This window comes from Tachyglossus aculeatus, assembly GCF_015852505.1.
Source record: "Tachyglossus aculeatus isolate mTacAcu1 chromosome 12 unlocalized genomic scaffold, mTacAcu1.pri SUPER_6_unloc_1, whole genome shotgun sequence".
NCBI classification, from domain to species: Eukaryota; Metazoa; Chordata; class Mammalia; order Monotremata; family Tachyglossidae; genus Tachyglossus; species Tachyglossus aculeatus.
This window is the reverse complement of record NW_024044828.1, coordinates 14,888,755-15,177,112: the sequence shown is the minus strand read 5'-3', so window position 1 is coordinate 15,177,112 and position 288,358 is coordinate 14,888,755. Positions and strand designations below refer to the sequence as shown.

At 44.6% G+C, this 288,358-nt stretch overlaps 2 protein-coding genes across 6 annotated transcripts in view; one reads left to right on the top strand and one right to left on the bottom strand.

Moving 5' to 3' along the window:
* PRKCQ (protein kinase C theta) overlaps window positions 1-71,908 on the bottom strand; it is a 94,215-nt gene extending 22,307 nt beyond the window's left edge. For 2 of the 5 annotated variants that reach the window (XM_038741391.1, XM_038741393.1), the window contains exons 1-12: window positions 71,790-71,908; window positions 29,276-29,401; window positions 23,045-23,244; window positions 21,895-21,955; window positions 16,535-16,697; window positions 14,817-14,848; window positions 14,006-14,091; window positions 12,219-12,348; window positions 7,987-8,096; window positions 7,156-7,279; window positions 5,050-5,204; window positions 1,693-1,866 (exon numbers count right to left, since the gene is read on the bottom strand). In XM_038741391.1, coding sequence (XP_038597319.1) covers window positions 1,693-1,866; window positions 5,050-5,204; window positions 7,156-7,279; window positions 7,987-8,096; window positions 12,219-12,348; window positions 14,006-14,091; window positions 14,817-14,848; window positions 16,535-16,697; window positions 21,895-21,955; window positions 23,045-23,244; window positions 29,276-29,393 — 1,353 coding nt within the window. In that variant the 5' untranslated portion in view covers window positions 29,394-29,401; window positions 71,790-71,908. Of the gene's footprint in view, window positions 1-1,692; window positions 1,867-5,049; window positions 5,205-7,155; window positions 7,280-7,986; window positions 8,097-12,218; window positions 12,349-14,005; window positions 14,092-14,816; window positions 14,849-16,534; window positions 16,698-21,894; window positions 21,956-23,044; window positions 23,245-29,275; window positions 29,402-40,982; window positions 41,036-71,789 lie in introns of those variants that run through there. The other 3 variants (XM_038741392.1, XM_038741394.1, XM_038741395.1) reach the window with 3 other exon arrangements.
* A 24,924-nt stretch (window positions 71,909-96,832) lies between these two features.
* On the top strand, window positions 96,833-286,183 carry LOC119920819. The gene is made up of 8 exons (XM_038741042.1): window positions 96,833-96,846; window positions 97,368-97,538; window positions 98,880-98,974; window positions 99,252-99,335; window positions 103,260-103,564; window positions 106,485-106,559; window positions 205,495-205,607; window positions 285,980-286,183. Exons 1-7 carry the CDS (start codon window positions 96,833-96,835, stop codon window positions 205,582-205,584), a joined length of 834 nt encoding a protein of 277 aa, XP_038596970.1. The 3' UTR covers window positions 205,585-205,607; window positions 285,980-286,183.
* The last annotated feature ends 2,175 nt before the right edge of the window (window positions 286,184-288,358 follow it).

The following is a 288,358-nucleotide window of genomic DNA, read 5'->3' as shown; positions in this document are numbered from 1 at the left end:
CCTCCATTGCTCCAGACCTGTCCATTCATTCAATCACATTTATTGAGCGCTTACTGTGTGCATAGTATTGTACTAATTGCCTTCCCTCCCTGTTTTCTGTGAACACTGGCACCTATTCTGGGCCCCAGAAATCAGCAGCGAGAGCCAGAGAAGGGAGGCCAGCATTTAAAAATAAAAGTACCGGACACAGATGTGTCCAGTGTTGTACCAGTGTCCGTCAGGGAACAACCCAGCCAAAAACCAGACTGTCCGGTATATAACCAGACGAATGAGCATCTTAAATCCTGCTGTCTTCAACAGCTCTCCCACTCATTTGCTTACTTGAAAAAATATTCTTGAGCTTTCATTTAAAGGCAGACATTTTGATTTTCCCACCACCCTCTACTTGAGACCACCCATCACTCAACTTGCTATCACCAACCACTGAGAAACTGAGGTGGGAGAGACCTTCTGTTCCTTCTGTTTTCCATATTTCTCAGTGGGCACCGAGCTACTACAGGTGACCCTGCAATGTTGAAGAGAGATGGATGGAAGGGTGAACAGACAGGCAGGTTTTCAGGTAGGGAGGCAGGTAGGCAAGATGAAATGGGTCCTAATTAGGTTGGTTAGAGCCAAAGCTACAATGTGGTTATGAGTGCCAACTCTTTAGAATCCCATGCCTTTCTGAAGGAAGAAAGCAGAGCTCAGAAATTACTCAGGGAAATTGGGAAGTTTCCATGCATAAGATTTGCATGTTTCCATGGTCAATTTATGTTTGCCACAGTTCTTGTGTCTTTGCTTTCTAGAAGATTGCTTAAGCAGATTTATCGAGAACAATTTATATTTCTCATGAAGATTCACACTACGGTTTGGCCACATTATCTCTGTTTACATTAGAAACTCACTGTCATGCCTACCTGAGAAAGCACAGGCCAAAGTCCTGCACAAGAGTAGCAAAGGGCAGCAGTGATGGAGTTGGAACAATGAATAGTAACTCATCTGGCCCCCTGAGGTTCTCAAGGAGATCGCCTCCTGACTCACGGAGGAGAGTAAAGGCTTGGTCCATCTCTGAGAGTTCCTCTGTTCAATAGCCCCAAGCGAGAAGGGAAAGAGCATAGGCCTGGGAAAACAAGGGCCTGGGTTCTAATTCCAGATCTGCTACTTTCATTCATTCATTCAGTTGTATTTATTGAGTGCTTACTGTGTGCAGAGCACTGTACTAAGTGCTTGAGAAGTACAAGTTGGCAACATATAGAGATGGTCCCTGCCCAACAACGGGCTCACAGTCTAGAAGGGGGAGACAGACAACAAAACAAAACATGTGGACAGGTGTCAAATCATCAGAATAAATAGAAATAAAGCTAGATGCACATCATTAACAAAATAAATAGAATAGTAAATATGTACAAGTAAAATAGAGTAATAAATCTGTACAAATATATATACAGGTGCTGTGGGGAGGGGAAAGAGGTAGGGTGGGGAGGATGGGGCCTGCTGTGTGACCTGGGGCAAGTCATTTAACTTACCTGTACCTCCATTTCCTCATCTGTAATATGGGGTTTGAATCCTCCTCCCTCTGACTTAAATACTGTGAGCCCCATGTGAGACAGGGATTGTATCAGACCTGATTATCTTGTAGCTAACCCAATGCTTAGTCCGGTGGTTGGAATATAGTAAGCGCTTAACAGAGCGTGGGCTGGAGGGATGCAGTACCTTGGTTTGGAATGTGCAGTACAGGTGGGTCAAGAAGGGATGCTCCCAAGCCAGGGAGAGGACTCGCTTCTCCACCATCGTACACTCAACATCATCATCCATCAGAACCACATCTTTCTTCAGGGCTTTCACGGCAAAGAACTGGTTGCTTTTCTTCAGCTCTGCCAGGAACACCTGGAAGGGAGGAAGGAAAGAAGAGGCCTTTTCAGAGACGGAAACAAGATGAATAAGCAAGAAGGAATTCCCTTCTGCTTCCCCCTTCCACTTAGTTTTGCTCATTTGCTTAAGTTCTTCTCTGGCATTTACATGCCACATGTTGACCCTTTTTAAAATGGATTCCATTGTTTTGATTACAGAATCAAAAGCAATGGGAGGGAGGGCAGGATGTTGATCCTACCCCCTCCCAACCACTCTCCCAAGAGTAGGAAGGGAAAAGAGCACAGGCGGGGCATCTGAAAACTTGGGTTCTGGACCCAAGTCTGCTACTGGTCTGCGTGTGACCTGGGGAAGTCACTTAACCTCTCTGGCCCTCAGTTTCTTCAATAAAATGGGGAGGAGATTCCCACATCCTCATAAAACTGTGAGCTCTGAGTGGAACTGCTGTACTGAGTGCTTGGGAGAGTACAATACAACAAAATTGGGAGACACATTCCCTCCCCTCAACAAGCTTACAGTCTAGAAGGGGAGATAGACATTAATAGAAACAATTTATGGATATATGCATAAGGGCTATGGGATTGATGGTGGGGTGACTATCAAGGGCCCAAAGTGTACAGATCCTAGTGCATAGATGATGCAGAAGGGAGAGGCAGCCAGGGTAGAGAGGGCTTGATTGAGGAAGGCCTCACAATATTTACACAACAGGGGTTGTGGCTTTAACCTAGCATCTTTTTTGTTGTTTTTAATGGCATTTGTTAAGCACTTACTACTTTCCAGGCACCACACTAAGCACCGGGGTGGATACAAAATAATCAGGTTGGACATAGTCCAGGTCCCATACTGGGGCTCACAGCTTTAACCCCCAATTTACAGGTGAAATAACTGAGGCCAAGAGAAGTTAAATTACATCCCCAACTGACAAGTGGCAGAACTAGGAATAGAACCCAGGTTCTCTGACTTCAAGGCCCACGCTCTAGCCACCAAGCCACGCTGCTTCACCTTCTTATTCACCGTCTTCAAACTGGGGAGAATCAAGTGGGTAGAAAGGAAAAGAAAGAACATCTTATCACCCATTAAAAGACCTCTTGCGGTAATCATTTCCTTCAGTAAAACATTGCAAAACCGGCTATAAGCCAAGAAGCTGAAAAGGCAGTTTCCAACTGCATAATGCGCATTGAGTTTCTGGGAGCCTGTTATAACTGCACATTCATCGATGCTAAATAACAACGAGGAGTGGCTCTAGGATTGTCTGCTACACCCAAATCAACGCTGAATGAGTTTGCTGTGGTTAATACTATTGCCGAGAAGGCCTAAAAGTATCAATGACGATCAGCTACAGTATGCTCCGCAAAGCAGAATTTCCTGAAGGCTGTGGATTGCTTTATATTACCAAACTCAGAGCGTTCTGCAGCCCTGACTGACCCCTGCTGACTTCTTCTTACCTGATTTACTTTGCAATCCCTCTTGGTAAATGCTCCTGTTAAAGCCAGGCAACAGCAAGCAGGTGACCTGTTCCCACCCTAACAAATGAATTGGGTTTTCTCCACTCTGTTTACCTATTGTCCACTAAGATTTTCCCAGGGGTCAAACCCAGGCCCGTGAAAGCACAAGGGAGGCCATGAGTGTCTTAGTACAGTGCTCTGCACACAGTAAGCGCTCAATAAATATGATTGATTGATTGATTGATTTGGTGGATTTGCAAAGTTATGCTATCTATTAACTAGTTACTATGTGTCAAGCCCTGGGCTAAGAACTGGTTTATTTACAGGACAATCAGATCAGTTCCTGCCCCACCCAGGACCACAACCTAGGAGGGAGGGAGAAGTACAGTTTTACCCACAATTTAAATATGTGAAAATTGAGGTATAGAGAGGTTAGGTGACTTGTTCAAGGTCACACAGCTGGACAGAGGCAGAGCTAGGACTTGTAGAACCCAGGGTGCCCTGACTCCCGGTTCCATCACTCAGATTCTGGATAGCTATGTATGGCAGAGTTGGGCAGACACTTGGGTACTTGAGAGGCGTTCTGGGAAAGGCACAGATGAGCAGCCTCTGGGCCAGAGCAAATGGTAGAGATTGAAAGTGTGTATTTTTATTCGGCTTATTTGTAAAAATCATTCTCAGGAGTTGGCGACCCTGACTGGGAATCCCAGGATGCCCCTCCCAAAGTGATCTATGCTGTTGCTGCAGTTCCTCCTTCTTCCTTCTCTCCCACCCCCCATGAAAATAGAGAGGGTACTTCCCTTAGGAAATACCTCAATCAATCAATCATCTCTTTAGAGTACTTACTATGTACAGAGCACTGTACTAGGCAGTTGGGAGAGTACAATACAGAATAATAATAATAATGGCATTTATTAAGTGCTTACTATGTGCAAAGCTGAAGAATCTGCAGATACGTTCTAAGTGCTGAAGTGCTGAAGAATCTGCAGATACGTTCCCTGCCCATAATGAACTTACAGCCTAGAGGAAATATACCTGAGAAGTAGGCCTAGTGGAAAGAGCACAGGCCTAGGAGTCAGAGGACCTGGGTTCTAATTTCAGTTCCACCATTTGCCTGCTGTGTCACCTTGGGCAAGTAATGATAATAATAATAATTGTGGTACTTGTAAAGCGCTTGCTATGTGATAAGCGCTGGGGTAGATACAAGCAAATCGGGTTGGACACAGTCCCTGTCCTATGTGAGGCTCACAAGTCTCAATCCCCATTTTACAGATGAGGGAACTGAGTCACAGACTAGTCACTTCCCTTTCTTTGTGCATCAGTTCCCTCAACTGCAAAATGGGGATTTAATACCTGCACTCCCTCCTACTTAAGATTGTAACCCAGTGTGGGATCTGATTATCTTCTATCTACCCCAACGCTTCCTACAATGCTTGGCGCATCGTAAGCCCTTAACCAGTCCCACAATTATTTTTAAATATGGCTTCAGCTGCAGACTTGCAGGATTAGGTGTGAGCCACTGGGTATGGGTGTGGCCCTAAACCTGAAAGCTTTATGCATCGACAAGACCCTTGGTTCTGCCTCTACCCATCAACCAATCAATAGTATTTATTGTGAGTTTTACTCTGTGCAGAGCACTGTTTTGAGTGCCTGGGAGAGGAGAATAGAGTTAGTAGACATACTCCCTGCCCTCAAGGAGTATGCTCCCATATTACCTGGATTTACAGAGACAAACTCATTTGTTCTGGAGTCTTACCTTGCCAAAACTTCCTTTCCCCAGCATTTTATGCAAAACAAAATCATCAATGGTGAATTTCATCTGGAGGGATGCTATGTCCGATTCAGGTTCGGGTGCTATCTCTGGACTCATCACCTCTTCTGCTGGCAACTCCCATGAGATGCCCTGGGGCTCTGAAATGTGTAAGCCAGTCATTGCCACAGACATTTGGAAATAGAGCAGTTTTTCAGTCATCAATCCATCAATGGTATTTATTGAGTGCTTACTGTGTGCAGAGCATTGTACTAAGTACTTGGGAGAGTACAACAGAATTAGCAGACACATTCCCTTGCCCATAACGAAACAAACTTACAGTCTAGAGGGGAGACAAAGTAGTCATCCAGTTTTCCACTTGCCTTCCTACTGGGAAGCCTCAGCTATGGGAGAAGAATGATGGGAAGAAGGGAGGGAGGGAATGAAGCTAAGTCTAAAAGAAATCAGGCTTCAGCCAAGAATTTTAACAAAAATTGAATATACGATCTCTGCTACCGATTGAGTGATACAACTGAGGCTACCTGCCACGGCTAGGAATGACATTTTGGAGAAAATCCTGACCATTTCTCCTGAGATTCTTTAGTATGGAAGGTGCTGCTTCTATTTCCCTTGAGAACCCCTTTTCTTTCTTTCATTCAATTCATTCAATCATATTTATTGAGCACTTACTATGTGCAGAGCACTGTACTAAGAGCTTGGAAAGTACAATTTGGCAACAGATAGAGACAGTCCCTACCCAACAGTGGGCTCACAGTCTAGAGTGGGGAGACAGAAGATGGCTTCTGCATTTGGAAAGTTCTCCCTTTTGTCCTACCTAAATCTCTCCTGCTGCAAGTTAAGTCCATTTCCTCCTGTTGGCTCATTGGTGGAAATGAGAAACAGCTGTTAGCCTTCCTCCACTGTGTACTGGAGCCTGGTTTTGGATCACCCTCCCTCCTGCCCAGAGGAAGGTCCTAGGCAGGGAGGCAGCCCCTAGGGATGGCTATAGGTCCCCTGAGACCATCCCAGGCCCAAACTGGACCCTCGTTGGGGTCCCCATTTATCCACAAGTCACCCTGAGGTTGGGAAAGATTTCCCTGATCCAGGCCCCAGATGGAAAATCCCTGGTGCCAGCAAAGTGGCATCCTAGGGTCAGTTATCTGGAAATCACTGAGGCTCCAGAGACCTCCATAAAATGACCCCGAGTTCCAAGCAGAGGCACCAACTTTCCTTCCATTTGGAGTTCCCAAGGGAAGGGGAGCTGGGGACTTGGAGGGAACAAGCTTTGAAGAGCTAAAAGACCAGGAAACCACCATTTTGGGTCATTTGAGATGTGACTGGACACTCTCGGATATCTAATCAGAGAAGCAGCATGACCTAATGGAAAAAGCCACAGTCCTGGGAGTCAGAGGACCTGGGTTCTAGACCCAGTTCTGCCACTTGCCTGCTAAGTAAGCTTGGTCAAGTCACTGCACTTCTTTGTGCCTCAGTTTCCTCATCTGTAAAATAGGATTCAATGTGGGTCCTCCTACCTCCTTAGCTTGTGAGCCCCAGATGGGGCAGGGACTGTGCCTGACTTCGTGATCTTGTATCTACTCCAGTGCTTAGTACAGCACTTGGCACATAATAATAATAATAGTATTTGTTAACCATTTACTAAGATTATTACTATTTTGCTTCAGTAATAATAATAATAATGGCATTTATTAAGCGCTTACTATGTGCAAAGCACTGTTCTAAGCACTGGGGAGGTTACAAGGAGATCAGGTTGTCCCACGGGGGGCTCACAGTCTTAATCCCCATTTTACAGATGAGGGAACTGAGGCACAGAGAAGTGAAGTGACTTGCCCAAAGTCACACAGCTGACAATTGGCAGAGCAGGGATTCGAACCCATGACCCCTGACTCCAAAGCCCATGCTCTTTCCACTGAGCCAAGTTGCTTCTCTAAGCAGTACTTCAGTACTGGAATGAGTGAGGCTGGCAGTCCAATTCAAAAAGCTGCGGGAGCCACCAACCCCGTCGCCCAGTGGAGTTGGCCCCCGAGGACGGTGCTCAGTGCCCTGGGCAAGGCCCTTGGTGACTACAGCCAGGACACCTGTCAGAATAGCTACCTTTTTTCCCCACAGTGGGGATCGGTAAAGGCGGCAGCGTCATCCCTGGCTTTGTAGGATTGGTGAGTCCGATCTCGACCGGGCCTTCTCTGAAGATATGTTCAGTGTCCCGTAAGGAGCGAGCCTAGGTCACAAACAAAGAGTTGATCTCCCCGGCCATGCCCAACCCAGCTTGGTCTCCCCAGCTAGGCTTGATGAGCGTCCAAGTGTTGAGGGAGAAACTGTGGGGGAAGACTGGGACTTGGCTTCTTCCATTTTCCCAGCTACCTCCTCTGACTTTCCAAACCCCCGTCCACCCACCTGCTGCAGGGACCTTGCCAGGTCCAGTGGCTGGCTGCTCGCACTTAGGTTGGATCGGGGGGGTGGGTACACTCTGCTTGGCTGGTGCCCCTTTTGGGCGCACCCTTAATTCAATTTGGTATCTGGGGTTTGGAGACAGCACGTTTTACCGCATTCGAGCCCCAGGTGAGAATCGAGGCATTGCATTCAGTCTGGCTGCAACCTGCCCAGACCAGATCATCCCTAAAACTGAAATCCTCCAAGGCTGCAGAAAGCAGAGTCGATCAGGATCTCAGGGTCGTAGAGGTCCTGGCAGAATCCCCTAGAACCTTTTCCTCAGGAAGATCATTCCATTTTAATAGTATCCTTTTGGGCGGGATTCTGGCAGTTCACCATATCTTGGGAAACCTGTAGGGACCCTCACAGTGACCTGCCGAGGACATTGCATCGGGCTAAGAGGGTATCATGGGTGGTCCCTGCAAAACCCACACCAGATATTGGCCCTCTGGGAGAAGGAAACCCCTGTGGTCATTTGACAAAGGCTTGGCTTACCTGCTGTGTGCTTTCAATCATCGCTAGCGCCTCGGCCATGAGCTTCTGGTTGACCCCGCAGAGGTTTGCCACTTTCTTCTGGCACTTGTGATGCACGTTCATGCCGCAGGCTGGGAAGCGGAAAGCAACAGAGAATTACGTGAGGGTTACAAGTGGCCACACCCTCACACCCTCCCTTCTGCCTGAAACTCCCTTTCTATTCACATCTGGCAGACCACTTCTTTTCCCATCTTCAAGACACTCCTGCAATCACATTTCTTTCAGGAAGTCTTCTCTGATTAATCTATCGTCTCCCCCACCTCCTGCGACTTCAGCACATCCACTTCACCTTCAGGGAGGTGGGGAGGTATTCTTATTCTTATTATCATTATTATTATTATTATATGTTATTTAAGGTTTACTTAGGTGCCAAGCATTGTCCTAAACACTTGGATCCTAGAGAGAATAATCAGGTAGGACACAGTCCCCATCACACAAGGGACTCACAATCTAAAAGTACCTCGAAAGCTACATCTTTAAAAATGGCTTTGTTCTGCCCTGGACTTAGAGCCATTGCTCTCAATGGATATGAGTGTTTATTAATCTTCCAATAGGCCTTGTAAATGGGTACATTTCTACCACCCCACATAATTATCCCCAGCTAAAGAAGCAGCTGAAGTTCGGGCTTTTTCATCCGCATGTTTTTACAGGGTGGCTTCCTGGGTGAGTGAACAGGTGGGTTTGAACTGGTCCCGTTGAATTTTACTGCACCCTGAGCATGGTGCCATAGTGGAGTACAAGAGAGTCAAGAAAATGGTTGCTGGCAGGCTTACCAGAAGAATATGAATTTTTTCAGCTTCTGCTGTCCTGAGTTACGGCTGATCAAAAGTACCAGTGAAGGAGTCTCTTGTTTAAGGCATGACTAGTCGTGCACACTGCTAAAAGCCAAGGGAAGTACTTTTCAGAAGGCTAAGGAAGATTAAATGTTTGAGCTTCAGGAGGAAAGCCATTAGCACAGGAAAGCACCTGCAGTATGAACTCTGTTCAGTTTGTCTTGGACACTCTCTGAGGAGGATGTTAATTCTGCTAAGGGTCTCGATGACAATAGTGCTCCTGTCAGACAATAGGTCTATTTAACTCTTGGTACTGATCCCTGGATCCTACACCTGGGGCGGGCTTTCCAAGAGCCCAACCTCATCCCCAAATCCAATGACCTCCTGTTTGCCAAATCCAATGGCTCCTACTCTATCCTCATCCTCCTTGACCTCTCAGCTGCCTTCGACACTGTGGACCACCCCCTTCTCCTCAACACTCTATCCAACCTTGGCTTCACAGACTCTGTCCTCTCCTGGTTCTCCTCTTATCTCTCCGGCCATTCATTCTCAGTCTCTTTTGTGGGCTCCTCCTCCCCCTCCCATCCCCTTACTGTAGGGGTTCCTCAAGGGTCAGTTCTTGGTCCCCTTCTGTTCTCTATCTACAGTCATTCCCGTGGTGAACTCATTCACTCCCATGGCTTCAACTATCATCTCTACGCTGATGGCACCCAAATCTACATCTCTGCCCCTGCTCTCTCTCCCTCCCTTCAGGCTCGGGTTTCCTCCTGCCTTCAAGACATCTCCATCTGGATGTCTGCCCACCATCTAAAACTCAATATGTCCAAGACTGAACTCCTCAACTTCCCTCCCAAACCCTGCCCTCTCCCTGACTTTCCCATCACTGGTGACGGCACTACCATCCTTCCCGTCTCACAAGCCCGCAACCTTGGTGTCATCCTCGACTCTGCTTTCTCGTTCACCCCTCACATCCAATCCGTCACAAAAAACTCCCGGTCTCACCTCCGCAACATCGCCAAAATCCGCCCTTTCCTCTCCATCCAAACCGCTACCCTGCTTGTTCAATCTCTCATCCTATCCCGACTGGATTACTACATTAGCCTCCTCTCTGATCTCCCATCCTCCTGTCTCTCCCCGCTTCAATCTATACTTCACGCTGCTGCCCAGATCATCTTTGTGCAGAAATGCTCTGGGCATGTTACTCCCCTCCTCAAAAATCTCCAGTGGCTACCAGTCAACCTACGCATCAGGCAAAAACTCCTCACTCTCGGCTTCAAGGCTCTCCGTCACCTCGCCCCCTCCTACCTCACCTCTCTTCTTTCCTTCTACAGCCCTGCCTGCACCCTCCGCTCCTCTGCCACTAACTTCCTCACTGTGCCTCATTCTCGCCTGTCCCACCGCCGACCCCTGGCCCACGTCCTCCCCCTGGCCTGGAATGCCCTCCCTCCGCACATCCGCCAAGCTAGCTCTCCCTCCCTTCAAAGCCCTACTGAGAGCTCACCTCCTCCAGGAGTCCTTCCCAGACTGAGCCCCCTCCTTCCTCTCCCCCTCCCCCCCCCCGGCCCTACCTCCTTCCCCTCCCCACAGCACCTGTATATATGTTTGTACGGATTTATTACTCTAATTATTTTAATTGTAAATGTTGTAAATATTTACAATATTGTAAATATTGTACATGTTTACTATTCTATTTATTTTATTTTGTTAATATGTTTTGTTGTCTGTCTCCCCCTTCTAGACTGTGAGCCCGCTGTTGGGTAGGCCCATCTCTATATGTTGCCAACTTGTACTTCCCAAGCACTTAGTACAGTGCTCTGCACACAGTAAGCGCTCAATAAATATGATTGAATGAATGAAAGAGTGGAAAGGGCTCATAACACCCCCAAGATTCTTTGACCCTAGGGCAGATCAGGGATCTGGACAAAGAAAATGGAAGTGTTCCTGTACTGGATTGAGCCTGGGTCCTAAGTCTCTATGATTTATCTTGTACAACAGCATGGCGTGAGAATAGTAATGAGAAGCACCATATGGATAGAGCGTGGGCCAGGGAGTGAGAAGGACCTGGGTTCTAATTCCTTCTCTGCCACCTGTCTGCTGCGTGACCATGGGTGAGTTACTGAACTTCTCTGTGCTTGTTACCACAGCTGTAAAATGGGCATTAATTCTGTGAGCCTTATGTGGGACATGGACTGTGTCCAACCTAATTAGCTTGCATCTACCACAGTGCTTAGTACAGTTCTTGTCACATAGTAACCAACAAAAACCCCTTAATTACCACTGAAAACACTCATACAGTCTGCTGTTTTTGTCTCAATTCCATAATGCAACTTGATTTAGGTACAAGGTAGGCAGGTGGACTCATTCCACTCTCTCCTACTGACTGATATGTAGCAATGTAAGGGACCACTCGATGTCCCTCATTCTCATCTCTTTTCCCACCAGCCTCTTGCTCACACTCTCTCTTCTGCCTGGAATTCCCTCTCTATTCACATCTGGCAAACCACTTCCCTCACTTCTCTTCCCATTTTCAAGCCCCCCCCCCCCCGCCCCCGCCATCATATTTCCCTCAGGAAGTCTTCCCTGATTAATCTATCATCTCCCCCACCCTGTTTCTCCACCTCCTGCCTCTTCAGCATATCCACTTCACCTAAGCACTTGGGTACTCACAACCCACTCTCCCCATCCTGTTGTCCATCCGTATATATCTTTATACTCCATTGCTTGCTTCTCCCTAATTGTGATTTATTTTGTGATCCATCTCCTCCGCTAGACTGAAAACTCCTTGAGTCAGGGATCATGTCTTCAAATTACTGTACCCTCCCAAGCAATTGGTCCAGCGTTCCTCTGCACAGAGTAAAAGCTCAAACAAATTGATTACCATATCTATAAACAGAAAATACTAGGCGGTCCCGGTAGGGTCACTGAGGACCTCCCCAAAGGCCCCCTTCAACCTGGTGACCAGCAAGCATGGAAGATCACAAACAGAAAAGAGTCACTTGATATAGACCCGTGCAGGAGGGAGGGGGTGGAGGTGAGGGTGTGGGGAGATGGAGGAGAGGCAGGGGGAGGCTAGGTTGGAAAGGGAGGACCAAGACACTACTCTGCCTCAGCTCAGTCATTTCTTCACTGAATCCTTGCTAGTACGACTGTAAGCTTGTTATAGGCAGGGAACATGCCTTCTGTTGTACTGTTCTCTTCCAAGCGCTTCGTACAGTGGTCTGCCCATAGTAAGCTCTCAAATACCATTGATTGATTAATAAAATAAAGGCTTTTTTAATGCAGGGGGATTTCTAGGTTTGGCTGGGAAGGGCACACATTTACTATGAACAAAATCAGTCTTCATTGCGATAAGCAATTCTACATTTACTTAAAGCACCTAAATTAAACCCGGTGGGCTTGGCTAGCTTTGGTCAGACTCACCATCACACTTTAACCCTTGTTTGGCCAGCCCCCACAGCAGAGTCCCACAGTGCTCGCAGAATGTTGGACTCTTGTAGTTGTAGACTTTGAATCGATGTGGCATGTCAATTTTAAACCTCTCCTTGTGGAACTAGAAGGAAAAAAAGGAGGAGCTGAACACGTGGGGGCTGTAGCACTTCACACTTTTTCTGCTATTTGTAGCCCTGAAACCTTACTTTTGTGGTTTTATTCTTAGCTACCTCACAGTATCTGCAATTGGGCACATCCTGTCCACTCCTTTTTATGTGTGACATTGCAATCATTTGTAAGTGTCCATTCCCCTAACCGCTTCTTAGACAGGTTGTAGGTGTTATTCCTATTTCTCAAGTGAGAAAACTGAGGGCCCAAGACTTTAAGTGACTCATCCAGCCACAGAGTCTACCTAGCCCCAGGGAAGTGAGAATCCAGCAATTATCCAGTTGATTGGCTCCATGCAGCATCCCAACTGGATATCTCAGGACCTCCCCTCAGTCAAAAAACATAAACTCTGGAGTGTTTTGGGTGAAAAGCACAATGATTCACTTCCCTTTCACCCAAGGGACAGGGACAGTGTCTAATTAATAATAATAATCATAACAACCATAATAATAATTCTGGTATTCGTACACTCTCTCCCAGCACTGGAGAGGGCAGGGAATGTGTCTATCACCTCTGCTGTACTGTACTCTACCAAGCACTTAGTACAGTGCTTTTCACACAGTTAAATGCTCAGTAAATCCCATGGATTGACTGATTGCTCCACACACAGTCAGAGCTTAATTAATACTATTACTACTGCTTCTAGACTGTGAGCCTGTTGTTGGGTAGGGACCGTCTCTATATGTTGACAACTTGTACTTCCCAAACGCTTAGTAGAGTGCTGTGCACACAGTAAGCGCTCAATAAATATGATTGAATGGATGGATGGATGAATGAATGAATAATACTGCTGCTGTTACTCCTGCCCTCATCCCCCCCCCCCCCGCCCCGTAGCCCCTTCCTCAGGCTGGGCAGATCCCGTTAACATCCCCACAAAGTAGGTGAATGGCACTAGGGGACTAAAGCAATTGAAACAGGGAAGTAACTTTAATGAGGCCAGGGAAGATTTCTGGCAGAGGCTGCGGTCTGACCTCAAGAGCCTGCCTTACTGTCAGGTTTTACCTGCCAACAGAAAGTTTACAAACACAGAGACGTGCTGTTTTTAAACTAAAGTCCTTGAGGACATTCCTGTCCTGCCAGCTAGATGACCAAACAAGTACTCCTTTCCCACCTTTAACTTTTCCAATGGGCCAAGGCAGAATGCTCATTCCCAAAAGCAATTCAAAACAACACAAGCGAGTCTGAAGAGAGGGTTGGAAAGATTCCTCCTTGTCCTACAGGCCAGGCTTTTCCTCCAGGGAAGAAAACCCAATCCTGTCCTCAGAGAGGAGCTAAAGGGTGTATTATCCTGAAGAGATAGCTCCTATCCCAACGTAAACATTTGCTCTCAGAGGGCAACTACTCTACTAGGCCGAATAGCATTCAGGCTTGCAGCAGGTTCATGGATATTTGGACTAGTCTGCTACTGAGTTTACGGAAGACGCTGAGTTGGCACTCAAAACTGCAGCTCTGGGGGCCTTGCTGTGTGCCCTGTGACATGGAGGGGCCATGAAAGCCCCAGTGAATTCCATCTCCTCATGCCTTGTAATCTAAAAGACCTAGTGAATCACCTGAACGTCTGCCCAGGTAAGCTAAATATCTCAGCCCAAAGGGGAAAGCTAAGAACTTACCATAGTTTCTCGGCTGTTGACGGCAGATCCTGTACACTTCGCTATAACTTTATCAATGCACTTCTTGTGAATGGCAGCATTGCATTCTATGAAGAATACATACAAGAGAGCACAAAATGGTTGAGGAACAACTAAATGATAATAACAAGCCCTAGCCTTTCCTTGTTTACTGGATAAAATGAAAGGTACATAAAACCCAGGTTTTCCTTGAGAGGGGGGAGGAAGTCAATTACCCTTTGTCCCCCCTGAAGGTGGATGTGGGGTTTCTGTGACATCAGTGACTCCAGACAGGCTCCAAGACTACTGGAGTCTGAAAAACTATGGGGTACCTCTATTTAACCCCCAGCTGCTGCCGGGAGGTGGAAGATTGGGGATCACACTCCAGGTGTCCTTTGGGAGGAACACAGTATCAAATCCCACAGGAACGGGACTTGGTATCAAACTTTGGATGTCCTTGGGGAAGATTCCTCTTAGCCCATTTCCTAGTTTCCAGAAGCTGAGGTGGGGCAAGCCGGAAAAGTTCCTCAGTGTCATCTTGCAAAGCCAGTTGCCTGGACAAGTCCTCTACCAGACTGGCTCCCATTTTGGGGTGGCCAATAGAGAGGCTGGGAAGTGGTTCGGAGCCATCCCAGCACTTGGGAACAGTTTACTGAGTACTACTCTGGGGAGCTGGCAGGGAAGGGAGATTAGCATTCCCTAGAAATGCAACCAAGTCAGAGCAAGGAGGCTGACAAAGCTCCAGCGAGGGCAGGATGAGGTGAAGCCAAGATTTCCGGGTTCAATGGTAAAATATTGAAACATCTTTACTTACGTCGACACTGATAGCCTTGCTTGTTAAGACCCCTGGAATAAAAAACAAGGTTGGTTACCTTTGGGATACCAGAGCAAAATACTTCTTCAGAGTTAAAGTCATCAAATCACACTGCCTTCTAGCATCCCAACGTGTTTTTTTTTAAATGGTATTTGTTAAATGCTTACTATATTCCAGGCACTGTACTAAGTGCTGGGATAGATACAAGCTAATCAGTTTGAACATAGTCCATGTCCCACATGGGGCTCAAAGTCTTAATCCCCATTTTACAGATGAGGTAACTGAAGCACAGAAAAGTTAAGCGACTTGCCCAAGGTCACACAGGAGTCATGTGGCTGAGCTGGGATTAGAACCCAGGTCCTTTTCACTCCCAGGTCCATGCTCTATCCAATAGGTCATGTTGCTTCCCCGGCCTTGCTTTTATTTAGCCATGAACTGCTGTGCAGATAATTCTCATGTATATTTTCTCTATGCACTCTGCTAAAATTGTGTGCGCTCAACAAATGAGAAACCGCTGGGTTGAACTTTGAGAGAGAACAAAAGGTCAGACAGAAATGGGCAGTAATGGGGCATATCTCCAGGATGTTTGAGAATGGGGACAACCCCTAATACATAACTTATTGCTATATAAAAGAGCCTTAGAATTGACATTCAGTTTTCAGATACGATGCTGTGTGCTCTCTCTCTTTCTCCAGATACATACACATAAGGCCAAATTTCCAGTATTTCCTAATAAGAGGACAACTCCTAGTTTTTAACTTCTTGTACTTCCTTCTCAGCTACATTCCACACTCAGACCATCATGGGTAGTATAGCAAATGATTTATATTCACCTTGGGTACCTGAGAGTATTAAACCCTGAAGAAGTAACTTGGCTTAACTCTGACACTTCCTTTAAGGGGATGGTGTATCAGAGAGAAAATGTTCACTAACTGGATTACAAAACTGGCTGATGAAATCTCTAAAGAGTCTACTCAGCATTTTATACTGCCCCTGTTAATAATAATAATAATAAAAATGGTTGTATTTGTTAAGTGCTTACTATGTGCCAAGCACTGTTCTAAGTGCTGGGGTAGATATAAGGTAATCAGTCATAATCCCCATGTTACAGATGAGGTAACTGAGGCACAGAGAAGTTAAGTGACTTGCCCAAAGTCATACAGCTGACAAGTGGCGGAGCTGGGATTAGAACCCACGATCTCTGACTCCCAAGTCCGGACTCTTTCCACTCAGCCACACTGCTTCTCTGTTAAAACCTGATGCTTTCCATTACAACTGAGCCTTTGGTTAATTCTCCCTGTCCATCAGGGAGAAGAAGCCCCTAGCTCACCATTTTCAGAGGAGAAAACAAGACTCAGGGAATGATGGGAAGTTTAGTCTTTGCTCTGCCACATCTCTGCTCTTTGTCTGTGACCATTTAAGCTGAAGTCGGTGTCTGTTTTAGGGCTGTTTTGACCCATCCTTCCAGGCATCGGTTCCAATGAGAGTGTTTCCTGGTGGCAGTAGGTTGGGGGAAAAGTCGGACTGATAACAAGTACATATTGTTTCCGAACAGATAGCCAGGCTGGTAGGTAAATCAGCCCGTTCAACGCAGTTAGTTGGCCACGGCAAATGGAGTGACAGGCCCCCAAACTGGAGCATTACTTGCCAGAATGGCAAAGGCAACCAAGTGAAATGCATAAACCTAAGTCAACAGATGAAATAGTAAACCTCCATACCAGACAAACTCGTGGCAAACAGAACAGAAAGTGGGTTGGGGGAAAAAAGTCGCCGTGAACTCATGACACTTGACGTGGTGGACTTTAGCCTGTTTGATAGCTCCCCGCCGGTGGTGCAGGGCAAAGAAGCCTTCAGTCTCAAATTCACTCAGCTCCTTGGTATCTGTGGGGCAGAAAGAAGTGAAAAGGAAGATTCTATGATGAGTTGGCTGAGACAAGTTTGAGCCGGGGAGGGCAGCAGAGTGGTGTAGTGCAGTTGCAGACATTTGCGGTCTTCAGAATAATGAACTTTCAAATACCTGTCATTCATTCCATTTCCCTGAGTGCAGGCGAAAGTTAAAGCAGTTATACAGATAACGTTTTATTTCACTTTAACTGTGGTCAGTTGACTTCTTTGCAAGTTTATCTTTCCCAAGAACTAAGCCACAAAACCTGTCATCTCTTCTCCATTTTCTAGGACATTACAGCCATTAAGGTGCATGATACAAGGGTTTAGTGGAACTATCTGGGATATAGGAGTCAGGAAACCTATATTCTAGGTCTAACTCACCCATGGCCTTCTGAGTGACACTAGGCAAGTCAATTGGCCTCTCGGTGCCTCTGTTTCTTCATCAGAAATAATAGGACTAATAACACCTTCATTTCCTCACCCCACAGGCATAGTGCGAGAGAGTTAATGTGTTTTGGGAAGATAAAAGTGCTCTGTACAGTTATTGTTATTATTATTATTATTTTATTATTATTTTTAATCTCTTGGTCATAGGAAATACCCATCAACTTCAACAAGTTGACAGTCGTCCTTTCTCAGTCTAATGAGAGTACAGATGTAAGGGGGAATCGTGGGGTAACTAATCAAAGCCTTTTGGGTTCATTCATTCGTTGTGATGAGAGGGCTCAGACTTGAGATATGGGAGAGGAAAGGAGGAAGAAAAATGCCTTATGAGAGAAGGGAGAGGAAAAGGAGGATAACCATCTAACTTTGAAACTATAGATGGCACCGGGACAGTCCCCTGCTACTATTTGTTGCTAAAAATAAATTCATTAGATTAGTCACACAAATTAATACCAGCCCACAGTGCCTCAAACCCAAGAGAAATTAGACAGGGCTTAAAAAGAAATCAGGAAGCATTTTAATGAAAAAGGAAAAGAATCTGACCCATGGGCTAATTTGTTTCTCTCCCCATTGCATAAATTGCATTGCGGAGAGTGCTTCTAATCTCCACATCATCTTTCGGCCCAGAGGGCGACCTTCCATGCTGAGGACCGGACGCCCATCATGTTGGCAAAGGCGAGAAAACAGCAGTAGCTTTGCAACTGAAACCAAGCTCTAAAGCAGCAATTGGCAACTTCCTGTGGCTGGGTCCCAGGAAGCTGGGCTGGGAGGAAGGGGGTAGGGGGCACTGCCTTCTCTGGAGCGACAACAGGTGGAGGTTGTTTCTCCTCTGGGGGTTCTGAAATGTCACTGTATTTGCCACTTGCCCCCTCCTGGGCTGCTGCCCTGGGCCCCAGGCCCTCTGCTACCAAAGAAGGCACAGGAGCCAGGCAGGACAGGGCCTGGAATTAGAATGGGATCTGGAAGCAGTGGCCCAGGTAGCCCTGGACTAAACCAATAAAAACAATAGCAATAGTAATAACGGTATTTATTGAGCACTTAGTACTGCCAAACACTGTGCTTGGCACAGAGTAGATCCAAGACAAACTGGACCACACAATTCTTGTCTCACATGGGGTTTGCTGTCTATGAAACAGAGAAAGCAGGTATCTTCTCTTGCTTTAGAAATGAGGAGACCAAAGCCTGGAGAGGTTAAATATCTTGCCCAGGGCTTGTCTGTGCTATTGATGCCTGCCTACTTGTTTTGTTGTCTGTCTCCCCTCTTCTAGACTGTGAGCCCATTGTTGGGTAGGGATTGTCTCTGTTGCCGAATTGTACTTTCCAGGATCTCAGTACAGTACTCTGCACACGGTAAGCGCTCAGTAAATTGACTGACTGACTGACTGAATGAATGAAAGGGACACCCAGCAGGTCAGGGGCAGTCCTGGAACTCCAGTCAGGTCTCTCGAATCCCTGTCCTATACTTTCTACCTTTAAATGCAATTTTCAATTCAACTGGGAGCAGTGAGAGAGAGAGAGAGGGAGAGAAAGAAGGAAAGAGATAGCCATCTCTGGCACTTAAAACAACAGGGAGCTTCCCAGAGGCTAGGGTGACCCATCTCAAGAGGACACAAACTGTTCCAACAGTGTTTAAAAAACAACCGGGGGCAAGTTATGGTGAGGTATGGGCCCCAGACGAGTATGACTGTTGTAAATACTGCTCCGGTAAATAATTAGCCAAATTCATTCATTCAATCATATTTACTGAGTGCTTACTGTGTGCAGAACACTGTACTAAGCGCTTGAAAAGTACAATTTGGCAGTAGATACAATGCCTACCAAACAACAGGCTTGTAATCTAGAAGGGGGGGGGGAGACAGACAACAAAACAAGTACATAGGCAAATTGATTACCTTTAACTGAATACCCTGAATGCACTTTGCAAATCTAAATTGCTTGATGACTTGGAGTGGCTCACTACTGAACAGAGCGCTGAATGCCAGGAGAGGAGCATTCTAATAAAAGGCACCAGAGTTCTGGGCTCTTGGAGGCTGGTCAGTGCCATAGGCTGATCACCCCCACCCTGCCCGCCTATTCATTCATTGCGCCCCATGCCCCACGGGGAAAATAACTGGGTGGGACAAGGGAGTACTGCACACTAACCCTGAGCACAGACAGCAATTTCCTTCCCGCAGGTTCTCAATCCTGAAATCTCTGGTCCACTGTTCTCAATGGGAGAGACCATCTCTACCAACTAGGCCCTGTCTCAATGTGGAGGGGGAAGAAATGAAAATATGCAAATTCAGTGGTGGAGAGGGAAATTATTGCCTGTCAGAGTGCTGACCATATTTCTAGTCATTCATTTGCACCCAGTTAAATGTTTTGCATATTGGTGGGGGTGTACTATATTTCTAACTCCCTCCTCCCTCCCCGCCACCCTGCCAGTCTCCATTCCACTTCTGAGGACATTTACCAAAAGTCAGAATTTCTCTAAATATCAAAGCTTTCCCAGTTTGTCGCGACGGCTGTCGCTCCCAAAGCCCATGCCGTATACTTTCCCGGTTTACTGAGCTCATTGCTCGGATGGTGAACCTGCCAGTAAGATTCCCTCTGGCTCATTGGAAAATGGGGTCCTTTATTGAATGCACACTCTGTACGTACACTGGCAAAGCAGATGCTGGAGTCAGCGGAGAGAGATAGGTTTAAATGAATAATTGAAAGATTCATTTTCAAAAAAGTTCTCCTAGGCCAGTGAAATGGTTGTTTGTGATGCATCAATTCATGTTTTTGCCATCTCTTATTTTCTCCCCTGTTCAAATGGCAAACGGGTTTGCAGTAATAGGATGAATATTCATGAATATTCAAGACAGAGACCTTTAAAACCTTTCCTGAAATAACTTGAATTCAGATGAGGAATTGTAAGATTTACATAAAACGGGTGTGGGGGTTTTTTCTATGAGAGTCTTTTTTTAAAACGTGCATATTTTCCTAATCTCCGTGGGTCCTAGAATTCAGTGTTCTTTTTCAGTATATTAACACAGTTCATTATATTTAGCAAATCAGTATAGATTATAAATATACTGCACATGTGACAAACCTATAAAATTTTCTATCAAATACATGAAAGAAACAGGGCAAAACCTTTCCGATTCTTAAGGATTGTGATTTATTTCTAGACTGTGAGCCCATTGTTGGGTAGGGACCATCTCTATATGTTGTCGACTTGTACTTCCCAAGTGGTTAGTACAGTGCTCTGCACACAGTAAGCACTCAATAAATACAATTGAATGAATGAATGAATTTAGGCCAGAATTTTGTACATCTGAAAGACTTCCAAGCTCAATTTTCCTTTTGCTTGGTTACAAAGGCTGGAATAAGTAACATCTGACCATCCTCAGTAAACTTTGAAGTGTCTAAAACAAAGCCCAAGTTTGTTATATACCTGTTCTCTCCCTTCCCCTTCGACTGTGAGCGTCCTGTGGGGCAGGAACTGTGTCTGACCTGACTATCTTGTATCTGCAGTGCTTGGCATAGATAATAAGCACTTAACGGCTCTCATTATTATATATCCTTCAATTAGAGAAACAGCATGGCATAGTAGATAGAGCACAGACCCAGGAGTCAGAAGGCCCTGGGTTCTAATCCTGGCTCTGCCACTTGTCTGCGAGTCACTTAACTTTTCTGTGCCTGAGTTATCTCATCCACACAATGGGGATAAAGACTGTGAGTTCTAGGTGGGACAGGGGCTGTGTCCAACCTAATTAACTCATATCTATCCCAGAGCTTAGTACAAGGCCTGACACAAAGTAAGCGCTTAACAAATACCATAATAATAATGATGATGGTATTTGTTAAGTGCTTACTCTGTGCCAAGCAATATTCTAAGCACTGGGGTAGATACAGGGTAATAAGGTTGTCCCACGTGGGGCTTACACTTTTAATCCCCATTTTATAGATGAGGTAACTGAGGCACAGAGAAATTAAGTGACTTGCCCAAGGTCTCACAGCAGAGAAGTGGCGGAGGCGGCATTAGAACCCACGTCCTCTGACTCCCAAGCCTGCGGTCTTTCCACTAAGCCACGCTTACTGAAGAAAAATGAATCACATTCCATTAGAACTCCATGGTTCCAAGTGACATGGAGATTTGATGATTATCTGGTTTATTTGATCATTGGAACTAGCCTTGATCATCTAATAACCCAGAGTGAATATCTTGGTTTCATTGTTCAGTCTGGCCATTTTCATTGTTCAGATTAATCAGCTAACTTGGAAACCTTCTCTTCACTTTCTTGTCCACACCTGGACAGCTCAGGGCCATGGGTTCTTTTCTTCATATTGTAAACTCTGAGGATGGAGGGGGACCCCATAAATATCAGTATGCCTAGCCCTTCCCTTTTCTATTTCAGTCCCTCATCCACCAGAAAACAAAGCTCTGGAAGCACTGTGGCCTAGTGGAAAGAACAGGAGCCTGGGGACCTGAGTTCTAATTCTGGCTCTGATGCTTTTCTGCTATGTGACTGCTGTGTGACCGTGAGCATGTCACTTAACTTCCCCGTGCCTCGGTTACCTCATCTGTAAAATGGGGATTAAGACTGTGAACCCCATGTGGGACAAGGGCTGTGTCGAACCTATTAGCTTGTATCTACCCCAGCATTTGATACATAGTAAGCCCTTAGCAAATATCATTGAAAAACCCCCAAGCTGGTTGCTTATCTATAGAGAAGTAACCTTCCCATAAGCCCCCAAAACAGAAAGAAATATCACTTGCCGCTCATTTCCAGAAAGTATCTTGCATTCATTAGCAGGCGGCCTTGGGGTTTCAGCTCTAACTGGTTGAGAGAAGGAAAGAAAAAGATCAGTCATCATCTGGGTGACACCACTGGCTAAGTGTGATGGCGTTCACTGAAATTCAACGGCTCTCTACTTAGGTGGTTTTAAGGGACAAGGTTTCAGTGCACATTCCAACCGATCCCCCCTTCCCCGACTTTCCTTGATTCTGCATTATTCTCCACAGCATCTGGAGCAGACCCTAATATGATGCATTCTGCTGCTACCGCACATGAATCACTTCAGTAATTCATCGTGCCCGGTTTAGAGATCAGAACATATGGAAGGAAGGGCCGGGGGTGGGGGTGGGGGATACAGAAACCATATTGGATTTTAAGAACAGGCATTCAAAATGGACAACATACTCTGACTCCCTACACCTCTGTCCTCAGCTCCTGATGGTGACCGGAGTCTGTTTCTCTGAGGGGGGCAGTAACAGCGTATGGCTCTGGTGACTAGACAATTGACTAGGTCTGATGGGCTTTTAAGGTCAAATGATAATGATCTGTTTTCTGAACTTGACCTTTGCAAAGGTTAATAGTGGCCCCTGGAGAGCAGGGCATTGAATAAGCTTCACCAACATCCCCCAGCAGTCTCGGATGTGTGCTGGGGACTGATTCATCAATGCCATCGACACTCTGATTGGGCTGATCGGCTTTTGGACTGATCACGGGGCAGATGAAAGGTGACATCCTCATAAATGAGTTTAGGGCAGTTAGTATAAAATTAAAACCTTTTCAACCCTCTATGGTTCCAGTCTCCCCCAGACCTTTCATGGCAACTGAAATATTAGATAGTAAGCACTAGACTGTAAACTCCTTAAGGGAAGGGATTGTGACTGCCTCTCCTAAGCGCTTAGAACAGTGCTGTGCACATACGAGTGCTCAATAAATATCACTAATCACTAATATCACTAATTGATTGATCGATCGAAATACTGATCGAATTGACCAGCGCCTCGATTTCTGCATCTTTACTTCACCATACTCAGATACTCTTTCCCAGCAATGACACTGGCCCTTTTTGAACGGGAGGTGTCCCTATAGGTCTGGAGCTCCAGTGAAGGTGAACCTGACAGAGCAAACATTTACCCATACTTCTGTCTTCCCATTGCTCTTCCTGCACCTCTCTGCAAGAGGAAAGAGTTCCACGGTGGTTTCCGAGATCATGTCTATGTTTTTGCCCTTCACAATGATCTGCATGACCCTCCCCTTGTTGATGTGGGCATCGAAAGTGCTGTCCCACGGTGGGTACATGGTTGGCTTCTTCTGGACATACATTTGTCCATTCTCTGTGAATGAAGAGACAATTCCAAGTCACTTCCCTAGGCTGGGGCTCGGGACCCGAGACTGATGAATTTGGGGTATGGGTGTAGGTATCTGGAATGACCTGGCTAGTCCAGACCAGGAGAATCTTGTGGAGCTTTCTTGTCCTCACACAAATTTTCCATACCTCCAGGTGACGGACTGTTTGAAACTGGTCAAGCAGTGAACAAACGGGTCGGTGAGCTAAGCTGCCAGTCGACATTGCAGGACTGGGACTTCTAATCCCCACTCTGCCAAAATGTCGCCGTGCACCTTGGACTCATGTGATACTAAACCTGCTCCGGCCTCCATATCCTTGAAATGAAAATATGCATCATAGCAGAAAAGGCCTGTCTCCTTTTGAGCCTCGAAGTGGGCACAACACTTTTTCAATCAATTATTCCACCTGTCCATTCAGTGCTCACTCCCAAAGCAGACCCTTTAAATTGCTGTAACCGCAACTATAATGATAATAATAATAATATTGATAATAACAGTGTTATTTGTTAAGCACCTACTCTGTGACAAACACTGGGTAACACACTAGGGAAGATTCAACATAATCAGATAGAGACTGTCCCTACATGGGGCTCAGAGTTTAAAGAGAACAGGCACTTAATCCCCATTTTACAAATGTGGAAACTGAGGGATGGAAAAGTTAAGTGACTTGTGCAAGGTCACACAGCCTGGCAAGTGGCAGAATTGGGATTAGTCTCCTGACTCCTAGTTCTGTTCTTTTTCCAACATGGCTGCTGCTTCTCTCTATTCCATTTCACAGCTAAAGAACATTGATCCTTTATACAGTTACCATATTTTTTGCCATTTCTAGCATAGGAACTCAGGATGATAGGGTTTTTTTCCCCCTCTTGAATGGCAAAGGGGCAAAATTACAACCGTAGATAATGTTCTAATAATGATAATTAGCATATTAAGTGCCAACATTTTCCATCCTGTATTTTCTGTGAGGTAATTTCCTGTATTTGGAAAAACAAAAACTATACAATCTGACCTTGAGTGTCCGAATAGCCTGGCACCTTGGAGAAGGCTGAGGTTATGGAAGCAGAACCTCTTTTGCTATGCATAAACATGAACACCAGCCCAGAGTTACAAAGGAATTCAGACTGGCCTAAAAGACATGAGGCTGTGAATGTTAATTGTGAATAAAAACTGAAACCACAAGCAGTGGACTTGGTACCACCCTGCTTCTGATGCCTCTCATCAAAGGCACTCTGAAACTCTGACAAGGATAAGAGTGGGAAAGAATGAGTGCACATTTTGTTGGTAGGGTAACATTCTTGCAAATGGTTGAATTACTGATCTGCAAGCTCTCTTCAATAAGAACTCTTTACCTCTGAAGCCTTTTCCCTCCCTTCAAACTACTTTGCATTTTTTTCTATAAACGAAGAAAGCATTTTTCTCTCAGCAAAAGGGAACAGAATCTTGGCATACCGGTTACCCTCTGGCCTTGGTCTTTTTGAGTTTCAGGCTTCCAGCGAGCATATCCTGCACTCTCTTAATTCTCTTCTTGCTTGCAGTAAGACCTGAGCACTTTAAAAATTGCAGCCACCTTCCATGATATGGGAAACCATGCAATTCTAGAGTGTGAGCTCCATGTGGGACAGGGACTGTGTCCAACCTGATTAATTAATCTACCTCAGTGCTTAGAACAGTACTTGACACATAGCAAGCATTTAACAAATAAAATAATACTGCTAATAATCACAACTCAAAGGGCTCGTGACCAAGTTCCTCCCTAACAAGCAAAATCCAAGTAGAAATTATGGAAAAACATGCAGTTTCTGGATTAATCCACGCTGGATGGTAGGTGGCCCTCTGCAGTGCACAAATGCTAGCCTTCCCAGCCCAGTGCCAGGATGACAACAACAATGGATTCCGATTTATCAGAAGCAGATTCCAATTCTCGGCTTCAGAGGAGATTGTGGCCTAGGGGAAAGAACCTGGGCCTGAGAGTGAGAGGACCTGGGTTCTATTCTGGCTCTGTCCTTTACCTGCTCTTTGACCTGGGGCCAGTCATTCACCTTCTTTGGGCCCAAGTTTTCCCAACTGTAAAATGAAGATTCAATCTTGTTCTCCTTTCTAGTTTGACGGTGAGTCCCTGTGGGCCAGGAACTGTGCCCAACCTAATTATCTTGTATCTACCCTAATGCTTTGTAGAGTGCTTAGCGCATAGTAAATGTGTAACAGACACCACAATTATTAGTATTAGTATTAATTATTAGCTGCAGCTTGAGCATGGCACTGAGCATGAGAAGCATGGGAAACAGAAGTATTCTAATCCCGGCTCCGCCACTTGTCTGCTGTGTGAACTTAGGCACGTCACTTAACTTCTCTGTGCTTCAGTTACCTCATCTGTAAAATGGGGATTAAGACTGTAAGCCCCAGGTGGGACAGGTACTGTGTCTGAACCGATTTGCTTGTATCACCTCAGCACTTAGTACAGTGCCGGGCATGCAGTAAGGGTTAAGAAAACCCACAATTATTATTCTTCACTTTACACTATTTGGCTTTCCTGACTTGGTTATAAAAAAAGGTGTTGTTTTTGCTTGGACTACTGGCCTCCATGCCCTGTGTCTGGTTGGAGATGTCTCCTAGGAGCTGGAGCAAGTCCAGGGGTGAGGAGATGGGGAAAGAAGAAAGATAAGCAGCAGGGAGACAGGGATCATGTCTTTTACCTCTGTTGTCCTCACCCAAGCACTTAGACCAGTGTTCTGCACACAGTAGATACTCAATAAATACTACTGTTTGGTTGACTGAGAGAGGAAGAGGGAGGCAAGAATCGTCAGGACTGTAGAGGGAGAGAAGACTGGCACTGCCAACCTTTGGAGGAGAGAACCAAGCTGGAAAGGGAGTGGGGCAGGGGAAAGACCAAAGGCTGGAGTGGGAACAGCAATGGTAATAATAATAATAATTATGGTATTTGTTAAGCACTTACTATGTGCCAAGCACCGTACTAAGTGCTGGGGTAGATACAAGATAATCAGATTGTCCCATGTGGGGCTCACAGTCTTAATTCCCATTTTTACAGTTGAGGTAACAGGCACAGAGAATTTAAGTGGTTTGCCCGAGGTCACACAGCAAAGTGGCGGAGCCGGGATTAGAACTCACAACCTCTGACTCCCAAGCCCATGCTCTTGCCTCTAGGCTATGCTGCTTCTCTAATCAAAATGGCCCTGAAGTAAGGCCATCACTGCCTTTCTTACCCATCCCTGCTTATTCCAGCTGCTGCTGCTGAGAGTAATAATGCTACTAATGATGATAATGTTTGTTAGGCACTTGCTATGTGCCAAGCACTTCACTAAGCACTGGGGGTAGAGACAAGATAATCAGGTTGGACAAAGTCCTTGCCCCTCATTGGGCTCACGGTCTAAGTTGGAAGGAGAACAGGTACTGCTTCCCGATAGAGAAGCAGCGTGGCTCAGTGGAAAGAGCACGGGCTTTGGAGTCAGTGGTCATGCGTTCAAATCCCGGCTCCGCCAATTGTCAGCTGTGTGACTTTGGGCATGTCATTTAACTTCTCTGTGCCTCAGTTACCTCAGCCGTAAAATGGGGATTAAGACTGTGAGCCCCCCGTGGGACAACCTGATCACCTTGTAACCTCCCCAGCACTTAGAACAGTGCTTTGCACATAGTAAGCGCTTAATAAATGCCATAATAATAATAATCATCATAATTTTTTAGAGGAGGAAACTGATGCCCAGAGAAGTGAAGTGACTTTCCCGAGGTCACAAAGCAGGCTCCTATGCACGCTCTCGTTCCTGTTTGTCTTTGCTCCCATTTCTTGAGCATCCCAGTGCAGGCACAGGTGAGTGAGCATCTGAATAAGGAAGCAGGTCTCTGCACAAAGTAGACACTGTTGATACTGTTGATGTGGCTTTATCAGAGCTATCAAGACAGCATCAGGAAGGGTGGGGTAGTGAGTTTTACTGCATTTATCCAGAATGTCCACATAACCAAAATGATCTCAGACTAAGTCTAACGTGTGACTAACATGTTAAGGGCAGTGTTTTTTCATACCGCAAGTTCTCCTAAAATGCAGGGGTTGTGCTCTCACGAGAACACACGAGATAAAAAAAATATCACTCTGTAAAGGTCGCCCATTCCAACTTCACCTACACAAGCTGTTTCTTCCGACACCACGGTGTCTTGCACCCAGTTGGGCTCTTGTGGTCGGATGAATGTTCCCCAAATTCTCTAATGATGTTCCAGCCACAACATGTAGAGAGGAAAGTCCTCCACCCCGTGTTCTGGCAGATCTGGGGGCCCCCTACTAATGCTCAACACCATCCTGCACTGCGTCCAGCTAGGGGACAGACCAAGCTGCTGCCCCACCAGCCAGCCTTTCAGAAATGCAAAGTCTTCTCTTTATCTGATGGGGGTCTCCTGATTCCCAAGGCTGCCTAGACCAAGTTCAAAAGCACCAGCCAAACAACCCCCAGGAGGCAAATGCCAGCAAGACCATGTCTGACCAGGAAACTGGATTCCTGAGGGTGTTTATCTCAGAAGCAGCTTTGAAAGGGCAGGTGTTTTACACTTCAAAGATTTCTGTGATACTCGAAAGACTTTGGTTTGGGAGCCCACTGCCTTCTCTCTTCTAACCAGAGCCAGGGAGATGTGTGTGTATGTGGTATGGGGGGGCGGCTCAGAGGGCTCAAAGGGATGTCAGGCAGGGACACTTCTAGCTGTCCTGTGCTTGGCTGCAGGGACATTAGCCCAAGGGAAAGATGGATATATGGACAAGCAAACTCATAGTGGAAATGCCAAACCCAACTAGCAGACAGGGATTCTGCTTCCCTGTGGTCCTGGACACCTGGGCTACAGTCAGTCATATTTATTGAGCACTTACTGTGTACAGAGCATTGTACTAATCACCTGGGAGAGTACAGTATAACAGAATTGGTAGACATATTCCCTACCCACCACGAGTTTATTATAGTCGAGAGGATAAAGAGTAACAGCGTGGCTTAATGAAAAGAGCACGGGCTTGGGAGTCAGAGGTCATGGGTTCTAATCCCACCTCTGCCACTTATCAGCTGTGTGACTTCGGGCAAGTCACTTAACTTCTCTGTGCCTCAGTTACCTCATCTGTAAAATTGGGATTAAGACAGTGAGCCCCACTTGGGACAACTTCATTACCTTGTATCTACCCCAGTGCTTAGAACAGTGGTTGACATATACTAAGCGCTTAATACCATCATTATTATTATTATTATTATAAAAGAGACATTTCATTCTGGGTGAAAATTATCAGATACAACTTCCCAGGCCTTTACAGTGAAGTCTTTAACAGTCCACTGCCCAATACCGGCAGAGACACACACAAAGTCCTGCCTGCTTCAGTGAGAAAGCCAAGAAGGGAGGCGGCGGGAACTGTCCAGGCAGCCTGAGGTCTTAAAGCCGGGAAGTTTGTTAGCAGGCAGAGAGAAAGTAGGTGGGATGAAAGGGGAAGAAAGCTGTTTGCAGAAAGAGGAAAGAGCACAGACCCGAGAGTCAGAGGACCTGGGTTTTAATTCCGGCTCTGCCACTTGTCTGCTGTGTGACCTTGGGCAAGTCATTTAACTTCTCTGTGCCTCAGTTACCTCATCTGTAAAACGGGGATTGAGACTGTGAGCTCCATGTGGGAAGTGGACTGTGTCCAACCTGATTAGCATGTATCTACCCCAGAGCTTAGTACAAGGCCTGCTACATAGTAAGGTTAACAGATGCCATTTAAAAAAAAAAAAAGAAAGTGGCTAGCTGCTCCCCTCCTCTCGAAATAATTTATGTTGGAAAAGCAGCAGGAAAGGAAAAGGCTCTACTAGAAAAGGTTCTACCAGAACCATCCTCAGGACCAACCACTGCCCTTTTCTCTCAGCAGCAGGTTTTCTTCTGCCCTGAATCATCCAGATAATTGCCTGTGCAGACCCAGGCAAGGTGAGCCCCTCGGTCCCATCCGCTCACAGGGCCGCCGGCTCCGCGGCCTGCAGCCGGAAGCTCCCACACCCCCACTCTCTGGCTTACCTGACTCGATGGATTCTTTAACCAGCACAGCACAATACGGGTTAACCACCTCCCCCTGGCATGGCTGGAAGGGGCCGCTGTCAAAGTTGGACAGGCCGATCCGGAGGAAAGGCGACATGGCAGCTCCTTGAAAAGAGGCAAAAGACAAATGCTATTTCATGTCTTGAAAAATCATTTTTCTCCTCCTCCTTCTCCCCCTTTCACCGGTGCCTTATCACTGACAGCCAGGGGTCAGACAGCACTAGCTATCCAGCAGGGCAGAGAGGTTTCCGCTTCCCTTTCCGCCAGTATGGTTTGACAGCACCCAACACGGGCAAGGAGCTATCATCCCACGGACTTGCCCAGGGTAACGAGTCACCAAGAGTTCTTTGGAAGTGCTTCCAGCCCTGTCCAGAATGGGTGGCATCTGCCCTTTCGTGGAGCTTGAAATATAGAATTCAGTGGTATTTACGTAGTGCCTACCGAGTTCCAGGCACTGAACTAAATGTTTGGGGGAGTACAAGAGAAGCAAGACATCTACAGTAAGGAGAGATTGGGGTTCATGTTACATTATGGGACGGTAAGCGACATGCACTAATAAGCATATAAGTTTAGGAAGCATCCAGATATCTCAACCTTAAAGCACGTTTTGGCTACCCAGTTTTTTCAGTCAGTCAATCGTATTTATTGAGCGCTTGCCGTATGCAGAGCACTGTACTAAGCACTTGGGAGAGTTCAGTGTAACAGAGTTGATATGAATGAATTTATTACTCTATTTTATTTGTACATATTTATTCTATTTATTTTATTTTGTTAATATGTTTTGTTTTGTTGTCTGTCTCCCCCTTCTAGACTGTGAGCCCGCTGTTGCGTAGGGACTGTCTCTATATATTGCCAACTTGGACTTCCCAAGCGCTTAGTACAGTGCTCTACACAGAGTAAGCGCTCAATAAATACGGTTCAATGAATCTTTGCCCACAACGAGCTGACAGTCTAGTTTTTCACAGAACACTGTTGGGGAATTGAGGAATGTTCTTCCAACAGAGGGTGTCTGTCTAGATAGAACGTGATGTGGCATCGGTGAGTTTTCCTTAGCAAGGAAAAGAAGTTGACAAGAAGGTGACCCTCATGTAACTTGAAACCTGTGAGTTAAGCATGACAAGTCCATTCTAGCCTTCCAGTTTGTATTCTAAATAAACCTGTCTCTAGGCATTCAAGGGCTAATACATATTTATACATTTGAAATGCAACTGCATGGCCTAGTGGAAGGAGCATGGTATAGGGAGTCACAAAAAGTGGGTTCTAAGCCGCTGGCCTGTATATCATCTTGGGGAAGTCATGTAACCTCTCTTGGCCTCAGTTTCCTCGTGGGTGAAATAGGGATGATATAGTCTCTGCCCCTGTGGGACAGGTACCATGTCTGATCTCCTCTTGTTTCTTCTATACATCATAAGCACTTAACGAGTACTGTAAATATTATTATTAAAATGGGAGTGTTGTCATCTGATTTCCTGTGCAAGAGGGGCTCTGATTGGCTCAGAGATTATTCCAGTAACTGGCTGAGAGGGGTCTGGGCATGCAGAAATGGCATGCTCACTCTGGGCTTCAGGTTATTATTAGTAGTAGTAGTAAGTGCTTAACAAATACCACTATTATTATTATTATACAGTGAGTGCGTAACGAATACTGTACTAAGCATGGGGGCAGATGCAAGATAATCAGGTCAGGCACAATCTGTGTCACACTTGGGGCTCATAGCCTAAGTAGGAGGGAGAACTAGTATTGAATTCCCCATTTACAGTTAAGGAAACTGAGGTACCGAGAAGTTAAATGATCTGCCTAAAGTCACACAGCAGGCAAATGGCAGAGCTGGGATTAGAACCCAGTTCCTCTGAGGCTGAACACTAAGTTCGCTCCCCGGCTGAGCAACGACCACCACTGCCCTGATTCCCACAGGGACAGGGTGGGCTAGTCCCTTCCCTGTCTCTCCCATCCCAGCAAACAGGGAGCCCCCACAGCCACCCAGAGACCCATCCACCCAAAATCGCAGCCATTCAGACACACACACACAAGCACTCTCTCTCTTTCTCTCTCTCTCTTCCTTTCTTCCCCCCCCCAGAGGTGGATGTAGTTAATGCTGGACGTCACTGCTGCCAAGTCGAGCAGAGGCAAGAGCAGGGCAGGTCAGGGCAGGGCAGCCCAGTCAGATGGGTGCAGCTGCCCTGGTCGCCTTGCTGCTGGCTAGCCAGAATTCCTGGCATGGAGCCCATAGGGCAGGCGGTATGGGGCAGAAGGCTGGAGGGGGCAGAAGAGGCAGCAGTAGCTGCCCTGCTCCAGAGGTTGTTTGGTTTCAAGTTGCTTCCATTCTAGCTGCCTGGGGACAATTTAGTGAACTGAAGCAGTAACTGCCGAATAGACTCCTGGAATCCTGCTGGAATTCCTGGCCCAAGCCCAGCTTGGACCCACAACTCTGCATTTGGGAAGCCACAGCTGTTCCAAGAGCTGGCCTGGTAAGGTCCTGGGCTCAGGCAGCTGCGGCTTCCCTCCAAATCTCTCCCCCCTTCACCACTCAGCATCCCCCTTTTCAGAGAGGGAGATTTGTGGATTCTCACCTCCATCCCCCAGTGGCCCTCTGATTGGTCGAGACGCACACCCATCTTTCCAATCAATCAATCAATTGTGTTTATTGAGCGCTTACTGTGGGCAGAGCACTGTACTAAGCGCTTGGGAAGTACAAGTCAGCAACACATAGAGACGGTCCCTACCCAACAGCGGGCTCACAGTCTAGAAGGGGGAGACAGGGAACAAAACCAACCATACTAACAAAATAAAATAAATAGAATAGATAGGTACAAGGAAGATAAATAAATAGAGTAATAAATATGTACAAACCTATATACATATATACAGGTGCCGTGGGGAAGGGAAGGAGGTAAGATGAGAGGGATGGAGAGGGGGACGAGGGGGATGGAGAGGGGGACGAGGGGGAGAGGAAGGAAGGGGCTCAGTCTGGGAAGGCCTCCTGGAGGAGGACTAGATGGCTCCACCTTCACGCCTCCTAAAGATGATTTCTTCCTTTGTCATTGGCAGGCATTGACTGCAAACGTTTGTCTGCGGGGTGTGATGAAACCAATCCAATAATCTGTTTTTAACGCCCAACTCCTCCTCTAGACTCCTTGTGGGCAGGGGCCCCGTCTACCGACTCTGTTGGGGTGTACCCTCCCGAGCATTTTGTACGGGGCTCTCCACAAAGCGAGCGAGCGCTCAGTACATAGATAGATAACCATCGCTAGATAAGCAGTATGGCATGGGGTTAGGGTGCGGGCCTGGGAGTCACAAGGTTTGCTGCCGTTTGTCTGCTGCATGGGGACAGGGCATGGGCCTGGGAGTCACAAGGTTTGCTGCCATTTGTCTGCTGCATGGGGTAGGGACTGTCTCTATATGTTGCCAACTTGTACTTCCCAAGCGCTTAGTACAGTGCTCTGCACACAGTAAGCGCTCAATAAATACGATTGATGATGATGATGATAGGGCACGGGCCTGGGAGTCACAAGCTTTGCTGCCATTTGTCTGCTGCATGGGGACAGGGCACGGGCCTGGGAGTCACAAGGTTTGCTGCCGTTTGCTGCGTGGGGTAGGGACTGTCTCTATATGTTGCCAACTTGTACTTCCCAAGCGCTTAGTACAATGCTCTGCACACAGTAAGCGCTCAATAAATACGATTGATGATGATGATGATAGGGCATGGGCCTGGGAGTCACAAGCTTTGCTGCCATTTGTCTGCTGCATGGGGACAGGGCACGGGCCTGGGAGTCACAAGATTTGCTGCCATTTGTCTGCTGCATGGGGTAGGGACCGTCTCTATATGTTGCCAACTTGTACTTCCCAAGCGCTTAGTACAATGCTCTGCACACAGTAAGCGCTCAATAAATACGATTGATGATGATGATGATAGGGCACGGGCCTGGGAGTCACAAGGTTAGCTGCCATTTGTCTGCTGCATGGGGACAGGGCACGGGCCTGGGAGTCACAAGGTTTGCTGCCATTTGTCTGCTGCATGGGGTAGGGACTGTCTCCATATGTTGCCAACTTGTACTTCCCAAGCGCTTCGTACAGTGCTCTGCACACAGTAAGCGCTCAATAAATACGATTGATGATGATGATGATGATAGGGCACGGGCCTGGGAGTCACAAGGTTTGCTGCCATTTGTCTGCTGCGTGACCCCGGGCGAGTCACTCAACTCCTCTGTGCCTCAGTCATCTATTCTACACAGAGCACTGTGCTAAGTGCTTGGGAAGGACAAGACGGCAACATACAGACACAATCCAACAACGGGCTCATTATTATTATTATTATCATTCATTCATTCATGCAATCGTATTTATTTTGCGCTTATTCTGTGCAGAGCACTGTACTAAGCGCTTGGGAAGGACAAGCCGGCAATATACAGAGACGGTCCAACTAACGGGCTCATTATCATTATTATTGTTATTATTTATTTATTCATTCCATCATATTTATTGACATTCATTCATTCATTCAATCATGTTGTGCGCTTATTCTGCACAGAGCACTGCACTAAGCGCTTGGGAAGGACAAGCCGGCAACATATAGAGACGGTCCTGATGATCTTGTATCTACCCATACAGCTTGGCATCTAGGAAGCCTGTAATAAATAGTACAATTAATAATAATTGATTTGAGGGCAATAAGCTCTGCTTTTATGATGGAAATCTTTTCTATCCTATTTTATGTAAGCTCCTCGTGGGCAGGGAATGCATCACTTCTGTTTTGTAGCAGTATGGCTTAGTGGAAAGAACACGGGTTTGGGAGTCAGAGATTGTGGGTTCTAATCTCGGCTCCGCCACTTGTCAGCTGCGTGACTTTGGGCAAGTCACTTAATTGCTGTGTGCCTCAGTTACCTCATCTGTAAAATGGGAATTAAGACCGTGAGCCCCAAGTGGGACAACCTGATAACCCTGTATCTATCTCAGTGCTTAGAACAGTGCTCGGCACATAGTAAGTGCTTAATAAATGCCATTATTATTATTATTATTATACCATTTCATAGATGAGAAACCGAGGCCCAGAGGGGTTAAATGATTTGCCCAAGGTCACACAACAGGCCTGGGCAGAGCCGGGATTAGGACCAAGGTCTCCTGAACCCCACATGCTCTTACGTGGTGGGGCTTGCCATTAAGAAAAGTTTTGTAAGGAAAATGTATCAGGAGTTCTTCAGCAAGAATCAATACATACGCAAAATGAAGTCCAACACTAGAGTGACCATTTCATCTCAGGATCTCAAGATAGGTTGACCTTTAGCAGCTCTGCCTGGCTCGGGGGAAAAAGCTCAGCTCATTATGGGCATTTGGAAGTCCTGGCCTTAGAATAGAAGGGAACATCTCAGGTTACAGAGGGTTTCTGAGTAGTGGATCTTGCGAAATTCCACCTCCTCATTCAGGGAGGCTGTTCTAGCTCTTGGGAAGGGAGCAAGAGAGAATTCCTTCCAACCTTTTCCAGTTTGCACACGACTATCACAGCTCAGCCCTCACTCTCTGCCACACAAAACTATCTTGAGCCTGTGCTTATATGGAATCTAAAGCTATTGTTTCCCATATGTGTTTGCTTTATATTCGTACCTTTGTCTGGGTGTCTGTTTAAGGCTTTTAGAAGTGTGTCTGAGTCACTGTTTCTGTTACTTGTCTCCTCATATATCTTTTAGTACATTTCTTTTTGTCATTTGTCATTTCACAAGTCTTTATGTCACTAGACAAAAAACTCCTGTATATAACTGTATTGCACTCTCCCAAGTGGGCTTAGTACAGTTCTCTACACACAGCTGGCACTTATTATTACTACTACTAGTTCTACTACTACTCTGCACACAATAGGAGCTCAATAGTATTATTGATTGCCATCTTCAAATTAACAGTGATCTGCTGGAGGGAGGACTGGGCCCTCTGCTTCCTGGTAAATCCCAGAATTTTCAGTGTAAAATTGAATGGAAGATCGTTCCCTCCCCCTGTGCCATCCCAAGTGGGTAGCTCTTTGGGCTCTACTGGGTGCCTGTTTACCAACACACTCTCTCTACATATCAGGTGCCCCACTGGGCAGGGACCACATTTCAAGGAGGCGCAATCTCCACACATGACCCTAAAGTACAAGGACTTTGAAGTGCAAGGACGAGGCAGAACTGGTCCTAATTTTTCTTGCCCCAGACTCTTAAGTTTTTTTTTTTAGACATGATCTCTTTCCCCTTGCAGTTTGATTATAGCTCAATAGTTAATATCCTCATCCATCATAGAATCGCTCTGATGAAGGTATATTGGGAGCTCCAGGTTATGGGAAATTTGGAACCTTGAGGCACCTAGTCACATAGTAAGTCAGTTACAAGGAGGTATTCAGGCCTGTTGACTCTTCACCTATTTCTCTTCCCACAATCCCCTGTTGCCTCCATTATTTGGCCTGCATTCAGGGCAACAGTTGTGCAGAACATGTTCAAAGCCCTCCTAAAAATCCTGTTCCAACAAGCCTTTCCCGATTAACTCCCAACACCCCAAGCCATATCCATCTAACTTCTACCTGTATACATCTGTATAATCTTCTGTGTGGCCTTGAGCAAGTCACTTGACTTCTCAGTGCCTCAGTTCTCTCATCTGTAAAATGGGGATTGAGACTGTGAGCCCCATGGGGGACAGGGACTCTGTCCGATCCGATTTGCTTGGATCCACCCAAGTGCTTAGTATAGTGCCTGGCATACATCGTAAGTGCTTAACAAATATCACAATTATTATTATTGTACTTTCAATTATTTAATTCTCAAGACTCTTAAATCATTTTATCTTGGAGTTGGAGTGTCAGCTCCTTGTGGGCAGGAAACATGTCTCGTCTTTCTGATGCTCTTGCCTAAATGCTAGTAAAGTACATTGCACTCAGCGAGCCCTTGAAAAGAACAATTATTACTACTGCCACTACTACTACTGTGAATGGAAAGCTGAGTCTACTCCATTTGACAAAAACATGAGAAAAATGAGTAATCTCAGTGAGTGCAGCACACCTTAAAAGGTAGAGGTGACCTTTTAAAGACATTACTAGTAGCCAAAAGAACATCTTGGAACTCATGTCAGTGTCCTGCAGGACGGCTAAACAAGCAACTCACCACACCTGATCACATTTACAGTAAGTGGAGGAGAAGATAAGACAGAATTCTGTCACTGCTTTTCCTGGAAATCTGCCACTGAACCAGCATCATCTTTTTTTTTTCTCTTCAAGTGTAGGGCCTATGCAAATGAGATCCTCTGACCTGGTTTGTGTGTATGATGGTAGTCTTTAGCGGTGAGTGTTCTTGGTCATGTTTTCTTCCTGCAAGGTCTAGTCACACCTCAGCCCCTGACTCACCAGTATTAGCCTGGGCAAGTGAACCCACCCCGATCAGGTTTTCGTTGCTCCTTCTGTGTACTGAGACAACACCACTGACTTGGATTTATATGCCAGTTTCAATTTTTTTTTTAAGAGCTAGGTGATCTCATTTTTTCCATAGGGACCATCCGAAGTAAAGATTACTTTAGCCACAGGGATGTCCCATCCCAGTGAGTCAACCACAGATCTCGACCTTGGACTCTGATCTCCCAATCCAGTGATTTATCCCATACCAGAAGTTTTCAGTGGGAGGGGGAAGGGAGAAGGAACCTGGGAGGGCATAGGCAGTGGAGGCATATTATTGGAACTCTGGTGAACCAAGCAAAAAGCTGAAGATGGGACAGGAGCAAGTGAGAAAAGCGTGTCCTGTCAGGACCAGTACCTGGTATCAGGTTTTTTTTTTTCAGTTCCTGCCATGGATGCTGCTTCTGGGTCTAATCAGACTGAAGGCTTAGTGAGCATTTGGGTGTGGGTGTGAAGGTGTGTGGGAGGATGAGTAAGTGTGGGTGTGTCTGGGTGAAGATGTATGTGAGGGATGGTGGATGTGAGGGAAGCCCTGAATGTGAAGGCAGTTGGTTTAAAATAGAGGAAACATGGAGGGGTGGGGATGCGGGGAGCTTTCTCAGGTGAAACAAGATCACAGAGGTCCCGGTTTCTGAAGAAGGTTGAAATCGCCTCCGATTCCCTTCCTAGAGATATCCTGGGCAAACAGGAAGGAATGGCTTTAAAGAGTCTGGAGTCCTTTAGGAAAGGGCATGGCCAGTATTGCCACAGACCCTCTCAACAGCTGGGACACATCAAATCTTTCCCTTCCAGACAGTCATCCAAATTGAAGCCAACATAGCTCTTCCAGAGCACTTTCCTCTTACAGACCGACCGTAGCGATGATTCAACAGGAAATTCCCAAGTTCCTTTCTTTCGGTTGGGCGATGGACCTTTGGAATTTGGGGCAAACGTCACAGAGGCAAGAGGGTAATGAATTAAAAACACCATCCCAATCTGAAAAATCTGCCCAGCTCCCTAAGGTCAGGTCACTTAGCTTCTCTGTGCCTCAGTTACCTCATCTGTAAAATGGGGATTTAGACTGTGAGCCCCCCATGGGACAACCTGATCACCTTGTAACCTCCCCAGCGCTTAGAACAGTGCTTTGCACATAGTAAGCGCTTAATAAATGCCATTATTATTATTATTAAAATTCTGAAGAGTTCAGTTTTCTTCAATCAGAATTTTCATCATAAAAATACAGTAATTTACACTTAGTTATGTCTCAGTGTGCTTTCACTGCAGGCTGTGGTAAGGGCGCCCTCAGGGGATTAGGGAACTTTCTCCCCTAAGAGCTTAGAGGGACTTTGTCTGGGAGCTATGGAAGAAGGGGACTCTGAAAAAATCACCCACTGCCAGCATGCAGGGGAAAGGGACTGGATGTTTCTCCCTTCAATTAGAAAATCCTGAGTTTTGTTAGCCAGGCTCATACAAAGGAACAAACCTGAAATCTAGCGAGGACAAAATGGCTCCTTCTAGACCCTTCTCAGGAATGGCCTTATATCCCAAAGCCGGTGCTCAAAAAAATTATCACATTTTTTCCTACCTCCGAAGGCATCAAAGGAAAAAAAATCACGGAAGTAACCTCAGATCCTGTCCTTGCTGTGAAATGACCCAATGATCAGTGTGAATAAAGGAGAAGCTCACAGGAAATGGCTTTCGGAAAGTAAGGTCTGATTCACAGGGCCACATGACTAAATATTTCAAATGAAGTTCAACAAAATTAATCAGACTCGGGAATAAGACAGGATAAAATTTTGCAATGGCCCCGCACATTTTACTGCAAAAGATCTATCAACAATCAAACCAAATTCTTTGAGACTGGGTGAGTTTGCAATGTAATTATACTGTATAGTCGATTCTCCTCTAACAATATTAATAATAGCTGTGGTATTTGTTAAGGGCTTACTTTATGCCACAGACAGTACTAAGCGCTGAGACAGATACAAAGAAATCAGGTCAGCCATGTCCCTGTCCCACGTGGATATCATAATCTAAGTAGGAGGGAGAGGAGGTATCGAATCCCCATTTTACAAATGAGAAAACTGAGTGGCAGAAAAGTTGAGTGACTTGTCTAATGTCAAAGAACAGGTAAGTATTGAAGCTGGCATTAGAACTCAGGTCCGCTGACTCCCAAGCCCGTGCTCTTTCTACTAGGTCACACTGCTTCCTGTGGAGGTTCAATTCCTGGAGAACCTTATGTTAAAGAAAATCTACTCCAGTGCTTAGAATAGTGCTTTGCACATAGTAAGTGCTTAACAAATACCATCATCATTATTATTATTATTCAGAGATACACACAGACACACACGGCATACACACACACGACCATTACTTCCAACTCCGTATGGTGTTCTATCCAGACAGACGCACGCTGTTGAAAGAAATTCTCCAATAGCATTCTCTCCAAAACATAAGATGCAAACAAGCAATTAAAAGCACTGGGGAAATAAAAATATGTGTTTTATAGGTCTCAATCACAATATTAAGCCCTGCTCCTCTATATCTAAACTGTTAGTTATCAGCCCCCTCCTTCCTCTCCTCCTCCTCCCCCTCCCCATCCCCCCGCCTTACCTCCTTCCCCTCTCCACAGCACCTGTATATATGTTTGTACATATTTATTACTCTATTTATTTTACTTGTACATATTTACTATTCTATTTATATTATTTTGTTAATATGTTTTGTTTTGTTGTCTGTCTCCTCCTTCTAGACTGTGAGCCCTCTGTTGGGTAGGGACTGTTTCTATATGTTGCCAACTTGTACTTCCCAAGCGCTTAGTACAGTGCTCTGCACACAGTAAGCGCTCAATAAATGCGATTGAATGAATTAATGAATCAAATTGCTAATCACTTTAGCCTTTGAAATCCATTTTTACCCCCAATCCTGAACAGTTTTCTTTAAATGATGGTTAAAACCTGAAAATTTTTCATTTAAGAAATCACTAGGTTGCTCTTAAAACTGTAACTGCCCAAGGGACCTATGTGGATTTAGAAGCCATCCTAGATGTGTTACATTTAAAGTTGTGTTAACTTTTCAGCTACTTCTTGCAATTTAGTATTTATTTATTTGTACTTATCCTCAGCATTTGTGTATACTATATATGTATAGTCAATATTTCCATAACTGTATCCTCCATTACAGCATGATCTCCTGGTAGGCAGATGTGTTTGATACTTCTTTTGGGTCTTCCCAATGTTTAGTTAAGAGCATTATACTCAGTAGGTGCTCAGTAAATACCATGACTTCTACTGTTAGGGCATTTGTTACTTGAATTGTGAATATTTCCAATGCTGTCAATAAAGTTGGCATTTATTTGGGATGTGATAGCTAGAAGGTGTGACTTTTTAAAAATGCACCATAAATTCTTAAATACTTCTGGGGTTTTCCCTTCTCTCCATTTTGCAGAGATCTGCACCCACTGTTAGTTTTTGCTCAGCTCTTCCATTAGACAGCAAGCTCCTTGTGGGCATGAAATATGTCTCATGCTTCTGTTGTACTTTCCCAAGGACTAAGTACAATGCTTTGCATCCAGTGGGCCCTCAAACACCATTCCCTTCCTATTCTGTGTCAACATTGTTTTGGCTCCAAAATAGAGCCCTCACTCAAAACTAAAACTGGGATGTTCTTACTTTTGGATTGATACTCAATTTCAATACCCTAAATTAAGAGTGTTTGGCTCTTAACACAGTTACATGAGCCAATGATCTCCCTGATGAAAAGTATTTATTTAGTCATTTGTGTATTTGCAAACGCCAGAAAGTAGTATTTCCAAAGAACCATTTGCCATGCAGATGTAGTTAAATGAATCATGAAAATAAATGCTAAAGTGTTTTGAAATTACAGCCAAAAACCCGTTAAACGTTTCTCCCCAAATATATATATATATATAATACACACATACTCATATATAAACCTGCAAAACATACCCTAATAGAGTACACTTAGTTCCCCTGTAACATGAGGGTGGCATTGTTGCAAAACCTTGGTTAAGGAAAACTCGTACTGTAGTACTCACCCATTTGGACACTGCACACATACATGCATGTGTGGGAGCAGTTTGCTATGATACTATGACACATCCAACCCAAACAGGCTCGTGTGGTCGGAATGATATTCCTTCATTCTATAACAGCATTCTAGCTAGAATGTGTAGGGAAAACACATACTAAGGCAGAACCAAGTGTACAGTAAAAACTCTGGTACCCTTGCTTTCAATTTCAGAGAATCCTGATTTTCAGACTTCTCCAGGACAATTACACTTACCCAAATGGATCCAGACTTTCTGTATTTGATTCCTAGATTGTTCATAAACAGAGAGCCTGGAAAAAAGAGGCACTTCTGTAAAGAGCATGGAAACTCTAGATGATGTGAATGAAAAAGTGACACAGGGTAAATGAGAATGTAAGGCAGGTTGGTCCCTTTTTGGTCCCTCATCATAACAGATTTCAGTTTTTTTCCCCAAACAATAATAATAATGCCATTATTATGTGTTTGTACGTGTGTGTGTGTGTGTGTGTGTGTGAGAGAGAGAGAGAGAGAGAGAGAGAGAGAGAGAGAGAGAGAATATTGTTGAGCATGGTGCAGAATCAACCAGCTTCTGACTGTGGCTGTCTAGATTCCTACATTTCCTCTCTGGAGCACCACAAAAGTGAGAGGAGGTAAGCATTTTTTTCCAATTTTCCCTGTGGACATCTGAGATCTTTCTCGGGTGCCTCTAGTCTCCCAATGTTAGTGACTTTCTGCCATTTCACAATTTGAAATTCACATATAAGACTCTCTTGCGTAAGGAGACTAATTTCTATTTAAGTGGCAGGAAAGGAGAAGGAAGTGTGTGGAGAGCACTTTCCCTTTAAGTGGCCGCTGGGTTAAGAGCCTCCCTATCTTGACCAAAATGCTTCCCTGAAGTAGTAGGAACTCTGGGAATCCTGGGAGAGGGAGGACCGATTGTCTAGTAGTAGACAGACCTGGTCAGGGACTCAGAAATTTGAATCCTTTTCCTGGCTCGGCCACTATGGATCTAGGTGACTTTAACCTCTCTGGGTTCCCCTCTGCAGGTCAGTCAACTATATTTATTGGGCATCTAGGAATCACATTACATTCTCCCAAGCACTTAGTACAGTGCCCTGTGTACAGCTGCACTCAACAAGTACTCCTGGCTGATTGACTTGTGTACTGGGCACTTGGAGAACAGTACCACGGTGTGAAAAGTGATCCCTGCCTTCAAAGAGTTTACAATCTGCAAAGTGATCACAGTCCACTTCTTACCATCCTCCAGTATATGAGAAGGATCACAGGACATCTGGACATAACTGAAGTCTCTTTGGAGAGATCTGCTCTACCTTAAATAATTACTGTTTGTTCTATTTAATCAGGCAGAGGTGCACTGTCTAGCCAGCTGCTGGCTCATGGCCCCAGCTGAGCTCTCTGTTGCTCATCATTTTCGGGGGAGGAGATGATTAAAAGGTTTTATTCATCAGAGCTTGAGCCCAAGAAACTCTCCTGTGGGGCTTTCACCTCAGCTGCCCCCAATTCAGAAGTCACCCAGAACTTTTAACTTTTCCAAACACTAGGTTTGCGATGCTGTGAAAATGCTGACCTTTCCACCTTCCATTCCTTTTCACCAGCTCTTCCAGGTTTCCACCTCCCAGGCCTGTACAATTCAGATTTGAAATTTTCTTCCTTTCAGATGGGGCGGGATTTAGAGACTGCCCTGGGTGGTTCAAACCAGCATGGGAATCTGTCTAACTTGATTAACTTGTTTCTACTCCAGCACTTAGTACAGTGCCTGGCACAATTGTTGTTATTATCTGGGTATCCGAGCACTTGGAAACACCATCTATATGTAAAGAACTGATGTGGCTAGGGAAGAGATCAAACAATCAGTGAAACTGTGTAAGGAACTCTGAGTTAAACACTTGGAAAAGAACAATAGAGTTAGTCTACATAATCCCTGCCCTCAAGAAGCTTACAGCCTAGTTGGGGAAACAGACAGTAAGATAAATTAAAGGTGGGAGGGAGGAAAAGAATCCTAGGTAACAAAGAGAAAGATCTCCAGGAAACAAGAGAAACCAGTCTTAATTCTTGATGGAATAAGTTCACTACAGGCAAGGAATGTGTCCACCAAATCCATTATATTGTTCTTTCCCAAGCACTTAGTACAGCGCTCTGCACATAGCAAAGGCTTAATAAAAACGATGGATTGATGGATGGAGAAATGCAGGGTGATGATGGAGTCTCCCATCAGCAACGATGGATGGGTCTGGGAATTCAGGATTGAGAATTCGCCTGGAGGAATTGATTGTGGGGCGTAGTGGCAAGCACAGGGACACTGGCATCCTCTCATCCCTGCTGTGGTCCCCAAGACCACCAAGCAAGGAGGAAGGCAGGGGCACAGCACATTGCAAACTTGCATGTGAGGCAACTACAGGCAGAACTGGAATTAGAACCCAGGTCTCCTGTTCCCTGAGCAGTGCTGTTCCCACTGGATCAACATCAGGGCTAAGACATGCAATAATACGAGTCCCAGCTTGCACAAGAACTAAAATACTTAGGCTGCTTCTCTGGATGCACTAGGACTGGACTCCAATGCTCCCGATGGCTTGAATGGGCTGCAAGCTGGGTGCCAAATTCGAACTAAAGTCCCCTCTCCGTTCCTTTGACCTCCAGAGCTAACATCCATGTCAAGAACTGCTAAATTTTCTCTATTCATTTGTCTGGAGGGGAAAACTTCTTACTCAAGGCTTGCTTCCACTTTACCCACCTTCAAAATCCTCCTAAAATCACATCTCCTCCAAGAGGCCTTCTCTGATTAAGCCCTAATTTCTCCTATCCATCCTCCCCTTACCATTTACTATGCATAAGGATGTATCCCCCTTGAGAACTTGGATACTCGCCCCAACCCCACAGCACTTACACTCTACTTATATTTTATCATTTTCCTTATATGTAATTTATCTTAAAGACTGCCTCTCCCCTGTAGACTGTAAGCTCCTTGTGGGCAGGGATCATGTCTTCCAACTCTCATATACTGTACTTTCCCAAGTGCTTAGTACATGCTCTGCATATAGTAAGCTCTCAATTAACACTACTGATTGATTGACTGGAAATGGAGGCGCACCCCAGGTCTGGACAGACACTGGTTTCCTTAGGTTTTTAAGGGAACCCCAAGAAGTTATGTAATCAGTCTGGACCCCCAAGTAAAGTCTTCTGAACCATCCCAGATTGGGAATGAGTGTTTCGTTGCTGCTGCTGTTGCTGATGATGATGATGATAAAGAAAAGTGTCCATCTGAGTCTTAACTATATCCAGGAGAGGATATTTCACCACAGCCTTCCACCCACAGTAGATTTATTTCAGTGCCTAATAACACTGGCCATCACAAAATTCTTCCTTGTAAATATACAACATTTCTCCTCCTGAAGTTTCAGCCCAATTACCCCATTTGTCCTCTGTCCTCAGTTGAGATAGAAAACACAGAAATTGGTCAGCATCTCCCTAAATACATGAATCTCCTTTGCCACATGATTATCTTCTTTTATTGTACCCTCCCAGGTGCCTGGTACTTGGTAGTAGTAGCCACCTCAATCAATACTGATGATGTTGGTTGCCAACTTTCATTTTGAATTCAGGGATGAAAAATAGGGCACTTTAGAGGGAGCAGGAGAAATGAAGAAGTATTTGGGCTAGTGCCAAGAACACAGGCTTAAGATTCAGGGGACTTGGGCTCTAATTGCAGCTCTGCCACCAGCCTGCTGTTTGAATATGGGAAAGTCACTTGACTTCTCTGTGCCTTACTTCCCTCATCTGTAAAATGGGGACTAAATACTTGTTCTCCCTCCTATTTAGATGCTAAGCTCCATGTGAGACAGGGACTGTGAGACTGAACTAAGTGCTTGACATATAGTAAGCACTTAAGTACCACAGTTATTATGGGGCTTGGGAGTAGCAGACAGTCAAGTTCTGAAGTCCAATGGCTCAGTAAGACTAGGTTCAGAAGTCCATGAGAAGCAGCGTGGCATAGTGGAAAGAGCCCGGGCTTGGAAATCAGAGGATGTGGGTTCTAATCCCGGCTCTGCCACTTGTCAGCTGTGTGACCTGGGGCAAGCCACTTAACTTCTCTGTGCCTCAGTTACCTCATCTGCAAAGTAGGGATTAAGACTTGGGCGGGCATCCAAAATAATAGTAATCATTAATAAATAATTATGGTATTTGTGAAGTTCTTACTATGTGCCAAGCACTGTTCTAAGTGCGGGGGAGGGAGGGATATTCTATTTACTATTCTATTTATTTTGTTAATGATGTGCGTGTAGCTTTACTTCTCTTTATTCTGATGACTTGACACCTGTCCACATGTTTTGTTTTGTTTTCTGTCTCCCCTTTTCTAGACTGTGAGCCCACTGTTGGGTAGGGACCGTCTCTATATGTTGCCAACTTGTACTTCCCAAGCGCTTAGTACAGTGCTCTGCACACAGTAAGCACTCAATAAATACAAATGAATGAATGAAAGACTTTGAGCCCCACGTGGGACAACTTGATTACCTTGTATCTACCCCAGCACTTAGAACAGTGATTGGCTCATAGTAAGCGCTTAACAAATATCATAATTATTATTCAGGCCCACTCTGAAGCACTCAGGTCATGATGGAGACCTGCAGAGTGTGAGGCTGTGAGTTCTGACACGGATTTGTAAGGGCAAAACACCTGTGCCCCCTGCCTTCCTCCTTTTTTATAATTTGTTTAACCTTCCCTCCTTGTCTCATTTTTTTAATCCCTTCCAAACATTTTTGAGGCTCTTCCCTGAGTCGTCTCCAGTTTCTCCACATTCCTTCTAAAGTGTGGTGTCCAAGACTGAGCGCATGATTTTAATTTGGGCCCGAGTAAGACAAAAGTGTAAACAATAGAAAGAAGCTAGTTCCGAATTCTTGCAAGTCAGAGGATACTAAGAGGAGGGGGCCCAGGAACCCCTGCAGGAAAGAGTCAAAGGCCAGAAGCAATATACAAGTTAGCACCAGAATATTTTTGAATTAACTGTCCAGACCCTTTTTAAAATAGGAGAGCAGCACTAGATACATACTTAGGGTCTGAAATAGCAAGAAAGCCTTGTGGGATGGGCAGTATATCAGAATAGAAAGTGATACATCTGTATTACTTCCTGTTCAATCCTTGTTATTCCCTCTGCATTCGCTCTTGGTAAATAATTTTTTCTCCATCCGCTCTCTCAGTTGTCCCTCATGTCTAATTCCTACCTGTGTATTCTTTCTCAGTGCTTAGTACAGTGCTCTGCACACAGTCAGCACTTAAGAAATAACATTTCTGCTAAGCTCCTACCAAGCCGTCATTGTATCTTGCTCCCATTGTGTTCTCCCAAACACTCAGCACATCACTTTGTTCTTAGATGGTGCTCAATAAATATCAATGATGATAATGAAACTAACACACTGCATCTTGCTTCTCACCAAGAGTCAGCATGAGGGAGGAAGCTAGCTTGTTGCTTGACCACTAGAGAGGGAGTCAGGAACCCAGTTCTGCCCACGATCTGGCTGCGATGCCTGAAATGGTGTGGAGGCAGCCTGGACTAGAAGAAAGAGCACAGGTGTGATGGTCAGGTGACAGCTTTTGGTCTCCTTTCTGTCATCGGCTTCCCGCGCAACCTCAGGCAAGTCACTTAACCTCTCGGGGCCACCGTCTCTCCCTCTGAAAGTGGAAATACTATTGCCTGCCTTTCTCTGGCTCGCAGGGCTGTTATGAGGATAAAATGAGATAACTATTGTGAAAACGTTTTAGAAAAATCAAAATGCCCTCCAAATACACGGTATTACAGGTCACTTAGACTCGCTGTGCCTGAGTTTCCCCATCCCAAAACTAAGACACAAATACTTGCTCCAGCCTACTTCAGAAATGGTCCGGTAAGGATTAGATATATTTTTAAAAATGTAAGGCTTTGGGGGAAAATCAGTATAAATTCAAGGTCTAATTATCATTATGTTGTTTCGGAAAAAAAAAACACAACAAAAACGATTAATGCATCCATTTGGCTTTTAACTCCTCTGCAGTTCAGAAGGCACCGGAGTCATAGGAAAATCATCTTCTCAATTTATTGACCTTTAACTCATTTCGAAACTAGCACCTAAATCAGCACTACCCCGAAAAAATTCACTGCTGTAAGGTCACATAGACAATAAGCAGTGGGGACTCTTCTCAGCTGTGGGGTTCCTGGGTGTACAAAAAAAAGAAATGAAAAGAAGCCCCCTAAACTATCTGACAATGAGGTGTGCAGCTCATCTGTGCTCCCCTTTGAAGTCTCCTTCGTTAGCCCAGCGGTTCCTGTATTTCGGTTCAGTCAGTAATTGGTTAGCACACTTCCTGCTGTGTTTACTTTTAAAAAAGGGAGAAAAAAAATCAAAACAGGTGGAGTCTTGGCTTCTGAAAATACCCAACACTGCGTCAGCATGGCTTGTGCTTCCCGTCGCTTCCTGCACAAGACTTGTCTGGTTTCAATCTCTCACTCAAAGATGACAAAAAAAATGAAAAAAGGGACAAAAAAGTGAAAGAGGGAAAAATGTTTGCCTTGAACATCTTGTCTTTCTCTGTTCCTCAGAGAGTTCTCTCCCCGCCTCCTCCCCCACTGGGAAGTAAGGCAATTTGGCTCTTAAGTTTCTAGTAGGTCAGTAATAACCACTCTTTGTGGTTATGTAAGAGAAAACCAACACCTCAATGTAATGTCAAAATGTTGCCACTAGTGATCAAATAAGCCAGCTCTTTCATGAGTACTCACGGACAATGGATTCCACCTTAAGCCACAGTGAGCACAGTATCTGTTTGGTGTAATCCACCCCTGGAGCAATCACCCCTTCGGAGCCTTTGCACTGGAGTTAGAAAATGGGGGCTAACAAGGGAACAGTTTCCCAACATGACTACCACAGGAGAAGCAGCATGGCCTACTGGATAGAGCAGGGACCTGGGGGTCAGAAGGACCTGGGTCCTAATCCCAGCTCTGCCATTTGTCTGCTGGGTAGCCATTGAGCAAGTCACTTTACTTCTCTGTGCCTCAGTTTCCTCCTCTGGAAAAAGGGGATTAAGACTGTGAGCCCCATGTGGGACAGGAACTGTATCCAACCTGATGAGCTTGTATCAACTCTAGTGCCTGGCACATAATAACTTCTTAAAAAAAGTGAATTTGACATGAGGATGTGCTCAGCTCACTAAAGACTCTCAGAATAAACCCAACTTTTCCCTCTGTCAAGGGGCATAGGCATTTCTTCTGGTAGTGGTGTAGAGGCCACTATGTGTAATGAGCAGACCAGCCTATGTGATAAGCTTCTGCTTTAAAAACAGAGCTACCTGAGGCATCTGCTGCCAAACTGCAGCTCAGTAAAGCTCACAGCAATTACGGCTATAGCTACCCGGAGCAGGTGACCACTTATCATTGGCATAATTCTGTTTTCATTGAGGGGCATCTCCTGGGAGGAAAGTGGGCTGGAAAATGGAGTCAGAAACCTGGTACATATTTTTTGTTCTTCTCTGCAAGGCTGGTTGAATATTAGTCATTCGGAAAATGCTCTTTGAAGGAGGGATCAGAAAGCCTTCAGAGGCAAAGTAGCCACAGCAGTGGTGCCATACAGCTCGGAAACTCCTTTCTTCCAAGACTCAGTTGATGTTTTCACTCTTGACTGGCACAGGGCCACCCCTGGGGATAAACACTCTTCTTGGCAGATGGGCTGGCATCACCCCAAGTTGGGTACCTAGTAGGTTACGTAGACTTTAGCACAGTGGAGTTAGTGGGCATGATCCCTGCCCTTAAGGAGCTTAAAATCTACTGGGAGAGACAGACACTCAAGTAAAGTCCAATAAGTACAGTGAGGGGACTCCCCAGATATACCATACTCCAGGCTGGACTTGGGACAAAGTCAAAACCATTCCTTTTCAGGCACCAAAAATGCTTCCTGGGTACCCGTGGGCAAGTCACTTCCATTCTCTGTGACTTAGTTTCCTCAACTGTAAAATGGGAATCTCCTATTCCCCCTCGTATTTAGACGGTGAGTCCGATTTGGGATAGGGACTATGCCCAAACTGACTGACTGATATCTACGCAGCACTTAGAAGAGGGCTTGACACATAGTAAGCGGTTAACAATATTATAATAATAATGTTACAGGGGACTTGACAGCCAGTTACATCCAGGTCAAGCTCCTCTAGTAGCGCTTGACCAGGCCAGAACAGTCACCCCCGACCCACCCCTAAAAGGCATTTAGTTCATTCACAGAAGTAACAGAGAATATGTCTCATTCCCAAAGGGATAATTACCTAACCTTCCAATTCTCAACTCTCATACTCTCCCCTTGGCCCAGCTCCCCCCATTACTGTGCTATTGCTGTGTTTGTAGTTTAGAGAAAGAGTCTTAAGTCTGCACTTTCTATTTTGATTTTTTTTTACTTTTTCCTCTCATAAGGACCTCAAAAGAATATGGTAGATTTAAAATGTAAGCTACAAAAACAATGGGCACTTTATAGTTTGATTTTCTCTCAGGTTTCTGGGGAGATGTTCCATCACTTTCACATTCCTTACTGAAGACTTGAGATGAATGGCATCGGCTTATTATCACTTCTATTTCCCCTTCAGTTCTGCTATTAACTGGATCTTAGAATAGCCCAGAACACACACAGACACACACGAACACACATGTGCACATACCTCTCCTCTCTCTCTCCCTCTCATTTTTATTGAGTGCTTTCTGTGTGCAGAGCACTGTAAAAGCACTTGGGAGAGTACAATATAACAATATAACTGACACATTACCTGCCCTCAATGTGCTTATAGTCTAGAGGGGGAGACATACATTAACATAAATAAAATTACACATATATGTACATAAGTGCTGTTGGACTGGGAGGGGGGATGAATAAAGGGATAAGTCAGGGTGACACAGAAGGGAGGAGTGGGAGAAGAAGAAAGGCGGGCTTAGTTAGGGAAGGCCTCTTGGAGGAGATGTGGCTTCAATAATACTTTGAAGGGGTGGAGAGTAATTGTCTGTTGGATATAAAGAGGGAGAATGTTCCAGGCCAGAGGCAGGACGTGGGCAAGAGGTTGGCGGCGAGCTAGACAAGATCGAGGTACAGTGAGAAGGTTAACATTAGAGGAGTGAAGTGTGCAATCTGGGTTCTGAGATAGGAGAGTGCAAGGTGATTGAGTGCTTTAAATCTAATGGGAAGGAGTTTCTGTCTGATGTGGAAGTGGGTGGGCAACCACTGGAGGTTCTTGAGGAGTGGGGAAACATGGCCTGAACGTTTTTGTAGAAGAGTGATCTGGGCAGTAGAATGAAGTCTGGACTGGACTGGAGAGACAGGAAATGGGGTGGTCAGCAAGGAGGCTGATACAGTAATCAAGATGGGATAGGATAGGTGCTTGGATTAACATGGTAGCAGTTTGGGATGGAGAGGAAAAGGAAAAGGTGGATTTTAGCAATGTTATGAAGGTTGAACTGACAGGATTTAGTGACGGATTGAATATGTGGGTTGAATGAGAAAGGAGTCAATCTCTCTCTCTCTCTCTCTCTTTCTCTCTCTCTCTGAAAATCAGGTTTCCATCTGGGTGAAAGGGAAAAATCTGTAGTCTCTGATATGGAATCACTAATAAGTATCCCAAATATTTTTAACCATTTCCTCACCGAGAAGCACTTAAGTGATCAAATGAATTAAACCAGTGTTCCTGTCTCATCTACCATCATAAAGGGCTACTTGCAGGGCTAATTTATCACAGACCTCAGACAGCTATGAAGTTCAGGAAAATATTGTAGAAATTGTGTTACTCTCCTTAAGGCAAGGAATAGATGCCCACTCCACAGTAAGGACTAGAGAGTGACAAGACCCAAAATGGAGACTTTCTGGTCTACCTTTCTGACATAGGTCCCCTTCTGGTCCTTATCCTCCCTAAAATCCCTGCTGTTCTTCTTCCCCTACACTCAAAGTGGAAAGTTGGCAATTCTAAGGGGAGGAGAGGAGAGGGGTGCTACTGTAGATTGAGGTGGATGTTGGGGATAGAGGGAAAACTTCTCCATTCAAATCTCCAGGATACATTTTGCTTGAACTTGATAACAACGTCAAGAATGAAATAATGGGCCCCAGACTACCTGGTGCAGTTAATTTCATCACTGATATTTTCCCATTGGGAAAGCTGAATGAGAAAGAAACTAAAGAACTTGCCAAAGACCACAGAATGAGTAACCCACCCATTGAACAGAGACTTCAAACCTTTAGTATCCCGATCCCTTGCACTAAAACCTTGACAGCGCCTTCTTTCCCCCCAGAGTTCATTAGGAGGCTTTGTTTCCCACCGTAATGCAAATGAATGTCCTCATTAATATTTCTCATTAGAGGGATTTACTGAAGACACTGCTTCACTGTCGTTATTTGTGATACTGCATGTATTAGTCATACAGTTTTTACTGGGGAGCAACAAAATTAACTGGAGAGGTAATAAAATGAATTCCACAATACCTTCCTTGTTTGGAGAATGACCACTTTGGGTCACAACTCAACTTTCCCCTTTTACTTACCTAATGTATACAGCTTGATTGTCTACACTGCTCAAAAGATTCAGCTAATTGCTTTGTTTGGACTGCATGTATGCCTCAATCTTCACTGGATGACTGGCTGGAAACCGCGGCCAGCATTTGAAACTGTTTCCATCTGGGATTCAAGGGTGGTCTTGGGATTGTGGATCCCAACTCCAAAGCCAGGACTTCTCCATGAAGCTGTTCTTACCATAGTTACATTGGCCCTTCACCAACAATTCTGCACAGTGACACTGGCAGCCCTCAATCCTCTATGTTAGCTGTGGGAAAGTTTGCCAAACCTCATTTTGGACATTGTTTTGACCTCTTCAAACAAAACAGCTTTAAATAACTAAGAAGGTTTTATCTATCTGTTTGTGTACCTACATCTATATATACACATACAGATATAGATATAAATATAGATATGTGTGTATGGCTACCTACCTATCGATATCTCTCTCTGTATGCACAGATATAGATAGGTAGATGAATAGCTATACACCCTCATAATAGTCCTTCAATTTCAAAGAAGACACCACTAGCAGTGAAGAGAGAGAGAGAGAGAGAGAGAGAGAGAGAGAGAGAGAGAGAGAGTGAGTGTGTGTGTGTGTGTGTGTGTGTGTGTGTGTGTGTGTGTGTGTGTGAGAAAAGACCAATGTGGGACCCGCAGTTCTGGCCACATTGTACATACAAAAAGGTGGTCCATTTTTGTATCGTCATACTCAGTGTTTGTGGCATCTGGCGGTTTTCTCTTTCACCTCTGTATCTTCTTCCTTTGAACTAATGAAACCCAGCAGTTTTGAATTCCACCTTTTCTCCTTACCCCTCTGTGCACTCCGATAGAGGCAGGACAGATGGACCTCAGGTGGCTGGTAAGGTGGGATTTGGGAGGATGAAGAGTCTGGGCTGAAGGTGGGTGCACAATTAAGGCAGTGTGGGAGGCTCCTGTTGAGGGTGAAGTTTGTTGTGGGTAGGGAATGTGACACTTATATTGTTGTGTTGTAGTCTCCCAAGTGCTTAGTACAGCACTCTGCACACAGTAAGTGTTCAACACAAATGCTGCAGCTGAAGAGTTTGCAGTCTAACAGCAAAGGCCAGAAAAGACTAAAGGGATAGGGGAGGATTGGAAGGCACTGAAAAGACCCAATCTCCCTGCCCAGGGCACTATTAATAATGATAACAATAATAATAATAATAATGATGATGGCATTTAAGCACTTACTATGTGCAAAGCACTGTTCTAAGTGCTGTGGGGGACACAAGGTGATCATGTTGTCCCACGTGGGGCTCACAGTGTTAATCCCCATTTTACAGATGAGGTAACTGAGGCTCAGAGAGGTTAAATAACTTGCCCAAGGTCACACAGCAGACATGTGGGGGAGCCGGGATTAGAACCCATGACCTCTGACTCCCAAGCCCTTGCTCTTTCCACTGAGCCACACTGCTTCTCTAATTATTATTCACTTCTACACTATTCTTCTTCTTCACTGTTATTTATTTATTAATCATATTTATTGAGCACTTACAGTGCACAAAGCACTGTACTAAGCACTTGAGAGTGTAAAATATAAGATTTAACACATTCCCTGCCCAAAACGAACTCACAGTCTAGAGGGGAAGACAGACTTTAACATAAATAAATATATAAATAAATAAATTACAGATATATACATATATATAGACGTGTGCTATGGGGAAAGGAGAGAGGATGAATGAAGGAATAAATATGAGGGCATAGAAGGGAGTGAGAGAAGAGGAGAGGAAGACACAGTCAGGGAAGGCTTCCTGGAGGAGATATGCCTTCAATAAGGCACTACTTCATCTAGGCCTGGCCTTCGGTGGAGATGCTAATAAAGTATGATGTAAAGCAGGTAGCAGGGGAGGGAAGGAGAAGGCTGTAAGGGGCCTGGAAACTCTTAAAACTGGGGAGTTGAGCCCTGACTATACTTATCAGAAACCCCCCCCCCCAATTTTATCCCCTCTTCTGGCTATACATATTGTCAGAGTTTTGTGTGAGTAATTGTGTCCCAAGTAGATAAATTATCTCCCTACCTATTCAGGCAGTGATACATGAAATTCTGGAAAAGCAACACAATCACAACGCAGATGCAGGCAATCACACAGCAGCAGCACAATTCCCTGCTTTTGGACCTGGCATATTTGTAACAACACAACAGAAACTGTCCAAATGGTCACTTGCTTTGATAGAATTCTTCCATTTCTGCTCCCATCACCCGAACCCCACTTTCTTCTTTCAAATCCAGTTGTTGTTCTGCCAAAAGAAATATGTTTCATTTTGGAAAAGTGGCGAGGAGAGGGCACTGTGTTGTCGGGAGGAGAGGGAAGGGGCAGAGCCAGGGGTCTCAATTCCTCCGAGGTCCTCTGTTTGATTGACTGAGTTGCTACTGATGTAAGGAGCAAGTGGCAGCAATTACTGCTTTCCTCCTAAGGAAAAAAAAAGTATCTGGGGCAGATCTTAGCTCTCATAGGAACGCTTTAGGAATTCATCAGGCGATCCCGATTCCAAGGGTTTTCAAAGAAGCATTTCCCCAGGTCAAAGGGGTGCGTTGGCTTGATTATGCTCCTGTTGCTAGGGTCTCGCTTGCCTAAATTCCTTCCATTTATGTGGCTCCTCATAAAGCTTAGACATTCTTTTGGAGCTGCACATGGTTCACCAGTGCCTGATTTCCCAGCATTTCTGCCGTCAGCCCTCCAGGGAGTGACTGAGGGTCTGCCATGGATTGACTGGTTAACAGCCCCAGAACCTTGAAAAAAAATATGCTCCAAATGAAGCAGTTGGAGAATTATCGACCTGCGTAAAATATTCTGGTCAAGGACCATCTGACTACCATTTAAAATTCTGTTTATTGGGCAACCTTGCTATAATTGAAGCTATCATTTTATCTATGAGGGTATAAGATGGGTCCACCCAGAAATTTAATGGACAGGTTTTTATTTTTAGCTGCTGGCAACTTGCATATTTGGGCAGATGAGTAATAAATAGTGGTATTATTCTAGGTGACGTAATTGAGGTAATTCCCTCTCTTTTACTCTCCATGTGCCTGTAGGGGAGAGGATTGGTCTCATGAGTGCCAGGGAAGTGTATTGTAGCACAGTAATATATGGACATTTGGATGAGCTTTGTCACCCCATATACAGTCAAAGGAAAAGCAGAGTGGCCTTGTGGAAGGAGCACGGGCCTGAAGTCAGAGGATATGGGTTCTAATCCTGGCTCCGCAACATGTCTGCTGGGTGACCTTGGGCAAGTCACTTAAGTTCTCTGTGTCTGTTACCTCATCTGTAAAATGTGGATTAAGCCTGTGAGCTCCATGGGGCACAGGGACTGTGTCTGATCTGTTGTATCTACCCCAGTGCTTAGAACAGTGCCTGGTACATAATAAGCACCTAACAAATATCAAAGTTATTATTATTATTATTATATAGTCTTGGGTTGAACTTCCTGGGTCCCTAGATCTTGTGTAGCATGGTTTTGGCTGGATCCCCTCATTCTTGGGGTGCAACAGTGTACAGAGAAAAATGGTCGGCAGGCATTAGTGTACAGTGTGTGGTTTGCTGACAATCATTTTTGTTGGTGCCCTTGAGATAGAAGAGAACTCCTATACTAAGTCCACATCCTTTGGGCATACCACTGTAGACTGAGGCACTCATCACTCCTAGTGACTGTGGGCATTGAAAAGTGGATAAATGGTGACAATGCCAGCATTTTATACAACGGTATATTTAGGGACCAATTGTATTTTGAGCTCATTGGAGATTTTCGTGGTAGTGGAATTTATTTTTCCTTGGGAATGGAAATCATTGTCCACAACAATAACTATTATTAAGATTACCATTTGTACATTTTCTTTTCTTTACCTTATCTGTGAGGGTTTGTCCCTATCAAACTGGGGAGAAATATAGTTTGAATTTTTTTAATGGTGCCATCCTCAGTTTTCAAAATTATTAAAAATTCCTGCTAGTTATTTTTTGGATTAAGATTTTTAAGACCACATGAATTCACCAAATTAAATGGTCTAATAAAGTTTATTGTTAAATAGGAAAATTTCCATTACATTCATTAAAATATATGAAAACCTCACAAATAAGATTGTGATTTTCTCCTTCAACGGCTAATTAAGTAATCTGGAATTAAACTCAACCTTTTTTAAAGTTATTTATTTTTGTAGACTGCCTATTATGCAAAGTCATCAATGTCTTTGAAGTCACTGTCCATCTGGGTTTTATTTACAGAAAGTGTGTTGTAAATATAAAAATATGGTACATATTAAGAGTCTCCTGTTCAGCAACAGCCAAGCTTTTCCATTCCTTCTGTCATTTTCCCTTGCCCTGAATCCTGTTTCATAACTACCCAACAGTATGAAAACATCATCATTCATCATGGCCATTAAGCTTAATTTTATTCTAATGATGATCACAGCTCACTCTCCTAGAGAGCAAGTGACTGACTTTTGAAAAAAATTATTGGAGATCATTATTTAGACAGTGGACTCCTAATCCCGCTTGGGCCAGCAAAATCACCCTTATTTTAGGGATGAAGAAACCAGTTTATACTTGAGTGCAAGCAAATCACACAGTGGGGATTAAACTCATAAATACCTAGCATTCAGCCCAGGCCTTAGATTCTTGGGCCTTGTGACCTCTCCACTGGCGTGAAACTGCTTTGAAAACTAGAAGAGAATGAAGTTGTGGCTAGAGCCTTGAGAGAGTGTTCCAGAACTTTAAAATCCCTTTCAAAAAGCTCAAATTGAATCTCTCCCCCCACCCCACCAAAGATCAGGCCTTGAGGCTTCCACACCAGGAAGGGAGAGAGGTAGAAAACAGATCCACAAGGGCAATAAAAAGGTACTTAGACTGTGTAACAGCTGTACACAGAAAACCACAGCTGATACCTAGCAGCTCAACTAAAGATAACACTGATAAAGTGCAAGGAGATAAAGAAACTAGGCTAGTTATCTGAGCACATAAAACAGATGTGAGGGATGGATGGAGGATTATGGGAACTCCTGGAGAGGAGGGAGGTTGAGGGGGTGCTGGATGAATAGGTTTATTTGGGGAGCAAAGTCCTATTAAGGAAATGTCCGCTACTCTTCCCTAGTGTTGCAGTCCTCACGGTAAACCAACTTTGCTGAAATCTAGTCACCCAAATGACTCTCTTTCAAAAGGGGGAAGCTGGGATTGGGGGCAGAAGTGCTCTAAACATATTACCGGGAGCCTAGGTCATGGGTTCAAATCCCAGCTCCGCCACTTGTCAGCTGTGTGACTTCGGGCAAGTCACTTAACTTCTCTGGGTCTCAGTTCCCTCATCTGTAAAGTGGGGATTAAGACTGTGAGCCCCTCTGTGGGACAACCTCATCACCTTGTAATCTCTCCAGGGTTTAGAACAGTGCTTTGCACATAGTAAGCACTTAAGAAATGCTGTCATTATTATTATTATTCGATGTATACCTTCAATGGTCAGAGCCAAAGTTGGGTAGGAGGGGCACTTACAGCATGGCCTAATGGCAGGAGTACGGGCTTGGGAGTCAGAGGACGTGGGTTCTAATTCTGGCTCCTCCACTTGTCTGCTGTGTGACCTTGGACAAGTCACTTCACTTCTCTGCCTCAGTTACTTCATCTCTAAAATGGGGAATAAGACTGTGAGCCCCACGTGGGACAACATGATTACCTTATATCTACCCCAGTGCTTACAACAGTGCTTCGCACATAGTAAGTGCTTAGCAAATACAGTAATTATTAGTATTAAGTGAAGGCAGATAGCACTTTCATGGTGTCAGGGCACAGATTCTTGCAGCTGCCTGAAAATGTCTCAGGGACACTTCACTGAATTGAACCTGCTGAGTCAAGGTAAGCGGCTCTGGGATTTGTAGTGCCACAGAACTACCTTGGACTCCAGGGCCTAATGTCCCATGAGCATATAAGCCAAACCTCCTCCTGGTTGCTACCACTTTTCTGCCCAAACTTCATGATGTGAAACTGGGGAGCCAAAATATCTGGACAGCCAGTAGGGTGGGGAGTGACAGGGGAAGGGATGGGATAACCCATGCAAAACTGCAGTAATAGCAACAGCCAAAGTTAAATGAAACTACAGCCAGATTTATCCACCACTGCCACTGTACACAGGATGCCACTGGAGGGGTCAGACTGGAGATCAAACCCAAGCTGCCATGTCGGCATACCTAACATTCAGTCCCAGAGCTTAGATTCCTGGGTCCTGTGATCTCTCCACTGCCAGGGGAGTAGTAGTAATAATAATAATAATAATAATGGTATTTGTTAAGCACTTACTATGTGAAGAGCACTGTTCTAAGCGCTGGGGAGGTTACAAGGCGATCAGGTTGTCCCACAGGGGGCTCACAGTTTTAATACCCATTTTACAGATGAGGGAACTGAGGCACAGAGAAGTTAAGTGACTTGCCCAAAGTCACACAGTTGACAGTTGGCAAAGCTGGGATTTGAACCCATGACATCTGACTCCAAAGCCCATGCTCTTTCCACTGAGCCCCGTTTATTAACTAACATTTATTAATTTAGCATTTATTAGTTATTAACATAACTAACATTTATTAAGTGCTTACTCTGCGCAGAGCCCTGTACTGAGCACTGGGAAAGAATACACTGGTGAGAAATGAAACTGACCACTACTCTCCCCACCTTGAAAGCCTTATTAAAATCACATCTTCTCCTCCAAGAGACCTTCCCTGACTACCCTAATTTCCCCTACTCCCTCTTCCTTCTGCATCATTCATTCATTCAATCGTATTTATTGAGCGCTTACTGTGTGCAGAGCACTGTACTAAGCGCTTGACATACATTTCAAACTGTACACTTTTAAACACTTGATATTCACTCCACCCTCAGCCCCACAGCACTTATGTACATCTCCATAATGTATTTTATTGTCTGTTTCCCCTTCTGGATTCTATGCTCTTGGTGGTCAGGGAACACGCCTATTTTTTATAGTCTCCCAAGTACTTAATAGAGTGCTCTGCAAACACTAAGCACTCAATAAATACCATTATTTGAAAATTGATTATCACAGACTTCTTTACCTCTATCACACCCAAGCAATTTGTTTGTCTAAGGTAAATAGTAAATGCTTTGTTTCTAAGATGTAATTGTGCTTGCTTTCTAGCTGTTTTTTTTGCTAAAACAATCCTGACACAAATTGGGCTGGAAGCATGCAGACTTCTAGATTTATTTGAAAATTGTGCCAGACCCAGGGCAGCTGATATTTCATGGCCCCTCCTCATGTCTCAACTGGTTCTCCCCTACCCTCTCCCACCCACCAACTCCTCCTCACAAGCATTATCTCCCAGCACTGGTCAGGGAGAAGGGGAAGGTAGTGGTCCATAGCAGCCCAATAGGTCATCTGAACCAGATCCCTGCCTCCAGGCAGATGAATACCTATATTCTCCAGGAGAAGATGGTTGTCTCGTTTTATTTTTATGGGATCTTTAAGTGATCTAGATTCATTCATCTGAATCTATCTCATATTCATTCATTCTTATTTCACACATGATCCCCACCTACCAAGTTAGTGCTTCAATCCATGTTTAATAGATCTGGGTCACTGGGAAAGCTATGTATCCGGACACCCACCAGGATCACCTTATCCCAAAACACAACTTTCCCTGGAACTCAGCTTCAAACTACTTTTCCCTGGTTTTGTGCTGAGGAACTAACCAGTGACTCGCTCTTTTACTTTGGGAGCAAGAGAAAGAGTCAAGAGCTAAGGCTAGACTATGAAAGAGGAATCATTTGCTTTCTTCTCTGCAATCTCCTTATATAAAAAGGCCATTTCCAGCCAGAAAAAATATGGGATATTTTGTCAATGGAAAAGATGATTAGGAACATAGAAGATACCTACAATTTCTGCCTTATGCCGGACATTTCCACCTCTCTGTAATGTCCAAGGCTTGATTTAAATTGGCATCTTCTTGAGGCTGCTCCCCAGGAAATCCTGATTTCTATAGCACTGTTTTTGTGGGGGTTGGGGTGGCTTTTTTTTTCTGTGGGGAGGACTTCTCCAGGCATCAAGCTGATTGTGGCCTACTATTCTGGGGCGGAAGGGGGGAAATCAAATAGTAGCTCTTTTTTTCTGCAATGAAAAATGTTCTTACTGCTTCATGAGCCCTTTCCTCCTCCAGATCTTAAGTGTACCGCAAACAGAAGGTGAGGTTAGATGATAGTGTCACACCGGGGTTTTTTTTTTTGTTGTTGGTTTAAATAGTGTAAGGGGGGTCCGAAGCAAATGTGGCTGACCAAAGTTTCAGCATTAAGAGACTGGACACCAGGAAATCTAGGGATCTATCTGTTCTCTGCCACTGGCTTAGAGTTCAATCAATTGAACCATCAATATAATTTATTGAGTGCTTGCTCTTTGAAGAGCACTGGCCTAAGTGCTAGGGAGAGAGTATAATGGAGTAAATAGACACAACCCCTGCCCTCAAGGAGTTTGCCGTTTAGTAGGGGAGACAAACACTAAAGTAAATTACAAATAAGGAGATGTGACAAAGTTTAAAGATCTGTACAGAAGTGGCAGTGGGAGAGGGGGTGAATACCCAAGTGCTTAGGTAAGGAGGATGTGCTTTAGTGGCATGGAGGGGGGAAATAGGGTGGGGAAATGAGAGGTTAATTAGGGAAGGCCTCCTGGAGATGTGAAGATAAGGGGGAGTAGTGGTCTCCTGGATGTGAAAGGGAAGAAAGTTCTAGGTAGGAGGCAGGGTGAGAGCAAGAGGTCAGTGGAATAAGATGGGAAAGGCTTTTGTCCATAAACCACAAACACATTTTCATTATTTTTGCCAACATTATCACTCATTTTGTATTGCCTGGATATATTTATGAACATATTTATACTCTCTTTGGCACTCATGTTATAAGTGTATTCAGTTATTTATTTTGACTATTTTAGTTGTAAATGTATTTTTGCTTTGTTTCCCCTATTAGAGTGTAAACTCTGTGTGGGCAGGAAAAGTGTCATTTTGTTATTTGGTACTTCCCAAGCACTGAGTATAGGGCACCATACCAAGTGGACACCCAATAAATGCTGCTAATATTACTACTGCTATTACTATTTGACTGAATTTGAGGAAAAGGAAAATGTGACAAGTTTTTTTGAGAATGCCCTTGGAAATAATGACTCTCTACAAAGACAAGGCACATTACCCTGGAAACTGGGAAGCAGTATGGCCCAGTGGATAAAGCACGGGCCTGGGAGCCAGAAGACTTGGGTTCTAAGCCACTTGCCTGCTATATGACCCTGGGCAAGTCACTTAACTTCTCTGGGCTTCAGTTTCTTCAACTGAAAAATGGGGATTAACTACCTGTTTCCCCCTGCTACTTATACTGTGAGCCCCTTATGTGGGGCAGGGGCCAGGTCCAACCAGTTAACTTGTACCTATCGCGGAGCCTAGAACAGTGTGTGACACATAGTAAGTGCTTAACAAATATCATTAAACAAAAAAAACTGGAGTAAAAACCCAGCTCACTCCCAGTGGGCTGCGGCAAATAACAGATGTAATTGTGCTAGGCTATGCTGTTGGAGTGCACAGGAAAAACTGAAAGTGTGCCCCATGTCCCAGGGTAATCCCCGGATTTTGGGGGTCTCCCTTTTTACTCCTCTCATTCTTGATGTACTCTGGTCACTCTAGATTCAGTTCCCAGCTACGGTCCTGGAGAAGTTCAGCTGGGCATTGCTCCCTCACCAGCCCTTCAGCCTAGCTGCGACTGCAACATTGGCTGATTCGCTTCCTTCCCCTCCCTCCCTTACTCCTGCAGTGCAGTGATAAACTGGGAGTTCTGATTTCTGGTTTGGAAGACCCCAGTGTGTTCCTATGACAGATCTATGAACTGTACTGGAGTGTAGAAAACCCCCAAACTTGGGCCGACACCTCCTTCCACATCCATTTGTGGCCAACGATCCAGTCCCCACTGTGTTCATGTTCAAAAACGATCCCGTCTCAACGTTGGTTTGCTACTTGCAGGACCCAGCTCTATCCCTGTGTCACCCTATATTCTTGTGAGCCACCGATCAGGGGCAGTAATTGGCCACCTAGCACACCTTTCCTTACCTGTATGTTCCCTTACCCAGTTATAGACCCCACAGACATCCATTAAACAGAAGTGACCTCTTAGGTGGGGTGGGAGGTGTGTACCTGATGGCAGGAATTCCATCATTTCTAGAGAACCTTCAGGAGGCGGGGTTGCTGAGTGGAAAGAGCATGGGACCGAGAGCCGGGAGACTTGGGTTCATGTCCGTGCCCCACTCCAGGTCTACTGTATGACCTTGGACAAGTCTCTTAAATGATCTGGGCCTCAGTTTTCTCATCTTCAAAATGGGGATAAAATGGATTGTGAGCCCTGTGTGGGACAGGGATTGGGCCAGATCTTTGAACTTGTATTTATCCCAGCCCTTAGTATATAATAACCAGCTGACAGATTACATTGTTATTTTATTATTAGTAGAATCATTATTAGTAGTCTTATTATTGTTATAATGTGCATCACACCCCCACCCACCCCCAATCTCAAAGTATCCTTGCCACATCCTCGGCAAACTTGTTTTCAACAGGCATTCTAGATTTCTATCACTTGGCTGTTCTCACTGAGTCCTGAATGATTTGATTGAAACTAAAACTCTGATCCAGGTACAAAGAAAACCCAGATCACCTGACCCACTACTTACTCGTCTCCTTCAGGCAGTGGTAAACCTCAACTGCAGCCCCTCATCTGCCTGGGTTCCCGCCTCCCCCCTACCCCCCCAACACACTTTGTGTTCCTCAACACCTACCCCTGCTTGGCACCTGCCGGGGCCCCAAATTCACATCAAGGACAAAGGGCCGCAGTAAGTACCGTGCCAGTCCTCCAGATAGGCTCACTGTGCCAGGCCGGGGCCAGACAGAACTGCAAATAGAAACGGGCTTCAACAGAGCAGCTGCAGCTGAGGTGAGAGTGTCTGCGTGGAAAACGGCATTGCCCCACGACAATGTCTTTCTACTCACAGGGTAGCAATAGAGACTGTGAGGTACCACACACCCAGGAGGGGTGGGGATGGGGGTACAAGCAGCCATTCTGGCTGCAGGCCAGTATCAGCTGCAGCTCAAGCACCAGTTTCCATGTTTGGAGGCAGGGAGCCGCCAACCCAGACCCCCACTCCCCTACCCTTGCCCCTCTCCTCTGTCCATGCTCACCTCTACTAGGACAGTGTGGGCACCATGGAGGTTCCTGGGTGGCAGTATGGTTTTCTAGGGCTCCAGCCACCTTGTAACAGATCCAGAAGTGAAAACGTGATTGCTCTATGAACCCAGAAGCTCAGGTATAAATTGGAAAATGGCAGGATCCGACAAAGTGCAAGGGTTAGAAGAGCTGAAGGGGTCGGGGCAGCACAGACACTCTGGCCAGAGAAAAGGTAGAGTGGCTGGAAAGAAGAAAGACTCCCAGTAGTGGTAGTAGAAATTGTCAGCTGTGTGACTTTGGGCAAGTCACTTAACTTCTCTGTGCCTCAGTGACCTCATCTGTAAAATGGGGATTAAGACTGTGAGCCCCCCGTGGGACAACCTGATCACCTTGTAACCTCCCAAGTGCTTAGAACAGTGCTTTCCACATAGTAAGCACTTAATAAATGCCATTATTATTATTGTTATGGAGCACCTACTGAACGTGATGCACTATGCTAAGCACCTGGAAAGTACACAGAAGCCCAAGACACTGACTGCCCATAAGGAGCTTTCCCTCCAATAGGGAAGACAGGCATAGAAATATTCACAAGCAGTGGAGTCAGAGTAAATAAAATTGAGCCAAATACACATTACTTCACAAGTGCTGACGATGGGGAAGGGCATAAATAAACACTTCAGAGCAAGAGGTGTTTCAAGGATTTAATAAGGTTTGGTGTACTGATGGTCTGCGAATACTTGTTGAAGGAGGTGAGAATTTAGGAGGGCTTTGAAGATGGTTGATTTGGGGAGTACCAGATGAGAGGGAGTGAGAAGGATGAGAATGGATAGGCTTGAGCTTGCTCTATTCCTCTAAGAAACTCCAAAGCCTCATTTGCTTTCACAAAACCTCGGAGAAGCGGTCCTGCTGACAGCTTGGTTCAGCGGCTAGGAAGCAGCTCGGTCATTCCTGAGTCTGAAAAATCTAATCCTAACTTGCTGTGAGAACCCAAGCAAACTACAAAAAAGATCCAGGGACTAAATGCAGATACTTGTCCCCGGGCCAAAATACTATGGTGATGATGTTCTATTTGGTGGGTGGAATGGCTCCAGGGGATTAGGAAGCCTTTTGTGTAGGGTCATGTGCATGCACAGCAAGAACTCTTCAACCCTCAGTTCTTGAGTGGCAGCATGATGAAATGTCTCATCACATTGAGTTCATATTATTCTGGCACCAGCTTCAGCCTCCGGGCAACTTCTCAGCTAGCCTGAACCCCATGGAGGCTTGGGAGCACCTCAGGGTTGCTTGGGAGACTCAGTGGGGGTCCAGACCCATTTCAGGCCAAGGGCATCCTTGGGCTTGCCACTGCTTTTGGTCCAAAGTTCCAGTGGACCTAGCCAATCCCAATGTGATCCAAAGCAATCAATCAGTGGTATTTATTGAGTGTTTACTGGGTGCAGAGCACTATAATAATAATAATAATAATAGTAATGGCATTTATTAAGTGCTTACTATGTGCAAAGCACTGTTCTAAGCACTATACTTGGGAGAGTACAGTATAACGTAGCAAGCCAGGCCCAGAGGTCTCCTTTGGAGCCTGCTGGATTCACAGTAGAGGATACCTTCCTTCCCACCTAGAGAGGGTTCCCAAACTAGAAGCCATCCTGGGCTGGCCTGGGCATGCCCCCCCCCCCCCCCCCCCCCCAAGTCTGACCCAGCCTGCTGTTGGTTTCACAGAACCGGGCACGGCTAAGGCACACGGTGTTCAGGGACCCTGGAGTCCCGGAAAGCTCCATGGAGTGTTTGCTAGCCCTGGAAAGTGTTTGAGTTCTTTTCTGAGGAAGGACCGGGGTAAATATTTAAACAAACGGTAAAGCTGGAAAAGGGTTTTTTATGAATTGCCAAAAGCACCAAACACCGTGAGAGCACCCTTGGGTCCTGTCCCCTGGAAGCCTCTAGACTGAACTGTGGAAAAAGGCCAACTTTGAAAACACTCCTGTTGCCTTGCCGGTGACTCTATCTTTGGGTGCACTGGCTTGAACTTTGGTGTCCAAGGTGCCCGATGACCTGCTTCTCACATGGTAATTTACACTGGATTCAGCGTGGACAAGTTAGAGCAGCACCGGGATGCCCCCACAGGGCTGGTACTAATTAGCAAGTCAATGCAAACACTTACAAGGCGCTAGATAAGTGGGAAGGGACTTCCTTCCAGAGAAACTCCGGGGTAAGAGGTGCTCCGCTGCCAGATCTTCTAAGTTGTCCACCTTTGTCAAATGACATTATTCACAAGAATTCCCTTCGGGTTTAAACTACAGCCAGAAACTTGGTGCATTTCAGTTCTTTCACCCTACCCCACCCAATTTGAAAAAAAAAAAACACCCCTAAACCCAGCTGAATACAGTGTTTGGCTAAAGGATCTCTGTACAATATCCAGAGTTTCATGTATTACCCTGATAAGATGAATGAAAAGAGGCCAGGGCAGTTTTTAATGATTTCTGTATTCAGTACTGATTGGTTTGAGTTTTTCTTTCCATGTTTAATTAAAATAACTTTGAAACCAAAACAGTAATATTCCAAGAATCATCACTTGGGAAAAGAGCTGCTGATGTAATTCTCATGTTCTGGGAGGAATGCTACGAAAACTTGAAAAGAGTCGAAGGACACACCAGGGCAATAAAGGGAAACTATGGTAGGAGTTATATGTGCTGTGTGCCTCTGATCTTTAAAAAAAGAAAAAAATGGAAAAAATGTTATTCGATATTTTCCTCTCTGGACTTCTGAATCACACCTACTTGCCTTTGCTGCTAGATCCATCTTTCGTTCCTGTGAACTCAGCAGAGATGGTTTAAGCTATAGAAAAGTAATTATGTACTTCCCAAGCACTTAGTACAATGCTCTGCACACAGTAAGCGCTCAATAAATCTGATTGAATGAATGAATGCTCCAAACTTATTATAATAAAAAGATTTATTAATGAGAAGGACAATTGTCTTAGAAGCCGAAGGAACTCAGGTTGTTCTTCTTGAGTCCCAGGATGAAACTATGATTCTGGAAATCGGTAAGCGTGCTCCAAAGTAGAATTTGATTTGACCAAGGCTAAGAGAGGATCGATCTGGAACCCCATGATGGTGCAGGTTTGTGGCTTTTTACCACCCAACCACACTAAAGAAAAGATCCAGGAAATTTCCTGGAAAGACAATAACTGAATCCCTGGGCACAATGGAGTGGAAAGTACCTAATGTCAAATTAAGTATAACTATTTGAGGGGAGGGTGGGGAGAGGAGAGGAAGGATGGGCAAAGGCGGCAGTTTTGGGGGACAGATTTTCAATTATGCCTGAGACAGTCAAAGACTGCCTGACCAGAAAACCCGGATATTGATTCATTCATTCAATCGTATTTATTGAGCGCTTACTGTGTGCAGACCACTGTACTAAGAGCTTGGGAAATACAAGTCAGCAACATATAGAGATGGTCCCTACCCAACAACGGGCTCACAGTCTAGAAGGGGGAGACAGACAACAAAACAAAACATGTAGACAGGTGTCAAAATCGTCAGAACAAATAGAATTATAGCTATGTGCACATCATTAACACAATAAATGGAACAGTAAATATGTAAAAGTAAAATAAATAGAGTAATAAATCTGTACAAATATATACAAGTGCTGTGGGGATAGAAATAGTCATGGGGAACTCTTACCATCAAAAAGTTATTTATTATTCTCACCAATCAACTATTACTAAAAGGCTGGTTCAAAGTTTTCCAGTTGAATTTCAACTCTGCTGGATAAAGGATTCCAGAATCTTATCATAGACTTGCATCGTAAACTCACTCTTTGTCTACCATGAGCCAAATCTAATTCATGGCTAAAGAAGAATTTTTTCTTTCTTTCCCATATTGCTAGAGAGGAGCAGACAATAGTGTACAGCAACGAAGTAAGAAAGTTTATCGGGGAGGAGGACTGGACAGATGGCATATTTGGGGAATATCAGAGCACAGATTATGTCATTACTTCTATTTATTTATATTATTAATGTGTATATACCTATAATTCTCATTTATTGATATTGGCACTATCGATGCCTATTTACTTGCTTTGATGCCTGTCTCCCCCTTCTAGACTGTGAGCCCCCTGTGGGCAGGGATTGTCTCTGTTCCTCAATTGTACTTTCCAAGCGCTTAGTACAGTGCTCTGCACACAGTAAGAGCTCAGTAAATACGACTGAATGAATGAATGGGGAAATAAGGAAGATATTAACCTAACTTTAGAGTTGCTCTGCAGAGCCCAGATTGGGGAGAAGCAATATTATTATTAAACCTGGGGCATGGTATCTATGCAAAGCTACCAAGTCCTCAAGTCAAGAGATTTATCTTGTTTGGCGCTTTGAACCACCATTTGAGAGTGAGACGGAAGTGGAAACCGTACAGCCGACAATTTTGGAGGATTTAGATAATCAAAAAGAATAATCGTAAATACGTCTTGAAGTAAATCAGAGTCAGGAGTAGCCTCAGGTCAGAGACAAATGTTTTGAGGCAAAAAAACAACCACCGGTAAACATAACTGTTAACCTGGAGGAGTTTGACTGCAATTTTTTTTTTTTTGTAAGAGGCAGGACAGGGGAGGGCGTGTGTCTGCATGTCTGTAACTCTAAGTCAATGAAAGAAAGAAACTAACAAGATGGTTGGCACCGACCACCTGCTGGAAAACAATAGCACAAATAGCTGAAAGCCTACAAACAAGAGATCCTAAAAACAGCTGTGCATAACTTCGGATGTAATTTGCAAAGAAATCAGTCAACGTTCCCCTCCATCCTGTTAGACTCAGCATATTTCAATGGCAGGCGAACACATCTGCTGCCAGCCAGGCGTATCACCAGTTACCTTGCGATTATGACAAAAGTGAATCATGATAATCAAAGGGCCAGAGTTGATTCAGGAGGTTGTGCAAGGCGACAGGGCTCGCCTCCCAAACATCCCTGGCCCCAAAGCTTGCTTCACGAGATCAAGTCCCGGGAAGCCAGTTAGTTGAGCTCTTAATTATAGCATTTGTTAGGTGATTACTATGTACCAAAGGCTGGGGAAGATACAAGCAAATCGGGTTGGACACAGTCCCTGTCCCATGTGGGGCTCACAGTCTTAATCCCCATTTTACAGATGAGGGAATTGAAGCCCAGAGAAGTGAAATGACTTGCCCAAGGTCACACAGCAGAGAAGTGGTGGAGCTGAGATTACAACCCGTAACCTTTCAACTTCCAGGACCAAACTCTATCCACTACGCCAGGTTGCTTCTCAGTATCTCTTAGGCCCTCGGCATCGCTCATTTGAACAAAGGCACTTTGGGGAAGAGCCTGGCCAGATTAAGGTAACGAGGCCAAGGAGGAAAACATAAAGCCGTCCCATCTGACACCCTGTACAACATGCAATTCTGGGAAGGTCTTCGACTTTTCCCCTTCCTGCAGTTTAGTTTAGCTTCCGTCTCCCCAGGTAGATGAAAACTCCTTGAAGGCGGGCACACTAGTGCTCTGTCACAAGCGCTCAATACAGGGCTTTGCATACGTTAAGCGCTCAATGACTACCGCTGTTTGATTGATTGATGTCTCCTTTTGAGATTTGTGGCAAAGGTGCCTAGATATAGCCTCCTCATGTGACACGGTTTTATTTTTTGCCACTGACCACGTGGTGAAATCCTATTCCCCCTGGCCCCTGCCCACCGTCTCACCTTTTCCCTCCCCTCTCTAGCATGGGGCAGACCTCAAGAATCTTTGTGCAACTTTTAGCTGGCTCGGTCACTCAAATCATATCTATAATTCCATTTATTTATATTGATGCCTGTTTACTTGTTTTGATGTTCATCTCTCCTCCTCCCCCTTCTCCCCCCGACCTTTCTGGACTGTAAACCCGGTGTGGGCAGGGATTATCTCTATTGCTGAATTGTACTTTCCAAGCGCTTAGTACAGTGCTCTGCACACAGTAAGAGCTCAATAAATCTGATCTAATGAATGAATTAAATCACTGGAAGGCTAAGGGCCCCGTGGCCCTCCTTGGCCAAGAGAACAGCACGGCCCTGGAAGTCAGAAGGACTAGGTTCTTACCCTGGCTCTGCCACTTGTCTGCTTTGTGACCTGGGACAAGTACCTTAACCTCTCTGTGCCTCAGTTCCCTCATCTGTAAAATGGGGGTTATTCATTCATTGTTGTATTTACTGAGCACTTACTGTGTGCAGAGCACTGTACTAAGCGCTTGGGGAGTACAAATCAGCAACATATAGAGATGGTCCCTACCCAACAACGGGCTCAAAGTCTAGAAGGCCATGGTACAGGGATTGTGTTTAACCTGAATAACCTGTATCTACCTCAGAGCTTAGTACAGAGCCTGGAACATTGTAATCGCTTAACAAATACCCGACTCCACCACTTGTTTGCAGTGTGACCTTGAGCAAGTCACTTCACTTCTCTGGGCCTCAGTGAACTCATCGTTAATTTGGGACTGTGAGCCCCATGTGGGACAACCTGATTACCTTGTAAGAAGCAGCTTGGCTCACTGGAAAGAGCACAGGCTTGGGAGTCAGAGGTCAGGGGGTCTAATCCCGGCTCTGCCAACTATCAGCTGTGTGACCTTGGGCAAGTCACTTAGCTTCTCTGGGCCTCAGTTACTTCATCTGTAAAATGGGGATTAAGACTGTAAGCCCCACAGGGGACAACCTGATCACCTTGTATCCTCCCTGGCGCTTGTAACAGTGCTTTGCACATAGTAAGTGCTTAACAAATGCCATCATTATTAGTATTATTATTATTGCTACACCAGTGCTTAGAACAGTGCCTGGCACACAGTAAGCGCCTAATACTGTAATAATAATAAAAATGAGGATTGAAACTGTGAGCCCCATGTGGGACAGGGACTGTGTCCAACCCGATTTGCTTGTCCCCACCCCAGCGCTTAGTACAGTGCCTGGCACACAGCAAGCGCTTAACAAATACCATTATTATTATTATACAATAAAACACGACAGGGAGCGCCTCCCTCTTCCCCCAGGACAGTGAGCACTGTTCACCTTTCTCTATCGTGACCGACCTAACTCACCCAAGGCTGTTTACATCCCTCTCTCTGCTCCTTAGCGTCTTGAAACGGCCGCCCCCGGGCTACGTTGTAAACTCCTTCGGGGCAGGATGACTCTGTCGTCCACTCCCAAGCGCGTAGAGCAGCGCTCTGCACAGAGTAGGCGCTCAACACCTCCTAGCGATGGGTGGGATGGGGGCGTCCCTCCCCCGTCCTGACTGCGGAAATCCAAAGGAGGGCCCGAGTGGGGAAGGGCCCTGCCCTAGGCTTAGTTGGCATTCAACCCTGCCCGAGCCTCGGGACCCCAGGGCCGCCTTTTCCTCGCCAATGCCCCTCGTGTGGCCCTCCGAACCCACAGACCAACCGACCGATGGGGGAGATGATAATAATAATAATAATAATAATGGTATCTGTCAAGCGCTAACTAGGTGCCAAGCACTGTTCTAAACACCGGGGTGGATACAGTAACAATAATAATGATGATGATGGTATTAGTTAAGCGCTTACTATGTGCCGAGCACTGTTCTAAGCGCCGGGGTGGGTACAATAATAATAATAATGGTATTTGTTAAGCGCTTACTAGGTGCCAAGCACTGTTCTTGGCGCCGGGGTGGATACAGTAGATACCCACAGACCAACCGACCGATGGGGGAGATGATAATATAATAATAATAATGGTATCTGTCAAGCGCTAACTAGGTGCCAAGCACTGTTCTAAACACCGGGGTGGATACAGTAACAATAATAATGATGATGATGGTATTAGTTAAGTGCTTACTATGTGCCGAGTACTGTTCTAAGCGCCGGGGTGGGTACAATAATAATAATAATAGTATTTGCTTTGCTCTTACTAGGTGCCAAGCACTGTCCTAAGCGCCGGGGTGGATACAGTAGATACCCACAGACCAACCGACCGATGGGGGAGATGATAATAATAATAATAATAATGGTATCTGTCAAGCGCTAACTAGGTGCCAAGCACTGTTCTAAACACCGGGGTGGATACAGTAACAATAATAATGATGATGATGGTATTAGTTAAGCGCTTACTATGTGCCGAGTACTGTTCTAAGCGCCGGGGTGGGTACAATAATAATAATAATAGTATTTGCTTTGCTCTTACTAGGTGCCAAGCACTGTCCTAAGCGCCGGGGTGGATACAATAATAATAATAATGGTATTTGTTTTGCTCTTACTAGGTGCCATGCACTGTTTTGAGCGCCGGGGTGATACAAGGTCATCAGGTTGGCCCCCTTGGGGCTCACAGTCTTCATCCCCATTTTACAGATGAGGTCGCTGAGGCCCAGAGAAGTGAAGTGACTTGCCCAAGGTCACACAGCAAACAAGTGGTGCACTCGGGTATTTGTTAAGCGCTTGCAATGTGCCAGGCACCGTATTGAGCCCTGGGGTGGGTACAAGTTATTCAGGTTGGACACAATCCCCGTCCCACGGCCTTAATCCCCATTTTACGGACGAGGGAACTGAGGCCCAGAGACGTGAAGTGGCTCGCCCAGCGTCACCCAGCAGACAAGGGGCGAGGCGGGATTAGAACCCGCGTCCTGTGAGTCGCAAACCCGGGCTCTTTCCGCTAAAGCTGCGCCGCTTCTCTGAGGGCAGAGCAGGGGGCAGAGAGGCGGAGGTCCCGGGCCCAGGATGGGCAGCCCTCGGCGCGCCCTTGCCCGCCCTAACCTCGCCCCATCAATCAATCAATCGTATTTATTGAGCGCTTACTGTGTGCAGAGCACTGTACTAGGCGCTTGGGAAGGACAAGTTGGCAACACATAGAGGCGGTCCCTACCCAACAGTGGGCTCACAGTCTAGAAGACTGTGTAGAAGACGTTGTTAAGTTGGGGCTCCCTCCCTGCAGCAGCTCCGGCTCCTTCCCCCGGGCCCCATCCCGGGCAGGGGGCACGGCAGAGAGGGGCACGAGAGGGCAGGGCGCCTCTGTGAGCCCATCATCATCATCATCAATCGTATTTATTGAGCGCTTACTGTGTGCAGAGCACTGTACTAAGCGCTTGGGAAGTACAAGGTGGCAACATATAGAGACAGTCCCTACCCAACTCTGGGCTCACAGTCTAAAAGCCCACTGTTGGGTAGGGACTGGCTCTATATGTTGCCAACTTGTACTTCCCAAGCGCTTAGTACAGTGCTCTGCACACAGTAAGAGCTCAAAAAATACGATTGATTGATTGATTGATTGAAAGTTGGCACGGAGGCGGTTGTACCTCCCCCCTTCTCGCCCCCCGCCCGCCTCTCCCGTCCCGCCGCCGAGGGAGCCCCTACCTGTTGGGTGGGCGCTAAGCGCTGGCTGGTGCTGCTCCGGGGGGCACCGGGGGCACGGCGGGCACCGGGCCCAGCGAGGAGAGGGCTGCTCCCCCGGCGGCCGCGCCGGGCGCTGAGCTGGACGCCCTCCTCCTTGGGCTGCGCGCCGCGCCTCTGCCGAGGGGGAGGGCACAGGCCCGGGAAATGCAGGGGGCGGGGGCACCGGGCCGGCGGGGAGAGGTGGGCACGACGGGCAGGACGGGGGGCGAGGGGGACGGAAAACGGGGGAGGCAGAGGGACCAGGAAACTGGCAGCCTCCCACCTCGGTTCTTCTCTCTCCGCTCCCTCCAGCCCCTCTGCCCGCGAGGGTGTGTGTCTGTGTGTTTGGGAAGGGGGAGGGGGCTCACCTCATCCTTACCAGATTACTGGGAGGGAAGGGCCTCGAGATGTAGGACAAGCCGCCAAACCTTTAGAAGAGTCCCATCCAGGTGTCCAGGTTGATGACAACCAGGTTAAGCGCTTAGTACAGTGCCCTGCAATCAATCAATCAATCAATCGTATTTATTGAGCGCTTGCTGTGTGCAGAGCACTGTACTAAGCGCTTGGGAAGTACAAGTTGGCAACATATAGAGACAGTCCCTACCCAACAGTGGGATGGAATGAATGATGATGGTATTGGTTAAGCACTTACTACGTGCCAAGCGCAGTTCTAAGCTCTGGGGTAGATACAAGTTTGCCAGGTTGTCCCACGTGGGGCTCACAGTCTTCACCCCCATTTTACAGGTGAGGTCACTGAGGCACAGAGGAGTTGAAGCGACTTGCCCAAAGTCACATATCTGACAAGAGCCGGAGCCGGAATTAGAACCCATACCTCTGACTCCCAAGACCGTGCTCTTTCCACTAAGCCACGCTGCACCTCTATGCCAAGGTTAGACTAGGGAGATGACAAAACGCCACTAACAGACTTCAAGGTTTTCTTCTCTACCCCCACTTTAAAATAATCGTGGTATTTGTTAGGCGCTCAGTATGTGCCCAGCACTGGACTAAATGCAGGGGTAGATAAAAGATCATCAGGTCAGAACAACTCCCTGTCCCACAAAGGGCAAGTCTAAGGGCAAGGAAGAAAGGGTATTTAATTTCCATCTTACAGATGAGGAAACTGAGGACAGAGTACTTAAATGACTTGCCCAGTCCTCTGATCCTAGCCCCATGCTCTTTCCCCTAGACCACACTGCACTTGCATTTGCACTGCACTTGCAGCTGGAAGGATCTCCTGATGGTAAGGGGTACTAAGAACTAGATAGGGACCCTGGGAGACGATTTGAAACTTGGCCAGACACCATGTCTGTGGGATGGTTTTACTGCATTCGTGCTGGCACGAAGATCCTATTTGAAAGTCTATAATTGTAGTATTTCTGTGGTTTGCTGTACTACTTGCTAAGTAACCTGAGTGGGTATTCTGTGATTTATGAAGCACTGAACTTTTTAGCCAGGGAATATTTTGCTGTTACTACGTATATCCATTTTTGACTACCAAAAATCCTCCAGGCTTGGTCCAAACGAAACAGAAACCTTATCGAAAAGGGAATATGCCAGGGCTTTTGTGGAGCAGGGAGTCCTGGATTCTCTCTGTAGGGTCCGGTTTCATTCCGGACAGCCCGGTTTTCAGCTGGCCTGTCCCCTCTGTCTGGGTTGGGCCTTTCTGTCTGGATGCCTTTCTGTCTGGTCCTTTTATTTTGTAAGTGCCCAGCTTCCCTCTCCCTCGGCTCCTGCTGCCAAGTACCATAGCTTGGAAGTGTTGTCCCAGTTTAAGGGGACCTGAGAGGGGAATGTAATGGTTCTGGAGCAAAGGAGAGAGTTAAGGGACTCCCGCTCCAGAGACACACTTTGGATTTTGGGGATTTCCGTAAAGAATCATTGTGTGTGTCTTTATGATACCAAGTGTGTACTTATGACATCACCTAACCTTTGAAAAACACATGATGTAACATACATCCTCTACTTCCAGGTGGGCAGAGGAATTCCCAGTGTTCTCCAGGTCCCGTGTGGCCCTCATATCTCTCTGGCTGAGATAAAATGCCCTTCCCAGCCCCTTCTTCTCACTCCCACCAAATAAGACATTTTATCTGAGGTCCTGAAGCCTCTTGTTGGCTTTAAACCCTCCAAATGCACTCCAGCACAGGGTGGCCTTGAAGAAAGACCACCAGCCTGGGAGTTAGAGGACCTGGCTTTTAATCCCAGCTGCAGTGTTTTTCTTCTGTGGGACCTTGGGCAAGTCTCTCAACTTCCCTGGGCCTCAGTTTCCTCATCTATAACATGGGGAGGCAATACCTGCTCTCCCTTCCTTGGACTATGAGCCTCATGTGGGGCAGTGACTGTGTCTGATCTGCTTACATTGTATGTACCCTAGCGCTTAGTACAGTATTTGACACTTGATAAATGCCTAACAAATACCACAATTATTATTGTATTATTATTATTCATTCATTCATTCAATCGTATTTATTGAGTGCTTACTGTGTGCACAGCACTGTACTAAGCACTTGGGAAGTACAAATTGGTAACAGATAGAGATGGTCCCTACCCAACAACAGGCTCGCAGTGTAGAAGGGGGAGACAGACAAAAAAACCGAAACAAGTAGACAGGTGTCAGTACCAACAGAACAAATAGAATTATAGCTATATACACATCGACCAATCAATCAATCAGTAATAATTATTGAGCACTTACTGTGCTCAGAGCATTGTACTAAATACTTTGGCAAATACAATAGTGCAGAATTTGGTTGGGAAGGCGAGTGTCAGATAGAGGATTTGTGAGTACGGAAGTTCTCTGGGCAGGGAACAAGTTTTATGCTTCTGTTCTACTTTTCCAAGCTTTTTGTAGTGTATTGCATTGCAGTAGATATATGCCATTGATCCTCTTCATCCTCCTTCCTCACCTCCTTCTTGTCTTCCTCTTTCTGCTCCTCCTCCTTCTCCTCCTGCTCCAACTGAGACCCTGCCAGCACAGTGTCAGAAGGGAGTGAATAAGGGGTCCTACAGTGAATGGGGGTAGATCATGGAAAATCCCTTCCTCATTTTACATCCTGCCCCTCCCTCATGACTCTGCGAAGCGACTTGTTCCCAGAAGCAAGGGGGAGGGGTTAAAAGGTGGAAGGGCCTTCAGCCAACTCTGGATCTTAGCTGAATTTATTTCTATCAATTAGTAGGTATTGACAGAGCACCCTCAGGGTGCTTAGGTGCTTTGAACCTGCCCATAGAGTGCATTTTAAAGAATGGTGGTGGTCCCTGCTTCCAAGGCGCTAACAGTTATAATAATAATAATTATGGTATTTGTTAAGTGCTTATTATGTGCTAAGCACCGTTCTAAGCACTGGGATAGATACAAGGTAATTAGGTTGTCCCACATGGGGCTCACAGTCTTAATCCCCATTTTACAGATGAGGTAACTGAGGCATAGAGAAGTTAAGTGACTTGCCCAGGGTCACACAGCAGACAAGTGACAGAGCCAGGATTAGAACCCACATCCTCTGAGTCCCAAGCCCATGCCGTTTCCACTAAGCCATGCTGCTTCTCGGCCTCAGAGACCCAGAGCTGACTGCGGCTGGCTGTACAACTCTCTGGCTGGCCGGGTCCTGATCAAAACCCTTGAGTTCCAACTGGGAATGATCCAAGGCTTAGAAGTAACTCAGCAAGTCTGGGCCAGTCCCTGGTTATTTCTGGTCTTCAGGACCTTTGGAAGACTCGGTCCATTAATAAATATATACAATGGTATTTAGTAAGCACTTAGTAGAGGCCAAGTTCTGTGCTAAGCAGCAAAGTAGAAACGAGATGAGATTGGACCTCATAGTAATCATAATTGTGGTATTTGTTAAGTGCTTACTAGGTACCAAGCCCTGTATTAAGCACTGGGGTAGATTCAAGGCAATCAGGTGTGACCCAGTCCCTGTCCCACACTGGACTCATAGTCTGAATGGGAGGAAGATCAGGTATTTAATTTACAGATGAGGAAACTGAAGCCCAGAGAAGTTAAGTGGCTTGCCCAAAGTCACCCAGCAGGCTTCATCCCTGTCCCGAACTGGGGTCACAGTCTAAGAGGTAAAGAGAGCAGATATCTCATGGCCTAGTGGGCTGGGAAGTCAGAGGACCTGAGTTCTAATTCCAGCTCTGCAACTTGCCTGGTATTTAACTTCAGGCAAGTCATTTAATTTATCTGTGCCTCAGTTTCCTCATCTTTAATGGGGCTTCAATCCCTGTTCTTTCTACTTAGACTGGGAGCCCCATGTGGGACAGGGACTGAGTCTGCCCTCTTTATCGTTTATCTACCCCACGCTTCGTAGGATGTTTGGCATTTAGTAAGTGCTTAACAAATACTACAGTTATTATTATCCCCATTTTACAGCTGAGACTACCGAAGCACAGAAAGGTTACACAGCAGATCAAAGGCAGAGCTGGAACTAGAATCTGGCTCTTCTGAACTCCTAGGCCCACACTCTTTTCCTCTAGGTCCCGTTGTATCCCAGATCACAGGTCCAGTTTAGACTGGGGGCCCCTGGGATATCCCTGATCCTGTCAAACTGTGGTCTGTATCTTCAGGGTTGATCCCAGCAAGACTCATCTCTGGGGGTGTTCTTGATTCAGGGGGTGACTCAGAGCTAATGTGAACTCTCAGGGGCCGTGCAAACAGGGCCATTATCACTGTTGGATTGGTCTGAACCACATCAAGACTGTCAACCTGAAGAAACTGTTTTTCATCCAGGTTTATCGAGCGCCTGCTGTGTGCAGGGCAGTGGACTAGGGGCTTGGTGAACTCAGAAAGGTGTAAAAGATGCAGTCCCTGCCCTCAAGGAGTTTACAATCTAATGGGGGAGACAGTAGTAATAAAATGACAAATGTACCCTAGGTAAAACTGAGAAACTGGATATTTAAATGACTGATACAAATGAGTAAATAAGTAAGTTCAAATAAGCACTTTAATCTGTGAGTGTTGAGTTGGCTGATGGGGTAGTGTACCTGTAACCAGGGAATGCCTCCTGGAGGGGGTGACTTTTTTAGGAGGGCAGGATTCATTCTGTGTTGCTTCCCATCATTGGGCCTCAGTCCCCAGCTTCTGACCCCTGCCTTGCTCTCCTGCTCATTCTCTGGGTAAATCTCTTCCTGTCTCTACCTATCAATCAGTCAATCGTATTTATTGAGCATTTATTGTGTACAGAGCACTGTACTAAGTGTTTGGGAGAGTACAGTGTAGCAGTGTAACAGAGTTGGTAGACACATTCCCTGCCCACAATGAGCTTACAGTCTAGAGGACTGTCGGGCCCTGTCCAGGCCCAAGAAGTCAGCCTGTCCCTGTCACCTCTTACCCTGCCACTCTACTACGCTCACTTGTCCTGGCTTTTCCACTGGACAACAGAGCCAGAGGAAGCTAGTGGGGGGAAACGGACCACTGAGGGAAATCCCAGGGGGCTGTCGGCTCACACGGTTTCTGCTGAGCTACTCAAGCTGGAGGCCCTCAGCTTCCCTCCATCTCCCTGTTCCTCATTTTCCTTCCTCATGCCTCCTACTAGGCAAAATCAAGGGTTTGGTGGATCTGGGGCAAAGGAAGCCAAGTGGACTCTCACAGGTCCCAAATTCCATCACCTCACCCTTCCCAGAGCATTCCTGTTCTCCCATCCCCAGCACAAACTACTCTCCCTGACACTCCTGGAGGTTTTTATAACTTGGCAGCAGCACCAGTAGCAAATATCCCTCTGCGGAACTGCTGTGGGGAGTCCCTGAGGGAAGTGGGTCCACTATGTAGGCTGACAGGCCTGCTGTAGGTTCAGGAGAAAGAGCCTGGCTCTGGGACTAAACCCAGGTTTTAGTCCCTGTTTTGCAGGTAGTGGCATGCCTGCTGGAACTCTGCCGAGTGAGGGGTGAGGGTTTCTGATTGAAGACTCCCCTAGGACATCCTGTCAGGTAGACAGGCCCAGCAGGAATCCTGAAAAATAACTGACTTCTCTGGGTGACAAAGACCCGAGCCTCTACTGAGGGAACTGCCAGCTGGGTTAGGGTGCTACAACTCAGCATCAGCACTCCGCTGTTCATTCATTCAGTAGTATTTATTGAGCGCTCACTGTGTGCAGAGCTGTTCTCCCTTCAGTCATAAATGGTCCCTGTACATTAAAAAACAAACAAACAAACCTTTGTGGGTACTGGGCAGAGTGCTGCACCACTGCCCACCAAATGGCTTGTTGCACTCTGAAGCCCAGCAGGAATAACGATGGACAGGAATGGGAGAGCATAAGTGGCGCTCGGCACACCACTGGCATTATGATCAATTCCTCTTTGCAGGTTCTCAGCCCTGAGTCACCAGGACTGAGGCTTGTCCATCTTGCTGGATGGGCAACACCATTATCATGTAGGCTGGCTGTGCGTCTCAGGATGCCAACCACTGCAGCCAAGGGCAAAGAACATCGGTTTATGCTCTGTGGAGCTGTCAAAATGAAGGGGACGGGAAGGAAGGAAAGCAGGGCTTCGGCTCCAGAGACTGCTGCTCCAGGCAGGAGTCTGTTCTCTCTTTTCTTGCCCTCCACAGTTTCTTTCCTAATAATAATAATAATTATGGTACTTGTCAAGTGCTTACTATGTGCTAGGCACTGTACTAAGCGCTGGGATGGATACAAGCAAATCGGTTTGGACACAGTCCCTGTCCCACGTGTGGCTCACAGTCTCAATCCTCAAAGCTGTGTGGATCAGTGGAAAGAGCCTGGGCTTTGGAGTCAGAGGTCATGGGTTCAAGTACCGGCTCCTCCAATTGTCAGCTGTGTGACTTTGGGCAAGGCACTTAACTTCTCTGTGCCCCAGTTACCTCATCTGTAAAATGGGGGTTAAGACTGTGAGCCCCCCGTGGGACAACCTCATCACCTTGTAACCTCCCCAGTGCTTAGAACAGTGCTTTGTACATAGTAAGCACTTAACAAATACCATTATTATTATTATTATTATTATTATTATTATTATTATTATTATTATTTTACAGATGAGGTAACTGCGGCCCAGAGAAGTGAAGTGATGCCATGCTTTCCTCTTTGGGGGTTCAGCAGAATGGCTTAGTGGATAGACCTTGGGCCAGGGAGTCAGAAGGAACTGGGTTCTAATCCTGGCTCTGACACATGTCTGCTGTGTGACCTTGGGCAAGTCGCTATCTTCCCTGTGTCTCAGTTACCTCATCTGTAAAATGGGGTCAAGAGTGGGAACCCTTTGTGAGACAGGGACTGTGTCCAACCTGATTAACTTGTATTGACCCCAGGGCTTAGAACAATGCTTGGCACATAATAAGCATTTGACAAGTACCATAATAATAATAATTATTATTATTCAGAACAGGCTTGAAGGGCTTTCCATCCTGGTACAGGACCAGTGCCCTGGGGCACCAGCATACGCTACCCATCTGCTGCCAGGAGTCCAGAATCCCCTGAAAGGCAGCTGCAGGATTCATGAGAGTCTAGAAAAAAGAGTTTGTGCTAGCGTGTGAGTCCCCTTATCCCACTATTCTAACGCTAAAGAAAAGAAGCAGTGTGGTCTAGTGGAATGAGCACAGGCCTGGGAGTCAGAAGACCTGGGTTCTAATCCTGACTCTGCTAATTGCCTGCCGTGTAACCTTGGACAAGTCACTTAATTTCTCTGGGTCTCAGTTCCCTCAACTGTAAAATGTGATTAAATACCTGTTCTCCCTCCTACTTAGTCTTTGAGCCCCACGCGGGACAGGGATTGTGTCCGACCTAATTTACACCTACCCCGATGCTTAGAACAGCGTTTGACACATAGTAAGCACCTAATAAATACCATAAAAAAAAGAATCAGGGGTATTGTGGAGAAGGGGAGCTGAGCACTGTGGTAGAGTGGGGCGGGCTCTGGGATACTGAAGGAGAGAGGGGCAGGAGCTGGGACACTGTCGGGGAGAGGGGCAGGGGCGTGGACACTGAAGGGGGTGAGGGGCAGAGGCCTGGTCCCTGGGCTTTCATGACTGGCTAATCTGTCTCCTGGGAAGGAGTAGCTATAAAATAGTTGGCTTTGTAAATGTGTAAGACATCTCGAAAAGTTTTGAGGGTTTAACAGACTTTCCGAAATCTGCAAGACTGTGAAATTGAAATTGCTTTGGGTACAATAGACTCTTGGGGAGCTCCACTTCCTGGAAGCCCCACCTTGAGTCTCCGTTGCCAAAAAATGATATGTTCAGCCTACCACTGTTGAATGTCAGGCACCCCCAAACCCAGTTCCACCCCTAGCTGTCTGACCCCTAGCTGGCTCACAGTAGGTGTGACCCACTGTGGCTACTCAGAAGTTCTCCGCAACTTTATTTCCTGGAAGAGGAAATGGTGTTTCCTGAAGGGACCCAATTTGGGTAGTGACGTTCTGCTTGAAACATAAACTTGCTCTTAACTCTCCTCCGTGTTCTGTTTTTCTCCCTTGGTTTTGGTCCCACATTCTTGTGCAGTGGTGCTGTGCACTCCTCACCAGCTGCTGAGCCTCCTCTCAGTTGTCAGCACGGGGAAGCCTGTCTCCAAATCGGGAGGAAGCCTGGAGCCCTCGGTGCTGGGAACCTCACGAGCCTATTTTCCCTGGCAGTTGGGCACTCTCTAAGCATTCTTCTCTGACCCCTTCTGCCAGCGAATGATGAAAGCATTGGACACGGTTGCATTTTTTGCAAGCAGACCTGGCCCCCCCTTCCTACGAGGTTTTCCTAGAGACATCTCTCCAGTGCCAGCAGGACGGGATGTTTCCTGAGAAAGAAAAGCATTTGGATAAGAAGCCTCCCACTTCTTCCCCACCTCCTTCTCTTCCCTCCCCTAGGCTATCTCTGGTGGAGAGTAGGTGATAAACTGTAGAGCCTCTCCTTGCTGCCAGGATTGCCATTGCCTTGGACGCTGTAGGGGAGAAGGTGAACAGAATAATGATATCTTGAATTTATAGAGTGCCTTTAATTTCCAAAGCACTTCACACTACTTATCTCATGTCAATCGTCCCAACATTCCTGTGGGATAGGGAGAAGCAGGTATTATTATCCACATTTTACAGATGAGAAAATTGAAGCCCAGAACGGTTAAGTGATTTGCCCAGAGTTACACCGCAGAGACCAGTGACAGAACCCAGGTCCTCCAACACTCAGACCTGGCTCTTACCACTACAGCACACCACCTCTTGATCTGAGCAGGAGGCTTGGGTGCAGCATTTGGATCAGGCCACGGGAAAGCGAATGAGTCATCAATGTGGGAGCCACAGAGGAGCCCTGCCGGCTCTGTGGGACCACCTTTCAGCTAGCCTTGGAGGCTCTAAGCCACTAAGTTGCAGGATTTCCAGAAAACGGCCTGACTGTGTCACATTTAGGTACAATGGTTTCAACAAGGAACTGAAAGAACAAGTTCCATTCAGAGCTGGAGAGTGGACAAGTGGAGTCTGGAGTTAGCAATTCCAATATGGAGAGGAGATATCTGAATTATTCTGAGGGCTGATGAACAGGGCCGAGCCATTTTGACCCCTTGGCACCCCTACACATTCACCCCCACCCAAAGCACCCCAGTCCCACTCCCAGCAGGGCATGCTTCCCGGATGTGCTTCATCCGTAAAATGGGGAGAAGATATTTGCTTTCCTTGATCGTGAGTCCCCTTTGGGCCAGAGCTGTGCTGGATCTGATTAGCGAGCGTCTACCTCAGCGCAGTGCCTGGTACCTAGTAAGAACTGAATAAATATGATAATTTATGGCACCCACAATACCTTCTCAATCTACTTCTCATGGCTCCAGACACTTTTCCCCAGGACTGTTAACTCAGCAGTTTATTCAGGTATCAATGAGGGCTCTGCTGAATGCAGTGCTCTGTGTGTTGTAAGGTCTTTAGCCAGCAAAAATGAAAACCACTGGCTCCCAACTCCTCATTGTCTTTCACACAAAGAACAGATTGCTTTTAAGAGGCACATATACACACACTCCTATCCCTAGCCCAAGAAGCCCACAGTCTGCCATAATCAATCATACACACATTCCACATACCCACATTTGGGATTGGGCTACCCAGAGTGCTGAGGGGTATGATGAGCTTTTTGCACTTTTCAGGCATCTGTTCCTCACCTTGCCCCCTAGCAATGGCACCGATGTCCAGAAGATTCTGATTCTCTTGCGTCCCTCCCCTTCCTTTCCTACCTTCCCCACCTGCCGATCAAAAATTGTACCATACCATGTGCTTCCTGGGAATTTTCCACATCAGCTGGGTGAAAGTATGTTCACATTTCAGTGTTAATTTTGGGTAAGAAATAGGAATTGACTTGTTTTTAAGGCACCAAGGTGAATTTTAAATGCAAATGCTAGACTAAGGATTTTGAGGAGAGAAAACAATGCAGCAGGATTGGGCACTGGAGTTAATCTGCACAAGAATCCTAGAGCGTCCAGTTTTGCGATGCAAAAGCTTCCACCACCAGAGCTCGCTCACATCGTTTCTTCACTTAGAGCGTATATCCTGAAACAGATGGTGTTTTGGTCAAATCCCATTTCCGATGACCTTTAAAAAGAGAAGTTGAAGTCCAAGAAATTTTGGAGGGAGTTTGAAGAAATGAGGAGAGTGGGAGATGATCTACAAGATAGGACTCAGGGGGCCCAGAGGGCTGTAGGACGAGACCTACATTACCTCACCCTGTCCAGGTTTGCTTCCAAATATCCTCAGGACAGAGCCCAGAGTTTGGGTGAGATGGGTGTAATCTGCCCATCGTATTCGTCAGGCACCAATCAGGTCTTTATGAGCCAAAACGGTCATCTCAAGGTGACAAAGGCTAAGTAGAGAGTGAGACAACACCAATCCCCAGAGGATTCGTTCTCTCTCGCCTTCAGCCATCACCAGAAACTTGACTCTTCCACCTGACATCTGGGGTAATTAACCCCAGCAATGAAGTTTCCTTATTGTAAACGTGATATTCATGGGTCTGTGTCTGCACAGCCCAGAGGAGTGTTTTGGTTAAGGGGTGGGTGGAGGTGAGATGGTTTCTGTCCTGAATTATTTAGTAGGTTTGATTCTACTGAGAATTGTCAGCTCTCCTCGTCTCGTTTCTCACTGGGAGTTGACTAACTGAGAGACATTATGATTGTATTGCACCTCTTTCTGGAAATCCGTCAGCTGTCACATTTATAATGAAAAACTAATATTTTCCTTTCCCAGGACTCTGCCAATTGACAGGCAGCGGAAAATCAACCTGGCTCTGCTCTTCAGATCTGAGAACAGAATGTGACCCTTCACTGGCGATTTCCATAGCAAGAACAGCAAAATCGCCACTTATACAACTCCTTTATTCAAGACCGGACGTGCTCTTCAGAAGTGATCTTATTCATCTTTGGGTGAGGCTGGCAGGAGGCAAATAGAATTGTCCCCGATTCCCTTGTGAGGAAATAGATCCAGCGGGAGTTAAAGAGGCCTCTATGTTATGCAGCAAATTGGTGGTCCAGCTGGGAATTAAACCAGATTTCTTGATTCCTAGGCCCATAGTCGAGCCATTAGATTGAAGTAGAGTTTGACATCTAACCTCAACTTGGCTCAGGGCTGAGGGTGAGTAGCTTAACATTTCGTGACCCTGGCATTCTCATCGACACTTGGTAAGCTGTGATATGCTTTGAGACCTTTGGATGAGGCATGCTGAAGAGCTCTAAGCCGTTAACCAGAATGGTTCGAACGGGACCGGATTGAGGTGCTGGTGGGCTGGAGGCAATAGAAACTTGGAATCCCCCCAGATTCCAATTTGACCTCCTTGCTCCCTCCCTGGAGAGCGTGCACTGGGCTAACGGCACAAGTACACCCTTTCCAACTCTAACAGGGCTCATTTCATCCTGTAGCAGAGACTGCAGTAGAGATAAGGGCTGGGAGGGAGGGGCTGCTGGAATGACCCAGGGAAGACTCCAATGGCCCAAAGGGGTAGGAGGGGAGGTGGTCTGCGAATAGGAGCAGTTCCCCCATTTGCCCAATTATTTAAGTAATGCTGGGCCTGAATGATGGATTACAAAAGGTCTATAAGAATAACTATAAATAATAATGATAATGATGATGGTAAGCACAGTATTTGCTAAGCATTTACTAGGTGCTAAGCATGAGCCTAAGCACTGGGCAGATATAAGACCAGTAGATAAGAGAAAGTCCCTGTTCCATAAGGGGTTCTCAGTTTAAGAGCAAGGGAGGGCAGGTATTCTATCTCCGTTTTACAGTTAAGGAAACTGAGGTGCAGAGAGGTTAGGTGTCTGCTCCAAGGCGCACAGCTGTGGGCCTGGGACAGGAACGTGGGTCACCTGATTCCCAGTCCCATGCTTTTTGCACTATGCCACACTCATTTTATTAGCACAAAGCATCTCACTCAATCACCGTGCCCCCCAAATGATTCAGCTCTGCAGTGGGGTTAAAACCCCTGATCCCTGCATATGGACAGGATTACTGAGCATCCTGTACCCCTCTGGCTGATCACAAATGTCGAATGAATGAACTGAATCAATGAGCTGGTACCTTCAAAATGTTGTGGGCAACTTTAAAATAGAGAAGGGTGGTTGGTTGCCTGGTTTTAGAGCAAAGAGTCTTGCCGGTTTGTCCCCCATCTGGCACAGATATGGTTCCAGGCAACTTGATGTCTGGTAGCTGTTTTTTCAACAATCAATCAGTGATATTTATTAAGCCCTTACTGTATGGAGAACACTGTCCTAAGCACTTGAGAGAGTACAATGGAACAGAGTTGGCAGACATATTCCCTGCTTACCAGGAGTCTAAAGTCTAGAGGGGGAGACAGACATTAAAATAAATTATGGATATGTACGTGAGTATAGTGGGTCTGAGGGTGGGGTGACTGTTAAGTGCTTAAAGGGGACAGATCCAAGTGCAAGGGTGACACAGAAGGGAGAGGTAGGAGGGGATAAAGGGCCTTGTTGGGGAAGCCTTTTGGAGGAGATGCGATTGTAATAAGGCTTTGAAGGTGGGGAGAGGGGTGGTCTGTAGGATATGAAAGGGGAGGGAAGTTCCAGGCCAGAGGGAAGGAGTGGGCTAGGGGTCGGCGGAGAAAGAGAAGAGATCAAGGTACAGCAAATAGGTCATCATTGGAGGAGTGAAGTGTGCAGCCTGGGTTGTGGTTGGAAATCAGCAAGGTAATCTAGGAGATGGTGAGCTGATTGAGTGCTCTAAAGCTGATGGTAAGAAGTTTCTGTTTGAAGAGAAGGTAGATGAGCAACCGTTAGAGGTTTGTGAGGAGTAGGGAGCTATGAACTGAACTTTTCTTAGAAAAATGATCTGGGCAGCCGAGTGAAGTAAGTACTGGATTTGGGAAAGACAGGAGGTTGGGAGATCCGTGAGGAGGCTGATGCAGTAGTCAAGGTGGGATTCATTCATTCAGTCGTATTTATTGAGTGCTTACTGTGTGCAGAAGCAATTCCGTCAGCATAATAGCAGTTTTGATGAAGCGGAAAGGACGGATTTTAGCAATGTTCTGAAGATATAATGTAGAGGAATTGGTGATAGATATGTTGGTTGAATGAGAGAGATGCGTTCAGGATAATGCCAATGATATGGGCTTGAATGACAGGGAGGATATTGGTATTGTCCGCAGTGATGGGAAAGGCAGGGGGGAGGACAAGGTTTGGTTGGGAAGATGAGGAGGTTTTTTTTGGACATGTTAAGTTTGAGGTGCTGGCGGGACATCCAACTAGAGGTATCCTGAAGGCAGGATGAAATATAAGACTGCAGAGAATGAGAGAAGTCAGAGCCGGAGAGGTAGATTTTGGGAATCATCTGTGTAGAGATGATAGCATCCAGCCTCCCCCTCCCATTCTTACATAAATGTCTGTCTCCCACTCTAGACTGTAAGCTTGTTGTGGACAGGGAACATATCTCTCACTTTTGTTTTATTCTACTCTCCCAAGTGCTTAGTACAGTGTTCTGCAGCCAGTAAGTGCTCAGTAAATGTCATTGAGTTCCACAGCTGGAAAGTGGTGCCCTATTCACAGGGGCTCAGAAGGAGAATATGAAGGCTCTGGAACAAGTGTGTATGTGGGTGTGTGTGGTGTTGGGGGGAAGTTGGAGTCTCTCTGGGGAAATGCTCTACATTTGGGGTACAGTGCTCTACACACAGTAAGCACTCAATAAGTACGATTGAATGAATTTGGGGGCTTTGAGAATACTTCCCCAAAATGGCACCCATTAAGGTCATGCTGCCAGTCTGGCATAACCCATGTGACATCACAGGAATCTCCTTGTCCCATATTCACGAGGGTCGACAGTGGTCACCCTGACCATAAAATGAAAGTAGATTTCAACATCAAACTTCGAGTCAGCAAAAAACACAAAACCCTCAAGTGTAGTAACAGTGTGTGCTGCTTCCCGTCTGCCTGAAGAAGCTGACAACAATGCCCTCTTCAGTTTCCCCACACCTCACCGGTTTCATTTTGAAGACCAGTGACCACAAGAGAGGTGTTTGGGGTGAGAGAGGATGGTGAAGCTGAGACTGGTCCATCCCCGGTTTGAGATTTAGAACTCTCAGCATCTGAGCTGGAATGTTCATTTGGGTATATTTTCTCGGCAGCCTTCATCAATCGTATGCACATCATATGTACACATGAAAAGCTGAAATTGGTGATGAAGAAACATTTATTATTTTTTAAAGGAAATAAAACACACACACACACACACACACACACACACACACACACACACACACACACACACACACACACACACACACACACACACACACACACACACACACACACCCCCCCCCCCCCCCCCCCCGCCGCCAAAAGGCCACCAGAGGCCTGAATCCCTTTAGTATAAATCTGCCCTTTAAACACCAACAACTCAATACCTTCAGATGATTATTAATAGCTAATCAGTTTCTTCAAGTGGTACTTGCTGCTGATTTAAGTGGCCTCTCCTCTGGCAGAAAAAAATCCTGCAATTCTAGAGCCTGCACGTGATCAAAATGAAAACCACTCGATAGCTCTGGTATTAACCGGAGAGAAAATGCCTTCAGTCCAACTAGTTGGAATGAGTCACAGGGTTAGGTAATTAATAAGCTCTGAGAGCTAACAAGGGCAGCAAGAATGTGCAAGGGACATTTTCCAAGTCCTAATCTGACAGAGAAAGTCTCCTTTCATGCTCGGAGCTGGAGAGGGCAAGGGACAGGTTCTAAGGGACCATGATCTTCACATGAGAAGAAATCTTTCATCTCCAAATCAGGTCGACCGAGAGAAGGGAAAGGCCATGAATGAAGCCCAGCTGGCTTATTTTCAATGAGGTCATGCTTTCTGAAAGCATCTACCTGTTCTAGAAAAGAGGTCAGGACCCAGGAAAGTAAGAAGCAGGGAATTATACATTTAAATTACTCTTTTTGAATAGATCGTCTGGGGTAGGTGGCATTGAGCTGAAAACACACACAGAAGATTATTTTATGCTGAGTTTATTACTTTTTCAAACTTCAATTGCTGCAAATTACATTTGGCTTAAATATTTCTCCTTGCTCCCTACCTTCACAGAGGGGTGCAGCACAAGGCAGAGCATGTGCGGACTTTGTTCGCGTTAGCTGGCTATGGGCCGAACCAGACTAGAACACAGGTCCTCTGATTCCCAGAGTAGTTCTCTTTTCATGGGGCCAATAGCAAGGCTATTCAAAGATCTTGTGAGCTGCTGCTGAAAAACCACTAATAGTATGTACTTGGCTTACTCTGTTTTGAATTCTGGGGTAAATAAAATATAATCAAATCAGACAGCCTCTTTCACACATAGGGCTAACAACCCAAAAGGGAGGGAGGGCAGGTATTTTATTCCCATTTTATAGATGAGGAAACAGAGGCACAGATCAGTTAAGTGCACACTGGCATACAGGTGGCAAATGGCCAAGTCAGAACAAGAGCCCAGGTCTCCTGACTCACAGCCCTGTGCTCTTTCCAGTAACCCAGGCTGCCTTACTATTCATGCACTCATTCATTGGATCATATTTATTGAGCACTTACTGTGTGCAGAGCATGGTACTAAGTGCTTGGAAAGTACAATACAGAAATAAAGAGAGACAATCTCTGCCCTCGATGGGCCTATCATGTAGAAAGGGGGAGACAGACATCAAAACAAGTTAACAGTCATCAGTATAAATAGAATTATAGAAATATACATATATACATAAGTGCTTTGGGGCGGGGAGAAGGGAGGAAGAGCAAAGGGAGCGAGTCAAGGTGACGTGGAAGTGGGGGAGCTGAGGAAAAGGGGGCTTAGTCTGGGAAGGTCTCTTGGAGGAGGTGCACCTTCAGCAGGTTTTTGAAGGGGGGAAAAGTGATTGGCGGAAAAATATGGAACGCTTCACGAGTTTGCGTGAACCCTGAACTGTGGAAGCCCCCTGGAGGGATTGGGTAGATACTTTTTGGCAGATTGACTGACAGATGCCAGGAGTTTTGTGATCCGCTTTGAGATCCAATGGATTCTTCATGTTGAGGAGCCAAGTGAGGGCTAGATTTAGGGGCCTGTGACCTGGCAAACTGCCTAGGGTGCCCAGCTTAGGGGAGGGGACAGACTCAAGGGGCCCTAGAATCAGGTAGGCTCAGGGAGCCCCTTCCTATACCCTCACCATTCTCTTTCCTGCCTAGTGGGGCTGGGAAACAACTAGTAGGGAAAGCAGTCCAAAGTCTGAAGGACCCCAGAGAAGCAATCAATCTGGGATACGTATTGTAAACTTGAAGACAAGGAAAGTTTACTTTGTTTCTGTTGTGACTTCCATGCACAGAGTACAGTGCTTTGCGCTCTGTGCATAGGAGTCACAACAGAAACAAAGCAAACTTTCCCTGTCTTCAAGTTTACATTTTCCAGTCAAGCCTTTATGGCAGCAACCCCAGCCTCGACCAGCAGTGACTCTGGAACCCCAATGGGAGCTAACAAATTGGTTCCAAAAGAGCATGGGGCCCTGGTTTAAGACTGGACTTGTGTCCAGTCTTAATTATATTTCTGATTGCATAAACGAACAGCTCAGAATGTGATGGAGAGTGAAAACCCCCCTTTTCATTTTTAATGATATTTGTTTAGCACTTTCTATGTGCCAGGAACTGTACTAAGCACTGAGGTAAATACAAGATAATCAGATTGGACATAGCCTCTGTTTCACATGGTCTCACAATCCTAATCTCCATTTTACATCACTCAATCAATTTGTATTTATTGAGCACTTACTGTGGGCAGAGCACTGTACTAAGTGCTTCTTTATCCTATATTTACCCCAGTACTTAAAACAGTGCCTGGCCCATAGTAAGTGCTTAACAAATACCATAAAAAAAAGGAATCTGTAAAAGCTTGGAATATTTCTCTTTCTTCATTGCTCCTCATTTCAGTTAGGTTCAGTTTATATTAAAGAGTTTGCTTAGTTAAAAAGAAGGAAAATGTTTGAATTTGGTTCTTTACTCCAAACACAGGATGTGTGAGCTAACATTAAATTAGGAAAATGCTTCAACCAAAGTATTGTCAACTGACTGTTCAGACTGAAACCTGGCAGCCCCCCCGAGAAGAACTCCCAGCTCTGAATAAGTGGGTGCAGGCTACTGTTGTGGGTCTCTGCTAAAGGCAAGATTGAGAGAGCCAAGGAAGAACAACTGCTCGCTCAAACCGGGCTTAGAGGAGGGAATGAATGTCACCTTTGGAATGATTGACAGCCACCTGTAAATATCTTTATATTGTGGCCTAGTGGATAGAACACAGGGCTGGGAGTCAGAAGGACCTGAGTTCTAATCCCAATTCTGCCACTTGTCTGCTGCGTGGCATTGGGCAAGTTACTTAACTTCTTTGTGCCTCAGTTACCTCATCTGGAAAATGGGGATTAAGATCGTGAGCCCTATGGGCACAGGGACTGTGTTCAACCTGATAATTTTGTATCTACCCCAGCACTTAGTACAGTGCCTGGCATATAGAAAGCACTTAACAAATACCATTATTATTATTATTATTATCCTATCCGTCATTTATTTTAATGTCTGTCTCCCCCTGTATATTAGGTTCCTTGTGGGCAGGGATTGTATTTACCAACTCTATTGTATTGTACTTTCCCAAGTGCTTAGTGCAGTGCTGTGCATATTGTGAGTGCTCAGTAAATTTGACTGATTGATCGATTGCTTTTTCAACTGCAGAATCATCCCAGCAAGCATCACTACCCAACATCTCACTGAACATCTCCTGTCCTCGCCTCCAATGGAGCTTATCCCTGGACCCCCAACAGCATCCAAATTAATGTTCTCCATTCAAGTGAGCAGACAAGAAACCTCTTCTCTCTGTGTCCCACTTGGATGAGATGCAGGACTCTGGAGGACTCAGAATTTTCTCAGATGACAGGTAATAGAAAGGGCTGAGGAATAGTGGGCTTTATTGTATACTGAAATTTGCCCTTGAATTTGAAAATATATTTAGAAAATATATTTATGTTCCTCCATCTGCCATTGAGAGTGTTGTTGAGGTCAAGAGCTCAGTTTCAGAAGTGAGAAACATATCTTTTCTCCCTTGTTTTTTTCATCTGAGCTCAGACCTGGGGTGGCAGCCATAGTAAGAGTGCAGAGGAAATGATGGGGGAAAATGATGGGATGTCTTCATTGATTAACTGGGGATCCTGTTAAAAAATAATAGACAACCCAGCTGCTTTAGATTGTTTAGCCATTTACTTTCCTGGAGACTGAGAAGCAAGCATGGCCTAGTGGAAAGAGCATGAGCCTAGGAGCCAGAGAACCTGGGTTCTAATTCCAGTTCCACCATTTGTCTGCAGGGTGGCCATCGGCAAGTCACTTTACTTTTCTGGGCCTCAATTTCCTCATCTGTAAAATGGGGATTTGATACCTGTTCTCCCTCCAACTTAGACTGTGAATCCCATGCGGAACAGGGACTATGTTTGATCTGATGATCTTGTATCTACCCCAGAGCTTAATACAGTGCTTGGCACATAGTAAGTGCTTAACAAATAGCATTATTATTATTTTTATAGAATAATAATAAGAATAATAATAATATATGACTAGGCACAATGCTCTTAAAGGGTCAAAACAGTAATGCATCCAGCCCAAGTTTCTGTTTCTGACAGTGGCATCAAATGATGTGGAACTTTCAACCTTCAACACTTTCAACCTTGAGTTGCTAGTTCCTAGTCCTGGGCTTTTTGAGATCCCTTCCAGTTCTCAGATTTGATGATTCCACAGTTTAATTTGCAACCTGGGACCCAGCTTTCAAGCATTCAATTACTGCTGTAAGTGACAAGATACACCATACTATATTCCTCAGGAGGTATCAAGGTATTAGTTGAGAGGGTTGATTATTCATTTTATGTTTAATAGGAAAAGTTAATAAAACAAAACTGTCCCCCTTATCCACACCCATTCCTCCTCACCACTTCACCGCCAGTTCATCGTTACAATTGCAAGTCCTTTTTATTCTGGCACATGCCCAATTTTACTAGGGGACAGTTTGTTTGCCTTTTCCAATTAGGGAAATCAGATCATTTCTTTCAAACTAGCTCTAGGAGAAACAAAACGAGAGACAGAATTTTGCCATTATGAAGACTATGGTTTGTCTGAACCTGAAGTACTGTAGGCAGTTCTGGGGACTGCATCTTAAGAAGAATGTAATAGAACTGGAGAAGGTACACAGAAAGGACACGCAAGATGTTTGGGGGATGAAGAATGTTCCATATGGGTACAAGATTGAAAAGATTGGGACATTTCAGCCTGGAACAATGAAAGCTGAGGGGGAGAACACAATTCAAGCTTACAAAGTCATTGAAGTTTGTAGGCAAAATGTTCAGGTCAAATAAAAGGAAACACTCCTTTGCAGAGTAATTGGTGGGAATTTAGGATTCACTCACACAGGAAATTGTGTGGTCCAAAAATATCAGGAGGTTCAAGTAGGGTTTGATTCATTTCAGAGCTGAAAGGTCCATATAGGCTGCTGGAGGGAAAGTTAGGCATGTTAGAGTGTACATCCACTGCCATTAACATTAGTTTAGCTGTCCAGGAGGGCAACCATCACCCCCTTCTGTGAAGTGACCCGTCTCACTGTTTTTTAAAAATGTAAGCAGTGCCATTTCTGGGTCAGACTAATATTTTTCTGTAAAAAGGAGGAAAGAGAGGTGCGGAGGAGAACCAGAAGGAGAGACTGCAAACTTTATGAGTCTCTGTAACTTCTACATAATAAAATATATAAAAAAATAATTTCAAAACCAACAATCCTCTAATATTTCTTCACCAAAGTGCGGCCATGTTTCCAAATGGTATCTATTTTGGATCCCAAACGGTCTCCTCCCTCCATGTTATTGGTCTGTATGGGTGCTGAAGAGAGGATAAAGGTACAACAGACTGCGGTCCCGATTCATTTGTAACGAAGTGACTGGATTTTGGGAAACTCCCCTCAAAAGAGTGGAAATGATATATTTGGAAACAAAATAAAGGGTGATGTTGATTTGGATGCACAAATGCTTGCACTAGTTTATTCCTGGAGAGGACATTTGTTGGGTGGATGCATTTATAGAGGCCTGGGGAAGAATATGGAAGAATAGGGAAGAATGCAGCCATTATCATGCCTATTGTGCCTAACGAGATAATGAAGGATGGATCTTTAAGCATCAAACTCCAGGCCATATTCTTAGGAGCTGAGCACGGACTCCTTACACTCCCATGGAACTCAACACTGAAGTCTCTTATTGTGCAAGTGTTTCATCTTTGTGAAACTTTGTGTTAAAAATTGCCCTGTAGTTTGCACCTGTTGCAGTGCAGGCACATGCACCCAAGCAGTTGCCTCTGATAATGCGCCCCACCCCAACAAACTCATGTTGTTAGAAGATCTTGACCAGTTCCCCAACAGCTAAGTCAAAATGTGCTGTGAAAACATGCACACTGGTTTGCACATCTGAACTATCATTCAATCAATGGGATTTATTGAGCACTTTTACTGTGCAGAGCCCCATACTAAGTGCTCAGGAGAGTACAATACAATAGTTGATGGCACACTCCTTGCCCTCGAGGAGTTTACAATTTACAAAGTTTCATCTGAGATTAGTAGTTATCAGCATTAACATCTTAACAGTGATGGACAGGATTTTAGAAGCCAGCAAAATCCTTATTTATACCCACCCTGAGCACTTATATACATATATATATATATATATGTTTATTCAATTGTACAGTTAATGACTTCCTTTGATTTCTCTATTTGTAAATATTTTCATGTCTGTCTCCTCCTAAGTAGTGTAAGCTCCTTGTGGGCAGGCAGTGTTATAGTTGCCAGTTTTATAGTTCCCAAGAGCTTAGTACAGAACATTGCAATGCTGGACATCATCAATAGCGGCAGGATCGGTGGTATTTATTGAGTTCTTTCTATGGGCAGAGCATTGTACTAAGCACTTGGGAGAGTACAACAAAATTAGTGGTCATGTTCCCTGCCCATAACGAGCTTACAGTCTAAAGGGACATAAAATAAATATTATTACTATGGGCAGGGATCATGTCTACCTACTCTTTTGTATTGTACTCTCCCAAGTGCTTAGTGCAGGGCTCTGCACCCAGTAGCCACTGAATAAATACCACTGATTGATGGCTATTAATAATAATGATGGCATTTATTAAGCGCTTACTATGTGCAAAGCACTGTTCTAAGTGCTGGGGAGGTTACAAGGTGATCGGGTTGTCCCACGGGGGGCTCACAGTCTTAATCCCCATTTTACAGATGAGGTAACTGAGGCCCAGAGAAGTTAAGTGACTTGCCCAAAGTCACACAGCTGACAATTGGCGGAGCCGGAATTTGAACCCATGACCTCTGAATCCAAAGCCCGTGCTCTTTGCTCTTTTCACTGAGCCACGCTGCTTCTATTACTACTGCTACTACTCACTTTTAATTCTTTCATTATTTACTGGATCATTTGTGCTTCCTCCTTGCCTCTCCCTTTCTCCTTCCCCAGTTGCCCCTCTCATCAAGTAGTTTTATTTTAGGAGAAGAAAAGTCAGAGTGGCAGAGCCAGTGAGAGCAGCAGTTACAACAGCTGGCAATCTATTTTGAGATGAAAATTGCAAACACGATGAGATCGCCAGAATAATTGGATTGCTATAAATGAGGTGGCCTGTGCCATATTCAGAAGTTATTATCAGGGCATCTATTTGACTTAGTGGCTAAATTACCTCTGGTGCCTGCTGATTGGTGGACAGAGGAATCCACAGATGTTGCTGATATTTCCGACATAGCCCTGTTAATTTTTCAGTGACCAGTTTTGCTTCTTGTGAAGAGACTTGCTTGTGCAGCATTCTTTGAATGATTCAGTAAAAGGTCAAAATATTGTTGTTGGACACTCTCATGTTATTTATTGGAAGCACATTTCTTTCTGAGCCCCCCGCCCCCCCCATTCTAATTTGCTGGAGGCTTACCAATGGTGGGGGCTGGGGAGGAAAGGGCAACGGTGCATTTTATGGCTTTTCAAAACTTCCCCAGTCACAAATTTTTGGATGTACTGAGTTCTGTTAATGACATTCTCTTAGGGAACACTCAAAGAAAATAGTATTTTGCTTATTTACAGTTCTTTTCATTTCAAGAGAATTATCAGAGGATGGTAAGCATCTGGACAAGAAAAAAGGGCACCTCCAATTCAGAGATTGTCTTGCAACTTACTGGAGTGTTTATTCATCTCTTAGAATTCCAGGGATGGTTATGGACCAGTCCAATATTTTATGCAAAAAGGAGGAGAGGGAGGAGGACCAAAAGAACCCCCCAGTAATCACCAAAAGAAAACGCCCAAACAGAAGGAGAAGCAGAGAGGGAGAGGAAATGTTCAAATTTTATGAGTCTCATCTATTTTCTCTGTAATAATAAAGCTAATAAAAGGATCAGTGTCAAGCTGATAGAAATACGAAGTTAGGAAGGGAGTTAGTCTCTAATGCAAATTTTATGCTACTTGAGAATATTTTATTGTTTTCCTCATTTATTCTTTTGATTTTAGGACTGTTCATGGCTACTGAGGCAACAAAGTCCCAAAGAGAAAAAGGAATCCTTCCCAACTACTGTTCCTGCTCTCTGACTCGGGATGGTCTGGAGAGGCAGGTTGGAGCAGAATGGGGCAGTGACTCAAGGTGAATAGAAAATCCAGAATCGGGTCAAGACTGGTTGATGATTCCAGGTCACTTGATGGCACTGTAGAGTGGAAAGAAAGGTAAGATTGAGATGTGTAGGAAAGATTGAGACACAGACACAAGTCAAATGAGACAAAGAATGCAATACATATGACAACACAAAAGCAGAAAGAAAATCATTTTCTTCTGAGACACAGGCGATTTTACTGGGATTATAATGTGTCCACCACTGCCTTTATATCAGTCTGTTAGGGCTGGCAAGGAATTGGAGTGGGGGTGGAGTCACTGCTACAGCCAGTAGATTCTCCTTTCCCTCTTTCCCTAACTAATTTAATTACAATAATGATAATAATAATAATGGTATTTGTTAAGCGCTTACTATGTGCAAAGCACTGTTCTAAGTGCTGGGGGGATACAAGGTGATCAGGTTGTCCCACGTAGGACTCACAGTCTTAATCCCCATTTTCCAGATGAGGTAACTGAGGCACAGAGAAGTTAAGTGACTTGCCTAAAGTCACAGAGCTAACAATAATAATAATAATAATAATGGCATTTATTAAGCGCTTACTATGTGCAAAGCACTGTTCTAAGCGCCGGGGAGGTTACAAGGTGATCAGGTTGTCCCACAGGGGGCTCACAGTCTTAATCCCCATTTTTCAGATGAGGTAACTGAGGCACAGAGAAGTTAAGTGACTTGCCCAAAGTCACACAGCTGACAATTGGCGGAGTCAGTATTCGAACCCATGACCTCTAACTCCAAAGCCCAGGCTCTTTCCACTGAGCCACGCTGCTTCTCTGCTTCTAATTTCCACTGCTCTTGGTCATGTTTTCCCAGCAGCCACTCTCAGCACTTATAAAAACTGTATGCCATATTATGGCATCCATTTAAGTATTTATTTTTTCATTCTCTTGTCACTACAGTGGCATCTTTACTTTTTTCTGGCTTCCATTCTATGTACACGGTTTTTATCTGCCAGCTCCCCTGTTAGATTGGAAGTTCCTTGAGGGCAAGGGCCATATTTCTTTATTATGCTCCTAGTACAGTGCTTTGCCTTTACTAGGTGCCGGTTGCCATCTCTTACACCTTGAACAGTGATGCTAAGCCATGTATGACTGTGGGCCCTATGTGGGACAAGGGAGGGACTGTGTCTGATCTGATTATCTTGTACCTACCCCAGCACTTAGTACAGTGTTTATCATGAAATAAGCACTTAAGAAATACAACTATTATTATTATTATTATTATTATTAGTTAGAGGAGCAGCATGGCTTAGTGGATAGAGCATGGGCCCGGGAGTCAGAAGGTTATGAGTTCTAATCCCAGCTCTGCTACTAGTCTGCTGTGTGACTATGGGCAAGTCGCTTAGCTTCTCTGTGCCTCTGTTCCCTCATCTGTTAAATGGGGATTAAGACTGTGAGCTCTGAGACAGGGACTGTGTCCAACCCGATTATCTTGTGTCTACCCTAGTGCTTAGAACAGTGCCTGGGACATAGTGAGCGCCTAACAAATATCATAATTATTGTTATTTTTATTATTACTAGTTGTGGAAGCGAATAATACCAAATGGAGATTTCAGCTCAGATACATAATAATACTGGTGATAATGCACTTGCTAAGCATTTAATATGTGCCAAACCCTGAACTAAGCTCTTGGGTTAGTTTCAAGATAACCAGGTTGGACACAGTCTCTGTCCCAAATGAGGCTTACAGTGTAAGGGGAAGGGAAAACAGGTATTTAAACTCCAGTTTACAGATGAGGAAACTAAATAAAGAGAAGTGACTTGCCTAAGGTCACCCACAAGAACCAGGGTTAGGCCCTGGGTCCCCTGATTCCTAGGCCCATGCTTTTTCCACTGGCCCACACTGCACATAATCATGCTATTTGGATAATTCAAGGTTCCCCCTCTCCCCAACCAAAAGCATGCTTGTGGATAACCCAAGTCCCCACAAAAATCATGATTTTCCCCGGGTAAGTAAGCCCTTTGAGATGCAGAATGGCCTAATGGAAAGATCATAGACCTGAGAGTCAGAGGCCCTCGGTTCTAATCCTGGCTCTGCCATTTACCTGTTGTGTGACCTTGGGAAAGTCACTTTACTTCTCTGGGCCTCAGTTCCCTCATCTGCAGAATGAGGATTCATTCATTCAGTCGTATTTATTGAGCACTTACTGTGTGCAGAGCACTGTACTAAGCACTTAGCAACACCTGTTCTCCCTCCTATATACTTTGTGAGGCCCATGTGGAACCTAATACCCTGTATTTACCCAGGGCTTAGTACAGTGCTTTCCATATAAAAAATGCTTAACAAATACCACAGTTATTATTAATGATGATTAACTCACCTCTTACCTACAGTTGTCAAGTGTGCAAAACATCGGGTAAAACAGAGACCTGGAAATTATCCAAGGAATTTGACAACATACACAGCTAATGTGGATCATTCAGACCACAAAAACATAATTATCAAGGCATTTCCGGCCTGATGGTCCAGATTGTTCCTAGGACAGGCTCTCATCTTCACTACCATGGAGAGTTATTCTTGCGATGCTTGCTCTGGGAGCCTGTCCCCAGATATCCACCTAAGCTGGCCCTCAAGGACAGGGTGTCAAAACTCATTCTGTGCATATGACGATGGTTACAGTTCTATAGTGTGCGAGTGCCGGTGAGATGGAGATAAATGGAGCTCTCAGGAATAATTTAATCTAAAGGGGGTAAAGTTTTGATTAGCAACTCCAGCTTCGTGCCTATGTCTTACGTTATTGATTGATTTGTTGGTTGCTAAAGCATCTGTCCCTATTCATTATCTGACTTAAAGATCTAAAAAGTGACTCTTTCAGCAACGGTCTGTCAGCATTCATTTATACAGTCCTGGAGGGTAATTGTGTATCCCTTGTCAGAAAAATGAAGCATACGACAATATAGCCTGGTTAGAATGATAAATAATAAATGATGTATTTTGCCATCACTCTCATGCCTATTCACAGATTTGATAGGGCCTAAAAGGAATTAAGTGTAGTCTAATGAAAATTAGGCAGGACTGTGAGCCCATTGGGAGGGATCGTCTCTGTTGCCGAACTGTACCTTTCAAGCGCTTAGTACAGTGCTCTGCATACAGTAAGTGCTCCGTAAATACGATTGAATGAATGAATGAATGAAAGAATGACTAACGAGGAATTTAGTATACTCTGTCTCTCCTGTCTAGTCCTCTTTCGTTTTATAGCATCTCAACAGAAAATCTTCCTTTGTCTTCCCCTCCTTTTCCTTCTTAGTCCTATATGTAAATTATTTTAGTGTCTGTCTCTCCCCTGCTAGACTGTAAGGAACTGAGGGCAGGGATGGAATCTGCTAACTCTGTTGCTCCCTCCCGATATCCAGTGAAGTGTTTTGCTCACAGTAGGCACTCAGTAAGTACTAGTGATTGTTTAAAATGACACCTGTTGGAGACATTGTTGAAAGTGGCCCTCTTTATAGGCATATAAAGTGTTGGCCTCCATGAATGGTTAAAAACAAAGGAACTGAATATTTAAGCAAACCACCTAGGTACATCATGCTACAAAGAATAAGATACACATTCAACAAACAGCAACAGCAGGGAGGCAAAACAAATGAATCGTAACTCAAAAAACTCAGTATGTCTTCCACACATCATAAAAATAATTTATTTGGGGAAAGGGCCAGGGCCCCAAATTAAAATTCTTTTTTGAAAGAAAAAAAATCACTGTGAGGTTGTGGTGTATGTTAGTACAACGTACCTTTAAGAGCTAGAAAGGTTCTAGCAGCAGAAGCTGCCTTAGAAATAATTTTCAGCACAACAATAAATCAATTGTTTGTTGTTACATAGAATTGGCATTGTCTGGCTTAATTATCAGAGAGGGAACAACATAGAATTGACTTGCTTTGAGTTACTGAATGATCATTTCTACTGCACACCTCAGAGAGTTTGGTGGTTTTTAAATTATAAGAGATGTTTTCATCATGAAGCTAATTTGCATCTGCACATTAGCCCCAATTTAAATCTGCCATTATTTAATTTTGCATTACATGAATATTCCCTAGAAGTTCTCCTAGGAATTAATTGTATGATTCCAGGTGTTAAAGGTAAATATAACTGAAAGTCAAACATCTTCATTTCCATATGCAAATTAATTCTACATAACTAAGAATTATAAAGATTGATGGACAATTCATGAGGCAGCCATTTTTCATGCAGCTGTGATCTGTGATTTTTTTTCGAGAACCAGAGAGAAGCACAGTAATTGGGCAAATTTGCATATACAAAACGGTACCGCTGGTATAATGTCTTAATTGTCATTTGAATTAGTAATAATTAGTTAGTATTCATAGCATTCAAACTTTCAGGTAATTAATCTTATAGATCTAAATTTCGAAACAATATTGGATTGGACAGATCCTCCAGCCTGTTTTACAGGCAAGTTTAAAGAGATCCACAGCCAATTTGGTAACAGTATATTGAGACTTAGAACAAAAGGGTATCTTTCATGTTTCATAAGGGTTGGCAGTGATAAGAATGAAAAACATTCCGTAAAGAAAAGATTATCCAGAGAATCCCTGTGATCCTTGAATAGTTGCTGTAATCAGTACTCAGGCCTTCATTTCCTCCAAGGGCTAGAGATTCATGATAAATGTGACTATACTGGCTAACACCAAGATATCACCCAATCACCCTTCCTATGCCCCCTTGGGCATGTGGCATGGGAAAACAAGCCTCCCCATTACTGCTGGTGTGCATCTCTACTGGTGGGGGCAGAGCAGGCAGAGCAGTTAGGCTGGTATGAGTGACAATTTGTCCAGTTTTATACTGAACAGTCTGGGTTTTAGCTCCTCTGTCCAGTACAGATGTAGCACTAGATGTAGCATAACAATGTATGGGCAAAGGGATGTCTGGTGGTCACCCTAATGGAGAAGCCTTTCTCCCATTACACCCCAATTCACACTCTTCATTTTTCTCAAGCTATGCTTCTCAATGTGCCTCATTTCTGATTTTGTCTCCTCTGGTCCCCTGCTCACGCCCTTCCTCCTTCCTGAAACTCCCTCCCGCTTCAAATTGTTGAAGAAAACTTCACGTTGTGTTTAAACGGGCTGTCAGAGACAAGTTTATTTTTACTAGTGCTAATAGGGAGCGGTGGTTGACAGAGTTTCCTCTACTAGTCAAGGCCAGCAACTCCACACAAGAGAGTTTCTTTGTAATAAGAATAAATAATAATGATAGCATTTATTAAGTGCTTACTATATGCAAAACACTGTTCTAAGCGTTGGAGAGATTACAAGGTGATCAGGTTGTCCCATGTGGGGCTCACAGTCTTAATCCCCATTTTACAGATGAGGTAACTGAGGCACAGAGAAGTGACTTGCCCAAAGTCACACAGCTGACAATTGGCAGAGCTGGGATTTGAACCCATGACATCTGACTCCAAAGCCCGTGCTCATTCCACTGAGCCACGCTGCTTCTCTACAGTTGGTACAGCATCTGAGCTTCACACATGATCGAAGAGCACAGTACAGGGTATATACCCTAAGACAAGCAGAAGTATATGTTTACTCAATGTAGCTGGTCAGGAGTCCTTACCTGGCTAAGGGAGGAATGACTCCATCCTGTCTCAAGATCTTGGAATGCCAAGCTCCCCGATAGAATAGACATTTGGACAGGATGTAACAAAGGAGGGGAGAATACTTGATGTGCCAGCTTTGAGTAAATGGTGGCTTGGCCAGACAAAATGGAGTCCTCCACTCCTAAGTACTCTAGTCACCATGTTACTCTCACTACTTAAGATGGTTATGGGACAGTCAAGCGGGTCTAGAGGCAAAACAGCCCCAAAGGGATTGTCTGGAGGGAAGCAACAAATGCAAGGCCCAGACCACTGTGTTTCCACAAAATCCACCACAGACCACAGCTCCCCCCATCTTCTAAGTACTCCTGAAAACCTCATTTACTCCATAAGGCTTCTTTCCCTGACCAAGTTCCACCTTCTCCAAGCATATTCTTCCAACTGCCACTCTTAGAAATAATTGTAGTATTTGTTAAGTGCTTATACTATGCAAGCGCTATCATGAGCACTGAGATAGATACAAGGTAATCAGGTCGGATGGGCCTCCCAGTCTAAGAGGGAGGGGAACAGAACTGGTATCTTATACCCATTGTACTGAAGAGGAAACTGAGGCCCAGAGAAGTTAAATGACTTGCCTAAGGTCACACAGCAGGCAAGTGGCAGAACAGCATGAGAAGCAGCAGGCCTGGGAGTCCGAGGACCCGGGTGCTAATCCCAGCTCTACCACTTAACTGCTGTGGGAACTTGGAGAAGTCACTTAACTTCTCTGTGCCCTTATCTGCAAAATGGGGATTCAACACCTGCTCTCCCTCCTACTTAGATCGTGAGTTCCATGTGTGACCTGATTATCTTGTGTCTACCCCAGTACTTAGTTCAGTGCTTAGCATATAGTATATGCTTAACAATTATTATTATTATTATTTGTAATTATCAGGGATTAGAACCCAGGTCACCTGACACTCAGTCCTGTTCACTTTCCAGTGGGCTACACTGCTTCCTTTTCATTCATTTCATAGAATTTACCTCAATCTTATCTATCTCACTGCTGCCCCCTTGCCCACATACCCTCTCTGTCCTGGAAACCTCTCCCTCTTCATATACAACTTTCCATGTTCAAAGCCTTTATTAAAATCACATCTCCTCCAAGAGGCCTTCCCCAACTAAATCCTCATCTGCCCTACTCCCTCTCCCTTCTGCATCACCTATACCCTTGAATCTGTACCCCAGTGTTCACTTGATATTCATCCCACCCTCAGCCCTGCACCGCTTATGTACCTATCTGTAATTTATTTTAATGTGTCCCCGCTTCTAGACTGTAAGCTTCTTGTGGTTAGGGCACGTGTCTGCCAACTTTGGGTCTTGTAATCTCCCTAGCGCTTAGTACTGTGTCGGGCATTTAGTAAGCACTCAATAAATACCACTGATTGATAGTGGGTAGAAAGAGCCCTTGCAAAAATGTCTGTACTTTGAGGCCAGGAATCATATCTCCCTGTTTCATCCTACATTTCTAAGCCCTTATGGCAGTGCTCAGCACACAAAAAGCAGATAACAAAACACCATCGATTGATTGATTGATTTATTGCAGTTCCCCAAGCTAAGCCTTGGGGTGAGGCTATTGCGGTTCGGGAGACCATAAATGATAAAAGCCAACATTACCCCATGCTCTTCATCTTCATCTGGAAGCAGCATGGCCTAATCAATCAATCAATCAATCAATCGTATTTATTGAGCGCTTACTGTGTGCAGAGCACTGTACTAAGCGCTTGGGAAGTACAAGTTGGCAATGTATAGAGACAGTCCCTACCCAACAGTGGGCTCACAGGGCTAGGGCCTGGGAGTCAGTAGGTCATGAGTCTAATCCCGGCTCGGCCACTTGTCGGCTGCATGACTTTGGGGAAGTCACTTCACTTCTCTGGGCCTCAGTTCTCTCATCTGTCAAATGGAGATTGAGATTGTCAGCCCCACGTGGGAGAGGGGACCGTGTCCAAGCCGATTTGCTTGTATCAACCCCGGCGCTTAGCACAGGGCCTGGCACATAGTAAGCGCTTAACAAATGCCATCATTATCAGTTTCCTGGAATTTTACCTATGGGGTATTTACTTGCACCTGGCAGGAAAGGGAAGCCATTCTCCTGGATTAATCTGGGGCCAAACTTCCACTCCTCCTAATGCCCTCCATCCTCACATCGACCAAACTAGCACACTTCACCCCTTCAAAGCCCTCCTGAAAGCCCGTCTCCTCCAGGAGGCCTTCCCAGACTGATCCCCCTCCTTTTCCTCTGCTCCTTCTCCCCTCCTCCTCGACTCCCTCCCTCCGCTCTACCCCCCTCCCCACCCCGCAGCACTTGTGTATCTATGTACGTATTTATTATTCTATTTATTTTATTAATGATGTGCATATATCAGTATTTCTGTTTATATCGCTGCTATTGATGCCTGTTTACTTGTTTTCACCCATTCAATCGTATTTATTGAGCGATTTCTGTGTGCATATATCTGTATTTCTGTTTATATCGCTGCTATTGATGCCTGTTTACTTGTTTTCACCCATTCAATCGTATTTATTGAGCGATTTCTGTGTGCAGAGCAGATGTTTGTCTCGCCCCTTCTAGACAGCGAGCCCGTTGTTGGGTAGGGATTGTCTCTGTTGCTGAACTGTTACTTTCCAAGCGCTTAGTACAGTGCTCAATAAATATGATTGAATGAATGAATGAACGTGGCTTTACTCAGCGCCCCACCTGATCCGCGTTGCCACGTGGCCCAACTGCCCCCACCTGCCACGAGATGCTCACCCGAGGCACACCACGCCCCTTCTAGCCGTCTCTCTGGCCTCCCCACGACCCCCTCCTCCTTGCTCCTCTTTCTTTCTCTCCACCCCTAGAGAGAAGCCCCCTGCCCCATCCCCGCTTGGGGAAGGAAGATGGGGGTGCCCCGAAGCCCCTCTCCCATTTGCCACCTTCTTCAGACGCCCCTCATTCTTGGGGTTTGACACAGAGGGTCGGAGACGAAAACCCCCAGCCTCTCACCTGCTTGGGACTGGAGGTGAGGTGGTCACACCGAAAAAGGACGCCTCGGACACTCAGGAAAGCAAGGCAGAGGAATGGGGAATTCCCAGGGACTTGGTAAGTTAACGGTGTTTACTGAGTGCTTATTATATGCTGAGTTATGTTAAATTGGGGTAAATGCAAAAATAACTGAGGAGGCTAACATACTTAGCAAGGGCCCTAACTATTATTGTCATTAGGCATAGTCCCAGCCCCACAATCTCGGTGGGGGTAAACCAAGATAACGTTAACAATGGAACAAGAAAAGAGTCAGTAAACTCAGAACAATGCATTTTAGAGTCCTTCTGCCTCCCTCCTGCTCTAAACTGTCCTTTTAGTAGGGTGTTTCCTCATTCAGTAAGTGTTCAATAAATACCATTACCCATTCTGCTCCTTGGGTTCCACTTTTGTTATTTATGTCAGAGTTAGGGAAGTGTTTTGACTGTGGGGTTTTAGGCTAATTTGAAGAGCTTCCCTTGCCTCAGGGATCTCTAAACTTTGCTGCTAGCAACCCTCTGGTACTTGATGAAGAATAACTTTATTTGATCGTTGAACCAAACCAGGGTGTGTTATGTCCAGAATAAGTGGGGATTGAATGATGTCCTCTTAAAATCATGGGATAGTGGTTTAATAGCTGTCCAAACACTGGTTTGACTGCAGACCTGTGTTTCAGATTTTATGAATGAAAACAAATTTGCTCCTTATTCTCTGCTCTCTTATTCTCCTACTTTCTTGATGCTGTCTAAATCAAGGACAGCAAAATATTGCCCTCCACTGTATTCAGCAAAATTAACATATGTATAATAATGATGGTATTAAGCGCTTACTATGTACAAAGCATTGTATGCCATCACTGTGTAAGGTACTGAAAATTTGGGTAAGGAACAGGCAGGATTCTTTGCATGATAGAGCGTCACCATGAACACCAAATACTGTTGGTGTGTCTCAACAGCTTTATAAATTCTTCAAGTAATGGTCCAACCCAAACAAGTGCTCACCCTCATTGTCAAGTAATAGTAATGATAATAATTGTGGTATTTGTTAAGCACTGTACTAGGGGCTGGGATGGCATAGTGGATAGAGCATAGGCCTGGGAGTCAAAGGTCTTGGGTTCTAATCCTTGCTCTGTCACTTGTCTGCTTTGTGGCCTTGGGCTAGTCACTTCACTTCTCTGTGCCTCAATTACCTCATCTGTAAAATGGGGATTGAGACTGAGTCCCAGGTGAGACAGGGACTATGTTCAACCTGACCAACTTGTGTTCATCCCAGGGTTTAGTACAGTCCCTGGCACATAGTAAGCCTTAATACCAGAATTATTATTGTTACAAGAAAATCGGGTTGGACACACTCCTTGTCCCACATGGGGCTCACAGACTTAATCCCCATTTTATAGGTAACTGAGGCACAGAAAAGTGAAGTGACTTGCCCAAGGTCACACAGCAAACAAGTGGCAGAGCTGGGATTAGAACCCAGGTCCTTCTGACCCCCAGGCTCCTTCTCTATCCACTAGCCCATGCTGCTGTGGGTATTAAAAATAGCATCAATGTAATCAGGGACAGCCCACAGGCTATACGTCAAAAGCTGTGCTCTACCCAGCTAAATGCGGTACCAGTTTGTTCCTTACTTTGGTTTTAGTGAGTGATTCCGGTATTTGCTTGTTCCTTGTTTTGGTTATAGGTAGTGGCTCTTTAGTAAGACATAATGGTTATTTGAGCATAGCAGTTGGAGTTCATAAGGTCATCGGACATCAGTGCCTTGACAGGATTAGGCAACTGCCTCCCAGCAAGACTTCGCAATTAAAAAGATTGCCTTTCTCTGGTTTGAAGGTTATATATAGCTCAATTGACTCCTGGTGCTCAGGCTTTACAGGAGGTGTGATTTGTTAGTAATTACCTTGGTTTCTTAAAAGAAAGCCAAATGTGCAGCTCCAGGGTGCAACTGAAGACTATTTAATTGATATTTCAATGCAAAAAATGTTTTTTTTCCTCCAGAAATCTATCCTTACTTCTCAGAGAAATAGTGTAGCAAAGGAGGCATTGGAGACCAAGGAGGGTGGCTTTTCTTTCCGTGGCAGCCAAGAGGAGTAGGTGGAAAATGGGGATGTCCCCACCCTCTTCAGCCAAGAACAACCTCTGTGCATTTAAGATAATCAATGGGCTTCTCTCTTTAAGCCTAATCTTGGTTTGACTTGGTTGATCTCTTGTGGTGATAGGCTATGTTCCTAAAAACCCAAGAAACCATTGTTTAAAACTTTCCTTTAAAAAGAATTTCACCATTTCTGAAGGGCCACTAACTTTTGTTTTTCTCAAGATGTATCTAGGACATTTGGAGAAATCGATCTCCTGTCATACCAATGAAGTGTATTCAGTGTGGCATCACAATGGGCTTCCCAAGAAGCGCAAAAAAGATCAAATCTGATCAGGGACCAAGAGAAGTGTGAATTGGGTCACTGTGGGCCCCCTCCATTAGAGGAGGAACTCCGATTCCTGAATCCATTCTGACAGTTTAGCCAGTAGGGCCAGAGGAGAAGTCGGATTAGAAGTGGTAGCAGCATCTGAGCACCCATGAGGTGGGATGGTGTTGGGCTGCATTAAGTGCTCGGGAAGTACGGAACACTGAAGTAACCCTCCCTCTGTACCCTCAAGGAACTTAAGTTCTAACAGGGGAGACAAACATAAAACTACCTACTAGAGTGGGCAAAACAGAATGTTGAGGAAGGTGTAAATTGTCAATCAGTGGTATTTATTGAGAACTACTTGTGTGTACCATACTAAGGGCTTGGGTGAATACAGTTCAGCAGATTTGGTAGATGTGTACCCTTCCCACAGAGCACTTTTAGTCTTAGAGGGGTAAGTTCACATATTGCCAGTCAGACATGACTAGCTAATGGTACCTTTAATGCCAGGTATCTGTTTCTGTAGCTTAATCCTTTTATTTTGGGAAGGAGCACTGACTTGACCAATTCCCCTTTCTATTCTGGCTTCTGGTGTCTTTTTAGAAACACTCAGTTGCAACATCGGGAGGAGAGGGGCAGCATTATTGCAAAAGCTCCATGTTAAAGAAAACCTGCATTGTAAGTACTCGGGGTGTCCAGGGTTGCATGCATGCATGTAAACAGTTCAGGTCCCGCATCCTGCTACGTGCAGACAAGCTTGTACCATCAGATGAATGTTTCCCAATTCCCTAACAGAATTCTAGCTAAAATGCATATTGAAAGCAGCCGTTATGGCAGCTGTGAGTGCTCAGTATTTAGCATCGCCTAGTGGGAAAGAACATAAGTCTCTGTAAGTCAGAAGACCTAGACTCCAATCCCAGCTTGGCCAACAGCATGCTCTGTCTCTTCAGGCAAGTCACTTAACCTTGCTGATTCATTGTATCCTTTCCCTATCTCACAGGTATGCTGTGAGGATAAAATATAATTAACATTAAAGTGCAAAATGAATTCAAGATGCTGCTGTTCTAGTTTAAAACAATAGTCAAACCCACATTCACTTAACTACTCACAAATTGACCACAGCTGTTCTCCCTCAATCAGTAGTATTTATTGAGCACTTACTGGGTGCAGAACGCTTTACTAGGGGATTGGAAGAGTACAATATAACACATTCCCTGACCACAACAAGCTTTACAGTTTAGAGGTGGAGACATCAATAAAAAACAATTACAGATATGTACATAAGGGCTGTGGGTGGGAGGGATGAATCAAGGGAGCAAATCAGGGGGACACAAAAGGGAGTGGGAGAAGAGGAAAGGAGGGCTTAGGAAAGGCCACTTGGAGGAGATGGGTTTTCAGTAGGGCTTTGAAGGTGGGGAGACTAATTGTCATTCATTCATTCAATTGTATTTATTGAACACTTACTATATGCAGAACACTGTACTAAGCGCTTGGGAGAATATAATAGACAATAAACAGTCACATTCCCTGCCCACAACGAACTTACAGTCTAGGGGTTGGGGGAGAGTGTCAGATATGAAGAAGGAGGGCATTCCAGGCCAGAGGCAGGATATGGGTTAGAGGCTGGTGATGAGATCAAGGTTACAGTGGCGTTAGAAGACTGAAGTTTGCAGGCTGCGTTGTAGTTGGAGAGTAGTGAGGTGAGGTCCAGGGGGCAAGGTGATTGAATTATTTAAGCCCGGTGTAAGGAGTTTGATTCAGAAGTGGATGGGCAACCACGGTAGGTTCTTGAGGAGTGGGGAAACATGGGCTGAACATTTTTGAAGAAATATGATCCGGGCAGCAGAGTGAAGTTTGGACTGCAGAAGGGAGAGACAGGAGCAAGGAGGTCATTCATTCATTCAATTGTATTTATTGAGCCCTTACTGTGTGCAAAGGTCAGCAAGGAGACTGTTACAGTAGTCAAGGTAGGACAGGCTATGTCCCTATTCAGTTCCGTAGTAATTTCACTCTTTAAAATGACTTTTTTTTTCCTGTTTGGGAGCCTAATTTCTTTCAGACTGATTTCTTACATGCTGTGAGCCTGTGGTTGCTGGGATGATTAAGTTGCTTCTTGTCACTGTGGTATTGCAGCATGTGGAAAAGAGTTGATTGAGTAAGCTTCTGAACTGCGTCAACTCTTGAGAGGCAGAGCCTTGGACCTTTGGAAATTCATTCCAAATGGAGGCTTGACTGCCTCCCCTCCCCACCCCCAGTCAGCTTTCTGGACACACTGATCACATCCACCTGTTATTTCTAGATTTTGCCAAGAGCAGCCAATTGTAGGTTACAGTGCTACAGCTGGACATGCAAATGGAGGGCCTAGAGATCTATAGTAGCATGCAAACATGTATAGGACTAAAATATAGTTTATATATACTTAATGACTGGTGCTAACCTTCTCACTGTGCCTCATTCTTGCCTGTCCCACCGTCGACCCCTGGCCCACATCCTACGTCTGGCCTGGAATGCCCTCCCTCCTCAAATCCGCCAATCACATTTCCCCCTTCAAAGCCCTACTGAAGACTCATCTCCTCCAAGAGGCCTTCCCAGACTAAGCCCCCCTTTTCCTCAGCTCCCCCTCCCCAACGGGTTGCCCCAACTCACTCCCTTTGCTTTACCTCCCCCAGCATAGATGTGTATATATGTAAATATCTATAATTCTGTTTATATTAATGCCTGTTTACTTGTTTTGGTGTATAGGTCTATAATTATATTTATATTGATGCCTGTTTACTTTGATGTCTGAATCCTCCTTCTAGACTGTAAGCCTGGTGTCGGCAGGGATTGTGTCTCTCTATTGCTGAATTGTACTTTCCAAACACTTAGTACAATATTCTGCACACAGTAAGTGCTCAGTAAATAGGATTGAATGAATGACAGGACTCTTATCCTTGTCTCATGCAACTGGGATTTTACTGTAAAAGGAGTAGCAGGTTTTTCCATTCAGGGAATCAGAAAACCAGAGACTTGAAAATCAATGAATCATTCTTACTTATTGATCACTTACTGTGTGGAAAGCATTGTACTAAAAGTGCTTAAATTACATTCAAAGTAGTCAATCAAATTTGAGCACTTACTGTGTGCAGGGTACTGTACTAAGCACTGGTGAGTACAACAAGCACATTCCCTGCCCATAACGAGCTTACAGCCTAGCGGGGCCTTTCCTAATTCACTTTTTAAATTCATTCATTCAATCATATTTATTGAGTGCTTACTGTGTGCAGAGCACTGTACTAAGCACTTGGGGAGTACAAGATGGCAACATATAGAGACAGTCCCTACCCAACAACGGGCTTACAGTCTAGAATGGGGAGACAGACAACAAAACATGTGGACAGGTGATCTTATGCGCCTCATTACTTCTGTACCAAGTACACCCATTCCTGGCTCATTTGTTTACATATGCCATTATTAAATACATATTAATGGACAACTCCAATTTTCTCTTATCTATATATTATTTTGTGTCTCTCTCCCCCTTTTGCCTGTAAACTCTTTGAGGGAGGCAGTCAATCAATGGTATTTGTCAAGCACTTTGTGCAGAGCACTGTACTAAGAGTTGGTAGCCACATTCCCTGCCCACAACAAGCTCATATCGTCTCTTTTGTACTCTTCCAAGTGCTTACTTAATCCAGTGCTATGTACACATAGTAAGCACTCAGTAAATAGTATTGGATTAATTGGGTGTTGCACACTATACTATACTCCTGTTATACTTTATTACTGTCACACCAAAGGTTGTACCAAGGTAGTTTTTCTTGTTTCTTCCTGCACCCATGCAAGTGTGAGTTCACATCCAGTTAGGCCCGGGATTCATTATTCTAACCGATTCCACTCTCCATTTAAAACACTCACCATCCAGTTACCAGCATCTGAAAAAATGAGTTAAACATCCAGGAGCAGCGAACCATCCATCTGCCACTGTGACAGAACCAAAAAAAGGACAGATATTGATATTTAAAGTAATCCATTCTATCAGTAAGGAATTAACTCCCTTTGTTTTAGAGCATTTTTATACATTGATCTCTGTACCTCTCTTCAGTTTCACTCCCAGATCCTGACTCTGTGCTGCAGGTTGTTTAATCAGTCACATTAATTCAGCGTATGATGGCAAAATGCTTAGTAATGATGTCGAACTGGGCCATTTCAAGGAAACCTTGTTGTTTAATTAGGAGATAATGGATGACAATGTGGAGAGTATAGGGTTATAAAAGGCCCTTGCATGTCAATGTGCTTATGCTCAGCTCAGTACAATGACTTTTTAAACTGACTATTCAAATAAATTGTTACGGTACATGGATTTAAAAGGAATCATTATTCACAACTAATTTTATTTTAACACTTAGCAGCAGCCAGTGGCAATTAAAGGTGCAGAAGTGAAACAGATGATGAGTAAAAAAAGTGATGGCTAGGGAGAAATAAATGCCGCTGCCATTCGCGGGTGGGGAGGGGAGGGTCCTTTTCCCTAAAATGAATACCGTATTTACTAGCATAGCAGTCCTCAACAACCAATGACTGTACCACCATCTTGAACAGTTCTATAATTTTGTTGGGTTAATCATGCAGTCTTGTAAATATTAATAGCAATTGATAATAATAACAATTGTAGTACTTGTTAAATGCTGAGTGCCAAGAACTGTAATAAGTTCTGGGGTAGATACAAGAAAATTGATGTGTAGTCCTTGTTCCACATGGGTTTCACATCTGAGGAAGGGGAACAGGTAACCCCCATTTTACAGATGAAGAAACTGAGGCACAGAAGTCAAGAGACTTATCCAAGGTCAGACAGCAGGCAAGTGGCAGAGCTAGGATTGACATCCAGGTCCTCAGACTTCTAGGGCCATGCTCTTTTCACCAAGACACATTTCTTCTCTAGAGCAGATAACCATTGGAGCAGATCATACAAAATAGGTAGCACAAACTAGGGGACCGGTTAACTTGGGATCTTGGCCAGGCAGCAGTGGTCGCTGATTCTGTTACCTGGCTAAGTGACAAGGGGAAGAGTGGGAGGCTGAAGGGGAGGTGCCTGGAGAGAAGTACTGTTGTGGACTTTGGGTTCCCCAGAGTGGGAGAAAGTAAGGAGGAATCACTCAACCCAGAAGTGGTATTTGAGTGCTTACTGTGGGCAGAGCACTGTACTAGTAGCAGGAGCAATACCAACAAAATAGGTCAGGATTCACCCAAAATCCAAAGCTGTTTGTACATTAACACTTTTTCCAGCCTGCCTCTCCTTTCCAGGGGAAATAAAAATGTGGCAGCAGAAATTATTTCTCTCTGTGGGTGATTAAGTTAGTGGCCATTTACAAGACTGATATATGGTAGGTTTTGGGGGCCAAAAACATTTGCCCTAAAAGGCACAATGATAGCACATTCAGGAAAAGAGGAGATAAAAACTTTTCTAGAGAAGGCAAGTGAGGTATGTTGAAATCAATAGACAAACGTACTTAAAGTCAAACCAGAAACTACATGTGAATCTGACTCATAAGGGAATTATACTTTCTCACCAGTGTCTATGTTTCTCTAAATTAGTGGTGGTGTTTTAAATTGTGGTTTTCCTGGGGCCCATAAGAGTATCTACAACTAGGCCCCATGTTGCCAGCTGGTGTTTCTTCCCATTCTTCAAGTCAACTCTCATGCAAGAGGATGTTTTATTTTCTCTGTGTGTGTTTGCTGGGCATGCCACTGTCATTATTGCTTCTCTTCACTGCCATTATCCATTAGTCCTGTCAGGCTCATTTCAGTGGGAGACCTGTCACCCGGCCCTTCTAAATTGCCGTCGCCTTTGTCTCATTTTCCTCAGATACTATTAATTTTTTTCCTCCCCATGTCATTTTTCTCAAAAATCACTGATGTCCAAGACATTTCCTTCCTACCTGTCTGCCATCTGTCCAGGAGTGGGGCTTTGCCAATCGTGAGTCTCCTCCCCCCGCCCCCCCCATTTTTTGTATTGCCCAGTGACAAGCCCATTTTCTGGTTGTATTATGAAGTCTGGGGGTTCAGTTCATAAGTCCGAGCTGGGCTTCAGCAGCGAGAAAGTAAAACAATAGAGACCCTTTTCCTTGGGTAAATGGGCGAGGCTGCTCTTTCATTGCATTAATTCATATGATCTCAACCTGATCTTTGGTCCCTTTTGAAAAAAAATGAGATCTTAAAAAACTTGTTTGATGTTTTCCTTAGAGGAGACACCTACTTTTATTCTGATGGAGAATTCCTCTAGTTGGTATATTACTAATCTGAGTGGTCTTTTGTCTGAGAATCACAAAACATTTTTAGTTATGATTTAATCCTCTAGGAAACCTTCCCAGTTTAACCTAACCTGACTTTGTTTATGCTTAGCCCTAATGTGCATATGAGATTCGTTTTTATGCTAGTGTTGCTTGCATTCCTATAGGTTTTCCACATTATACACTGTAAAGTCTTTGAGGGCAGTGATCATTTATACCAACTCTGTTGTACTCTTCCCCCACAATAATAAAAATTGTGATGCTTACTGTGGGCCAAGCACTGTACCAAGTGCTGAGGTAGGTTCAAGATAATGAGGTCCCACATGTGGTTCACAGTCTAAGTAGGAGGGAGAAGAGGTTTAAATCCCCATTTTGCAGATGAGGGAGCTGAGGCACGTGAATTGCCTGAGGTCACACAGCAGACAAGTGGTGGAGCTGGAATTAGAACTCAGGTGCTCTGACTACCAAGCCTGTGTTCTTTCTTCTAGGCCATGCTGCTTCTCTGTGCGCTGCAATAAATAGTGTTGATTGATATCATTTTGACTTCTTCATGATAATTTAATATAGGTCTTAGTCTTGATCTGGTATCATTAGACTGCAAGCTCCTCAAGGGCAGGAACCGTGTCAATCAAGATCATTTATGGAATGCTTACTTTGTGCAGAGTGCTGTACTAAGTGCTTGGGAGAGTAAAATAAAGTAGATATGATCCCTGCCCTTAACCTTCCTATGGAGAGTCTACAGGACCTAGTTCTAGGCTCTGCGCAATAAATATTTGACTGGTGCTTCCCTGTTTTTTAAAACATTTTAGAGACATTTAAGCGCTATGTGCCAGGCGCTCTACTAAGCACTGTGGTACATACAAGATAATCCGGTAGAACGCAATCCATATCCCGCATGGGACTCACTATCTTAATCTGTATTTTACAGATGAGGTAACTGAGGTACAGAGAAGTTGAGTTACTTGCCTAAGGTCACACAGCAGACCAGCAACAGAGCTGGAGTTAGAACTCAGGATCTCGGACTCCCAGGCTTGGGCTCTTTCAACGGGGCCATCCTCCTTGTGAGTTTTTCAAATACGTGTTGAATACATTTTCTGATTTTTGTATCTACCCCAGTGCTCTGTACAGTGCTTGGTATATAGTAAGCACTTAACAAATCCCACAATTATTAAGATGTGTCTAAACACAGGTGGGATGAAGTGGATGCATTAAGCACCTTTTTCATCTGCCTTACATGCTTTCAGATTTCACTGGTAAGTTGTTATGGGCAGGGAACATGTCTACTAATTTTGTTGTATTGCACTCTCCCAACCGCTTAGTCCAGTATTCTGCACATAGTAAATGCTCAATAAATACCATTCATTCATTCAATCATATTTATTGAGCACTTACTGTGTGCAGAGCACTGTACTAAGCGCTTGGGAAGTACAGGTTGGCAACATATAGAAACGGTCCCTACCCAACAACGGGCTCACTCTACCATTGATTGGTTAGTTGATTGGGACTCCCAACTTTCTTGTGAGGATGTGGTGATTGGGAGGTACCTGTGGAGTTGACTCTGTTCCAGGGAGGGGCTGGGGAGGTGGGGGACAGGTCTCAGAATAAGGTCCGTAGACTCACCGCAGAGCAGAAGTCTGCTAGCCTGAAGTTGGCTGTGGGTCAGGGCTCATTTGGTGGGGTCACTCAGAGCTGGGGTGACATCCTGGACCCCACCCTGCCCTGGGACTGGGACCTGGCAGGGTCTTTAGGGTGAGGGAAGCGAGGTGTCTTTCCCTAGGACAGCTGTTCCCTGACCACCCTCTGGCCATGAAATTTCAGATGGAAGAACCTTCTGGACTGTGAGCCTGCTGTTGGGTAGGGACCGTCTCTATATGTTGCCAACTTGTACTTCTGAAGCGCTTAGTACAGTGCTCTGCACACAGTAAGTGCTCAATAAATACGATTGAATGAATGAATGAGAAGCAGTGTGGCCTAGTGGAAAGAGCGTGGGCCAGGAAACCGAAAGGGCGATTCGGCCCTTATTGTTTTAGCAGTGCCCCGTTCCAGAACATTTGTTCCTTCTTCCACCCAAGATGGCCAGAACAGGCCACCCTATGCCTCCTTTGGTAGCCTGTTCCTTCATGTCCCAGTCCTCAGGAAAGTCTGCCCTAGGTCTAACCGGAATTCCTCCTGCTGCCCTTAAATCCATTCATTCATTTTAGCTTCCTTAAAATTAATTTCAAATGTGTATCACCCATGTAAAGAGTCGTTTTAGAGTGTTTCCAACCAGAGCACCTTCTCTGAAGGTGATTGTGATTGAGAGAGCAAGAAGGGAAGATGAGGGGAAAAATCCCTTATAGTAAAATTGCACCCCTTGTCCTGCTGTTGACGGGGGTCCCCAAGATGAGGCTTGGTACCAGGAAATTGCCCTTGTGGGATTTGAAAACTTTGGAAGATTTGGCTTTAAAAAGACCCAGAGGAATGTCAGCTTGGAAAGACCCCTGAGGTCACCCTTACTGCATCCTTCTGGACAGATCTGTGGCTTTCTGTTCCTTAAAAACGTTCTACCGAAAAAGGTCTTGAAACCAGTCACTCCCAGATTGGAGGCTGTTTTTTGCAACTAAAATTGGAAGGTAGAATAAAATTGCTGAATACCTCCAGTTGAAGAGATGGAAGTAAGTGCTCAGTGAAGACCACTGATTGATTGGAAGCTGGATTGCTTTGGACCTCTGTTTGGAGGTAGCCAGGAAAAAGCTGCTCTTTTAAAAACTCTCCCCTTCTGCTTAGCTTTTCTGTAGTTAGGTGTGTGTTCTCTTGCTCTCCTCTGTTGATGTATAATAAGCAGCTACTGGGTGTGTGGCATCTTCCTCATTAGCTATAGCTTAGTTCCTGTCTATTCAGGGAGGAACGGGAAAAGAAAACCCCTACTTCCCATTCTTATGGAGGCAGTGTAACCTGATATAAACAAGGCTGGAAACCAGAGCCCTGGATTCTAACCCTAACTCTGCTACATACTAGCCCTATGACCTTGGTCGGAGCTTCATGTTTGAAAACCAGGACCTTGGGATATTCTCTGAAGCTCATGTGCCTCCCCCCTTACCCCTCACGGTCCGAGAGAGCTGAACAAGAAATAATGATAATTATGGTATTTGTTAAATGCTTACTATAATGCTAAGCCCTGAGGTAGGTAGAATGCAATCAGATCAGAGACAGTTCTTGTCCTGTAGAGGACTCCCAATTTAAGGAGAGGGAGAATGGGGATTTAATTCCTTTTCACTGATGAGGAAACTGAGGCACAGAGGAGGTAGTAACTTGCCCTTAGTCACTCAGACCAGTGACGGAGCAAGATTAGAATCCAGGTCTCCTGACCTCATGTCCCCTGTTTGTTCCACTAGGCCACCTTGCTTTATGGGGTCAGAGTCTGGTGTCTTCCGGCAGAGGCCGTTGTGTCCCAGATCCAGGTTACGGGCAGGAATGTTCAGGGTGTCTTAACAGCTTATAGTGTTTATGCCCCAGAGATTGATACAGTCGATTGGCACTTGGCAAGTGCTTAACAAATGCCACAGTTGTTGTTTTAATGAGAGGATAATTGGGGATAATCAATCAGTGGTATTGATTGAGCAGTTACTGTTTGCAGACTGCTGTACTAAGATGCTTGGGATGGTGCACTGCAACAGAGTTGGTATATAGGTTCCCCACCCACAATGAGCTGATCACTTAGGTTCAATGCTCTCCTTTCTGCCCCAACGTGCATTTTTCATGATGTGTAGCTCAAACTGTATTAGGAAATAAGAGACCAAGCCCCTGATGGGGCCAGCCCGTGTGGCTACAGCAAACCACGGTGGCAGAGGGAATGGTCTATGTGCATGCCTTTGATGTCCAAATGGCTCAGTGCCACAGCACCAGTTGTGCGCAATGTAAGATTTGGTCATGTGTTAACGTGACCAGAACAGTAGGGTTGTCTAGCAGGAATAACCATCTTGGGGCAACGCTTGTGGTGAAATCTTGTTTCCAAAGAGCACCTGTGTGCCCATGGCAAGAGACCCCCAACGAGGACTGGGATCATGTCTACCATCTCTGATGTTCTGTCCCAAGTGCTGAGTACAGTGCTCTGCATGCAGTATGTGCTCAATAAATGTTGTTGATTTTGCTATCTGGGTGGCCACAATACTGGCCAACTCTTTTTCCACACTTGCTTTCTCCAATCCACCCAGGCTGCTGCAGCCCCCACCCTCTGCCTTCCCTTTAGACCCCACAGACTGGGGAGGAGGGAGAAGATTTCCATTGACTCCATGGCTCACCCTGGACTCAGGGAAAGATCCAGGAGGTGAGTGCCAGGTTGGGTGGCAGAGGCCTATGGGCACCTTAGCATGATCTGATGGAAAGAACTTGGGCCCTGGAGTCAGGACACCTGGGTTCTAATTCTGTCTCCATTACTTGCCTGCTGTGTGATCTTGGGCAAGTCACTTGACTGCTCTGTGCCTCCATTGCCTCATCTGTAAAATGGAGATTCAATACATGTTCTTCCTCCCCTTTATATTATGAGCCCTGGGTGGAGTTGAATGTGTCTGATCTGCTGACACGGCACATAGTAAGTGCTTAACAAATACCACAACTGGGATTTCAATTGGAATTTTTAGGGTGGTATTGAATCTGCTAGGAACACAGTGAGGGATATTTGGGGAGAGAAAAATTATGAATGAAAAGGAGATAAAACAGTCTAATTTCCATTCTCATGGAGGAATATTTTATGCAATTTAATTTTACTTTATTTCCATTCTCCACTCGAAATTATAAACTCCTCACCCAGTTAGCATATTTGAAGCTAAATTAACTTATTCCAGGCCATTGCCTAATCAGTTCAATTAGGAAAATAGTGTTTTAACAGTTATTCTCTTTTGTCAATTTTCCCTTCTAGTAACACAGCTTTTCTTTGCTGATATATTGTGAGGCTGAGGGTGGAATATAATTACATAAAAGGAACTCCACAGATATGCAAAGGGCAAAACAGAAGAGCAAGCTGGGACTGTGGTGATTTTTCAGCTTTAACCTCTTGATCACTGTATTAATTTGCATCGACCAAGGCTGGGAAGCCCAGTTAAATGTAGGTTTGGGAAAGAACAAGTGCTTACTACAGTGCTCTGTACACAGTAAGTGCTCAAATACCATTGACTATCAAATTCCCTCTTCCCCTTTGCCTCTTTCCTCACCTTCACCCACCCAGCCTCTGTTAGGGGGCTTCATTTCTAATAACTATAATGAATAATTGCATTTGCCAAATGCCTCTTACTATGTGCTGTACACTATACTGAGCCATGGGGAGGGAGAGAGGATAACTAGGTTCGACACAATCCTTGGCTCTCATGGGGCTCACAGTCTAAGTAGGAGGGAGAACAGCTATTTAATCCCCATTTTACAAGGGAGGAAACTGAAGTCCTCTGACTTGCCTAGCAGGCGAGTGGTAGAGCTGGAATTAGAATCCAGGTTCTTCAAGCCCCTGGTCTGTGCTCTTTCCACTAGGCCATACTGCTTCAGTGGGATATTCTTCACAAAGATATTACACATGTTCAAGACTAGGATAACCACACTCTCCCTCCTCCCTCTGTCCCTCTTCTCACCCCCCTCCTCCTTTGCCCCCAAGAAAGGGAAATGAGGGTTTCTTGGAGGCAAATAGGAGGTAGGGGGAGTTTTCCTCAGGTTTCACTTCAGGTGGTATCTCCCAGCATCTTGGCTGCAGAGAGTTTGTTATTGTAGGGGGTGGGACATGGAAACAGAGGATGGCAGCTAAGAAATATGTTGAGAGTGTAAGCTCATTATGGGCAGGGAACGTGACCGTTAATTCTGTTGCATTGTATCAATCAATCAATCGTATTTATTGAGCACTTACTGTGTGCAGAGCACTGTACTAAGCGCTTGGGAAGTACAAGTTGGCAACATATAGAGACGGTCCCTACCCAGTAGTGGGCTCACAGTCTCCCAAGTGCTTAGAACAGTTCTCTGCATATAGTAAGTGCTCAATAAATACCATTTTTTGATTGTTTAGAGAAAGGGAGACAGACTCAGGATTTTTGAGCTGCCACTAAAGTCCTGGCTTCTCCCAACTCCCAGCCCTGGTACCACTGCAACCAAACTCCATTTGGCCATAGATGGGAGCTGAAAGAACCCCAGGACCCATGTGTTTTCTTTGTTTCCTTATGTTTTGTTCCTTGGTGAAGGTGTTTTTAGATCTAACCCTGGCAGTAGGGCTCAGTGGGGACTACATACTCCTCCTCAGTTGTTCTCCTTTTGCTCCCCCACCCCCAAGGAAGCCATTCTTACTCCAGGGAGAGAGAGTCCACCGGCTCAAAGCCATGAAAGATTTAGTGCCCAAACCAAAGCGCTCTTTGGAGCAGGAGGATGGGAGACAACTGGGAGAACCAGACATGAGCTGGGAATTCCCCCAGTGGCAGAACATTGCTTGGAAAACTGCTTCATCTTCACTCACTACAAGGCATCCCATAGTCTCTGCCTATCAGATTCCTCTAGGTTAGCTCTGATGTGAGGCCACCCAGGAAAGGAGCAGGTTGTGGGACAGGAATGGAGGCAGGGGAAGGCAGTGAGACCTTCTGTCAGTCAGGGTGACATGCTGAAGCCTGGGTTTGGAGACGAGCTTAGCCAGGATCACCTCCATAACCAATTATTGTGTCTCCTTGTGGTGGTTTCAGCTTGCAACTGAGCATCAGGATTGCCCTGAATGGAATCAGTCAATGGTATTTATTGAGCACTTACTTTGTGCCAAGCACTGAACTGGGCTCTTGGAGTAGTACAACCCAGTAGAGTTGGTAGACACGATCCCTGCGCACAAACAGTCTAGATGTGGGAAACAGACAGTGTGGTGAGGCTTGAGATGGGGTGACTGTCAAGAGCTTAAATGGTCCAGATCCAAATTAATAGATGACAGAGAAGGGTGAATATGGGAGAAAAGTGCCTAGTCAGGAAGGCCTCAAGCGACTGGACTAAATCTGCAATTCTTATTGAAATAAGTTAAGGACGACCAAACTGGCTCTTGTAAACACCTTCAATGCACTGTTGTTTAATTTGTTTTCCTTCCAAGAAAAAGCTGGAAATGAAACTTCTTACTGTAAACTACCACCTGCCTCAGAAGCAGCCCTGGTTTTCAACTACTTTCCCACAAAAGGTTTAAATCTTATCACTGCAGTGATTGTTCCTAAAAATGTGATGTAATTATTTCATGTCTGTGGGAATGCCACAGTTCTGATTCTGCTTCTTAGCTCCTTTCCTTAGGGTGGGTCAGTAGCATGGTCCCCAATGGAAATGTGGTGATTTGATTTTGACATCCTTCCACCTCTGCCCTTGGCACTCATTACTGTCATTTCTCTCTGGAATGAAAATATCTTGGAGCCAGGTGGTTCAAATTTGGAAATTTTCAGGGTCAATAAAATAACCATTAAGACTCCTCTACAGAACTCCATTAAGTGAGAATGAACGTAGAGACCCCTGATTGAATGGAAACCCTGGGTGATTTTGCAAATTCTCTCATACCCACCAACCCCTCAAAAACAAAAATTGAGAGGGAATTTATAACCTTACTTGGTGTCACAAAGCATATATCATTGGCTGCCTTCTGTGTTGCAAAACACTACCTTAATCATGCACCATAAGGCATAAAAACACAGTAGAGTTGGCACATGGGTTAATTGATGGTTTCATTCAGGGGGTCTTTTTGGATTACTTTGCCATATTGAGCCATAAAACAATATTACAACCCTACCAGGCCCTGATGACAAGCCACAGAAATTGAAGGGAATGAAAAATTTTGGGTGACACACCATCATTGTTTGGGAAACCCAGCAAAAAGCTCTAAAACCAACTAAGGGTCTATGAACAGAGCCTTTCAAGACCAGCTGGATTCTGTCTGCCCCAGCTATGCAGTGTTCATTGTCTCCTTAGAATTTAGACAGGCACCCACTGAAGAAAACACACATGCTCAATCTATTCATGTGGCTAAAATGAAACGAAATGCTGGTTGTTTTGAATCCTCTCCTCCGGCAGTAATTTCCTGTGTCTGTTTTCAAACGTATCGAGTGTCATTTAAGCCGAGAGACCTGGAGAGGAAAGAAGGTCCTTGTTTTCTTAAAGTTGTCTCTCTAGCTCCCTCTCACCAGGAATGTAACCTCGTGTGGGTTAAACTAGAGTTTTCTTTGCACAGGACTGGGTGTCAGAAGACCCAGATTCTAGTCCTGACTTCACCACTTGCCTGCTGTGACCTTGGACAAGTAACTTTTAACTTCTCAGTGCCTGTTTCCTTATCTGTAAGATGGGGATAAAATGCCCATTCTCACTCACTCATATTGTGAGCCCCGTGTGGGACAGGGACTATGTCTGATCAGATTATCTTGTACCTACCCCAGTGCGTGTACAGAGTAAAATGCTTAATATCATCATTATTATTATGACTGTTAGGGGCCAGGACCTCAGAAAGGAGTAACTTGCCCAATATCAGGAATGGGGACTTGAAGCTGGCATTTGAGCCCAGACCCTCTCAGTGCTAATAGCTTCCTTTGCTGGGTACTTTCGATTTCAAACATGACATTGAGCAGTTTTCCAAGGTGAGGGGGGCTTTTCTGTGGTTAAACTTGCAGTTTTGGAGCCCCACAGACAAAACTGGACTCACTTGTTCTCAAAGATGTTCAGTATATTCATTCTCTCTCTCTCTCTCTCTCTCTCTCTCTCTCTCTCTCTCTCTCTCTCTCTCCCCCTCTCTCCGTCCCTCCCCTCCCCTCCCCCCCAGGATATAACTTGGTGGAAAAAAAAACAGACCTTGTAGAAGGGTGGGTGCCCCATGCAGAACATGAAGGACCCAGGAAGCTTCTAATGCTAGCTACAAAAATCAGCAGACAGATGAGAGAGAAAGATGGAGATTCTGCTGAGGATCCCCAGTAAAAGCTGGATTAAATGCTGGACAAAGCAGCTTGACAAAGAGGAACCTTATTGTTGCATGACCTGTGGTTTTTCTTTCCTTCCCTTTCCTTCCTTTTTCCTTTCCTTTCCTTTCCTTTCCTTTCCTTTCCTTTTCTTTTTCCCCTTCCTTCCTTCCCTTCCTTCCCTTCCTTCCCTTCCTTCCCTTCCTTCCCTTCCTTCCCTTCCTTCCCTTCCTTCCCTTCCTTCCCTTCCTTCCCTTCCTTTCTTTCTTTCTTTCTTTCTTTCCTTCCTTCCTTCCTTCCTTTCTTCCTTTCTTTCTTTCTTTTTCTTTCTTTCTTTCTTTCTTTCTTTCTTTCTTTCTTCCTTTCCTTTCCTTTCCTTTCCTTTCCTTTCCTTTCCTTTCCTTTCCTTTCCTTTCCTTTCCTTTCCTTTCCTTTCCTTTCCTTTCCTTTCCTTTCCTTTCCTTTCCTTTCCTTTCCTTTCTTTCCTTTCTTTCTTTCCTTTCCTTTCCTTTCCTTTCTTTCTTCCCTTTCTTTCTTCCCTTTCTTTCTTCCCTTTCTTTCTTCCCTTTCTTTCCTTTCTTTCTTTTCTTTCCTTTTCTTTCTTTTCTTTCTTTCATTTTCTCTCTCTCTCACATGTTTCTGTAAATCTATTGCACTCATACACAGGAGCAAGTCAGAATAAAATGATAAAGTATTAAGATATTAAGGCTAAGGAGATATTTAACTCAGTAGTAGATTTTATCTGAGCCTAATGTACAATGATTTCATGAAGTTAGTGTCCTAGCCAGAGCAAGCCAGTTAACCAGTGACTGTCTAAGGAACAAGTCTTTTCCTGGTGTTGGTTACTGTTTTTACTGGTTAGGTTTGCTCATAATTTACAAGTCTTTTCCATTTTGGCGGGGATCAGATTAGTCAAATATTTATTGGTGTATCTCTGCTTTTTTCTTTTAGCACTCAAACCTGAGTGGTTATTTCCAGAGTCTGGTTCAGGCACCAGACACTTAGGTACCTATTCATTCTAAAAGGAACTTAAACCCAAGCTTTAGAATTTTAAAAGCAAGGTACATCCAACTTTTTAGCCTCATTTTATATTGAGATCTCTAAAAGTAATGAATGAATGTCTTCGATTTAAAAAGACAAAATTCTAGATTGCAAAGTATTTACTTTCTATGCAGAGCACTGAAAGGCAAATATTCTATCACTAAGCCCCCCCCCATCAACAGGTGAAATTAAGTAGAAACTAAAAGAGAAAGTTATGTATTCAATTTTGCTGTCCCAGCTTAGTGAAAGAGAAGTCAACTGATGTCAATGAGATAAAAGTGTATTAAACTTGAAAATAGAACTTTGCCCATCTAAGCCAGGACAAAAGCCGGTCCAGAAATCTGTGAACTCAGTGAATCTGAGTTACTTATTTTGAGGACTAATGCACTCCCCCATTCCCTTTTGCCCAGTAAGAGGGCTGTCTGAGGAGATCTGGGGCGTCTTCTGGGGTCAGTGCAGTGGCTATGTCTATAGCTGAACTATCTGCATATGCTAGGTAACTTTTTTTTCCCCTAGAATTTGAATACTATTTTTTTCCACTGCATTTGTGGTCCAGCTCAAGAAAACTTGGACCTGTCTCATATTTGCCCTCTTTTCTTCTTTGTGCCTGATAGGCCAAAAAGGAATTAATTCCCACAATCTGTTACTCATAAGACATTTTCAGCAGAGGCAAAGCCTGAGTTAAAGATAACACATTCCGACATAAGATATAAGCTGCATTCCCTCATGATAAATGATGTTTTTCCAGGTTCTTTGTATGGCCTTGAAACACAGACTCTAAAGCAGAGGCTGTGAGAGAGACTGTGTGGTCTGTTGATATAATTCCCTAACTCTTCCTCTTTGTAATAACATTTCACTTTTTACATCCTTGCTTGCTCTCCTGGTTTGCCCCTATGGCCTATTTCCTTGCTGTCACATTGCCCTTCCCCATTCTCCTTCACAAATAAGTAATTTCCTGATTCTGACCCCTCAGAAATGGCACTCAGTTTTAATAATAGTAGTGGTATTTGTTAAATGCTATATGCCAAGCCCTTTTACTGGCTAGGTTGAAGATAAATCAGGTTGGATACGGCCCCTGTCCCACATAGGACTCACAATGTAAAGGAGGGTCTGAATCCTTTGGGCACTTGGTATTGTGCCTGGGTCATAGTGTCAGCCTCCTCCCTGGTCCCTCTGCCTTTTTCCAATCCAATATTTACTTAGCCATGATGCAAGGATCACCTTCTTGCAATTTTACTCATCTCATTTCTTCCCTCTCCTCAGATGCCTCTGGTGACTCCCCACTACTTTCTGCATCAAGTACAAATCATCAAGTTCCGTTTCCAGTCTCTCCACTAATTCTCCCCACTGTGCAAATCTGCCTTCTTCACCTGCTACTCTCCAACTCTCTCCATTCCTCTGTCAACTTCTTACTGCACCTTGTTCTCAACTTCTCCACCTTTATCTCCTCATTCAAACTCTTCTGCCAGCATGGAACTCCTTCCTGCTCCACCACACTCTAAACCAACAGACCCTGGCTGTCTTCACCAGCAAAGCCCTAGTAAGATCCCACCGCCTCCAGCAAGCCTTTTCCAAGTTATTCCCAAACCCAAATCACATCAATCCATCAACTGCCTCTAGCACTTCCAAATGTATTTATTTCTATCCTTCCTCAACAGTTAGGAAAATATAATAATCATAATTGTGGTATTTGTTAAATGCTTACTATGTGCCAAGCATTGTACCAAGCACTAGGGTGGACACAAGCAAATCGGGTTGGACACAATCCCTGTCCCTTTTGAGTCCCATTCTTACTCTCCATTTTACAGAGGCCCAAAGAAGTGCAGTGACTTGCCCAAGGCCACACAGCAGACAAGTGGGGGAGCCGGATTAGAACTCATGACCTTCTGGCTCCCAGGCCCAAGCTCTGTACGCTATGCCATATGGTCAGTTGAACACCCAGTTTGATTCTGTTTACTCCATTTGTAGATATTTGTAGGGCAGGGAGTGTGGCTCATGTTTCCCTTGTCCTTTCCCAAACAGTATAGGATGTTGCACACAGTGCATGCTCAAAAACACCTTTGCTACTACAGTAGGGGCTCAGTGGAGACATTGATTTGGTTGCTTGTTGTTAGTGGCAAAGGAGATAATTAACCTAGCCAAGGTCAGTCAGTGACCATATCGATCTACTTTCAAGTCAGATATGGCCCCTGTTGATTAGGTCAAATTCTATCCATATTATGTTCTTGTGCCTAATACTATTCATGCTTAATTGTGGCATAGAAGTGACAGTTCAGAAAATACCATAGCATTAAATATAATAAAATGCAAAATTAATGTAATAGAATCACATCCAATCATATTGAGAACTTACTGTGTGCAGAACACTGTACCAAGGACAATCTCAAGACTTTGGTTGTTCTCACATTAAGCAAGATGTTTCAGGTACTAAATGTTAAAAGTTTTTCTCTCGGACACCAGTATGTTACTTTTTCTAGAGCCCTCTGGCATTTTCTTGCTTCATTGCAGTAGACAGCATAATTGTAGATGCATTGAGCCCTGTGGGGGACAGAGACCAGGATCGGGTCTGATTTGATTTTCTTATCTTAGCACAGAGTTTGGGTCAAAGTAAGCATTTAATAAATTCCATCAAGGCTAACAGATGCATAAACGCATTACTGTCACAGAACAAACACTTGGCAATCAAAATCCTCTAAAGCAGGATTAGTTGTTGGAAAATCACAAATTTCAGAAAAATGGAAGAACTCAGGGACTAGAAAACAATTGATGGAATTTATTGAGCACTTACTGTGTGCAGAGTGTTGTAGTACATGTTGTTGATGAATGCAATCCCTGGTCACATGAAACTTACGTTTCCCAGTGGGAGAAAGACATTAAAATAGATTACGGACAGGGGAAGTAATAGGGTATAAAGACGTGGACATAAGTGCTCTAGGCTGGGTTGACTATCAAAGAGGTTACGGGGTACACAGCCATGTGCATAGTCGACATGGGGGATGGATGGGGAAATAAAAGGGTGTAGTCTACAAAGGCATCTTGGAAGAGATGTCACATGAATGTGAAGCTTTTCAGTTTGTTGATCCTTTATGGAATAAGTTGAATGGCAAAATGTGGCCCGTGTTGGATTTTTCACCTCCATACACATAGTTTTGTCCTTTATCAACCTTTGTATTCAAAGGCCCCACTGATGGTGAATGTGTTCATTTTAGATGGCATTGCTGGCTATGTAAGTTTTCTGAAGAAAGGAGGATAGGGCAACCTCAGTACTGGTGATGTCTGTTTCCCTTGAAACTACATTTCAACAGGAAGTCCTCAGCTTAAGATATTTTGAGTGATAATGAATGATACTTAAGACATTTCTGAACTTGCACCTTGTTTCAGCTGCACAGCACCTAGGTTTCAAGTTTACAGTGCTAGCTTCCTTTATTGGCACTGACTCTAGGGGAGCGTGGGAGCTGAGGGAAAATGGGGAAAGAGTTTAAAAAGCCACAATGGAGTGGGGAAAAGAGGGAAAGTTCAAAAGGGTAGCAGGGTGAAATGGGAGAGGTCAGGGGAAAGGGCAGGTTTCTTGATCTCCAAAAGGAGTCACAGGGAGGGTCAATGCCCATTTTACCTCTGACAAAGAAAAATTGGCTATTTTATCATGGAACCTCTCCAATTTGATATTAAAGCATTGATATATATATATATATATGTATATATATATATATATATATATATATACACACATATATATATATATATATATATATATACCTTACTCTATATGCGATTCAGTACACAATTCTGGGTAATTTGAGTAGAAATAGAAGGTTTGGTCTTGGTACAAGAATCACTCCCTCATAACATTACACCTATGAGAAAGCTGGTTCAGACTTGCAACATTTCAACTTACGGCACACTTTTCAGGAACCAAGTTGGTCAAAAGTCCGAGGGCTGCCCGAATATTATTTACAGGAGTTTTTACTTGCTTTCTCAATCCACAACATGCCTCAAATCCCTTATTCTTTATGAGCTAGTCATTTTTATCTTTCCACTTGTCTCTTCCCACCAAGTGGACTCTGAACCAAATCACTGTTTGGAGTCAACCCAGGTCAGAGAGGAAAGTGAAACTCTCCACCTTCTTTGTCAATTACTTGGGCAGTTGGTTTTTTTTCTTTTTTTTTAAGTTTTTTAAGAAGCTGAGAGATACTTATTCTCATTGGCCTTTGGGATAGTAGAAGAGGACGGTATCTTTGTGGTTAGAGAGGCAGACACCTACGCTGATCTTTTGTACAACCACAGCCAGTGAACTGTAGTGTGCAGTAATACAGTTAGAGGTAGGATGAACAGGGTTATACTTGCATTAAGAAACCAAGTGGACACATCTTAAGAGTAACAGAAGTGAGTCTGTTCAATTGTCTTTTCAATAACTATTATTGTTTGAAGGGTTTTGCATTAATTTATGGAGCATTATTATTATTGTGGTACTTAAGTGCCTACCCTTGTGTCAGTAACTGAACTCTGGGGTAGATACAAGATAATCAGATTGGACACAGTCCTCGTCCCAAATAGGGTTCACAGTCTAAATTGGAAGGAGGAGGATTTAATCCCCATTTTACAGATGAGGAAACTGAGGCACTGAGAGGTGAAGTGATTTCCCTTAGGTCGCAGAGTAGACAAGTGGCAGAGCTGGGATTAGAACCCAGGTCTTCTGATGCTGGAGAAGTGTTCCCTAGTGTGTAAACAGAGGAAAGGAAAGTATTCTGTAGATGGATGATAGATGCCTTCCCTTAATCCATTAGAATGGATGTCCAGGATGGTAATTGGCACCCAGTTCCAAGCATCCTGTTGTCAGTGCCTTTTGGGGTTGGACGGATAAGTGGTGTGACCTAGGAGCGGCACTGCTTCTTTTCTTGCGTTAAGTAAAAATGGGGCCGAAATACTTGGAATCCCATACTTTGGTGAAGCAGCTGATTGTTTGATTTGATCAATGGCCGTGTCTCAGGTTACAAGCCTTCCTTGAACAAGGGCCAATAATGAATTCCTGGCTTCTTCCCTCTGCTCTCTCATCTGTTATGGATTCCACCAAATTCCCAATTCCTTGCTACCTCGAATCCTGGAAAGCCAACTCTAACCCTTCCCCACCATGGCACAGGTTCTCTCTAGCCCCCTGCTTGGGCCAGGCCTGTGACTTCTGGGTGTAGTGCCATCTGTCAGTTGCCCATAAATGCCCTAGATTCCATATGTGCCCAGCTGTCTGGAGACCAAACACATGTCTGTGAGACTGGCTTCTGAATGTCCCCACCTGAGCCACACCTCCACCACCTCAGGCCTTCCTATCAATCAGTGATACCTACTGAGAGCTCACTACTTGCAGAGCACTGTATTAACTAGTAGGTGGGCATTTTACCTACTGAGGGCCAAAAATGTCTGGCAGCAGGTATTGTATTTCCATGAGGGCTGGCTTTGTCCAAGTCCTGGGCTGCCTATGCTACTGGATAAGCTACTGAAGTTCCAGTGCACACAACCCTCTTCTTCCTAATTTCCCTGGATCTGTCAGATTGCCCAGTGATGCAAGCGTCAAGGACTCATATGCTGCAACAAAGATCTGGGTGGCTAGAGAGGCTTCAGAAGTTGTCTTTCTGAATGAAATCAAATTGGAATAATAATAATGTTTATTATTATTATAGATACAAGTTCCCTCAGAGATTGTGAGCCCTGTGTAGGACAGGGACTGTGTCCCATCTGATTATCTTGTATGTTTCTCAGTGCTTAGCAGAGTGATTGATCCCCTCTAAGCCTAACATACCACTATTGTCATTATGATTCCAATTATATTCCACATACCCTGCTCCCATGAGGCCTCAGAGTACAGTTGAGGGACCAGCACTAAAGCAGTGCTCATCACAGTTCAACCTCTCGGTGCAGGAAGATATTCAGTGAGAATGAATGAAGCAGGATTGTCAAGCATCTGCTGAATGGTAATCTTAAGTGGGTTATGTGTAGGCCGGGAGGGCAGAGTAAACATTCCCTCACTTCAAAGCCTTATTGAAGGCCCATTTCCTCCAATAAGCCTTCCTTTACTAAGCCCTCCTCTCCTCCCACTCCCTTCAGCATCACCCTGATTTGCTCCCTTCATTCATCCTCCCTCCCATCCCCCCAGAACGTATGTATATATCTGTAATTTATTTATATATATTAATGTCTGTCTCCCCCTCTAGACTGCACACTCGTTTTGGGCAAGGAATGTGTCTGTTGTTATATTGTACTCTCCCAAGCGCTTAGTACAGTGCCTTGCACATAGTAAATGCTCAATAAATATGCTTGAATGAATGAAACCCATAGGGCAGCTGGCTCCCTGAGGACTCTGGGAAAACTGGTTTTCTCAGTTGCAGTGATCATCTCCAATGCACCGGGAATCTTGTCTGCAGGATGCCACGTTTCTTGCCAGGCTCTTTTTTCCCCTCCTCCCCAAGTGAGGAGGATATGGGTTCATGTCTCTTGGTGGTTGTTGTGTGCTCAGCCTCTCGAGGTATACACTACTTCCTTAGTAGGGCTACCCTAATATCCTGCCTCATAGCCCTGTCTGTGACCTGCTGGGTATGTCACTTGTCTTTTCTGCCCCATACTCACACAAAACACATACACATTCAGCTTTATGAACATCTTGTGCACCTTGGTGAGCCTTGCTCTAACAAACCTAAGCCAGTGGATGCAAGACCGGCAAGGTGGGGACAGATCTCGAGGCCTTTCTCCTGTCAGCTTCAGTTTCACACCATCCTGAAGCTGCACTGTCAGCTGGATCCCAAATAATGAAGTCACTGCCACCTAGTGTTGTTATCTTTTAGGTTGTGAAAGGAAATGACTGGGCTTCCACTGCAGTTGTGGGACTAGGCCTGAAAAGAACTCATTTCCCTTGCTCCCTTGTTCTGCCGTGAGGAGGATGGCTTCTGCTGTGGGCGAGGAGATGCCTTAAGCTACACCTGGGCCCACAGAGCTATTCAGCAGGGTCTAGGGAGGAGGGTCACCTTCCATGTTAGGTCAGGGGGCCTCTGATCAACCCACTTGGAGTAAATTCCCCATTTCTGACAAGTGCCAAAACACAGAAACAACAAAAAGGATGAGGGGAATGATGAAGACAAAAACTTAAAAGAGCATCTACTGCAGCTGCCATATCACTGAAGGCTCCTCTGGGGAATTCACCTCTGCTACAGGCAAGCACTCCTCATCACTGGCCTGAAACATTGAACTCGGACCTGGGCGTCAGGGGTTATAATACTTGCTCTGCGACTTGCCTGCTATGTGACCTTGGGCAAATCACTTCACTTCTCTGGGTTTGTTTCCTCACTTGTAAAATGGGGGTTCAGTACCTGTTCACCCTCCTACTTAGACTTTGAGCCACCTATGGGACTGTGTCCCACCTGATTATGTCATATCTACCCCAGCACTAAGTGTAGTATTTGGCACCTAGTGGGTGCCCAACAAATACCACAATGATTATCAGGCTCCATCTTCCACCTATTGATCATTGAGTACTTCCTTACCCTTTGCCCAAGGCTGCATCCACTGGGGTGACATTTAAAATGTCAGCAGGGTCTAGTGCTTTTGATGAAAGACTTTTCTTTTAGCAGAAATCATTTCAACCAAGGGACTTTTCCATGCACAGTGATGCCAGGTCATCATCAGGAAAGATCTGAGCACATCCTGGTTGAGGTGATGGTGGTCCCCACGGAACAAACACCTGGCATGGTACCCACGCAGGTGGGCAGTTAGTGACCTGTTTCTGATGATGATGGGGCAAATCGGGTCCTTCTGCAACGTCGTCCATCTCAATAACCTCAAGGGCTTTCCTAGTAGTAATTATTTTTCTTGGTACCTCCCTAGGATAGGCAAGTATTATTCCCACTTCAGCAACCGAAGAAACAGTTGAGTTAGGCAAGCTGTCAATTGAACTCCAGAGTCCTGGCTCTCTGCCTTCTGGTCCCCTCCCCATATGCCAATCAACCGGTGGTATTTATTGAGTTCTTACTCTGTGCTGGGCACAGTTCCAAGTGCTTGGGAGAGGACAAAGTAGTTGGTAAATATGATTTTAGGCTCACCCCTGCAGGATCTCACCACCCTGCCCTCCTCCTTCTCTCAAGAACCAGGGTGCCAGCTGGGAAAGTCAGCTTTTTACCAAGGTTAAAACCACAAGCAATTCCTGAGAGCAAAACCCAACCCTGCTGCAAACCCTGCGGTGCTTTCTTTTTTTCCCCCTTTATCGTGTTTGAGCTTACTGTTTGTCAAACATTGCTGGAGTAGATACACGTTAATCAAATCAGACACAATCCCTGTCCTGCTTGGGCTCCCAGTCCCAGTAGGAGGGAGAACAAGTATTTAATCCCCATTTTACAGATGAGGAAACTGAGGCCGAGAGAAGTTAGTTGACTTGCCCAAGATCATACAGCAAGCAATTGGCAGAGTCGGGTTTAGAGCCCAGGTCTTCTGACTTGCTGGCCTGTGCTTTTTACTGCAGGCTATGCCCCTTCTCCGTAGATGCACCTACCATAAAGACTCTCCCCCTGTTTTTCAAATGGGATTTAGAACGAAAATAAAATTTCCGGCCCCAGGGGAGCCCTTTGTGCCACCCTGCAGTACCTCCCTTTCCCCCTTACTGTAGCAATACTTCAAGATTCTGGGCATGTTGCCAGGATACACCCCACACTCCCTGATGGTCACCCAGTGGAATGTCACAAGCCTGCCTGACTTCCAGCAGGTGTCACTTTCTTTGAACATAAGACAGTAGTTCAAAACCTGGACTGTAATAAGGGAATGGGCATGTACACTGTTACCCTTTCATCTCCCTATAGGTCAGAAACCTTAGCAGACAGCATGTACAGTTTTCTACAGTATGTGTGTGTTTGTATCCTAAGGTGTCCTTTGTACTTGAAGGAAGCCACTGATGGTCAAGTTCATGAAAGGATGTATTTTGGGACCAAAAAGGCCAATGTGGGACCCACAGACCTGACTGTATTATATGTACATAATGACTGTTCCTTGTTCAGTTGTGTTTGTTTACGATAATTGTGGCTGTTTTAGCTTTGGCTTCTTAATCTCATGATCTTAAGGAAGTGTCTGCGGGAAAAGAGCCACTTCTTATGGGCAGTGTACTATGCTGGTCTGTCTGCTGCTATCAATTCCCAGGTTTCTGTTTGGTTCACCTCCAAAGACACTGACACGTAGTTATAATTACATCCTCGAATATTAATGATAATTGCAACATCAAATGAAACTGTGAAGGACAGGGCAGAAACAATCAGAGCCCTAAACTGTGTGCAGAGCTCTTGGGAGAATATAGTACAACAAAGTTGGTAGGCACAGTCCCTGCCCACAAAAAGCTTGCAGTCTAGAGGGGAAGACAGACATTAATGTACATTATGGGTGGTACATAAGTGCTTTGGGGCCAAGGGTGGAGTGAAAAAAATACTCAAAGGGTATGGATACAAGTGCCTAAGTGATGCAGGAGGGGAAAAGAGGGCTTAATGGGAGAAGACCTCTTGGAGAAGACGTGATTTTAATAAGGTCCTGAAGGTGGGGAGAGTGGTGGTCTGTCACCCATGGATGGGGAGGGAGTTCCAGGCCAGAGGGAGGATGTGGGCACGGAGTCAATGGAGAGACAGACAAGATTGAAGTCCAGTGAATAAGTTGGAGTTAGAGGAGCAAAGAGGGTGGGTTGGGTCGTGGTAGAAAATCTGCTTCAAGTCCTTGGTCATCTGACATGGGCTTATTTTCAGGAATCTGTAGGAGCAGAAAGGATGGCTCCAACCGGCAAGACGGATCCACTGTTCAAGGTTACAAGTTGTTTCCTGGACTACTCTTAATTTCTCTGCCTCCTAACCTCTCCATCTTTTTGTGTAATGGCATTTAAGTGCTTACTTTATGCCAGGCACTGTTCTAAGTGCTGGGCTAGATACAAGTTAATCAGTTTGGACACAGTCCCTGTCCCACATGGGGCTCAGTCTTAATCCCCACTTTACAGATGAGGTAACTGAGGCACAGAGAAGTGAAGTGGCTTGCCCAAGGTCACCCAGTAGACAAGTGGCGGAGCCAGGGCTAGAACATAGGTCCTTCTGACTCTCAGAAGACTCTCCCATGCTCTCTCCACTAGGCCATGCTGCTTCTACCTGATAATTGGTGGGGGTAGCAGCCCCCAGGCTTCCTACAACATTGTTGAGAGACAAAGCTTACCAAATAAGGAGGAAACATTTGGCAAATAGAGACTCAGTTATACAGCATTTGGTCATCCACTCAGAATACAGGGAGAGCCTGACAGGTATTAGAATTCACAGGAAATCAACAAGCTTCATTTCAGTCCTGTTGATTTAGCTGACTCCAGTACACCCGACCCACAGGCCTAGGGAAGGGCCAGATGATCTGATCTGGGCTGCTTCTCCTCTCTTCAACCCCATGCCCACCCTGCTGGGAGTAGAGTACTCAAGCACTTAGTACAGGGCTCTGCACACAGTAAATGCTCAATAAATACCATTGATTGACCTGGGTGGGGGTAGGTCAGCTGTGAAGTGGTCCAAGAGAAGCCAGCAGAGGGGAGAAGCAGAGGTGGATTGAGCTTGGTTTTGTGGGGTTGGACAATTAATTGTATTTATTGTGTACCTACCATGTCCAGAACTTTGTTCTAAGTGTCTGGAGGAGTACAGTAGTGAGTAGAAACAATCCTTGACCTCAAGGAGCTAGTAATCCAGTGGGGGAGATGGACAGAAAATAAATTTCAGTCAAGAGATTGGCTTTGCTTTTATGTACACACGCAAAAAATAATGCTTTCAAGACCAGTCTTCACTCCCCAGCAACCTTTTTCACTGGAGAAATAATAATAATAATAATAACAGCATTTATTAAGCGCTTACTATGTGCAATGCACTGTTTTAGACGCTGGGGAGGTTACAAGGTGATCAGGTTGTCCCACAGGGGGCTCACAGTCTTAATCCCCATTTTAGAGATGAGGGAACTGAGGCACAGAGAAGTGAAATGACTTGCCCGAAGTCACACAGCTGAGAATTGGCAGAGCCAGGATTTGAACCCATGACCTCTAACTCCAAAGCCCAGGCTCTTTCCACTGAGCCACGCAGCTTCTCTAAATGACAGAGGAAGGAAAAGTATTCTTTCCTGTCTGGAAATCGGGGTGGTTGTTTCTGCAGTGTGGGAAACCAGATCTTGTTTGTACATATACATATTTGAAGGGGGATGCATGGAGAGGCATGTTTTAGGGATTTCTAGATAGCTCTGGGGCAGTAAATCAAAGAGCCAAGATCAAATTGCTGCCTGCTTGCTGAAGGCTCTAATGATTCTTCTGGCAACCCTGATCCCCTCTCTGCCCTATCTCCCTGGCCCCTCACTGAGTTTATTCTCCACTCTCCAGCCCTGTGACCAATTTAAGCTCAAAGCCAGTTAGGAGAGTGGCAGACAGAAGTAGGGGAACCTGTGCCCCTGCCCATCCCTATTCTCAAACACTTATGCCACCTGTTCTGGCAATGGTTTCTGTGCCAGTCCAGCCCAGACTGTGTCGAAACCACCCAGGTGCAGGCTGCTGCTGTAGCTCCAGTGACGACTCCACAAAGATGGCCCAGGTCCCAGATGTTCTTCCGCATGCCAGGATTCCTGTTGCTACTGGCCATTTTCTCCCAAGATGTAACTTCCTGCCGTGGGGAAGATGCTAGGTCAGGGGTTGTCCACCTGGGATTCTCCAGGCTCCTCCAGGTGGCCCAGAGCTTTCAGAACAGGGGTTGGTGCTGCTGCTGCCGGCAACCAGTCCCATTCCAGGAAACAGGAGCGGGAAACCAGCAGAGGTGTGGTTCAAGTGTGCCTTGAAAATGGGGCATCTGCCAATGCAGGAACTTGATTTTTGTTGTTGGATGGGCTTGGTGCTCAGGTAAGGAAGGGGGTTCTTGCTCCAAGTTTTGCACCTACAATAATAATGATGATGATGGCATTTATTAAGCACTTACTATGTGCAAAGCACCGTTCTAAGTGCTGGGGAGGTTACAAGGTGATCAGGTTGTCCCACCGGGGGCTTGCAGTCTTAATCCCCATTTTACAGATGAGGTAACTGAGGCACAGAGAAGTTAAGTGACTTGCTCAAAGTCACACAGCTGACAATTGGTGGAGCTGGGATTTGAACCCATGACCTCTGACTCCAAAGCCTGTGCTCTTTCCACTGAGCCACGCTGCTTCTCTAGCTCCAACCCCGCCCAAATTACTGCTAGCATTGCTGTCTTGGGCGAGCAGTTTTGCTTCTCAGCGGCAGGGTTTCACGACGCCTGCTGTTCACAGGACAAAGTACTTGACACTTGGGGGACATTCAGAAGCATAAAATGAAGGCCAGTCCCTTAAGCTGCATGAGAAACTGTGTGGCCTTGTGGATAGAGCATAGGCCTAGGAGTCAGAAGGACCTGGGTTCTAATCGCAGCTGCGCCACGTGTCTGCTGTGGGACCCTGGGCAAGTCACTTCTCCGTGCCTGGTACCTCATCTGTAAAATGATGATTAAGACTGTGAGCCCCATATGGAAAATGGACTGTGTGCAACTTGATTAGCTTATGCCTACCCAACACTTAGTACAGTGCCCGGCACATAGTAAATACTTAACAAAAACCATAAAAAACGTTAATTGATCCAATAGATAAATCTCTGAGGTGGTTAGACCTCCTGGAGGAGGTAATTTTTCAGTAAGACTGACAGAGGGGATGAAGGTGATTTGACAGAGCTGAGCAGGAAGGAAGGTACATTTATCCCCATTTTACTGGGGAGGAAACTGAAGCCCAGAGAGGTTAAGGGACGTGCCAAGGTCACACAGCCTGGCCAAGGACAGAGCTGCAGTTAGTACTCCCAGACGCATGCTCTTTCCAGCCTACCACAAGCTGTTGGGACTTTTTCTTTCCTCTTCCCCATTTTGTCCTTGGGTCGAGAGTGCCATTTTCCCCTCACTGAGCATTAGTATTATTCATGTCTCACAGGAGTGTGCCACGCTTAATTACTGTTTGTGAACCACTTTGAAATCTTGGAATGGAAGGCTAATGCAAAATAGTATTATTAGATTAGACACTAGAATACAGCCACAGTAGGATTCCTCGATGAAATTCGCTCTGCACTGCCCTGTCGACTGTATCGGTTTAGGAGTCGTGTTATCGGCTGGGAGTTCTCTAGGGCGAAAGCATATTTATTTTCATTTTCTTGCATCACCTAAAGGAGGCTTTGCAACTGAAAGCTTGATTTGATCATGTCTTTCTTTGTCAGAGTTTCCTTCACATTCTGGGTGAAGTGTAACATTTTCATTTCTGACTAAAGCAGCAGTTCACTTTTTTCATGAGATGAGCCATAGTTCGGAACAATAGCAATAGATGAACAACGTGGCCTAGTGGAAAGAGCACAGGCTTAGTAGTCAGAGGACCTAGGTTCTAATACCAGTTCTGCCAGATGCCTGCTATATGACATTGGATAAGTCATTTAACTTTTCTGTGCCTCACAGTGTCCTTATCTGTAAAATGGGGATTCAGTGCCTGTTCTCCCTCCTACTTAGACCTTGAGCCCCATGTGGGACAGTTATTGGGTCCAACCTGATTATTAGTGTCTACCCCAGCAACTTAGAACAGTGCTTGGTACCTACTAAGCACTTAGTACATACAATAATAATGATGATGGTAATAACCCCATGTTATTCTATTGCAGCTTTCATCCAAATTCATCCTTAAAGGGTTTTAACCTCATTTGTCCTGAGAGGTCATTTTACAATTATAAGATTTTTCTGGTGCATCAAACAAGCCGAGGTCACATTCTTTAAAATTTACAAGCATATATCTTGTTTTCCCATCTTCTCTATTGCTTGATCTATTAAGCAGAGGAGGGAATGTTAGGTAGCATTACATCTCATTTACAGATAGAGAAATTGAGGTACAGAGAAAGCGTGATTCTCCCCCCACCCCCCGGCCCCTCCAAGGTCACACAACTAATTAGCAGCAGTTGAAGGGATTGAATCCTAAGTGTACTTTTCCCTAGTTTAGGACTCCTACAGAATTCCAATGCTTTTTCCATCCTCCTATTCCTTTGGAGAGCTTTGAAAGCCCTGTAGGGTTATAGCTGTTTAGGTGTATGGAATTCCAAGATGGATGCCCACCCACCTCCCCAGGCTGAAGTAGATATATAGCCATTTGGCTACAGAGACCCGTTTTCACCTGCTACAATTTTGACCCAATGGCTTTCGGTAAGGTCTGGCTTGTCTGTTTACCCTGAGGTAAAAAGGGTACCCTCAGGCAGAAACTCCTCACCCTCGGCTTCAAGGCTCTCCATCACCTCGCCCCCTCCTACCTCACCTCCCTTCTGTCCTTCTACAGCCCAGCCCACACCCTCCAATCCCCTGCCATTAATCTCCTCACTGTGCCTCGTTCTCGCCTGTCCCGCCGTCGACCCCTGGCCCATGTCATCCCTCTGGCCTGGAATGCCCTACCTCTGCACATCTGCCAAGCTAGCTCTCTTCCTCCCTTCAAGGCCCTACTGAGAGCTCACCTCCTCCAGGAGGCCTTCCCAGACTGAGCCCCCTCCTTCCTCTCCCCCTCCTTCTCTCCCCCTTCCTCTCCCCCTCCTTCCTCTCCCCCTCCTTCCTCTCCCCCTCCTTCCTCTCCCCCTCCTTCCTCTCCCCCTCCTCCCCCCTCCATCCCCCCCACCTTACCTCCTTCCCCTCCCCACAGCACCTGTATATATGTATATATGTTTGTATTTATTACTCTATTTTATTTGTACATATTTATTCTATTTTATTTTGTTAATATGTTTTGTTTTGTTGTCTGTCTTCCCCTTCTAGACTGTGAGCCCACTGTTGGGTAGGGACCGTCTCTATATGTTGCCAACTTGTACTTCCCAAGTGCTTAGTACAGTGCTCTGCACACAGTAAGCGCTCAATAAATACGATTGAATGAATGAAAGATAATCAGGCCAAGGTAACAACAGTGTAGGTACTGGAACAAAAAAAATGGGTAAAGTTGTACTTAAGTGTCATGTCATCCAGAGTCCATTTGGCATATGCCCAGATATTCACAATGAATTTGTCTGGAGTGTTCTTTTGACTTACCCTCAGTGCCCCTCCCATTTATTCCATTGTGCAGTGCGGGAGCAAGTGCAATTTAGTGCAGCTTAATGGACAATTAGAATGAAGTGCAAAAGGACAGATCATCACTTTATAAAGAGGAGATGTTAGGGTCCGGGGGAGCCAGTTTCCTAGTGACCGGGGGAAAACATTAAGCACGGAACAATTCTGGTGAGAACGAGAGTCACAGCAGCCGAAGATCAACAACATCACCTGGGTCCCATTCAGGAGGTGGAAGAAGAAGTTTGGGCCTTTATTACTTTTAGGTGAAGCAAATCTTCACCCCACCCTCAGCCACAAAATTTATTTTAATGTCTGTCTCCCCTTCTATACTAAGCTCTTTGTGGACAGGGAACACATCTACTAACTTGTAGTAGTACTTGTAGTGTACTCTCCCAAGCATTTAGCGCAGTGCTTGGCACCTAGGAAGGGCTCAATAAATGCCATTGATTGATTGCCTCCTATGCCATCTTGATGAGGTTTCTGGTTTGAATTCCATATTCAATGTCCCAAGCAGTGGCCATCTTGAGTGCATCAGGAGGTGGGCTGCCGTCCTTGCCATATGCCACCCTGACTGGTCACATGCCTTGCATTCTGGCTGCAGCCCTGCAATCAATCAATCAATCAATCAATCGTATTTATTGAGTGCTTACTGTGTGCAGAGCACTGTACTAAGCGCTTGGGAAGTACAAGTTGGCAACATATAGAGACAGTCCCTACCCAACAGTGGGCTCACAGTCTAAAAGTCTGGTGGTCCGTGGGCCCTCACAACTTTGCTTGATACAAGGGGACAAACTGGATGCCCTGGAAGAGCCAGGAAAGCTGATGCTCCTACCCATGTCCGATGAAATTGGCCAATCTTTGAGCAGCCCAATTTCCTGTCCCCTCTACCTCTCTCTGTCGTATCCTTCTGCTCCACCACACTCCTGCTGCCTCCACACTCTCCTGGCTTGGCCACCGTGCTAATCTGAATAACTGCCTAATATATATGCCGCTTAAAACCAAAAGAAAACCCTTTTCAAGTAGTTGAATATATTACCAAGAAAAGTGGGAAGGAGTGTTAATAATTCATCCATGCTTTTAGACTAGAGAGAATGATGGGTCTTTCAAATTGTAACAATAGTAATCATTGTTCATGGCGATATGTCCCTTGTTTAACGGGGGAGAAAATGGAGTGGGGAGGAGGGAGGATTGTGGATTTGAGGATAAGGCATGAATGGAAATTACAAGGAATGGGAAAAGTAGTGGGGGAGAAGCTGCGTGGCCTAGTGGATAGCGCACAGGCCTGGGGGTCAGAAGAACCCGGGTTCTAATGCCGGCTCTGCCACTTGTCTGCTATGTGACCTTGGTGAGTCACTTCACTTCTTTGTGATTCAGTTACCTTAGCTGTAAAATGAGGATTAAGACTGTGAGCCTCATCGGGCTGTGTCTAACCCAATTTGAGTGTATCCACCCCAGGATTTAGTGCAGGATCTGGCATAGAGTAAGCGCTTAACAAATACCACAATTATTATTATTGTTATTATTACCAAGTCAAGGGGCTTCCATTCTCCGATCTCCCAGAAAAAGGGAATTGTTTTTAACTGCCTTTGAAACTTTCCTCTCACTTTTCTCTTTCCTTTGGACCAGAGAGGGCTTGCCCGTTGTTGGGTAGGGACGATCTCTATATGTTGCTGACTTGTACTTCCCAAGCGCCTAGTACAGTGCTCTGCACACAATAAGCACTCAATAAATACTATTGAATGAATGAATAATTCAGACTCGGAAATCACAATTTGCCTGTAGTGAGTAATGAACTCTGCCATGTGCCAGGGGTACAGTGGTAATTTTTTCACTCATTTTCTCACTTGGGTAGTGAATTATTCCAACAGTTAGTCTGTGGTATTTGAGTGCTTACTGAGTGCAGAACACTGTACTAAATGCTTGAGAGAATAAAATATAAGAGTTGATAGACAGGTTCCCTGCCCACAGGACCTTATAGTGTAGACTGTGAGACCTACATGGAGCAGGGACTGTGTGATACTACCTTGTAATAATAATAATAATAATAATAATGGCATTTATTAAGCGCTTATTATGTGCAAAGCACTATTCTAAGCGCTGGGGAGGTTACAAGGTGAACAGGTTGTCCCACGTGGGGCTCAGTCTTAATCCCCATTTTACAGATGAGGTAACTGAGGCCCAGAGAAGTTAAGTGACTTGCCCAAAGTCACACAGCTGACAAGTGGCAGAGCTGGGGTTTGAACCCATGACCTCTGATTCCAAAGCCTGTGCTCTTTCCACTGAGCCATGCTGCTTCTCACGCTGCCTGTACTTACTGTAGCATTTAGCACAGCACTTGGCACATGTGCTTATTGATTTCATTATGGCTAATTACATTATAATAGTAATTATTCTTACCTTGGAATTCTCCTGGTTTTGTCCTCACTCATTGTCAGTAGCCTATCACTACGTTTTACATAGCTGGTCTATTCTTTTCCCCCGTTACCGGGTGTGAATGTTTAGCTGATGATTTTTCTGGGCTGAGGCGTAGCTGTGAGTCAGGGACCTAAAGCCATTTCATCCAGCACTTCCTCCTCCACTTCCCCTTGCCCTTTATAGAGTAAGTTTTCTGCCATGTTTTATGCACTGCTATAAATCATGTTCTTGGATATAATTCCATTCAGGAATTAAATTGAACCTTATCAAAATGTAATCTCTTTCAATCTTTCCTTTAAATGAGAGCCCTGGTTTAAAAAAAATGGTCCTATTAGCCTGAAAGACAAAGGAGGCTCTGTGCCGGAGGGGATTCACTGCTTGATACAGATCTGGGGATCCTGGAGTCCTGAGCCCTTTGGCCTGGGAAACGTGCTTGAGGGCTAGAGGAGATAGAAGAGTGAGGTTAAGAGGCTGAAGGCTAACAGTTTAAGGAGAAGGAGCATGTGGGGATTGCCAAGGGCATGAAAGAATATCCTAAAGCCTAAAAGTGTTCCCCTTGCTAGACCTCAGCTAATACCTACAATATCCACACTGCTCAGTGAGGTACATTGAGGATTGACATAGCACTGAGGAGAAACAGGGAGTCCATCTGAATGAGCCATTACAGACAGTCTGTGTTTTGTACAAGCTGAAAGAATCCTTCTTGAATAGTACCCCCAAGGAGTTTGCCCTCTAAAGGGGGGAGAAGATGGATTAACAAATAAATCTTGGTCTGCAGAGCACTTTTTTGAGTTCCTACGTCTTAAAATATGTGATCCCATTTATCATCATCATGGCAGCCCAAGAGGCAGGGAAAGGTGGGGACCCCTTTTTCATTTCACAAATTAGAACGCCACAGCCCAGAGAGATTAAATGATTTGCCAGGGTTGTGCCATTATCTAGTTAGTTTCCACCATGAAGGCTGCCCAATTGGGTAATTTGGTTACAGAGCAGAGTCTGTGGTCTGAAACATTTGGTTGTGTTTTCAATAGGGAGTTGATCACTCAATTACTTAGCTCTCTTGGCCTGGGTAGACCAGCTGAGAGGTTTGTGATGGAGCCACCAATGAAACCCAGCAGCCCAACTCCACCAGCCTACTTTGTCCACATCAGGTCTCTGTGGGAAGGTGGGGAGTGGGGAGGGGTACAGTTCCCATGCACAGAAATTTATCTCCAAGCAAAGGCCCCCATCAATGTGCCCGTTGATCTGGGCAGTGGAAATTGGACTGAATAGGCATGGTCTCCGAGGCTCCCCGTATTGAATGCCTTTCTATTAGATACCCAGTCCGTAGTCCCCAGTGACATTATTTCCTGGGGTACGTGCCACACTTAAGGAAGCTGCATTCATACCAGCAGGGCACAAGGGGAACGTTTAGTGCACTGCAGTGGTAATTCACTAAACAGCCTACAAGAGTTGGTAATTTATGTCCTCAGAGAATCGGGTTCAATATATGCTTACTGCATTTACACTTATGCCTCGGGAGTGGAATGGATACCCTGGTTTTCCTTGCCTTTCATGAGTTGGGGATTGAGCGGGGAGGGAGGGTTCCCTGTTTTCCTTTGTTGCCCCAACTTCTACTCAGATGGCTTTTGATCCAGCTGTTGTGCCCACTTTAAAGCCAGTTGGGTGGCCAGATTTGCAGAATGGGAGAAGGGGATGCTTCCATTTGAGCTGAATCTTTTGAGGCACCATAGGACCATCTGACAGTCAGAATCCTCCCATAAAAGCAGGCTAACTGGGGATAGATTGGATCTGGTAAGAGGAGTGCAGGTTGGCTGTCCCAGAAATCCAGTCTAGGCTTGGTCTCCCACTTATACACTGTACCCTAATCCTACCAGACAGAATTTCCCAGAAGCTCCAGTAAAAATAGTAACTGTGGCCTTTACTAAGCACTGTATGCTGAAGCACTGTGCCAAGTGCTGGTGTAGGTACAATCAGTCAATTCTATTGAGCGCTTACTGTGTGCAAAGCACTGTACTAAGCACTTGGGAGAGTACGATATAACAGACACATTCCTGCCCACAGTGAGTTCACAGTCTAGAGGGGGAGACAGATATTAATATAAAGAAATATGTAAATAAATACATTTACAAGGTAATCAGACCTGATACAGTCTCTGCCAGACATGGTATTCACAATCTTAGAAGGAGGGAGAGGAAGTATCTGATCCCCATTTTACAGATGAAGAAACTGAGGTCCAAAAAAGTTAAGTGACTTGCCCGCAGTCCAACTGATGACTGGTGGCAAACCTTGTACTAGAACCCAAACCCACACTCTTCTCACTAATCCGTGCTGTGCTCTTGAACAGACCCTCTCCCCAGTGAGACAGGAAGATTTTCTCTGCCTAGACTCATAGGGGCCAAGTTAACAAAGAAGCACAGTTCCCCTTAGGACTGAAGATTGGCGACCTGTTTACACACCGACCCTGCACCATGTTGAAGCAAGAAGAAGCAGAAATCGCTTTTAAACAGTCATGTTTAAGGACAGCTCTAAAGCCCTATTCATTTCCACGGTAGTCATCCTCTGAAAGGAGGGCAGCAGCAAAGGATTTATGCAGTTGTGGTCCTATTGCATGGAGGAGGCCCTGTCAGCTTTGTGGTTGCAGCAGCAACACAGGTGTGGCCTTCTGGGGAGGGAGCCCCACCTCTGTCTTGGAAACCAGAGTTATAGATGGAGGGCAAAAACAAAGGTTGGGTTGGTTCTCTTTCCTGCTAACTCAGATTTGCAATATAGAAACCAACCCGTTTGTGTTGAATTTACCACAGGGAAAAACTTTTAAGATGAATTCACAAAGTACCCAGTCTTGGCGGAGCACGGTACTAGGGTACCAAAAACCTGCAACGGTTCTACTAAAAGTAGACGAAAACTCTTTGTTCAGATTATCCTTGAGAGCAAGTGCATTTTAATTCCATAACAAACTGCTTCTATCTTCTAACTGCATTATTTAAAGTTGCCAAGTGTTTGGGAACTGGGCCCGTATGCAAGATCTGTCGACAGAATCCGAGTTGTGTGATACCACATTGATCAAATATCAGTCCATCATGGGCTGAAATCTGTTTCTCTGAGTGAATCGAGATGTTTAACCACAGAAGCGCACAGTGAAAGTGTGTCTTTATCCTTCCCGAAATTAAGGAAAGGGGTGACTAACAAGAGGCTTAAATCAAAGGTGTAAGAGCAGCTATTGACATGCCGTGACTACGTTATGACACAAGGGGGCAGCAGGAATTAACTCATTGTCCTGATTGTTACTGACCTTATCCATAAATAGACCCGGTTTAGGCAGCAAGAACAACAAATTATTTCCTGCGGAAACATTTAAAGTAGTTCAGCAAAATAAGAAACTGTCGTTGTGCTTGGAGTGAATTTTGAATAGCTCCATCCTGTCCAACTCCCCGCTTCAGTTAAAAAAGAAAATACTAGTACCTTTACACCAGGTCCTGCGACTTTTGTATTTCTGGGTCAGGCATTTTTAGGGTGCTTGTTGGTCAGATCGGCTATCTAAGTTCTTTCAATTCTTCTGTTCTCCAGGGATATTAACTTCCCTCTGTCCTCACCAAGCCTGGATCTCCCTCATCCTTGGTAGGAAAAATTTCCTTTCCTTCTTTAATCTCCTGTCTCCAAACAGGGAAATATCCCCAGGTTATTCCAGATAGTGAAACGAAGTGGTTAGGACTGGACAAGGGATACGCTATTGTGATTCGAGGAGGATAGTTCTGATGCTGAAATCTCCTGTCAGGAAGGATGGATGAGGCTCATTTTTGACCCTCCAGGACCAAGAATGTGCCCAGAGGAATTGATTATTCATTCATTCGTTCAATCGTATTTATTGAGCACTTACTGTGTGCAGAGCACTGTACTAAGCGCTTGGGAAGTACAAGTTGGCAACATATAGAGACGGTCCCTACCCAACAGTGGGCTCACAGTCTAGAAGGGGGAGACAGAGAACAAAACAAAGCATATTAACAAAATAAAATAAATAGAATAAATATATACAAATAAAATAAATAGAGTAATAAATACGTACAAACATATATACATATATACAGGTGCTGTGGGGAGGGGAAGGAGGTAAGGCGGGGGGGGTAAGGAGGGGGCTCAGTCTGGGAAGGCCTCCTGGAGGAGGTGAGCTCTCAGTAGGGCTTTGAAGGGAGGAAGAGAGCTAGCTTGCCGGATGTGCGGAAGGAGGGCATTCCAGGCCAGGGGGATGACGTGGGCCAGGGGTCGACGGCGGGACAGGTGAGAACGAGGCACGGTGAGGAGATTAGTGGCAGAGGATCGAAGGGTGCAGGCTGGGCTGTAGAAGGAGAGAAGAGAGGTGAGGTAGGAGGGGGCGAGGTGATGGAGAGCCTTGAAGCCGAGGGTGAGGAGTTTTTGCCTGATGCGTAGGTTGATTGGTAGCCACTGGAGATTTTTGAGGAGGGGAGTAACATGCCCAGAGCGTTTCTGGACAAAGACAATCTGGGCAGCGGCGTGAAGTATGGATTGAAGTGGGGAGAGACAGAAGGATTGGAGATCAGAGAGGAGGCTGATACAGTAATCCAGATGGGATAGGATGAGAGCTTGAATGAGCAGGGTAGCAGTTTGGATGGAGAGGAAAGGGCGGATCTTGACAATGTTGCGGAGGTGAGACCGGTAGGAATTGGTGACGGCTTCATGCTGGTGGTTGGATGGTTCTAGAGACAGGAGAACTGAGATATGTTTAATGAAGCTGCAAGCCCAGTGTGGGACAGGGACTGTGTCCAACCTGATAAACTTGTCTACCACAGCGCTTAGAATGGTGCTTGAAAAGCACTTAAGTACCATTTTTTTAAAAAAATGTTTGCAGTTAATTCGAGGAAAAAAAGAACCACTCTACAAAGCATTTCACTCAACCTACAGGCTCCAGGGTAGTAGTAGTAGTAATCGTGTTTGAGTGTCTACTTGGTGCAATCCACTCAACTAAGTGATTGGGAAATACAGCAGAAGACTCAGATACCTTTCTGTCTACAAGAATGTACATTCAAATGGGAGAATTAAAAGTTCAAACAAATGAAAACAACCTTCCTTCCTTCTCACCCAGTTTAAACCATTTCTCACCCACACTGGACGATGCCATCGGAAGTGAGTTTTAACCAGTATGTGTCTGAATACCCACGAGGCTTTCAACAATGTATTTGATCTTAAAGGGTCAGGGCTGCCTTTCTTTTCAGCCTGACCCGGGATGAGCTTTGGTGATGGAAGGTGGAGTGAGCCCAGGGGGACCATGGGGCTCAGTCCTGTCTATATCTCTTTCCCCATTTTCTCCGCTCTCCCTCTTCCTTGTTCCTTCTCCACATCTTCCCTGTCTCTCCCCCCTTTCTATTTCCCTTCTATCTTTTCCCTCTGCATTTTATCAATCCCCTCTCTCCTACTACTTTTCCCCTTTCCCCCCCACGTCTTTATGGCTCTACCCTGCTTCGAACCCTCCCCCACTCCCGTCCCCATATTACCATGTTGATAAAGACAATCCTTTGGCATTCCGCCTTCATCAGAAGCCCCTGCCCTTGTTCATGACCCCGCCCCTTAACCTTCTAGTTTGAGGTTTTTTGATCAAGAAGAGCCAACTGTCTCAGATCCATGCCAGGTTGGTGTGTCCTGCACTGGTGTTACCCAGCAGCCTCTGGCTATGCTACACTGTTTGAAGTTGGGTTTCATTGTATCTTTAAAGTGTTTTTTGTTTTTTTCCTGGCTGCCCTGCTTGCAGTTTCCCCTGCTGGGTGACCTAAGACCACCAGTAGAATTGGGACTCTGGGTCATGCTGGGACCCTGTGTTGGTTTGCCTGAAATTCTGTCCTTTGCACTCTGTTCACAAAGGTTGTAGAAGATTCTAAGACTGTGTAGGGAACACCAGATTTGCAGTGTGGTTGTGGCCAGGAAACCTTTCTGAAGGAGTTTGTGCAAAAAGGGTGAATCAGAATGGTGAAGGTTAAGCGCTAGATTGTATGATTTTTTTTGAAGGTCAAGGTTATGTCAATATCCCTACTAAGTGATTAGTACAATACTCCGCACACAGTGGGCACTCAGATACTATTGATTATCGACATGCTAATAAACACTCTTTTAATGGTGGAAGTAGTCTGAATTCTGAGTCCATGAAGAATGCTATCTGTCTGCTGGAGTTGATTGCGCCTCCCTGGAGACATGGTGGGCCTCCAGGGAAACAGGTTAGGAAAGGCTTTACATTCCAGCAGCTGCAGAGGGTCGGACACCAGGGTTAATAATAACAATAATAATAATAATTGGGGTGTTTGTGCCAGGCACTGTTCTAAATGCTGGGGTGAATACAAGTAAATCAGGTTGGACAGTCTCAATCCCCATTTTACAGATGAGGTAACTGAGGCCCAGAGAAGTGACCCGCCCAAGGTCACAGAGCAGACGAGTGGCGGAGCTGAGATTAGAACCCATGACCTTCTGACACCCAGGGCTATGCTCTATCCACTAAGCCACCCTTCTTATGCTGGCAGTTCACAGTGATAGGAAATGGGGCTGGGCCCATCTCCTTCCAACAGGGCCTAGGGAGCCCTCGTCCAATCAATCAATCAATCAATCAGTCGTATTTATTGAGTGCTTACTGTGTGCAGAGCACTGTACTAAGCACTTGGGAAGTACAATCAATCATATTTATTGAGCGCTTACTGTGTGCAGAACACTGTACTAAGCGCTTGGGAAGTACAAGTTGGCAACATATAGAGACAGGCCCTACCCAACAGTAGGCTCACAGTCCAGAAGGGGCAGACAGAGAACAAAACCAAACATATTAACAAAATAAAATAAATAGAATAGGTATGTACAAGTTAAATAAATAGAGTAATATTAGTCCAAGTCCAAGGTCATGGGGGTACGCAGAGTTCAATCATATTTATTGAGCACATATTGTGTGCAGAGCACTGTACTAAGCACTTGGAAGAGTACAATACAACAGAATTTCCAGACACGTTCCCTACCCATAACGAGCTTCAGTCTAGAGGGGGAGATGGACGTTAATATGAATAAATAAGTAATTTTTAATATATAATTTCAATACAAAGGCCTTACTAGGCGGAGCTAAGAGCGAGGGCAGTGTGACGCTCAATTCATAAGGCTTTGCTAAGCCACTGTTCTCTTCCTTTAAGATAATGTAATATACTTTACAATATATTATTATAATATAATATAAGGGAAGCAGCGTGGCTCAGTGGAAAGAGCCTGGGCTTTGGAGTCAGAGGTCATGGGTTCAAATCCCGGCTCTGCCACTTTTCAGCTGTGTGACTTTGGGCAAGTCACTTCACTTCTCCGTGCCTCAGTTCCCTCATCTGTAAAATGGGGATTGACTGTGAGCCCCCCCGTGGGACAACCTGATCACCTTGTAACTTCCCCAGCGCTTAGAACAGTGCTTTGCACATAGTAAGCGCTTAATAAATGCTATCATTATTATTATTGTTATTATACTGCAGAGCCACTGCGGGGGCAGTGTGGTCCAGGGGCCGGATCACTTGGCCGAGAACCAGAAGACCTGGTCTCTAGTTTCAGTACTATTCCTGACTTGCTGTATCACTTTGGGTAAGCCACTTCGCCTCTCCATCTGAGGAATGGGGATGATCAACTCCATCTCCCTCCTCCCCCATCAACCTCCGAAAGTGTGGTGAGGATAAAATGGGATAATTATGTTAAAGTGCTTTGGAAAATTACAGCCCTATGCAAATTCACTATATTATTAGATGAGATGAAGTACCTCTTGCTGTATTTAACTTCTTGACGGTCAAAGCAAAACAGAGATCAGTCATGGCTTAATGTGGAAATCCTTTTAAATGAGCATCTTTAATACGGAGACACTGATAACAGGAAGTGGGTGCGATCCTTGACCATCAGACTAAATACCTAACTTCCCAAAGAATAACTTGATTTTTTTTTTTCCTCTTCAATACTTGAATCCAAAAGTAAGGTACAGTCCAAGGGCGGGTACTCCTCCAAGGGTTCCCCACTCTTATCCACCACTTAGTGATAATGAAAAGAAGAGCTGCAGAATATAATTGAGCTCAAATATCATGAGTTTGGAGTATTTTTATTGTTGTTTTTTATTGTGGTAGTTGTTAAGTACTTGTGTGGAGCACTGTTCTCAGCCCTAGGGAAGATATGAGATAATTAGGTGGGCTCAAAATTTAAGTAGGAGGGAGAACAGGTATTAAATACCCATTTCATAGATGAGGTAACTGAGGCGCACAGTATTAAATACCCATTTTATAGACGAGATAACTGAGGCACAGTGACAGGAAGTGACTTGCTCTAGGTCACCGTGCAGACATGTGGCAGAGCTGGGATTAGAACATAGGTCCTCCGACTCCCAGGCCTATCCTCTTTCCACTAGGCCTTGCCACTCCTTCTCTTGATCACCATTTCCTTCCTCTGACTTTTTGAAAGAGGAAGGAAAGCCATCTATCTTGCAAACTGGGATGGCAGTTTGATTTGAGCTGGATTTTGCCTTATGCCAGGACTCTGGGAGATGACCATGATGTCACCTGAGAAAAGAAAGCCGAGGATCTAGTGAGCTGAGTGCTACTGTATTCAGTCTGAGGTCACATTGGCATGGGATGAGGAAACTCTGCACCTATCACTGAGCATCCCCTGACGATCATGCTGATTAGGCTTGCTCCCACCGAACAATAATTGATTAGGCTATGCATAGTGAATGATTTCGGAGCCCATTTTCCGGTTCTCCTGGGAGTCTGTCAGCATGGCCACCTGATTGTAAGGGAGAACTTCTAGCTTTTTGATGCCCTCGGCCCTGGCCTCCTTCCAGCTGTGCCCAGGTGTCCCCAAGGTCCAGGCGACATCCAGTGGACCCAGGAGGACTGTGGAGAGCTGCCAGTATCCCAGACAGCAGCTGCCGATTGACAAGCTCCTGGTTCGATTAGGGGCCCAACCCCAGGGAAGGGATCGCCCAGAAACCCAGCCTATTTTCACGAGCACGGCGAAAGCCTTTTCTGCTCTACTGAGATGAACTGTGACCAAGTACTTGTAGCCAATTCCCTTAACTTCAGCTGGCTAATGAATCAGACAACATTAGTGCTGTTAAGACACAGGCAGAATCTGTGAAATAGAAATCTGGGTCTCGTGGGGCACACTGAGTGAATTTCCTCAAGCCAGGCACTTGTGTTCTCTTAATTTAGGGATATGGGGAGCTGTAGAAAGGAGTTTGGATGAGCGAGGCGAGGCGCCTTGGGTAAATGTGAGCTGGCACAATGCTAATTAAGTGGATGGAATGGAATTTTGCAGGATAATGATTTACAGAGCCCTCCACGAGGTTGGCTGTGTGCAGGCCCGGTTCCTGGGTTCGGGGAGGATGGTTAGAGGCGGAGGTGGGGACCACGGGGTGGCAGTTGCTGAAAATTGGAAAAACTCCTACCTCCCCGTGCCTGAGACGGAAGCAGCAACTGGGCTAACAAGGATCTGGGAGGGGAAGGCAGAGGTTCCGTATTGATCAATCATATTTACTTAATGCTTATTGTGTGCAGAACCCTGTACTAAGTGCTTGGGAGGGCTCAGTGTAACAGAGTTGGTAGACACGTTCCTGTCCCACAATGAGCTTGCTGTGTAGAGGAAGGTGGGCATTCGGGACACCTGCAGAAATGCTCTCGGCCAGGGATTTACGGTGTTATCTCTTCATAGAGGAAAATGGAAAATGATTTGTCAGGGCTGTCGTTGTTCACAAAACAACATGGACTAGTGGGAAGAACATGGGACTGGGAGCCAGAAGACCTGGGTTCTAATCTTGGCTCGGCCACTTGCCTACTGTATGACTTTCGGCAAGTCACTTAACTTTCTGTGCTTTATAATACTAATAATTATGGTATTTAAGTGCTTATTATGTGCCAGGCGCTGTTCTAAGCACTGGGGTAGATACAAGATAATTGGGTTGTTACAGTCCCTGTCCCACACAGGGCTCACGGTCTTAATCCCCATTTTACAGATGAGAGAACTGAGGCCCAGAGAAGTGAAGTGACTTTAGTTCTCCCCTTTACACTTTGAACCCCATGTTCGGACTGTGTCCAATCTGCTCGTGTTGTGTCTACCCCAGCACTTTGAACAGTGCTTGGAGCATAGGGAGCGCTTGAAAGAGACCACAGTTATTTGTATTATTAATTGTTTGGGTTATAGCTCTCATAAAACCCAAAGCCCTTTCTGCTGTTCCTACCTCCCTTTCACTGTTTCCCTAAAACTGTCCTGAACATGTGGCAGGATGTATGTTGTTTTCCTCCGTTTCCAGAAGTTCATTCCTCCCTTGAAAATTAAATCACCAGAGTGGCAGGCCCTAATGGATTTTAACACCAGAGACTCAAGCAAATATGTAGCTTTCCCTGCAAGTGGGTAAACAACATTATTTCATCCCTGAGCCATTTTGTTGATGGTCTAGAGCCTTGCCACAGGACTAGGAAGAGATGGCTTAAAACCACTCTTGTCAACAGATAATAACTGAATTCCAGTTCCATTGTTTGACTTGACTGGAACAAGACTCTCTCCATTTGAATCTAGAAGCTCGGGAGCTGCAAACATCACCCTTGGGCTTTCAGCCTTCTGAGATCAAAGGCTGAAAAGGGCTTTCAGGAAAAAAAAAAAAGATCCCAGATGAAATGATGTTTCCCAGTTCAGAGCTGAGGGTGTAGATTGTTTTGTTTGTCTTTCACCATCACCAGGGAGTTGTCATTCATCAGAAAACCTGAGAAAGCCGGCCCACCTGGATGAGAGTTGGGAGGCGAATGGGTTATTCTGTGGTGGTGACCTCTGTCTGTAAAGTATAAGGGTGGTCAGCTGTTTCAAAAAGGCTAAGTCACCATAAGGTGGCCTCTGGTGGCCCTCATAAGTACCGGACAGTGAGGTAGATGCATATGATATCATGTGTGTCACTGAGCCCAGAGCATAAAGTAATAGTGTTTTTCTCAGGGGAACGATTGCTCTAGAACCTTTATGTTTCCTTCCAGTTCCTAAAAACACATGTGCCACATCTGAGCTGCGGAGCCGGGAGGCAGGCGCCTCAGTGGAGGGAGGTTAGGTACTGAAAATGACTGGACAAAAAGATATACGGTGCCATATCAGAACTGGACTTTGCTCCTCTAATGCTAACTGTCTCATCTATCTCGCTGCTGACCTCTCACCCACGTCCTCCCTCTGGCCTGGAATGCCCTTCCTCCTCAGTCCTGACACAATTACTCTCCCTGCCCCTTCAAAGCCTTATTGAAGGCACATCTCCTCCAAGAGGCCTTCCCTAACTAAACCCCCACTTTCCTCTTCTCCCACTCCCTTATGCATCACACTGACTTGCTCCCTTTATTCATCCCCTCTCCCAGCCTCACACCACTTATGTGCATATCTGTAATTTATTTATATTGGTGTCTGTTTCCCCCTCTAGAGTGTGGATTCTTGTGGGCAGGAAATGTGTCTATTTATTGTTATATTGTACCCTCCCAAGTGCTTAGTACAGTGCTGTGCACACAGTACATGCTCAATAAATATGATCGAATGAATGAATTAACCTGTTGAGGCTCTGAGCACCAGGATCCCGTTAAAGCTCCCCATCTCCCTTCCATGAATTGCTCTGCTGCCTTTTCCTTTACTTAACAAACAATACAATGTTGATTTTATTCATGCCTTCCTTCTGGTAGGCAATAAATCAGGACATGAATATCCATGAGGTCTGCAAGTTGGGGGAATAATTCCCAGGAGCTGTTTTAAAAAAAAAACAAAGTGCTAAAAATCTTTATTTTTCTAGATTTCTTTTTTATAGCAGACAATAAAGTTCTGCAAACGCACTTTTCACTCCCTCCTTGGAGACATGAATGAGCCACCATGAGACCCAACCTTTCTGTCTGTGCTCCCTCAAGAAAGAATCGAACGGCGGTAGGGAGAGCAGCTCCTATCCCTCTCAGCTAGGTAGAAGCAAAGGGACATCAGTCAACGGTATTTATTGAGCATTTACTGTGTGCAGAGCACTGTACTAAGCCCTTGGGAGAGTTCAGTATAACAGAGTTGGCGGTACTCTCCCTGCCCACAAGGAGCTTTCAGTCTGTGGCCCCTCCCCTGGGTGGGAATCCTCCAGAGACCTTTGCAGTGGCAGCATTCAGGGGGTCCCCTGGGCAGAGCATCCCAGAGACATTGCCCCAGGTGCCCCTGCCCTAGGCATTGGCCTGATTCTATCTTTCCATGAACTTGTCTTCCGTTTCTATCAGATTCCCACTTCCTTTTTTTTTTTTTTTGTATTTAAGTGCTTACTATGCACCAGGGACTGTACGAAGTACAGAGTTAGCTACAAGCTCATCAGGTTGGACACATGGGGCTCAGAGTCTTAATCTCCATTCCATAGATGAGGTAACTGAGGCCCAGAGAAGTGAAATGACTTGTCCAGGGTCACACACAGGAGACAAGTGGCAGAGCCTGGGACTAGAACCCAGGTCCTCCTGTATCCACTCGGCCAGGCTGCTTCTCTTAAGCCCAATGAAACATGCTGTAAAGTTCACTTCGACCTGATTCTCCCCCTGGAAAGGACTGCCTTCTCTCTGCAAAAGTGAGTCTTTATGGACTTGGGGGCAGGGAGGAGGAAGTAAGGGTTCAGCCTCTCCTTCCCCTCCTGCCCCTCGCCAGCCTTCTGCCACCCCCAGTGAAAGGCTGCACTTATGCCAATTTAGTATGGCACACCCCCTTTGGGGACAGCCCAAGGATGGGCTGGGAATGGAGAGCAGGCTCCCTCCATCCTGGAGGCTCACACTTCTGTCCTCCTCCACACACCCCTGAAAGAAGAGGAGCAAAGGCCAGGCCTACAGCTGCTGCTCTAGTGGTGATTCTCCTTCCACAGCAGAAACACTCCTTCCACATATGTAGGAGAAGGAAGGGTCACTGGGGACCCTGCAGCTTCCCAGCATAAATTTGCAGGCCCCGGAGCACTCCAGATGAGACAGTTAGGCCATTGGGCTTTGGATCTCTCAAGAGTCCAAATTGTTTGCTTTGAGAGTATGCACTGGTCTGTCTGTGGGAGGAAATGAGCAGGAAAAGAATGATGGTTTTAAAGTCCACGTCTGTGGGAAGTGGTTTTTGCCCACTTTGTGTTAATTTATTTAAATGAATGAAGACTTTCATCACCCAGCGCAGCCTCTGAAATCAGCTCTGCTAACCCAGTTAGATAATGGGGAATGATGACTGATAGACATGCTAGTCATGGATTTTGCTTGACCCACTTAAGGTAATGGGATTTCCTACAGATCCTCATGTCATAGTAATCACACTGCTTGCACATTTTATCCAAGGGTATCGAGGACTTAACCAGAATGAATTCTTCTTACCTTCCACTTTCCTTCTCCCTGACTTTCAAAACTGGGAATTTGAGGCCAGAGAGGATGGATGAAACTCATGAGGTCATACGGTGATCCGGGGACTGAATTTGAAAGAGTTCACAGGTGGGGGCACAGCTGCCAGGGAGGGATAAATCCTGTTTTTTTCCAGAGGTCCAGGGAGCTGTCACTTAGAACTCTCACATGTACCAGCTTAGAAATTCACTGGCTTGCCTGTGTCATTTATGCTCTAATTATCTGACCCTCAAGATGAACATAAGGATATATGATATATACAACAACTCTCCTGGAACTGAGGGTACCTGGATCAATAGTATTTATTGAGAACTCATTGTGTGCAGAGCACTGTTCTAAGCCCTTGGGAGAGTACTTGCCCGTATACTTGTTTTGTTGTCTGGCTCCCCACTTCTAGACTGTGAGCCCATTGTTGGGTAGGGATTGTCTCTATTTGTTGCCAAGTTGTACTTTCCAAGTGCTTAGTACAGTGCTCTGCACACAGTAAGCGCTCAATAAATACAATTGAATGAATGAATGAGTACATTACAACAGAATTAGCAGACATGTTCTCTGCCTGAAGGGGGTGACTTAAAACATCTGACAGTGAAATTTTTGACATTTTAAAAAAACACAAACGCTTCCTGTTGCTTGAGACCGTCTGCAGAATGGTAAATGCCGACTCTTTATGGAGTCTCACAAACTCTTTTTCATCATAAAATGTCTCTGGATTTCCAGAAGACTAGAACACAGTCAGTTTTCAGATGGCTTGGGAATTACATTCTTGAAGTATATCATGTTAAAGGAGAAATCATGTTGTAATGCTAATGCCTTGACCGACGCCAACTGTTTCTCTCCAAACGGTCACGTTCTACCAGGGCAGATGAACGTTGTTAGAAGAATATTCCTTAATTCCTCAAAGCATGAACTAAAAATATGCATTGTGGCAGAGCTGACTATATGTCACTGTAAGCGCTTTCAGCTTCACTGATTCAGAATGCCATCTTGAGTTCATTTTCCCAAGTGTGGTGTTGGCACAGTGCAAATTTTGCACTATTAGACTAATGAAAAACTAAATTGCTTTCCAAGTGTCAGATGTTTTAAAAATTAGCCTGAAAATTCAGGGAACAAAGGCTCAAACTGCCAATTCCAGTCCTTTGGAATGACATTGCCCTGGGATCATTGAGGATTGAGCTTTGGGATCATTCTGGGCCCCAAAGTAACTTGATTCCCAAAGCACCTAGCAATAGAGATCAATGAGAAGCTATTGATTCTTGAGATCCAAAACATAAGCTCAAAGTTATTGTATGATGAGATAAAATCTGACATTCATCCATAGTAATGCTTGGCACTTAAGTCTGGCTTGACCCATATTTCAAGCTTCTGCCTGGGGAAACATGACTTAGATTGGGGATTTTATAACCTTTCCATGGCTTGCATTTACACAGTACCTACACTTGATATATATAAATATATATATCTATAGATATATTTATATCTATCTATCTATCTATATATATCTATATCTATCTATATATATATATATTTTTTTTTTTTCTTTTAAGGAAGTGATTTAGGTGGTGGGATTTTTCATCTGAGGCTCTCAAAGGATATTCCACCCCAGGGTACCCAACTCATTCTAGGCCATTGCAGTTGAATGACTAATTTTGTGTTTGTCATTAGCCTGCAGACCAGTCACTTTCACGCTTGAAGATGAGGCCTGGAGAGAGTCAGGGACTTTCTCAGTTTGACAGTAGAAGGGAGAAGGAAAACCTGGATTAGAATTGATCATCCCCCACACTTGGGCTGCGGCTTCTTAGCCTTGTTCAGGTTATCCATTCCTCCAAAAGATTGGGAGGAGTTCCTCACCCAGCTGCAATTAGGGATGACCAGTGAAAACGGTGAGTAGAGGAGGGGCTTTTGAGAAGTAAAGATGGATGCCTCTCAGACAAGGTCCAAACAACACGACTCTTGAGGAATGAAGGCAAAAATTTGCAAAGGGTTCAGAAAATCATGGTGTAGATGATGATTGACATTGGTCAAGCACTCAGGATATGCATGTGGTTGTCCTCCATACTTGGGAAGGGGGCAGTTTAGATACCAAATTAACACTTCAGGCACAATCTTTGTCCCACAGAGGACTCACTTTAAGCTGGGTTGGGATGGGGAGGAAGGAAAGTGGACAGAAAGTGTAGGTGGCTCAGTCCCAAAGCGTCCGTCTTTGCTCATGTTCCCCGAGGGAAGGCAGCCATATTGATGAGGTCATCATAACGATTCTGGCCTTTAGAGCCCCCCAGAACGATCAGTACTTGCTCTTTCAGTCTTGTTTCCTCTGCAGCTGCCATTCCCTCCATCCCCCAAGTTCAAGGAGTGCCCTGTCCTCAGGCTCCACACTAATTATCTTTCAGCACTGCTGCCCAGCTAAAGAGGAATGGGGAGCCCTCGGGAAAATGTAATTGAGTAGCAGGGTATTACCAAGCGAGGGCTGAAGTAATAATGAGTTTTAGCGACTAGTGGCCTGGTACCAGCTCCTGGAAACAGTACAGTGTGAAAGTTGTTTCCTGTTTTTGTGTTCAATTAATTTTGCCCGCTGCCCCATTTTCACTTTTCCTTTTGAGGCCCTAAATGTCAATGAAAGCAAAACCACATTTTCTGGCCTTCCAAACAGCAGCTGTTGATGGCTGTTTGGCTAATAACCTGCTGGGTGTTATCAGGGAGGGTATAGAAAGGAAAACACAAAAAACCCCCACATCTGTCATTTTATAAACCCCTGCATGGCACAGCCACCCCTGGGATATTGCACACAGGTTGTGTCACGGACAGAGTCTCCCCTCAGCAAGGATGGATGCATTTTGACCCTGAGATTTCACTGATGTCAATAGCGTTTGCAGAGCACCATGCTCACTTTCCCAGCCTGACAGGTGGGTTCAGGGAGGAGGCAGGAGGGCAGCACCTGGTGAAACCATAGCAGCAGCAGACCTCCCCTGTCATGCTGTAGCACTGTAACCCTGCAGGCATTGCCTTGGTAGCCACAGTGAACTTCACCACCCACATTAGCCAACTAAATATTTGAGCATTCCTATGGGCCTTGTCCTCCTTGCAAAACAGGCCTTCTTGCAGCATCAAGGCCTAGTGGAAAGAGCACAGGCCTGGGAGTGAGAGCACCTGGGTTCCAAACCCGGCTCTGTCACTCTTGGGCCGTGAGACTTTGGGTAAATCACTTAACTTCTCTGTGCTTGTTTCCTCATGGGAATAAATCCTACACTATCCTGCTTAGTGTGTGATCCCCATGTGGGGTGGGTACAGTCTCCTACCTGTTTATCTTGTATCTATGTTAGCATTTAATAAAGTGCTTGGCAATAATAAGCACTTAACAAGCCATAATTTAGGTAGTACTTTGGTCAGAAATCATCACTGCTGAAGGCAGAGCCACAGCGGGCACACCTGGGACTAGACCCTCTAATTACCCCCTGATTTTCCCCATCTGCCCTCCTCTCTGCATCTACTATGCACTTGGCTGGATACCCCTTAGACACTTTGGATATTCAGCCCAGCCCCACACTACATATGGTATTATCCGTATTCTCTTCTGTTTCCCCTATGTGTAATTTATTTTGTCTCTCCCCCATTCTGTTGTATTTTCCCAGGCACATAGTACAGTGCTGAGCATGCAGTAAGTGCTCAATAAATACCATTGATGAATCCCTAGAAAGACCAGCACAGAATTACTATCAGAAAAGGAGCAGAAGCTCCAAAAGAATTGTGAGATAGAGACAAAAGTGAAACCAGGCACTCTAAACAAGGGACAGCTATTTTTGGCACATGCAGCTGGGTCTTTGGGCCCCATTTTGGCCTTATTCAATCACACAGGTACCCACAGGCGAATTTCACAATCAGGTGAATTCTCTTCAAGGATGAAACTTCTGATGAAGTAAACCATGTCTCAAGTTGGCTAGTAGGTGGAACCAGCCAGGGATGTACTATGGAGGAAACTATATTTAATCAGTGGTACTTATTGAGTGCTTACTGTGTGCAGAGCACTGTTCTAATCACTTGGGAGAGGAAAATATCACAAGAGTTGGTAGACAGGTTCCCTGCCCACACTGAGTTTACAGTCTCTTAGATATGCCCTGAGTGGGCTTCTGTCGTACCCCCAATAACATCTTCTTTTGATGTGACATAGGATAGTACCTATTCTAGGAGCCCTGCCCTATGAGTCTTCATTCAGTGATGGGGCATTCTGGGAATTGTCCCAATGTGGGGCAAGGGAGGGGGGAAAGGGAGAGAGGGATAGGAAAAGAGAATGAGAATATGAGTACCTGATTTACAGAATTTAATATTTTATGTATAAAAGCGAAAGTGGTTGGAGACATCTTTGGCTGAAGAAGCATAGTAAGAGGAACAGCAATTAGCTTGACTAACAGAATTCATTTGAGATCTATGAAAACAATAAGCTCTGCTGAAATTAAAAAAAAAACCCTTTTATGAAACTTTGGGCAATGGAAGACAAAAATCATGACTACAGTTCAGCTCCTTGATGGTGTTTCCAAGATCCCTCAAGATTTATAAGATGGACATCGCTTTAAAAATGACTTTTAACAAAATTTGCAGTGTTGGTTTCCAGCTTGGTGCAGTTCATTTCATTTTTTTTCCACATTTTTGCCAATGACATGGACAGTGGGATAGAGAGCAATTTGCAGTTAACTCCGAGGTAAGGGATGGTCAGCACCATGGAAGATAAGGTCAGAAATCAGGGGCCTTGATAAATTGTTAGGTGGCCAGAAAATGAAGTTGACTTAAAGTGTTCCATGGTGTTCCTAGAGGGGAGAGATAGGACCTCCCCCGAGGCCTACACACACCCCACTGCACCTACCCCCAAATACAAAATGGGGAAAGTCTGGCTGTGTGCGAGAATGGGAGAAAAAGAGCCAGGGTGGGGAAAAACAGCTTTCCACGAGTGAGAGATATTCACCTGAAAGTTAAAACTCAAATTTTAAATAGATTGTGAGCTCTCTGTGGGACAGGAACTGCCTCTGATCTGATTATCTGGTATTCAGCCCCGTGGTTAGCAGAGTGTTTACCACCTAGGAAATGCTTAAATATGTTTAAAAAGGAACCTATGCTATTGGGGTGCTTAAGCGGGAGTGCTGTCAGTTCTGCTAGCACACATTACTTCCTTATGTGTTCTGGCTAGAAACGGGATGGTGGAATTAGGAAATGTTCTCTCAGCGACACTTGTCTGCACAGGTACGGCAAAATGTGATGTCCGAAGACACGGTTCTAAGCGTGGCTTTGGCGTGGCGTGATTACAGCATGAGTGTTTCTTGTGGGGTTCTGTAAGGACACAGCCCCATATTGTAGGAGGACCAGGGGCATAGCAAGTGGTAACCATGGAATAACATTTCAGTTTTACATAAGCCAAGCTACACCCCAGTCTAACTGGGACTGTCCAGGATTTTTTCAAGCTGTTTGTGGACAAATTTAGAAAAATGTGCCAATGTCCCAGATTGTCCTCGCATAGAACCTCAGCTGCTCGCACTCAACTTTCTATGCTTTGCCTTTCACGTTAGGGCTGGAGCGTGCTGAACACATGCTCAGCTTAGGTCCCACTACTTTCTGGCCCTTTTGCAGTAAGGAAACGAGTCTGGTCTAATGGAAAGAGCCCAGGACTAGGAGTCAGAAAACCTGGGTTCTAATCCCAGCTCCTTCAGCTGGCTGCTGTGTGACCTTGGACAAGTCACTGCTCTGTGCCTCAGTTTCCTTATCTGTAAAATGGGAATTAAATATTGGTTGGTCCTCATTCTTAGACTGTGAGTTCCATGAGGGACAGGTACTGTGTCTGATCTGATTGCACTGTATCTGCCCCAGGGTTTAACACTGTGTTTGGCACATAGTGCTTAACAAATACTACCCTTATTGTTATTCTTACCGCTATTATTAATAAATTCCAGAAGCATTTCATTGTCCCACACTGCTCCCCCACTTTGTCAGTCATACGACTAGAGTTGATTGCTCTAGTGTGTATCCTTTTGTGTCTGTGTATGTATCCGTGGTCAGGAACTGTCGTTTCTTTGTCTAGAACTGTCCCAAGCAACTTAGTTCAGTACAATACATCCGGTGAGCATTCAATAAATAATATTATTATTTTTACTGGTCAGGTAGGATTTTTCTTAGGTGTTTACTATATGGGAAACTTGCCAAAGTTCTTGGGTAGGTGGTGTTGGAGGTGGGAGTAAGGAGAGGTATAGGATGCAATAAACAAATCAGGCCCTGACTAAAATTCTGGAATCTGCAACTAAAGAAGAACTTGGGGAACCTGAAGAGGGTCCCGATGATTAAAGGTTGCAAAATAGCACTTTGATGCTCACCCTATCCTCAGCTCCACAGCATTTCTATTCAGATCCTTTTACTGTCCTGTTTCCCCTATCAGTGATTTATTTTAATGTCTGTATCCCCCACTAGATTGTAAACTCCTTGAGGGCAGGGATTGTTACCACCCCTCTTGTATTGCACTCTCCCAGGTGCTTAGTATGCTGCTGCTCTCACAACAAGTGCTAAATAAACACCATTGACTGAAAATAAGATTTATGAAAAAAGATTGATGGAGCTGAGGCTATTCAATTTGGAGGCTCAGGGATCAATGGCTGTTGATGCTGACCACCTTTCTCTGTCTCCACTGAGAACCAAAGGAAAAAGATGTGGGAATTTAGGTTCTATTTGGGGAAGAATTTACTGGCAGTGAAGTAGGCGGTAGCATGGGAGATTATGGAAAACTTTCTTTTGGATTGTACAAAGCAGGAGAGATTGGTATTTCTCTGGGGTGGTTTATGTGGAGGTCTGCCTGAAGGCAGGGGCATGGATTAGGTGACTTCTTTCTTATTTTGCAGTTGCAGTTGTCCTTCCAAGGACAGCAAGAGAAGCAGTATGACTTAGTGGAAAGAGCCCGGGGCCTGGCAATCAGAGGACCTGGTTTCTAATCTCAGCTCTGTCACAAATCTGCTGTGTGACCTTGGGCAAGTCACTTAACTTCGTGCCTCAGTTTTCTCAACTATAAAATGGGGATTCAGTCCTACTCCTGCCTATTTAGACTGTGAGCTTCATGTGTGACAGAGACTTTGTCCAACCTGATTAACTTGCATCTATTCCAGCTATTAGAAAAGCAAATACTTACAAATACAACAATAATGATAATAACAAGTATTAATTGTGGGACAGAGTCGGAAGCTCAGTTTGCACAGAGAATAAGAATAAGGTCCAAGCTCTGCCCCAAACTATATTTACCAGTTTACATGAGTGTATTTACAGAGAGTTAATGAAAAGGATGCGAAGGCACAGAGCAAGCCAAACCCAAGAATCTTAACAATTAAACCACTTTGCACACCAGCTTTGTCACTTTTCCTTATACATAGTTGATGGACCTAACCTAATTGACAACATCCCTTTAATTGCACCAACATCCCTCTGCCTCGGAAAGTTTTCAGCAGGGAAATGCTTTCCTAATTGAGCTGGGCTTGGACTTTTCACTCCAAATTATCTCAACTCCCTTCTTCCTATTTCCTGCTTCCAGACTGCCACGCGCTTGCCACAGTTAATTTGGCTGTCCTTGCTGGGACTTGCCATAAATTTATTTTCCATCCCAGGAGATCCCTTTGAAGGGAATGATTCCAGTGAGCTTGGCTGTAACATTCAAGAAAACCTGAGTTAGATCAGATGAAAGGCCAGGGAGTGTTACAGACAGAGGCTTTCTTTGGAAAGTCAGTTGTGATGGTGCTTAAGCAGTAGGGTGCTGAGAGGATACAGGCATTTCTTGTACTCTGAAGCACTGAACTGGAATAAAAGGTGTTTTCTCCCGCTGCACCCTACTTGATGATGATAATAATAATAGTAATCATGTAATAATTGTGGTATTTCAGCACTTACTATGTGTCAAACAGTGTTCTAAATGCTGGGGAAGATACAAGGTAACCAGGTCAGACACAGTCCCTTACAATCTAAGCAGGTGGGAAAACAGGTATTGAACCCCCATTTTACAGATGAGGTAACTAAGGCACGGAGAAGTTGTGACTTGCCGTTGGTCACAAAGCAGGCACATGGCAGAACTGGGATTGGAACCCAGGGCCTCTGATTCCCAAGCCCATGCCACACTACTCCTCCCACTTAACCGAACCTCCCTAGACATGGGACTCCTCTTTCCTGTGTGCGGGAACCAGCATAGTCAGCATCGAAAAGAGCATGGGCTAGCCCCAGCTGTGCCACTTATGATAAGAATAATAATAATAATTGTACTAAATACTGTGGTAGAGACAAGATAATTGAACATAGTTTTTATCCCACATGGGGTTCACAGTCTGAGTAGCAGGGAGAACAAGTCTTGAATCCCCATTTTTACAGAAGAGGAAACTGAGACACTGATTAGTTAAATGACTTGCCCAAGGTCATACAACTGGCAAGGGGCGGAGCCCGAATTAGAACCCAGGTCATCTGACTCCCAAGCCCGTGCATTTTCCACTAGACCACATTACCTGTGACCTTGGCAAATGGCCTGACTTAACTGGGCTTCATTTACCTTATTTGTTGACTGGTTATAAAATACCTACCTCTCCCCTGTCTGTTAGAGTGTGAACTCCACTTTGGGCAAGGAACTGTGTCAGGATCTGGTTATCTTGTACCTACCCTAGCCCTTAATTCAGTGCTCTGGAACTTTCTATAAGCACTAAATGATCATGTGTCTATTGCACTTTTCCAAGCACTTTGTGCAATACTCTGCACCCAGAAAGCACTCAACAAATACCATTGATTGAGTTACTACATGACTTTCACAGATTTGGATGGGGATCTCCACCAGAAACTTACCTTCCAGCAAGGTTGTTCCAAAACTGTCTGGTGACTCACCCTGGGTAAAGGCAAACCCATCCCTACCTGCCAGTCTCACCCGTTACTTGAGCCCAGCCACCTGACCCCTGCCGACATGTCCCAACATAAAGCCGAGACGACACAAACATCCAACTGCAGCAAGTCTGCAGAATTCCCCACACACCTGGGTTTCTAGGAAAACCCAACAGGACTCCAAGGAAAAGAGAAGCAGGGTTTTGATTTCATTTTAGACCTGTTGCTTGATTTGTGTTAGCTCTATTGAGCCCAGGCGAATTCGCATGTCACCTGGAAGGCAGGCACAGCTCCCCCTTCCCCTCTGTCTAATCCCCTCATCTCATCAATAAAAGAAATTTCAGAACTGGGATTTCTCTGAAATGCATTTGGGAGACAGGGAAGGGTAGGCAGGGAGTAGGATAGGCCAGTGAAGGTCTCATGGAAATGCATTTGTCTGAATCTGCAGAAAGTCTCATGGAAATGCATTTGTCTGGATCTGTAAAAACAAGAAAAAAACGAGCCTTTTCTCCTGCTGAGGAGCCATTCAGGAGGTCGGGGAATCTCAAAAGCAGCTCCTGGTTTTTGAAAGGTAAATTGGGCAAACGTCCCCCCCCGTGACTATCTTGGGGAAAGATGGTTTGTTTTTGAAATAACTAAGGGGTATTAAGGTATTTATAGTAATAGCCTCCGGAGAATGAATGGGAGCAAAACAAATGCCATACAAGCCCCTAGTTGGGAGCCCAGGAAGAGAACCCACACTCCCCATTGAGGTCCATCGCACCCCCTCGGGGGACCCTGAAATTTCACTCAGGAATGTGGAAGGATTTAGAATGGGTTTGTGGTGATCCCGGGGAGTGGGTGGGGTTTTTGTGTTGGCTTTTTTAAAAAAAATAGTACTCGTTAAGCACTTACTGTGTGCCAGGCACTGTACCAAGCTGTAGGGTAGATACAAGATAATCAGGTTGAACACTAGGCTTGGGTTTGGCTCGTCCCCACTCAAACACAGATCGGATGAAGAAACTCGCTCTTTTCAGGCCTTTATGTCCCGTCTGAATGTGTCCACCTGTGGATGGTTTTGGCCTCCCTCTACTTCTTGTTTCCCATGGAAATTCCCGGTACCCAATCAACCAGTCAGTGGTATGTACTGAAGGCTTACTGTGCATGACATGCGGCACTAAATATGTAGGAGAATACTAGTACAAGATGGTAGCTATAGACTCAGGCAGGGAATGTCTCTACCAACTCTGTTGACTCAAGTGCTTAGCACAGTGCTGTGCACACAGTAAGTGCTCAATAAATATGATTGATCCCTGCCCACAAGGATCTTACAGATTGGTATTTCCATAAGGGCTCAGGGGCTGGGGAAGAGCCAATATCCAAGTGCTTAAGGGGAATAGACCCAAGTGTATTGACTATGCAGAAGGTAAGGCCTTAAGACAAGGAAGTGAAGGTTTAATTGGGGAAAGCCTCTTTCAGCCCTTCACTCTGGTTTCTTGAATATTCACGAAGTCATCTCTCCCTTTCTCCAAACTTCAGGGTCACAGTTTGCCCTGGGAATTTGCTAGCCCTTCTGCCTCCGGGGTTGGGGAGATTCTCCTGTTTGCATTAAATCTAGTATTTAGAGTGGTTGCCAAGGAAACCAGGCAGAAGGTCCCTACAGTCTGCTAGGTTTTAAAATCCACCAGCCACTCCCTCAGGACAGTTTCCACAGAGGTGGCACCGCTGCTGAACTGTGTGTGGGCTCATGCTGTCTCATTCTAGTGAGGATTAAATTCAGGATATTTTAGGAAAGTTACCGCAGTATTTCTATCTGTAAAGTGGGGGGAAATGGGGATCTTGTGAATATTTTGGATAGCTTTTCCTTTATCCACAATCTATTTTAATATCTGTCCCCCTCTGTAGGCTACTCTTGGACAGGGATCACATCTGCCAACTCTGTTACATTGTCTTTTTCTCAGTATTTAGTGTAGTGTTCTGCACATAGTAAGTGCTCAGTAAATACTATTGATTGATTTGGGATGACATGACCATGAAATGCTTCGAGGTGGAAAGTAACTTTTCTAGGTGGAATTTTCATTACTGAGTTTTCAAGCACTTAGTACAGTGCTCTGCGCACAGTAAGCGCTCAATAAATATGATTTGATTGACTGATAGCATCTCTCATCTAAGGGCTCTAAAGCCTTATTTAAGGAGGAAAAATGCTTTGGAAATAAGGAAATAGGGACGGGGAGGATATAAATGATTTTTCCCCAAGTTATCAAGGCAGAGGGAAAACAGGGATTCCCAGTTCCCATGATCGATTCACTAGTCCTCTCTGAAAGAATTTTTGGTTGCCCTATGTCTGTATTAGCTGACTGGGTATGTTAGCTGGTGGCTAGGAGTAAATTGCAAGGCATTTCTGTCATACTGTGGTTAGAACCATGAGTCAATTGGCTCCAGCTTGCTTCAGGTGTTAGTGGACCTTAAATACCTTTCCAAATCATCATCTGCCAGTCAGTGGTATTTGAGTGCCTACTGTGTTCAGGTTACTATAATAAGCGCATGAGAGAGTTCAGTGTACTTAGGAGACAGGAGTCCCATCTTCAAAGAACTTCTCTCCTCTGGGCAAACAATATTAGTTTGGCTTTTTCCCTGGGTTGTATTGGACAATGAGCAGCTCCTGGTAAATCTTTACTAAGTTTCTGAAATCTACAAGTTAATGTAAGACTTCCTAGAACTGAACGAGTCTCTATCTATCTTCATTAAAAAACAGAAAAGAAAACTTATTGCTGGGAAATCTTCCCAAGTAAACTTTTCTCTTGACTAAATAATTGGGAAATAAAAGCCCCAAAGAAATTAAATGAAAGTGGTATGTTTAATGATCATCTTATCTGATGCAAAGGGAAAGCCACTTAAATAGGTCTAAGCTATTTTAAAAGTAAAGTAGAAAAACAGATGAGCTTTTGTTAAATGGAGTAACTATGTCAGAGGTCTAAGTAATTCTATGAAAAATAATTAAGGGCACTTGTTTATTGCAACTGAAAGAAAAGTGAACTGATTTGAGGGTGCAAAGGTATGTACTCTGAATTGAAAAAGGAGGTTGCAATTCAAACTACATTAGCTTGAGAGCAGCAATTTTAATGCAAGATCTTAAGGGTAGAAAACTGTATCCTAATAAATATTCAGGCTATGAGTTGAATTCTACTGAAAATGTAGAGAAGATGCCCACCTCAGTCTTAATTGGTATGTTCAGTGATAATTTTTAAATCCAGTGTCCTCCTTGCTGGGGTGTTGAAAGCTTTAAAATGGTACAGGCTTAGTAACCCATGAAAAAGGCAAGCTGTGTTTCTGTAATTTATGGAGGCTTCTGTCTGACTGTCTTTCTAGTGGCAATTCCATAGTTGCCACAGATATGGTGGCTAAGAATGTGTCTACTCATTCTATAAGGGCAGATGAGCCATCCTCTAGACCGCAAGCTCGTTGTGGGCAGGGACCATGACTACCAACTCTTGTCATATTGCTCTGTTCCAAGCATTTATAATTATTATTATTATAACAACAACAATTATTATTATTGTTACAACAACAGCAATAATAATAATAATAATTGTATTAAGCCCTTGCTATGTGCCAGGCACTGTACTAAGCACTGGGGTGGATACAAGAAAATCAGGTTGGACACAGTCCCTGTTCCATGTGGGGCTCACAGTCTCAATCCCCATTTTGCAGATGAGGCAACTGAGGCACAGAGAAATGAAATGACTTGCCCAAGGCTACACAATAGACAAGTATGGAGCCCTGATTAGAACCCATGGCCTTCTGACTCGCAGGCCTGTAGTCTATCCACTATGCCTTGCTGCTTCTCTTAGTATAGTGCTCTGCATACAGTTAGTACCCAATAAGTACCATCAATTGATTTCTCTCCTGTGTGCATCTAGAGCCTCTTGGGGTTGAACCATACCCTCTCCATCCAGATTGGTGGAGGTGGTTCCAGTGTTGGGGTATCTGGCAATTAGAAAATCTTCCCTGAAATATTAATAACCCACCTGGAAAGTACCATCCTTATGATCCAGAGCGCTTTTAGAAAAGACACTTCAGAAACAGTGTTTGTGGTAGAGGCAACTAGCCCAGCTCGTTACCTGGTTTTAGGGTCCTAAAGCGGCTTTTCTCATTGACTCCTAAGAAGGACTTTTGACTGAGGAAAATGGATGTGCTGACTCAAAAAATTAGGTTTTGGTGCTAATTATGTAAATCAGGCTCAATCCAGGAAACCGAGTTAAGTGGGTGAGAGGGCTTCTCTTAAATGCCACAAGGCAGAATTAGCTACCTCCTTTTGTTTTTTCTCTTTGCCTTTACTATTGCACAAAATCTGGTAATAGAACAAAAGCACCTTCAAGATTTAAAGGAGGGCATGACTTCCCCAGGAAGCTGCATGATCTAATAGCCTAGAGCCCAGAGACTTGGCTTTTATCCAGGGGTGATGTCTCTGGGTCAGTGGTGTGTGTCACCAAACCAAAAACATTCTAAAATTTCCTACCTGCACTTTTCCCATCCAGTTATGAGCCCTTCAAATAGGGTCAGTATCCCCAAACTGTTCATTATTTGCCCACAAGAGGTCCTGAGGAAGGGAGTGCTTCGGTTCAGCAAGTTATTACTGAAGACTCCCAACTTAATGCACACGGGCCGAGGTTGGTCGCTCACTCACTCAATCTGCCGTCAGTAACATTTCCGAGTTCAGTGACTTGCTCCCATTGGTTAATCTTGATAATGACAGTGCTCAGGTTCCTTTTGGGCAGCAGAACTGAGGTCAAGGGACTGGAGGGGAAGAAGGAAACTTTGTCCTGCAAAACCTGCTACCTGAGAACTATGTTTCCCAGAAACAAGAAGCCTACATTTCTCAGAAGCATCTGGGATTGGAGCCAATCAGCAAGTTCAGCAGAGTGTCTTCAGTTCAGGAGTGGAACCCTTTGTTGGTGTGCTTTCTTGCTACCAGGTTGTCCCAGCAAGCAGTCTCACTGAATGTTCTACATCATCAGCCGATTGTAAATACACACTCAGAACTTCGTCTGAGTGTCTAAGGAAGTTGCTTGTGTGGTTTGTCTAGTGTAGCTTGCATTCTCTGTGTGTATATTGGAGACCATAAGTGGTCTACATGTCATTGTTTTCCCTCTCCCTATGCTTTGAACTAAACTTTGTCTAAGCTCTGAATGTCTGGAGGTAGCATGAAATTTCCTCAGGTTCTGTTTTTTTCTAGTACTTTTTAAGCACTTGCCAAGCACAGTTCTAAGCGCTGGGGTGGATACAAGCCAGTCAGGTTGGACCCAGTCCCTGTCCCACATGGAGCTCATGATCTTAATCCCTGTTTTACAGATGAGGTAACTGAGGAACAGAGAAGGGAAGTGACTTGCTCAGGATCACTCAGCAGACAAGTGGCAGAGCCAAGACTAGACCCGAGGTCCTTCTGACTCTGACCCATGCTGCATCCATTAGGCCATGCTGCTTCCAATAGACCTGATGGACCAAGGAACATACAGGGTAGCAGTTAATAATGATGATGGTAATAATAATAATAATAATAATTTTTATGGTATTTAAGCACTTACTATATGTCAGGCACTCTACTAAGCACTGGGGTGGATACAAGCAAATCAGGTTGGACGCAGTCCCTGTCCCATGTGGCGCTCACATTCTCAGTTCCATTTTACAGATGAGATAACTGTGGTACAAAGAAGTGAAGTGATTTGCCCAAGGTCTCACAGCAGACAAGTGGTGGAGTCGGGATTAGAACCCATGACTTTCTGAATCCCAGGCCCATCCCATGCTCTGTCCACTAGATCATGCTGCTTCTATGCAGTCCTATGGTATAGAATTAGGCTCTGAGACATCTGAACCCAGAAGCCAACAGTTACCACGTTGATGCTGACTTCAAGGCAAGTGAGGGGAGCATGAGAGGCCTGCCTTATAGACTGAAAGCTGCTCCCTGAAAACTGGAAACTTCCCTGCTGGAGCTTCTAGGGCAGGGAGGGGGTGGGTGGTATTCTGCAGGATGAGGGGGTGGGTCAGGGAGGGAGGTGTGGTTTCCGCTCTTTGGGGACCACTACTTTCCCTCCAAACAGCGAGAAGCAGTGTGGCCTAATGGCTAGAGCATGAGCCTGGGAATCAGAAGGACCTAGGTTCTAATTCCAGCTCTGCCACTTGTCTGCTGCGTGACCTTGGACAAGTCACTTCACTTCTCTGGGCCTCAGTAACCTCATTGGCAAAATAGGGAATAAGGCTGTGAGCCCCATATGGGACATGGGCTGTGCCCAACTTGATTAGCTTGTATCTACCCCAGTGCTTAGTACAGTACCTGGCACACAGTAAGCATTTCACAAATACCATTTTTAAAAAGTACTACTGGCTGTTTGCTGGGTACCCTTAGGCTATTCATTTTAACTCCATCCTGCCTCAGTTTCTCTATCCATAAGGTATCATTTCGCCTCGTACTTGCCCTACTGGGGAAAGCTTCTTTTTATCCCGGCTCTGCCACTTACTTGAACTTTGTTGGTGGACAAGTCAGTGTATTTGAACCTCAGCTTCACCCCCTGTAAAATAGGGTTAATATTTCCCCCTCCTACCTCACAGGGATTTTCCATGTCTCTGGTTTCTCTTGTTATAGATGAGGAAAATGAAGTTCATGGAGGTTAAACGACTTGCCTACAATCATACAGCAAGTTAGTCTCATTAAGAGCCCACAAATCCTTGGTTACTCTTCAGAGGATGAAGCACTGCCTCACACGACTCATAAATGCACTCTCTTTTCCCTGTGCACTTGCAAGAATGAATGAGCTCATGTTTGTTAAGCACTTTGAGCCTCTTGGATGAAAGGTGCAAGATAAACACCGTATATTACTATCCACACACTAGCACTAGGCAGGAAGCATTTTCATTTCTGTATTCAACTTCATCATTTCAAAGCCAGTTGAATGAAGTGATACAATGTGTAGTTGGCAGCATCTCTGATTCTGAAATAAGTTGGGATAAAAGTAGAAGCTTTGAATATCTATTCCATGGCAAACATTTAAAACTAATTCTACTGATCCTATTCCATTCAGACAGTGATCATCTCTAGTTGAGTATTTGTTTGGAGTATGATTTTGTAACTATTTCTTGAGATCCATTCCATTTGATGAACAATCCATTTTCATTTTTAAACCCCAGCATAAACCTATTGAGATGTTAAAGGATTGGATTATGCAGGTTGAGTATTCCTTTAAAATTGCAAAGTGTCCAGCCAAGAATCCACTTTCTCAAATATCTGTGGAGAATTTCAGGAATGAACATGCTGTTTCTCCCCGTCTTCTCTAGGTTAGTGAGTTATCAGAAGGCTTTCTTAAGTACTGTTCCCTGAAGTTAGTCTTTCAGGAGACTTTTCTTGGAGTTTTACTGTTTTCCAGCCAGTGTGTGCAGATTACATAGCATAACTTCAGATGATAATATACTGAAGTTGGTCAAGGACATTATTATGCTGAGATGGGCCTCATAGATATGAACCACAAGCCAAATCTGTATTTCCATCCTTATAATTGGTATTGAGCGCTTACTATGTGCGGAGCACTGTACTAAGCGCATGGGAGAGTACAAGGTGAATTGACAGATACATTCCTTGCCTACAATGAGTTTACAGTCTCAGGTCATTCAAATGCCAGTGAAAGGTTTATGCAGATTGAATCCCAACTCCATGCAATCTACTGGCTAGTTAAAAAGGCCACAGAATCTATGTGGGACTAGTAAATGCTTTTTAATCTGTAAGTAATAAGTTCCAAGGAAGCAAGTACTTCCTAACATGGGGTGTGTTTTTTTTTGCTTCCTTGATAAGTCTGAGGAGAGCTAGCCTTGATATTGCCTAGCTCTTCTCAGGCTAATGTACAACAGTGAACCTTAACACTGAGTTTTGGCAATGTTATTGTATTCTAAATGGACTTTTCAGCACAGTTGTGCAGTAGTTTTGAGGAAAACTAATGGACTACAGGTCAGTGACTAGACCTGAATGAAAATATAGACCATTGGATTAATCTATGTCCAAGCTTACTCCCCTGAACGTTAGCTCCTTCTGGGCAGGGAATGTGTCTCCTGATTCTGGTATACTTTCTCAAGTGTTAAATGCATTTTGCTGCAAACCAGTGGTGGGTCAATGAATGCCATTCCTAGAATAACTAAGCTCCTATCCACCTTGAATAAACCCAATGTGGTGTTTTCGGTACAAATCCCAAGGCAGAATTTGCTACCTTTGGGACTAGCCCAGTCTTCATTTAATGGTTTGGACAATACATTGCTTAACCTTTTCAAGTGGCTAATTCAAAGCCTGACTTTTATATGCCATGATACAAATTTGTCCTCTGAGTCTCTCTCCTTGCTGTTTCTTAGACTGTGAGCCCACTGTTGGGTAGGGACCGTCTCTATATGTTGCCAACTTGTACTTCCCAAGCACTTAAATACAGTGCTCTGCACACAGTAAGTGCTCAATAAATATGATTGATTGATTGTTGCTTCAGCTGTGGTGGAAATTAAGCCAATGCCTCATTGAAGATTTGGAAGATTCTCCTGGTGGAGAAAATGAGTGACATTAGAGAGGTCCTGGTAGCTCATTAATTAAGGTGATAACCCTCTTTTTTCTGGAATGGCTGAGAAGAATTTTAAACCAGATTCTTCCTTAATTTTGACTTCTTTTCAAAAAAAGTGTTAAGTGCTTACTATGCATCAAACACTGTTCTACGCACTGGGGTAAGGTACAAGTTAATAAGGTCCAGACACAGTTCGTGTCTCACATGAGACTCCTAGTTTGAGGAGGGAGAACAGGTATTCCCATTTTACAGTTGAGGAAACTGAGGCACAGAGAATTTAAGTGACTTGTCCAAGGTCACACAGCAAGCAATTGGCAGAGCTGGGATTAGAACCAGGTCCTTTTAACTTCCAGGCCTGTGATCTCTCTATTAAGCCAAACTACTTCTCCAGGCCATAATGCTTCTCTTTATATTATTGTTAATTATTATTATTATGTGCTGTCGAGTCATTTCCGATTCATAGGAACTCGGATATACTTTCTCCAGAACATCCTGCCCTCTGCCATAATCCTCAACCTTTCTAATGGTTCTTCTGTTATTGTTGTTATGGTCTCCTTATAAGGTACTCCTTTTTCCCTATTTGTATCTTTGGAGGAGTTGAAAGCATTCCCATTTTATTGGCACATCTTTCCCAGCTGCCTGTGCTCAAAAAATCATTAGAGGCACATGAGTAATTGATGGGTTTCAGCAAAGACCTAGTTGAGGGTGAAATCTGAACACTTCTGCCAGTGAACATTGATTTGGACCAGAACCAAAATTAACTTTTCTTTCTATTTGGGAACAAGTAAAAACCAGAGTTGAAAAGATCAAGAACTTCCCTTTGTGTGGTTGTGACAGGGAGAAAAGATGACATTGCTATCTTCTGCTGGATTTTACCTGAAGGACTAAGTTTTAGTATAGTATTGTTCGCTCCTTAATTAATGATTAAACAATGCACTTCATGATTTAACTTAATTAAATAACTAATGAATTTGTATATACTGGACTCATTAATGTGGTGTTTGAGACAGACCCCAGGGGCATAGTTAACTCACTTCTCACAGCCCTGTAAACAGTAGCTAATGCCAAATATGTGTCTCTTGACTTGGCCCATAACAACCTTTCTCTGCAGCCTGCTCTCTTTCGGTTACGTTCAGCCTCCCCTAGGGAAATAACACTAATGCTAATCCAAGTCATTTGGAAGTGAATGAAAATCCTTACAATAGTCTAGGTTCATTTAATGCCCTTTGATGGTGTAATTGAGGTATTCATCAGAAATGCTCATAAAAAAACTCACTTCCACCAAGTTGACACATTCCAACTCCTTCTGTCACATGTGCTGATGAATGTATTGACTACAGAACCAGATATGCCTTACTCTTCTGTGACGCCTATTTTCCCTTTGTGGTTTGAATAGGACCCTGTTGGGAAATTAGGGAGTATTCTTTGGATATCATTAGTGGTCTGGGTGCAGGTGACCAGGGGAACAAGATAATAATAATAATAATAATAATAATAATAATAATGGCATTTACTAAGCACTTACTATGTGCAAAGCACTGTTCTAAGCGCTGGGGAGTTTACAAGGTGATCAGGTTGTCCCACGTGGGGCTCACAGTCTTAATCCCCATTTCACAGATGAGGGAACTGAGGCACAGAGAAGTTAAGTGACCTGCCCAAAGTCATACAGCTGACAAGTGGTGGAGCTGGGATTTGAACCGATGACCTCTGACTCCAAAGCCCGGGCTCTTTCCACTGAGCCTGCCCTCCAGGAGTTTGCAGTCTGAGGAAGGTGGAATGAGTATTAATGTGACTGACTAGTAGACAGAGATCACAAGGGACAGTGGTACAGGATGGAAAAGATACTCAGGAATATTCAGATCTATCTGAAGAAATTAAACAAGTCTTGAGCAGACTCGGAGTCAGATGGATTCACCCTGGAAGGCCTCTTAGAAGGCAACACCTGGAATTCCACACAAATGCATTGTCTTTGGAGAGAAAAAATGGTCACTGGCTTGCTCAACATCCAGACCCCTCTCTCCTAAAGAGGAGCCTATTCATTCATTCATCATCATCATCATCAATCGTATTTATTTAGTGCTTACAGTGCAGAGCACTGTACTAAGCGCTTGGGAAGTACAAGTTGGCAGCATATAGAGACGGTCCCTACCCAACAGTGGGCTCACAGTCTAGAAGGGGGAGACAGAGAACAAAACATATTAACAAAATAAAATAAATAGAATAAACATGTACAAATAAAATGTTAGAAGGGGGCCTTGATGACCCCCTAATCAAAAGGTCCACTGCAAGAATAAGCACAAATTGCCCTCTTTGTTCTAAAATTAAGATTTCTGGAGGTTAGGCTGTCTTCTGTTGCACTCTCCCAAGGGCTCAATACAGTGTTTTGCACTCAGGAGGTGCTCAATAAATGCCAGTAATGATGAGGCTGAGTTGAAAGGGTCAGTTCCAGGGCCTCCCAGGCTCCTTTTTCAAATAGACAAAAAGATGTGGGTCCTGGAAGGATGAACTCTCATCCAAGCTATCTTTTTAAGCACCCTCCCCATGCCCCCAGACCCAAATCCACACCCACTCGTAGGTTTTTCCATCAACGCAACTGCTGGGTAAAGCAAGTTCAGCAGGCCTCATCTCTCCTGTAACGGTGCTTACCACTTAAGATGGGAGATTCCAACTCCTAAACTTTCATTTGGTTGCCTAGCTAAGCTGTGACTGTCTTCAGCTGGGTCCCGTTTGACCAGTGTGGGGTCTGAGATTGGTTCTCTGACAAGCCATTACTCTGTCTACTAAGGAAATGCAGTTCCAGCCAAGGTGAAAGTCATCTTTGAGATAATGGGAGCAGAAAGATGTGGGAAAGATCCCAGGCCTGGGAATCAGAGAGCCTAGGTTCTAATTCTGGCTCTGCCAGCTGTCTGCTGTGTGATCCTGGGCAAGTTACTTAACTTCTCTGTTCCTCAGTTTCCTCAGTTGTGAAATGGGGTTAAATACCTATTTTCCTTTGTTCTTAGACTGTGAGCCTCATGTGAGGTGGGGACTGAGCCCTACCTGATTAACTTGTATCTACCCCAGCCCTTAGAACAGTGCTTGACTTTGGTTTCTCACAGTATCTCATAGCCATTTGTGACTTTGGTGTCACTTGCAGGGACTTCATTTAAAAAAAGGAAAAAAAAAAGAAAGATAGCACACGAAAGAGTGCATAATACATGCAATAATAATTATTATAATAATGATAATGGATCAGTGGTATTTATTGAGCACTTACTGTGTCCAAAGCAGTGCACTAAGTATTTCAGAGAGTATAACACAACAGAGTTAGTAGATACATTTCCCTGCCCAAATTGAGATGCCTATCTATGAAACAAAATCCGTTCTCTATTTTTCTCTTTCTTTCACTAAGTGAAATGTAAACAGCCGTCCCCCAGCTGGGCGGAAATTCTAAATATAAAACGGCCTGCCCGGATTTTGACAGAGCAGGCTACAAAGCTAATTCAATTTCCCTTCAAGTTAACACCAAGATAAACGCCTGGCACCTCCTGAGCTGAGTCAACCTTTGGCCCTCTGCCCTGCCGTCCCTCATCCACATCTGACAGCCGTTTATCTACTTGTGGAGCCGCTGAGGCTAATTGGAATATGCTCTTAAATATTCCCTTCCAGTGAACATTTTCCCTGGCCTCCTTAGTGTGCTCTTTCTTACTTTCTTTTTTTCCTTTTTTTTTAAACGAAGTCCCTGCAAGCAACACCAAAGTCACAAATGGCTGTGAGATACTGTGAGAAATATGGCTATTAATAGTAATAATAACAGTTATAATTAAGCACTGGGATAGATACAAGTGAATCAGGGTGGTAGTCCCTATCCCACATGGGATTCACAGTGTAAGTAGAAGGGAGTAGGATTGAATCCCCATTTTACAGATGCTGTAATGGAAGCACAGAAAAGTTAAATGACTTGCCCAAGGTTACAAAGCAGACAAGTGGTAGAGCTGGGATTAGAACCGAGGTCCTCTGATTCCCAGGACCATGCCCTTTCCACTAGATCATGCTGCTTTTCTATTTGAAGTTTAAGCCCATCTCCAGGAGCTAGGCAACCTTGGGACAACCCAGTTACCTTCATGGCTCTCTCATATTCACTTAGTTCCTTCAGGGCATTGGACCCCATCTCTGACAGTGCCTTTTATTAGTAGTTCTTGCAGTCATAATATTTATTGCATTGGACCCCATCTCTGACAGTGCCTTTTATTAGTAGTTCTTGCAGTCATAATATTTATTAATCCATCAGTCGTATTTATTGAACACTTACTGTGTGCAGAGCAATGTACTTAGTGCTTGGGAGAGTAGAATACAACAAAGTTGGTAGATGTGTTCCCTGCCCACAATGAGCTTATAGTATAGTGGGGGAAACAGACATAATTATAAATAAATTCAATTACAGATATGTACCTATGTGCTTTGGAGCTGAGGGAGAGGTGAGAAAAGGGTGCAAATCTTAGTGCAAGGGTGATGTGGGAGGAAGTAGGAGAAGATGAGATGAGGGCCTAGTCAGGGAAGGCTTCTTGGAGGCAATGTGTTTTTAATAAGACTTTGAATGTGGGGAGGGTGAACGTCCATCAGCTATAAAGAGGGCAGGAGTTCCAGGCCAGAGGCAGGATGTGGCTGAGGGGTCAATGGTGAGCTAAAGGAGAACAGTGTGCAGTGAGTAGGTTGGTGTTAGAGGAGCAAAGTGTGTTGGCTGGGTTGTAGTAGGGAAGCAGCCAAGTAAGGTAGGAGGGGCAAGGTGATTGAGTGCTTTAAAGCTTCTGTTTGCAGAGTTTGATGGACAACCATAGGAGGAGGTTCTTTAGGAGTGGGGAAACATGGACTGAACAGTTTTGTAGAAAAACGTCAGAGTGAAGTATGGCAGAGTGTAGTATGGACTGAAGTAGGGAGAAACAAGAGGCAGGGAGGTCGGCAAGGAAACTGATGCAGTATTCAAGGTGGGATAAGAGAAATGCTTGGATTAATATGGCAGGAGTTTGGGTGGAGAGGAAAGGGTGGATTTTAATGATGTCGTAAAGGTTGAACTGACAAGATTTGATGACAGAAGCCCTTACTACATGCAAAGCCCTGTTCTAACACTGGGAAATAAGTATACAGATGATATATAGATGCAGTTCTTGGCCCCCAGTCTAAGCATTAATGGGGAAGAAGTTGGTGACACAAGTAAGGAAAAGCAAACAACAATATGCATGGCAAGGATGACAAACACGAAAGGAGCATAAGGATTCCAAGCTCCTTATGATTCAGACCATCAGGTACAGAAAGTCACAACTGATGGTGACCATGGCCATAATGGTGACCTTCTCAATGTTTGGCAAGTTGAGAAGGCTCAGGTTGTTGCTGCCATTATGAGTGCTTTCTGGGCTAGAGCAAGAGTTGATGGGAGTTCTGGAAGCAGGGGGAGAGGGCAGTGTCTCTCCCGCGTGTTGTGTCCTGGAGGTCGGCTTTCTCTTTCTGAACTCCATAAATGGGCCATTCTTGAAGGTGAGAACAGTAACCATCAATGTGAGAGGCCCTAGCAGTACTGTAGCAATGCTCTCTTGCTAGGTCCCAGAGCAGCATCTACAATACTGTTTCAGCTTGACATCGCAGAGTTTCATTAGAAAAATCAATAGAAAACATTCTAACTTTTAGCACACCTTTAAAGGAAGCTTTCAAGGGAAAGGGAAGTTGACAGGTGGAAAATCGTTTGACTCTTCTGACTCAACCAACTTTGCCAGCCTAGCCCAGTACAGGGTATCTCAAATGGAGCTGTCTGATTCTGGGAACTGGTTGGATAGTCCCAGCCTTGTTCCAGGTTTTCAGCCCTGCTTCCCTCAGTCAAATAGGAGCTGTTTATCCAACTACCATATTGGAGATTCAGAACAAAAAAGCTACCAGCCACAAAAGCTTCTTTCATGCTGGCATGCAGAGCCTGGGCACCCATTAATCAGAATGGGTTTACAGTGACAGGAGAGGGCAGTCACTCACTTGGCATCCATGCTATGCCATTGCATGTGCTGCATGCTATCACTCACAGAAGTGAGGCCCCCTTTCTCTTTCTCTCACATAGACACACGTACATTCACCGTCATATGCACCCCCACATGCACACAGTCCCATGCACCCCTAAGCACACGTTCCCACACACTCACCCCCCACTCTCTCACACATACATACATACACTCTCACATGTATCCCATGCACACACCCCCGCCCCCCATCCTTACGCATACTCACTCCCACCTAACCTTAGGCACACCCACAATATAGCTGAGTATGATGCCTGGAGAGGTGAACCCATTCCCCCCATGGTCTGATCTGTGCAAGGGATGGATGATGCTGTCTCCTCTACTCATACCTCCAAGCATTTTTTATTAAAATTTGCTGCAGCCTGGAGCAGACAAGAGTCATGTCTAGCAAATCCAACTCAGTCAAGACCGAGGAAACATGGAACCTGAAGAAGACTTGGGATCTTTTCCAGTTTTATCTATGAGATTGCAAACATCTCAATTGAATTATAAACTTTTTGTGGGCAGGAAATGTGTTTTGCTTCTGTTGTACTTTCCCGAGTGCTTAATACAGTACATCACGCTCAGTAAATAACATGGGTTGTTTGAGGTGGATTTGCTCTCATTTGCTCTGCTCAAGGCCTTTGACTGAACCCTCCCTCTCTAGCCCATTGATTTAATTTGGGTACATTTTGTTTTTGCAAAGAATCAGGGGAATCTGAGAAGATCAGCTCCTGGAGGGAAGGAACTGTGCCTTTGCATTCCAAGAGACTCCTTGCACATTGTGGGTGCTTGCTAAATATTAACTATAAATATGGTGGTGACCTCAAAAATGAAATTCAGGAATGTTATTCACAGCTAAGAAACAGCAGAGAGAGACTTCAGGCCTGGGCCCAGGGATTAGTTCCTATGTTTCCCAACCTCCTCACCATCCCATATTGCTTCTCTGTGCACTGCCCTGGGTACCCCAAACCGCCTCCTCTGTGTCCCTCTCAGTCTGACCCTCTGTGTTTGAGGCAGGGATCCATGGTTGAGTCTTTTCCTATATGACACCACAGACTCTAGAATCTGACAGCACATCGACTGGAAAAAACAAGGGGACATCTGTTCACAAGAACTTATACATATCAAGGTTGATTCCGAACACAAGAAACCTCTAACGCTTCTTTACTGTTAGTGTCAGAGGACAGTCTCCAGCAGTTAGGTCAGGCAGCAAATATTTCACAAGAGAAACATGTAATCCTTGAAATTCCTTGGAGGATTGTGAGAGCATCAGAGCTCATTTTCCCTGGCAAAAGCATCCGTCACGTTTGTGAACATATTAATAGGAAACCATGTCTTTCCTCTAATAAAGTCAAGTCAGGCCGAGGAAAGCGGTGCAGAATAAATGGCAAATTCTGGGTGTATTTTGAAGCCATCAGTTAAATAATGTTTATTTCCAGTTCTAGAAAACAACATAAAACAAATCTGCATCCATAATATTGAGTAAAACCGGAGACTTGTTTAATATCCATCAACTGTGTGTCTTGAAAAGGGCTCCTTTAGAACCCATGGGCTGAGAATCTCAGGCTTTATCTTTAGTCTTGGGAATAAATCCAGGAGTTAATGAGTGCTTACTGTATACCATTGTTGTTATTAATAACACTAAGGTACACAATCAACTAGATCTGTAATAAGTCTTAAGTGAAATCAAATAAAAACACACACAGAGGAGGCAAGAGAACCCTAATGATGATAATACACTTTTCAACATCTTGTTCAAATGTTAATGCCTACTGGGGAATAAGAGAACCTACTAATGTTCTCAAAGTAGAGTTGAGCTGTGAGCATTTTGTGTCCAACAACCAGTACTCAAATTTTCACAAGTGGGTTCATTTCTGATGCCTCAGCTCTCTGTTGGTTTTGGAAGGAAAGAAAACTAAATAAACTGTGGCTTAAAGTGGGAGGTGCTTATCAAATAGTAAGTGCCCTATGCCATTAGTACATAAGCACTTAGTACAGTGCTCTGCACACAGTAAGCACTCAATAAATATGATTGAATTGAATTAGTAATATTATATTTCATTTCCTTGAGGGCAGTTAAAATCTGCTGACACAGTGTCCCTAATTTCTGTTGGGAAGTTAGAATTCTGCTGATAAAACACAATTTTATCTTTCCTTCCTCTTGGTTGTAATTTCTATTGAAAGCTACCAAACTACAAGTAGAAAAGAGTCTGAAGAGGAAGAAACAGTCCAATCAAACTTGCAGTTAGTGATCTCTTTAAAGCAGTATTTTACATTTGTGAAATGCTATGTTGTCTGTCATTCCTTAGACATCACAGCATCCTGAAAGAAAGGGAGGCTGGGCTCTTACTCCTATTGCATAGAGAAGAGAAAGAGTCAGTTTAAATGCTTCTTTACATCACATACTGAATTGTTGGCGTAGCGTGGGCGGTATTCAGGGACCGGGAATCCGTGCCTTAGACTTGGCCCTCAGGCAACCAGGAGTAATCTCAAACAGGGACATTCTCTCTGTTTGTGGATTCATGGCACAATGACAGGGAAACACTCCTTCTGAAAACCTTTGGAGTGAGGATTCAGTCTTTATGCATATATAAAATAATTATATATATTATATATAATGTAATATAATTGATATAATAATAATTATTATAGATAAGAATAGCATTTATTAAGTGCTTACTATGTGCAAAGCACTGTTCTAAGCACTGGGAAGGTTACAACGTGATCAGGTTGTCCCACGGGGTGCTCACAGTCTTAATCCCCATTTTACAGATGAGGTAACTAAGGCACAGAGAAGTTACCCAAAGTCACACAGCTGACAATTGGCGGAGCTGGGATTTGAACCCCTGACTCCAAAGCCCATGCTCTTTCCACTGAGCCATGCTGCTTCTCGTGTGTGTGTGTGTGTGTGTGTGTGTGTGTACGTACATATATATAGGGAAAGTACAGACATTTATAATTGGGGCACACATGGTTCCAAGAGTCAAAGATTAGAGGCCACATTTCCTTACTCTGCTCAGAAAGTCTTGCTCTGAAGTTCCTAAAATCCAAACTTCCAAATGATTTTAAGCTCAAGATGTTGACCATAATTTATCCTCTTTTCTTTTTAAACTTTCCAGTTGTTAGTTTCATGTCATTTTATGGAATTATCTGGAAAGCTAAATCCGTCCGTCCGGTAGACATTTGGGTGTCAAAGCACCTGCAGCTATTAAGCTATAAAGTGCACATTTTTTTACAGTAACAAAATGGATTCTCTAAAGTTGTAAATATGGTGAATATTGAGGCATGGTTCAAGAAAAAGAGGGAATTCACATCTGCTCAAGGATAAGCTGATCAGGTTTTTTCCAACCCTTGGAAAATGTTTTACTAAAAGGGTGGGGCCCAGGTTATAAATACAATGAATATTAGGAGTTAATTTAAGAAAAGACTGAAGAAACCTGATATTTACCTGTATAGGATAGTCTTATTGAATGCAAATGTTGATCCTTGAGGAGTGGAGAGACTCTTCTTTTCAAATAGGTGAATTTAGGTCCATCTGACCTAGAGCCATCCCATCACCAGAGGTAGAACTGTCACTTCCTGTCTCAGTGGAGGGAGGGGGGAGAAAAAAGGGGGTCAAAGAGATGAACTACTTAGCATTTAAGGTTTTCTGCTTCTTAAACCACATCCTAGCCACCCTTTTCTTTTCACCCCAATTTTTCCACAAGGCTGTAAGCTTTCATAGCACCAATTCAGATTCGAATCTTTCCCTTCTTCCTCCTAGCTATAATTCATTTTAGTGTTTGTTTCTCTGGCTAGATTGAAGGCTCCTGGGGGGCTCAGATCCATCTCATCTTCCAATCCTAAGGGTTTAGCACAGGGCTGTGCACACAGTGGACTCTTGGTAAATACTATAGAGAAGCAGTATGGCTCTGTGGAAAGAGCACGGGCTTTGGAGTCAGAGGTCATGGGTTCAAATCCCAGCTCCGCCATGTGTCAGCTATGTGACTTGGGCAAGTCACTTAACTTCTCTGTGCCTCAGTTATCTCATCTGTAAAATGGAGATTGACTGTGAGCCCAATGTGGGACAACCTTATCACCTTGTAACCTCCCCAGCACTTGGAATAGTGCTTTGCATATAGTAAGCGCCTAATAAATGCCATTATTATTATTATAACTATGGATTGATTTATTGATTGGATCTGGTCCCTCTCCACCCAGTTCTTTCTGAATCCTAAAATATAGCTCCAGGCCTGATTTACATCATTGAAGTGGCCAGAGAGTGGTTGGTTGGAAGGAAGAGGAAGAGAAGTGAAGGGCCTGTATAATCCCCAGACTGGATATTCTCAAAAGTAACTTTCAAACAAATAAGCGCAGACATGATTTCACTAGTAATGTGACCAGCAGCTAGAATAACACAACCATTTAAAGCATTCATCTGTGCTCTATTTTCCCGTTCCTTTTGAGACAGCTCCAGTAGATTTATTCCCCATAATTTCTCCAGCCCTTTGCTTGTTTTCCAATGACTCCTGTTCCATATCCAGTCTGTTATCAACAATATAGGAATCTCCCTCTGCCACTTCAGAGGAACCGACCCTTTCACTGGAGAATAGAGAGCTTGTCATTTTCTGGATGAGTAACAGGCAAAAGGCTCATTCTAAAAGATGATTTTATATGTCACCACTCCCTGCTTAATCAAATCAAAGCAGATATGGTTGATCACATGGACAAAAAGCTCTTGAACAAACACGTTTGTTCAGGAGTAACTAAGCGTTAGATATATTATGTAATGTGGAAGTAACCGCCTCGCTTAATGTTGTGGTTTCCATGGAAACTACCTTCGTGAAGGGTAAAGGACTTCAGAAATATTGGCTTCTCTGAGTGAATAAAGGGAATATCTCCATTCATACAAGGTTTGGGAATGCTTTTTTAAAACCTGATTACAGGACAGCCACAGATAAGAAGAGGCAAAAATATTTGGACTTTAATCTTAAAACAGTCTGCACAGCTTGCCCCATGTTTGGTGGACATAGAGCCTGCACTCTGACTGATAGGGAGTGAGCTGCCTGAATTTTACATGTGACACTCTGAGTTAGAAGCACAGCTGTTCTCACATGTACAGTCCATGTGTCATAGGTGGTTTTTTGTGGGTTTTTTTTTTTAAATCCTCTTCTCCTTAAAACAAAAACAGAGGCTCGGAACAACAAAAGCCAAAGTTCTAGCCAAATGCTGAACAGGCTGGTGGATGGTTTTTGCAGAAAACAGGGAAGATTAATTATAGAAGGAGGAGGAATTTGCTTTTGTATTCCAGGATGCTCGCTCTTTGCTTTATCTGCTGCAGTGCAATTACTGTGCGTGGAGGAAACATTGTTCCACTGCGGGATGATCAGAGCTTCACTCCAGTATTGTTTCTCCCCCTCCGCCCCAACTCCGGGTGAGATGAAGAATGAAATTATATAGAATAGCTTGTTCTGAATTGCAAGCTGCATCTTAACAAGATGAGGTGAAACACAGTTATTTTTTGATTCCATTTTGGAAGAAGAGATGCATCTTAGTGGAGTGGAGGAGTGAGAGTTGGAAGAGCTAAATTCTTTTCTTCCTTCTGCTGGTTAACTTGCTCCACAGTAATCCTGTTTGGCTCTAGGGTAGATGGGGTGTTTTCTGAGGAAGTTGGGGTATCATTGGGTCTCACCTCACCTGAGGGATCTCTGACCTTGAGCCTCAGGCTGGCTACCATCTTTGGGCTTCCTTGGAATGGAGCCAACACAGTGGGCCACCATCATATAGGAATTCAGCTTGAAATAAAGAACACCACATATCAGGCCAGGTCTTCAGGGCACAATGTGGTGGGCAATTATCTGGTGAATTTGGCCTGTGTTTACAGCCCATCTGGAAGATCTGGGGCCCAAACCGTCAAAGTTCTGGGGGTTGAGCTATCTAGATTGGCTGGCTGCACAATCCAGGCTCATTTGGTATTTGTCCACCTCCACCTGATGGCATTCTGAAGAATCTTAACATCCTGGCATTTCTGTGCTGTTAAACCCAGTAGCAGATTCCCAAGTTATTTTCAGTGTTGGCTGCTTCAGTGACCAAGCCAGTGGGTTGGGGATTCCACAGGGATGGCTTTGAACGAGACCTCTGTCCAAGTGATCATGGAGGCAAAAAGGAAACTTAGGGCACTTTTGCTAGAGTGAATCCTGCCTGGTATCAAACACCCCAGCCAGCAGCTGGGGCAGTTTTGTGATAGTAGGACACCTCCTGAAGCTTCCTGGCCCATTTTCCTTTCCAAGGGGTAAAGGAACCATTCAGTTTGTCTTGCTGGTACCAGGAAGCAGAAGTGGCATCAAGAAACTTCCCCATCTGTCCAGTGTTTGAAGGTGCTGGCATAATGAGCCAGTGAAGATAGGAGAGTGAAAAGGTATAAAAGGTAGATGGCATTGTTGGCCATGGTGGCATTTACCCAGGCAGGTAGCACAGGGTAGGGACATCACACATACCATGTGCCGAGTTCCCCCAAACATAGAGTGTGTGCGGAGGGAGGGGGAGGAGAGGGAATTCCTGCTCCCCTCCCCACCATTTGATCCAGAGTTGTTGCATTCATTTATTCATTCAATCGTATTTATTGAGCACTTACTGTGTGCAGAGCACTGTACTAAGTGCTTGTTGCATTCCATTCTCAGGAACCTCTGAGAATGGGTATGACTTAATGATGGCATTTTTATTAAGTGCTTACTATGTGCACAGCACTGTTCTAAGTGCTGGGGAGGTTACAGGGTGATCAGGTTGTCCCATGGGGGGCTCACAGCCTTAACCCCCATTTTACAGATGAGGTAACTGAGGCACAGAGAAGTTAAGTTACTTGCCCAAAGTCACACAGCTGACAGTTGGCAGAGCCAGAATTTGAACCCATGACCTTTGACTCCAAAGCCCGTGCTCTTTCCACTAAGCCACGCTGCTTCTTGTGTGTGTGTGCGTGTGTGTGTGTGTGTGTACGTGTACCTTGCAGCTCTGTGGCAAGGGCTGGGCTGGAGGGAGGCTGGGCTCTCCAAATAAAAATGTTGTTTTTTATTATCTATATGTGTTAAGCACTGTTTTTAGCACTGGGGTATTTATATGTCAGTAGGGCTGCACACACGGGGTGCACGGCCTATGAAGAGGGAAAATGAGTATTCTATTTCAAAAGATGAGAAAATTGAGGCAAAGAGAAATTAGTGACCCACCCAAGGTCACGCAGCAGGCAGGTGGCAGAATCGGGATTGGAAACCAGGCCCTCTAACTCACAGGTCCAGCCTCTTTCCTCTAGGCCACACCGCTTCCCTAAATAGTGGACAGAAAGGTGCCCGATGCTGTATCCATGACAGTTAAGGGAAGACCAATGGAAAAACTGGACAGCCTGCTAGAAAACCAGGGGACTGGCCACCCTAATGAGAAGAAATGAAAGGGAGTGTACAAATTTAAGGATGACATGGCTACACATCAGTATCATAAATACTAGTCCTTTGATTTGTACTATCTCTCTCATGCCCCACATTAAACTGGGGATATGGTAAAGCAGCAACAAATCACCTCTCCAGGAACAACCTAAGATGCATGTTCCAGCTATTTCTGTTTCTGCTTTTTCCATCCCTGGTAAAGGAATGTAGGAATAGAACACAATGACATGTAAGCTCTCGAGGTGTCCAACACAAATGTGAAGAAGAATCCCTTTTAGTAAAGATGCTACATTCCTAAGGTTCCCTTGTTTGCCATCTCTTCAGCAAGTTTTCAGTTACGTTCAAAGTTAATGGGAGGAAAATAGGATTTTCTTCCATCCCTTGTCACGAATGAATGGTCTCGGGTGAGCAAAACGTCGGAAGCGGCCGGGTTTGTCTGTCAGCTCAGCCTTGGACTCTGGGAGAAGCAGGAGTTGGTAGTTTAAGTCCCAGATCAGCCTTTAGTGCCTTCTGTGGGTCCATGTCAGCTTGTTTAACCTCGGCTTCCTTGCCTGGAATGAGAGGCTAACCAATAGACCTCCTTCACAGGGGAGTTGTAAAAATTATCCACTAAATTTGGCCGTAATGAGCTTTACCCCATACAAAATGCCCTCTAAGTGCTTATTATAAAGAGTGCTTTCCTGTAAATGCCAGTCTCCCTCAATCCCTTAAACCCCACTGCAGTGTGAACATTATTTGTATTTCACCGTGGCCCTTGCTTCCAAAGCTCTGAGACACGGCAATATTGAACCTCAGCGATATCGAGAAGAAAATAGCATCAGAGTGTAAAGTGACAGAATAGCAATTACTGCTGGTGGATCCAGTAAAACAGCTGGGATGTTAAGAGTCAAATGAAATGGGCCACATAACAGTTGGCTCCAAAGCCTGGTTGGTTTGATACTTGTATTAAGGTCAGCTCTATATCCGTGTACTTTGATGTATATACATAGTTTAGCGCTTCAGAGTTGCTGCTACCAGCAGTGGGAGCCTAACCATGGGTGTGACCAATATTCTAGGCTCACACCGAGGTTGCACCAGAGAGACGGTCCTTTGTCGCAGGGATGAGTTTGCTTTTTGTAGCATGTGGTGGTGTCTTTCTAATATACCTCTCCACATCTCGCTCTTCTTGAAGCCTCTGCTTGAGAGCAACTCTGCTACTGATTACTGCACGCCAAGCTGTCTGCTCCTGTTGTCTCGCAACAGGCCCCACCTGTATCACAGTGTTCAAAACTGTGCTTCACTAGGACAGTAAAATCATCTATTCTGCCTTGGTTGTTAGACCTCTTCTCGGCACATCACACAGAGAAGCGGAATGTGAGCCCACTGTTGGGTAGGGACCATCTTTATATGTTGCTAACTTGTACTTCCCAAGCACTTAGTACAGTGCTCTGCACACAGTAAGTGCTCAGTAAATACGATTGAATGAATGAAGTGGCAAAGCTTGAAACGGGCATTTTGGGTTGGTACCAGGAGAAGGGATTTGTTGTTTTGCTGTACTACTACTAATAATTATTGTGCTATCTGTTAGGTGCTTACTATGTGTCAAGCTCCATTCTAAGCACTGGGGGAGATAATAAATATAATTGTGGTATTCGTTAAATGCTTACTATGTGCCAGGCACTGTAGTAAGCGCTGGGGTGGATACAAGCAAATCGGGTTATACAGAAGATAATTAGGTCAGGCACAGTCCCTGTCTCAGATATATCTTGCATATGTGAGACATAGAGTTTACATAGAGCTTCTCACATAGAGCTTCCAACTTAAGGGTAACAGATCTCATCTGTTTCTAACAGATGAGGAAACTGTAGAATGGAGACAGCATTGCCTAGTGGATAGAGCATGGGCCTAGGTGTCAGAAGTACCTGGGTTCTAATCCTGATTTCCTCCCCTTGTTTGCTGTGTGACCTCGGGCAAGTTACTTCACTTCTCCATGCCTCAGTTACTTCATCTGTAAAATGGGGATTGAGTGTGAGCCCCATGTGGGACAGGGACTATGTCAAAACTGATTAACTTGTATGTACCGCAGCACTTACTGCAGTTTCTGGCACATGGTAAGCACTTAACAAATGCCATTAAAAAAAGAGAGAGAAATAAAAAGCCGGCCCAAGATCACAAAGCAGGCAAGTGAAAGAATCAGAATTAGAACAGACTCGTGCCCTTCCCCCAGCCACACTGCTCCCTGAGGGGTATGAGAAGGATGATAGAAATAAAAAGCCCCATATTTAGAACATTAATTACAGTCATGTCATTTTAAATTTGCACACTCCATTTCATTTAAATTTCTTCTGGTAAAGGTGGCCAGTCACCCAGTTTTCTATCGGACAGTATGATGCCTTTGCATCCAAGATTTTGAATATCCTGCCATCATCCATTTTTTTCACGCATCCCACCCAGAGATGAATGTGGTCTTTATGCCAGTCAACCGACTGCATTACAAGGCTTAATAGTAGGAAATACTGCACTAGTATTTGCTGTAGTCTGGCTGCTAGGTTAACCTGATGGGACTGCCTAAGAAGCTAGATGTGCTTTTTGGGATTGGATCTGGTCTCCCAGCCTCATAGAAAGCTAGACACTATTGTAATTTGTCAATTTCCCAAAGGACATGCTGACTTTCTTGATTCAATTTTCAACTACTCTGTCTATCTGTGCATCGTTGATCAAGGTACTGTCTAAGGGGTGGGATTTGGTGGCTTCATGAAGTTCTGTGTTGGTGGTATAAATCGTTGACTGGTGTAGGATTTTCCAGAGGTTGGCTGGTAGATAATTTTCAGATAGACTCTGTTAATAGTGCTGTGTTGACTGTGCATGCAAGTCCCTGATTCTCTGCATGCTGTTATATAAACATAAGTCCAATCACAATCACAAATCCGTGTTGAGTTGGAAGAGTTTCTTGTGTATTCTGTTTCCAAGTTTTAGGCAGCAGGGTGACCTACCAGATAGAGCCAAGACATGGGAGTCGGAAGGACCTGGGTTCTAGACCTGTTTCTGCCACTTGTGTGCTCTGTGACCCTGGGCAAGTCACTTAACTTCTCTGTGCCTTAGTTATTCACACATAAAATGGAGATTAAGACTGTGAGCCCCATTTGAGATGTGGACCGTATTCAGCCTGATTAGCTTGTATCTACCCCAGTACTTAGAACAGTGCCTGGTGCATAGTAAGTGCTTAACAAATACTATGAAAAGAAAGTGACCAGTTTCCAAGTCCATTGGTGTATCCTCAAGCATGGAAGCATATAGAATAGGCTAAACAGGGCCATTCATAGTATGAAACAGCAGGTGGCTCGTGGATTTATTGCCAGTGAAGTAAAGGAACCAAAAGCCAACAAAAGCTGTTCAGTGGGATTAAAAAAAAAATTAAATCCAGAGTAAAGTTTGGTGCAGGGTTAGTTTTTGAAGGGGAAAAATTGGCGCATTTCCGCAGATGTCTCTATTTCTGCCAGAACAGCTTATTCTTCACTCTGTGAAATGGAATAGACAAGAGGAAATACAGCATTGAATTTTATTAAGGTCTGTGCTTTTCCTTCATTTGGGGCTTTCTTAGAGACTCAGTCACTAACAAAGATAGTTTGTGTGTTGTTTAATTTTAGCTTTCTATCCCATAGGGATAGTCAAGGTGTTAAACTCAGTACCATCAACATTCTAATACCCTCGGTCTAATAGCAGGTTGCTTGATCGGGACACGTTGGCCGGTCTTTACCTCCTATTGAGGAACTATGGTGGCTGCTCCATTTTGCTGTACAGTGGCGGACTGGGTGGCTTATTAGAGCTTGGTTGACTGGCTCTTTGATTTTGTTTATATCTGTTCCAATTGCTTCTCATTGATTTCTGGAAGTTTTTTTTTTCTTAGTAATGGCAGCATGCTTCTTTGAAAAGAAGATGCAGGATGGCCATTCTTAAATTTCTGGGGTTTTTTTTGCTATACCACTAGAGCATCTTTGGTCAGGTGTCGCTGGTGGAAAAATCATCATTCCCAATTTTTGCTCAAAGACTGCAGATGAAAACGTTGATGGGTTTGAAAGAATATACAGTTTCTCAGTTTTCAGGGAAGAACTAATCATTCACTGGTATTTACTTAGTGTTTACTGTGTGCAGAGCACTCACTTCACTTTTGGGAGAGTTCAGTACTTCCTGTCCACAAGGAGCTTACAATCTACCTCATCTGTAGAGGATGAGGAGTTTACCTCATCTGTAAAATGGAGATGAAGACTGTGGGCCCATCTGGGAAATGGTCTGTGCCCAATATGATTAGCTCATATCTACCACCCACATTTAGTACAGTGTCTGGCACATAGCGCTTCACAAATACTATTAAAAAATATAGTGAATGAATAGATAAGCAATGTGGTTTAGGGGATAGAGCACAGGCCTGGAAATCAGGACTGGGTTCTAATACCAGCTCTGCCACATGTCTGCTGTGTGACTTAACTTTTCTGAGCCTCTGTTCTCTCATTTGTAAAATGGGGATTATGCCCTATGTGGGACAGGGACTGTGTGCAACCAGATTATCTTGTATCTACCCCATTGCCTAGTACAGTGCCTGGCACCTGGTAAGCACTTAACAAACACCATAAATATTAGATCATTTTTATATTTGATGATCCAGATCTAGAAAGTGCATCAGGGATGGTGAAGGTTCTCCTGGTGCCCTGCTGAATTTTCATCCAGAAGCAGAAGTGCCAATTTTTCATTGTGAGCAAGAAAGCATGAAGGGGGCAGGGATGGGGAAGGGACAGGCTTCAGAGAGCTAACAAGCCGGAGAGCCACCCTGTCAGGTTATGTCAGAGACCAGGGATGGAAGAGTCTAGAAGTCCCGCTCACATGGCTGTGGGGGTCACCGCCTCCATGGAGTGGGCCCCTGAGGTTATAGTGACCAGAGCGAATGCACAGTAACAAACTCCCTCAAACAAACCACGTTTTCCTAAATATGAAAGCCAACACTTCTCTGGCCCGTCACAGTTAGTAGGGTGTTTTTTGGAACTATTAGTTGTGAGAATTGTGTTGTGACACTGGCTCAGCCACAGAATCTGTCCTCAGAGCCTCCACCCCTCCTAATATGAATGCTTTGGGACTGCTAGGCTCTCATCTAATGACAATGCTAACTGAAAGTAACAATTTAAGCTAGTTTATTTTTAAAACAATTGAAATCGCTAAGTGGAATAGACTGTGTAGATTCAGGAATTTAGGATTTTGTTGGTGGGGTGGCATGTTTCCAGCAAGCCCAGAGGATTCTTCTGCATGTATTTCCCCATCTCTTCCCCGTAGTGCCTACCCGCCTCTTGTTTCTATGGATCATGGTATCCCCCTTAGTTGCTACTTACCACCCCGATTTCCAGTTCCAGCCTGATCCAGGAGAACCTCTCAACCCTCACCCACATTCTGTGAGCTGTCCCTTGTTTAGTAGACCAGCCCAAGGGATCATGGCTGAGACCGGGGTAGGGGAGAGGCTGAGGTGCAGATAAAACAGGGAGCCTGACAGCAAAGTGGAAAGAAAGCTGTATTTGCATCCCCCCAAGAAACCCCGAAACCCAGTTTGATCTGGGGAGATTGGCGGTGGCACTTGGAAGGTTGGGTGGGAGCTGTTGGGAAGGGTAAGCCATGATCGGAAGCAGCTGCAGTGGCTTCTCACCCTTCAGAAATGTAGGCCCTGATAGCTCAGCAACAATGTTTAGTTTTTAAAAAACATTGTTGATAGAGGGCAAATATTCAGAAGGAACGTCTGTACTTCTCAGAACTAATTACAACCAAACCAGAGAATAATGAAGTCCAGGACAAAGAGCAGCATGCATTTGTTAAGAAGAAATTGTGCCAGACAACCTTAATAGCTTGTGTGTTTTGTTGTTTTTTTTCTAAATGGAAATACAAAATGAATGGCTAAGGGGAACACAGCAGATGTTATCTATTTGGACGTTAGTAAAGCACTTGATAAAAATGTCCCATGAAATTTTACTTGCAAAATGAGTTCCAATTGGCCAGAAGAAGAAAACAGCCATGTGGATTGAAAACTGAGTCTCACACTGGAAAGTCGAAAGTAATGGAAACGACTAATAAAAGGCGCCAGATCCTTTTTGCAGAGAGGAGCCTGGCAGGATGCCCTGGGTTTGCTGGAGGGTCTGAGTTATTAAACATCTTTATCAATGAATCAACAGAATGTAAATGAATTTTGCCATTGTCCCTGCCCCTCACCACAATCTCACAATCTCTCACGTCCTCCCACCTCAGCTTTGCCCAAGCCACAATCCTTCCCATTTTCAAAGCCCTTCTAAGAGTAATACCTTGGTTTTATATGGCTTCCACATTAGTTAGGTCCCCTTTGTCCTCACAGCATCCCTTGTGAGGTAGGGAAGGGCAGCTCTCATTTATCCCCATTTTGCAGATGAGGAACAGAAGTGGAGAAGTGTTAAGTAATTTGCCTAGAGTCACATAGGAAGCAGCGGTGGGGCTAGTACCCAGCTCCTCCAACTCCTAGGTCCATGATGTTTAGAATGTAAGCTCCTTGTAAACCAGGAATGTGCACTTTATTTTCTGGACACCCCAAGTTCCTCATATATGGCCCTGCCACAAGAGGACGCTTGATAAATGTTACTACTACTCATCGACTACAGTGCTCTGCACACAGTAAGCGCTCAATAAATACGATTGAATGAATCGACTACCCCACGCTCCTTTTCCAAATAATGTCTCTCAGGACCTACTCCCTGATTAACCAGCCAAGAAACTGTTTTATATGTCTGTGCTCTACACAGTGTGCAGTCATAAAATGGTGTTGGTGATGATGATGTTGATAGTAAACTAGGATTTAATCCTGGGGACCGAGTCTTAAAACAGAATGTGACTAGAGAGTTGCAAGATTGGGGATAAAGACACAAAATGGGAATTACATATGAAAAAATGTAAATCAACAAGCCTGTGGATGGTGACCTGAATGTGGGACACCTTGGAATCACTACTGTCTGGAGAAACACTGTGGTGAGAGGCAACAGCAAACATGGCAATACAGTTTTAAAGTCAGAAATCCATCAGTGGTGTTTTTTGAGCATCTACTGTATGAAAAGCACTGTACAAAGAGCTTGGAAAATTACAGTACAGTGGATTTGGTAGACACGATTCTTGCCCATGAGGAGCTTACTGTCACCTTGTATCTCCCCCCCCCCCCCAGCACTTAGAACAGTGCTTTGCACATAGTAAGCGCTTAACAAATGCCACCATTATTATTATTATTATTATTACAGAAAGGTGGGGATGAGCTGGGGTCCCAGGCAAGGAGATTTTATAAAGAACTGATCGGTGATAGATTCTGCCCTTAGGAGAGACGAGGGGAGAGGTGGAGCCAGTGGTGAAGTAATAAATGGATTTCGATTCTAGTCAGATCTGGGTTGACCCAATGAGGGTCTGATCTTATTCACAGTACCATCTGGAATTGAGGGAATAAAGTGTATGGGGGTCGGAGGGCAAAGTTTGTGAGGAGAAGGAGGATGCTCTGGGAATAGATGAGATTAGATAATAATGATAATAATAATGATAATGGCATTTATTAAGTTCCTACTATGTACAAAGCACTGTTCTAAGCACTGGGGAGGTTACAGTGTGATCAGGTTGTCCCATGTGGGGCTCCTCACAGTCTTAATCCCCATTTTATGGGTGAGGTAACTGAGGCACAGAGAAGTTAAGTGACTTGCCCAAAGTCACACAGCTGACAATTGGCAGAGCTGGGATTTGAACCCATAACCTCTGACTCCAAAGCCCGTGCTCTTTCCACTGAGCTACACTGCTTCTCTAATGTTCTCTAATGTTAATGTTAATGTTAGATGTTACATCCTTCCCCTTGGTCACTGCAGAGTGAAGTTTATTCCCAAAAGCCCACTGGGGCCAGATTCAGTCTATGTTTTCCCACTCCTCAAGAACCTCCAGCGGTTGTCCATCCACCTTTGCATCAAATAGAAACTCCTTACCAGACTTCAAAGCACTCAAATCACCTTGTCCCCTCCTACCTTTCCTCTCCGATTTCCTACTACAATCCAGCCGTCACACTTTGCTCCTCTAACGTTAACTTACTCACTGTACCTTGACCTCATCTATCTTGCCTCTGACCCCTCATCCGTGTCCTGCCTCTGTCCTGGAACCCTCTCCTGATCCACTTGTGACGGACAATTCACTCTCCCCACCTTCAAAGCTTTATTAAAAGCACATCTCCTCCAAGAGGACTTTCCCGACTAAGCCTTCATTTCTTCTCTCACTCTTCTGCATCACCCTTGCACTTGGATTTGTACCCTTTATTCACCCCCATTTTCAGCCCCACATCACTTACATACATAGCCATAATTTATGTATATGAATGTCTGTCTCCCCACTGGATTTTACACTCTTTCTGGGCAGGGAACATGTCTACCAATTCTGTTATTTTGTACCCTCCCTAGCTCTTAGTACAGTGCTCTGCACACAACAAAACACTGAAGATATACGATTGATTGTTTCAGAACCTGGAGCACCCTGAATATGGGTTAGCCTCTTTTAGGTATTATCGAAGTCCTATAACTCCTATAAATGCTGGGGTGTTTAGTCACTACAAAGCATTTCAGTCTTCACACAGGCTAAGCTTAATTCCAAGATTTTCCAATTTAGATGATCCTGAGATTTGTTAAACTAGAGTAATTCCCCCTACCAAATCCCTTTACATAGTAATTAAAAGAGAAAATTCCTTTTCCAGCTATTTATTGTCAATACTAAACTGTGATAGGAATGCTTCTTAAGGGTTTAATTTTTACTTTCAGTATTCCTGGACACTTTCCAGTTTATCATAAGGGTCTTTTTCCTATGTTCTTTTTCTCTTCTAGTTTCTGTTCACCCTAAGTCATGAAATACTTAATTGGGTGGAATTGACAGCTTAATGCTGCTTCTAACAAGAGTCTCAGGGCTTCCTTAAAGTGCTTTATGTCATTGTCCATCTCAGGAATGGTTTCATCTTCAACCTTGCTAAGTAGACCTGGTGGGCTAGTGGACAGGGCACTGATCTGGGAGAGTTCATTGGCCGCAGTTCTAATGCTGGTTCTGCCATTCTCCTGCTCTTCATAACCTTATATAATTATTATATTTAAGTACTGCAGTAAGCACTGGGGAACCCAAGTGCTTAGTACAGTGCTCTGCACACAGTAAGCACTCAATAAATACGACTGACTGAATGAATGAATCTAGTTGTCAGGTCAGACACAGGGAGAGGGTGAACAAGTATCTTCTCTCCATTTTTCAAATGAGGAATTTGAGGCATAGAAAAGTTGTGAGTTGTCCAAGGCCACACAGCAGGGAAGTGATTGAGCCAGGGTTAAAAGCCAGGTCCTCTGACTCTCAGGCTTGGGCTCTTTCCACTAGGCCAGGCTACTTCTGTCTTGCTTCATTTCCTCTTTTGTAAAAACAGAATGCTTAGACCTGCCTCTTCCTACCTTTTTGAAGGACAGAATGAGATAGTTGATGCGAGAGCACTTGAAAAAAAGCGGTGTTCAACCTCACAGCCTTACTTAGATTTCTAGGGGTCAGGGAAATTGTCTAGTGGTTCAGAAGGCCTGTGTGTCACCATTGTTCAGGCAAAACATCACATGACTAGAGGCACTTTGTGGCAAGTAGAGCCAATAAAACGATGTGGGACGTGGTCCTGTGTTATGTTTTTAATCTCTTTATAGAAGAAAATGAAAAATGATTTGGCAAGGGCCTAGGTTTTCACAAAGCAGCATGGTCTGGTGGAAAGAGCATAGGACTGGGAGTCAGAAACTCTGAGTTCTAATTCAGGCTCTGCCATTTGCCTGTTGTGGGGACCAACTTTTCTGTGTTTATTTCCTCATCTGTAAAATGGGGATTCAGTACCTCTTAGACTGCAAACCCCATGCAGAACAGGGACTGTGCCTGACCAGATTATTTAGTAGAGTGCTTGGCACAGAGTCAATGTTTAACAGATGCCACAATTATTAAAGCTTAGCCAAACCTTAGACCATTTTCAGGTCCATTTTTCAGGTGAGCTGCATCACCTGTTCTTCAGGGCCCTGAGCCCACACTTATCTGAACTAGTGGAATGAGCACGGGGCTGGGAATCAGGAGGCTTGTGTTCTAGTCCTCATTCAACCACCAGCCCTCTTCATATGAGGTACCTAACTTCTCTGGGCCTTCGTTTCTTCATCTGTAAAATGGAGATATCAATGCCTGCATCGCTCCACCTATTTGGGATTCATAAGGTAAAAATGAGGTAAATGATATGAAAGTCTTTGGGGGAAAAATTGGTTCCACTCAAACTGTTGTAGGCAGAGAATGTGTCTTCCTAACTCTATGTCATAATAATAATAATGATGATGGTATTAAGAGCTTACTATGTGCCAAGCACTGTTCTATGGGCTGGGGTAGATACAAGGTAATCAGGTTGTTTAATGTGGGGCTCACAGTTTTAATCCCCATTTTACAGATGAGATAACTGAGGCACAGAGAAGTTGTGACTTGCCCAAAGTCACACAACTGACACGTGTTGAGCCAGAATTAGAACCCATGACCTCTGACTCCCAAGCCTGTGCTCTTGCCACTAAGCCACACTGCTTCTCTCCCAGGTACCATTGATTTAAAAATCCAAGGTATTCTGATGCTGATAATAATCATAATTTTCAGCCGACTCCACCATCTTGCAACCTATTTGGCTGAGTGTGGCATTGAATGGACTAAGGTTGAACATTGTTTCTAAATTTAGAAGAAACTGCCAAGCTGCTGTACCACATGCTTAGGAAGGGGTGTGTGAGTGAGGGCTGAGCCCTGAAGCATAGGGAAGCTTGGCTCAGAGCGGTACGGGCCATCGAGTGTGGACTTTCCTCGAGCTCAGTGCTGACCGAAAGGCTATACAGTTGGCCTGGGCATTACCCAAGAACCAACATTTCTCTTGAGACATTTGCTCTGTGCTGCTTCCAACTGAGCAGGAAATACCAGAAAGAAAAGCTTGGTCTTGCAGCATTGTATGAAAGATTGGCCCCTTTGGGTTTCCTCGTTATCCAGGAGGAAATATGAATCACAGATCTGAGGTAATTCGGACATAATCAGGCATGACCATTTTCAGTTCTTTTACCTGTATTCTCACTCCAGTCAGTCATGATCGATCTTGATAGGGCCCCTTGCCTTACATACCCAGCTCAGTTAAAAGCAACTGGATGATAAACTTAAAATCCTTGTGTATATGATCTGCCAGGGCTTTGGGAAGTTTATTCTTTTTTTCCCCCTCTTACAAGCTGTTCAAGTTTACTAGCTTCAGAGGCCAGATGCTCTTCCAATAGCCCCTTGATGTTTCTTTATATGGATGATTGTTCAGAGACGCTGCAGGCCGTGGAGGGACGGCAGAGTTACTATAGTTACTCTGGTTAGCATCACTGTTTTTCTACATTTGCCAGCTTGAAGGATTAGTCAATCTATCAAAGTCGGGAAACCACTTAAATGAACAGGCCCATGGCATCCTGAAATAGTGTGAATATACCTCTAGTATCAAATAACAATTATAACATAGGCACTGTCTTGTTAATTTTTCCCATCATCTCTGTGGTTTGAAAACAGAAAGCTGTTGGGGGAAATACAGATTGAAATGGCTCTTAGGTGTTTTGGCGGGTTGGCTTCTGATGCATTTGGTAAGCTGCTGTCATGTAGCTTTCTGGGGTAGAAGTTCTTATGTGAAAAGGTTGGTGAAGTGAGATATAGGAGGACTGACCATAAAATATTTTTTAACACTTGGGCATAATATAAGGTGCTGATTTGGGGGTTTTAAAGTATAGGATTTAGGGGTAATGGTTGTAGAATTTGGGAAAAAATCTAGTTGACACGAGTGTTTGGGCATTTTAGCTTTTATTTTTCGGATTGACATTTGAAAATGTCTGCACAAGTATTTCTGTGGAAGTCTCTCATTTGCGGATGATGCAACTGACTAATGACCCAATTGATGCTTAACATGCCTTCTACCTGTTGGATACGTAGCAGTGTTAAGACAAACTTGATTAGTTTAGGTTATCCAACTGTAGACTTAACTAAAACTTTATAATATCTCACTCTTGATTTTGAGGCGAGAATTCCCTCTTCATCAGAATTCACCATTTCACTTAACAGCTCTTCTTCCACTACACCCAAAGTGTGCACTCTCCGTTCCTTCCGTGCTCCACTTCTCCCTGTGTTTTATTCTTGACTCTTATCACCTTAAATCTCCTGCTCTTGTCCTTCCTGCTGTTTACAATTCCTTCCCATTCAAATCTTCCAGGCCCCAACTCTTCCCATAAAGCCCTCCAGAAATGCCACCTCCTCCAAGAGGTGTTCCCTGATTTAATTTTCTTCTTCCCAGGTCATATCCTCCCAACTTCCACCTTATATACTTATACACCTTATGCACATTTATACATTTGGAGCCACCCTCTGCACTTGCCTATGTATCCTCTTAGAAATTCTATTCAAGCATCTATTTATTCACCTATCTTTCCATTCTGTCTTCTTATTAGTAATTTGTGTCATGCCATGCCGTTCTTCCCCACCGCATCTGTGGTCTGTTAGCTCTTCTGTGAGGACAGGGTTAAGTCTTTTACTTCAATTGTACACTCCCTAATGCTTAAAACAGAGTTCTGCACACAGTACTTAGTGGATACTATTAATTGATAGATTGACCAGGGAGCCAGTTACTCAAGGAAGTTCCAGAGTTCTACTGAAGAGTAGGGAAATCACCTGGTGATCTCCTTCTAGTTATCTTAGGCCAAAATACATGTCAGTTCTATTGATGAGAGTGGAGCCACTGCCACTTCATCAGGTAAGTGTGCTAAACTGACTTTAACTATGGAGTAATTAGGACAGATTCATAAAATTAATTTAGTCCATTTTGGCAGGGAAAAAATATTCGAGGGGTAGAAATCAAAGTGGATTATGTGAAACCATACAAATTCATGTCCTATGCATAAAGCAAACTTTAGTGAAATAGCATTTCTAATCAAGAGTGCCAAAGGGGTCTGGAAACAGAAAGCCCTCGAGAGTGTGTGTGTGTGTGTGTGTGTGTGTGTGTGTGTGTGAGAGAGAGAGAGAGAGGGAGAGAGAGAGTGAGTGTGTGTGGTTTGTAAAGTAAGGTATGAGTACAACATGAGGTGGGTTTTTATGGTTTGCTAGCTATTAGGAGTTTAGTGCATCTCTTTTAGGAGGGCACCCATCACACAGTCCCTCCAGGCATCCAGTTGCCAGTATTGGAGATAAAATTCTGGGTTGGATGGACTAATAATAAAAAGTCTCCCAGAAATATTGTGTGTGTGTTTGTGTGTATGTATGTATGTGTAGGAGGAGTGGAGTCACATGCGGATGGGTTTGTGTTAAAAAAAAAAAAAAACAAAACCCCAAAAACATGCATCAAAATATCACCAACACCCAGCCCCAGGTGGATGTGTTTTCTGCAGCTGAAGAAAGGAGGATCCCCTTACAGAACATGGCAGTATGGGATGATGGGAAGGCTCTCCCAGGTCCAAGAGGAAGTGTCTCCAGAGCTGTTCTCCCTTTGCTCCACTACTCTCTGTCCCTGCTCTAATTTAACTGCATAATTACCACTGTTCCTCTCCAGGAAGGCGCCTGCAGCAAGTGCCCTTTCTAGACCTGCGTTAATCGAGCTACCTTGGTAAAGGATATTGGGCGGGCGCCTGACTGAAGAGAAAATGATTAAAAGCGAAACCTTGAGAAAACACAAGTGATTCCTAATAGTAATTTGGAAAAGAGAGGAAAAGCTTTCAGCAAAACCATCTCAAGGTATATTTAAACTTGGATCCCAGAAGACTACTACTTTCTAGTCCAAGCTAATTAATATATAGGCAGGCGCTCCCTTCAGAGGGCTTTCTGATGAAGAAAGAAATTACTAATGAAACACCCACATAGACTGTGCACGATGACCTAGAAGAATGCATCTCACATCTCTAAAAATGCACTGAACTGAGGGATTCTTTTTCTTAACGACATCTCTCTGAGGGAGAGGGTACACACCTCACCCATCTCTCCTTCTTATAGAGTAGTGACACGTACTGCCCACCTGGGATTGAAATGAATCCGATCCTGAGCTAGACGTTAAATGCAGTCTCTGCCATCTTTTCCGTGTCCTTTCTGGTGTTCCCAGGTTTTTGTTGGATCTGTGTAAGACTGAATGCCCGAGGTGACTGACTGGCTTCCGAGAGTGTGGGAGTAGGGGAGGGGCTTGGCAATGAGATGGTCCAAGTTGTAAGCGTGGACTGGAATAGGACTTATCTTCGCTGGGCCTAGTCCTAGGACCTATAGGTACAGCCCCAGGTCTCATAAAGTGCAAATTTATCCAAAGAGGAACCAGGAGATACCAAACTCCTCTCTGGTAATAACAATTGTGGTATGTAAGTGCCTGCTATGTGCTAAACACAGTGAGAAGAACTGGGGTAGATATAAGGTAATCAAATCCTACATAGTCCTATAGGGCTCATAGTCCAAGTAGGAGGGGGAGTAGGTATAGAATCTCCCTTTTTGCAGGTAAAGGAACTGAGGCACAGAGAAGTGAAGTGACTTGACCAAGGTCACCCAGCAGGTACATGGCAGAGCTGGGATTAGAACCCAGGTCCTCTGACTCCTACACCTGTGCTCTTTCCACTAGGCCCCGCTGTTTCTCATCATCCTAACAAGCTGATCTTATTTTACCCAACTGACCCTCATTCCAAAAGAGAAGGATATTGCCAGGTCTGGGCCCACAGCAATTGGTCCTGAAAGTAGAGGAGTTTCTGCTTTTTCATTTTCCCAGAATCCCTCCATCCTTGCCTATAAATATTTTTTGGTTTGTTTCCGTTGTTAGAGTGTAACCGTCTTGTGGGCTGGGAATGCTTCGCTTTGTCATTCTGTACTTCTCAAGCGCCTAGGAGAGTGCCCTGCATTAAATGGAGACTCAATTAATGCTGCTACGACTACTTGTACTACCACTCCTTACTACTCACCCACTCTTCTGTAGTCTTGCAGCTGGAAAGACAGTTCAATGAGGACGGAGGTCGGGGGAGAGTCTAGTTTTGGAAGGCAGCCAGACATAAATGTACCACTTTCAAGCTTCATTACGTGCCTCTTCATCCTGGTGTGGTGGGATGTAGTGAACAACGAATCACCCTGAATTCCAAAGCCTACACCTTATCCACCAAGGACTTAGAGGCCAGGCGTGCTTTTCTTGTTATCTAGTAGAGTCACACCCCTGTAGTTAGGGAGTTTAAAGCAGATTCTGGCCAGAAACGAACTTTTCTACTGTATTCCACTCAGTAAATCCTATATACTCATGTATTCCAAGAGAAGACATCCCATTATACTTGCTAGACTTCTAAGCTCTGAAAGATAGCAGTGGTGAGATTTTGCCAGTGGCTTTACAGGTGGTGAGAGAAGCGACAAAATGGGGTGAACTTCACAGTAAGGGAGGGTTAGTTGGGATATTCGAGACATTCCTAAGATAAATGACTGACCATCTCATGCTATTCTTAATGTGCTTTCAAACCAACTTATTACTATAGGAAATTGACTCCTGAAAAGGTGTAAATATAAAAGCCATGCTGATTGCACAGTAAAATTTTCCCTCAGCTCATTATTGAGTGGAAAATCCTAGCTCTTGAATTTGTTCACTATGTTAATTGTGTTCACTTTCAGAAACTGAAGCACTCTACCATGTCTTGTTTCTCTATAATCAGAATCTCTTGCCCAGGGAGTGTGCTAAACATGGGTTTATAATCACCAACAAAATCTTTCAATTACTGAGTCAGACTTAATGGGGCACTCAAGATCTAAACAGTGGCACCATATTGATTAAATCATTGTACAATACTGAGAGCAAAAGGATGGTGGTATTACCTCCACCCAGCTTTGCTAGTGCCTAAAGGACGGTCAGGGATAATCCATGCCTTGGTTTACCCATTTAAGAAATAGGTCAGTTTTTCTCTGTTAAAAGGCTCTTCTGGGTATCATCAGCACAGCCTTGAAACACTTGCCAGAAAGCGCACTGAGGACTATGACAAGATCCCTGACAACACTGCTCTTGAATACAGACAATACACAGCATTGGTATAAGGCTTTTAGCTGCACGTTTCCATTGGGGCTGGACAGACACAGAGATGAAGTGGCAAAGGGATTCCCCAACAGCAGCCATATGTTGAGATAACAGCCCCCCACCCCCACTCCTGCCATCAGAGTGGGCAGCAGAAACTCTTTAAGGACACATTGAAGCCCGACTCTAAATGATGTAGCACAGCTATGCACCGCTGAGCTACAGCAGAGGTGGAAGGGCTTGCTTGGCAGGCAGCCACCAAAAGCCGGGGGCTCGCTCCGTTCAGGGGCACCAAGCAGAGCACGACTCTGAGGCAGAGCAACGCATGGTGCCATGCTCTGGAAACAGCAACTTGCAGCTGCAAACCAAAGGTGGAAAGGATGGTGGTTTTAAATCGGGCTTTTCATCTCTCCACCACACCCCCAACCTCCACCCCTCCTCTCCGGCACTCACAGATAATGGTCATTGTCAGTAGCATCACCTTTGAATATGAAGGATGGCAGAATAATAAAGGTGGTGTTCTATCAAACAGTCTGGCCTGTGAGGAGGTCTGGAAATTTGTGTGAATGTTTTCTCCTCATAGGACCTTCCAGGAGAAATTGTGTGGCAGTGATCTTTTTTTGCTAGTGCTGGGTTGAATGTGCCTACGACCTCAATTGGGGTGATCCTGGCTTGTCACTGGATGTTAAAAAGGGCATGCAGGTGGTGCCGATAAGACTACTGCAGAAGTCTAAAGGGATGCAGGTTGATGGGCCTGAACTTTGGCTGCCGTCAAGAAAGTTGAACATTATTACTGCTCTGTAGATATTCAGTTTAGTCTGAAATGGGATTCCAGGTTGACACTGCACAATTCCAGCTTCCCCCAGGACATGCTGGATTTCTTGATTTCATTTTCTACTTATACAGTGACATATCTTAGCAGTTTAATAACATCGCAGATTCGTTAGCCCCTATTTCATTTAAAGTAGTCGACGACCTGTCATATATAATCTAATTATTTTTTCTTGGGCCCAAGTTTCTTCTCTAAAATGAGAATAAGAATACTTTCCCTCCCTTATAATAAATCTTGTGAGTTGACATAGCCTCTTTCCTCTGAGCAACTCAGAGCACTACACACACCCTTGTCTCATGACCTCGATCTTATCCCTGTAAGGTAGGTATGGGTAAGGACTACCGTCCCCATCTTGCATATGGGGAAGCTGAGGTACAAAGAAGGGTTGTGACTTGCTCCAGTGGAATCCAGTGACCCAATGGCAGAGCCAGGATTAAAACTCAGGCCATTTCCCCTGTTGGCATAGTTTTGCCATAAGAGTGAAACCTAGCCTGTGGAAAGGGGGAGGATGATAAGTAAACAGGGATCTAGGAAACATTGGCGAGGAGAGGTCCATTTCCCAGAAACCCTCATCTTGCAGTCTTGGGAAAGTAATTTCCATGGTGTCCACCTTGCTTTCTCATTACATTGTAAGCTCCACAAGGGCAGATATGGAATATCCTACGTCCATTTCATGTTCCCAGGAGTCAGTAAATGCTCTTGATGATAATTGCTGACTTCATTTTGCTCACACCTAAAGCCAGATTGGGTAGAAGAGCTCAGCAAGAGGTTCATTACTCCTGACCCTTCCTGAAAGGAGCCTTCAGATGTTTGGAGATGAGTGTAACCGGAATTGTAGTTTTCAAAATGATATTTAAGCACTTACTATGTGTCAGACACTGTGCTAAGCTCTGGGCTAGGTACAAGATAATCAGGTTGATTACAGTCTCTGTCCCATGTGGGGCTCACAGTTTAAGGAAGAGAGAGAACAGGTATTTAATTCCCATTTTACAGTTGAGGAAACTGAGGCACAGAGAAGTTGAGTGACTTGCCCAAGGTTACACAGCAAGCAATTGGCCAAGCTGGGATTAGAACGCAGGGCTTCTGACTCTCAGGCCTGGGCTCTTTCCATTAGGCCATGCTGCTTCTCTGAAAAATCCCATCAATCCAGAAAGGGCTCTATCCTGAACCATGGAATTATTTGCATTCCAGTGAGAGCCTGGTACCAAGCTGAGCCTTCTTCCATTTTCACCATGGCCCATTGGTTTTCCCCCCAAAGAGACAGGGGCCCAGATTTCTTGCTCTTTCACAGCCAAATTCCAAGAAAAACTTGGGATGAAATTAGTATGCGGTGGTTTTCCCAAGAGCCTTCTCTCCACTCAGCAAGTGCAAACCCCAGGCCTGCCCGTCCTCCTTCCTTGGCTACCAGGAAGGGGTTCAGCAGCTTTGTTTTCTAATGAAGTATTCATCCTAATTGTGTGTTCCCCTGTTGGTGACTTTCTCTTCCAAAACATTGTTCTGAACACATCTCTCCCCAAACACATCTCATGGCTACCCATTCTGCTCTGTGTCAAGCAGAAACTCCTGACGGTTGACTTTAAGTTGGGGCTAGGGCTCACTGGAGAAATATTTTGTGTTTTGGCAGACTTCAATCAGTGGTAGTAATACCATTAATTAAGTGCTTACTGGGTGCAGAGCATTCTACGTGCTGGGAAAATGTGCACAAATTGGATTTAGCCATGGACCCTTTCCCTTGAGGGGCTTACAATCCATAATCATTATTGTGGTATTAATTTCTTACTATGTGCTGGGCACTGTACTAAGCACTGGGGTGGGTACAAGCAAATTGGGTTGAACACAGTCCCTGTCCCACATGGGGGTCACAGTCTTAATCCCCATTTTACAGGTGAGGTAACTGAGGCACAGAGAAGTGAAGGGACTTGCCCAAGGTCACAAAGCGGACCAGTGCAGAGCTAAGATTAGAACCCAGGTCCTGACTCCCATGCCCATGCTCTAACCACAAGGGAATGCTGCTTCTCAGCGTATATTCCCGAAAGAAGGAATATCAAGGTGCTCAGGTGAGATGGTGAGCGTTAATGATTATGGCTCTGATCTCTTTCTCCTAGATGAAAGATGACCCTGTGATACTAAGGGCAGGATGGGAGCGAGGTTACTTGAGGTTCAGCTGACTCCCTGTTGGAGTAGAAGGGACTGCCCATCCCATAGCTTGTGTTTATTCCAAGCATGTGCTAAACCATGTTGGTACTGTGAAGCCACTAATAAAGCTACATAGAGTCCCTAGATCCAGGGCTTGCCATTCAATCAATCAATCAATCAATCGTATTTATTGAGCGCTTACTGTGTGCAGAGCACTGTACTAAGTGCTTGGGAAGTACAAGTTGGCAACATATAGAGACGGTCCCTACCCAATTTGTGGGCAGGGAATGTGTAATAATAATGATAATAATAATAATAATGGTATTAAGTGCTTACTATGTGCCAAGCACTGTTCTAAGTGCTGGGATAGATACAAGGTCATCAGTTTGTCCCACGTGGGGCTCACAGTCTTAGTCCCCATTTTACAGATGAGGTAACTGAGGCACAGAGAAGTTCAGTGACTTGCCCAAAGTCTTGTGTCTGTTTATTGTTCCATTATAGTCTCCCAAGTGCTTAGTACAGGGCTCTGCACATGGCAAACAGTAAATAGGATCGACTGACTGACAGACTGGGCATCAAGGATGAAGGATGGGTGAAAATTGGGAGGTGGCCTGGGCATGTGATGGGCAGTGGCACCTGCTCAGTGACCTTTCCTGGGGGCGAGGGGCCCCACTGGCATCTACACAGACCTAGAGGTCTGAGTTGCCAGGTCCAGACTCAGCCCTGCTGAAAGTCATAGCATCCCCTTAGATTTCTTTCAAATTTTTTCCTTTCAGCCACTCTGCTTTTTACCAGATTTAGTGCAAGCTGGCTGAAGCAAACAACCACCTAGTCCAAGTACTGGGAATTACAATAGATTTCTCATTTTTCTCTCTTTCACCCTATGAAGCACTTTGGAAAAGTGAGTTCATTCTGTTTGCATAATTGTCCTCAAATTGTATTGCACTCTAGACTAGGCCAGGATCACTTCCAAGATGTGATCTTCTGAGTCTGTGGGACTCAGTTAAGACAGCCCCGAGGAATTGACCTCATAGTTTCTATAAGACTTTACTAGATTCTGTCACTTGAGGTCATCAGCTGAGAGATGCCAATTTCTTGTGAGTGGTCATCATGAGGAAAACTAGAAAAATCGTGTCTATTCTCAAATCACTGAATTCAGCACAACATCCTTATGTCTAATCTTGACATAATGCCACCCACTCCAGTCGTTCCCAGTTTTTTTTTAATAGCACTTGTTAAGCGCTTACTAAGCAGTATGCTAAGTGCTGGGATAGATATGAACTAATCAGTTTGGACACAATTCATGTCCCACGTGGGGTTCACAGTCTTAATTCCCATTTTACAGATGAGAAAATTGAGGCCTAGAGGCATTAACTTGTCAGCTGTGTGACTTTGGGCAAGTCACTTAACTTCTCTGTGCCTCAGTTACCTCATCTGTAAAATGGGGACTAAGACTGTGAACCCCATGTGGGACAACCTGATTACCTTGTATCTACCCCAGCGCTTAGAACAGTGCTTGGCACATAGTAAGCGCTTAACAAATACCACCATTTTTAAAATTTATCTGTAAAATGGGGATTAAAACTGTGAGCCTCATGTGAGACAACCTGATTACCTCGTATCACCCTAGCGCTTAGAACAGTGCTTAGCACATAGCACTTAACAAATGTTATCATTTTTATTATTATTATTCAGTGACTCATTCAAGGTCACAGAAGACAAGTGGCAGAGTTGGGATTCAAACCCAGGTCCTCTGGCTCCCAGGCTTGACTTCTTTCCATTACACCCAGTTTCACCAATCTAGGAGGGCTGAAGGGCCACCCTTCAGTGAACACAGTCTTCAGAGCTCCCTCCCAAGTTCAAATGCCCCATAAAAGAGGAAAGAAAAGAGAGGCAGAAGTTATTCAATTAAAATAAATGCAATTTCCTTTTAAGCCTGCAGTTTACTTAGGCTTGGGGTATCGGGTCTTGTGCTAATCTGCATGCCTGGTGGAAGATACAGTCAATCCCATGTATATTTCCCATGGAAGGAAGCAGGGTTGAAAAAGCCAGGTGATATGGGGACCAAGAGGTCAATACCCTTAATGAGGCCGGGAGATGCATTCTGCAGCAGTTGCAGCTGGCTGCCCGTCAGAGGAGGTCATAAACAGCGAGCTTGGCTCACTAAAGTGGGGAGCTTTGGGTGGAGGCCATGTGGTAGGGCCAGGTGGAAGGTTAAGGGTATAGAGATAGCAGTCAAGTGAAACTGGAGGCAGAGCTCCGTGGGGTCAGCTTAGACCCCGGGCTGCAGAGACCCACTGGAGAAGGTGAAGAGGAGACCAATGAAGGTGCCCACAATGGGTCTCTCTTCAGACCCATTTGGACTGCAGGGGGTGGTAGCAGTGCCCACAGGGTTGGGAGGCAAGAGTCACAGTTGGCTTAATGTAGTATCCAAAGTGGGTAGTATTAGAGGAAAGAATCCTCTGGGGGTGGGGTCTCATAGGGGACAAGGATCTAGGCTATCTAGTTCCATCCACCAGCAGACCTGCCGTTCTTCCTCCCTGCTAATGCCTTACGTATTCCTCTTCCTGGCAGAATCACGCCTCCTGGAAGCAGACAAACCCCAGGCAGAAAAGAAGGTCCTCAGACAGACACCTGGCCCTGGGCTCCCAGAATAACACATGACCATCATGCATTAGCCCAATCAGGTAAGGTCATATTCATTTTTAAACGAAAACTGACAATTAAGTTTTGATGTTCCTGATCCGGCTTTGAAAGCCAATTGGGTCCCATTGTCCTTCATGTGATTCTTTTTTGAGAAATGTCCACAGGATGAGTTGTATTGAATTTAACTTCCTGTATTTCTGTGGTGGTTAGGCTTTTATCCGTTTACTGAAGAAGATTCTGAAGAGCTTATTGATGGCTGTGCTGTCAGTAACTTTGGACACGCCTTGGCTATTGCTAGCATTTGCTTTTAACAAGTAGCGGGGAGAATGGGGTAATGTGCCACCATGCCTTTCTCCTTGGGGAGTTTTAGAACTGGAGGGTTGGATTTGCTGAGTTCCTGGGGTTTTGCTTTTGGATATATGTCTCTTGTAGGTCTCATGGGTTGTAGGTTTTCTTGAGGAAAAGTCTGCTCTGCTTGATTGGGTTCTGGGGATGAGCAGCATGTCCAACTGAATGTTTGGGCAAGATGGAAGTATGCACTAGAGGAGTGTGTCCCTTGTGGAAGGTTTCGAAAAGGGCCTTGGGTGGTTCACTTGCCCTATGGAAATGACGTCCCTTGGGTCAGAACTGCATGTTGATCTCTTTATAAGTAGTTGATCCCTATCTGGTGGTTTAACACTTTCTGTCTGCCAGGTGTGAAACCCGTGTGTGTGTATGGGTGGAGTGAGGGTGTTGTTTCAGAAGGTTAGTTGGAAGAACCACCTATTTTGGAGAATGAGAGATGTCTTTGACTTTCTGCTTTTGAAGATTCATTTTTAGTCACAGGGATGTTGCGAAGCAGTTTGGAAGCAGGGAAAAGGCTCGGTTTCCCATCTGATTATACTGCATTGGCTGAATGCTGGATAGGAGTTATATACATTCTTCCCCAGTTGTTTCACACTTGTTAATAGGGGAAGTGAAATCACTTTACAAAGAGTTCACATGTAAAAAGGCATTGGCTGCTTAGGGCCTAACTAATTCTTTGCCCTGGTTTGCATAGGTAATTTATTTCTTTGTCTATAACCTCTACTGCTCCTGCCTTCCCAGCCTCTCTTCCATTTCCTCCCACACCAAATAATAACAAAGTCAGGTGGTTTCAGTGGGAGAGGAGGTGACCTACCTGGGGAAGAGCCCTTTTCCACCATCCACCCCCGACGTCCACTCCCCCCAACATCAATTGTGAGACCCTCCTAATAAATCGAAGGAATAACAATGGCAATTAGACTAGCCATGTCCCTGACCCCACCCCTCAGACTTTTTCTCCTAATTGATGATAAAAGCCAAACATGGCTTTAGTCTCCTTTTCTGTGTTCTTTCATCATTATTATTGTAATCACCAATTTAAAAAATGCCTACAGAACAGGCAGCACTAAGAAAGTGAACCAAGATAATGGTGGTTCCCTTTCAAATGGGCACCGAGGGATGTAACAAGTCTTCAAACTGTCGTGGGGACACATGAAAAATCAATAACCTTTCCCGTTGTAACAACTGGAGACTACACGGAATTTGTGTCTGTCTAAGCCTTGCGGAGATAAAGACCCAATGTTATTTTTATATTAGACACAATTATGAGAAGCCATAAAAAGAAAGAAATACACACTTCTGTATTCAAATGGAAATAAATGCCTCATTAGCAATAAAAGCTTCAGGTTATGTTACTGTGTAACCTTTTGTTCAAACATGATGTCTGAAATTTGCATAAGTAGTCATCTGTGTATATCTCAGGGCTACTGAAATGATGTGACTCACCCATCTAGACAGCTCTCATAAACGGTGTTTTTCTCCTTTGCCGTTGTCCGTGTTTTCAGAGAAACACAGCTGTACAGTACTGACACAGAAGACAAGTCATGGGGAGAGATAGAGTGCAATGTCTAAATTAACACAATATATTATGCGCTGCTATGGGCTGGGCCATTAGAGCTGTTCCAGAGAGGTTTTGTGTGATTAGACAAATATGATTCATGTTGTGGATTGTTTTCAAATCCAATGCATGAAAATATTGAGATGGCGAAAAAACCTATTGGCTAGTTTCAGACCTGCAGGTCTTATAAACTGGGCCTAATTCATTTTCTCTTGGCAATGATGTGACTTCCTCTTTGAGAGGATTTTGCAGGGAGGTGATGGGGAGTAGCTGATAAGTCTTCTTGGATTTGAATGTTACATAGCCCCATTCCGTAGAGTGAAGTGTTAATGAATAAGAATCATTTGGAATACATTTTTCCAAGGAATCTGTGTGTACAACCTAAAGGAAAGAGGACCTGGGGTGGGGGGAGGGGGAGCCGGGGGTAGATCCTGTTATGGGATAGAAAAAATGAGATGACTTTAACAGTTCTTGAGTTCCTACGGTCTAAATGTAGGAGGTACAGGAATCCCATGAAACTTCTAGGCCTGCTCTTGGCTACACCTGTGTGTGTTTGCAATATAGGAGATCCAGTTATGGCCATCTGGAGAGGCTGGGATTGGAAGTCACCAAACTGACCCCACCTCTGGGAAAGAGGCACAGAACAACACTGGTGTCTAACCACAATTGTTGGTCTCTCAGTTGACCCGACTCCCCATGTGTCCTCCCCAGCGCTTAGAACAGTGCTTTGCACATAGTAAGCACTTTACAAATACCAAAATTATTATTAGTATTATGTAGTGAGGGTGGACTCATTGACCCCGGCCACAGGAAGCCCCAAATCAATATGGACTTGCAATGTCCCAGTCCACTTGGACAGTCAGCATCAGTTAGAGAAGCAGCGTGGCCCACTGGAAAGAACATGGGTTTGGGAGTCAGAGGTCATGGGTTCTAATCCCGGCTCCACCACTTGTCAGCTGTGTGACTTTGGGCAAGTCACTTATCTTCTCTGGGCCTCAGTTACCTCATCTGTAAAATGGGGATTAAGACTGTGCGCCCCACGTGGGAAAAGTGGTGAGGGGAAATGGGAGCAGGGAGGGGGAACCAGCTTTCCTGCCACATTGGGAGTGGAGCTTACATATGCTGGGGCATGTCAGTCAAAGGTGTAGAACAGATCCCCGGTTTATACGTATTGTGGGATGCTTGCGACCTAGGGTTCACCTGTGTGTATATAGAGAGAGACACAAAGAGGGAGATACGCATTATATCCATATTGTTTGTATGTATTTATTACTCTACTTATTTTATTTGTGCATATTTATTCTGTTTTATTTTGCTAATATGTTTTGTTTTGTTCTCTGTCTCCCCGTTCTAGACTGTGAGCCCACTGTTGGGTAGGGATCGTCTCTGTATGTTGCCAACTTGTACTTCCCAAGCGCTTAGTACAGTGCTCTGCACACAGTAAGCGCTCAATAAATATGATTGAATGATTGAATGAATGACTAACCCTGTATTCATCCCAGCGCTTAGAACAGTGGTTGGCACATAGTAAGCGCTTAACAAATGCCATCATTAATTAATTAATCCCTGTCCCTAGCATCAGTTCACGTAAAACTCAAACCACGGTGGGCTTCTCTTCTCGGTGGGCTAGAAGACCTGAAGAATGACCCTCCAGATTATGAGCGGGATCTGCAGTAGCCCTTTCTGTCCTCCAATTTTTGCATTTCCTGTCCAAGCCCAGGGGAGTAAGGTGACAAGAAGGCGGGGAAGAGAAAATCACACTGTAACCTTGTGGCTTAGGCGGGATCAAGTCCTTCCACTAAGGGGCAGTACCTTCTGCCTTATTCTAGTGGGTGAAAACCTTTAGAAACCGGCCTCCACTTGCAGGTGGGAGTGGGAGCAGCTGTAACTGCTCTCTTCTCTGTCCAGATGTGCTGCATCGAGCAGGGGGATTTTCCAAGCCAGTCAAAAACAAACCTGCTATAATCAGTCCGTCAAGAATACTTTGGTTGGACAAGAGTTTCCACCCCATCTCCCCTACCTCTTTCCAACCTCAGACTTGGATTAAGGCAGAGTGCTGCAATGCATCATTACAGGAAGATTAATTATATGAAATAAGAATCCCTTGGGGTAAGGGGAGGAGGTGGGGGCGAGCACTGAGGAGTGCCTGTATTCTGCACCCAGGTCAAAGGCAGTATCTGGAATCTGGTTTATTTCCAATTCATTCTTTCTCCAAAGAACTAAATGGGTCTTTGATACAGTTTGACACACCCACTCCCTCGGAGAGGGGGCTGCAGTCTGGTTTCACAGATGGGGGCAATTGTAGGACAGAGATGGGAGGTGTCTTACCCCATTGCACAAACTTTTTTTTTTCTGACATATTGTGGAGGCAAACTTGAAGATAATTGTGGCAAAAAATATCCGAGTAATTCTCTGGTCACTGCTTTGCCTGGGCAAGGGACCTGGGCAGCAAACATGGTGGAATCTGAAACTGGAAGTTGCCTTTATTTCTTTCCATGGACAGGGAATCCACCTCTCTAACCTTCCCAGGGCAGAGATGTTGCTGGTTCAAAAGTTATATATTTTAGCAGTAATAGTGTTTATTAAGTGTTTATGTGTGAAGCACTGTAGCAAGTGTTGGGCAAGATTACACGAGTGAAAATTAGAACAGGGTCCTGGGGCTTACAATCTAAGACTGTTCCCTGCAGCAGAAGCTTCTGATCCAGCCTGTGGCCTCTTCAGTAGCATGTTTAAAGGGGGGTGCTTGAGAGATGAGGGGGACTGTGCATCACAATACACAGTCAACAGTGCTGTGGTGTTGGACATGGCCCTGAATTGATGATATTTTGCAAGTGACTCTTTTTTTGCTTACAGGTCAGTGCCGGCCACTTAAATTTCCTGAGTCAAACCACTGTGCAAATTGTAGCTGCAGAGATTATCAGTGTTGATGGGGCGAAGAGAGGCCTGCAGCTGCTCTCTCTGTGTTTTCCAAACAAAGCTCCTAGGTTATTTCCTTGCAGACACCTGATGAGAAAGTGCAATAACAGCGTGGAACAACCCCATTTTTTTCCCCCTTTTCCTCAGATTTGGCACGTTTCACATCCACATCCATCCCGTTCTGCTGTCCGCAGAGCACTTTCTTGCTCCATGCTGGGTGGGAAGGAGATTTTCTGATGGCAGGAGTTAGTTCTCCTATCTGAACCTGTCCTTGTTTTGCTGTTACTGTGGACAGTTTTCTTTTATTTCATTATTTTAGCGATGTCAAATAATCAACGCTTTGTAATCCAAAAACCCAGAATCAGAAGCGAAATTGTCCTTTCATGACCATGTACCAGTGATGGCTGGGAAGAGAAGAGTATCTTTGATTGTTGAAGACTCTGGCTGTGGAGAATGTGTGTGAAAGCAGCTTTCAGTAAACACAATCCCAGTTACCTCTTCAAAGAAACTATTTAGCTTTGGCCCGAATGTTACTGCCAAAAATTGTAGTGTGCCGGCATCTGAGGAGGGAAGATATATTCTCTTGAACCATTTGAGATTTTTCTTTCTTAACTTGAGTCCCAATTCCCCAACCAGGCTGTGAATCAGGAGGTACACACACAGTGAACCCTTCTGGCTAAAGAGGATCCAAACATCTCCCGGATACAGATGGCTGGGCTTTTTCCCCACTCACACCTTCTCCAATTCCAGGAATTCAGAAAGTTACGGCTGTTTGACGGTCTTCCAGCCACCTGTGGTAGAAATTTTTTTTTTTTCTGTCAGTTCCTGTTCCTCTAAAGGACGTCTTCAGCAGATCATAAAGAGCCGGTATCCTGGATGGAAGCTCCTTGTGGGAGGGACCCATCACTACTTTGTATTGCATTTCCCTAAGCACTTAGCACCCAATGGGCGCTCAATAAATACCATCCAAACTGCATGGCAACTTTCATCTTTCTCATCACAGGCAGTCCACATGACCTACCATGCAGAAAGCCTCTCACCATTACGACATTAACTGCGTAGGGAGCTCCGGTCAGAATGAGCTGAAAACAAACATTGGGTACCAGGGAAAATACAGGTTACAGTGAAACAATTGAAAAATACAGTTCCTGCCTTCAAGGAGCTTTTGCTTTTAAGAGAGGGAATGGCTAAAAGAAACCAATAAGCAATGAAAGATAACAAATGCAGCAGAACTGTTATAGTTTCAAACAATCCAAAGAGGAAAAACACAACCTTGTTGGCTGCAAGAAGCAGCATGGCCTAATGGATAGAGCACAGGCCTGGGAGTCAGAAGGACCTGCGTTCTAATCCTGCCTCCACCATTTGTCTGCTGTGTGACCTTGGGAAAGTCACTTGATTTCTATGCCTGTTACCTCATCTGTAAAATGGGGAACAACTGTGAGCCCCATGTGGGACATGGACTGTGCACATAGTAAGTGCTTAACACATACCGTGAAAAAAAAATGAAAAGGCTTCTCACCTGAAAAGATCAGCTTTTATTAAATTTTTTTCTCCTGCCCTTCATTGTTAGCAGGAGGATGGAATGAGGTCTTAACATCTAGAAGGGGGAAAGAGGGAGAGGGCTGTCTGGGCATTCCCCCGCTCCCCACCCTAAAACCATTCAGTTGTTATGCCCGATGTTATTGAGGAGTCTGGGTTTGAGAGGATGAATGTACGAGGCATTCCAAGTGACAGCATAGTCACCACCAAGCCCTCGCCCACATCCTGTCTCTGGCCTGGAACGCCCTCCCTTTTCATATCTGATAGATGATCACTCTCCCCACCTTCAAAGTCTCATCAAAAGCACATCACCCCACAAGAGGCCCTTTTCAACTAAGCCCTCATTTCCTCTTCTCCCACTTCCTTCTGTGTCACCTTTGCACTTGGATTTGCATCCTTGAATTCCCCCCTCTCTGAGCCCCAAAGCACTTAAGATATGTATCGGTCATTGATTTATATTAACGTCGGTATCCCCTTCTAGACCGTAAGCTCCGTACAGGCAGGGAACATGTCTCCCTACCATGTTACTCTCCAAAGTGCGTAGTACAGTGCTCTGCACACAGGAAACACCTCTGTTCTCCCCCATCCTCCCTGACTACTCAGCCTTGGTATCCCAGATTGTAAAAGAACCTGTCTGTACTCCCATCTGAAGCTGCTTTGCCAGAACATTGACCCCTGCTGCCTCCTCCAGACGCAACCCTTCAAAGGAAGCCCTCTGTCAAAAAGAGTTATTTGGCTATTGTACGGTTCCAACACTGCAGGGCAGTGTTCTCAGAGCCGGGAGTGGAATGAATTCTGGGAGTTCACCACAACAGCTTGAGCTACCAGGTGAACGGTTTAGGGGCTGTGGTGGAAAATTGCGAGTGATATGATTTCATATCTTCCTGGCTCACCCTCCGCCCTCTCTCTCCCCACATGTAAGATTCTCTGGGGAGGGGGCGGGGGGGGGGGGCGCAGAAGAGACCAAATCTGTATAGGCAGTGTGGGGCATGATGATACAGGGAGATATCAGAGGTCTGCTGGGAGCTCTTCGGGAAAGTGAGGATGAAGAATGTGGAATCTATTCTTGAAAAGGTACATAGTGGGATTTGTTAAGCACTTACTGTGTATCAGGTGCTGTCCTAAGAGCTGGGGTAGAAATACAAGCAAATTAGGGTGGGCACAGTCTCTGTCCCCCATGGGGCTCACAGTCTTAATCCCCATTTTATAGATGAGGTAACTGAGGCACAAAGAAGTGAAGTGACTTGCCCAAGGTCCCACAGTAGACAAGTGGCAGAGCTGGGATTAGAACCCGGGTCCTTCTGATTCCCAGACCCTTGATCTATCCACTAGGCCAAGAAATCTTCTCTAAACTAACTCTTAGCAGTGGATGGTTCTGATCCATTGACCTCTTGGTTATGGGTCCAGCGCACTTCCACTGTGCCAAGGCATACAACCAGATCCTCCATCTCTGTGTCTCCTGCTTTCACTGTCAAGGGGTGTCAAGTTAAGAACGGTGCTTTCCTTATGCCCTTAGTGACAACATTCAGCCAACAGGCAGGAGGGACCCATTTTGATATTCTGCAAGTTTTCAGAGAAGTGTGTGTTTGGTGGGCAATTTGGATACTGCCTCAGAGCAGAAGGAAGCATAAATTATGCCCAAAATGGGGCCGTCAAGACAATGAAGGAAAGTGCAGCATTAAAAAGATAAACCTGAGAGGGAGAAACATTTGGGGAATGAAAAGTAGGGCATATTTTGAAATATTTTTCCAAACCGTTTCCTACCATCTGTTAGGAGTCTGTGTCGCTAGGGATTTATTGTTTCTCATCTATAAAATCCTCTGGCTAGTGGAAACAAATTTGGGAAAGATAATTAAAGTTCCTTCTTAAAGACACAGGAATGCACTAGGAATGGATTGGGGCTTCCAAAGGCATGGTATCGGCCTGTGAAAGAAATTGGTTGAGTGACAATCCCTTCTTGGCCACAGGGCGACATCACCTAGCCCATTCCCTTGCTCCCGAACCATGATAAGTGATAGCAGCTCTTTCAGGTGGGGGTCTGGGCTGCCACAGATGACACAGCCATGCAGGACCAACTTGAGAACCAAGCAGAATTCACTGGGGTGTGTCGGTACCTTGCCCACTCGGGCATAGCTGCTCCCAGAGACGCTTGGAGGCAAAACCTCCTGGCTTTCTCTGCTGCTTCCAAGGCAACCACTCAGCATGGGAACGTCAGTTGGTTTTCTGGTCCCGGCAGAGAGCCATCTACAGGCTTCCCGCTATAAGAGGTGTCACGCCGAACATGAGAGGTTCTGCGTCGGGAAAATAAACATTTGGGGTGTAAATTTCTCATTCAGCAGAGGAAGAAAAATAGCTGAATTCCCAATGGGGCAAAGTCAACCTCCAGGCCCTCTAACTAGAGGAGAAAGTGGTTTTTAGAAATCATGTGTCCCTGTGCTACCCAAAGGCAGGCCCACCAGAAATGGGACCTGGACATCTTGATGAAGGGAGCACTCATTATTTCCTGACCTCAAAGCTCATCTGTGGAGTTGAACGACAGGAAAAACTGGACTTCCTTCCTTAGTACACATCTTGACTGTAAGTTCGGTGTGGGCAGGAGGTGTGTCTGTTGATTGTTATATTGTGCTCTCCCAAGCCCTTAGTACAGTGCTCTGCACACAGTAAGTTCTCAATAAATAAAATTGACTGACTAGTGATGAGTTGCCAGGGAAGAGGGAGGAGGGACTTTGCTCTGGGGCCGACTCCATGGCAGAGGCAGGGTTGAAGTGTATGGGGTGGTGGTTGTCCAGGTATGAGTGTGGGTTGTGGGGGCTGGGGGTTATGGCCTGCTATGAGACTGCTCCTTTGGAGCTGACCCCCCACAGGAGGGGCAATGGGTGACTCCAGTCTGGGCCTCCACAGCTGGGGCTCTCACGGCTAGGCTCAGAGTTACAAGACCCTTGTCCGGGGTTCTGCAGCCACCCCGGAGAGGGGGTGGAGACTCTTCTGGCAGGCCATGGGGAGCTGCCACTGCCGCCCGGCCCTGCCCGCATTAAAAGAATCCTGTCTGGGGTTCTGCAGTCACCCCAGACAGAGAGGAGGTGGAGGCTTCCCAGCAGGCCTCAAAGAGCTGACACACACAAATCGGGTTGGACGCAACCCAGATTATGTCAGATGGGTGGCAGTGGTATGTTGGGTCATAGTTTGACCCCTTTGAATCGGAACTGGTAGAACTGTTAGGTTGCGCAGACAAATTGTTAAGCCAACCAACTGCCTCTCATGTAAAGAGAGTTGGTAGATGTGATGCCTGCCTACAAAAAGCTTAAAGTCAACAGGGGGGAGGCAGATCTTACAATAGATTAGGGAGAAGGAAAATAATAGAGTATATGGATATTTATGTAAATACTGTGGCTCTGGAGTGAGATTTTATATCTCCCAAGGGGGCTGCAGTATTAGAAGGAAGTGTGGGCAGAGATCTGTGTATGTATGCTGGTTACATATGTGTATATGTGCTTTCTTGGGGTGAAGGGGATTTTTTTTTATTAGTGAGGGGAGGAGATTCCTACCCTCGCACTCTCCCAGCAGCCCTGAAGCATAATCCTAAAATCATAGATTGTGAACCCCTCTAGGGACAGGGTCCATGTCCAATGCCCACCTATATATACTTTTTTTCTAGAGCTTAGTACAGTCTTCTGCACACAGTAAGCACTTAATACTATTAACACCTGGTGGCAAAGGCTGTCCCTTTAAACGAGGCTGTCAGAGCATCTCTGTTGGGCAACACAACAGTGCCCAACACTGGAGGTTGGGAATTTGAGGTGCTTTGGTTTGAGCCTTTGGGAGTGGATGAGAGTAGATTCTCAAACCAAAGAGAAGAAGTTGTCTTTTTTTTTTCTAAGAAAAAAACACTCAACCCGGAACTAGTGTGTTTTATACATGCTCTATTTTAAAGTACAAAGAATAATAATAATAATGGTATTTAAGTGTAAACTCTGTGGTTAGGCACTGTACTAAGCACTGGGGTGGATACAAGCAAATCGAGTTGGACAAAGTCCCTGTCCCACGTGGGGCTCACATTCTCAATCCCCATTTTATAGATGAGAGAACTGAGGCACAGAGAATTGAAATGATTTGCCTAAGGTCACACAGCAGACAAGTGGCTGAGCTGGGTTTAGAACTCATGGCTTTTTGACTCCCAGTCCCGTGCTATATCCACTATATCATGCTGCTTCTCCAATCCCGTTCTAACTAAAAAAACAAGCAACAGCCTCCTCATAAAAGAACACCAAACGTATGTATATGGGGTTGGCCTAATCTGTACAAATGTATAATGTGGTTGCGCAAACAATCAAATTCCTAAAGGATTTTGGAGGTTTGAGTGAAGTTGAGCCTTGTACGTTTTTACCGTTAATGTCCCTTTCAGAAGAGCTGATATACTCCAGGGTTTTGCCAATTATGGGTTATTGCCAGTCACAATATGAAACTGACATTATTGTATCAACAAAGACAGGAATTAGTGATCCAAAGGATGATGCGCTTTGCATGCCAGTTTGTGAAAATCCATAAGTCTTGGAGTATCTTCTGCATTTCTTCTGCCTCTGATTGAATAATTAATGTGTTTGCCAAAACTGCCTTCTGCTGCCTTGTGTGATCTTCATGACAAATGATATCATCAGCGCCAAGAGGGGAAGTCACAATTTGATCTCAGTTGATGAACTGATTTGAAGGAAGACACGATTTTTGCCATTACCTGCTGTGATAAATGCGATGTTTGGTTGAAATGCTACATCCAAAGCATGGATTAGAGGATCTCATTGACCCATCCATAGGATGCAGTCTGTAGCAGTGTGACGCTGTGGCAAGAGCATGGGCTTGGGAGTCAGAGGATGTGGGTTTTAATCCTGGCTCTGCCACTTTGCTGTGTAAGCTTGGGAAGTCACTTTACTGCTGGGCCTCATTTACCTCATCTGTGAAATGGAGATTAAAACTGTGAGCCCCACATGGGACAACCTGATTACCTTGTATCTACCCCGGGGCTTAGAACAGTGCTTGACACCTAGTAAGTGTTTAACAAATACTATCATTATTATTATAATTATTATTTAGACATGAAGTCTCTCAGTGCCGTCAGTGGGTGGGCGGAGTTTCCGTCATGAATTGTGACTGAGCCAATATGTAGTCCAGAAGACTTTGTGAAGTCAGTTTTTTACTGGTATTTAAGCATTTTCTGTATGCCAGACACTTATTAAGCTCTGGGTTGATATGAGCGAATCAGGTTGGACGCAGTCCATGTTCCAATGGGGATCATGTTCTATTCACTAGGCCATGCTGCTTCTCCTCTGTGAATGAATTGATTCTGATGCTGGTGGTTTACACAGTATTACTAGCACCAGTGGAGGATCACAGACAACTGAGGGAAGGGGAAAGATCGAGAATCGTTCAAGCAGCTAATAGCCTTACTTTATACTGTATCAAAATTTTTTTCCCTGATGTACTAAGTTGTGAAATAAATTTCTAGGTCCTCTGAATCGTGTCAACACTTCACAATCCTTGAGAATACTTAGTGAGTACCTGCTTGATATTGTACTAGTTACTATGAGAACTTTCAAGGGACTTGTGTAACCCATGATGATTCATTTGTTAATAGAATGATAAAGAAATTGTTCATTTGAGATTCATTCATTCATTCATTTCATTCAATCAGTCATATTTATTGAGTGCTTACTGTTTGCAGAGCACTGTACTAAGCGCTTGGGAAGTACAAGTTGGCAACATATAAAGTCGGTCCCTACCCAGCAGTGGGCTCACAGTCTAGAAGGGGGAGACAGAGAACAAAATAAAACATAGTAACAAAATAAAATAAATAGAATAAATATGTACAAATAAAATAGAGTAATAAATACATACAGACATATATACATATATACAGGTGCTGTTGGGAGGGGAAGGAGGTAAGGTGGGGAGGGAGGGGGAGCGGGAGGAGGGGGAGCGGAAGGAGGGGGCTCAGTCTGGGAAGGCTTCCTGGAGGAGGTGAGCTCTCAGTAGGGCCTTGAAGGGAGGAAGAGAGCTAGCTTGGCGGATGTGCGGGGGGAGGGCATTCCAGGCCAGGGGGATGACGTGGGCCGGGGGTCGACGGCGGGACAGGCGAGAACGAGGCACGGTGAGGAGATTCCCCATGAAAGGCACTGACAGAAAAGGAACACACAATATTTTTATGAGCAAGAGAGCAAACCCCATGGCTGGTAGGAGGGAGATGATTTTAAAGAGCAGTAGTGTCTGGGGCCATGACAGATTTTCATCTGGGAGTTTAGTCCTGCCCTCTGTAGTGAGCCCCATGTGGGACAGGAACCATGTCCGACCTGATTAACCAGTATCTACTCCAACTGTCAGAACAGTGCTTGGCAAATGATAAGCACTTAAGTCCCATTGTTATTATTAATAGTTGTAGTAGTGGTATTGAGGAGGGCGAACAGAGATTAAATCCCCCTTTTTACAGATAAGGAAACCGAGTCATGGAGTAGCTAAGTGACTTCCTCAAGGTCATACAGGAGGCAAGTGGCAAAACTGGGATTAGAATTTAAATCCTTTGACTCTCAGGCTGGTGCTCTTTCCACTAGGCTGATCTGCTTCCCTCCCATTCTCCTTACCCTATCTAGGTCTTTCAGTTAGGCTCAGATCTGCCGTAATTATGTCTTCCCAAGAATGAAATGCACTAGAATCCTGGAAGTCTGGTTACTTACACCCACACAAAGTACAGAGGGATGGGGCCAGTGATCCATATTTTGCACTCTCATGTCATTTGTTATATGGCCCCAGCTTATTGTGCCAGAAATTTACACACTTCAGTATATTGAGTAAGGCAGCATACTCTGGAACTTGACTGGTTTGGGATGAATTCCCGCAGGGGTATAGGTATAAGGCCACCTGATTCTGGAATTCCATTTTAACTGTGCTTTGTGTAATTCCCAGCTAGTAGCTTAGTCTTCCTATATCTCTAAAGGTCATGGTGCTTGAAGTCTCCTATTTCAATGAAAGGTTATCCTCTTCACAGTTATTTGTTAATAAAAGACCCCAAGGCCCTCCGATCCATGAACGTCTGAACAAATTGAGTTAGTTGAGAGAAAGGAAATTTTCTCTGCTGCATTCAGGATGAATATAAAATCCACTCTAAACGGGTCTCCTTGTCGTGCATCCGCAAACATGTCTGCGCTTTTGAGAGCTCCTCAGAGAATGTTTATTTGTAATACATGCTGATTGCTTTGTGTTTACATTGTACTTTTCTTCCCAAACCCCCATTCTAATTAAATGAGGTGTGATGAAGTACAAACTTGAGAGTAAGAATTCCTGAAGGCATTGTTTCCCTATTCTTGGTCCAGTTCAGAACATTAGAAATGACAGACTAGTAGTGATCTATCCAGTCCGGAATTCTGTGTCTGACAGAGGCAATAAGGATGTTTGAAGAAGCAGCACTGTGGTTGACCTCTTGAGTTGGGAGATGCCTTTAGGTTGCTAACTCTTTCCTCTCTTTCTCCCCTTTTTGTAAAAATAGGGCATTTTCCACAGTTGCGGCAATTGCCTAATTGACTTGCAGTCTCAACAGCCATGTAGAATTTTGAAAACATAAGGTGAGAATCTCTGCCACAGTTTATGCTGTTTAAAAGCAAAAATAGTAATTCCTCAAAAGCAAACTTGTTTTCAAAACATTGCCTACAGAGAAATCTGAGTCACAATTCTTGATTAAAGCTAGGTTATGACTGGCATCTAGACTAATCTTCCATTGTCTGTCTGCCTTTAACATCATTCTAATACTTGAGTAGAGTAAAATCTGTCATGTGCTAGTACAGTTCGTGTTCAATCCCTAATCATACCTCAGAGCTTCAGCTGACTGGGTTTAAAAAACTAATTAAAGAGTTTTGTCTTTCGATGGTGGATTGAGACACCTGTGAGGCAAAGTTTTTCTTTTTCCTACAGCTTTGTCTGCCGAGCATGAGAGGTGCAAGCATGGTCCCTTGTGTGATCTTCATTATCCATTATTTTTAAATAATGCCTCCAACCACGTAATATCAAAAATGTCCATCTCTATCTCACAGGGGCTAAAGGGGCTCCAAAGAATTCTGGTTATGGTTTGCTAGGAGTGTGGGTGAACTCGGGCACTGTTTCCAAGCTACAGAACTCAGCCGCAGGAGCTGAGGCAGAGGGAGTTTGGCTGTTTAAAATAAAAACAATACCCTCAAGGGCGACTTTGATTGGGCAGACCCACTGAAAACTGGACAATGTAAAGAAAGGGGATTTGCACCTTTCCCCTTTCATGCTTCTCATCCACACCATTTATCAGTCATTGGTATTTAAAGTGGCCTTCCTGGATGTGGTGCCTCTAAGAGATGCCTCTACTCTCCTGCTGCTTCCTCCTCCAGGCTTTGAATCTACCCCACCTTCCCGTTTTCAAAGGGAAAAAGGGCATTGTGATCAGTCACCCTACCACACAAAATGTTACACCTCTGATTCTTCTCAGTGATATTGCATTTTATCAAGAGGGATGACCCTTTCAGTGCCGCACCGTTAATAATGGAAAAAGAAAAGTTTGCCTTAAGTAGTAACAGCAGGTGACAACACATGGAAGCCATTGGGAGTGTGCAAAAAGCCTCCTGCAGAACCTCTGTCTGGTAATAAGATAATGTCAAACAGAACTGGTTTAATGTACTTTATGTGGAGAAAGTCCTCCCCTTAACAGTGACATTATTGCTGGCTCTGGCCAGCCCCGGAGGCCTGCTTTACCATCTCCTAGACTCGTAGCTTTCTCCACTTCCTCTGTACTATGCTCAGAAGCCTGGGGTTGACCTGAAACCAAAAGAAACATGTTCAAAACAAAAAGGAACATTTTCACACCGGGAGTGCCCCCTTCTTGTCATCTTCTCCTCCTTCATCTTACCAACTCCTCTGCCCCAACCGGCTTCAGATCTGAAAAGACAGAAGCTTCTAGGGGCCTTTTACTTAGAGGGGGAGTGAAGCTCTCTGGGGTTCATCTTGAGCTGTCCGATTTCAATTTGACATCAAGGTGGGAGCCAGGAAACCGACAGGAGGATCTCAGGGCTGGGAATCTGGAGGCCTGGGCTCTAATCCTTGCTCTGCCACTTGCATGTTAGGTGACTTTGGGCAAGTCACTTAACTACTCTCTACCTCAGGTTTCTTATCTGTAAAATGGGTATTAGGCACCTATTCTCCCTCCCACTTAGCTTGTGAGCCTCGTGGGGCAGGGACCATGTAATTGTTGGAAAACTTAAATCCCCAAATATAGCATTGTAAATACCTCTTCCCTTGTCAGAGACCTGGATGCCCTCACTTACAGGTGTATCCTCAAAAGAAATTACCATCTGCCTTCTCCTGCCTCTGAATCTTTTGGATGAGGTTGGGGCAACCTCATGAGGTGAGAAGGTGTTCATGTGGGGCACAGGAGGGCCAAGAAGGAGCTGGGAGAAGGGTGGAAAAGTTGATGAGGAGTGAAGGATGGAGAGGAAAGAATGAACAGGAGTGAGTGTGCCAGAGGGAATGTTGGTGGATGGGAATGGGCTTGGACCTGGTTGCTGCCCCAGACTGTAAACCCGGTGTGGGCAGGAATTATCTCTCTTTATTGCTGAACTGTATTTTCCAAGTGCTTAGTACAGTGCTCTGCACACAGTAAGTGCTCAATAAATGTTTGAATGAATGAATGGGGTCTGCTATTTCTGTTGTGTTGCATTCTAACCAAGCACCTAGTACAGTACTGTTCACATAGGGAGCACTCAGTAGATACCGTTGATTGATTGTGATTGCTTGGGTGTCCACAGATTCACTTCCCAGAAGAACTCCCTTCCTGTTTTCAGGGGATTTTTGGTGCCATTGGGGCCTCCCTCGCCCTTAGTCTTCCTGTCATTGTTCCCTGAGTGTTGGGATTCCTCGCAGGAAAATGTGAGTTCTCGTGGCTGCCTGGTTTATATTTCTGGGAACCTTAGTTTAGGACTCTTAGGAGTTGGAGGGAGTGTGTCCAATTGAAGAGCGTTTCCAGACTCACATATGTCCCCAGGACCTGGGGCCTCTCTGCTTTAGGTTATTGTGGATCCCAGCCACATCACCAGACACTGGTCTCTGCCAGCTAATGAGCTTCATCAACAGTTGCTGCCTTCTGACATATGGATTGCTTGGAGTTTAGTTATCCCAGTTGGTAAAACACTTTCTTCATTACAGCACCCCTGGAGGAGCTGGGGGCCTTTGAGAGCAGTTCAGGTGGGCGCTGGTAGGTAGCCAAGGCAATGGGCATGTTGGGTCGTGCCACACGAGAGGCAGTGTGGCCAAGAGGGGGCGGCCCAGAAAGATTTTGGGAAACAGAATATTATTGTGCTTGAGTAATGATGCCCTGCTCTGTGGCCCAGCAAGCTCCAGAAATCCCTGCAAAAAAGCCAGTATCTGGCACCCTAGCCAGAAGGTCTATGGATGATGAAGTCAGTGGTCTACTTTTTGTTTGTCTTTTGAGGGGACGGAGAGGGGAAGGAGGAGGAAGAGAATTATAATTGATCTGTGCTTGATTTGAATTTGCTCCTGCCAAATTTCTAGTTTCACAGGACTGGGTCTGTGGCACAGTGGTTCTTGTAGTATCAAAGAACTGTAGACCTGGAAGGGACTTCAAGAAGTCATTTTGCCAACCCTCTTCCTCTGCGGAGGGCCACACTAATCATCCCAGATGGATGAGAGCCTTTCTTGGTCCTTTGAGCATTTCCAGATGTCTCAAGCTTGCATCACTTGATTTTTTTTTTCCCCTTTCCTAGGCACAGTGTCAGAGTCTCAAAAACTGTCCAAATAAGCTTCTGCCATTAATGAGATAATGAAGGGACACGAGACCCCGACACAAAACCTTGAATGTCCGTTACACTTTAATCCGTAACGAGCTGCATAAAGACCCTGGGGATTGTCCTAAGCAGGTCATGCTAGGGAAAGCGATTCATATTCACCGAATACACAGTTTGGAATGGGGCTGCCAAGAAGGACATCTCAAGGCCACCCATACTCAGTCACAAACCATGGGGTGGGACTGGCTTTAATGGCATTCAGGGCTGGATCTAGTGCTTTCTGGGGCCAGTAGGACTCTATTTCTGCCTTCCACTCCCCTCTACTTCCTCACCCTCTTATTGAGCCCCTTCCCTCCCAACCTCCCTCCAGTGTGCCCTTCAGCCTTCTGGGCCCAGCAAAAGGGGACGGGGAGACAGCTGCACCAGAGGTAAATGTGACCTGAATTAACCATTGGGCAAAATGTAATTCTGACAATTTGCCAACATCGAATGGAAAAACCGCTGGATTTAAATTGCTGTAGAGAAGCTGTTCAGGCCCAGTCTAATTAGCTAACACCAACAAAAGGTATTTAAAGCAGGCATATTTCTTAAGGGCAAATACACTGAGCACAGATTGTCATGATGAATGCTCCCAATCAGGCTTAGTACCTATGACAATTGCCATTCTTGCCATTCCTGTGACATAGCTTTATTGTGAGAAGGGGAAATGACATAAATTCCACACTGGGTCAGTAATGATCCAGTCAGTCCACTGGACACTTGAAGGAAGAGTGTAATGGTGGCCATCTTTGACCTCCTACCACATGGTTAGGGATGGACCTTCTAACATCTCTGCATCCTCCCTCTCACCCTTTTTTGACCTATCATCCATGACTGTATTTAAGTCTTTCTGGAGCCCATTGACATTTTCTGTCTGCACCACTTCCTGGGGGTAATGAAGCTTATGTGTTTGCAACCCACTGTAGGAGAAAAAGTACTTCCCCATGCTTGGCATGGAGATGCCAACTTGAGGTTTCACTGGTTTTTCAGTGACCAGCAATTACACATCTGTCCCTCCCGAGCCCTCATCTTTCTACACCAAAGAGTCCCAGATCACTTTTGTGACTTTACCATTCCCTGAACCATTTCTAGCTCTTACTGCCTGCTTTTGATTCCCTCTCCTCCTGGCTAGTTGCTGATACTCTCTCCCTGAAGTCTTCAGCAGCTTGAGAACAAGATTGAGTCCATGCAGTTAGCATTTTGTTTGGCCCCGTGTTCTAATTTATCATGTCTCTCCGATGGTGTTTGCCCAGTGCAAAACCTGCCTGAGTAGGTTGACGCAGTGTAGTAAGTAAATGCTACTGTAGTTGCTGTTCACTTTTCAGGTCTAATGATTGTGGATCTTGTATTGAGCATTGTATTCTGCAGCGGATTCCGTGGGCTGATTGGTGGAACACCTTAGTTTATAGATCCAGGAGTTCCAACAGCAGACAGACCTTCAAACCTTGTACTCTCCCAAGTGCTTAGTACAGTGCTCTTTGCATAGTAAGCACTCAATAAATACCGTTGGTTGCCTGATATGTTTGTGTGGGAGTCTGGGAATTCACTTCCCAGAAACTTTCTTCCTGTTCCCGGGGAATTGTAGGTGCCACAACCCAAGAAGCCAGACTAATTCTGGTACCTATATGGCTTTGGCTTGGAAAAAGGGAAGGTTCAGTCTGAAGCCAGCTTCTTGTTTTGTCTTGGAACAAACCCAAATCATCAGGAAAAAAACCCTGGAGGTAGTACTGGAATATAATAGGTTGGATTTCAGATTAGAACCCAGGTCTTTCGCCTTCCAGGCGCACACCCTTTCCACTAAGCTATGCTGCTTCCTCCCACTCCCAGCTCGCCAATCTCCATGCTTCCAAGCTGCTTTTCACATGCCCCACACTAGTGCAGCTCCTGCTGCTGACTGGAACAATGAAGTAGATAGCAGTCCACTTGTTTTGAAATTTTTCCTATCAGCACAACAACCTGTGAATAGACTTTAGCCATCAGGTCACTCACTCTCCCTGCAGTAGGGTCATTTCGGTGGCCTGCTGTAGTTCCAGAATGCGCTTATTAAGAATTCATCTAATAGCATTTGAATCTCTTCCTCTCCTCCTCTCTCTCTTCCTCCTTCCCTCTTTTTCTCACTCTCTCCCTCTCTTTTTCTCTCCCTCTCTTTTTCTCTCCCTCCCTCTCTCTCTTTCCCCTTCCTCCCCAGAGATCTGACCTCTGTAATTTTGGGAGTTGTAAGGGGAGGGGAAAAAAATCCACTGTACAGAGCCCATCATCTCTTCCTATTCAAACTATGTATTTTCAGTTTTACGGAAAGCTATCAGTCAGTTGACAAGAAACAAAACCGTTCAGGTTTCCAAAATTGTCTAAGGAAAGTAAGGGAGAACAGAGAGCTCCTGTCTGGGACAGCTGCGTTTGGAGCTTTGTGTGCAGGGCTAGGGTACATGATGGGGAAGAAACGTACACATGCATTGGCTCCATTAAAGACTGGCTTTTAGCCGACATCCAGAGGCCAAGGCATTTTCCTTTACTGAAAATAAACTCCAGTGCTTACATGGCATTCTTTCTGTGGCTTATTCAGGCTTGATTAAGGTACATTGTGGGTGGGGAAAATCCTGTGTAATCCTGGTCAAGTTTTCTGTTTTGTGTTAACTAGCTCCGTGAAGCATATATTAACCAGGACATGGTTCCTTCTCTCTCTTGCATCCTGGACAGCACTTGTCTGTTTCTAAAGAGGATCAGTATTGCAAGTGCTCCTTTTAGCATGATGTAATCTCACCTTGGTCTTTAACTTCCTGATGGTCCTGGCAGTTCTCCAATGTTAACTTGGCTCTGCCCTTCCCAGGAAAGGTAAGGAGGAGCCCCCTAACACAAGTGAGACTCCATTGGTATGATGTTGTGGAGTTCTAGCCTTAAGACCAGAAACAGCAGAGAACAGTTCATCCTCCCTCTAGTCCAGGATTTCCTTACCACACACTTTATACAGCTGAGTTTCATAAGCAGTGGTGTTTTGCTGAAGAATGAAGATCTATAGCCAGATTAGCACATTGATCAGAGTTTGCCTTATGATCTGTGGATTTAGCTTCTAATTACATGCACGATAAAGATTTTTCTTTGAGTCAATGCAGCTAGCTGTTTCCATATAATGGTGGGGGGAATTCTCTCTCTCCCTCTCCCTATCTCCCCACTTCCCTGCCTCCTCTCTCATTGGAACTGAAAACATTATCTTCAGGCACTTTAACTTTCCTCTCCCATCCCAGTACCATTGGCTTGCTTGTCCAGTTCCGTAAATGATGGAATCACTGGTTCTTCCAGACTAGGAAATGGCCACAGTAAAAGTCAAGAAGCAGATTAACTTCACTCAAAAATCCCCAGTCTAAATCTCTGAATCTTTATTAAGGTTCTCCCTGGCCCCCCTCCCCCGCCCCCCTCCTGACCTCTCTAGCTCCACTCCCTTTAGTTCTGGTCCTGCTGGGAGGCCCTGGACCCAGGGAGTACAGTGACCCCGAGTCAGACTGCAGGGTCTTTCATGGCCACGTGTCTACAGCCCCAGAGTGCCCTCCTCTCCCGAAAATGAGTTCTGCATGTGCCTGGAGTGAGTAGGTGGAGAGGGAAGGCCAAAGAGGGGGAATGAATTTGCAATTCAGGCCCACTTTCTAGAAGAACAAGAATGCTCTATTTTCATCATGCTCCTTCCTGGTTGCATTTTAATGAAACAATTTCCCTTAACACTTGGGCAGAGCCCAATTGCTCAAGACAATGCATATTTTTTGGAGGGACCACAGAAACCTCACCCGGCCTTCGTGAATTTAGGAACCTGAAATCTTTCTGCTGAACTCTCTTCTCTCACATGGGTCCTGGCATTATGTTCCCTGCTATATAATGCCTTCCTTAATTTGATGGTTTCCTCTGGCCCTCCAAGTGAACTTCTTTTATATCATACCTCCAAAAGGACTGCATTCTTACGCTTAATTACTTTACATACTTTGTCATCCATCAATGTTACTCCCCTTTGAAAGCATCGACTAAGTAATTTCTGATATGATATATGGTGTAAATAACAGCAGGAAAGGCACTATCATTCATTTTAGATGCTAAGAAGCTTCTAGGGCTCCGGCTGAAAGAGAGGCTTGTTGGCACAATCGGAAGGGACAGCCAACAGGGGGCAGGTTGATAACTGGAAACGCGGAAGAGAATTCTTGTTGGGCACAGGAATGAGACAGATTTTGGTTAGCCGCTGATCTAAATATATGACATCTAGCACTGACAGAGCTTGGGTTCCTCAACAGTTTTACTTTTTTCTAAAAAGCAATACAAGCCAAACCAACCGGGCTTCGCTGGTAATAATGTAGACTGCATCATTTGTAACTGTATTAGGAAAGGGTTTATTTCAACCCGAAGTAATTTGGGGAGAGTTGGGGGCAATGGCACACTGTGATAGATCTATGCCAATGGAGCAAGGGCATGGCTGTCTCTCATGGCACACATGGACCAGTCTACATACGGTTTCAAGCAGTTCTCTAATCCCTGCCCATTGAACAGGCTATGCTTACACGAGGTCCTGTAGGAAAGAGTGTGAATGATATCTGCAAAACATCACTACTACAAATCCAGTCTAAACCCTGCCAAGAGTGGGAAGTGTATGTAGCAGTAACATAGAAAAGAGAGAAACTCAGAGCTGAGGGAGGATGTTGAAATGCGAAAGAATGGTTTGCTCGAAACCCTACTATTACCATCCCTGGTAGGCAGTATTCTAGCCAAAGAGAATGGGAAGTGTTCCTAGATGAGGAGCAGAGAACTTGGCCATGGCTGATTTTTCCCTCCCATCTATGATCATCATGGCCTGCAGTGTGCCTGGATTTTATTAGCTTTTAACTTGTCATCGGTTCAAGAAGTCTTACCTTCCCTCAACACACCTCCAGATACATTCATTTTAAAATCTGAAAGAACATTTCAGGCCTTAAAAATGCAAATATGTCATTCTTTGGCTGCATCAGGAAAATTCCTTGACTCAATCAGAGGCGAGGGTAATGCTATTACTGTGGGGTGATGGGAAAACATGCAAATTGAAAACAGGATAAAACTTAAAATGTAAAACGTTCTGCAGTATCTTTGGGAACATCTTATTTTTATGAATATAATATTGAATTTAGTCAAATGCCCAATCATTTGTTTTCCCCTCCCTTATGCAACACAGCACATGGAGTGGGGAATTTGAGCTGGTTCAGACAGAAACAGTTTCCTTATGTAAATTGGTTTCATCTGGGCCTGAAAGAGCCCAGAAGAGGAGGGCCACCTTCTTAGCCTTCTTCTGAGCCTGGTGATCTTGGGCAAGTTCCTTGACTCCTCAGTGACTCGCCATCAACACCTGGTTATTTACTTCTTTGAAACAACAGGATTCAATAGTGGAACAAATTGTCACACAACTCTGCTCTCTGGGGTCCTGTTTGTCACTTTCCCTTTTAGCCCACCACCTACCTGCCACTTCCCACTGTGGCAGCAAGCAGTCAAGTAATAGTATTTATCGAGAACAGGGTACTGTACTAAGTGCTTCCCTTGCCAGAAAATGAGTCCAGTAGGATTAGGAGACATGATCATTGCCTCCAAGGGTACTTTAGACTGGGGGGAAGTCTAGCAGCAGGGCCCACACGGTCTTTTCTCTTGGCCTAGACAAAACCACAAGAGCCCCATGTTCTGTCCTCTCCCTGCTTAGAACAGGACAATTTGCCTTATGGAGTTTAGGGAAAAGTAGACCAGCAGCCGAACTAGTGAACAATATTTGAGTCCTGGGATGGGTGAAATGAGGGGACAGTCCATACCCTTGGGCCTAACATGGTAAGGCTCTCTGGAGACAACCCGGAGCTGTACCTGGGGTGAGGGTACAGGCACACATTCCTCCAATGGGGAGCATTCGGGTTTTACTAGATTGCCTGGTTGGTGCCTGTGGTCCCTAACAGCTGATTCAAGTGACTTCAATCCAGATGTGAACTCCAGATGTGGAAAGATAGCTGCTCCTTCCCTCCTCCACCTCCCTTGTCCCCCGCCCCCCAACTCTAATATCTAATGTTGGCCTTGGTGTACCCCCTGCTGAAGCAGTATCTCACCGATGTCCTCCCCCTTCATATAATAATAATAATAATAATAATAATAATAATAATTGTGGTATTTGTTAAGCACTTATGTGCTAGGCACTGTACTAAGTGCTGGGGTGGATACAAGCAGATTGGGTCGGACACAGTCCCTGTCCCATGTGGGGCTCACAGTCTCAATCCCCATTTTACAGATGAGGGAACTGAGGCCCAGAGAAGTGAGGTGACTTGCCCAAGATCACACAGCAGCCAAGTGGTGGAGTGGGATTAGAACCCACTACCTTCTGACTCCCAGGCCCATGCTGTATCCACTAGGCCACTCTGCTTCTCTTGTCTGACAGACCATCACACTCTGCACCTTCAAAGTCTTATTAAAATCATATCTCCTTCATAAGGCCTTCCCTAACCTCCTTTCCCCTACGTCCTCTCCCTTCTGCATCACCCTTGCACTTGGATTTGTACCCTTTATTCACCCGGCCCTCAACCCCAAAGCACTAATGTGATTTTTTTTTAATCATCATCAATCGTATTTATTGAGCGCTTACTATGTGCAGAGCACTGTACTGAGCACTTGATGCCCGTCTTTAATGCCCGTCTAATGCCCGTCTCCCCCTCTAGGCTATAAGCTCTTTGTGGGCAAGTAACATGTCTATCATCTCTGCTATATTGTACTCTTCTAAGTGCTCAGTGTGGTGCTTTGCCTACAGTAAAGGCTCAATAAATATGATTGATTAGGTGCCCATTGTTTTTTAGGAGAACCCAGTTCTGCAAGAACACCTGGGGCTGCCTTAGTATTAGCAATTTTAAAGCTCTTTCATGGTAGACCAAGACAATGACATTTAAGGGGTGATTAAAACAGAATGGGGTGTGTGGGGCTTGCCTAAATTTAATCTTACTTCAGTACTCATTTAGTGAAGAGTCTAATTGCTAACTCTCTAATTACACTACTCAATGAAATTGTTTTAGGGATGGTTTTATTAAACTAAGTCTAGACAATTTTTATGGCAATTTGAGCAGAAAAAATGGAATTTTATTTCAAAATGGAGGTGGGGGGGAGGCAAAAGATGGTTCTCTAAGGGAGAAAACTTCCTATACCAGTTCTTGATAATAATTGAGGTATTTAAGTGCTTATTATGTGCCAGTCACTGTACTAAGCACTGGGGTAGATAAAAGATAATTAGGTCCCACATGGGGCTCACAGTCTAAATAGAAGGGGGAACAGGTATTAAATCCTAATTTTGCACATGAGGGAACTGAGGCACAGAGAAGTTAAGTGACTTGCTCAAGGTCACATAGCAGACAAGTGGCAGAGCCAGGATTAGAACTCAAGTCCTCGACACCCAAGCCCAGGGTTTGAATCTGATTCAGGAAGTTTCCGGGGGCAAATCTGCTTGGTGTGGAAGATTGAGAGCCACCCGATCCCCTCATTCCCTCTGACTCTTAATTCAGGGTTACCATTCATCTTTTAAAATTTAGAACTAGAAACTTTTGAAAGGGGATTCCCGGGTCATAATTATGGTGTTATTAGAGCACTCGCTGTGTGTCAAACCCGTTGCTAAGCAATGAGGTAGGTACCAGATCTGCCCACCTGGGTCTCACAATCTAAGGGGTTAAGAGAGCAGGTAACTTCAACCCATTTTACAGATGAAGAAACTGAGGCCCAGAGGGGTAAGTGACTTGCCCAAGGTCACAGAACGAACCTTAGTGTAAGCCCCTCTGCCAGCAGATTGTCTCTATGCCTCCCCCCGTTCAGCTGTGTCGGGGTTAAGGAGACACCATTTTGGTATCTCCATTCGAAGACGTACGCTTCCAAGCTAGTTTTTTTTTTCTTAGAGGTCTGCCAGTTTCCAACAGGATTACGGAAGCGTGGAAATTCCAGACTTGCTAGGTCAGCTCCCTGCTGACAGCCCACGATTATCCGCTCACAAGGTTCTCCCTAGCCTTCTATCTGGTTCAATTTTCAATCCCTCAAGAGATGGCAAAATGAGTTTGTCATCGCTGGTTTTCGTTACTAATCGGGCGGCTCGGCAGCAGAGGTAGCATGACTGGCCTTCTTGGAAAGCAAATGGTCGGTAAGCCAGAGCACAAACACAGCTCTGTCAGCAGGAACTGAGCTGGTCCCTGGGAGAGCACAGAGGATGCAGGTCCTGGAAGGAAATGGAGTAGAGGGACTCACACTGCAAATTACGTGAGTTCTGCACATGGGTCTTGGTTTATTACTGCCTCTTCCTTGAGACAGAAATGGATATGTCCAGGTTTTTAGCCTTGTGAGTGAACCTGTGAATGAACTTTGGAAGTAAACTTGGATTCATTTGGGCTTTTTAAACACTCGGTGATAAAATAACTTAGGAAATAGAGGTTTCTATTTCTGGAGAGGAGAGCAGAGTCCACTAACTAGGATGTGAACTTGGCAGGAGCCAAGTGTGAAAGCTGGGGCGTCATGGGTGAAGAGAGCTAATGTGTGAAATGTAGAGGGCTGGTAGAGAGCCTGGTAAAGAGTTTTTGATTGATGAGGGTGGAGATGGGCAGCCATTGGAGGTCTCTGGGGAGTGGGGAGATGTGCTGAGCAATGTTTCAGGAAGATGATCAGGGCAGTAAACTGGAGCCAGGACTAACGGGTCAAGAGGCTGGAGGCAGGCCAGTTGAACCACGATATGTCGAGTGGTTGAACCAGAGTGGTGGCTGTTGTCAGCTCCTTGTGGGCAGGGAATGTACCTGCCAAGTCTGTAGTACTGTATTTTTCCAACTGCCTGCTACAGTTCTCCACATACAGTAAGCACTCAGTAAATACCATTGATTGATGTTTGAAGATTCAAAAGTTTGTACAGTAGCTCGTGGACCTGAGGCTACACATTTCTCCTTTCCTATGGAGGGTTTTTTTTAACTCATGTACACAGAGCCAGATTGTCATAGGTCAGCCACACTAACCCAGGGAGTGCAGATGAGTACAAGGTCACTGCAATTGTCTCCCTGCCTCCCTGCCTCCAATCCCTTCTCAAGCCCAATCTCGCCTCTGCTGCCTGGATCATTTTCTTCAAACCCTGTTCAGCACTTATTACTCCTTAGAAACCTTGTATCAAGCAGAAATGCCTGTCATTTGGCTTTAAGTTACTCCATCAGTTCTCTCCCCATTATTTTCAGTTCTCTTCCCTCACTACAGCTCTGCTCACACTCTTTGTTCCCACCAAGCTAACCTTCTCACAGTGTCTTGTTCTCATCTCTCCAGTCTCTGACCCTTAGAGCCCTTCCTCTTGTTTGGCAGTCCCTCTCCTCTTCATATGTGACAGACCACACTTCCCCTTCCCCCCTCCATCTTCAAAGCTTTTCTGAGAATCCACCTCCTCCAGGAGCCCTTCCCTGACTTGAACTCCACTTTCCCCAGTCACATTCACTATAACAACTGCCCTTAGCCTTTATATTTATCTGCCTACCCAAAGCACTTACATATATTTTCAGTTATACTAATTTACACTTGCCAATGTATAGCTAGGTATTTTTTCCTGGGCCTACCATCAGCAGCCTTAGTCTCCCCTGTTAAACTGTAAACTTCTTGAGGGCAAAGATTGTACATCTCATTCTCTCTCAAGTGCTTAGTACAATGCTATGCAAACAGTAGACACTCGATAAATGGTATTAAAATTATATTGACAAGTAAGATAATGGCTGATAAAATTAAAGGACTGGAAAGTACTCTGCACTCAAGTTAAAATACATTTAACTGGGAAGAAAGAGCTGAATAAACTATTATGCACATTAGTCACACTGAACTCTGTGGTCAAGCACAATACACCGTCCTGTCTCATGTTCTTTGTTACACAGTAATGCACCAGTATGTGCCTCATTTATATGGGGATTTCAGCCTGTGAAAGGTATGCCAGTTAAGCACACTCATCCCAGGAAAGTCTAGATAACAATTTTCCTGGAAGTTGGCATTCAGAATTGAAAGATTTTACTGTACATGGCATTTAATCAAATGAGGAAACAGAAACTACTCTCATGCCCCATCCTGGAATTCCCAGCATGCCTGCCAGGGAAGAGCAGCTAATAGATTCGGTTGATTAAAGGAGTCAGTCAGCCTGTGCAATTTTTAGTTACCTGCTAATTGTTTTACTTAAAATCCTGCTTATCAGCATCATAGGGTTGGTCCAGCTATGGGGAGAGCATCAGTAGCAGCCTCAAGAAGCCTAGCCCAACTTAAATATGTAGGACAGCCTAACTGGTTAGGCTGCTTATTGGTGGGGATGGTGTCTGAAATGGAAAACTGGATTATTATTATTAATGCATTTAAGTGCTTCATTCATTCAATTGTATTTATAGAGCGCTTACTGTGTGGAGAGCACTGTACTAAGCACTTGGGAAGTACAAATCGGCAACATATAGAGATGGTCCCTACCCAACAACGGGCTATCTGTCAAGAAGTTTTCTAAGTGCTGGGGTATATTCATGTTAATCAAGTTGGACACAGTCCCTTTCCCACATAGGGCTCACAGCCTGAGAAGGAGAACAGACATTGAATCCCCATGTTACAGTTGAGGAACCTGAGGCACAGGGAAGTGAAGTGATTTGGCCAAGATCACATGGCAAGCAATTGGCAGAGCCAGAATTAGAAGCTAGGTCCTCCGACTCTCAGGCCTGTACTCTTTTCACTATGCCATGTTGCTTTTCAAGTTTCATTTTGGGCTCCCCCAAAAGGCATTGTCCCCGTGAGAGTGATTTTGCCTCTCGTCCTCTCTTCCTTATCTGAACAGCGTGGATGATATCAGCAGGGAATTGGAAGACAGGTGAACTGATTTTTAGATAAATTAAAAATAGCAGAACATAAGAGTTCTTAAAAATGGTAGACTGAAGGCAGTAATGTCCAGGAGATGGAAGGGACATGCTACCCGTTGGCTGGTTCTAGTCTCGATTCAGTCCCTGACTGGGTGACTGTCACCATTCATTTTCTTTTAATCAGTTTGCCTATTTATAAGAGACCCTAAAAGAGTTATCAAGGACAACAAATCAGGGCAATATTCCAAATATGTGAGTCCTTTGAGCTCTTTGGAAGCTAGGTCTGGCATAAAGGGAGAAGAACAAATATGCTTTTGGTATCTTCTCAATCTTCACTCTGATTTTTAGTCATTTAATATTTTGGATTGGCCAAGGTATGAGGATTCGCTTCGAATCTTGGAAGCGTTTTGCTCCCCTGAAAGGGATAAAATCCATTGTCACTTAAGATAGACACTCTTTCTATTTACTTCCATCCAACCTGCCCCACAGGCAGCCTTAACCCAGAGCAAATCAATTATAAAGTTGGAATTAATCCACCAGCCTTCCCTTCAGCTGCTGGAATCAGGGAGCACATCTGTAAAGATAGTGCTAGTTATAACAAATGAGATCACAATTTTGCCCATTTTATTAAAAGCTCTTCTTGAACGTTAACAGCTGAGGCTAGAGGTTAAGTTGAAATTAAATTGAAATCTTTTCCTCTTGTAGGATTGCAATCTGATAATGCCCTTTAACTTTCCTGATCTGGATCAGTTCCAGGGTTTGTTTAGGCATCGGTCAGTGCAATTCGATGGTGCAGGAATCTGTTCTGGTTTTTTCTTTGTTTTGTTATTTGTCAAACACTTATTGTGTGCCAGCACTGTACTAAGCGCTGGGGTAGATACATGTTAATCAGGTTGGACATAGTCCCTGTCGCACATGGGGCTCATAGTTTTAATCCCCATTTTACAGAAGAGGTAACTGAAGCACAGAGGAAATGAAATGACTTGCCCAAGGTCACACAGCAGATAAGTGGCAGAGCCAGGATTAAAACCTAAGTGCTTCTGACACCCAGACCTGTGTTTTGTCCTCTTAGCCACACTGCTTCTCGATGAGTTGCCCACCTCAAATATTTCTCTTCTGGTCATACAGTTCTATGAAGCCCTTCCAGTTATGTTGTATTATACTTTCCCAAGTGCTTAGTACAGTGCTCTGCACATAGCAAACGCTCAGTCAGTACATTGATTCTATCTTGTTCAGGACTTAGATTCCAGAAACATGAGACCATCTAAAACTAGCAGTTGTCTACTGTCTTTGAGGTCTCCAAGGATAGAAACTTCCTCCTCAGCCTGTCCCAGAGGTAGATCACTGTGACAGGAAGTTCTTCATAATATCCAGTGACCCAGAGGAAGCCGGTAAAATCAGGCTCTTCACAGCTGCCTCTTGCTAGCTCTCCTGTTTCTCCTTCTTCAGGCTTCCCAACTCTAGCTCCTCTGACTTTCCCCATTGTGACTCCCAGTAAACTTGCACTATTTCCTGTTACTATATCCCAGGAGCCTGTTGGTCTTTTGAAAATGAATGGCAAATAGACTGCTGGAGTGTATCTGTCATGAAGACAGACACGATCTGCTGGTCTCTTCTCTGTTCCTAGGCCATCTTTTCCTCATCCTGAATCTGAGGGGCTTCCTTTGTGATTTCATGACACTTGACTCTGTTTTTCTGGAGTCATTTTTCTGATTTATGAGGACCTTTTTAATCTTAGTCCCATCTTCCAAAGTGGTATCAACTGTGCCTAATTGGATACACTGTGGAAACTTGAACTAGATCATGCCAATTATCACCTGTGGTACAATGTTTCGTCTACAGGCCAGGTATCTTGTTTTCCTGCGGGTTGAAGCCAAAATGACTTTTCGTTGCTGTAGCTTAGCTTGCAGAGGGCCTGGGATTTCATTCCCTGATCTCTCATGGTCACCAGGATCCTGTCCAAAGAAACAGTGTGGTCTAGTGAAAAAAGCACAGGCCTGAAAGTCAGAGGTCCTAGGTTCTAATGCCAGTTACCTGCTGTGTGACCTGGGTGAAGTCACTTCACTTCTCTGTGTCTCAGGTTCCTCAACTGTAAAATTGGGATTCAATACCTGTTCTCCCTCCCATTTAGAAGGGACAGGGACTGTGTTCAATCTGATTAACTTGTATCTACCCCCATGCTTAGAATAGTGCTTGACAGTCAGCTCTTAATAAATACCATTAAAAAATGGGATGCCCTTGAATAATGAACAAGTAATGGGTAAATAATAGTTCATTTTAACATGCCTTCACTTTTATATGAAAGTAAATTTTCTTTAGAAGACCATTGTGATAGTAGACTCAGTTCTGCCATAATGTGCATTTTCATTATGCCTGCTAGGGAATTAAGGAATGTTTGGCAATGCGAGGCCAGTTAGAATTGCCATGCTTTGGTACCGCAAAGGAAACACTTCGTATGTTTGTACATTTGTACACTGCATCAGAATTAGTAAATTCTTCAGCATGAGTTTCCCTTAACATGGGGTTTTGTGAGCATGCCACTGTCACATTATAGGAGAACTGGGTGTATCTAGTGTGATCTTGGACAAGTCACTTAACTTTTCTGTGCCTCAATTGCCTCCTCTGTAAAATGGGGATTAAGACTGTGAGCCCCATGTGGGACAGGCACTGCTTCCAACCAGATTAGCTTGTGTCTACCCCAGTGCTTAGAACAGTGCCTGGAATACAATAAGTGCTTAACAAATATCACATTTAAAAAAAAAAAGGAAAGAAAATGGGATGTAGCAACCCATTGATTTATCTTTAACTTGCACAGGCCCTGATTTCTAGGCACCAGCTGCTGAGTGGCTTTTCCAGCTGTAAACTTTTGGTTCCTTGAGAAAATGTCTTTAGTGTCATCCCAGTATCATCAACGGAATATGAAAGGATACGGCCACCGAAAGAGGCTATTACACTGTAGGATAACTGGTCAAAGAAAAAAAACAGAAACCTTATCCCTTGACATTTAAGGCAGAACATAACACCAGAAAATATGCTCAACCACAGGGTATTTAGCAATTAGAGCAGTTAAGTGAATTGGACATACTTAAATGACCTTCTTTTATCCGCTATAGCGGATCAGTCCCGCTAACAGATGAAAGGTGTGTTGTCTCCAGAGGCAGATCCCATCATGGTTTCAAACTGTTGAAACTGACAGAGAGAATTCCTTGTCTAGTTGTGTCCTTATGCATGATGGGAAAGGTGGAGGACTTGAAGGGAACAAATCCCATCAATGACCCGATCTTGTAAAGGTCATTAAATGATGCAAATTTGGAAGCAACAATATGAGAAGTGGGGTTTTCCCTCACCAAGTATTTCTTCAGTTGAAGCTGACACTGGTACAGGATGTCATGATCCCTAAAGAGGATTGTCCTGGCCATGGCAGGGATAGATAATCCGTTAGCACATATTCAAGCCAAGTTCTATGCTCCCTGGAGGCCCTTGGTTAAAATTTGTTTGCTGACCAACTGGCTGTTATTGTTCTCTTAGGTTTTGGTGGTTTTACAGCAGTGAAGATTGTGGATTGAAATATCCCAACTCCCTGCATTCTTTATTCCCCAACATTCCCCACCATGTAGCCCAAGCCCATCATCCAAACCCTTACCGGATCCCAACATCACTCCACATAGGCCTTCACCCTTCTGACAATGCGGCTCACAAGAGGCCCGGGATATCCATCATGGTTTTCGGCTGTTGGTTCTCATGAATCCAGTGTGACAAAGGCACAACCACTCTGGGGGCGGTGAGTAGGGGTTTCCTTAAAGTTTGGGCGCAGAGATCCTATTTGAAGGGAAGACTTGCTGTTAGTGCGTACTTTGCCTGTTCCCATTTGAAGACCTCAGTAGAGGGCCAGCCTTAAAATAGCAATCTGAGCCCTGAGGACTCCCCACACCCTGTTATGGGTTGAAAGTCACAAAATGTTCAATCTGTGAATGGTATTTAGTGAGTGCTTATTCTGTGCAGAGAGCACTGTTCAAACCACTTGGCAGAGTACAGTAGAGTTGGTAGACATGACTTTCTGGCATCCCAGCAAGGGCAGGCATTCACTTCCTGACCAACAATGTTTCTACTGTCAGGAGGTGCCTCTAATGATCTCACAGGGGAAAATGTGCTGATCTGTTTAGGGTAAATTTGCGGTGACAAATGTCCAGACCCCGAAAGAACCACCCAAGCTAGATCTGCAAATGAGGCCCACTTAGCCAAGCAGCATGGCCTAGTGGAAAGAGGCCAGTCCTGGGAGTCAGGGAACCTGAGTTCTAATTCTGGCTCGGCCACTTTACCTGCTAGTGGCCTCGGGCAAATCACTTAATTTCTCTGGACCTCAGTTACCGCATCTGTATCTGTTCTCCCATGTACTTAGACTGTGAGCCCCATGTGGCACAGGAATTGTCCAACCAGATTATGTTGTACCTACTCCAGGACTTAATGTAGTTCTTGGCATATAGTAGGTGTTTAACAGAAACCAATATTATTGTTATTCCCATTATTATTCTCTAGGATTCATTCATGGTCCCTTCAGCGTCATACCTTTCACAGCCATCTAGCCCACTGTTTATAACAAGGAAGAGTCCCCAGCTCCAGCTGAAATGGGTGTGTCAGGGCATCAGAGGACTTAATCCTGAGTTGATATAAACTACCAGGATCAGTAACTACTCTTAACTACAGGAAAAGTGTAGATAGAAAGGATGAATGGCAGTGAACAAATGGGTGATTACAAGCTGACTTCACTGTAAATTCAAGTTCCACTATATCATAGCAATTCATATCAGCCCTGGTCTTATCTCTAAAAGCACCTCTAGTGAGAGAAATAAGCCATCAATAGAAATTCTTAACCTGTTTGCCTACTTGAGATAATGAGGCTAAGGGACTGATACAGTGCACAAAATGAGTTAAATAAAACCAGAGGTGTTTCCAACATTCAAAGTTGAAAGCCCAAGAAAAGCCCCTTTGGAGAATCCAGTGATACAAGGATTCTGAAAGGCAAATTCTGCTGTTGGAAATGGAGATTTTGCTGGAGGACAGTTACAGTGGGAAGAGAACATTGAAAGTTGAGGGCATTTACATTTTGAAGTATAGTACCTTTATGGAGTAGAGGCTGATATAATATCCAGATGGAAAAATAAACAAACCTTGCTTCAGATTCTTTTTTCCTTTATAGTGTCATCTATACCTTTGATATTTTAAAATTTGCTTTCTTTGAGTCTAAATCAATAACATTTTTCTGAAATTCAAGAAAAAGGGAAAATTGATATAATATCTTCCCTGCCATTTAGATTGTCTTAGAGGAGGGCCATATTTTGATAGTGTTAGGGAGTTGCTCAAAGACTTCTCTCTATCATTCATTCATTCAATCGTATTTATTGAGCGCTTACTGTGTGCAGAGCACTATACTAAGCGCTTGGGAAGTACAAGTTGGCAACATATAGAGACGGTCCCTACCCCACAGCGGGCTCACAGTCTAGAACACTCCAACCACTGGGGCAGCTGATGTGAGGTTCTCACTCAACAATAGGGTATGAAGTAGCTGAGGACCCAGGCTCCATCTGCCCACAAAGTTATTCTATCCCACAACTATGCAATGCACCCCAAGTGGCAGGCAATAGTCTTGGACTGCCAACAGGTGAGGAAATGTGAATGGCTCAGTGTAGTTCATCGCTGCTACTGGAAAAACAACTCAAGCTCATGTGCTACAGTCAACTGGATTCCCACAACAGGTCAACCTTTGGATATGAGTGGTGGAACTCTGAGTCTGCCAGGCCCCTATCGGCTATACTTGCTCCTGACATGAAGTTTACCTATGGGCACATTGTTAAATATGAAGGAAAGTTGTGTATGTGTGTATATATAGCTGTCTCCTCTTGGATGTCCAACAAATATTCAACAACAACAAAAAGACAGGTAAGTCTAAAAATTAATGTCCTATTCTTAATGTTTTACAAAACCCACATCCCCATTCCAAAACTAGTAGAATCGTTGACCTTGATGGGTAAAATCTTTAGGTTAAATGAGGATTTTGTGAGGTGAGAGAGTAGTTTTTTGTCAATACTTAAGCTAGCCCAAAGCACAAAACCTATAAATTTACAGTCAGCACTCCATTATTCTTGGTAATGAGGAGGACAGAAATATAATAGGTAAATGAAATCCCAAGATAATCCCCAGCCTTTGACCTTGTTAACAAGACACTAAATGGTTACACGCAAGGTAGCCAGAATATCACTTCTTTTCTATTCACCCCAGATAGGCATATTAATAATAAATCACATGTCTAAAGTGGGAAGAGGAAAGAGCAGCAAATGTGGACAGGGACTGTCGACCAACTCTATTATATTGTACTTTCCCAAGCTTTTAGTACAGTGCTCTGCACACAGTAAGCACTCAATAACTACAATTGAGTGATTAAAGAGCCTGGAATAAATCACAATTTGGGTAATTTATTAGCCCCAAATAATGGCAAGTTGACTGTATTCAAATGCATACACAAATGTATAAAATCCTGAAACTACTCTAAACTAATGATCAGTATTACTAGTCATTTGGCCATTTTTCTGGAGGTTTGCTAAGGATTGATTAGCATCTATAAAGGACGTCAAGCTCCGTGGAAGATACTGTAAGCTTGGCTCTGGACTGTAAGCCCTTTGTGGGCAGGGAATTTTTCTGTTTATTCTATTGTACACTCCCAAGCACTTAGTACAGTGCTCTGCACACAGTTAGCACTCAATATGATTGAATGGATATGAGCATCAAATCCTCTTTGGACTTTGTGGCGGAGGAGTTAATTTATTTGAATTCTGGATGTGCATTTTGCATACCCATGTAATTCTAATCCTGGATGAATAATGCCTCCCCCATAATCCCATGTTTCTGACTACCTGAACCTCCGCTAGCCATCTTGTTATAGACTTGACATTCAGCTCAAAAGTACCAGCCAGGGACTAGGCCCAGATTTGCTCTGGGAGCTTGCAGAAAGGTTAGCTGGCTTGAAAATGCCTCCCCCCGGCAAATAATGCCTCCTGCTGGGTTGGAGTTAGTTTTTATGCTTGAGATCTTCCAAGTGACTTGCTTATTTTAAACATGAAGCACCTGAGATGAGAAATGGGTTTGGATACAAAATCCAGGGGCAAATTGAATAATAATTATGGTGATGAAGATTCTTTGAACTCTGCAGCAGTTTTCTTCTAAAAAGTTCAAAGGGTTTTTTGCATCTGTTCTCTCCCATGTCCTTATAATAGCCCTGAGGGGCAGATTGGAGCAGGTATTACTATGTGCTTTATATATTGGGGAACTGAGGCTCAGAGAGGTGAGATGACTTGTCCAAGGCCTCCACTTGTTGGAGAGGTGGAACTGGAGGCATCTTGGACTGCCTGGCTACCAGCTGAGACCATTTGGGAAAGATCCTTTGCAGCTGTTCCCAGAGACCCAAAGGAGGGACAGTAAAGACAATACGATGAAGATCATAACCCTTCATTTTCCCCCTTTCCTTCATTATTTTTGGGTTTAACATGCCTACCGGAGTTGTTCTAGTACTCTAACAGGGTCAGCTCTGCCTGTCCTTAATGCTTTCCCCATTACTCATTTCTCTCCTCTCTTCTAGTCAGACTTCAGCAACCCATTGACACATCTCTCTGTCTGTCCCAGAGTGATCATTAGTGCCAGACTGTTATGAGCGGTTGGTCATTGCCTCAGCCTGGGCCCCTCCCTCTTCTAACCTTCCCTACCAGAGACTTTAATTACCATCATTCACATGAACTATAACATTTATAAACAATCTGGGCCCTGGGTAGAGAGTTGGCATACAGCATGAATCACTTGCTAATAGTTCTTGCTATAATATTTAAAGGGATCATGAATTTTTCATAAAAGCAGCTCCATTGTAAAATTCTCACAGCTGATCTGCAGGAGAAGCAGCATTTTATCATTCTCTACCTTTCTTCTTCTTTCCCAAATGAACATACCCAACCCCCTAATTCAGGTCATGTTCACTCCAGTGATCCCAGGGCCCACAATGGTGTGTATGTGTGTGTGTGTTTCCTTTTTATGTCCTGACACTGCAGTTTTGGTCCAATTGTATATTTTTCTTTGTGCATGGTTTGCCCCTTTTTTTGAAATGGAAACTCCTCAAGGACTGGGGCCTTATCTTTTTTTACAGTTCCCTACATTACCAACTATATGCTCTGCTCAAAGCAGACTTTTCCATAAATACTCCCTGCTTATTGCTTTAAAGGGCTTGGAAGCCCTCAAAATAGTTCCAATTCTAAATTATTGTTGGGAAGCGCTGAAAAAGATGGACAAGCAGCTTTCAGTGTTGGGGTTTTGAGTAAGTTTTCTCATTAGGCAGGAAGTGCCAAAGAGATGTTTCATGAAGCTAGGAGCTTGATGAGTTTTCCTGTGGAGGCAACACCATCCCTTCTTCAGATGACATGAGCATGAGTGTTTCTGTGGCAACTTTATAGGCTAAGCCTGTAGTATGTATGGGACAGGGGAAGGAAGGATGAGATGGCAGACATTTTATCAGCCTTAATTAGGCTCTTCGGAGCCCTGGGAGTTTTTAGTGTTGTTATATAGGAAGCCTTGGTTTAAATGATTTATAGACTCCATATCAGTTGAACAAAATATTAGCTATTCACATGGTTTCTTCCATTTGACAGATTACCCAGGAATGTTCTCTGGTTCCCCTCCTTCTAACTCCCATTGACTCTTAATGTTCAGGAGACTGAACATAGCCTGGGCAGGCCATCTACCAGGAGTTGGAGAATTTAACTAGATGAGCTCCTAAAGTATCTTTCGATCCAAAGACCAAATGATGTCTCTCTTTGAAATTAGTCAATCATAAACTGAGAACTGGCCAGAACTAGATGGCTAGTTTGAAGTGTATATTCCAAGCTCTTAGTACAGTGGTCTGCATCCAATAAGCACTCAATAAATATGATTGAATGAATGAATGTAATGGAATTTGGCTTCTTAAAACAGAGGGCTGTAGTTTTCAAAGGGAAGTGTTCTTAACTAGTCAGACTACAAAGGAACTGCAGGGAGTAGTCCTGGTCTGGATGTCAGGGGAGCTGGATTCTTGTCAGCTTTGACTCATGTCACCTTGGGCAAATTGCTTGAATGTTCTGAGCCTCAGTTTCTCCATCTGTAAGATGAGGATACTACTGCAAGGTTTTTGTGGAAAGGAAAAGGGTCTTGGTGGTAGAATCCCAGCTCCGCCACTTCTCTGTTATGTGAACATGGGCAAGTCACTTAACTTCTCTGTGCCTTAGTTATCTCATCCACAAAATGGGGATTCAATACCTGCTCTCCCTTATACTTGGACTGTGAGCCCCATGGGGGACCTGATTGCCTTGTATCTACCCCAGCAGTTAGTACAGTGGTTGGCACATAGTGAGGGCTTCACAAATTCCACAATTACTAGTAGTAGTAGTAATACTACTTCTCACGCTGATTGTGAGAAGCAGCCTGACCTAGTGGAAAGGGCATTGGCCTGGAAGTCAGAGGACTTGTATTCTAAGTTTGGCCCTGCCTTTTGCCTGCTGGGCGATGTTGGGCAAGTCACTTAACTTCTCTGGGCCTGTTTCCTCATCTGTAAAATGGGGATTCAGTATCTGTTCTCCCCCTCAGACTGAGAGTTCTCATGGGTCAGGGACTTGGTCCAATCTACTTATACCGAATTTATCCCAACTCAGTGCTGTGCACATAGTAACAGCTAAGAAATATTACAAGTGTTATCATTATTGTTTATTATTATTATTATGGTAAAGGTATTCATTGACTGCCCACTGGATACAATGTACTGTATCGAGTACTTAGGGAAAGTATAGCAGAAGCATGAGACACATTTCCTTGCCAACAAGAAGCTTCAGTGGTAATGAGCAGACACATTTACAAATAGGGGTAATCAGGGAAGACGAGTTGACTGGACAATTGACCACAGGTACTGAGGAAGAGCATAAACAAATATGTAAATGTTAGCGGTGGCAGATGGGTTGATATACTTGGGTTTGGGGAGTTAATCGGAGAAGATGGCAGTGCTCCTGTTCTATTCATTCAATCAATCATATTTATTGAGTGCTTACTGTGTGCAGAGCTCTGTACTAAGTGCTTAGGGAGTAAAATTCAGCAACAAATAGAGGTACTTTCCCAAGTGTTTAGAACTGGTGCACTGCACTCAAATGCTACTGGTACGACTAGTCTACCTCCCTGTAAGAGGATAAAGAAGGCCAGAGATGTGAAAACACTTTGTATTTATAGGCCCGTTTTCTTCCATTTCTTCTATTTTCTTCCAAAAAGCATAAACTGGTATTACATATATCATAACATATTGTGGTATTGTAGGCCCTACTTATGAGATCTCTGATGGCAAGCAAAGATAATTGTATTTATCTCTGTGAATATTCATCTTTCCTGCTTCCCATGGAAATGAACAGGAAGTGCTTTCAGTGCCAAGGGTTTTACTGATTCTCATTTAGGGATGTGTTCAATCAGGCAGACTGTCGTGGCTTGGTCTAAGTAGCTGACATGATGGATTTGGGGATGGTGAGTGACCTTCCAAATTTCTGTGTCTCTAATCTATAGACAGTGACTTCTATTATTTGGGGGATCATTTTCTTCTTTGGAGTCTCACAAGAATTACAAATGGGTCAATCAGCTGTTTAACAATGTGGTAAAACTCTGGATTACCAACCATCTACTGAAAATTTAACATTTTTACATGTGATTCTAAGACCAGCAGGACCTATATAATGAGATTTAGTAATTGGCACTATTGCCAGAGTGACATTTTAAAGCCATTTTCCATGAATGCATTGCATTTGTCAGATGACCTGTCAAATGGCATCAGTGAAAAGAGTCGAATCAGTGGTGGTGTACTCATTTTCTTGGCATGCCCTTATCTGATCAGGTAATGGTACCCTTAGTTTCTAAAATAATGAAATATGGTTGATGAAAAGTATACACTAATAAAGATACAGGGATTCAGGATACAAAAATTGAATTTAAGTAACTTGCATGATGAACATTCTAGTTTATGAAAATCTACTCTCATTAATCAATGGTATTAAGTGCTTACTGTGTGGCAGAGCACTGTGCTAAGTGCTTGGGAGAGTGTAATAAAATAGAGTTGGTAGACACAATCCCTCTGGGCAGGGAGCCTACAGTCTAGTGGATGCTCCAGAAGGGCCATTAGCAAGATACTAACTGGTGGATGAGAAGGAATATTCACTGCCCATTTTATTACCAGGGCACAAATCTGAGGGCTAGGCTGGTAAGTGGTTTCTCTACCAAGCTTCCCCTTTGGAGCATATTGGAGAGCAAAACCCTTTTAGACTGTGAGCCCACTGTTGGGTAGGGACTGTCTCTATATGTTGCCAGCTTGTACTTCCCAAGCGCTTAGTACAGTGCTCTGCACACAGTAAGTGCTCAATAAATACGACTGATGATGATGATGATGAATGATGGCTTAGGACAAATGACTGTCCATTTGATAGACAACCCCTGAGGTTTTGCGTGGCATTTAATGTCTCTGGGACAGTTTGAACGTATTTCTCAAATGAAGGGCGCAGCAAACCTTAAAACCATTCTCTTTCTATTTCCTTCTGCCAAGTGAGAGTCCCAGTTCTTTTCTCTACATTGAGAAACAGAGCCAGAGAACTATGGATTGATAGTCTTGCCAGTTGCTAATTCTGCAGGCTAGGAAACATGGAAGATGATGATAATATATCTTCTTTCCATATCACACTTGCCTTAGAGAGGAGGTCAGAGAGTCTTGCACATGGAAATGCAGACAAGTAGGCACCTGGAAATCAAAGGTGGTGGCAATAAAATAATTCTAGTCCATACTGCGGGAGGCTTCCAAATCACATACCTAGGGAGAGCCACTTTCCTAGGCTTCACTGCTATATATAACTAGATGGTCAATATTATACTGCAGTACAAATACCAAAAATGTTACCCAGACCCAAAGGTCAACTTGGGCTTTCAACATCAACATTGAAATCTTACTGTTAGGTGAGAGATAACTTCTTGGTGAGAAATAGTTGGTCTGATCTGTTGTGGCTCTTGAATGGTATCCAGGCTGGCCTATGTTGGTTTTATGTTGCTCTAGGATGGAAAATTGGGTTTTGTCAGTTCTGGAGCCCAGCTGGATGGCTACAATAATGGTTGGGTCAAACAGAGCCTAGCTTTTTGAAGGGAACATTCTGTAATGTTTTGTTTTATGCAAACACAGCTTTCTGTTTTTAAGGGGAAAGAACATATAAAACAGAATAAGGAAAGGCTCAAAGGGACTGTTTCTGGAGAGCGAATGGCTCTTCTAAAACAACATTTTGATGAACTCAGGATAAACAGAATTGATAAACATGTGGTTCCAATCTCCTTCAAAATACATATAGGCTTAGCAGTTAAAACTGTGATTAGTGAAGGGGAGGGGCAATATGCAAAAAAATTGCTTGAGGTTCAAACCTTTAGAAGATCTGTGACACACCCCAAATTGGAGTTTCCCAGTTAACACATAGTATCTACGACAAACACTGGCATCCCTCCTCTTTTGGGACCATCAAAGGTAAAACTCCTGAATATTTCCCAGTGAGTGGCCCAGGGGAGGAAAAATGGTCTTTGTTCTAATAGCAGGGTTGGAAGCCTGGCTTTCTTGTCAGCTTCTCTCTCTTGTTTTCTTGAGTCCTCATATTTTTGTGTGCATGTCACCAATGAGTGCAAGTCACTTCAGAGTTTTTCCTTCCTTCATTTTCCCAATATCCCCTAGAAACAGAGAACAGACAAGGTTAAATTGAGGAAATTAAAGGATGGAGAGATCAATCAATCAATCATATTTATTGAGCACTTACTGTGTGCAGAGCACTGTACTAAGCGCTTGGGAAGTACAAGTTGGCAACATATAGAGACAGTCCCTATCCAACAGTGGGCTCACAGTCTAGAAGGGGGAGACAGAGAACAAAACAAAACATATTAACAAAATAAATTAAATAGAACAGATATGTACAAGTAAAATAAATACATAGAGTAATAAATATGTACAAACATATATACAGGTGCTGTGGGGAAGGGAAGGAGGTAAGACGGGGATGGAGAGGGGGACAAGGGGAAGAAGAGGGCGAGAGATGAAGAAACTATCCCAATGGCTGAGCCCAGATATAACCCAAAGCCTCTGACCTCCAGTGCAGCCATCTCACTTCTCAGTCCCTTGTGTCTGGACTTTATTTAGCTACGAGGAGAGTTTCCATATGTTCATAGCAAATTGCATCTCCCAAGGGGCATCTCTGTCTCAGGAAACCTAAAACATCTAAGGAGGAAGATACACTTAATTTTACCCTTCTGAGGAAAGCCAGCAATAGCTCACCTACCTCAGGCAAATCCAAGGCACTAAATTATTGATCATCAACACTGATCGCCCAATATTTTCCCAGGCAGTCTCCTAATTCAAATGTGGAAAGGCAAGGACACTCTTGGGAGGAGAGCTTTCTCTGTCCTCCTTCTCATCAAATAGCTTGAATGAAAATTCTCCAAGCCAGATTTGGATGCATCACCATGCCAGTCTGAGGAGTGAGCCAGACTCTCTGGCCATACATTTGAAACTGACCTGGAGTAAAAACCCTTTAGCAAGTAGAGAGCATTTGTGCAAGTAGAGAAAGTTTGTGCCAGCAGGCAGTAGATTGAGTGACATAAATACTTTGGATGTTTCTGTCCTTAAGGCCTGTAACTCCGAAAATGCTTATTCCTGGTATGCTGTTTTTTGTTCCAGTATACCTCTAGTCTCTACTTTTCAACCAGGAATAAGGCCACCCATAGCTTAAGTGATCAATCAGTCACTCAATCAGGGGTATTGATTAAGCACTTACTGTGTGCAGAGCATTGTACTAAGCCCTTGGGGAGAGTACAGTAGAGTTGGTATCATCCCTCCTGGCTCTGCCGTGAACACCTGAGGGGAAAAGTCACTTCAGCTTGCTGGCTTTCTCCACCTCAGAAACTTTATAGCATGTTATTGCTGCAGTAAATTATGAAGATCTTCCTTTCAGTGCCACTCAGGTGGAAAGTGGCCCGTTCCTAACTACCAGAAATGTACTTCAGGAAGGGGATAGCTGGTAGATAAGCAAACAAGGAAATAAAACTTATAGGGGCAAAGCAACACCTCATCCTCCAATAGGTAAGCCACTGTTTTTCATTTAATTCAGGAGCCTGTGGGCTGGGGGTACCTCTCTGAAAAACACTAATCTCCATTGGTCTTGGGCATCTTCTCCTGCTCTTGAATGCCCAGAAAATAAAACCACAGAGCTATCTAGCCACCCCTTCCGAAAGGACAGTTGAACACCCATCTCATCCACTGGCAAATACTATTAAGTATTTATATACTATAAATATATATACTATAAATACTGGGTGCAGCACGATGTCTTTTCCATTTCCAGAGTTGGTGCCCTGGCATGAGAAGAAAAGCTTGCCCCTGGATTCAGTGTGGCCATTCCTTCAACCACACAGGATTAGTAGCAGGAGAACTTTGATACTGGGCCTATTAATTAACTTCTCGGAGGCAGTGAATCAAGCAGGAAGAGTACTCTCACTCTCTCCCTGGAGCCCGGGGAGAGATGACTACATGCTCGTTTATATTAAATTCCCCCTGAGGAATTGCTCTTTGGTTTCCTCAGAGAGCCTGATTCAGCCCAGGCTGCTTGCCAACCCGAACCCCCTGTGGAAATACAGACCCTGATGGAACAGGCCTGGTCTCTGATCTCGAGGTGCTTCTCTCAGCTGGGTAATAGCGAGGAAGCAGGATGCATAATGGGCAGCAGCTGCCTGAAAGCTACCGCCAGCTCTTCTGCATCCCAGGCCGTGGCCCTGAGGGCTAGCTCTGGCCAGCTGCTCACACTCATCTCATTTGGTTCGGCTTTTGTGGGTCTCGTTTTACGTTCTTAACAAGACGTTTAGCTGTCTGATGCCAGCAGGAGGAGACTTTGTGAAAGCCTTTATGCCCCCTCAGCCCCAATATTCTAAACTATAGTCATTATTCTAATTATATTTAATAAATGTGGAATTTGTTTAAGCACTTGCTATGAGTTGAGCACTGGGGCAGATACAGTATGAGCCGCCACAGTCCCTACCCTATGTGGGGCTCACCCTCTAAGAGGAAGGCTGGGTCCTGGTTGCTCTCTGTCAAGACTCCAGTTTATAAGAAAGTGAAGAGACTTGCCCAGGGTCACACAGCAGACAAGTAGCAGAACTGGGATTAGTACCCAGGTCCTTTGAGTCCCAGGTCTGTACTCTTTCCAAAAGACCATGCTCTTCTTTCGTTGGAGCTTTATTTTTAGATCTAGTCTTGTGCTTTCAAATCATATTCCCTCATCCTGTTCTCTCTACTCAGATGCCCACATCTCTCAGCAGGACATAACTAAGAAGACTGATTAATTTCATATTGAGATTGAAAGCAACAAATCATTTTAAAGCAAGTCTTGGCTACATTCAAATAGAGATTTCAACTTTTACAATGCACAGCACCCCAGTGAATGTAAAAGATTTTTAATATTTGATCCGGGTGCTTTAAATATTGCTAACAAAAACCAACCCTCGTAAGGCAAAAGCCATATCCCAGTGACTCTTATTAAAACTCTTTTTGCACAAAATTCCACATGCTGTGGCATTTGAGTAAGCATCAGGAATTGTTGCCACATATTCCTTTTATGCAGAAACAATGTGGGTGCTGCAAATTGGTTTAGGAGTTTCGAGAACCCACTGGGTAATGAAGGTGGGGAAAGTTGTGGAGAAGAACGTGAAAGCAATTCTCACCTTAAAACCTCCCCATTGGCTTTCTTGACCATCTCAGCTTCTTCTTCTTGAGTTTAATGGGATGTTTCTCACACTGAGGGTGGGAGACACCCCCAGGAGGAGATCACAGGGAGACCACAGGCTTTTTTGTTGGCAGAAGGTTGGGGTGGGGTAAACAGAGTTTCTCCCAGAATTGTGTTTGTGTGTATTTTTTGAGTGTGAATACCACTGATGAAAGAATTACCTGTAATGAATGGCTGAGCATGGTAGGTGAATGAATAGCGCCTCATTGCTATTATCAACTGTGTGTTAGGGGATCGTGTCTCTGTCCCTTATCTGAGGGATGGTTTAAATATTTGTAAATATTCATTCATTCAGTCAGTCATATTTTTGAGTGTTTACTGTGTGCAGAGCACTTTACTCAGCACTTTGGACAGTACAACACAACAATAAACAGACACATTCCTCACCCACTAAAAACTAAACTGGAGACTCCCATGGGGGACCATCAGGTCATCATGAGCCTCAGTTGTGGGGGGAAGAAAAGGTGGCAGGGGGAGGCACTAGGGATTGAGAACAGCCCCCATGCTTCCAAGTACCACTGTGGGAGATGAGCTCCTGCCTTCCACCAGCACTTCTCCCGCCCTCCCCAGAAGAGGAGCGGAGTACTCAGGGATGCTTTGAAAATTGCGAGAATGGTGAGTGCAGGGGAAGGCTGAGTCATTTGGAACCGAGGACTGCGGTCTGGAGCGGTGAGGTGCCAGAAGCCTGCCCCTGCCAAGATCTGCTAACCATTCAAGACTCTTGATTTCTGAGTTCTCTGTTTCTAATTGCTTCTATTTGTAGCTTATTCCTATTTCTTATGCTTCAAGATTCTCCCAGGTAGATTGTGAGCCCCATGTGGGTTAGGGACTGCATCTGAACTGCATATCTTTGTATACCACAGTGCTTAGCACTCAGCCTGGTGCATACTAAATGCTTAATATATATCATTACCACTCAATTGTAAATTTCCCCAAAGATAATTCTGTCTTATAGTGCTTGGCACATAGTAAGCACTTAACAAATGCCATTACTATTACATCAAATGGGTTACACTGGTCTACTATATGACCTTGGACAAGTGACTTGGTTTCTCTGTGCCTCTGTTTCCTAATTTGTAAAATGGTATGGTAATAAATTACCTGTGTTCCATTCCTCTTAGCCTGGGTAGGACAAATGGACTGTGTCTGATCTGATTATCTTGTATCCATCCCATTGCTTAGCATGGTGTTTGGCACATAAGCATTTAATGAATACCATCATTTAGCTGCAGTGAAAAAAAACAAAAACTGGCAAGTACAAGGGAAAAATATTTAGATGGGAATGGCTGTTTTGGAGCTGGTTTGAGAAAACCAGGATTTGCAGCACAAATGGGCCCTATTGAAGTTTGTGGTAATACACAGAGAAAGAGCTACCATCAGGAGATAAATGTGCTTAAACATCTCTTCTCTCTAACAAATAGAAAGGAATAACTTAAAAGCCTAATTTGGACTGTGAGCCCATTATTGGGTAGGGATCGTCTTTATGTGTTGCCAATTTGTACTCTCCAAGCACTTAATGCAGTGCTTTGCACACAGTAAGTGCTCAATAAATGTGATTGAATGAATGAAGGGATGCCACGTGCACCGTTTAATTTCTATCTTCAAAGAAAGCAGGTTCATCTGATTGGTTTGGATCCTCGCTCTACTGTTGCACCCTCTAATGCTCCACAAAACTCCAGCCACACAGGTTGTTTGGGAATTTTCTTGTGTTATTTTTTATTCATTTTTCATTTTGTGGTGTTCCAAGCATTCCCCCTGCCTGTCCCCCCCACCACACACACACCCCCTCACTGTGCTGCCCCTCTCTCTTAGCCAAATGTAAATGAGGGAGGTTATGCCACTTCATAACGTTCCTTTAATCAAGAGCCGAATAAAAGGGCTGCCTACCAGGTGGTGGGAGCATAAATTACATTAGCTTAATTCTGTAAGTTTCAAACCAAGCTCGTGCATTTGCAAAGATTAGGACAGCCACCAGAGCCCAAATAACTGGACTCCAATAAGAAAGCATTCGGATCTCTGGATTCCAAGGCCTAGAATCTTGGACTCCCCATTGTCCCCTAGCCTCACCCCCTTTGCTCAAGGACAAGTGACCATCTGACTTGAAGGGACCGACCCCTGCCCATTACTAGAAATGGATTTAGCTGGGCTGTCTTCTAGAATTAGAAAGCAAGAAGGGATCTCAAGTTGATTAGTCCAACCCATGCCCTCTGATGATAATACCAATGAAATGACAGGGATGAACCCTACCCTTGAGGAATTTACATTCTAAGTAGGAGTGGGATGAAACCTCACTGGACAAATGAATGGATTTTGTGTATCCAGTTCTTAAAGATTCCGGAGGAGGAGCCCCCAGCACTTCCCTCAGTCAAACATTCCCTCAGTCACTCATAGAGCTAGGTAGTGTGGCCTAGGAGGTTGGGCCTGGGAAATGGAGACCTGGCTCTGCTACTTGCCTGCTGTGTGATCTTGAACAAGTCACTTCACTTCTCTGTGCCTCAAAACTGTAAAATGGGGCTTCAGTACCTGTTTTCCCTTCTATTTAGACTGGGACACCCATGTGGGGCAGGGACTTGCATTTGACTTGATTGTCATGAATCTACCTGAGCGCTTCGTACAGTGCTTGGCACATAGTGAGCCCTTAACAACAACTATTAGTGGGATCTGCAAGGGGAAAACAGTGGCTCTGAGGCAACAGAAGGAGTCAGGAGTCCCCATGGTGACCCACTTAGGGTTCTGCAAACTTCCACAAAAGGTCTCATCTGATTTCATTAAGTTTTGCTGCCTCTGTTGCTTCTGGGACAAGAACCATTTCAGCGCAAAAGTCTGTCAGAATAACAAATAGATTTCCAGAGTCACCTGGGGTTCCTTAGCATGAGAATTTTCTGTATTTGAAACAGTGGCTGTGCCATAAATGGTGAAAGAAAGAGGGAGTGAAAGGCGGCAAAAATGTGAACTGAAAAGATAAACTAATCAGGCTAGAAATCTAGAAACAAAAAGACCCAGGGGGAGATTAAGCCTTTAGCGAAATGTCTCTTTCATTTTCTTCATCAAACCACATTTGTGGTACAAGGCACTTTGTAATTGTCAAATAACCATAGCTCATGAGTAAGACTGGGGGACACATATCCTGTTTCTGTAGGCATCACAGAGAAGTCCTTTTACATTGGCTTTCTAAAATGTTCCTGATTCTTCATTCTTGTAAACAGATAGTTATTCCTGCTTAATGAAATATCACAAAGCCACAACCGTACTTCAATTTAACGTAAGCAAAGCAGCCCTTCCATTTTCTGAGCATGGTAGGCACATGAGCCAGCCTTTTTTTCAATGGTATTTGTTAAGCGCTTACTTTTTATCAGGCACTGTACTAAGCAGCATGACCTAATGGATAGAGCACAGGTCTGGGAGTCAGATGGACCTGTTCTAATCCCAGCTCCATCACTTGTCTACTGTGTGACCTTGGGCAAGTCATTTAACTTCTCGGTGCCTCCGTTGTCTCATCTGTAAAATGGAGATTATTGCTGTGAGCCCCAAGTGGGATAGGGACTGTGTCCAACCTGATAAACTTTTATGTAACCCAGCACATAGTACAGTGCCTGGCACAAATCATAAAAAAATAAGTGTCAGGGTAGGCACAGGCTAATCAGGTTGGACACAGTCCATGCTTTTCTTGGAACTGATCACCTGCCCCTCCCACCCTGTCCATTTCTTGGTAAATCTACACTCTTCCCTTGATTCTACTCCTACATTCAAGCCACATTATAGTTAGGATCTGGGAAGGAGACCCTCCTCTCTGCCAGCCTTGCGAATACCTGCCAGTTCCTTTTTGTTTCCAAAATACCTGTTTGTGTTTACTGGAAAAAGGACATGGCTGGAACAGCAGATGATTATGCACTCGCAGAGAGGGCCAAGTGTCTCTCAGAAATGCTGAAAGTAGACCTTGATGAATTCTCTCAATCTAACAGTGGTATTTATTAAGTGCTTACTGTGTCCAGAGCACTGTACTAAGTGCTTGGGAGAATGCAGAACAATAGAAGTATTAGGCACCTTCCCTGTTCACAAGGAGCTCACAGTCTAGAGGGAGGAGGCAGACATCCCAGCTCTGCCAATTGACAGTTATGTGACTTTGGGCAAGTCACTTAACTTCTCTGGGCCTCAGTTACCTCATCTGTAAAATGGGGATTAAGACTGTGAGCCCCCCGTGGGACAACCTGATCACCTTGTATCCTCTCCAGCGCTTTGAACAGTGCTTTGCACATAGTAAGCACTTAACAAATGCCACTATAAATTAAGGATATGTATGGAAGTGCTGTGGGGCAGAGGGAGATGGTGCATATCAAGTACTTAACAGGTACAGATTCAAGTGCAAAGGTGATGCAGGAGGACGAGGGAGGAGGAGAAATGAGGACATAGGGAAGGCTTCTTGGAGGAGATGTGATTTTAATAATACCTTGAAGGTGGGGAGTGTGGAGGTCTGTCATATATGAAGGGGGTAGGAATTCCAGGACAGAGGTAGGAAGTGGGCTAGCAAACTGGTAATGGGCCCGTTAAATAGAATGACCAAATATTTGCAAGGGCATTTAAGTGTTCTATGAGTCAAGCCTCCCAGTTGCAGGACAGTATAAAAAGTGGCTAATTATTGTACCCAGTTTTCAGCTTGATAAACTGAACCCTAGACTATAGCGACTTGCCTTCAAAAAGTCAATGGCAAGAGAACGGACCTGGGTGTCAGAAGACCTGGGTTCTAATCCCAGATCCGCCACTTGCCTGCTATGGGACCTTGGGCAACTCACTTTACTTCTCTGGGTCTCAGTTTCTTTATCTGTAAAATTGGGATTCAGTACCTGTTTTCCTTTATCCTTTTACTGTGAGCCCCAAGTGGGTCAGGGACTATTTTTGACTTGATAATCTTGTATCTACTCTGATGCTTAGTATGGTGCTTGGCATGTAGGGAGCCCTTTATAAAAGCCACCGTTATTATTAATATAAAAAGGCAAGCCCCCAAATTCTCATTTCCAGGCTTCTCTTTGAAGTTGAATTTCAAATCTCTTTTTCAGACTTTTGGGGAGTTAAAATTGAACCACTTCTCAGCCGCTTCTTGTTTTCTTTTTTCTCCTCTCTGCCTGGGCAGTCATCCAGAATCCCAAATAACTAACTCGGGCCTCTATTAAGAGAATTGTATGTTTGTTTAGGGTGTTTTATCCTGAAGTGCTGTCACTATGAGCACTTCTCACTCCTATCTATAAATCATTTTGGATCTTTCTGCCCCCATTAGAAAGTGAGCTCCTAGAAGGCAGAGATTTTATCTTTAGGGTTTAGTACAGTGCACTGCAGATAAGTGCTCAATAAATACAGTTGTTCCACATTTCTTCATGTTTCTATGTGGATTATTTTAACTCAGATTGAACACTGTGGAATTCTCCCCCCACACTCATTCTCTGTCCCCCAAGGCTATTGTTATCTTTATTTACAATATTAATGATCATTGTAACCACCACCTGGGTAGTGCTAAAAGGGACATTATCTAACAAAATGGAAATTCACTGCTGGGGACTTTTTAAAACAATGTTATGCATAATAACTTTATTTTTCTAATGGGGTGCTTCCTACCAACCTATTTGCAACCCTGTCATCTTTTTTTTTCAGCATTAAATAGCACCAGGCAGTGGAGTGTATTAGGCATAAATTAAAGACAGAAACCGGGCAACGACACTGTGCCGTGAATAAATGAAAGCTTGCCAGTAGGAGGCTGGTTGCAAAGGGAGTGAAAAGTAAAAATCCTTCAGTAAGGGAGAGGTGTTCTCAAACGGTCATCTGAAATTAGATGGGGAGTCCAGCTGGTCCCAGTGAAGTGCTTGCACCAAAATTCAAAGGATGTGCTTGTTCATCAGCTGTTTAAATAGTTAATACAGTGCTCTGTACTTGGTAATAATAATAGTAGTAACTGTTGTACTTAAGTATTTACTATGCCCCAAGTAAAATCAGGTCAAAAACAGTCCCTGTCTACATGGGGCTCGCAGATTGAGGCAGAGGGAGAAGAGATATTGAATCCCCATGTTACAGATGAATAAACTGATGCACCGAGAAGTTGACTTGCCCAAGGCCCCACAGCAGGCAATTGGCAGAACCAGGATTAGAACCCAGGTCCTCTGACTCCCAAGCATGTGTTCTTTCCACTAGGTCATGACTGACTGGGAGCCAAAGATTGGCGAGTGATGTGGGTGCTCTTGGTTTCCAGTAAACTGTTTAGTTCAGTGCCAGGCACTTCGTACAGAGTTAGTAGTCATGGTTCCTGTCCCCAAGGAGCCTGCAGTCTAGTGGAGGAGACAGATTTTAAAGTAAATTACTACTAGGGGAGGCAAAAATTTTAAAGAGCTGTACATGAAGATTGTAGGGAAAGGGAAGATGAAGCCAGAAAGATTAATTAATAGTTGATTGCATTTATAATGTACTTAGTGTCTGATTCGGTCAAGGGGTGAGTCTCGGGTGAGTCTCATCCTGATTCCGAGCTGCTCGCGGCACATGTGCTCACATCTAACTTCTCAGACAGCCCCAATCACTATGGGAGCCCCTCCCTCCTCCGGACCCCATCATCTTTCAGCTGGGTATGAGGGCAGGGGAAATCCAAGCGAAATGAAAGGAACAGCTTGGAGACAATGCTCTTCATGTTGGTCCAGGCTTCGGGAGGGCTGAAGACACCTGTGACGGCTGTCACTATGGTGGCATGCCACCCGCTAGACTGTACAACAAACAGATTACATTGCGTAGTTGGGACTCGATGTTCTGTGGAAAGAGTTCAAGGGAATTGCAGCCACCTAGCCATCCAAGCCCTCTTCACCCATCCCAAAACTTCAACTGATTTTCGAGACCTGTTTTAAATTTTCATCTGTTGGAAAAAGACCCCGCCTCCAAAAGCATATATGAATTGTTTAGATGTGTGAATCGGGGTTTGAATAGATTCTTGGATGAAAGGTCCATAATTGCTAAATCGTGGCATTTATTGAGAATCCACTTGCAGCGGTGCCCTTTACTAGATGCTTGGAAAGGACAGACTGAAGAAATGACTTTTCCCTGTCCACAGGGAGCTTATACTCTTGTGGTAAGTTGTGGATTTTCACATGGATATCCAGAACAGTAGCCTTCACTCTTCCTCCAAACATCACATGGTCACTGTCACAGACAGAAGGTAGGCCAGATCTGGGTTTGACCCAGAGATGGCAGTGCCGAGTGGCCTTATTCCCCCCACCCCACCTTAAAACAAGGCTCAAATGCCATTAAATCACAGCAGCTAAAACCGTGCAATATATTTTAATAGGCTGTCCCTTAATGGTGCTGGTAACCCCATCCCACCACCACTGGGCATCATCGGCTTCCGTAGCTTGGTCAGAGTTGTGGTTGGCAAAGGCTCCCAATACTTCAACGGTGGATGTTCTCGTGTATTTCAGATCCTGGCCTTGGGCCACAGCCCTTCAGTATGACACACAGGATCTCAAATCAGGAGAACAAGGACAAGCAAGGCCTTGTCTTTTCCGAGCCATCCATAAAAACAGCAAGCTTTGGGCTCCAGTTGGGTCCTTGAGTCCTAGGGCAGTAACGAATGGTGCATGTTGGAATCCAGAATAAAACCTCAGCATCATCTGGCGGTGGAACAGAAGGCACACTAGAGGCCAACAGCTCTGCATTTGCCATTAGTTAATGAATGATTATTAATTAATCAACCCTGAAATGAAGAGCCTCCTCTAGTTTGCCAGAGACTTGTTCACTACTGAACTGTTCCCTCATTACCAGTAACAACCAATTTAAGGGCTGCATCATTGCCTCAGTTTTATTAATATCACATTCCATCGGACACCATAGTGATAAAACCACACATGGCTGTAAAGGAGGTTTGCTGTAGATATTAATAATATAGTTTATGGTGTAGTTTAATAATCTGCAACTCAAGTTGCAGTGCTGTAGAATAAGAACAACAACACAAAAAAGACATCAGTAATAACCCATCACTCTTACCTGTTCTTGGAACAGAAACTTTAATTGTATCTTCTTGCATGATGTATGTGCACATGTATGGCTACTACAATTGTATTAGTCCACAAATCAATTACCATTTGCAAAACTGCCCTATAATAAGATGAGTAATATGCTGCTGCATGATTTATGAATCTCAAGATAAGAAGGTAAGTACTGACTGGGACCTTATTCTCCATTGGTTTAGTGGCCAGAAAAGGTGGGCTCGGAGCCCAGAACTGATGGGCCGGAGCTCATGAATCGCAATTCTGTTCTGCATTCTAAGTGGGGAAACGTGCCCCCATAAAGCACCCTCTTCCTTCTAACCAGGAGTGAAGCCTTACTCCAGAAGCTATGTGCCCTAGTGAAAAGAGCGCGGGCCCTGGAGTCAGAGGGATGTGGGCTCAAAACCTCGGTCTGGTCTGTCTCACCACCAACCCCTTGATCATGACTTCCCTCTGGCATGCAACTCCCTCCCCGTTCATATCAGACAGACCACTACTCTCACCACCTCCAAAGCCCTACTAAAATCACATCTCCTCAAAAAGGTTTTTCCCTGAACTGAGCCCTCATGTTATTAATAATACTAATAATAGTATTTGTTAAGCGCTTACTATGTGCCAAGCAGTGTTCTAAGTGCTGGGGGAGATACAAGGTAATCAGGTTGTCCCATGTGGGGCTCACAGTCTTAATCCCCATTTTACAGATGAGGTAACTGAGGCACAGAGAAGTTAAGTGATTTGCCCAAAGTCACACAGCTGGTAAGTGGCAGAGCCAGAATTAGAACCCATGACCTCTGATTCCCAAGCCTATGCTCTTTCCACTGAGCCACGCTGCTTCTGTAGTCTTCCCTAGTCTTTTTCCCTTCTGTGTCTCCTGTGCATTCGGATCTGAACCCTTTAATCAATCAATCAATCAATCATATTTATTGAGCACTTACTATGTGCAGAGCACATAGCACTTGGGAAGTACAAGTTGGCAACATATAGAGACGGTCCCTACCCAACAGTGGGCTCACAGTCTAGAAGGGAGAGACAGAGAACAAAACATATTAACAAAATAAAATAAATAGAATAGATATGTACAAGTAAAATAAATAAATAAATAGAGTAATAAATACATACAAACATATATACATATATACAGGTGCTGTGGGGAAGGGAAGGAGGTAAGGCGGGGGTGGGGGGAAGAAAAGGTATTGAATCTCCATTTTACAGCTGAGGAAAACAGAGACGTTAAGCTCATAGTGGGCACAGAACATGTCTACCAGCTCTGTACTGTAGTCTCCCAAGTGTTTGGCATAGCATTCTGCACACAGTAAGTGCTCAGTAAATACTCTTAATTGATTTTCTTTTCTCCTGTCCTCTCCCTCCCACCCAACCCAACACCCATAAAACACATTGAAAATCTGGAACTCTGCACTGGGAGAAGTTAGAGCTGTTTCGAAGACAGATTCTCTTTCTATGATACTGTGAGAAAACTCACGTAGTGATCAGTTTTAGATATACATTCCGAAGATTAATCCCTGAAAGCCACCTGGGCTGATCTAAACAAGCCATCAGCCTGTGTTTCTCCCTGCCTCGTTCAGACTCTCATTTGCTCTAGGCAGGCATGTGATTGCTTATGCATAGCCCGAATAATGATTTATAAAATCTCTACCCAGGATTTTGATCATTTGTATTTAACTGTGAGGGAAGAGGAATGGCTTTTTTCCCTTCCTTTAAGTAACGAATAAAAACAATAGAGTTGTCCTTCTGTTTGAAGAGGATGCTACCAACAGCAAGGCTGCAGCCATGAGCAAGGGTCTTCGAGAGAGAATCTCATGCACAACTTTTAAAAATGCATTAGTGCAACTTTTCTTGCCCTTTACCATTCAAGTGACTGTTGCATTGCAGACACCAATCACAGAACACTGTATTAAGTGCCCAGGAGAGTGCTATACAGTTGGTAGACATAACCCCTGCCCGCAAGGAGCTTATAATGTAGTGGAGGAGCAGGGTGAAGAGGTTGGGGGGTGGGGAGGGTGGAGAGCAGAGGGGCAACTGGGGGGGATCTGGTATTTTCATTCATCATAGGGGGCCACCCCAACTCATGGAAATCAATCAATTATATTGATTGAGCGCTTACTGTGTGCGGAGCCCTGTACTAAGTCCTCAGGAGAGTACAATATTACAGAGTTGGTAGGCAGGTTCCCTGCCCTTAATGGGCTTACAGTCTAGAGGGGGAGGTAGACATTAAAGGAAATAGATGTTGTCAGCACTGTGTGGATTCACACGTGTGTGGTTGAGGAGCTGCATAGGCTCTGTGGTGAGCAGCTGGAAGGGAAAGGGGTCATAGACACAGCTCTTCTCCCCATTGAATTTGACTTGTACTCCTACAGGATTTAGAAGTTGAGGCTGAGGTACTGGTGGCAATGGTGAACACCTCCCCCAAATAATGAATACCAGTTGTGACATTTAGGTGCTTACTGTGTGCTAAGCCCTTGGATAGATACACCATAACCAGATCAAACCCAGTCCCTGTTTCTAAATGAGGCTCATAGTCTAGAGGGGAGAGAGGACAGGTAGTTGATCCCTTTTTACAGGTGAGAAAACTGAGGCACAGAGATGTGAAGTGATCCCCCTGGCCTGGAATGCCCTCCCTCCACACATCCGCCAAGCTAGCCCTCTTCCTCCCTTCAAAGCCCTACTGAGAGCTCACCTCCTCCAAGAGGCCTTCCCAGACTGAGCCCCCTTTTTCCTCTCCTCCTCCTCATCCCCCCGCCCTACCTCCTTCTCCTCCCCACAGCACCTGTATATATGTTTGTACAGATTTATTACTCTATTTTACTTGTACGTATTTACTATTCTATTTATTTTGTTAATGATGTGCATCTAGCTTTAATTCTATTTGTTCTGACGACACCTGTCCACATGTTTTGTTTTGTTGTCTGTCTCCCTCCTTCTAGACTGTGAGACCGTTGTTGGGTAGGGACCATCTCTATGTGTTGCCAACTTGTACTTCCCAAGTGCTTAGTACAATGCTCTGCACACAGTAAGCGCTCAATAAATATGATTGAATGAATGAATGAATCTGCGGGAAGTCACACAGCAGATAAGAGGGGAACAAGGATTAGATCCCAGGTTGCTTGACTTCTAGTCCTGTGTTCTTTCCCCTAGGCCTTGGTTCTTTCCTAGGAAGCAGCTACTTCCCTGTACCACAGAAAGCCAGGGTGTTTTCCATAGAGTGGGCTTAATACTTCCCATTAGGGAGCAGACTGCTACAACTTCACCTGTAGTGCAGCTCTGCTTAGGAGTCCCAGGCCTTAACCCTACCAGCCAAGTTTTTCCTGCAGCCTGTTTCCAGTCCATTACAACCTCATAAGCTACAGTTCAGACAGTGACAAAGCATCTTGTACACCCATATTCACATAGTTTTTTGAAATGTTGGGAAGTATAAGGACCAAAGATTTCTAGGCTTTAAAGGGACAGTGAGGAAAGTGTCTGTCCTCACCCCTGAAGGGAGCTCAGGATTTCTCTTGAGTGTCTGCTCATTAAAAAAAAAAAATCAACACTTTGATATTTCAACAAAACACTTTAGCAATGATTAGATTTGATATTTATTGTCCCTGCATAGGGACCGTCTCTATATGTTGCTGATTTGTACTTCCCAAGCGCTTAGTACAGTGCTCTGCGCACAGTAAGCACTCAATAAATACTATTGAATGAATGAATGAATGAAATGTTGCTAAATAGACTGGTATGTGATTTCACCCTAATTTAGCTGGCAAGGCTTGTTTCAGCAGCAATAAAAAGTCAATTTCTCCCTTCAGTAGTGAAATGTGCAAGAATTGAAATGAAGTGGAGTTGCTCAGTGCAGAGCCCAAGACACCAAGAGCAGTCACTACATGCCACTTTGAGATGATTATCTGGATGGCAGCATAGGCAGTCGAATAATTCCTTTCTTCCTGTTCATCAAGTCCCCTCAACCAGAGCTGTACCACAGAGATGGAGGCAGTGGGGCTGAGAGGAGGGTCATTTTACTGAGTAAGTGATGATGTCATAGTCCCACCCTAAATCTCGACCCTCTGGGGTGAGTCCCTGGGGCTATTGGCTCCAGGCTAGTTTGGTTTCCCATTAAATGACTCTCCTGTTGGCCAGAAGGGGTGGAGAAGGCAGGGGGTGGGGGTGGGGGGCAGGACACAGGGCTTAAGGCAGTGAGAGTGATTGTTTTTGAGAGAGAATGTCTTGTACCTGTGTGTATCTTGTCTCTGGCAGTGAAAATTTAGAGCTGAGGCAGTGAGACTCTTGTTTAAGCCACTTTCTGCTCCTTGCACTGAAGATACCTCACAAATACAAAATGTTCGGCTGGGTGTTGAAGTGATTAGTGGGGAGGAGCCCACCCCTCAGAGGCCAAAGCAGCCAGTAAGGCCTCCTGTTCTGGTTCCATTCTCATATCTGCACTGACTGGCTGTGTGACCCTGCAACAAGATGTATTGTCGTTCACACCACACTAAAGGCTTACGTTGCCCCGGGCCTCAGTTTCCCCATCCATAATCTAGGAATCCCGTGTCTCCTTCCTCCTTCCAGAATGTATGCCAGCCCTCAGGAGGACGTTGGTTAAGCTCCTTTGTGGTTCTTATTTAGTTTTTGCAAGTTGGCGTTCAAACGAACTTCAAATTGGCTGATGATAGGAATTTCCTCCTTCCTAACGGTCTTTTGTCTCGATTAGTGTGCAAGACATTCAGAATCATGGGGCCAAGGAACATTTTTATCTGGTAGTGGGGCTTTTGAGGTCTGCTTCTGCATCTACCTTTTTTTTAAAAAAAAAATTGATTCCCTCTGCCTCCACCTTTTACCTTCCTCTTCCTTCTTTCCTTTACACCCTCCTAATCTCTAGGCCTTTCGATGCGCATGGGTGCTAATTCCCATCTCTAGATGGCAGCAACCATCTAAAGCTATGTTGTCGTATCTCGGGAAGCTGTGTGCAGAGAACGTTTCCATTTTATCATCCCAAAGTTCCAGCACTCTGGAAAGGCGGATTTTCCTGGCTCACACGCTTCAGTCCCAGTGGAGTGAATGCATTAGGTGAAGGGAGGGAGTGGGGAAGCTCCTTATTTTTGAATTAATTTCTGGCTTGGCTATATTAAAAACAAGTTGTACCGCTCGCCTGTGATTGTTGCTTCTAACATATGTTGAGCTCTTATCATTTCCCGGCAGCTGGCAAGCACCATGAAGGACTGATGCAGCCACTATGGCCTGTAATCAGTTAAGTACAGATGCCCAAATAGATGTATCTTCCACTAAACCTTAAATAAAGATAATTTATGCTGAGTAAACAGAACCGTGTGCACATTTGCCCAAATACAGATGGCACCGCCTGATAGCAGAGTATTATAGGGGTCATTAAATGGGAAGGTTCAATAGCATCACATCGAAATATGGTCTCTACAAAAAAAATAGCTGATACCAGTGCTCTCAAGCCTGTCTTTCCACATTTAATTTCATTCTCTCTCTCTCTCCCTCCCCCCTCCCCATCCTTTCTCCCCCTCCTCCCTCCATCCTCTCCCTATGATTAACCCTGGGGTCTCTGAGTCCTCCTCCTGGGGCATCCAGGAGTTCAGCTTGCACCTGCACAGGAATTTGGGGTTTGTGCTTGCAATCAACTGACAGAGCAAAGGAGGATTGTCATTTTGAGCCTAGAATGGGAGGCAGCTTTGTATAATGCCACGGGATCCTCTATCAGCCCAGAGCAGCTTCCAAGCAGGCGTGGTCCCTGTCCTTCCACTGGCCGACTCTGAGTTCAGAGATAAGAGGCAATGATAGGAGAATGAATTGACGCTGATGTGAGACCCTTTTTCTCTCGCTGACATTTCTGACTTTTCATCATGTTTGCCACCAGCTTTATCTTCCAGTCTCCTTTCTGCCTCTCCTATTCAACTGCCAACAAGTCCCTGCTCAACTTCCCACCACGCCTCCCACCTCCCTCCCCCCTCCACCCACGGCGAAGGGGAGTCTTGTCTTAAACAATTCCGGCTGCCCGCTATGGTCCTTCTGTCTGCCTGCCGAACTCTCCATCCCTTATAAAGGTGGAAAAAATGGTGGCTGCCTGCCTCTCGGTTTCCTGCCATAATTTCCTCCATCAGGCTGTGAAGGGGTTGGCAGTGCAGCCTTTATGAAATGTAATTTGCAAACCAAATCAGAATCATATTTATTGTCCACAGCCCACACTTGTTAGCCAACAACAAGCAGTCCACCTTCTGTCCAATGTTGCTTTAGTGTAAAGAATAAGTGTAGTGGGCATGAGATGCAACTAATGGCCCTGGTGGGATTGTATTTTCCATTTTTGTTTGATTTCTTCCTTGCCTATGGGCTGATTTCTGTTAGACCAAGGCTAGCTTCCTTTTGACTTGGGCCCTGAGGTCTGTGCCTATTTGCTTGGCCTGTGAGACCTGTGATCTGGTCCTCTTAACAACTAATTTTTTTTTAATGAAATGAAAAAAGTACCCCACCAAAGACTTTCTTTAATTCTGGACCTAGTTGCTCAGCCCAGAGAGTGGGCGTCAATCTCTCTCCATCAGCCCCTTCCCCTCAAAATGTGTTTTTCATAAAATGGCACCAAGTCAGTGCCTACTCTGTATACAAATCTGCAAAGATAGAGTTCTCGATTGCTGCTGTTGCCAGTGAAATGTTTTGCCACCAAAAGATAACATCTCCATGACAACAATAGGAGAATGAACCACTGGGTTTTTTCCCCTCATCTCTTATGTGAGGAGACAAAGACCAAGAGCAACTTGGCTAAATTCTTGGAGGAGAGGGCCAGTGAGGTTATTAGAGGGAAAAGTTAGAGGAGTGCTAAAAAGGCACCTCCCTAACTGTGCAGTTGCACGTCAAGGAAGGCAACCCTCATCTGGTTCCTCCAAACAACTTTTAGTGCAAGTGTCTGAGATAGAATGCTAGCATGGGTGGACTGGACCATCGATCTTACCCGATATCGGTGACACATTTTATATCTCATGCTCTTCCTTTACATCTTTACGTTTTACACTCTTCCAGCCTCAACATCTGTATGAACCGTCTTTCTTGAGTATCTTATTTGTGCACTGTTGTAGGCACGTGGAGAACACAAAGAAATAAAAGATTTTGTCCCCATCCTGGAAGAGCTTATAATCTAACAGGGGTAAGCAGTAAATGTAAATGGACAAATGCACCATAATTCAGAGTTAGGGAATAGATGGAAATACTATGTTTGGCCATGAAGTGGGTTTTCAGTACCCACTTTGACTAGGCTATGATTAAGGAGTTAGAGTGTTCTTCCATCAATGTGAGTCACGTTATTGAAGAAAACAACTCTTACGAATCAGAAGAGGACAGCGTGAGTTGTCCATAGGATGAAATTTTGCAAAAGGGGCCATGTGTTTGAGTGTTTAGGAAATAGGCAGAAGAACCTGAAGCCTTTTAGAAGTCCCTTTCAGTTTCAGGACTCCAAAAATCTAAAAATAGAGACCTTCTGTGTATTTCTTGTGCTTGGATATGCCAGGCAAATACTCTTCCTACAGGTGCTGCTCTTTCCCTTTCTCTAGGGTTATAGTTTTCTCTCTCTTCTCCCACCACCGACCCGAGCCGCCAGCTATTTAAATTGCTTCTCCCCATTGTGAAACATCGTTAGGGAAGACAGCTCCATTACTGCAGGGTGCTTTTTAAAGACTTTTGATCCAATCCAATCTCATTCATAATGTACTTGCACACAGAAGTGGGGGGCATTTCTCTCAGGGTTTTTTTTTCTTTTGTATCAGTGTGTATTTGAAATTGTCAGCATTAAATTGCATTTGCCAGGTGTCATCTCAGCGATAGTAAACAGCAAATCTAAATCTTTGTTCACATGCAGCCCTCTGTGTTCACCTGGCTCATTGTAGTGCCTGGCCGCCAGTGACTTGAATCTTTTTTGGAATAGAAAGACTCTGTCGGCAGCATTGAAAGAGATTAGTAATAGCCAGGATGTAGTGTTGACCAGAGTAGTGCTGGCAAATATAGTGGGGACATTGGCATGAAAGCAAGCCATGCTGGAGCTAGTAGAGTTTATTAAAAGGCAGGGAGAGGGCAGGGAAAAGTTGAGCCAGCAAGGCCCCTTTTAGGTAAATTATTGATGCATATTTTTAGCATTTTATGTCAATTTGTCACCTGGGTGTGCAATAATTATCTGACAGTCTGGCTGTTGGTTCAGTGGAAAGAGCAGGAGACATAGTTCTACACCTGGCTATCTGTCAGTCAATCAGTCATATTTATTGAGTGCTTACTGTGTGTAGAGCACTATATTAAGCACTTGGGAGAGTACAATACAACAGAATTGGCATTAGCATACACTTTCCCTGCACAATGAGTTAACAGTGTACTATCGTGTTACCGACTTTTGAACCCCTTAAGGCATTGTGTGAGGTGGACAGGCCAGCAGGAATCCCCCAAAACAGCTGGCTGTCATTGGTAGTGAAGACTGCGGCAGCTACCAATCTGCTAGATTGGAAGCTCTTTGAGACACAGAGTCTAATAACTCTGTGGTACACTCCTGAGAGTTTAGTATAGGGTTCTGCATAAAGTAATCGCTCAATAAATACCTCCGATTGATTGACTCTCCATAATCCACAATCGCTAGAGTCAAATCCTTCATTCAGGTTTAGAAGCTACTCCACTGTTCTCAATGGAAGCATCTATCCTTTAATTGATAATATCAGATCCAATAATTAAAGATAAGATTCTATTTTCTCTAAGAATGCCTAAGGCCTTATAACTGTGTTGTGGGGAGATTCATTCCTTTTGTGAAACCAGTGGAGATACTGAGGGCCCTTTTACCATTGCCTGGCAAAATGCTGGATATCTCCATGATGTCAAGGGTCTTCTCACCCTTGGTGGGGTGGGGGAGTGAGGGAGGCAGAGGGGAGACTTCTTAACAGGCTTGGCCCAGTGACCCCACCCATCAGAGGAGAAGGGAGATTTGGCCCCTGGGGGGAATTCTCCACCTTGCAAGGAATTTGGGGAGATGCACAGAGGAAGCCCCTAGATGGACCTCCAACAATTCTAGGCCTGGAAGTGGGGTCCAAGTCCCAGGGGACAATCCCCTTGCTGACCAAACCACCTCCATATCTGTCAGACCCCACCATCTTGTGCCCACAAAAGGACACATGAAAATTCCAGAAGCAGTATGGTCTAGCAAAAAGAGCGTGGACCTGGGAATCAGAGGACTTGGTTCTGGATGTGGGTTCTAATCGTGGCCCTGCCACATGTTTGCTGTGTGGCCTTGGGCAAGTCATTTTCACTTCTCTGTGCCTCCGTTACCTCATCTATAAAACGGGGATTAAGACTGTGAGCCCCATGTGGGACAGGAACTGTGCCTGACCTGATTGCCTTGTATCTTCCCCAGTGCTTACAGCAGTGCTTGGCACATAAGTGCTTAACAAATACAGTGATTAAAATTATTCTAATCCTGGCTCCTCCACTTGTCTGCTGTATGACCTTGGGCAAGTCTTTTATATCTGTTTCCTCATCTGTAAAAGGGGGATTCAGTGCCTGCTCTCCTACCCCTCAGGACTGTGAGCCCTGTGGGGAACAGGGGCTGTGTCTGACCTGATTATCTTGTATCTTCTGCAGTGCTTAGTGCAGTGCTTGGCACAAAGTAAGTACTTAACAAATACCAAAGACTAAAAGTCAACAACAAAAATTCTTCAACGGGTTCTGCCACTCCCTCAAAAACGTTCCTTCTCGGGCATTCTGCTAAGCATGCTAAGGAGAACTTCCCCTGGCAATCAATCAATCAATCAATCAATCGTATTTATTGAGCGCTTACTATGTGCAGAGCACTGTACTAAGCGCTTGGGAAGTACAAATTGGCAACACATAGAGACAGTCCCTACCCAACAGTGGGCTCACAGTCTAAAAGGGGGAGACAGAGAACAGAACCAAACATACCAACAAAATAAAATAAATAGGATAGAAATGTACAAGTAAAATAAATAAATAAATAAATAGAGTAATAAATATGTACAACCATATATACATATATACAGGTGTTGTGGGGAAGGGAAGGAGGTAAGATGGGGGGATGGAGAGGGGGACGAGGGGGAGAGGAAGGAAGGGGCTCAGTCTGGGAAGGCCTCCTGGAGGAGGTGAGCTCTCAGCAGGGCCTTGAAGGGAGGAAGAGAGCTAGCTTGGCGGAGGGGCAGAGGGAGGGCATTCCAGGCCCGGGGGATGACGTGGGCTGGGGGTCAACGGCGGGACAGGCGAGAACGAGGTACAGTGAGGAGATTAGCGGTGGAGGAGCGGAGGTTGCGGGCTGGGCAGTAGAAGGAGAGAAGGGAGGTGAGGTAGGAGGGGGCGAGGTGATGGAGAGCCTTGAAGCCCAGGGTGAGGAGTTTCTGCCTGATGCGCAGATTGATTGGTAGCCACTGGAGATTTTTGAGGAGGGGAGTAATATGCCCAGAGCATTTCTGGACAAAGATAATCTGGGCAGCAGCATGAAGTATGGATTGAAGTGGAGAGAGACACGAGGATGGGAGATCAGAGAGAAGGCTGGTGCAGTAGTCCAGACGGGATAGGATGAGAGCTTGAATGAGCAGGGTAGCAGTTTGGATGGAGAGGAAAGGGCGGATCTTGGCAATGTTGCGGAGCTGAGACCGGCAGGTTTTGGTGATGGCTTGGATGTAAGGGGTGAATGAGAGAGCGGAGTCGAGGATGACACCAAGGTTGCGGGCTTGTGAGACGGGAAGGATGGTAGTGCCGTCAACAGAGATGGCAGCCACTTCCTGTCACTTCCTAAATTGAGAGGCCCCGTTTCCTCCTTCAACTTGAATTCTCACTTGTCATCTTTGCTTTCAATTACCGAACATATTCCTGATGTCAAGCTACTAATGGGACGTCATAATGTGCTCACTCGAGTTGGACCATGGTCCCTTCTTGCGTATTGGAAGTGAGGTTCACTTGCTCTCAGTCTTCTGGAAACTCACTTAAATGTAATGAGCTCTTTGAGGCAATTAGCACTGGCCCACGGACTTCGGCCTTGGTGTTCTTAATTCGCCTGGCAAAATCCCATCCGGACCTCTCCTCTTCTTTTTTTATTTCCTACTTTGTTCTAATTTGCTGATCAGTAATGCTTCTGCTTTACTGATCCATAATTCATGCTGGAGAATTTACCAGCACACCAAGGCCCAGGGAGCTAACGGTCTGGAGCCCTCTCGAGCCTCTCTCAAATGCATCTTTTTCATTGTTCATTTGACTCAGGCCTTTAAGGGTCCTACCTGGCCTTCTGAGTTCGGTGATCCCATTCACCTTGGGGAGATGGGTTGGTGGGATTTTTGCAGTGTCTTTGCAGTCATCCTATTTCAAAATCCATTAATCCCTCAGACTAAAGATTCAAAACAGGATATGACGTGCTTAATACCTGAGCCAGTCAAGTTATGGTATCTGTTGAGCCATTATTATGTGCCAAGCACTGCGAAAGACACAAGATAATTAGGGCAGACATCGTCCCTGTCCCATATGAGGCTCACAGTCTTAGGAATAGAGGTCAGGTACCTTATTTCCATTTTATAGATGAGGAAACAGGCCCGGAGAAGCCACGTGACTTGTCCGTGGTCATGCTACAGACTGGTGACATTAAACTGGATTAGAACTTGGGTCTTCTGACTCTGTCCCATGTCCTTTCCGCTAATATGTGCTAGGAAAAAGGGTGCTATTTCACCCTAACTCCTAGGATGCTCTGGCTCAGCCCTACATCACCCAATTCAGTAATCTTGTGTGCCCACTCTGACCCCACAACCCTGACTTTTATCTCCTTGGCCTTGGCCAGCAGATGGTATCAGAGGTTGGAGGGCAGAATATGTGGCTCAGTGGAAGGAGCACAGGCTTTGGAGTCAGAGGCCATGGGTTCAAATCCCCGGCTCTGCCAATTTTCAGCTGTGTGACTTTGGGCAAGTCACTTAACTTCTCTGTGCCTTAGTTACCTCATTTGTAAAATGGGAATTAAGACCGTGAGCCCCCTGTGGGACAACCTGATCACCTTGTAACCTCCCCAGCGCTTAAAACAGTGCTTTGTACATAGTAAGTGCTTAATAAATGCCATCATTATTATTAGTAGTAGTAGTAGTAGTAGGAATGAGACCCTCCGTGTGTCAGTGTTTGGGTGTGGCTGAGTTGGGCTGGAGCTTGAGACCAGCAGAATTGAGTCATCTGTGGAAGCAAGAGACTATGGGGTTGACTGTAACATCGGTGCGGATGCTGACGTCTCCTATTATCAGTCCCGGCTGGCCTTGGGCCTGAGAGGATGAAGGCAAAAGCGGCAATAAACTCATCCAGAAATACAGTGATGAGTCCGAGGGCGGTCAGTGACTGGAACTAGTAATTGCCTTGGGTAATGGGAGGCAGACCATGCGGAGTGAGAGAAGGAGAGGGTGAGAGGGTCCCATGTGGCATTGGGTGGGTGAGGATAGTGTACATTCCTCCACCACTCCCTCTGAGTCAGGAGAGAGAGAGATTACGAGGCCTCCTCTGGAGAGATCGACAGTCTTTGCGGAGTGCTCTGGAGAGAGCCAGGTTGTGGTGCTAGCAGGGAGGTGGAGTGAGCAGGGCAGGAATATGTCAAGGTTGACAAGGGTTTTACTCAGGCTTAGCCTGAGCAAGTCCAGATAACAAGATTTCTTGGATAAGTGAGTTTCTGTGCTGCTACTACAGCTGCAAGGAAACTTTGTGTCTGCACCCCTAATCCAGAGACACTCTGGGGTCCCTGTGCTACCCCAGGATAGAAGAGGGCTGAGTGTAGTGGGTTTACTTTATCCTGTTAGATTTTGCCAGGTCCATCAGGAACTTGAGGAGGCCTTCACTTCTTCCTTCTTTGACTTCTTTTAATAGGACAATGGTCGCCTTAGCATCCGCCCACCCCCACAATTATCTTTCTCTTGTTGGTAAAATAATCTCAGCAATAAAATGCAACCAAGGACAGAGCTAGCAAAAGCGCCTGCCAGTTGGTTTTTTTTTCCTCCCCCGCAAAATTCCCCCACCCTGGGAAACTGGAAACAATCTCTCAGTATTGGTGGATCCAACAGTTCCTTCTTCCTAAAGGTCATAGCTGGCTCCAAACTAAAACATGCACAGATCTCATCTTAGTTTGCCTACCAAGGAGCTCCACTCCTTCAACTACAGTTTGGGTGTTTGTATAGTAATCTGTCATCCAAGATTGAAAAGCCATTCCCAGTGTGAAGTTCAATCCCATGTCAAACTGCTGTCCAGGAGCCAGAAATAGGGGCCCTGGCAGCACCTGGCTCCAGTTCTTTCGTGATGTGGGTGGTATGGGGGGGAACAACAGGCATCCACCTGGGCACTGTGGATATCAGAGGGTCAGACTGGTGGAGCCATCAGAGCTCCAAGGACCCCCAGGGTGACAGGATGGGTTCTGAGTCATCAATAATTCGATCAATCAGTGATATCAATCATGGTCCTGTGGATTCAGTCACCAGAAGGGGTCCTGTGAAGGGAGGTTTTCAGAAGCACCCTAGTCAGACCCCTGGAGAGATCCCAGAACCTAAAGACCCTCTGGGGACTCTCAGGACCCAACCTAACCCTCAGGAGGAGAGTCAAACTGGCCCTGTCCTGACCCAATCCAAGGGGCTTGGTTTAGGCAAAATTAGCCAAGACCCAAAATCTCAAGATGTAGCAAGACAGCAGCATCAGCTTCCCAGGATGGACCCAATCTTATCCTTATCTGAAGTCCCTTTCCACTCAAGAACTCAACTCTGTACACCCCACATTAGAGTCATTTTAGGCCAACCCCAGCTTCCAGGCCTGGCCCAAGAACTAAACTGGTGATGCCTGCAGGAGGAACTCAAGGTGGCAAAGCAGAATTGACTTGTCCAGGATCTCAAGGCCAGTGTATAGCACAGTCGAGAGAAACCAGACTCCCAGGTTGGGGCCCTATAACTTTGTCACAATTAGACTTTGCAGTGGCTAAAATTCCAAGCAATCAGTTGTATTTATTGAGCACTTACTGTGTGCAGAGCACTGTACTGAGCACTTGGGAGAGTACAATGTAACAGAGCTGGTGGACAGGTTCCCTGCCCACAGCGAGTTTACAGTCTACAGGGGGAAACAGACATTAATATAAATAAATTACATATATGTACCTAAGTGCTGTGGGGCTGAGGGAGGGGTGGATAAAGGATGCAAATCCAAGTGCAAGGGTTAGTCAGGGAAGCCTCTTGGAGATGTGCCTTCAATAAGGCTTCAGTTACCTGCATGATTATCAGGGCCTGAAGTGGGACGAGAAATGTTCTTGGAGTGGGTAGATGTGATCCCCAGCTTTTTTGGTTCCGTGAGGCCAGAGCATATCTCCCAGAGACCACATTCAAACCCAGTTCCCCTGGTCTTGCGCTGGTCTGGCCTCCGGGTTCTTATGCCAGCCTGTATGTCTGGTTCTTAGATTCTCATCAGCTGTCAGCCTAGCATAAAACTCATTCCATCTTGCTTATGTGCCAGTGGTCCTGATGATGCCCAAGCTTGGAGACTACAAGCAATATTTCTCTGATTGCTTGGGGGAGCATTTTACAGCACGAAGATAATTTCATTTATTAGAGGCAGACAGCTTACAAAAATGTGTGAAACAACAAATAGAAGAAAAGCTGGAGACACTAATGAGGCTCAGGACTTCATACCTTTCAAGCAAGCTCACGGACCCAGCTGATGCAGTGTGCATTTCTGTTTAGACACAAATCAATCAGAATCTTCGAACTAGATTATCTCAGTGGGCGCCGGCAAACAGACTCCTTCTAAAATTATTGATGACTTCGCTTTTAACCAGAGGCTGGATGGAAGGAAAACTATTCAGGTCAAAACCTTAGACCTGAAGGGGAAAAAACTAGGAGGAAGCAATTTCATAAATGAGGAGAAAAGAAAAGATGATCTTTTTCTCAAAGCAACTCTGAATTCAGGCCTCTCGCAGTAATGTGTAAACTTTTAAAGTTGAGCACAACTTGAATTTCTGTGCATGAGTAGAAGAGGGATACTGTGTTAGGACTGGCCTTCCCCATTATCCCACTTAATCTCAGATTCACCTTCCCCTCAACCACCTCACCTCTCTCATGTAGTTATCTGTTACTGACTAATTTACCCTCCAGTGTTTTTATATACATACCATTTCCCATGTTCTTTGAGATATTGAGGGCCTTTTAATGGTATTTTTTAAGCACTTAGTAGGCACTGTACTCATCGCTGGCTAGATGCAAGCTAATCAGGTTAGACACAGTCCATGTCCCACATGGGGTATACAGTCTTAATCCCCGTTTTGCAATAAGGAATTTAAACACAGCGAAGTTAAGTGACTTGCCCATGGTCACACAGCAGACAAGTGGCAGAGTTGGGATTAGAACCCAGGTCCTTCTGACTGAGCTGGTAAACTCTGACTGTAAACTCTTCAGTGGCACACTGCTTATCATCCATGTCTTATTGTAATAATAAATGATGGATTGGTTAAGTGCTTAGTATGTGTGAAACTGCTAAGCGCTGGGGTACATAAAAGATAATCAGATTGTACACAGTCTCTGTCCCACATGGGGCTCACAGTCCAATTAGAGGGGAGGGAATACAGACATTTAATCCTAATCTTTCAGATGAGAGAACTAGGCATGGGCAAGTTAAGTGACCTCTCCAAGGTCAAACAGAAGGCAAGGTTGCCCATTTTGAGATATCCATGAAAACAAATGTGGTACAGAGTTTTGGGTATTCTAAACCTGCCTGTCCATTCCAAATCTATCTGATGCCAAGGCCAAGTTCTGGTTGCTTGCACCCTGCTTCCTTACCTCTTTAAACTTAGAAAATAGGGATTTCTCTGTGCCTCAGTTTCCTTGTCTGTGAAATGGGGATTCAAGAACTATTGCCCCTCCTATTTGGACTATAAACCCCATGGGACAGGGAGACTAAGCCCAGACTGAGCTCCCCTTTTCCTTAGCTCTCCTTCCCTTCCGTGTCACCTCTACTCGCTCCCTTTGCTCTTCTCCCCCTGGCCCCAGAGCACTTATTTATATATGTATGTATCTATAATTCTATTTATATTAATGCCTGTTTACTTGTTTTGTTGTCTGCCTCCCCCCTTCTGGACTGTAAGCCCGATGTGGGCTGGGATTGTCTCTCTTTATTGCTGAATTGTACTTTCCAAGCACCTAGTACAGTGCTCTCCACACAATAAGCGCTCAATAAATACAATTGAATAAATGAATGAGATTAGCCTATATGATTATCTTGTATCTACCCCAGTGTTTAGCACATAGTAAATGCTTAGCAATTATTATTTAGATGGGCATGGGTTCAGTATTGTGACAAACTCCCCGAGTTTTTATTCAGCTTGTCCATTATCACTCAGGAACAAGCTTCAAGTACAGTGAAGAATGTATTAATCGCACAATTTTTTTTTGTTTTTAATTTGGCCAAAAGCACCTCAATTAGATTATAAACTCCATGTGGGGCAGGGATTGTCTTCTACCTTTTATTTCCTCTTCCCAAAGCTTACTGCAGTATTCTTCACACCATAGGCACTAAATAGTATTTGATTAATTGACCTTCAAAGATGAAGTCTTTTGTCCCTGTGATTTCATCTCTTCTCCAAGAGTTCATCACATCATCTGGGGGTCTTGTCCTTTGTGTCTATTGACTAAGAAACACATGGGGATGAAATAATCTCACAGGGACTTCCCAGGGTATGCTTGTGTAATAATTGAAAGCAAACTCGGCATTTTGATTTTCTATTATGAAGAAAATACATTAGAGACATGAGTGTTCCTTCTAAATGAACCTTTAATGCAGGAGTTCTGGAAAGAACAAAGAAAGGAAGAAAAGATAAGGAGAGAAACATAATGTAGAGCAAAAGTAGTGAACTGAGTGTCTAGAAGAGACAAGATATGGCTTGGGTAGATGACCTTCTAGAGGATTTGTCCCTGCAGATGATAAAGCAACAGCATCTTGTCTTTGGGGAAATTGACTAATGAATGGCCAAAACAGTTCCTTTGTGAATCAAATAGAGCTTCTCCAAATGCTATGGGGCATATTTGGGGGAGAAGGGAGAGGAGAGAGGAGAAAGTGTCCCAGACAGCCAGAATATACAAAAGAAGATTAAGGGGGAGGGGAGTGAGAGGGGAGTTAAGTCAAGGACACAAGGGAGGGGATTTGTGGTGAGGGGAAATGCTAGTTTGAAAGATAGGGGCAGCCAGAGGAGAGCCCTCACTGTAGAGGAAATATCAAGACAGAATACAGAAGAAGCTGATAATGTGGGACTCTGACAGAAGGAGAAACTTGTTTTGAGGGCTACAAAAAGGGAGCCTAATGAGGAAACTTTGGCTTCTGTGAAAAGTGAAAGGGTAATCTGGGCCAGTCTCAAAGCTGGTAGGCAGGGGAAAGGTAAGGTTGAACAGCTGTGATTTTACAGCACAGAAATCCAATGACTGAGCAGCTGATGCTGCAAATAGGAAATTTCCCAGTTTGCAGTGGGAATAAGAGCATTTGGATTAAACCAGCAAAAAGGAAATTTCAGCTAAATGTTAGGAAATGTCTTAGATTTCCTCCCTGGGAATTAAACTACCAGGTCAGTGATTACTAAGTATGATTCTTAGCTCTGGTCAAGATGAACACATTGTTTGATCCTCCGTATATGCTCATTCACAATAATAAATGCATCCTGTTCCTAGTCAGGGTGAGGCAGCTGTTTAAATCCATGCCTTGCTGTCATTTCTCTCTTCATTGACCCCTGGATCATGCCCTCCAACCTGCCCGGAATATCCTCCCCCTTCATATCCAGCATAACACTGCTCTCCCCATCTTCAAATCCTAATAAAATCACATCTCCTCCAGGGAGCCTTCTCTGACTAATCTTTCATCTTCCAACCCTATTTTTCTCCACTAAACACTTAGGAAATCCCTCTCCTCTTCTCCCACTAAACACTTTGATACTTCCCTTCCCTCTTCCCCCTTTCCACAGCACTTATGTATATATCTTTAAACTCTCCTGCTTCCCCCTACCTGTAACCTATTTTAGTGTTTGTCCCCACCAGTAGACTGTAAGCTCCTTGAGGCAGGAATCATGTCTACTAACTCTCGCACACACTTGATTCAGTGCTCTAAATAGAGTAAGTGCTTAGTAAATGCTATTTATTGACAGATGTACACTTTCGGGGGCTATGGATCTGAAACTCCCTTAAGCATTTTGCAAAGCCTTATTATATTCCTGGGAAATTCCATGGTTGAGACATCTCCTGTTTTACAGATGGGGCAGGCTAAGCCTAGTCTGATCATGACCCCAGGTTAGGGTGGTGCATTAAATGCTTTAGGAATGGTGAATCTTGGGGAAACCACAGTCATCTGGACATTCTGTAGGTTCAGAGTATACTCCATGCTCTGCATCCAGTATGCTCCCAATAAGTACAATTGATTGGTATTTGGTGGAACAAGAAGCCAATTAAGACGTTGTTAAAAAAAAGACATCATCTAGAGATCTAAATTCTGGGCCTTGACTTTGCCACCAAGTTAAGGGCAAGTTTCCTGACCCCCTCTATTCTTCTAATATGATAGATAACTCTCTGTGTGTGTGTGTGTGTGTGTGTGTGTGTGTAAAGTGAGATTTGCTTGCTCCCTAATGACCCCAACAAAGGGCTGTGAAGATTAAGAAATTGTTAGCAGCATCTTTTGAGAAGCTATTAAAAGGGGCATTGTCATCCATATCAGAAACTGATGTCATTCCCCTCTTAATCTTCCTGAAAACATTTTGCCCATTCAAAAAACCCAAATTCTTAGCATCACTGTTAGATTTAGGTTGTAAAATCCATAAAAGTAGTGAATGTGCCTTATAATTTCCTTCATAATTCTATTTTTCCTTGAGGGCAGATACATGTCTGCCAGCTGTAGCATTTAGTACAGTGGTGCTCTGAGCAATAAATACCATCAATTGATTGGTTGATAATTTTTTTTATCTATTTTTCAAAGTGCCCAGCATAGGACTATACTGAATAAGTAAAACCATCAATGGTCTTTACCATATATTTAAACACCTAGCCTTCCCTAACATTAACCACACTAATTTAGAAGGTTAGCCATTTCCGTGATCGGTTACAGGTGGGGAAAAATGAAGAGAACACACCAAAATGCACCATGACTGGCATTATCATCAGAACTGCAATTCTGAAAAAAAAGTAACACTAGGATGTTCAATATTTATTCTGTCTCTTTGAAATCCATATCAAATTCCATCCATTTTTAAAGTCATAACAGTTTTTTTTTTTTTGCTTATCATGCTAGAAACAGTCTCGGATCTGAGAAAGAACATGTTCTCTCTCAGCTCTGTACCTCATCCCCTCGAAACAAAGTGTCTGTAGCCAGAATTTAGCTGGCAGATTTGTGGATGACTCATGAGGTAGAGAGGGATTCAGCCTGGCTCTTCCTGGGGCTGCACAGAGCCAAAAAGGAGCAAAAACTTGTTTGTTTCCATAAAACAAGCAGCTTTAACTGCACGACACATGGAGAACAGATATGCTGAGGAGGATTGCTCCATCTTTTTCTGGAATGAGACAAGCTTTTTGAACGAATGTAGAGCAGTGGCATAGTGGTCAATGAATTTCCTCATTTATTCTGGTCTGGAAAATGTGCCTGGGTTTCCAGATCCTTTGGTTCTAAAGGACAAGGACATAATTCACCCGAGATTCATTTGGAAACTACATTCCAGGCAACAACAATTAAAAACAATGAACTGATGTAAGGTACTGATAAAGAGAGTTTTTCAGGCTTCTTCTTGTGGAGTCAGGCCTGTCCTGACATCTCAAATTTAGCTTCTTTTGGTTCCCTCCCGGGCAGGGCATGGCCCTCCTATAAAGTAGTGGGGTAGGTTGGGGCTTCTGGACCATTTGACTCAGAAGCAATTTTCAGGTGTAAATTAGAAGCTGATGTAATAATAACCATAAATGTGCTATTTATTGCTTTGTGCCAAGTGCTGAACTAAGTGATGGGGTAAATACAGGCTAATTAGACCCTACCCAGTTCCTGAGTTTGAAGCACTGCACAAAGCGCTTGGAAGAAAACCCTGGAAGCAAGACACAATAAAGCAGTAAGAATCAATTAATGCTATACGCAGAGCACTCTATTAAGTTCTCTATTAGGGAAGGAGTGTAGCTCAGTGGAAAGAGCACGGGGTTGGGAGACAGAGGTCATGGGTTCTAATCCCGGCTTCCCCCCGTGTCTACTGTGTGACCTTGGGCAAGTCACTTAACTTCTCTGTGCCTGTTACCTCCTCTGTAAAATGGGGATTAAGACTGTGAGCCCCACGTGGGACAACGTGATCACCTTGTATCCCCCCCAGCGCTTAGAACAGTGCTTTGCACATAGTAAGCGCTTAACCAATGCCATCATTAAATTAAATTAGAGGGTGGGGCGTGGGGAGTACTGTAGAGGTAAAAGACACAATCCCTACCCTTAAGGAGCTTATGATCTAGCAGCAGGTGCAGACACAAAGCAATTTACAGATAGGAAGCAGAAGAAAATGAAAAGGTGGATAGGAGAAGCAATAAGTGCTTAAATAGCAGAATATGTACAATGATATGGGTGGGAGGAAATGGACTGGAGAGTAGAAAAATGAAGCAAGGATGGCCTCCAGGGGGCAGTGGGATATTAGGATACTCTAAAGATGGGGAGAGATGTGGTCCTCACCCATTCTGCCCTGCTCTTCAAGGGCCAACAAGAGCTGTACTGGGACCATGCTTGAAACTTGGATCCTAAGAGCAGAAAAGACATTAGCAAATGGTTCATTTTGTTATCTCATCTCAATAAAGCACCTCCACCCTCTTTCCCTTCCACTCATTTCAGGGGAAGGCCAAACCCAAATGCAGGATTTTATGATTTCCTGAACTTTTAAAGTTTATCCTGCTCTGGCTTTCTTCTCTTCCTGGGAATGGTATTGGTGTTGGGGATGTAGAAACCCGGGTTTATAGTCCTGGTTCTAACTGTTCTGTGACTTCAGGGAGTTCATCTCTGCGTTGTAATTTCCTTATCTATGCATTTATTCGTTGTCGTATTTATTAAGCACTTCCTGTCTGCAGGGCACTGTACTAAGAGCTTGGAATGAGAGTTGATCATACTCCCCCCACCATATTCCCTAGGGATGCTATAAGAACAAAATGAGATAAATGGTTTGAAAGTCCTTTGGTAAATTGTCTTCTATAAATTCAAGGTACTATTATATTATTATTATTATTATTATTAGCATTTGATTTCGGCAGGAGCTGTCACTTTCTGACTGTGCTCCATGTCCTAGACTCGGGGAAGAACTGCTAAAAAGCATTAGTTGAAGTGCCTTCAAGAAGCTTTTTCCAAGAGATGACTCAACTGGATGCTTTTTGACCTTTGCAAGAGAGAAGCTTCCGGCTTCCCTGCCTGGAAGTCAATCTTTCTTTTGAGTGCCTGTTTCCCTTTTAATAATTTGACCGTGTACTTCAAAGAGTGTTCAGGAGCATCTTTCTCTCCCAATTTCTTTTGTCCCTCCCCCCCGCACTTGAGATAAATGCATTTTTTAAAGTGGGTAGGCCTAGTTGGCAGGAAAATTCCCACAGGAAGGCCTACTTTCCCAGAGGGCAGTCAGCTGCTTCTGGCTGATGGCAGAGGGCTCCTTCTGTTGGGCTTTCCCAAGTGCTTAGTGCAGTGCCTCTCACGAAGTGGCCTAAATCCAATAAATACCATTACCAGCTGCTATGCTTCTGTGGTGAGCACCTTCATAGCAGTGTCCTTTTTCATTCATGGAGAGTCATTGTAATCCTGGGGTCTCCTCTTTTAAGCCCTGGCTTCTTTTTAGGTCCTAGTGAGAAACCATGGGAAGAATAACAATTCTTCTCCCCAGGAATCCTCACCTTCTGAGTATGGAATCATTTGGGCAGGATTCAGGGACAACTCTGGAGGTTTGAAGGCAGCGTTCCACCCCATGGATGTTGTCTGGATTGAAAGCCATCTGGAAATCCATTCCATCCGTGATTGGCAAAAGCAAAGCCTCCCCTTCCAGAAAGAGCTCTGACGATCGGCTAGAGCAATAAAATAATCCTGAACCCCCATTTTCCCAACTGATACTAAGGTGTTAGACAAGCTCCCCAGTGCCACTTTGGGTACCAGTGCAGGGTGTACATGGAAACATGGGGCACTGCCCATGGTCTGTTCCTCAGAGCCAGGCTCAGGCCCAAACCTGGGACCTGCTTGGAAAAGGAAAATGGCCAACAGGATAGTAATGATGATGTTTATGGAATCCCCAGTGAGTGCACTGCCCTATACAAAGCCCTTGGGGAAGTCTAACAGAAGCACAAGATGGGTTTCATGTCCATAAGGAGAGCACCCTCTTATTTTATAGTGTGAGAGAGCATGTATCTGGGATTCAGATCTGAGTCTATTCCCAGCTCTGTCACTGGCCTGCCACTGAATCTGAGGCAGGTCATGTAACCTACCTATGCCTCAGTTTCCTCACCTGTAAAATGGTGGTAATAAGAGCTACCTTTCCCTATTTTGCAGGAATGATGTGAGAATAAAATGTGATAACTGATGGAAAAGTGCTTTTCAAAAGATTAGCTCTGTGCAGATTCTAGAGGTATTAATGTTATTATTATTGCCAAGAAGTTCACCCTTATTCTGTGCTAGCAATCATTCGCTTATTTTTTAGAGCGTATATGAATTTGAAGTGGATGTTGAACAATAAAAATTAGATAGTGTTCCTCTGCCCTCCAGGAATTTACAGTTTCAAATAAGCAATAATAATACAGGCATCCAGACACACATATCGCAGTATGAGTGATCCAGAGTGCGTGGTCCTGGATTATAGACATGATCTACATCGCAAAAAAACATCATTTTTCTGATCATCACCATTGTCCACAAAATGTATTGGTGGCTTCTTGTATAGAATGAAGTAACGACCTAGGAGCTATAGAGAATCAATCACTCAATAGTATTTATTGAGTCCTTACTGTATGAAGAACACTGTACTATGCTCTAGGGCAAGTACAATACAATAGAGTTGGTAGACACAATCCCTGACCACGAGGAGTTTACAGAATATAGGGAGAGACAGACGTTGAAATAAAATACAGATAGGGAGATAGTAAAGTACAAGGATTTGGACAAAAGTGCTTGAGGAATGCACAGCCAAATGTATAAGTGATGCAGAGGGGAGTGTGGGTAGGGGAAATGGGTTAAAGAAAAAAACTACTTTATCCCTGTTCTCAAGTAGCACCCAGTATAGTGAAGCTCATGTGTATAGGTAAACATCCTCAGAAAAACAAGGGCAGGACCCATTTTATGCCTGCCTGATTTTTCTTGGAGATCAGCATCCAAGAGGGATTTCATCAACTAATTCATTCATTCAATCGTATTTATTGAGTACTGACTGTGTGCAGAGCACTGAACTAAGTGCTTGGGAAAGTACAATACAACAATAAACAGTGGCCGTCCCTGCTCACAGTGAGCTTAAGTCTAGAGGCAGCTAATGCCTGTAGTTACTTGTTCAGAGGGAGAGCAGGTCATAAGAAGAGATATCAGGGGAAAGCATAAGCTGGTTTGTTCTTTTCAATTTGGGGTACCATTTCACCAGTCCTATATCCTGGCGACGATTTTGGTCACTGAAATTTTCCCACAGCTTCTTTCTACATTCATTTGTGGAGACCATTTTGGAAAACAAAAGCGGACTGATGGCTGGCCACTGGACCCAGTAAGGGGAGAAATATCTGGGATGAATAGCAGGCTCATCGGCATCAGCCAAAGCATTCCTTGGTGACACTGAAAGCCCGTCCCCTTGTTTCTGGCCTGCAACCATCTGACGTGAAATGGAAATGAGGGTACTACCCTGTACTAGGGGCCTCGGCATACCATCTCCAACAAGGAAACAAACCAATGTTCGCCCAGGAAGCTATGGAACTGGGCAAGCCCCTAGCAGTAACTCTTGTTTCAGCCACGTTTTCCTAGAACACAACAGAGCTTCATGGCCCCTCCCAGGGACCACTGAGGTAAAGCAGACACCCCTCTCCCTTTTAATGAGGGAAAGATGCTTTGGCATTGTCTGAAATGAACTAATAGTATTCCCAGGAAAAATCCGCTTTCATGGCTATTACATAAAATGGAGCTCCAGGTTTTTATTAGAGAATTTCAATTAACACCTAAATTTGCCACCGGCTTACTCTGAGCCGATTCCAAACCACCGTTGGACTGTTTGTGCAATCACCATGAAGACAGAAGCAATTTATTAACATAATCCCAATTAATATGATGATGAATCAGGTCTTCCTAGAGCTGGGCCGAAATAGTAAAGGAACATTCTGGGACTGACAGAGAGGGAGGCGAGGAGTTTCTCAGCATGCCTGAATCGATGGGCACTGGAAGCTGCAGGAAGTGTGTACCTTTTTTTGGTATTTAATGTGCTTACTATTTTCCAAGCACTGTAGTAAGTGTTGGAGAAGATTCACTCTAATCAGGTTGGACACAAGTTCTTGTCCCACATGAAGTTCACAGTGCTAATCCCCAGTTTACAGATGAAGTCACCGAGGCTCAGAGGAATGAAAGAAATGAAGTGATTTAACCAAGGTCATTTAGGAGACGTATGTCGGTGCCAGAATTAAAACCATCTACGATTGTGCTTAGCACAGTGCTTGGCTAGTGGAAAGACTGCAGGCTCAGGTGCTAGGGGACCCTGGATTCTAATCCTTGATCCGCAACTCGTCTGTTCTGTAACCTTGGGCAAATCACTTAACTTCTCTGTGCCTCTGTTTCCTCATCTATAAAATGGAGATGAAATACTTATTCTTTGTTTCCCTTAGACAGTGACTGTGTCAGACCTAATTATCTTGTATCAATCCCAGTGCTTAGTACAGTGCTTGGCACATAGTAAACACTTAACAAATGCTGCAATTATTAGAGTAAGGGCTTAAACATTCTTTCTCCCTTTTCTCTCTGCTCTCCTCTTTCTGCAGAGAGACTCAATATGCCATTTTAAATTTTGGAAAGATGTGAAAAGAAATTAGAAATAAATGCCAATTTATCTAATATGGTGACCTGGCAGACCAAGGAATGGGAAACTCCAAAGAGACTCCTCCAACCCCTGTACCCCCACTCCCATATAGTGAGCATCATACGATTATGTACTCGACCACTCCTGTGTAGCAACTGCTGTCAGTCACTCCCGGATAAGGAAGCAGGTGGATTGGAGTCTGTGGCACCTTGGCAGTACTTGGATTTCTTTCAGCTATTTCTGCTGGCATGGCAATCTTGTGGCACAGATCTATTTTTGTACAGCTGCATGCTGATCTTGAAAACCCTTCTAACTGCGTTCTTCAAAGCTCTGAGGGTCCTAGTACATTCAGAACCACTTCCAGGTTTTGAACCTTTGCTACTTTCCCTGGGTGTCACCTCTCCCTAACCTGTTCCTGTCCCTTCTGGCCCAGGCCAACGATGGCCCTTCCTTCCCTTACTCCATCCCTTCCTCCCTCCAGCCTCCTTAGCCAGGCTCAGCCATAGGGGTGCCCTCGTGAGGTGGTTGGGTGGAGACCAAAATGGTACCCGGGTTCGAAGCCAGGGCAGCTGCCAGCAACTGCCTTTCTTCAGAACTGCTAAGTCTTCCCCAGGTGATATCATTGCTCTCCATTGGGGCCAGTAAGGTCAACAAAGTGGAGTTGGTGTCCATCACTAAGCCAGACTGACTCGATGTCAGAAATCAAACCCCTCTCGCTCCCCTTTCCTCTTTTTCCATCACCTCCTTGTGGATTTCTCTTTGGTCCATCTTCCAGAAGGCTTACACCAAATAGAGAGAGAAACACTGTAACCCAGACTTCCTGCTGGAAATGAAAATGCAAACAGATTTAATATTTTCCATCCATAAGCACTAAACTGATGGCCTCCCCTCAGCTTTAGATTGCATTAAAATGAATGATAAATAATGATCAAGGTGTTCTCTTATTAATAAACAATTTATCTTTGCTATTAATAAATTGTTATCTCTTACATTATGAACTTTAAATGTTACCCAGCAGGGCATATCACAGAAGCCTAGTTGATCGTGTATTACAATGACTCCCTGACACGTTTCCCTCTCACGTTTTTCCCTTGGCTGCTTTTATATGCTGAGCTCCGCTCGACCTTTGGCTTCTGACACTTACTATGCAAAAACAAGCATTCCGTCTCTGGCACGATGCCCGATGCCTGGCTGCTCTGGGGAGATAGGGCAGTAGCAGGATGGTGGAGTGAGGGCCGGGGAAGGAGAGGGGCACTTGGATGAGAACCAGTGTGACCAAGGGGAGAGAGGGCAGGCCTCGGAGTCTGGACACTCAGGTGTTCTAATCCCTGCCACTGGCTTGATGTGTAACCTCTGGCAAGTCATTTAACTTGTCTGTGCCTCAGTTTCCTCATCTGTAAAATTCATTCATTCATTCAATCGTATTTATTGAGCGCTTACTGTGTGCAAAGCACTGGACTAAGCGCTTGGGAAGTACAAGTTGGCAACATATAGAGACGGTCCCTACCCAACAGTGGGCTCACAGTCTAGAAGGGGGAGACAGAGAACAAAACAAAACATAGTAACAAAATAAAATAAATAGAATAAATATGTACAAGTAAAATAAATAGAGTAATAAATACGTACAAACATATATATATATATACAGGTGCTGTGGGGAAGGGAAGGAGGTAAGGCGGGGGGATGGAGAAGGGAAGGAGGGGGAGAGGAAGGAGGGGGCTCAGTCTGGGAAGGCCTCCTGGAGGAGGTGAGCTCTCAGTAGGGCCTTGAAGGGAGGAAGAGAGCTAGCTTGGGAAAATGGGAGTTAAATACCTGTCCTCCGACCTGCTTAGACTGTGAGCCCCATGGGAGAGAAGGATAGGATCTGACTTGATTATCTGATATCTTTGCCGGGTATAGGACATTGCTGGGCACATAGTGAGTGCTAGACAAAAGTTAGTATTGTTATCATTATCATCATTTTTTGAGGCAGAGGGGAAAGTGCCATTGGAGAATGAACGCATGAGCATAGAGGGCATCACAAAGAGGCTAGTTCCTCAAGAACCAAAATCTAAAAAGCAGCTTCCTTTGGAGTTCAGCCCCTGGCCTAATTCCTCCCACCCTCTAGATGAAAGGCTCGCTCAGTCTTCAAAACAACAAATGGATTTCATTCTGTTGTCTTGATTTCAAGTGGGTAGTTTCCCATTTGCACCTCTCAGCTGCACAAATAGCTTTCCAAAGCCCGGGCACAGTTGTGCATAAAATTCCCATTAACAAAAAAGTCATTTCTTTAAATTCCATGATGTCCTCTATCTATTTCTACCGCCATCCTTGTTCACACACTGGTTAATAAGTAAACAGGGGAGGTTTTTTTCCCCCTACTGTGTGTGACTCCTGAACTTCTGTTCTGTTGGACAATCATATTGATCGCGTGGCCACCCTCAGGACCTCTTTGAAAATCAGCTCTCCAGGCAACTTGCAGCAAACTCCTTTCTCCTTGACATGCCCAGTGGGGTTAAATTCAGCAGCTGCCTAAACCCCAGGGTGCCCAATCCTCCTGCTGAGAAACTTTAATTTAAGAGAGGGGCTAGCACTGAAGGAGAGGGGGAGGGGGAGTTCAGGGGGAGAGAAGTGAGAAGGGTGGAGATGTCATTGACCTTCATCCAGGTCAATGAAGTTAGACCAGTTCTGCATTGCTTTAGGGCCAGGCCAAAGAGCTGGGGAGGGAGTGGATGAATTCTATGTCTTTCCTCTGACCAGCTCTTTGGGGGAATCCAGTATTTCATGTAGCTTGAGTGTCTCCATCTGTTAAACTATAAACTCCTGGAGGTTAGGGACACATATATCTCACTTCTATTCCCTCCCTCCCCATGTCTGCATAGGTTAGGGCAAGTCTCACCTGGGTAAATGAAATCTACAGATCTTCCAATTGTCAACTATTAGCCATCAGTTTGAGCCCCATTTCCAGGTCAAGCCATCACAATAATAATGATAATGATATTTGTTAAGCACTTACCATGTGCAAAGCATTGTTCTAAGCGCTGGGGGGGATACAAGGTAATCAGGTTGTACCACGTGGGGCTCACAGTCTCAATCCCCATTTTACAGATGAGGTAACTGACGCACAGAGAAGTGAAGTGACTTGACCAAAGTTACACAGCTGATAAGTGGTGGAGATGGGATTTGAACTCATGACTGCTGACTCCCAAGCCTGGGCTCTTTCCACTGAGCCACGTGGGTCTGGAGTTGTACCACCTCTCTGTTCTCTTTCCTGCTCTCTACCAAATGGAATACCCAGAAGTAAGAGTTATGGTATTTATTTAGTACTGGCAATGTACTGAATGTCCTGCTAAACACCGGGGTAGGGGGGCATTCAGGTTAATTAGACCAGATCACAACAGGGAGCCCATAGGAGTCCTCAAAACCAGCCCCCTTCATGCCATTATCTTCTGACTCTTCTTTCAAATCTTGCCACCTGTTCTCTTCCAACAGAGGAAATGTAACATAGCTGGGCCAAGCGGATCTGGAATGGGACAAGATGATTGCCGTCTCCTGTTGAAAACTCTAGAGTGAGCCACCTTTTCCATCTGAGCTGTTTGGCTTGGGAGTCTTTTTAAAAACTATCAGGGACTAAATTGCATCTGAAGAGCTATTTCCATGATAGAGGCAAGCAGTTTCTCAGCAACCAAAGTATTTAAGAGCAGCAAAAATTAATGTGCATTTTTAAAGCTGATTTTCAGCGCATAATACATTTTGTAATTCATTCAAATGCATCCTTCAGTTTCTTTCTGGGTTAAGGCACAGCAGCAGTCCTTGGCTCCTCTCAAGACTACATTTTTTGAAATTTTCCTACTGGAAAGTATTTAAAACTTAAAAAAAACCTGAAGTGATAACATAATTGGTTGGAGTCAGAATATAGATTTTGTCTCTTCCTCGAACTGAATGTGAAAGCAGTCATGTGGAATGATCCTTGCTCCCTCAAGTACTCATCCTTGAGTGGGATCATACCAAATCAAAATTGCATCCAAAATGGCATATTCTTCCCCACCCCCACCACCCCAACCACTCCACTACAGATCTAGGCATTATGCAGTCTACCGAGTAGCTCCAGTATTTATCTGATGCTACTGACGTGACAGATAAATCCACTGGAATTAGTGCTTCCATGGATGGTCTGTTTTAAAACCGAGTTAATCAAACATAAACGTTTTGCCCCAGAGCAATTGCAAATAGTACATATGTTGAAAGCACAAAGGAAGTGAAGTCGTCAAAGGAAACAGCTGCATCTGTTCAGCAGTTGCCAAAGCACCAAGGTTAAATCGGAGTGGAGAGGAAAGGGCATTAGGGGGAGTGTTGCGGGTGGGGGTGGGGAAGAGATGATTTGGACCACGTGTTAAGCCTCCCTCAACAACAGGAATGGGTTGAGAGTCACATTGTGTTTCTTTCCCTTCTTCCCCTTTTTCTCTCTTCTCCCCCACCACTTTCCCTCATCTCTCCCCCACCCTCCCACATCTCCCCTCTGTCTCTCTCTCTCTCTCGCCCTCTCTTTTTCTCTCCCCTTTCCCCCACCCACTCTGTTGCTCTAAAAATAATAATTATAAATATTAATGATGGCATTTGTTAAGCCCTTACTATGTGTCAAGCATTGTCCTAAGCACTGAGGTAGACACAAAATAATCAGGTCACACACAGTCCCAGTCTCCCTCTTTTTCTCCTCATTGTCCCTGTCTGTGTCCCTCTCGCCCCCCTCCTGAATAGAAAGAGGTAGATGGTAGATGTTCTCTGTTCTTGAAGAAGATACCCACCCCGAAAGGTTAAATTCATCTGTTAATCTATATGAGGTTAAAAGCCCAAGGTGGGTTCCCCGAGTTGTGACCGTACCGTATGCACAAAAAGACAATCCCTGACTATGCCATCAGGTTTGTTCTTCAAGGAACAAGGACAGCTAAATAGGTTTGCCATCCCTGGTGCAGTTTTTGCTAGCTTCTTGGCATAATGGAGCAAGTTTTCCTGGCTTCCACAGTATCTCGAAATGTGGTGGGAGGGGACTGGCCAGTGTAGCCCCAGATGCTGGCCTTACGTCTTAGCCTTGATATGGATAGAGTGGACAGCTGAGCATTATTTTTTGTGGGCATGCATAGGGACTGCAGACCAGGTCATGGAAAGGACAGGCAGAAACTGGAGTGAGGTTCCAGACACTGTCTGGCCTACTGGTAGTGGTGGCAGTGGTGGCAGGGGATGGGAGGGAATCCTAGAGTCTCCATTCACCGAACGACCGTGCCACTATTGTGAGGCCCCCAGTGCAGTGAGCCCCAAACCCAGTTGGGATTGCCTGGTAATTATGCATTTCCATGAAACTTTCTCAGAGTAATTTAAAGGAGGAGGTTAGATTCCATCGTACTTCAACAATACTTCAAAATACAGCTTATGTCTTGTCTTCACTTTGGAGCATTTTCTCTGAGGGGTAATTGAAAATGTCGGAACTTAAAATGTCACAAATACGAGCTATTACCCCACCTTCCAGCCCTTCGCTCTCCAATCCCATAGACCTTCCTTTCTCCAAGCAAACCAATTGACTGTGGCCATGAAATGGTCCCAGGTGCCCACTACCCATGCAGCCCTGGGGAGAAGTCTTCTATAAAGGAAGCCATTGATCCTGGCCCTGAGCTGTTTCTAGTGAGTGCTCTGATTTAAATAGCCTCTTGTATTCCTGACCAAACGGGATAACAGAGAGAGCTATTTATATACATTCTGGTGGCAATTTCACCAGGAAAGAGGTGAGGTCTGTCTTTGATTTATGTCTTTCCAGCCTCCTGTCCGTCATCACTCTGCATATATTGGTTTGAGAGTTCTTTTCTGCTAATATAATCC

What these genes read in the sequence shown, in the direction of transcription:
- LOC119920819 (XM_038741042.1), top strand. An exon ending in GGGGAATTCCCAGGGACTTG is followed by an intron (nt 103,565 to 106,484) that starts GTAAGTTAACGG and finishes GTGTCTTTTTAG; the next exon opens with AAACACTCAGTTGCAACATC. An exon ending in TGTTAAAGAAAACCTGCATT is followed by an intron (nt 106,560 to 205,494) that starts GTAAGTACTCGG and finishes TCTTCCTGGCAG; the next exon opens with AATCACGCCTCCTGGAAGCA.